This window comes from Rhinatrema bivittatum, chromosome 3 (genome assembly GCF_901001135.1).
Source record: "Rhinatrema bivittatum chromosome 3, aRhiBiv1.1, whole genome shotgun sequence".
NCBI classification, from domain to species: domain Eukaryota; kingdom Metazoa; phylum Chordata; class Amphibia; order Gymnophiona; family Rhinatrematidae; genus Rhinatrema; species Rhinatrema bivittatum.
In genome coordinates this window covers 303,504,646-303,793,003 of record NC_042617.1, presented here as the reverse complement: position 1 = coordinate 303,793,003, position 288,358 = coordinate 303,504,646, and the positions used below count along the sequence as shown (strand labels likewise).

Here is a 288,358-nt window from a genome sequence, read left to right as displayed (position 1 = left end):
ATCTTTGAGGGTCCTCCTACAGAGTACCAGATCTGTTGCCTACTTTTCAATGGAGTCTCCATTTACAAGCCTCACCCAGACCACTAAAGGCCTGAGCCTGTAAAGCCATCTAAGTAGAATCCATGTATCTTCCAGTTTGAGAAAAAGTGCTGTTTCAATGCTGCTAAAAAATAGTTTAGTTCCTGACTCCTTTGGGAAAGGGAAAGAAGATTTTGTTCTCCTTATTGCTATTTTATATTTGTACTATATTCGTTTGTCCTAAAATGGAGGACTTTTCATTATTTGTTCATCATGTGGACATTTCCTTTGATAATAAGATCATCTGTCAACAAGATGACCTGGCCTTTCAAGCAGCCTGGAAGAACAGAAGACCAGCTTCCACATCCAAAAATGGGACTTTTATTTTATTGACTTTATCTTTTGTCATCCACTAATAAAGAATTTGCTCTCATGAGTTAGTATTTTCACCACAAACATGTGCTATTTGGTTTGTTATGCCATTATGATATTTGTTGCAATAAATGTTTTTGATATAAAATTACAAAATCCTGCTATAAAAAATTGAAACTCTGTTTTTACAAAAACTTTAATAGTGTCCTTGGGTTTATTTGCAACATTGCCATGTAAAGTAACCTTTCTTCATTTATAGGTTGGGTGCCAACTGCCCATCTGGTGCCTTTGAACTTGTTTGAAGAAACTGCCACAGGAGGTGACATCTGGTGTACAATGTTTTATCTTCATTACTTCCATTTTCCATCCAAAATCTGGTGGAATTGTCTTTGAAGTTTTGTCTTAACTTTTCCTTTGCAGGATGGAGCTTTGCTGTGCATTAGAGTTCCTGTACCAGGTGCGGAACCTTCTTGGGTATCGCTGGCACCCAAGAGAGGAATGGATGCTATGCTCTCCTGAAGTTGTCTTATTATATCATCTTATTGTTTGAAATTAGTGCTTTGCAATGCAATATTGAATGTTAAGTGTCTATTGTAAAATCTGTGCAAGATTTACCCATGCTTAGATTTTGAATAAGTGGGAGGAGGGTGAGATGGACCCTACAGTCACGTCACTGTTAAGACCTGGTTGAGTCCCTGTTTCAGTTAGAGACAGAAGGTTAGATGAGATGGAGGTACCATTCAAGGTAGAGTTCCTCCTTCTATGGTGTATGGAATGGCCGTCTTCCTGGAAGTCTATTTAGGAGCTCTCCACAGTGAGCTCGAGAGGCAGTCCTTTTCTGTTAGCACAGAGTGCAGAGGTGTTAGGAGGTTACCTTTTGTTGTTAAACAGGTCCAGTCAGTAAAGGCAGGCTAGCCCAGCTTGTTGGTCCTGACCAGGGTTGGGAGGGTTTTCCTTCCAGTCTACTCACTAGCTGGTTGGGATATCCTTCTGGGTCTAAGTTTAGAGTTTTTTGAGATTTTTGTTAGGAGCTTCACACCAACAGTGCCTGTCTTGCATGAGGGGATTGGGGAACCCTCTGTGAGAACCATCCAGGAATAGGGAAGATACACCCCTGAAGTGGTGGTGACCTGCTGTGAGGTGGGAACTCCGCTCCGTTCCTTTTTGGGGAAAGAACCCTTTTGTTAGAAGATCCAGGAGGAAGGTTTTTGTGCTGCCCCTTCCTTCCTGCTAGAGGGAAGAGAACTGCTTGTTTCAAAGAGGGTCCTTTCCATCAAGGATCCAGACAGAGTACTAAAAAGACTATGTAAGATCAAGGAGATAGAAATATAGATGGCGGAAAAGGACCAATGCTCCATCCAGTCTGCCCAACAAGCTTCCCATGGTAATATCTGAAGCACCGTGCAAGTTACCCCCGTGTATCAGTCAGTGCTGCTGGACATGCTTTGCTTATGGACTTGGCTGTAGAAGCATAAGAACATGCCATACTGAGTCAGACCAAGCGTCCATCAAACCCAGCATCCTGTTTCCAACAGTGGCCAAGTACCCAAAAACTAAGTCTATTTCATGTTACCGTTGCTAGTAATAGCAGTGGCTATTTTCTAAGTCAACTTAATTAACAGCAGGTAATGGACTTCTCCTCCAAGAACTTATCCAATCCTTTTTTAAACACAACTATACTAACTGCACTAACCACATCCTCTGGCAACAAATTCCAGAGTTTAATTGTGCATTGAGTGAAGAAGAACTTTCTCCGATTAGTTTTAAATGTGCCACATGCTAACTTAATGGAGTGCCCCCTAGTCTTTCTATTATCTGAAAGACTAAATAACCGATTCGCATGTACCTGTTCTAGACCTCTCATGATTTTAAACACCTCTATCATATCCCCCTTCAGCCGTCTCTTCTCCAAGCTGAAAAGTACTAACCTCTTTAGTCTTTCCTCATAGGGGAGCTGTTCCATTCCCCTTATCATTTTGGTCGCGCTTCTCTGTACCTTCTCCATCGCAATTATATCTTTTTTGAGATGCGGCGACCAGAATTGTACACAGTATTCAAGGTGGGGTCTCACCATGGAGTGATACAGAGGCATTATGATATTTTCCGTTGTATTCACCATTCTCAACCTAATAATCCCCAACATTCCGTTTGCCTTTTTGACTGCCGCAGTACACTGAACCGACGATTTCAATGTGTTATCCACTATGACGCCTAGATCTCTTTCTTGGGTGGTAGCACCTAATATGGAACCTAACATTGTGTAACTATAGCATGGGTTATTTTTCCCTATATGCATCACCTTGCACTTATCCACATTACCTTGCACTTATTCACATTAAATTTCATCTGCCATTTCGATGTCCTGTGTTTTTTCCTTAATGTCTGAGCATTAGTACCCCAGACTGTAAAAAAAAAAGTCATAGCTCATGTTGATTGTCCCTGAATCCAAATTTCTCTCTCGTCACCCTCCACCCCCCTTCTTTGAAACATCAAGCATCAAGGCTTATTGGTTAAGGGTAGTAATCCCATGCCTTCTGTTAAGGGTAGTAACTGCTGTTCTGTTAAGGTTACCCCCATGCTTATCAGTTTCCCACACCGTAAAATTCAGGTCTCTCATTGGTTGCTGTCTAAATCCAATTCCCCTTTTCCCCTTTACTCACAGTTAGCAGATCCTGAAGATCTGCTAACCGTGATTAAAGGCATATCACATGATTTGGGTCCCCCATCCGGTGTTCGCCACCCTGGGGAAAGAAAGAGAGGATTTACTCTCTGTGTCATACTTTACTATTTCTATCAGCTTGAAAGGGGTTTTTGACCATCCTAAAAGCCCTGCCCATCTGGGAGCTCCACTTAACCTTAATCCAAGAAGAGTGGGTGCCTCCCTTGCCCTGATATAAGTGAATCCTGCATAGACAGAGGGAAGAGACTATAAAAAAAATTAAAGAGATATTTCTGTGGTGCTGCAGTTTGAGTTTTGTGACATTCACCATCAGTGCTTAACCGTAAAGGCTCCGGAGTATTTATTTCTGCACTCACTGCACCCACATCAGAAGCCAGTATCCTCCCCAGGGGAAACACAAGGGAATGTGTAAGAAAACCTCCCCTGTCACATTGGGACCTGAAAGAACTCCTTTCTTCCATCAGTCCAGCAAATCCACACCTTGGGAAGTAAAGGAGGTACCAGAGCTAGTCAGGGTTCCTGCCCCAAAGAGTATAAATAACTTTATGGCCTCACCTGTGCTGGACCTGGATACGGGGTGGGGTTACATAGCAGAACAGTATACAGGAAAAATATCCTAACTCTATATTCCAGATACAAGCGATAAAAATATGACAGCAACAATAGGCAATACAAATCTGTCCTGCCTGCAGACCAAGTAACAAGACCCGACTGCATAGACATCATAAATTACCTAGCCACATATTCTCAGTGTTTTCCCCAGTGGTAATCATCCACAGTCACCTTCTTACACAGTGTAAAGGTCTATTTCTTGATTAAAGAAATCTTGTGTTCTTGTTTATGTCAATACAACATCAAAGAGGCAGACACAATGCGTTGCATTAGTAAAATGAGGCATGTGAATAAGATGGTTGTGGAATTTGTGTTGATAGTAGCATCCGTCCACAACCCCAAGAAGCACATCTCTGGGGAGAAGTTTCACTTTAAGGATCAAGATAGCGCTGGTCCTAAGTTCTAACTTTTCCCAAAAGTCCTTAATAATGGCACATGACCATCATACATGGATTATAGGCACCCTCCTTCCCACATCTTCGCCAACAGAATTTAGAAGACAATAGTAAAAACGAAGTGAAATATAAAGGGTATCTATAAATCCTAAGCAAATGTTTATACATAAGATCCAATTGTCTGCTGCAGATGAAAGCTTTGTATAGCCTTCCGGATTCTTTTCCATTCCTCAACATTAAGATTCAATGTTAGGTTGTCATTCCACTGTGTCATGAGGGGTGTCAAGGGCTCAAACTCCTCGTGCATCATAATAATAATGTGGCAGACCCTCCCAGTCTGGCCACTAGATGCCACTCTCCCTATACTTAGAACACAGATAGAAGTCATCCATCCCTTCAGACCCTCCCACCAGGAGGCTTTGGATAGGGTGACTCAGTGCTATCTAGCCCAGCCATTTTAACACTCAGCGGATTGCAGGAAATATCAGCTCGGGGGATATTTTTCAAAATCGGCCCACAGGATATCTGTGACTTACTTGTGCACTTTCTGTGCAGCACTTGCTTCAACAACTCCCAAACCACATTGTTGACCCTTGAGAGGTACATCATATGACCAGAAGCCTGGCAGAATTGAGACAAAAAATCTCCAACAAATTTCATATTTTTCCTAAACAATTAATAACAGCATACCTTAGATCTGAGATGAGCAAACTGAGCTGCAATCCACCTTCCATCCATGCAATCTGTTGGGCCCCCATAAGTTTGATTATCTCTCTCATATATATCCTGGTCTGGTGTTAAAATTGCTTGCTAACCAATCAAATGTTGAACCAGTTGCCAAGTAATGAGACAACCACACTGCCAACTAGTAGCTCAAGCACACATACTGTTGTGTTTGTGGCATAATGTGGACTCCTGGTCGGAGTAGTGATGACTCCTCCCATGGGGAGGGGCCCCTTGGGGAACCACTGCGATAGGCTAGATTCAGAAAGCAGACACTGAAGATGGAAATGCCTTTTTATTATACTGCTGCAAGTAGAGGGTACTTGCTCAGGAATTATGTAGCACTGCAGTCCTGCGATATCCAATATACTCAGTCTCAGATGTAGAAGATCTCACCCAGATGTAGCAAGGTTGGTAGTATTCCGCTGAGCGGGATAAGCCGAACCTGAAGGGTGGTAGTGGAGAACTGGAGCGTAGAGGTACTCACAGAGGAAGTAGTGCAGATGTCTTCCATGCTAGCAGAATGGAGAAGGGGACCCGAGGTCCGTGGTGCAGGATATCCTGAGCTAGCAAGGCCCTCGAGGAGAGAGTACCTGGTAGCACTGAGGAATCCTGAGGAGAAAGAAATAAGACCCCCGAGGAGCGGTTGTCTAAGTTAACGTAAGGTGCCCCGAAGGATAGATGGAAGTGAGAGGCCCCTGAGGAGTGGGTGCCCAGAGCTTCTACCAGAGCGAGGTACCCCAGAGGGTAGTGAGGAATCCAAGCGAGCAGCTTAGAGACAGGCAGAGAAGCAAAGCGAAGTCCTTGCTAACTCGTTGAATTGGAGCGGAGTGGAGGCTTAAGTACCCAGAGGTACTGACGTCATGCAGTGGGGACGCCCCCGAGGTTCCCGACACGTAGGCAACGTGCGCGCGCGCGCCTAGGGAGGCCACAGGAAGAAGCATGGCGGACAGAGTCGCCCAGGGTCTCGGCACTCAGCACCAGAGGCAACCAATTTCCCTATGGAGGTGGAAGCAAACAAAAGAGAGGTGAGGCAGAGCGGTCGCAGCCGTTTGCGACCGACGGACGCAACACATACAAAAACATTTGCTGTTGTGCTGCTGCCCATGTGCTCACTCAGCAAGTGCTACCCTGCCCTAGGACTTCCACATCATTATGTGGAAATTCTTGCTTGTTGCCAGCCTTTCCTCAGCCTGCAGCAGCCCCCTTCTCTTTCCCATTCTCACCTCTTCTCAGCCCCCTCTCTCTCTGGGAGACCCACTGATTCCATAATCAGCTGCTCCTCTCAAAGCCCAGTCACCTCTGACAGAAGATTCACTAACACTGCACAGGCACTTCTTTTTGGCTCATTCCTCTCTTTCTATGATAGTAGCTTGCCTCCACTTCTCAGGGCCCCACCCCAGCACATTCATAGACTGTGTGCCACGGAGAATGCTGCTTTTATGGTTCCGTAGGCTCTGCTCTGCCAATCTGTTCCAGGGAAGGGGGAACCAGAAGTGATCCATGCTGCCAGCTTCCTCCAAGGCTTAAGAAAAAGGAAAGAAAATTAAACCCTGGTCAAGAGTGAGGCTGGGGAGAGCCTGGCCCAAAGCAGCACAGCTCCAGATGGAATCCTGCTTTCCCACATGGAGCCAGTGCAGCCAGAGCTAGATTAGTGCAAGGGTATTGGACAACCTAGGCAAACCTTAGTCTTGCACACATACACCCCTAGCTCCAACTTCTCCACACACAGTTAAAAGTTATGCATTTATATTAAGGTTTTACATGAAAATGGACAAAAATATCACAACATTAACCCCAATACAACTCCAATTAGGAAAATAGAAAAAGACAGGCTTCTAAAGATCCCTACAAAGAAACTACAAGCTAACAAAATACCTCAACTCAGTCACACATGCAGACTCATCAAATGCAGAATAGAGACCATAAGGAATAAAAAGAATTGTGAAGACAAAAACTAAACTGGAAAATGCAACAAACTGGATTCTGTATGCAGTGCAACAATAGAAAAACCAAACATTACTACTACTCATAAAATATCGAATAAAAACTAAGAAATATAAAACATAATAGTAAAACCAAATCAATAAATACTAATAAAAAGAACAAATATTTCAAAATATAAATAAAAAAAAATTTCCAAACACTAATAAAATATTTCAAAAGAGTAAATACATCGAATAACACCTAGCAATTTTCTTTTTAGTAGAAAAAAAAATACCTTGCTTTCCATATTTGGGATCTTTTGATTTCCAGTCATTCTGAGATTATCATGGATTAGCAAGGCAAGAATGGTGCAAACTCACACACACACAAGCTGTTACTCACACACACACACACAAGCAAGTTGCCTCTCTCATATGGAACCTCTTATTCTCAGGCCCAGTAGGTCTGGCTTCCAGTGGCAGCCCGTGTCGTAACTCTACTCTTTGGCCGCCAGCAACCCGCAGCGTCACTCCATTCTTTGGCAGTCGACACCTCTTTGGCCACCAGCACCAGCCCGCAGAGTCACTCCACACTTAGGCCGGCAGCCCACAGCATCTCTCCAGCTGCCAGTGGCCTAGCCTCCAGTGGTGGTGGCTCGCAGAATCTCTTCACTCTTCTGCCGCTGCCTGCCTGGGAACTGCTGCAGCACCCAGTACCTTCTTCAGCTGCTAACTTCTTTGGGCCCTTCTCTCTGCACACCAGAGCGTGGGGAAACTGTATAGCAAATACAAGTATCACACCAAATATCACATGACCAACTGCATCGGCCCACCGGGGGATGCCTGATCCCCAGATAGACCAATCCACCCCAGGTTAGGGAGAGCAGCTGCAGAGTAAATTTGTATTTTTTCCACCCTCTGGTAGGGCCTCCCAGCCTTGCCCAAAGGAGTTTTCTTTTAGAAGAGATTCCTCACTGTGCACTCCCTGCCAGAGGGTCCTTCTTATAATTTACAGTGAGATAAACTTTTAAGCCTGATACCCCTCTGGGGCAAAGAGGCTCTCTTCAGGGGACTCTACTCCCCAGGTAGGCAAGCACCAGTCATTGATCCTGCTGTGAGACTGTGAGGGCAGAGAAGTTATCCAGATTAAGATTTAAAGTATTTTTTAGAACTAAAGAGTAGTGGGGAGGTTTTTGGATCCCCCTCCCCCACTGGGATGTCAGCGCAGGATTAATAGCCTGGTTCCCAGATTTTTCCACAAGAGAAATCACAAAGTAACAGCTGAGGAATAAAGAACAGCATAACCAAAGGAAGAAAGGATAAGAGGAGGAGATTCCATCCGGATTTCCACCCAAGTTATCAGGACAGGCTGAGTGCCCACGGGAAAGAAGATATCTAAAGGTAGGATTTTTGCAGTTAAAAGGGAATCCTCTCACTAGGATTCCACGGGACAGCCGCTGGGAGAACATGTGCGTTTAAAATCACCATGAGCTCTATCCAGAGGTCTGTAATAAGGACACCTACCCCCAGGGCCAGTGCTAGCTTTTTTGCTGCCCTGTGCAAACAATTACTGTGCTGCCCCCCCCCCCCCCCACCTTGCATCATTCAGTCTCTGTCCCGCGCCCATCAAAAAAAGCCCAGCCACCTCCAGCAAACTCAATTTTTTAAAAACTGAAACCCCAAAAAAAGAACCCATGGTCAAGGGAAGGGTATTCAAAAGTACAGAGGCAAAATATCACTTACCACATGCATATTATATTTACATGCACTGCTATGGTGCCAACCAGAAAACTGCAAAAAAGACACTTGGAACTCCTATGGAATTACATATTTTGTAATGTGTGCGCTAAGTGTGGGCTTTGCCCTCAGAAAGCCATGAATAAACGGAATTACCATTACAATATAGTAAGTCTCCCATACCAAAACAACCCTAATTGCCAGCACTCAAACAGTAAAAACCTTATCCATGAAAAGGTAACACTGCAAATATTACACCAGGCCCTAGAACACCACTTCCTATTAGGAAAACAGAACAAATCAGACTGCTATAGATCACTATATATGGTAGCAGAATACCTCATCTCAGCCACACACGGAAAACACAGACAGACCCTGACCAAATACAGAATAACAAGACTAGCAAATATAAATAGAAACATGCTAAGAACTGACTGGAACCCACAAAAAGCCAGCCTCTATAAGCAGAGCAACAAAGGAAAAACAAAAATATAACCATTCTTCATAAAACATTACAAAATAAAATCAAGAAATAAAAAACATCACTCATAATAGTAAAATCATAATCATAAAAAGAATAAATATTTCAAACCAGTCAACAAATAGAATATCCAAAATTTCCCAAACACTAATAAAGCATTTCAAAACATCGGATGAATAAAAAAATCCACTAATTATAATATGTTCTAATATTTCCCAGAAAAGAATAAAATATTACAAAAGAGTAGCAACATCAAATTACACCCAATAATTAAAACTAATAAGGAGTAAAAAATCTCCTGCTGTCCATACCTGGGTCTTTTGATTTCCAGTCACTTTGAGATTGTCCTGGATTGGGGAGGTAGAGCCACACAAACTTTATCTCAATCACACACACATTCACTCTCTCACACACTCCATCTCCTATTTAAAAAAAATTTGATACCCGCCTTTCCTACATTCGGGGCAGGGTACAATAAAACACACATAATAAATTGAGACAAATACATAACAATAAAATTAAAAAATTAAAATAACAGATTTAGACACGAACTCAAGCTGTGACACAGACATACTCTCAGGCTCTCACACAGAAACAATACATACATATGCACTCAAGCTCTCACATAGACACAAAAATATTCATAAGCATACAAGCTCTGACACACATACTCTCACATAGACACAAAAACATACACATGAACACAAGCTTTGACACAGACACACACAAACTCTAACACAAGCACACACACGTTCTAACACAGACACACACTCAGGCTCTTACATACACACATACACACACACTTATGTGGCTTCCTTTCTCCAGGCCACGGTGGGATGGGCTCCACCGCGGACCCCTCTGTCCTCTTCACCGGGCCATGGTGAGATGAGCTCCACCACGGCTCTGCCAGCCTCCTTCTCCCTTAACTTCAGGCCATGGTGGGATGAGTTCCACCATGGCTCCGCAGGCCAGTGGCATAGCCAGAACTGAGGTTTTGGGTGGGCACAAGGTTAACAAGGGTGGGCAGTAAGCATTCAGGTCTGAACCCTACTAGTTGTACTCTTATTGAGAAATAATGCCTTAGCATGCATTTTTCAATGGGTTCCTAAGTAGTCTACAACAGCCCTTATGCATCATGAGTGAAACTTTTTAGCATATTTTAACTCTATTATTTCAAGCACTTATCAACATTAAAAATTCCTTATTAATCTGTATTAATTTATTTTATAATTAATTGTAATTAAATACACAAGAATATCAGGTAAAAAGCAAAGAAAACAAACATCAGATCCAATCAATTATGGAGGTCCAGTAGTATCCTGACAGATTAGGTAGTGCCTTTCCTCCACCCATCTTGATTCTCCAAAACAATACCCAATTTTACTCTAGGAGTACACTTTTGCTAAATCAGGAAATGGGCCAATTAAGATTAGCAAGGAACTTCATAGGAAGTTTAATAGAGAGGTGCTGAAATAAGTAAATGTTCATTTTCAGAATCCCTATTTTACCTGCCCAGGAGAATAACAAATCATCCCACTTTTCCATATCCTATAAAATAGCATTACGTACAGGTATATAATGAGTCTTGTAAAGATCTGCCCAATGTTTTTGACAAGATCCCTAAATACTTAAAGCCAACTTTCGCTTGTTTAAAATAGGACGTAGATGAGAATATAGTTATCCTCCCCCCATCAATATAGAACAATTCTAACTGTTGTTAATTGATCTTATAGCCATATATGTTACTATATTCATCCAGAACCTGCATCAATTTGGGGCTGATGTTTTCAAGTTCATATGAAATAGTAAGACATCATTGGCATATAATGAGATTGTGTGAGAAACCCTCATTAAAATGAAAGCCCATAATTTCAACATCAGTGCGATCAACTTGTGCCAGAACTTCTATGGCCAAATCAAACAATAGAGGGATAAGGGGGTTCTCTGCCATAAGAACATAAGAAATTGCCATGCTGGGTCAGACCAAGGGTCCATCAAGTCCAGCATCCTGTTTCCAACAGAGGCCAAACCAGGCCACAAGAACCTGGCAATTATCCAAACACTAAGAAGATCCCATGCTACTGATGCAATTAATAGCAGTGGCTATTCCCTAAGTCAACTTGATTAATAGCAGTTAATGGACTTCTCCTTCAAGAACTTATCCAAACCTTTTTTGAACCCAGCTACACTAAGGGGCGGATTTTCAGAGCCCTGCTCGCCTAAATCCGCCCAAAACCGGGCGGATTTAGGCGAGCAGGGCCCTGCGCGCCGGTGAGCCTATTTTACATAGGCCTACCGGCGCGCGCAGAGCCCCGGGACTCGCGTAAGTCCCGGGGTTCTCCGAGGGGGGCGTGTCGGGGGGCTGGCCCGGTCGTCGCGGCGTTTCGGGGGCGTGTCGGCAGCGTTTTGGGGGCGGGTACGGGGGCGTGGCTACGGCCCAGGGCGGTCCGGGGGCTTGGCCGTGCCCTCCGTACCCGCCCCCAGGTCGCGGCCCAGCGCGCAGGAGGCCCGCTCGCGCGCGGGGATTTACTTCTCCCTCCGGGAGGCGTAAATCCCCGGAGAATGGTAAGGGGGGGGTGTAGACAGGGCCGGGCAAGTGGGTTAGGTAGAGGAAGGGAGGGGAAGGTGAGGGGAGGGCGTTAGAGGATTCCCTCCAAGGCCGCTCCGATTTCGGAGCGGCCTTGGAGGGAATGGGGGTAGGCTGCGCGGCTCGGCGCGCGCCGGCTATACAAAATCGATAGCCTTGCGCGCGCCGATCCAGGTTTTTAGCAGATATGCGCGGCTCCGCGCGTATCTACTAAAATCCAGCGTACTTTTGTTTGCGCCTGGAGCGCAAACAAAAGTAGGCCTATTCGCGGAGTCTGAAAATCCGCCCCTAATTGTACTAATCACATACTCTGGCAACAAATTCCAGAGCTTTATTGTGCGTTGAGTGAAAAAGAAATTTCTCCAATTAGTCTTAAATGTGCTACTTGCTAACTTGCCAAGTTCCCTATCACATACAAAAATGTCCCAAAAGAGATCCATTAGTCAATACCTTGGCAGTAGGTTGAGTATATAGTACCTTAATACAATCGAAGAAACTTATAACCCTTTGCAGTCTGAATTATTCCTGCACATTTTGTGGAAAAGTACTATAGTAGCTTCCATCAACCTATGAGGAAAATAGGAGTGCTCTCTGAGACACTCATAATCATTAATAGGTTGGGGCCCAAGGTCAGGGAGGAATTTTTTTATAGAAGTCAAGATGGAAACCACTGGGGCCAGGACATTTACCATTAGGAAGGTGTTGCACTGCCTTTTGTAATTCAAAAAACATAATTGGAGCCATCAGCTTTTCGTTCTGTTCATCTAAAACTTTGAGCACTTTTACCTTGTTCAGGTATGCCTCTATCACCTTCTGGGTAAAGAAATTCTCTCCAGAGTAAAGATTGGAGTAAAACAATCAGAAGATCTCGTTAATGTCTTGTAAAGTATGGAAAACCCTACTGTCTTTAGTTCTTACATCAGTGATCAAATTGCTTCTGGATATCTTCCACAAATTATTAGCTAACTGTTTACTTGCCTTGTTCCCATGTTCATAAAATCTCTGACAGGAAAACCAGAGAGATTTTTCAATCTACAATGTCTCTAGATCCTATCTACATTTTTGTAGATAGGATCTAGAGACACTTGTGCTTGCATTCCAATTCCTTGTGCTTGCATTCCAATTCCTTTATGTTCCTTTCCAAGGATCTTTCCTTAAGCAGCTGTTGTGAACCAGGCGGATGTGAGCATGAGCTCCTGCGCCACAACATGACGACACAACCCCAGGGCTGGCCATGGGCCATGCCTCTAGTGGGTGAGGGCATCCAGGTATGGGCTAGGCTGAAGCTAAAGACTGTGACTTAGAACAGGCTGAAGGCTCAAGCGGAGCTGGTGACTTGGAACAGGAACACTCGAGACTTGGAAAAGGAACAGATAAACCAGGAACTAGGAGACCTCATGCTGGTCTCTGAGTAGCCCTCTGGCTACTCTGAAAGCTCTTTCAGACTACTGCTTGGAAGCAGCTTGTGAGTGAGGACAGATGGAAACTGAGGACTCTGAAGATGACTCTGTAGATGTGGACAAGATTCTGAAAACATAGACAAAACAAAGGCTGAATACTCTGTAGACTCATGACAAGACGAAGGCTCAGAACTTGGAACAGGCTGAAGACAAGGAATCTAGGCAAGACGAGAAACCAGGTAAAGACTGAAGGCAAGGATTCCTACAACTGGAACAAGCTCTCTGAAGACCAGGAACAGGAATGCTGGAACAAGACTCAGGAACTAAGGCAGAGACTCTGAAGACTTGAACCAGCGGTGAAGACATGGACAGGATTTGGAACAGGCTGCAGACAAGGAACGCTGGAGCAAGAACAGAAGTCCAGAACACAGAAAGGACCAGGACCAGGAACAGGATGACCATCGATCACACGAGACAGGAGACTAAGAACATGATGAGTAATCAAGAAGGACCTTGAAGATCACAGAAGATCAAAGGCAAAGGATGAGCAGACTGAGGAGCCCTTTTAATAGGGCTGGCAGGAAGGACATCATCAGGAGGGGCCGCGGGGCTTTTCCTGTTGCAGTCCCTTTAATTTGTGAAGTGAGGTGCGCACGCATGCCTAGGAAGAGACCGGTGTGTACTAGAGTCGGCAACAATCAGGCCGCAAAGAATACGGCACTGTTGGCAGTGTTCCCCCGCCACATGGAAGCGTTGGCATCAGCAGTGATTCCCACAGCTGCATGGAAATGTTGGCGTCAGTGTTTGCTGGGATGGAGAGGTGAGCAGCATCGGTGATGCTCCCGCGCAAGATGCAGAGGCGGCGATGGCCATGAATCAAGGTCGCGAAAGGAGTAGAGCCAGCATCCATCCAGCAGTTCGTGAGTGAGGCCACTCATGGGAGGGTCCCACGAGCAGTAGCACGACAGCAGCCAAGCACATTTGAGGTTGCTAGTAAAATGTATTATGTGATCCCTTATTACTACTTTCACTGTTTCCCCCAACACCACTGGGTTATAAGGTTCAGAAGTGTAGACTTCAGGAAAATCCTTAATGACCCTGTGGATCATTTCTGTAAAATCATCTCTGTCCAGAACTGACAAATTATGAGGTCTGTATTCAAAAGCATTTAGCAAGATAACTCAGAAGTTATCTGGCTAAATGAAGACTTGAGCTAATAAGTTAGCCAGGTAGGATTTAGCCGGATAAGTTAGGGGCATTCCAGGGGTGTAAATGGGAAGAGTTGAGTTAGCTAGATAACTTATCCGGCTAACTCCAATATTCACAGTGAGCCAAATAACATCCAGCTAAGTCTGGTCGGGCCAAAGAGTTACCCTAAAGTTAGCTTCCTAACTTTAAGATAGCCAACTATATGCAATAGTGTGACTGCACCAAGAATAGACTTCCAAAGTTAGCCAGATACGTTTATCTGGCTAACTCTGCTATCCGGATAGTGACTGAATATAGACCTGTAACTCTCCAGGTGTGTGCCTCACCCAGTGAGATATTCAGTGACAATTCTATGGGGCAAGGATCCAAAATAAGACAGGACAACACCATCTTGCCTAGAAGTCTGGCAGGCATAGAAAAAAAATTTAATTGCTTATATCAGTTGTACACATTTGAAAAGAATGTTAAATCCCTACTACTGAGATACAGGGCCTGCCAGATATCAATTAGATCCAACCTACTAACCACTGACTTTAATCCTTTGTTATAGTCCATAGTCCCCCTCGTCTGGCCAGATTTATCCATCTGGGGCTCTAGACAGTTATTCCAGCTGACCACAGCTATACTGGAACTGGAGACAGTATCCGCAATCTGTTTCATAGGGCAGTGTTAAAAAGGATTCTGATCCCTATTTGGGCCATAAACATTAATGAGAGACAAGCTCTGTTCATAAAACATTCCCTTGAGAATAACAATTCAGTGTCTTTAACAATTTTATTAGCCTTCAGAGGCAAGGATCAATAGAACAGGATACATACCACTCTACTTTTTAAATTATAAGACACATAATATATCTGGCCCACTCAATGTCTGAGGTGCTTATCATGCTCCTTATCCTTGAGATGTATCTCTTGTAGGAGTGTGTTTTGCACTTTTTAAGAAACTGAAAAATGCTTTTACGCTTTATAAGGGTTGCGATACCTCTAACATTTAGTGAAGCAAAATTAATCTGTTAATTAACAATGGTCCATAAAAGACAAGGCACAATGAAAAAGCATTTAATTGGAGAAGGAAGCTGGACCTTTATTTAAAAAAAACAACAAAAACCCCTCTCCATTTGATCTGCATTTTAACCTTTTCAACAAACACCAGAACTTTCCTAGCCTTCCCCCACCTTTTTCCTACCCCTATCCCAACCTCGGGTACACCTTGATTATCAACCTCCCGCCCGACCCTCCCATAACCCTAGACATTACTAAGGAATGTTTCTCCATAAACTACACTAGGCAATACCATCCAGATGGGAGAACCCTCGGGGCCTAGGCTCTGCCCTTCCATCCCCCCTCACCCCAATCCATTTTCAGGCCCTTTCCTCTCCAAACACTCCCCTTTCCCCTCCTCCTCCCCCACGTCCCCCCAAGTCCTACTAACTCTCTTTAACCTCTAATACATCCAACAGATAAAAAAGAAAAAAAGAGAGTTCATTCCGGCCCCCCCTCCCAAAGAGGAAAATGAACAATCTAATGAACATTAGGATAGGAAAAAACAGCAGCCATGTATAGGGATGAACACAGCCACAACCATGTACTCAGTCAGGTGCACAGGATGCTCCATTTTTCTGCTGCATGAAGCAGGCACCCTTTACCATCCAGGGCGGAAAGAAACACATGTGCTGCCATCATTTTTAGCCAGAGTCGAGCATGTAAAAAAATTAAATGGCAACCCCAGAAAAAATGCCCACCCCACCTTCTCCCTTCCCACAAAAGAATAAAGGGCAATCAAGAAAATTCCATTAAAAAATAACCAAAAATTGAATTCCTTGACAGGTCACTAGCCTCCATGGGATAACTCACCTACTGCCAGCCTAGCTCCCCAATAGGGTTAAAAACTTGGCACTTAAAAGGAGATGTTCAGACATTTTCAGTCACTGCCACTACTGCCAGCAGCATTGGTCTTAGGAAATGCAGCAGACAGATGGACAAGGAATCGCTGAGCCTCAGCAGGAGATTCAAAAAATTTGTCTCACCCCATCCAATACTTTGAGTTTAGCAAGGTAAGGGCATATTTCATTTCATACTGTCGCATGGTCTTTTTGATCAGTGCAAACCCTACTTGCTTCTTCTGGAGCAAAGCAGAAGAATCATGGAAAAAGAAGACATTTTCATCTGCTTGTATAGAATCTCTTCCTGAACTTGGACTGCCTCCAGAATTTTAAGTTTATCTGGGTAATTATGCAGCTGCATGATCACGACTCTTGGTCGACCCCCACGCTCTATGCACCCTTTTAGTTTTAATTTTATTATCCTTTGCCTGTAGGCTCAAAACATGATCATGTATCCAGTGTGAGAAAAAGACAGTTGGATCACAGCCCTCTTCACCCTCCAGGAATCCAACCATACAAAGATTATGTCTTCAACTCCCGATCTTTGATATCCTCGAGCTTATCTGAGGCCTCTTATAGACATTTCTCCAGCCCTTCTACCTTTTCATGTGACCAAGTGAAGGACTCCTAGATCTCTCCTGAACAAGACTCCCTCGCCTTCGGCCGCTAGTTTGTATCCTGTGCAGAGGCCACCAGATCAGCAACTTTCTCTATAACTATTCTGTTTTGCTGTTAAATTTGAGGTAACGTTTATAGACGACGACTCAGACATATCCTTGAGCAGTTTCGTGGTATCGTACAGCATTGATGGGGTAGGCCATTCATCCTCCGAGGCCTGCTCCTCTGCTTCTTCAGCTTTCCCTGCATTGCTTTTCTTTGCCGGTCTGTGGAATTTGCCAGCCTACTCTCCTCAGAATGCAAGTAGGGACATTTTAGAAGGGTCTTTGGCTGTTTTAGTGATCTGCGTTAATATTTAATGCCAAAAAAAAGGATGTTGGGTCCCTACATGAGGAGCTCAGTGCCACACGTCTGCACACCTCTAAGACATCATGTGACCACCCCAGCCCACAATCCTGTTTTTAATCATTTTGGAGGGATTTGGAGGCATGGAGCATCTCGGCCCAGCAGGGTCATATATTAAATATTTGGGGTGTGATGGGAATCCGGTTGCAGGCTCACATTTACATTTTCTTTTAAAAACTGGATCTCTTTTGAAGATCTCCAAGTGTCTTCAAATTAGTAGGCTGATTCCAGGTAGAAACAGCTTCAGTCTTCTCTGGGTCAGTAGTGATTTCTTCCTCGGACACAATGAGGCCAATATTTAAAGGCATTAGCTGGATAACTTGTGAGTTATCTGGCTAAATGGTCTCTTCAATATCACCGGCACTTATCCGGCTAAAATTTACTGAATAAGTTATGAGTATTTTGGGGTCATTCTGGGGGAGGAATAAGTTAGCCAGGAAACGTATCCATCTAATTCCGATATTAGGAGTAAGCCAAATAGGTTTTTCTAACTCTAGTCAGAACCAGGAGCAAATCTAAAGTTACACTTGAACATCTTCCCGAATAACTTTAGGCTTAACTGGCTATATTCAAAAAAATATAGCTGGTTAAATGGCAATAATGTAAAAAAAAAAAAATAATTGCAGTGTGGGCCTAGTCAGTGGCTTGATTCCTCAGCTCCCACTCAATATCTGAAAAATGGGCCTTGCTGGTCCATGCTGCCAAATTCTTCCAAGTAAACTTGAAAAATAGAAATCACAAAGTCTGCTTGCCAGCCTCCTAGCTGCCCCCTCTCCAGTTGGCCAAAAAAACCCAAAACCTGGAATGCCCCCACCTCTATGCATCTGCCCCACCCCCCACCACAATCCTAAAACCCTATTCCTCCCACTTATTTGTCATCTTACCCAGGTGGAGGATTAGCTTGTTCATAAACATCCGGTCTCCATTCCCAATTGGATAAAAGCTTCTGACAGACTGTCTACTAACTGGCTCTCACACTGTCTAACAATCAGGCCGATTCAGTAAACCGTGCGGGAGAGCCGGCACTCAGAGGCGAGCGCCCGCTCTCCCACGCGCGCCCAGGCTACTCTCCTCGGCACGCGATTCAGTATGCAAATGAGGGCCCACGCTAATAAGGAGGAAGCAGCGGCTGTCAGCTGACAGCCGACGCTTAATTTTACCGGCGATGGTTGTCAAACCCACTGACAGCCACGGGTTCAGAACATGGACGCCAGCAAAATTGAGGGTCCGTTTTCCAACCCGTGGGCCGCAGGCAAATTTTTCTTTTTTTTTTTAAAGATTTTTTCTTTTTTTTTAAATTTTTGGGGCCTCTGACTTAATATCGCTATGATATTATCGCTATGATGTTAAGTCGGAGGGTGTACAGAAAAGCAGTTTTTTCTGCTTTTCTGTACACTTTCCCGGTGCCGGCAGGAGTTAATTTCTGAGAGTAAAATGTGCGGCTTGTCTGCACATTTTACTTTCTGTATCGAACGGGACTAACCAATAGGCTCATGGACATGCATTTGCATGTTGAGCAAGCTATTAGTTTCAGGGGGGTTGGACGCGCATTTTCCACGGGCTATTACTACCCCTTACTGTATAAGGGGTAATAATAGCGCGTCAAAAACGCGTGTCCAAACGGGGGCTAATGGTGCGCTCGGCCTGAGTGCACCGTACTGAATTGGCCTGTTTGTGAATATCTTTATTAGCAAAGCTGTCACAAACAGTTCACAGATATCTCCTTTAAAGGGGAGGAGGTGTAGCCTAGTGGTTAGAGCAGTGGACTAGTTCAAGTCCTGCTGTTGCTCCTTGTGACCTTGGGCAAGTCACTTTACCCTCCATTGCCTCAGGTACAAAAACTTAGATTGTAAGCCCTCTGGGGATAGAGAAATACCTACAGTACCTGAATGTAAACCAGTGTGATATCTCAATTGAGATCAAATGTCAGTATGTAAAAATAATAAATAAATAAAGTGGCTGTAAATAGGAAAATGCTGATTTTCAAAGTCCAGTGCCCTTAATCTTTGGATTCTTAAAAATCATAGTGGATAATACTTTGAAATTTTTGGCTCAGTGTGCTGCAGCAGTCAAAGAAGCAAACAGAATGTTAGGAATTATTAGGAAGGGAATGGTTAATAGAACAGAAAATGTCATAATGCCTCTGTATTGCTCCATGGTGAGACCTCACCTTGAATACTGTGTACAATTCTGGTAGCCGCATCTCAAAAAAGATATAGTTGTGATGGAGAAGGTACAAAGAAGGGAGACCAAAATGATAAAGGGGATGGAACAGCTCCCCTATGAGGAAAGGCTGAAGAGGTTAGGGCTGTTCAGCTTGGAGAAGAGACGGCTGAGGGGGATATGATAGAGGTCTTTAAAATCATGAGAAGTAGTTTTGAATCGATTATTTACACTTTTGGATAATATAAGGACTAGGGGGCACTCTATGAAGTTAGCAAGTAGCACATTTAAGACTAATAGGAGAAAATTATTTTTCACTCAATGCACAATTAAGCTCTGGAATTTGTTGCCAGAGGATGTGGTTAGTGCAGTTAGTGTAGCTGGTTTTAAAAAAGGTTTGGATAAGTTCTTGGAGGAGAAGTCCATTAACTGCTATTAACCAAGTTCACCTAGGGAATGGCCTCTGCTATTAATTGCATCAGTAGCATGGGTTCTTCTTAGTGTTTGAGTAATTGCCAGGTTCTTGGGGTCTGGTTTGTCCTCTGTTGGAAACAGGATGCTGGGCTTGATAGACCCCTGGTCTGACCCAGCATGGCAATTTCTTATGTTCTTATGTCCTGCCATGTTGCAGGTCTTCTTCCTCCTCTCATTCCTTCAGGGGGAGAACTGCCACATCTGTATGCCCAGCTGTGTGTCAGTGTTTGTTTTTCTCTGTCTCAGGCTGTCGTCCCCCCCTCCTTCCAAGGTGGGGGTCTATATGACCACTACACTCTGCTTTGGCCGAACCATGACTCCTGCTTATGCTTTAGCATTATTGTCCTTCTGCCTGGTTTTTTTTTTATTTAAATAGGCCCCTACAAACAGGCATATCTGATAAGGTATTCTTCCATGTATCCGGGCAAGGCCTCTTCATTTTCCACAGAGACAAGGTTTTAAAGTTCACCTGGGCAAAGTTCCTTCTTCTTTCTGTGGCAGTGTCTTTTGGGGCCTATCAGAATTTGGCCTGTACATGGCTATCATAATTCATATTTGGTGTTTCACTGGTAAACCTGAGATAATCTCCCTACACCTTTATGTCATATCTTCTTTGTTTCTCCTGGTAGTGCACTTTATTAGGGCCCCCTTACTTTAGATGGAATTTGTATTACCTCCCTATCTTTCTAGATGAAAGACTTCCCTCTTCCAAAGGTTTGGTATACTGACTCCAGGGTACCATGGGTTATCAGTTCCAAGTGGAAAAAATATTAGAATGAACCCAAAAAGGGGGAAAGAGCAAACAAGAAGCAGTATGGGTGGAATAAAACTTCCTTGCCTCCAAACAGATGAGATAGTGAAAAACGACAGTTAATGCATAAATATAATTCTTCTGCATTGGGTCATCAGACAACTTAAATCCTCTGGAGGAGAGCAAAAGTGCCAGAATCTTCCCTTACACATGATCTAACCGTACGCAGCAGATACCCCAATCCACTGCAAAGGGGTACCAAGGATCTCACGGAGAGTTCTCAAAAATTGGCTTAAAAGAGTCCAAAACAATCTTTGAAAGCAGGCAGACAAGTCAACTGCAGGCTGATCCCTAAAGGGAACTTCCTTGCTCCTTTCCCTTAAATTAGGAGATAAAATTGGAAGACACAGGGCAGACCGCTTCTGCCTCCTTGAAAGTCTAACAAAAAATCCACAACCTGTTAACTCACGTTCTAAGCTAAAAATCCCCTCAGATAGCAGGTGCAATGGGATGAAAAGCAGCTAGGACATCCCATCTGTATGTTCCCTTGTAGGGGAGCAAAAGCCAAACTTCTCTCAATTGTCTCTGCACAGAACCTCCCTAGTTAATTGGTACAGCCTTATGTAAGGGAAAACTGAAGGTCCCTTACAGAACCATCTATTGATATTACAGAAATAAATCGGATACAAAAATGTGCAGCAAAAATAATTACTGAGAGAGATCTACCAACAAGGACAAAAGGCCAGAAGAAAAGGAGAAAGATAACAACCTCCTTGGGAAAAAAATGTATGGATTTCAAAATACAGTCACTACATTCAAAGGTGATCACTGACAGATGATTATCTCAAAAAACCAAGGACACCAAAAATAATGCGAGAAAGCCCAACATGCTGCATGAACAGAAGATGACCTTAAATTCATATACTTCAATAATAAATTGAAAATAACAGCAAAAGAAGAGAAAACTGAAATGAGTCATCAAAATAAAACATTTAGAGGGCATTGGGGAAGAGAATTAGTGCTGTTAAAGATACCAAAATAGTAGCAGTTCTATTGGATGCCATTGACCTGATAAAAAAATAACTTTGAGGTGCATCTTGATATGTTGCCTGTTCTATGAACTCCAGAAGGAGATTGTTTTTGGCACAATGCAAGTACTAAGAGCAGCACTAGCAGTAAATTGAGAAATTGTGATCATATTCAACATACCTTGGCTTACAAGTAAGGTTCATTCTTGTCATGGTACGCACAAAATTCACCCATTGAAAGACAGAAATCCTAAGAGAATTCTTCTCATTTTAAACAAAGTTTTCTCCATGTCTTGATTTTTTTCCCTGAATAAAAGAAACTGTCTTCATATGAGCTTCAATAGAAATATTGTTTCACATACCAAGCACAAAATAGCTGAAAGCTTTCTGTCTAGAAGATATTAGGTTGGCCATTGAAAGGGATGCTGTAACCTGTAACACAGGTTGAGATGACTAAGATTCTGAGAAGATGGGTAATGATGCAACCATGCATCTAAATATCCAGGAGCCAATGAATTCAAATATATTTTGAATTTGACCCTTTCTTCCACTAGCAGCCTGCACATTTATTTTCGAAGGGAAACTCCCTACAGAATACCCATGGTCTTTGCACTTGCTCTTTCTGCAGGTTGGGTCTACAGGGAAAAGGTCATGTGAAGATTTAAAATGAAAATCTCAACATGTATATTAACTCCTTCGGCCTACCTCCACCCCCAAGATCACCCCTTTCTCTTGTGGGTAAAAGTATGTGGACTGTGAAACAGTGCATAGACTTTTACTTGTAGTAAGACTGGACAGTTTTTAAAAGCCTGATTTATCCAGGTAAACAAGTGATGACTCACATAAAACCTTTTAAAAATGAACCTCATAGAGCATACAGGTTGTAAAGTGTGTAATAGAAGAAGCAAACAGAGATAAGATAAGTGGGTATTTCTTACCTGAATCATTTATTTATTTATTTATTTATTTATTTAGCATTTTTATATACCGACGTTCTCGATACAAATATCAAATCAGGTCGGTTTACATAAAACAAAACAATCGCGGTGAGGCGTTACAATAAACGGAGTTTCAGAACATGAGAATAAATATTAAATAAACAACAGTGACTCATCAAATGACGAGAATCTATATAGTAAATAACATGTAATAAAATAGATAATGGTGTAAATAACTAACTTGAAATAAAATAAATAATAAATAGAATAGTATAAAATATATATATAAAGACAACAGTAACTCGTTATGATACGTGAAACATGTAGAGAATAACTAAGAATAAATGATGTGTTAATTTGGGATATACAGGTATCAGGGACCAATGTTTATGTGCCTGGTTATGAGTAATGCATAGGCTAAAGAATTAATGCATCCACAAGTGGAACAATCAAACAGGTGGGCTGTCAAATAACATGGATTCATGTGGAGATAACTAAAAATAAATGATGAGCTGAACAGTGACCAATATTTATGAGTTTAGATATCAGTAATGCATGAACTAAAGAATTAGTGCATCCATGCGGGAGGCTTTCCCTACAGGTGTGTTGTAAGTGGGTTGTCCAGATGAGGTAGCTTTCACTACAAGTGGGTTGTAAGTGGGTTGTCCAGATGAGGTGTAATCGGGCCTTGAAGAGGTGTGGGCGGTCGTGGAACTTGAGGTGTGGTCATGGAACTTGTATTTAGATGGAACATGGAATTTAGATGGAACATGGAATTTAGATTAGCAACTTGCCTTGTAACAATCTCTCTTCCCTACCTTTAGAAAAACTTTAGCTGTGTTTGGAACAATAAATTTGACCAATTTAATAACACATTTGAGGATATTTTTTAATGTAAACCCAAGGACAGGACTCTGATACAGGCAAGTCAGAATACTTGGAACAGACAAGACAATGCCAATAAGGCAGACTAGAGCAGGATTTAAACAAGGCAGACAAGGGAAACACCAAACAGACAGAATAGGCTTCAAGGCAGGGTAGAAGAGAGAACAGGCCAAATTCCTCAAACAGAGAACAAGGCAGGGTAGGCCTGAGGGTTTCAATGTAAGGCAAGGTAGAAGGCCTATAACCCACAAGGCAAAGCAAGACAAGGCAGAAAGCCCGTAGGCCACAAGACAAGGCAAGAACAAGTGTCAGATCACAGAGCTAGAAGTGACACCATGAGAAGAAAAGGCTAGTATGGCAGGGCAGGTTTACAAGGCTAGTATGGCAAGGGCAGTGAAGAGGAGCTTGACAAGGTTAGTGGTGAGGCATACTGAGGGCCTCTGCTGGTGGGGAAGCATCATTGCAGGAGACAAGAAGGTAGGATAAGGCTGCATAGCAGGCAAAATCCTAACATTTGGGAATGCCTTCAACCCTGTTTCTTTTTATGGGTCAGTGTAATAAGGTATGCTCAGCGGAGTGAACAGTTTAACCCACAGTTTGGCACAAATTTATTTTGTGCAAATTTTACTGTTAATACAGCATGGAGTTTTGTACAAAAAAAATGTGCACACAACAATATGCATGAGGTTAGTGCCCTCTCATGCAAATCCAATACTAAAGATGGAATTAGCTATTACCTCTCTCCCTCCTCTCCCTTGCAAAAAAGGTGCAATGACTGTCTTAACTAGTGTTTTCATAGCTCTGAATACTTAACTTCTATTCAGAGGTAAAGTAACATTTACAAGGATAATGTTAGTCAATAGTCAGAAACTGGAGTTCTAGTGCCAGGACCTGTAGTTGGGATTTATGTGCAGAATGATAGGTCTGGAAGAGAGATAGTGAGAGACTGGTAGAGACAGGCTAGGGGAGGGGAGGGGAGAAAGATAGGGGTGGTGGGGATGAGCTTGAGGGAAAGAAGAAGAGTAATAGGGATAGGCTGTGGGGAAGAAGAGATTGGTGGAGATGTACTGGAGGTTCTCAGACTTTTTAGGAGGTCCACATGGCTGAAAAGTCTGGAGAACTCCAGAGTTTAGATAAATACCCAGTGAAAACTTCAGACAGCTAAGATTCTCTAACACATGCTTAAAAGAAACCATGCTACATGGTACAAACACTCTCTTTAGGACAGAAGCCAAAAGCCTGCCCTGACAGCAAATATACAATTTAGAGCCATTATATCCCTCGAACTAACCACTGGGATAGTAAACCAGCCAAAGATCCAGATAAATGTCAGAAAGACTAATGTCTTACAGTGCCAACAGCTAAAATTGCTCAGTTCTCTAGGATGTAATGGGGCAGTGTACTGAACACCAAAAGAATACATTTCACACTCTCACTGCTAAAATCTCAGCTGTGAGTTTAAAAATTAGCCCTTTTTAGTTGCTTTACTGTGAGTCTCTGGAGTCAAGCCACTGAATAAAATACATAATACTAGGTTTCTTTTTTTCTCCCTGTAAACCACTTAAAAATGGCTGGGCCATGTGACATGTGACACGACATGTGGATCTTTGGAGCACAAGGCACCCCGAAGCAGATTTTAGCATGTCCATAACAGATAACTGGCCTGAAGTGAAAGAGGGGGTTAGAATGGGGATATTTCCTTTTCTCCTTATCACTGATGATAATTTGTCCCTAAAAAGTACCTCAGATACCATCTAGTCCCCTCACCCCCTGTCAGCATCATCCCTCTCCCTTCATAGCCATCAGACATCCCCCCCCCAGAAATCAGTAGCCCTCCACACACATGAAATCCCAGTCCCACTCTCACCCCTCTGGAATGAGGGCCTATCATTCTGGAGGGCCTCCCATCCTTATAGGTAGGAGGGACACTGCTGCAGCCACTGAATGATGCTGCTAAGCACTGGCAGTGCTTCACCTATCACATGATGAACTGCTGCCCGGCAATGTATTTTGTCAACTGCAGCACTGCAGTCATGTCCTTCATGCCTGTGAATAGGGGGAACCCTTCAGAATGGTAAGCACTCATTCCATGGGGGATGGGAGGGATCAGGGCTTAAGAATATAAGAACATAAAATATGCCAAAGTGGGTCAGAACAAGGGTCCATCAAGCCCCGCATCCTGTTTCCAACAGTGACCAATCCAGGCTACAAGAACCTGGCAAGAACCCAAGCATTAAATAGATGTCAAGCTACTATTGTTTATTAATTAATAGCAGTTTATGGATTTTTCCTCTAGGAACTTATCCAAACATTTTTAAACCCAGTTACACTACTGACATAACCATATCCTCTGGCAATTAATTCCAGAGCTTAACTGTGCACTGAGTGAAAAAGAATGTTCTTCAATTTGTTTTAAATGAGCTACTTTCTAACTTCATGGAGTGCCCCCTAGTCCTTTTATTAGCTGAGAGAGTAAATAACCAATTTTCATTAACCTGTTCAAGTCCTTTAATGATTTTGTAGCCCTCTATCATATCCCCAACTCAGTCATCTCTTCTCCAAACTGAACAGTCCCAACCGTCCTCTTTAGCCTTTCCTCATAAGGGAGCTGTTCCATGCCACTTATCATTTTGGTTGCCCTTCTCTGCACTTTCTCCAGTGAAACTTATCTTTTTTCAGATGTGGAAACCAGAATTGTACACAGTATTCAAGTGCGGTCTCACCATGGAGCAATACAGAGGCATTATGACATCCTCCGTTTTATTTGCCATTCCCTTCCTAATAATTCCTAACATTGGGGCGGATTTTCAGAGCCCTGCTTGCGTAAATCCGCCCAAAACTGGGCGGATTTACGCGAGCAGGGCCCTGCGCGCCGGGAAGCCTATTTTACATAGGCCTCCCGGCGCGCGCAGAGCCCCGGGACTCGCGTAAGTCCCGGGGTTCTCCGAGGGGGGCGTGTCGGGGGCGGGCCCGGTCGTCGCGGCGTTTCGGGGGCGTGTCGGCAGCGTTTTGGGGGCGGGTACGGGGGCGTGGCTACGGCCTGGGGCGGTCCAGGGGCGTGGCCACGCCCTCCGTACCCGCCCCCAGGTCACGGCCCAGTGCGCAGGAGGCCCGCTGGTGCGCGGGGATTTACGCCTCCCTCCAGGAGGCGTAAATCCCCCGACAAAGGTAAGGGGGGGGTTTAGACAGGGCTGGGCGGGTGGGTTAGGTAGGGGAAGGGAGGGGAAGGTGAGGGGAGGGCAAAGGAAAGTTCCCTCCGAGGCCGCTCCGATTTCGGAGCGGCCTTGGAGGGAACGGGGGTAGGCTGCGCGGCTCGGCGCGCGCCGGCTATACAAAATCCATAGCCTTGCGCGCGCCGATCCAGGTTTTTAGCAGATACGCGCGGCTCCGCGCGTATCTGCTAAAATCCAGCGTACTTTTGTTTGCGCCTGGAGCGCAAACAAAAGTAGGCTATTCGCGCGCCTTTTAAAATCCGCCCCATTCTGTTTGCTTTTCTTGATCACCACAGCACACTGAACTGATGATTTCAATGTATTATCCACTGTAATGCCTAGATCTCTTTCCTGGGTGGTAACTCCTAAGATTAGAACCTAACATCGTATAACTACAGCAAGGGCTGTTTTTCCATCATCTTGCACTTGTCCACATTAAATTTCATCTGCCATTTGGAAGCCCAATCTTCCAGTCTCACAAGATCCTCCTGCAATTTATCACAATCCACTTGAGATTTAACTACTCTGCAAAATTATGTGTCATCCACAAATTTGATCATCTCCCTCATCATATTCCTTTCCAGATCATTTATAAATATATTAAAAAGCACCGGTCCAAGTAGAGATCCCTGAGGCACTCCACTGTTTACCTTTTTCCACTGTGAAAACTGACCATTTATTTCTACTCTCTGTTTCTTGTTTTTTTAACCAGCTTGCAATCCACAAAAGGACATCGCCTCCTATCCCATGACTTTTTAGTTTTCTTAGAAGATCTCTCATGCAGGACTTTGTGAAACACCTTCTGAAAATCAAATACACCACATCTACTGGTTCACCTTTGTCCACATGTTTATTCATCCCTTCAATAAAATACAGGAGATTTGTGAGGCAAAACTTCCCTTGGGTAAATCCATGCAGAAGAAGACTTTGTTTTGGTGGGGGGAAGGGTCAGAAAGGGCTTGAGGGACCCAATCTTCTTGGGGGGAGGGTTGGGCAATTGAATGATAGGAAGGACTGGATGATGCTTGGGAGGGGGAGTGTGGGATTGTCACTGTTGCGCGTCCCATCTGCGCTAGGTCTGCGCCCGGGCCTGCTCACCTTGCTCCTGCGCTAGCGGGTCCCGGGTCGTCCTCTCCCGCTGCCAGCACCACCCATCCGCAGCATTCCACGGTGGCATCCCCTAGGCCCTCCACTTTGGGCGTAGCCCCACGCCAGGGCCGCGGCTTCCTCTCCAGCGCCAGCCCCACCCCAGGTGTTTGCGCGCGGACCGCCCGGCCCTTTAAAGGGCCAAGGGCGGGAACCAGCTCCGCAGCACAGCCCGATGACCATCACCTAACTCCAGTATATAAGCGAGATCCTGTCCCCCAGGACCTCGCCTTGGCAATCGGGTCTACACCGTGGTATTCTGAGTTTGTCTAACCCTGTGTTCCAGCGTTTCCTTGTTCCAGCGTCTCCTTGTTCCAGCGTCTCCGTGTGTTCCTGTATCCTACTCAGGTAGTACCTCCTCGGACTGATCTCTGGTACTGACCTCTGCCTGCATGACCATTCTCTTCCTCTGCTGCCTGGAACTGACCTCTGCCTGCCTGACCATTCTCTTCATCTGCCGCCTGGAACTGACCCTCGCTTGCCTTGACTATGCTTGGACTGACCTTGGTATTGACCCCTGTTTTGGTTGACCACTTCTGGACTGATACACTGGCTCTGACCCTCGCGCTTCACTCAGACACCCTCTTCTGGCCTACTGAGGTTACCAGACCAACCTACTTGGAATCCACCCGCAGCCTTCATCTGACTAGACCCGCAGGCACTGCCTGTCTTGCCCGGAGGACCTTCCAAAACTGTTACCTCCCTGAGGTCTCCGGAACCTCCAGTTTGGGTCTAGTCCATCACCTCCACATCAGCCGCACACCCTTGCTCGTGGTGGGCACACCCCTCCACTACCTCTCCGGGAGACCATCCTAGGCCCACCTAAGTCCAGGCGGTCCGGGTACCCAAGGGCTCAACCTGCGGAAACCCCGGACTGTTATTGGTGAAGCTCCAGCTAGCCTCTGTCTCCCTGTGTGCTCTGCCTCCTGGTGGCAGGCACTCTCTGGGTTGGACCAGAGGGCAGTACCAATCGTGCGCCAGGCCAAGGGTCTACCTCCAGTGCAACAGTCACCTGGGAAAATCCCCCATGCTATCCATTTTAGGCTGGTTAGCTCAGAGGCAGGCAGCATGCATGCTATACTTTTTTTGGTTAATGTGTATGCTACCATCATATACACAGTCTGGAGGCCATTGTTTTTGCATCAACATACTAATATTTTTTGCAATTGATGATTGATTCCTTCCTGAAATGTGTCCTTGCTGTTGCAGCCTCAGCCAGAGGTGCAAGAGCCAACACACACACTTCCACTCTTTAGATTGCCCACACAGGGAACACCACTGGTGCAAAGGTCAGTCCTAGCCCCAGCACTTCAGGGTACACATAGAGAGTGGAATACTCAGATGCCATTGCCTTCCAGAGTAAGGTCTGGCAGCTTTCTCTCCCTAGCATCAATGGACTGGATCTGCCAGGGCTGGCCGAGGCAACATCTGATTCTGTTGTATGTGCCGGCCGCAGCAGGCCCGTGGCCATTCCCTTTTACCCTTTTCTGCCTGTTCCAGCATCTGGCTCCACTTCCCTTGCGGCTATGGGCCGCTGCCTTCAACTTGGGGCCAACCCGGTGCTCCTGAGACGCCACCATCCCGTGCCTCGCTCCTCCCTAGGCGCGTGCGTGCATCTTCTTCCCTTTAAAAGGGGCCACGGCGGGAATCCAACCCGTGGCCCTGGATGATGACGTCATTGGGTTCCGGTACATAAGGTTGGGCCCAGCCTCAGTTAGTTGCCTTTGCAACAGGTCTCCATGCTGTTCGTGTACTTCGTTGCCTTCTCTGGTGATTCCTTCATGTTCCTGGTTCCTGTTTCTTCCGTGTTCCTGATCCTGGTTCCGTTACTTCTTGTTCCTGTGCCTTTATTTACTCTACTTGTTCTACAGACTGACTCCTGGACCCAACCTCCGCTTTGCCTGACTACGCTACTGATCATCTCCTGGACCTGACCTCTGCTTTGCTCGACTTCGCTACTGATCATCTCCTGGACTTGACCTCTGCTTTGCCCGACCTCGCTACTGATCATCTCCTGGACCCGACCTCTGCTTTGCCCATCTACGCTACTGATCATCTCCTGAACCCAACCTCTGCTTTGCCCGACTACGCTACTGATCATCTCCTGGACTTGACCTCTGCTTTGCCTGACCTCGCTACTGATCATCTCCTGGACCCGACCTCTGCTTTGCTCGACTACGCTATTGATCATCTCCTGGACCCGACCTCTGCTTTGCCCGACTACGCTATTGATCATCTCCTGGACCCGACCATTGCTTTGCCTGACCACGCTACTGATCGTCTCCTGGACCCGACCTCTGCTTTGCCCGACTTCACTACTGATCATCTCCTGGATCCAACCTCTGCTTTACCCAACTATGCTACTGATCATCTCCTGGACCCGACCTCTGCTTTGCCCAAATATGCTACTGATCATCTCCTGGACCCGACCTCTGCTTTGCCCGACTACGCTACTGGTCATCTCCTAGACCAGACCTCTGCTTTGCCCGAATACGCTACTGGTCATCTCCTGGACCCGACCTCTGCTTTGCCCGCCTACGCTACTGATCATCTCCTGGACCCGACCTCTGCTTTGCCCGACCTCGCTACTGATCATCTCCTGAACCCGACCACTGCTTTACCTGACCACGCTACTGATCGTCTCCTGGATCTGACCTCTGCTTTGCCCGACCACGCTACTGATCATCTCCTGGACCCGACCTCTGCTTTGCCGACCTCGCTACTGATCATCTCCTGGACCCGACCACTGCTTTACCTGACCACGCTACTGATCGTCTCCTGGACCTGACCTCTGCTTTGCCCGACCACGCTACTGATCTTCTCCTGGACCTGACCTCTGCCTTGCCATACCTCCTTGCCTGCCACCTGCCCTGACTTCAGCCTGTTCAACGACGCCTCTACAGTTTCTACTCTGGACTTAGCCTTTCAGTCTTCGGCCTGTTCTTACCCAGGCGCCCTTTAGCTGACTCTCATTCCTCTTGGTGTCCGGGTCTCCGGGACTCCGCCTCGGTCGGTTCAGACTCTCCATTACTTCCGCTGCTGGCCCCTGGTCATCTACCAGAAGACCTCGGACAGAGGCCCACCTAACTCCAGCCGGCCCTGGCACCCAAGGGCTCAACCTGCGGGGAACGAGGGCTGGTATTGGTGAAGCTCCAGCCGGCCTCCATCAGTCAGCCAGCTCTGCCTACCGACGGTAGGGACCTGTAAGGCCTGCCCTACGAGAAGCGTCAACCCCACCTCGGCTCAAGGGTCCACCTCCTGCGCAACAGATTCCAGTCCTTCTCCACCTTGAAGACTTACTTGCCCGAATATCATGTGAGAGAATGGGGATGTACCTCCTGGGTGTGTGTGGCACACCTCCAAGATGATGCATCACTGCCCTGTTCCATTCCATCTAGCCTTTTCTCCTCCACCTCCTCTACATTCTATCCCTCATTGAAAGACACCAGAAGCATATGCTTTTTGCTCTGGATTTTCCTCTTCTGGAAGTCTCTTCTCCTCTCCCGGGGTCTAGATGCTTCCCCTGGGCAAGCTCTTATACCAGGCTTACGTTTTCACAGTTTTGCAGCAAAGAGGCAGAGTTACTAGAAAAAGAGGACTGTGCATGCTTGGTTTAGTGCCTACTTTGTGCCAATTCTACATGCTAGTTAGTACTCAGCTGGAATTTTCATGCAAATTCTATACTTTTGTGGTTAGTGAATATGCTAATAGCATGCCCATGCTTTTTTAGGTTACATTTTAACACTTGCGCTAAAATCATTTAGTGCATCACGTGCTATGTAGCATTTTAGCATGTACAGTAAATATTTTATTGACTATACAAAAAAAAATTTTGTGTGTTTTAATGCATAGGCCCTTTATATATCACAATAACAATAAATCTTAATACTGATAATGATTCTATAGATAGACTACAATGCCCATAAGCAAAACACAATGTATTAGAGTCCAATCAAAGAAGTGCACTAGCCGACATATGAGAGGTGAGTTAGTAACCTTGAACAGGCTGGCAATTTGCTCATGGGAAGGAGAGAGTAACTGATCCAGAAAGTTTCCTCGAAAGGCCTATTAATTTAATTCAGCAGCATGGGATAGTGGAAAAGACTGACATGCAAGGCAGCCTACCTGGAGCCCGTCTGCACATTCAAGCACTTCCAGCCTTGCATTGTATGCTATGATAAAACAGGGGTTTCATTTTTTTTCCTACTCCCAAACTTTTATTTTTGTCTCTTGGCTCACATGCATAGAAGCTAGAAATTAGAAGGAGACAGAGTCCTGGTTTTCCCATTAGGTTTCTAGCAACGCTGGCAGCGCCAGAAGGGAAATATTCTATTCCGAAAGAATTCAGATTCTCAAATGTGGTGACTCCCTGAAATAGAAGGCTTCTTTTCATGGATGCCACCTGTAATTATTTTGTACATACGATGGATATTTGGGGGTTTGGAGGATGGGGCCTGTCAGCACAGTAGGCTAAAACCCTGTCATTTTGGCTTGAAACTCTCCAAGTTTCACAAAGGCAGCCTGCATGGTATCGAACTGTGAACACCAATGAACCCAGTGACACTTCTGAGAAACAGTGTCTGTGCTTGTGCTTTCTTTGCATGGGAAGTGGGAAGGTGGAATTAAGAAAAAAAAAACCATGCTTCACTGTCAGAGCTAGAACTAAGGCTAGAAATAGTCAATGGATGCTTCATTTCACTTACCACAACTGCCACGCCACACGCTGATCGCTGAAGTCAAAGCTATTCATATATATATGAAAAGCACTTTCTGGTCACATCTAAAGAAGGAACCTGTGTGGTTTGAAAAGCTCATGTACAACATTTTTTGGATAAGTTTTATGCTGATCCATAAAAGTTTCACAAACCATCAAGAATCCAACAGGGACTTTCTATAATGGTTAAGGGATGGCTGAAGTTTTTTAAAAATTTCTCTGGCTTACAAATCCTTATGGCTCATTGTTAGAAATGAGTTTCCAATTCCTCTTTCAGTGTGCCATGCCAGTCCAGGCGCATGTTTTTATAAGGACAGCTAGCAGTATGCCAGTGCCATCCTGCGGAAAGTCATTTACAAGATTATAAGTAGGTACCTCTGTTTTCTGAAATTTTAAGGAGCAAACAAGGAAGCTGCAAGCATTGAAATAGTACTGCTAATGAATATACTGAAGAATCACTCCAGCCTGTCAGAAACACAACTTCCTCACGAGTGGTTTTACCTCCAAGATTCCCTCATAGTCCAAAACCTCCTATTGAACTGAAAGGGCCACATGGTGAAGCAGAACAGTGGGAATTCCATGGTTGTGATACAGCATAAAAATACTTAGACCTACTGCTGTTCAAATCCTGTATCTTATACAGTGGTTTCCAAACCTGTCCTGGGGGGCCCTCAGATAGTCGGGTTTTCCGGATATCTGCAAAAAATGCACTGCTTTTATTGCATGCATATTTATCTCATGCATATTCATTACAGATACCCTGAAAACCCAACTGGCAGCAGGTCCCCCAAGACAGGTTTGGAATCACTGTCTCATAACAAAGACTTTCACCTTTAAAGAGTCTACATCTTTCATTCTAGGTGCTAGATATTATGGGAGGTTTTTGTTTAACTGTATTTATATTATCTTCTGTGTTAGTATTATTATTTATCTTTAATTACTGTACCTTGCCTTGAGCTGCCACTGTAAATACTGAAAAGAAATGTGAATAAATAAATATGAAGAGCAAAGGACTGTGAGAGATCAGAAACTGGGTCTGCAACAAGGTATGAAGCATCAATGTAAGGACATGAGAATTGCCATTATGTGTCAGATGAAAGTCCTCAAGCCCAGCGTTCTGTCTGTTACGAGCACGCGCGGGCGCGGTCGTCGTAAGCAGGTGGTGGTGAGCCCTTGGGCCACGGCAGGACTCAAGGAGGAGCCCCAAGCCACACCGTGGGAGGTGAGCTGAGCAGGCATGGTGAGCCAGGCAGGCAGGAACAGAAGCAGGGAGTCCGACCCTCAGCCGGACCTGCATGCCCATGGTAGCCAACACGGGGAAGTTGACTAATGAACGGTCCTCCGACTGTTCCCGGCCCTTTCGGACCCGCCGCAGGGAACGGCAATGGGCAGCAGGCCGGACAGAGGCGAGGGCAGACAGAGTCCTTACACTGAGGACGTGAGACGGGGCTGAAGCAGACATCCAAGACAGGCTGAAGCAAGACACTGAAGACATCAGGGCAAGGGCTGAAGCAAGAAGGAAAGGTCCAGGCGAGCGGGAACTCCGATGCTGGGATACTCACATCCGAAGCCCCTTCGGCTGGCAGAAGCTCAAGAGCCCGTGGGACGAATCCCTCCTGTTGGCCACTCCAGGGCCCAACAGGACAGAAGGCTCAGGAACCAGGCGAGGACGTAGGTCAAGGCAGAGACACGAAGACATCAGGGCAAGGGCTGAAGCAAGACACTGTAGACAAGGCTGGACGGAAACATGGCACTGTCCATCAGGGCGCCCTACTCAGCCCACCCGTGGGACTGAGTCGCGGACCACCCTGTCCCAGACACGCCCTAAACAGCCCAGGAAGGCTGGTCGCAGACCACGCTGAGAAGGATGGTGCGGGGAAGACCCAGGCGATCAGGAACTCCGATGCTGGGATACTCACATCCGAAGCCCTTACGGCTGGCAGGAACAGGAGCAGACATCTAGGCAGAGACACAGGACAGGAACCCATCAAGGCATAGGCAAAACCGGGGGACCTGGATCGGCAAAGTTACAGACGACTGTAGAGCCCGATCCGAAGGCCCTTTGCAAGTGAACAGAAAGTCCTTAAGTACTGGAGGTAGAAGGCAACTCCCTGGGAGGAGCTTGCCAGGACCGCCCACCGCTGGTCCTATAACTGGGGAAGAGAGCTGCGGGCCAGCCCCTAGAAGAAGGGCGTCGCCAGACAGGAAGTCCAAACGCAGAGGCATGCAAGCCACAGGCACAGCTAGGCCTCTCAGGCCCTGGAGCAAGTCCCGGATGGAACGTAGGCGAGGCCCTGGCTTCAGAGCGGCCTCTGGAGGAAGGTAAGAGACCTCCTGTAGCGCAGCAGCAGGGGGGATCGCAACACTGTCTCTGACTAATCCAGGTCGCAAGTATCTGGCAGATCCCATAAAATAGATCAAATTCCTCTTAGTCACTCCCAGGGATAGCAATAGCTTTCTTTAGTCTACCTGGCTAATAATGTTTTATGGACTCCTCCTCCAGGAATTTGTCCAAACCTCTTTTAAATCCTGCTATGTTCATCAGTTTTAGTCTTTGGCTAATGAAACCATTTTTATGTCTTACATTACTTCTGACAATATGCTTTTCTCCAGCTAGAGCTGTTCCATACTATCACCTCTTTTGGCTTCACATTTATATTTCTAAGGTCCACACAAATTATATCACACACACACACACATCACTTTGCCATAATTCCAGAACACAGAGAGGTATGATTATGTGTGGCAAAATCTTTTGCATTGAGACCTTTGTTTTCCCCAATGAGGAATCCCTCCCTCTTGCAAACTCTTATGTTATCTTGTAAGTGTTACCCTGATTTATGCAAGGTTCTGCAAAATTATGTGGTCTTGACTGAAGAAGAAACTGCTACTTTAACTGAAAATGGAAGTATTAACTTGTTCTTCTTCCAGTTTCCTCCAGGGGGTGCAGCATTGTAATGTTCTGTGAATGTGAATGTTATGCTGTGTCATTGGTTAGAATGCCAGTGCTCTGAGTTTTGATTGGTTCTGTGGAACCGGCTCTAGAGAAACCTGGATACAAATCTGTGAGGAAGGGCAGCAGATCAGATCTTTACTCTGGACATCACAGCTCTGCACAATATCTTGTGGACCGTCTGCCCTTGAGCTTCCTTAGTCCCTGACTAATTGCATTAAAACTTAATTAGGTAGGATTAGCTGTAACATTATTTTTCCTTGCTTGTTTGCAAGTGAAAAGGCATTTTTAAGTAGCTAGTAAACAACCAAGGGAGGAATAGCAGCATAAAATTGTATCAGTAGAAGATTAATTACTGTGTCTGTTTGAGTTTGTATTGTTAGTTTCATGTAATTTATGGATATTTTTAAATGTGATCCACTTAGAACTGAGGATACTGTGGAATACAGATGTTTTAGATAAATAAATAAGTTAAATCTTTTCTTGTTCACTATACATCCTATTACTTAAACTATTATGAGTTAATTTTCAAGGAGTTACTTGAATAAAATTAGAATATATATGCATACTGAAACATACTTTTGTACATGCTATTTTTAAGTCAGTCATAACACATGTACAGGTGTTATGATGGTCCCTTTGTAATTTTTTTGTTTATAATATCTGTGTCTTTTTGTTAGTAATCTTTATATTAATTGAGAAACGTATAAATAAGTTTTCTATTTGAATTTCAGTTGAATGCTATTTTGGTGATTAGACTATTTCTTGATTGCATTCACCTTTTTGACTCTCATTTTGCTTCATGCTATTTTTAAAACATCAAATGTATGCAAGTATTTTTGGTTTTGCGTGCACATTTACCTGCGCAAAAAAAGGGTGGTCTAGGTGCATTGCTATTTTCTAAGAGATTTATATGAATATATCAGACAACTTATTTGCACAATTTTACACCTGCTAATTATCTGGCGCAAATGGTAGCAGACTCATCTGTTGTCAGCTATTGTTGGGTGGGAGGCCTGGGTAAACTTGGGGGGGAGTTCAGGGTGAAGTACTAGGAGGGTCTCAATGAACTCGAAATGGACTGGGTGAACTGGTGGAGATATTGTCAAACTGGTGATTTCAAATGTGTGCACATATTTTAAAATATACCAGGTTACACGTATAAATCGGGGTTTTGTGCAAACAAGTTGTATTTTTTCACACATAAAATATACGTGTGTATGTTTATAAAATAGGTAAAAAAAGTACATGCTTTCAATGCATTGCTGATATTTATGCATACTGAAACATAGGCGTGTATGTTGGGAGGGGTGGACATACATGTATTTTATAATAATACAATATAATATAATATAATAATAATAACACAAAATAATATACGAAAAACAAACTGGCTAAGCTCATCCATAAAACTGCCAAACAGAAACCTCAGATCAGCAAATAAAGGACTACTAAAGATTCCACCTGCTCGCTCTAAACAACAATAAATGTAAGCATTTAACGTGCATTATTTTCTTTAAATATTGCATGTTATTTATTTGAATTATAGTGAAATTTACTAAATTAAAGGGGGCGTATTTTATGAAAACTAAAAATGCCACATGGCGCAATAAACACCACACAGTCCAGTAAACACCCAAATATCACGCAGTGCTTTAAAACATGCCACGCAATATTAACAGGAACTTATAAATGCCAGGATCTAGCTGCTGTTTCTTTGTCAGTGTTGCAAGGAGGTAGGCAAGTGCTGGACTCAGGCATTGGCGGAGAGGTTTTGCAGAGAGAGAAGAGAGCAATAGAAGAAAGGAGGCTTGATTACTGATTGCTTTGTTTTATCTTTTGCAGTTTCCCATACACTTTACCTTTCTGAGTGTCTATGGGTTATAGCTGTGTGTGAAGGAAGTGTGACGGGGTTTGTTGTGTGTGTCTAGTTGTCTTTTTCTGTTTAGAGTGTGAAAAGACAGTGTGTAAGCGTGCTAGGTGTGAGAATAGCGAGTGGGCATGATAGGTGCGTGAGTGGGGTGAGGGATAGTAGGGAAGAAAGAGGTAAGGAGGCTCAGGCAAGGAGGAAGGGTCAGGAACAGCAGAAGGAGGAGGCGGGTCAGAACGGTAGTGGGGGGGGTGGGGATGTGACAGCAGAAAGTGGCAGGAGAGGAACAGAGTGAAGGAACACAGGAGTGGTAGTGGGAGGAGGGGAGTGATGAGGCTAAGGCAGGAGACTGAGGATGGAGGAGAAAGGTGGAGGAAGCTCCAGTGATTAGTACTTGAATGTACTTTGCTTTGAAGAGGCTGAAAAGCTGAATATAAATCAAATAATGACAATAATGACAGGAGGTGCAGGAGGAGGAGAAGGAAGGGAATGGGAGTTGGCAGTGGAAGTGAGTGGCAAGAAGGGAGGGACCCTCAGGCAGTGGCTACTGAAGTAGCGAGGCAGCAAACCCAAGGGCAGTCAGCAGCTACACACCCAAAATTTCTCGCATGATGAAAAGGAGTGCTGGATAACTATGACATGCTGTTCAGGAGGCAGGCAGCCATGACCTTGAAAGTTATCAGAGAGCTAGATGGCCCCACATTGGCCAGAAGATCAGCAGCCAAGGTGGAGGCAAGCACAGCAGTGAGGTGAAGGCCAAGGTGGCAAAGATAAAAAAGATATGAGAGGGAGACTGGAGAAGGTGCACCGTACCCCAAAACACTAACCCCCTCTCCTGCAGTGAAGCAGCAGTTAAGGGAAGGGCCTGCTGCAGGATCTCAATACAGCAGCAGAAGCAGCAGGTATTTATTTATTTATTGAAGATTTATTGACGGATTGATCTCAATCTCTCAACTTTACTGCTAATGCCCTTCTTGCATTGTGCCAAAGAGAGCCTCCTTCTGGAATCCATAGGGTGTCATTTTTATAGGCAATATATCAAGGTGCGCCTGGAAATTCTTCTTCATCAGGCCAGGGTGACCCAATATAATTGAGACTATATCTTTCTGCCACATTTTCTTGGTCTCTGATTGCTTCTCTTGGAAATTAAAGATCGTTGCTTTCTCCGTATGATCCACCGAAAAGTCACTGGGTGCTGACACCTCTATCAGTAGTGCTGTTCTTGTGTTTTTGTCCTTCACCACAATATCCGATTTTCTAGGCTCAGTCTTGCTGTCGGTTGGAACAGAAATATTCCAGGTGATCACAACTTCTTTATTCTCTTATTTTCTATTAGGGGTTTGCTTCCATTTTTTGTCTGGTAGTTTCCAATGAATAAGCTGTGCCACCTTATTGTGCCTTTCTGTGTACAGGCTTTCTGATATCAGCATGTCATAGTAAGTGATGAGATGTGTAACCATTTTCAGTTCTGTTCCACAGAATATGCATTTGCCTGCTTTACCATTCTTTTCTGTGTTGGCTATGAGCCATCTTATCAGTAGTCCACTATCCTGTGCTGCAAGTAACCTCTCCTTAACCACTGCTGTGTCAAATCTTGATCCACATAGGGTTTCTGAAGTAGTTCTCTGTATTTCCCAGTGGCAAATCCATGGATGGGCCTGAGTGGGCTGTGGCCCACCCACTTTGGGCTAAGGCCGGGGCAGTTCTATCATGAAACAGGGTGAGGCTGCAGCCTTAGGCGGCAGAATTTTGGAGTGGCAAAAAGTGCCCCTCCAAAAAACATCTACTGCAGCTGCTGCCTCACCCTGCCTCCAAAGTCAAACATCAGATCGGCAGGGATAAACCAAACCCCTGCCTGATCCTCTCAGTGGCAACCTCGGGCAGCAGCAGATCATGTTGGGAAAACCGTGACTCGTCATCTCCTGCTGCCGCTGGGCCAGTCTCGCGGAAGCAGGAGATGATGAGTCGTGACAACAGGAGATGATGTCAGGAAAAAGGCAAATCCTGCTGCCAGAGGTTGCCACTGAGTGGATCAGGCCTGTGTGTGTCGGGGTGGGGGGTGAGAGCCTGTGTGTGGTGTGTATGTGTAACTGCTTGGATGTGGGTGGGTGAATGAATGGGTGCCTTCCTGGGGTCTGACTGTGTGAGAATGGGTGCCTGCCTGGGTGTGAAAATGAATTGGTGCTTGCCTGGGGGTCTCTGTGTGTATGTGTGTGTGTGAGAGAGAGAATAATTGGTGCCTGCCTGGGGTCTGTGTGTGTGTGTGTGTGTGTGTGTGTGTGTTTGTAAGAATGGGAGCATGAGAGGTGTAAGAATGGAGCCTTTGTGTGTGTGTGTGTGTGTGTGTGTAAGAATGGGAGCCTGGAAGTATGTGTAAGAATGAGAGCTTGGGGGGTATGTATGAAAGAAAGAGGGAGAATGGGAGCCTGAGTGTGTGTGTGTGTGTGTGTGTAAGAATGGAAGCCTGGGTATATGTGTAAGAATGGGAGCATGGGAGTGTAAGAATGGAAGTCAATGTATGTGTGTGTTTGTGTGTGTGAGAATGGGAGCCTGGATATGTGTGTGTGTGTGTATGTAAGAATGGGAGCCTGGGGATGTGTATGTGTAAGAATGAGAGCCTGGGTGTCTGTGTGTGTTTGTGTGTAAGAATGGGAGCTCGGGGGGGTATGTATGAAAGAGAGGGAGAATTTGAGCCCGACAGTGTATGTGCATGTGTGTTTATATGTGTGTATGTGAGAATGGGAACCTGGGTTGTGTTTGTGTGTGTAAAAATGGGAGCTACGGGGGGTTCATGTGTGTGGTAGAATGGGAGCCTGATATGTGTGTATGAGTGTAAGCATGGGGACCTGTATGTGTAATAATGAGAGCCTGGGGGATGTTTGCGTATGTGTATGTGTGAGAGAGAGTGAGAGCCTGGGTGCGTGGGTGTGGGTATGTGTGTGTAAGAATGAGAGCCTTGGCACGTGTGTAAGAATGGGAGCCTTGGTATGCGTGTGTGTGTATAAGAATGGGAGCCTGGATGTGTGTAAGAGTGGGGGATTACTAACGATACCATCGTTTCAGACTGCACATTTGAGCGGTGCGAGAAAGAGCTATTTTGATTACTGGGCAAAAACTATGGAATTCCATGCCAAATGAATTGCAAAACAGAAAGATCCTAAGCTGTTTAGGAAAGACTTAAAAACCTGGTTATTTATTCTTGGGTAGGAGAGCAGTGCTTGTGCTGATAAGACTAAAGGCAAGCTGTTTTTAAGAAAGTTTCAAAATACCTGGTTATTTGGACGCAATTAGGAGAGTTAGAACATGAACTAATAAGACTAAAGATGGTTAGAATATAATTATATTCAATTTGTGATTTTAAGGTGTTTTGTGTAAATTAATGCTGTAATTTTAATATTTATATGTTGTAAGTTTGACTTGTTTGTGGACCCCTGGTTGCTGTGTTGATGATTCCTCCCACAGGGGAAACTGGGGAAAACACAGCAATAGGCTGACTTTCAGTAATGACCACAGAGAGAATAGAAGCTTTATTATACAGCAGTTGGCAAGACCCGAGAAGCAGGCTGCGTTCCTCAGCCAGTGGAGTAGGTCTCTGATGATAGTTCAGTCCAGGCACTGAGTTGTATCAAGTGCAGAGAAGGTCTCACCAGACGCTGGAAGTGAAGGGTCCGGTAGTGGGCTGCGGAGCGGGTAGGCCGAGAACCCAGTCACTGATGACGTAGACAGCGATGGTAGATCCGGTAGTGGTCCGTGAAGTGGGGTACGCCGAGAATCTATTCTGTGGTGAGACAAGGCAGAGAGACTGAGAGAGAAGGTACTCACGAAGGCTGGTAGCTGTTGAAGACATGGCCTTCGTAGAATGGAGGTAGAGATAATGCAAGGCCCAGAGCGCCGGAGCCACGATGTCCTTTGTAGATGCAGGTTAGCCCAGGAGGAAGGCAGGTAAGTGCAAGGCCCCGGGGAGTGGGTACTTAGGATCCTGATGAGCTGGGAAACCTGGAGAGTAGATAGGAGCGAAGCAAGACCCCCGAAGAGTGAGTGCCTTAAGCGTCCTTGCTGGAACAGCGAAAAACCCTGGAGGGTAGATAGGAGTGAATAAGGCCCCCGAGGAGTGGGTACCTAGAATGCCCTAGTGTAGCCAGCAAACCCCGGAGGGTTTGTAGGGGCAAGTATTCAGAGCGGAGTCTCTGAAGGAGTCGAAATTAGCTGGAGCAGAATCCTTGCTAACTCGTTACTGGATTGGAGATCGGAGGCTAAGTAGCCGGAGGTAATGACGTCATGTGGTAGGGAGGCCCCCGAGGTTCCCGCCATGATGTATTCAAAAGAGACGGCAGCACGCACCCTAAGTGACCTCATTGTAAGAATGGCGAACTAAATCGCCCATGCCGGTCAGGGGACGCCGGAGAAGTTGGCGAGGAGCGGCGGTGGCAGCCATCTTGCCCAGAGGAGAGGAAAGAGGAAGAAAAGAGGTGAGACAGAGAGGGCGCAGCTGTCTGCGACTGACGGGCGCAACAGTACCCCCCTTCATAGGGCCCTCTCCAGGCCCCCTTCCAGGGGGTTTGGGTTTCTGAGGATGCATCTGGTGGGACCGACGAATCATGCCTTTGTTGATGATGTTGACAAGTGGTTCCCATGAATTCTCCTCAGGACCGTATCCCTCCCAGAAGATAAGATGCTCCCAAGTCTTGCCTCTCTTGTGAACATCTAAGATGTCATCAACCTGGTATTCAATGTCCTCCTCAGCATCTGGAGTAGCAGGTTCGGGAGGCTTGTTGGAGAACTCAGAGAGAACAAGCGGTTTTAGCAGTGCCACATGAAAGGCATTGTGTATCTTCATGTATGGAGGTAATTTTAGGCTGTACGTCAAATTTCCCAGTCGTCGGAGGATGGCAAAGGGTCCGATGTAACATGGCGCAAAGTGTGCTGAAGGCAGCTTAAGGCGAAGAAATCTTGTACTCAGCCAGACTTTGTCTCCTGGTTCAAACTGAGGTGCCTTTCTATGATGGGCATCGTAGGTTCTCTTGGCTCTTTGGCCTGCCTTGAGTTGCAGTTCCTTAGTTTGTCTCCAGAACTGCTGTAATTCTGCTGGCTTGGATTGAGCTGCAGGTGAGGCCACAGTCAGTGGTAATGGTAGAGGAGGTAGTGGTTGCCGACCGTATACAATTTGAAAAGGAGAGGACCCTGTAGCAGTGGCAGGATGTGAGTTTAAGGCAAACTCTGCCCAAGGTAGTAATTCTGCCCAGTCACTTTGTCTTGGGTTCACATAAGATCGCAAAAACTGTTTAAGTGTCTTGTTCATCCTTTCAGTCTGCCTGTTGGATTGTGGATGATAGGCAGACGTGAGGTCCAGTGAAATGTCAAATTTTTTGCAAAGCGCTCTCCAGAATTTAGCGGTAAATTGTACACATCTGTCGGATAAGATGTGTTTGGGCATCCCATGAAGGCGAAAAATGTGTTTGACAAATAGCTTTGCTAGTTCAGCAGCAGATGGTAAACCTGGCAGTGCCATGAAATATGCCATTTTTGAAAAGCAATCAACAGTCACCCAAATAGTATTGTTTCCTCCGGAGGATGGTAGATCCAAGGAGCGGGTACCTAGAATGCCCTAGTGTAGCCAGTGAACCCCGGAGAGTTTGTAGGGGCGAGTATTCAGAGTGGAGTCTCTGAAGGAGTCGAAATTAGCTGGAGCGGAATCCTTGCTAACTCGTAGCTGGATTGGAGATCGGAGGCTAAGTACCCAGAGTAGTGACGTCATGCGGTTTGGATGCCCCCGAGGTTCCCATGTGCCCTAAGTGACCTCAGTGTAAGAATGGCGAACGCAATCGCCCATGCCGGTCTGGGGACGCCGGAGAGGTCGGTGAGGTGAGGCGGTGGCAGCCATCTTGCCCAGAGGAGAGGAAAGAGGAAGAAAAGAGGTCTGCGACCGACGGGCGCAACATTATAATCATTTCCTATCTAATGTTATGTCTGTTGTGAACCGCTGTGATTGTGTACAGATCGATGGTATACAAATAAATAAATGTGCAAATGTTTGTGCACCCTTTCAGTCAGTAGCTTGTAACACCTCCTTTGGCCAAAATATCATCTTCCAAACATTTCCTGTAGCCAGCTAACGGTTCTGTTATTTCTTTTGGAATTTTTTTCCACTCATCCTTGCCGAACTCTTCTAGCTCCAGATATTCTTATGTCTCCATGCATGTACTGAATATTTGAGATCTCCCCACAGACTTTCAATAATATTCAAATCTGGGCACTGTGAAGGCCATTCCAAAGCCTTCATCTCTCTTTCCTGTCAGCACTTCATGGTTGATTGTGAGGTATGTTTCAGATTGTTGTCTTGATGAAATATCCAGTATTTCTTTAGCTTTAATTTCTTCACTGACTGTGGGACATTAGCTTCTAGGATATGTTGATATTTAGATGAATTCATTCTTCATTCCACATGCACACTTTTTCCTGTGATACAACGCCAAAACATATAGATCCATCCTGAACATAACAGTTGACAAGGTGTTTTTTTCTTCAAATGCTTCATCCTTTTTTCTCCCAATGTATCTTGTGTAATTGTAGCTCAACAGTTCAATTTTAGATTCATCAGTCCAAAGCACTTTGTTTAAAAAATATTCAGGCTTGTGAAGGTTTTTTTTGCATACATTAGACAATGACTTTTGTGATTAGATCATAGAAAAGGTTTTTTTCTGAGAACTCTCCCATGCAGATCGTTGTTGTGTAAGCAACACTGTGCTATGGACCTGTGAGAAAATATTTCAGTAATAGTTAAACTTTTCAGCAGATTGTTTATAGAGATTTGTGGGTTCTGTTTTGCAGATCTGACTAGTTTTTGGGCACTTCTATCTGAGATTTATTTTGGTCTTTCAGATCTTGCCCTGACCTCAACAGTTCCATGCAACCTGTTTCTTAACAATGTTTCTGACCGTTGAAATTGCTAGCTGGAAGAATTTAGAGAGCTTTATATAGCCTTCCCATGCTTTGTAAGAGTGAATTATATTCATTCTTACAAAGGGCCCGAGAATACCAAGGTTGTTAAAAGTAGAACAACACACAGCCTGAGAGATTAGAAGGTTCAGAATATTTGTTCAACTATGGAAATGTCTTTATGTGAGTAATTGGCCTAATGAGTCAATTAACGTTTTGGGCCTTCATTAACAACCTTTTTTTTTAAAGTAGAAATGAATCATCTGGAAGAGTATCCAAATTTTTGTACATGCCGAAATTCACTTTTTTATTATTTTCACTATGTTAAAAATCAGCAAATAGTAATTTTGCATTAAACATTGCAGAAAAATGTTGTATTTAAATTTGTACCATGTAAAAATTGTATTAGTTTTTGCTCACATAGAAATTCCCTGAAACATATAGTTTGACCAGGGGTGCTTAAACTTATGTGTGTAAGTCCACTTTGAAAACTGGTGTAACTTATGTGCATTTTTGCCAGCTATCTTTTGTGAGCTGTTTGAAAATGACTCTTTTATTTTAAGGTACCTTGGCAGGGCACTATTGAAAAGTTGAAATTATTATTATTATCTTTTTTCTACCCACGGCAAATGCCCTGATGTCATAACTCATGTGCTCCCCTGTATCTGCGGCACCCCGTCCAAGCTAGCCACTCTCTCCAGCTGCACCCCCCCCCCCCCCAGCCGTCCCAGCTATTGTTATGTCAGTACAACACCAGCCGAGAGTGTGGACCCCTTGCCTGAGGTGGAGTTGACGCAACCTGAGAGGGCAAACCCCCTCAGGTCCCCACTGTCGGTAGGCAAGGTCGGGCTGATACAGGGGTCGGCTGGAACTTCGCCAATACCAACCCCGTTCCCCGTGGGTTGATGCTTTGAGTGCAGGGGCCGGCTGGTCTTAGGGCCCCTGTGAAGGTGGATGGGTAACAGCCAGAAGAATCATGCAAAGTCAGTCCAAGATCAGTAGCCAGAGGATCGCCGATAGCCAGTCCGAGGTCAGAAGCCAGAAGAGTCACCAAAGCCAGTCCGAGGTCAGAAGCCAGAAGAGTCCGTCTGCAAGAACCAAGGCAGGGAGCAGGAGCAGGACACGGAAGGCAGGAGTAGGGCTCGGAAGGCAGGAACAGGGCTCGGAACAGGAACAGGACTCTCAGAACACCACCGAAACAGGAAAGCTCTGCCAAAGCAAGTAGACTCGTTGCCAAGTCATACTAGGGACCGTCGGGAGTGAGGCTTTAAAGGATTGAGCCCTGACGTCAAGAAGGGAGGGCCAGCGGCATTTTCCCGCTGCGGGCCCTTTAAATCTTTTCAGAAGGCGTGCGCATGCGCCTAGAGCCAGAGGACGCAGGGAGCTGTGCCGGTGGCGTCCTGCTCGCTGGTAGGGTCGCGCTGACGCCAGCAGGAGTGAAGGCCCTCTGGGTTCGGGAAGCGGTGCGGAAGGGACGCCCAGTCCAGCCCCGGGACGTAAGTATAACAGCTGTCTCTGCTCTTGCCCAGATTCCCCATCTCACTTTGCCGCGCAATGCAGCTGCCACTACTGTGCTGCAATATATCTCCTCTATGGGAGCAGCACACACATCTGGTAACCAAACATGTCTTTTAAAACCCATGTGACATACTTGTCATGATTTTTAGAGTATGCCACCATTCTGTAAGATTGTGACTTTTCTTGTTATCGCAGGCATTAACACAAAAAAACTAACTATACCTCTGGAGATGTAGTTAATTAATTTTTTACATTAATGGGGCTGCATTAAAATTTGAGAGTTTTAACATGCATGCCTTTTGGCATAATTATGCATCTCACTACCTTATCAGCATAGGTTTTGCATTAACATTAACGCATGCCCATTAATAGTACATACGCATGTTAAAAACACATTAATGCAACTTAATGTTTTTGTTAGCAATAACCTGCTTTTTAGTGCATTGGCCTTTTAGGGGGTAATTTTAGAACTGGCCACATAAGTGTGAAGTCTGTGGGAACTTTTTTTACCCATGAGCTTTGTACCAGTTTTCAAAGTGAACGTGCACATGTTCTTTCCCTTTGAAAATCCTCCCAGGAAACCTGCCCGCACACATTTACACCTGCCCCTTGGTTTGGGTAGTTTTCCCCAGAAGAAAGATGTGCGAGCTTTTGAAAATCTAAAAATCTACGTGGAGTTCCAAACCCCTCCCCAGCCCGGCCCTCAGGAGCAGCTCTTGTCACTGCCGATAAACGTACGCACATCGACGCCCTGCACGTGCAGGCTTACCCACGTACAGAGAGGGCAATTTTACAAAAGCCCGTTTCCCCGGGTAAAGGACGGTTTTGCCTGTGGAAATGGCTTTGATAATTAGCTTATTACTCTGTAGGATTGCTTCTTTTACATTTACATTGCATGTAAGGCTGGGAATGCACTTTATATGCTCACTAGCGAGCAGAACGTTACTTACAGTCATAATGCACACAAAGTAGTCTTTAGGGAGTCTAGTGCTTCTTCCATCGCTTACACAATTCTTGTTTACAGCTTCACCTTCTCTTCTGGTCAAAATCATTATATAACTGTTCTTTTGAATTAAAGCAGCAGAAAAGCAACCCTCCTTAAAGTATAATAAAAGGTGCACTTTTACTCCATGGAATGTAGCCGCCACTGAGCTCTCATGCCTCTTCCATGGCTCAATTACCGGCAAAGAGAAAAAATTCGAATGGAATTCATTGAATAGTCACCGTGGCAACAAACTGAATCTGCCCTACAGCTAGCACCGGCCGCTCGCAGGGCCTGAAAGATTTTCTATGGCAGAATGACCACTTCAGACATGGAATGTTAGAATCCTACTTGCTTTTGTTGAATTATTTTAAAACAATCATTTCTTCTTTGTACCGGCCTTGTTTACAGAAAAATGCTCCATGGCACAGGGTAAAGAAAGGGAAGGCAGCTGCGATAAAGTGTAAGTTTTGTCTGTCTGGACAAACTGATGTCATCTCCTTCGATACTGCATAAGCCCAACTTCAAGATCTTTTAACAGCTTCACATGAGAACACCTTGAAAGATCCCCCAGGATCCTACAAAATTCACAAGAACGTCTCGGAAGAACATCTAACATCCCACGGAATGAAGCAGTAGATGATGGCAGACAAGAACCAACTGGCCCACCCAGTCTGCCTGGTTGTTACAATCTACACTGCTCTAGATAAAGTTATGTTCCAGCTATCGACTATACAAGCCTAAACAGAAATCTCCTTCCCCAAAACTGTCTAAACACCAGAAACACTTGCAGTGGGTCACCACCATTCCTCTGTCCTCGATGAAGGGGCAGGTTTTCCCTATCAGGGATCTGGCAAGGCTTCTTATAACAAAAATGGAAAATCCCACCCTCCCCCCAATAAAAACAGCTTGGAAGACAAACCTAATCAGCCAAAGAGTGGACTGGAAAGGTGGCTTCCTGACCTTTTCCCACAGACTGCAAGCTGGTGGTACCTAAGTCTAAAGTTAAGCCAAAATTCCAAATGAGGAAAAAAACTCCTGCATTTCCTCTAATTTCCAAATGCCCCACTGTCTAACAGGCCGATTCAGTAAAAACGCGGGAGAGCGGACGAACGCTCGCTCTCCCGGCGCGTGCAGCGGCCACTCGCCGGTGCGCATGATACAGTATGCAAATGAAGTGGTGCGGTAGAAACAGGCAAAAGGAGGCGCTAGGGACACTAGCGCATCCCTAGCGCCTCCTTTTAGCCCGGAGCGGCGGCTGTCAGCAGGTTTGACAGCCGACACTCAATTTTGCCGGCATCGGTTCTCGAGCCCGCTGACAGCCACGGGCGCGGAAACTGGACGCTGGCAAAATTGAGCGTCCGGTTTTCACCCCGACAGCCACTGGCCCATTTTAATTTTTTTTTTACTTTTTTTTACCCTTTGGCACCTCCGACTTAACATCGCTATGATATTAAGTCGGAGGGTGCACAGAAAAGCAGTTTTCACTGCTTTTCTGTGCACTTTCCCGGTGCCGGCAGAAACTAGCGCCTACCTTTGGGTAGGCGCTAATTTCTTAAAGTAAAATGTGCGCCTTCGCTGCACATTTTACTTACTGTATCCCGCGCGCATACCTAATAGGGCCATCAACATGCATGGATGCGCGTTTTCCTCCCCTTACTGAATAAGGGGTAAGGGAAAACGCGCGTCCACAAGAGCAGGCTAACAGTGCGCTCCGTTGGAGCGCACTGTACTGTATCGGCCTGTAAGGGAGAGAGCAGCTTACATAAAAAGGAGGGGAATGGCCATCCCAGCACCCTCAAAGGGAGGGGCTGCACCGAATGGTGCCTCCCCTAATTATTAACCTGTCTGCCTTAGCTTATGGTGTTAACTATAGCCTTACTGGTAATGAACCCAAGGGATTATTACACAGGTAAATTCAGCTAATGACTTAGCTAGATAAAACTTATCCAGATAAGTTGAAGGTATTTCGGGGGGGGGGGGGTGTTTTGGAGCAGAACTGACGGGCCGATACAGTAAGGTGCGGTAGAAAGAGGTGCGTTAGTGCCCGGCGCACCCTCGTTTGCCGCACGCACAGTTCGGATCACCTACCGCTCGATACTGTATTTAAATGGCATGCAAATGCAAGCCGCGTCCAACGCACGTCCATGAAGCGCAATCCATTTTACTGTATAGGCGCTATACAGTGCCTATACAGTATCCTGAGTGCGCTGGTATCTGTCATTTCAAATGACGTTTGAAATGACAGGTACCAGGAAGTAGATGATTCTCCTACAGACCCCGCTGCCTTGAGCACCCGGCGCCAGCAAGCCCCAGCAGCCGGCGATCGGAGGCAGGGAGCGCAACAAAGCACCCTCCTTCGGACGGACAAGAAAGACGAAATTTCACAGTCCCAAACCAAACCAACCCAATCCAAGCCAAGCCAAGCCAAGCCCCAGCAGAGAGAGACGAAATTTCACAGTCCCAAACCAACCCAATCCAAGCCCCAGCAGAGAGAGACGAAATTTAGCCGCCCAGTCCCAAACCAACCCAATCCACAGAAAAAAAATGCTTCTCTTTATAAAGTATAGTATTTAATGTTTCAAGCCATTTACGTGACAATTTAATTTGACTCTGTGTTTTACACGCTTCATTTTGTATAATTTTTTGAATGTCCAACAGATAGAGCAGAATATATGCAATGACCAGGGAATAATAATGGACCCACACCAAAACTTGAGACATGCTGAAAGAAAAGTATTCCAGTGATTTTAAAGGTCTTGCCTCTTGCTGAAAGTGTGGTAGCTCGGATGACAAGATCATTATATTTCAACTCTAATAAACCCTGGTTCGAGTCTGGGCTACAGTAGTAGTGCTTTTTGTAAAACAGCTGGGTGTTTCTATAAATAACATGTTTTATGTGACTATTGTTTGTAATATGTTCTTTTGGGGCCATTAGGAACTTGCATAGAGAGTAAATGTTGACAATCTAGATTACAACGTAATAATCCTAAACAGGCCAAAAATACCTTTTTATTTTCCTTATGTTGTTGGAACAGATAGGAATGGGGCCAACAAGTCTGAATATGTCCAGGGTGAGTGTGGGGGTCAAGGCAGAGGCATGCTCACACAGCATACACAGCATACACAGAAAAAGATGACAGGCAGCAGCAGCCACGTAAGATGAATTCCTGGCAAGTTTTTTTTTTAAAGGCTGTATCAAAGCCCTATTGAAAAACTAGACCCCTACATAATCCCTCAAAGAAAGAGGAGGACAATCCCTGATTTTCAAAGCAGAGCATAACCCCCGCTAGACACATAGGGAGCTTGAAGGGGAATTGAAAGGCTATCAGGCTGTAAGAATTGTGCATGATTTGATGGAGAGCGTTACCATTGCCAAAGAAGGATTGGCTAATGCAGAGACAGACGAGTTTCTTTTTGCCCAAAAATTGTTCGACTCCCAAGAAATGAGTAATAACAAACCAGATCAAGCAATCCCTGGAAGACAGGCAATAGGAAGAGGGGAACAGCCCCTGGTTCTCAAGGCAGGGTATAAGATCTGCTATTTTCTTAGAGACCTCAATGCAGAGCTGGAAGAGTAGCCGGCTGTAGGAAATCTTCTTGATTCTCCAGAGAGCTTTATCATTGCCATAGAAGGGCCAGGCAATGCAGAGACAGACGAGATGCCATACTGGCGCAAAAATTATATGACTCCCAAGAAATGAGTGATAATGAAGGAGACTGAGAAACCCATGAAAGAAGGGCGATAGAAGAGAGGAATAGCCTATCATTCTCAAGGAGGGGCAAACACTCTGCAACGTTCTTAGAGACCTTATCCATCAAGCGGAGTCAGAAGGACAACTGGCTTTAGGAATTTTGATGGAAACTCCAGGGAGCATTACCGGTGCCGAAGGAGAATACAAAGGAGGGCCATCTGATACAGAGATAGATGAGAGGCCGTTTATCAACAGTTGTTTGATTCCCAGGAGTTGTTTGATAATGAAGAGGACAGAGAAAATGCAGATCCAAAGGCAGACACTGACAATGGCAACAGTGTTATAGATTGTACAGGCATAGAACTTTAGCATGCAGTGGTGGATGCTGAGATGATGGATTACTTCAACAAACTAGAAGAAGATTTTTCAGCCTTGATAGAAGAGATAAGAGCATGTTTTTTTTTTAAATTTTTGTGGGTGTTATGACAGAAAGAGAAACTTGTTTTTAGAGAGGCTTTCTCAATCTTGTAAACATTTTATATTATATCTTACCGATGGATATTTGCTGACTGTAGAAAATGAAGATGCAGGAGATCCACTGGTGATCAAAGTGTCCTGTGTGTACTGTTTTTGCACTTTTTTGTAAAAGATGTGAATAAAAAACAAATCAGACTTTTAGCTGACCCTATGTTACTAAAGACAAAACAATGCATGCTGACAAATGGAAAAATAAACTAATATTCTCTGTGTGATAATTCATAATGTGCATTTTAAGTGATAAGCAATACATATAACAAATTAATTCTCTGATTTTATTACAAAATTTTATTATTTGACTGGGTCTTTCACACTTCAGTTTATTGCAAAAGATGTGAATAGAAAATGAATCACAGCTTCCAATACTCTTTTTCCAAGGAGAGAAGTTCTTGCATCTCTTTTTTTCAGAAATGAAATGTATTTGAAACAACAATGCTATCATGTAATCTGTGTAGTTTAGAAGCTGTTCGGTGCAGCGCATTTCGGAATTGCAGGCCCTGTCCTGCCGGGACCTGTTTTTACAGATTTCGGCGGATAGGATGTCCTTGCGCACGGTGCCATCCATTCTGCTGATGGTGGTGTCGGTGTTTGATGTTAATCAATGCGTAGAGCTCCCTGGCTTCCCGGACTGGTCTTGCGACTCAGCGATGGATAGAGACCTGTATTTATTGGATGTTTGCCGAATCCTCCTGCGCTATTTGAAGGTCACCAATCCTTTTTGGAAGTCAGATCATTTGTTTGTCCTGTTTGGTGGTCCTAAGCAAGGAGACAAGGCATCCAAGGCCACTCTGTCTTGGTGGCTGAAGGATACCATTGGTTCAGCGTACATTAGCAATGGCCGCCCCATCCAGATGGTTTGAAAGCTCATTCTACGCGGGCGCAGGCTGGGCGGAGTGCCAGCTGGTTTCTCCTCAAGAGATCTGTAGAGCCATGGTTTGGTCCTCTTTGCATACCTTTTCCAAGCATTACCACTTGGACGTAAGGGCCCCAGAGGAATCCAAATTCGGGGAATGGGTTCTAAGAGCAGGTCTTTTAGGATCCCTCCCACAGTAGGGTGGCTTTGGTTCATCCCACTGGTCTGAACTGATCTGGGTATGTTCAGGAAAGGAAAATTGGTTCTTATCTGCTAATTTTCATTCCTGTAATACCACAGATCAGTCCAGAGGCCCACCCAGATGTGACTGCCGAAAGATGGGCTGACCTTTGAGTTAGCTACTGTATTAAAGAATTCTGAAGGAAATATTTTTGATGCCAATATTAACGAAGATCTGGGGTAGGGTTTCTTATTTTAGGGGAATCCAACCCTCCTGTTTTTTGATGTTCACCTTGTTCGGGATGAATAGTTGTTTAAGTTGGTTTGAAGTTGGTTCCAGTGGTTTTTTTTGCTTGGGAATCGACTAATATTGAGGAGCTGCAGGTGGCTCTAGTGGTATTTATAGCAGTACCACAAAGTTTTTTTGTCTGCCTCCATCTGCCGGTGGGAGTGCATAACCCACTGGTCTGGACTGATCTGTGGTATTACAGGAATGAAAATTAGCAGGTAAGAACCAATTTTCCTATAGTGCAAATTTTGAAAACAATGGATTGCAAGATCTGAGCCAGCATGATTTTACCTGAGGTAAATCTTGTCAGAGAATTGGATCAAGGGAGAGCACTAGATATAGTGTACTTGGATTTCAGCAAGGCCTTTGACATGGTTCAGCACAGTAAATTTATAAATAAATTGTGTACCCTTGGTATGGATCCTAGAGTGACTGACTGGCTTAGAAACTGGCTGAGTGGAAGATGACAAAGGGTAGTGGAAAAATGGAGGGTTTTTTTCTGAGGGGAGGGGGGTTGCTAGCTATGTGCCTCAGGGATTGGTCCTTGGACCAGTACTTTTCAACATTTTTTGAGCAACATAACAGAAGAATTGTCAGGGAAGAATTGTCTTTTTGCTGATAATACCAAAATCTGTAAAAAGGATGGACAGAGAGGAAGGTATAGAAAACATGAGAAGGGATCTAGTGAAGCTCATAGAATGGTCTAAGGTCTGGCAGCTAAGATTTAATGCTAAGAAAATACAGAGTAATGCATTTAGGATGCAAAATCGCATGGGAAAGGTACAGTATTGGAGGTGAAATTCTTGTAAACATAAAATAAGAGTGGGCTCTGGGGATAATTGTATCTGATGATGGCCAAAGAGGTGGATAAAGAAATGGTAAAAGCCAGAAAGATGCTTGGCTGCATAGGGAGAGGAGTGTTAACAGAAAAAGGGAGGAGAAATTGCCCCTGAATATGTCCCTAGTGAGTCCTCATTTGGAATACTGTGTAGAATTCTGGAGACCGCACCTTCAAAAGGATATAAACAGGTTGGAGTCGGACCAGAGGGTGGCTACTAAAACAATCCTTTATCCTAAAGTGTATCCTTTATCCTAAAGTGTATTGAAACAGACTTAAAGATCTAATCATGTATGCGCTATGGATATATGGTAAAGATATTCAAATATCTCAAAGGTTTCCATGCACATGAGACATGCCTTTTTCAATGGAAAGTAGGCTCTAGAATAAGGGATCATGCAGTAAGGTTCAAAGGGGGTAGATAGGATTAATCTTAGGAGATATTTCTTTACAGAGAGGGTGGTGGATGCGGGGAACAGCCTCCCAGTGAAAGTGGTGGAGACAAAAACAGTATCTGAATTAAAGAAAGCATGGGATGAATACCGGAGATCTCTAAGGAAGTGATGAGAATTATAATGCTAAATTAACTGGCCGGATGGGCAGAATGGATGGGCCATACAGTCTTTTTCTGCCATCGTATTTCTATATATTTGTGTAGAACTCTTAAGTAGTTGCCTAGGGAAATGAACACATCAATATATTTAACAGGTTATAGGCAGATGTGGCTGGGCTCTGTGACTTGGGAGGAGGTATAACGTACAGGAAAAATCCTCAGATAGTTACAAATGGCACTGGAGCCCAGCTCCCATTTCTGACTGAGTTGGAAACCCAAAGGAGTAGGAGGAATGTGGGAAGCCTAAAAGTAAAAAAAAAAAGAAACAGAAACCCCCACTTTTTGGTTGTTTTGGGCCCAAGTGCATTATTATTATTTAAAAAAAACAAACTGGTAAATTGCTTATTATTGGTTGGCAGACTAACAATTACTTCCAAATGGAAGGGCATTAGACTTCTTTATTTCACTGAATGGTATTCTAAAGTGTGACAGCTTTTGGAGGTGGAACAGAGATTCCATTTTATTTAAGGATGACTTACTCTCTGTTCATTCAATTTGGACACCCATTTTGAAATATACAGAGCAGTATATTATTGCCAGAGCAGCCTCTTTATAAAGTGCATTTAAATTGCTTTCATATCCTCTCTTGGTATCCTGCTGTGAGTAGAGCTTTTTCTTTTTACTGTAATTCTTGTTAGGTTTTGCTATATGCAGGGAGGTCCTGGCCAGCTAGGAGAGTTAGCTGCATAAACTTATCTGGTTAACTGGGTCATTCATCAATTTGCAATAGGCCATTATCGCGTGCATTGCAGTGTTATCGCGCGCCTTACGGCATTATTGCACCCGATAACGTGGTAACACACGCGATAAACAGCGTATTACAAATTGCGTATGCAAATTTAGCATTAATATAAAAGTGGGCAAAGTGTGGGTCGGATAAATGTAAAATAGGGCTGGTTTGCGCTTCCTGCAATCCCTTTCACACATTATCGCAGGTTTTTTCGCAGCAAATAACTACACCTTTTTTCTTGGCATTACAGCCTAAAAAGTCATTACCGCACCTGGTATCACGCCACGCGATATTATTGCAGTGCGTATTGCACGCGAAAAAAACTCCAAACATAGCAGATACACCTACAAGGCCTTCCTGGACCAATAAAAATGCCAGTTTTTACCAGGTCAACTCTCCTAAAGCCAGTTTGTTTGTTTGTATCTAGTGTACTTGCAGAGGCATACATGATGCCTCGCCAGGCTCACCGCAGATGAGAACATGTGGAAGAACAGTACGTGAACAACAGCCAAGGCCACTTCCAAGGTGTCTCATGGAAGTACCAGCACCGCAGGCAGAGGCTGTGGTACCACCAACTCAGGGCCCTCTCCAGCATTCGACATGCACCTCCTTGCTGGGCATGCCAGAGGACTTTGTGGTTAGCAGGTATCTACTCAGCTCTTGGGCAATCCAGGAATTATATGAAGACCTTCAAGGGGATCTGGATCCAGTCACCCAAAGGTCCCACAATGTCCCCAGCCTCACCAAACTGTTGGCCGCCCTCAATTTCATGGCAAGCGACTCCTTCCAAACCACAGTAGGGGTCATGGGGGGGGGGGGGGGATGTTCCAAACCACTTTTTCGCACTATCTCGACCAGGTCATCGAAGCAGTCACTGACTGCATTAATTGCGACATCAAATTTCCTCACAACCATCAGGTGCTGATGGACTTGAAGAGAGGTGTCTATGCCTTTGCACACTTTTCCAATGTTGTTGGAGCTATCGACTGCACTCACGTGGCCATCATTCCACCCCGTGGACAGAAAGTTCTTCCGTGAACAGAAAGTTCTTCCACTCCGTCAACGTCCAAGTGGTCTGTGACACTGGAATGCGCATCCTGGATGTGCTGACCAGGTACCCGGGAGTCATGCATGATTCCTATTTACTTAATCGGGCCTCTTTGACAATTTTGAGGCTGACCTGTATGGTGATGGTTGGCTTGTAGGTAATACACACTTTTCTTTGTAAATTACATATCTGCCTATGTGTTTGTGCATAATGACACCAAAATGGGGGGTGGATGAGGAAAAGGACATGATCGGTGGCCTGTAAAGTGCTTTGTATTCACGTATGGTGGCCATTTGCCCAGGTCATACCTTTTTGTCCCCATGTTTCACAGGCTGCCAAAATGAGTCAGGGCAAACAATGCACGTGACGTAAAAGTTGCTGAGTGAGGAACCACCATAAACTTAGCATGTCCACATTATCCAAAAGGCCCTATTCCTATTCTACTCTTGTGAAGTCTTACAATGTCACTGGTTAATCTCTAACTTCACCCATCCACACTGCCGGCACAGCACCATCATGTTTGGGCTGTTACTGAGGCATCCGGAAGATTGTCACACATTGTTTCTGAACAGCCTGACACACCGGTTGGTGGGTTGCCATATTTCCTATACGTGGGCTCAATAATGGGTTTCTATGGAAAACAGACTGCAGATCTGCCACATTCGCATACACAGCATGAGGTATAGCTTTTGCTGCTAACACAGGTATGTCACCTCTTATGTATCTGTGCAACGTTGGCAGTCAGCTACACATCAGTAGCCTTTGCTAGGTTGAGAGGCACATCTGATTTAATATACATGAAGAGATGAGCTCCTTTAGCCTACAGCTAGCCTGCACATATAGTGGCCAACAACATTATGAAAGGCATTTAGGGCATGCTAATCACCCTTTAAGGCTCAGCAAATTATACAGTCTTACTGGATGCTGTGGTTTGGCAGTCACATCTGCAAGTGACAATGTTTTTATTTTTATTTATTTATTTAACAGGTTTTTTTTTATACCGACCTTCATAGTAAATAACCATATCGGATCGGTTTACATTTAACAAGGGTATAACTGAAGTAACAATTTAGGTAAAACTATACATAACAAAAGATAAGAATAAGTCAAAGTTACAATCAACAAGGAATAGAGAACTTGGAAGCTTAAAACAAAAGCTGGAAAGAAGGTAAAGGCTGTAATAAATATAAAGTGATACGATAGTGAATACTGGTTAAAAGCTTAAAGGTGCTTTAACCTGAAAGTGAATGTTATCATTCATGTGTTTGTTCTCTCATTGGTGCAGGAGATTCAGGGTATGGATGCAGACCCTAGCTTCTCACCCCCATTGCCATTCCCAACATGCAGGCAGAGACAAGGTTCAACAAGGCCTTATGTATTAACCAAAGGTGTCATAGAACGCACCATCGGCCTTCTGAAAAGTCGGTTTCGCAGTTTGGACAAGACAGGTGGAGCTTAAATGTATGCCCCACCCAAAGTTGCAAAGATTGTATTGCTGTGCTGTGTATTCCATCATCTGTACCAATGGCCCTACGTCTGGATCTCCCCCAGGAGCCCCCATGTCTCCCTGCAGGAGCCCAGGAGACCACTCTGAGTGGCAGCCAGATTCGGCAAAACCTTAAACAAAGACACTTTGCCTGATAGGCCTCACCTACCTCTTCCCCTTCCAGGGAAGGTACGCCAGAGGCCGGTTAGCTGCTGCTCTCCTTGCTATCCCTTTTCTTCCTCTCGGTGGTTGGCCTTATAGGTCACCCTGTTGCCTAAACCACGTATGGTTTCTCAGCATTCAATGCACCAGTACACTGTACTTGAAATACAGTACTGAAAGTTAACATTACATGAAAGACATTCACAGCCTCCATTTGTTCTGCCTGATAGTGACAGTAAAAGAGGCTTGCGTGGTATTACAGTGAGTCACCTATCTAGCAAGGTGTCACCTGAGAGCCATCACCCATGGACTGCATTCTATTGCTCACATGTGGATGACATAGTGCCGTAAGTGTGATGGCGGCCCACATGGACCTCGACCCTGGAGAACTACACCTGCTGTAAATGCTGTAAATCTCAAAGAGCAGTGAAGGTGAACTGCGGAGTGACAGAAAAAAATGTTTACACCCTGCTTACACCCTTGATTGTGCATACAGTCACATGGCCATTCCCAGACCAATGTCACAACAGTGCCTCATCAGTTAAACAGTCAGTGGACACTAGGATTTATAACAGCATACCTATTTGCAGCATATCTACTTGTCGTCCTCGTCTTAATGCCATGGCTGCAGGTATAGAGAGTGTTGGTTTTGCTTCAATAAAAGTTTGGGAAATGTGATGAAATGGGAGCATGTACATATTTAAAAAGCTGCACAGGATTTTGGTGTCCACAAAATTGGAGCTAGGTGCCAACAATGCTGCACACCTCACACAGGTGTTGTATCACAACTTCCAATTCAGCCTTGCTGAAAGCAACTTTGCTACCTGGTGCAGTTTTAAGTATATGCACTGCTATTTCTAAGGTAGCATTCCTCTTTGCTGTTGCATGCACCCCATACTTCAATAGCTAGGCAATGTAGAAATATTATAGTGGAAAAGGTGAAGGCCTTGCCTGTCATGATGTCATGTAGGTGTCGTTGCCTTCTCCAAAACCCAACGGGAGGATACATATCCAGCTCTGTGAAAGCAGGATTGGGAATCTGATACTGTCCGGCCTTCACTTGCAATTTCCACAGACATGTCACCGTGACAATATAGTTTATAACCACTATTACCACAGCCACATCAATCCTCATCAAACATTATTTATTTATTTGTTTATTTGTTTATTTATTTATTTAAATTCTTTTAATATACCGATGCTCAAGACAAAGTCTTATCGTACCGGTTTACAGTATAACCAGGGGAAAACCAATAACCAGAAGAAAGAAAGTTACATTGAACAAGGATTACAATACAGGATAATTGAAAGAGGAAGAATTAGTTTAACAAAGCTCTCCTAAGAGTAAAACGATATAGTACACCATTGATTAGCATGGATAATTAACTGAGTGGTTCAAGCATAACATTTCCTTTCGATAGTGGTTGGGGAGGGGATTTGTCAGGGGAAAGCTTGTGAGAACAGCCTTCACATTCAAATCATACAGGCCAAAGGTTTATGTGTGTGTGAAACTCTTGCCTTAAACTGTCTGTCACACATAGCCTCACTCTGATCTGGACATGTCAGGTTGCTGCAAGGTGTGTTATGCGTCACAGAGAATCATGTGGTACAACAGTATGCACATATGTATGTACCCTGAAGATATGCACATTCTTCACCTTTAACCTATACCTACTATCTGTTACACTGCAGCTGTGATCTGTGAGCCCTGTTAGAGGTCATTGGCCAAGCACTCCTCTCTCAAATACTTTAATATAGTTGAGTAATCAACAATACTGCACACATTGCCATGCTTTCATGGTTTCATGGCGTTGGTGATGTGCATGCCTGTGACCATGTCTGTGAACTGCTGAACAGCTCAGCAGTAAGTGGTGTAACAGACTTCTACAGTTAGTTGTGAGCAGGCGAGGTCAGGTCCCACACAGTCCATGTAGTCCTCTGTGTATTGCATTCTGTGTTGACCAAGTATGGTCAGCTGAACTGGTTATGAGTCTACAAGCTGCTTCCATACTAAATGCCATGCAGTCATGAATGTATAGGCCTACTCCTACCACAGATGTCATGTGCTTGCCATGATAGGTGATGGCCTTTATGTGTTGCTATCTTCACAGACCCGCATTTTGTGCCATCTAAGTCTTTCAGGGGCCCATGTCAGAACATTGTACTAAGTGCAGTTGATATATGCCTCTGACAGAAGTGTTTCCTTTGGGCAGCTATCCATAATGTTTGTATAGGAAGTTTGTATAGGAAGGTGTGTGCCAGCTTGCAGTTACTGCAAGCTGGCACACACCTTTATGTTGTTTTATGACAAACATTGCAGGAACACAGGCCTTGCACATGTGTAGGTGCATGAAATGGAGCATGTAGTCCCTACTGCTAACATAAGTGAGTATGTGACTTGGTGACTGACGCAATGTGTGTGGCTTGTTCAATCGGTGTGAGTGGGTGCTGTTGCTTTTGGAGGTTGCTCCTTTGGCCCTGGAATCCAATACCCCTTAGCAGGCAGTGTGTGTACTAAAACTGCACATAGACAGGTTTTGCACAGCATTGATCAAGTGTTTGCCCTCTGGAGAAGGTGTCTCTCTGACAGGCAGCATGTGGACAGCGGTAGGAATAATCTGACCTGTTGCACCGCTAATTTTCCACAAGTACATTCACAGTTTATATGTACTGTTCATAGAGAGGAAGAGGTGTACAGGTGGGCATGGAGGAGACATCTAGTATGCTTAAAACATTTAATGTTATATTTTACATTTGCCTGTTGTTATGACCTTGGTCTCTCCCCCCCCCCCACACACACACACTGATGTTTTAGCACCAACTAACTGGAGTAAGCCAAATAGTGTTGTTATTATGGGGTGTGCTGCCTACCCACACCTAGGCCTGGCCCAGAGGCTTGGAAAATAATGGAGGGAGGTAGTGCTGGTTATGAAACTGCCCAGTGAATATGGGAATGCTGTGATGCATGGAACAGGCAGTATAAAGGAGTAGGTAATGCTATGCCTATAGGGTCAACTCAGCTGTGCTTAGCATGATGCTGTTTTACATGCTGCATGTGCTGAGAAACCTGGTGCATGGTTGTGTGTGTGTGGGGGGGGGGGGGGGTTGCTGTTGCTTCGCTTGCCATGTGTAACAGGCGCTGTGGAACTCCTATTAAATAGTCCCTTTTTGCTCTCACGGTTCTCATTTGCCACCTCTCCGTTGCTCATATCATGCACAGTTCACATAGAGGTTGCCAAACTAGCCCCTGGTTTTTAACATTCAGTCTGTGCTGTGTAGACAGTGGAACAGTACATTTTCAGTGCAAACCTAGCTGTGGTGCGCCTATATTTGCCTACAAAGGGAGGGGCCACTATTTCCTAAACACTGTATGAACTTCACCTCTACAGTAACCAAACTTTCACTTCTACTACTCTGTGTACTTGGTGACTCTTGGAATACAGTGTCAGCTGCTGTGTGACAAGTAGGAAGGAGGAGTGAGTGATTAGTGTGTGCCACACAATCTGCACAGGTGCAGAGGTCAGGACATAGTGTGGTGCTGCTGGTGCTATGGACCAGGAAGACTTCCACAGACTGACATTTCTGTAGTGTCCTGCCTTTGGGATCTGGATGCTAGCTGTAAGCTCATCCTTACCTTACACGTAATATATAGACCCCCAAGCTATGCCAGTACAGATGTGGGAGCCAGAATGTTGAAGTCAGCCTGGTCCCCAGCACCAGCAGCACCCCTCTAGGCCCTCTGGTGGTTGTCTATGGACATTGTAAAGCACATGGTATTCACTCACTCCCTATCCCTACTTGTGACCCAGCAGTGTGTAGCAATACTCAGCTAGTACACATCGTATTAGGTTAACTGTGTAAGCTACAAATGTATCTGGTCACGTAACCTTGCACTCAGGGCCGGTGGAAGCACTAGGCAAACTAGGCCTGGGCCTAGGGCGCCGAGTATTAGGGGGCGCACGAGCAGTGGTATCCCGAGGGGAGCCAATGCCCCCGGGCGCAGGGAGGCTCATGCGGCCGCCAGTGGACCTCATCCCACTGGCGACTGAGCAGCAACACACATAGAGCAGGCAGATTGGCAGGGCCATGGTGGAGCTCACATCACCACGGCCCGAAGAAAATGGTCGCGTTTAAATGTGCTGATGCTCCTCCTCCTTCCTGCCTGTGCGGACCCGGAAGTAAACGTTGCCGGAGCCGCACGGGCAGGAAGGAGGAGGAGCATCAGCGCGTGCAGAAGAGGAGCAGTTGCCGCGGGCCGTCGCGAATCCCAAGTCGCAGCGGCCCGAGAAGAGGAAGAGGCCCGGTAGCAGGGCCGCTGCGGCCCGAGAAGATCAGGGCCGCTGCAGAGCCCATCCTGCGGCGACCCGCGAAGAGGAGGCCCAGAGGTGAGAGAGAGGAAGAAGGTCTGTAGAGTGTGTGTGTGTGTGTGTGTGTGTGTATGAGATGAGTTGAGAGACTGTGTGTGGGAGTGAGGACCTGAATGTTTGCAGAGACAGCATGTGAGAGCCTCTGTATGTATGAATGATTGTATGAGAGAGAGCATGTGATAGTGAGAGCCTGTGCTTGAGCAAGACAGCATGTGGGAGTGAGAGAGAACCTGGGTGTGTGAGAGTCAGACAGCATGTGACAGTGAGAGACTGTGTGTATGAATGATTGCATGAGAGTGAGCATGTGACAGTGAGAGCCTGTGTGTGTGTGTGAGAGAGAGAGAGAAATGCATGTGGGAATGAGAACCTGACTGTGTGTTTGAGGGAAGAAGATGGAGAGAAAAGAAATAGAAAAAAAAGACAATATAAAAGGAATTGGCAAAAAAATAAGAAAGGGAAGGTGGAAAAAAAAAGCCTGTGACCAACCAATTAGAAAATTAAGATCAGACAGCAAAGGTAAAAAAAAATAAATTACTTTTTAGTGATTGGCACATGTAATCTTTGGGAATAATCAAGAGTAGTACTTTCTCTATGCGGCTCTCACAATGTACGAGATCAGCATGGAGAAAGTGGAAGCCCACGGGGCCTGCACAGAGGAGGCAGCAGAATGGGCTTCAGTGTCAGTAGCAGCAATCGGCGCCTCCCCAATAGCCATGTGGCAGCAGTGACAGTGGCAGCAGAGGAATGAGAGAGGTTCTGAGGTTGCTGGCAAAAGAAAGAGAGGGGGTCTGCCTTTAGTGTGTGCATGTGTATGAATGGGAGTCTGCCTGGGGGTGTATGTGTGTGAATGCATGGGTGCCTGCCTGGGGTCTGTGTGTGTGAGAATGAATGTGTGCATGCCTGGGGGATCGGGAGCGAGTGGTGTGAAAATGAATGGGAGCCTGCCTGGGGGTCAGTGAGTGTGTGTGTGTGTATGTGAGAATGACTGGGAACTTGCCTGGGTGTGTGTGTGTACGTGAGGGAGCCAGTGAGTGTGAGAGCATGAGTGTGTATGAGAAAATCCAAAGGAGTAAGAGTTTGTGTGTGTGTGGGGGGGGGGGGGGGGGGTTGTGGAGGGGTGTGTGTGGAGGGGGAGAGAGTGCTTAGAGCCTGTCAGTGTCAGTGAGAGCGAGAGGTTATGGTGGATATAAGAACATGAATGTGTATGTATATGACAGTGTATGTGAGAGAGAATGGACATGTGAGTATGTGTGAGAGAGAGAGGATAACCTCCTAATCTTCGACAATATCAGGGTGACTGGAAATCAAGAGCTCCCACAGAAGAGGACAGCAGGGGCTTTTTAAAATTCTTATTAGTTTTAATTATTGAATGTTATTTGATATATGTGCTGTTTTGAAATATTTTATTAGTGTTTGGGTAATTGTATATGACTTTAATTAATAGAAATTCTATTTATCAGTAGTTTTAAAATATTCCTTTATTATGGTTTTACTATTATAACTGATGCTTTATGTTTCTTGATTGTATTTGTTTTATGAGGAATGGTGGTTCTATTTTTCTATTGTTAATACACGGAGTCTGGTTTCTTGGAGTTTCCATTTCCATTTCAGTTTTTGTCTAATTTGTGCTCCTTCATTTTGTATTCAGTATTTGGTGAGAGTCTGTCTCTGCTCTGTGTCTGTGACCGTGATGAGAGATTCTGCTAGCATGTAGTGTCTGTATAGGGATCTATAGCAATCGGGTTTGTTTTGTTTCCTCAGTAGGTGGTGTATTGGTATTCTAGGACCCAGTGTAATATTTACCCTTGCTTTTTCACAGGTAGGGTTATTGTTGTTTGAGTCCTTGGTGTTATTACTGTTTTGTTAAGATGGGATTGCAGTATAGATTTTGAGTGTCATTTTTTGCGGGGTTTTGTGTTAGTTCACAATGTGCCTGGCTGGCAGTGGAAGCTGTTTGTGCTGCTGTTTCTGTGAGGTGACACCAGAATTTGAAAATATCTTTTATTATGATGAGCTGTAAGGGAAACATCCAAGCTCCATTGTTTGGGGGAATTTCAGTGGATGCACAGAGTTACAGAACTGGAGGTGCAGGATTTATATTGACATTCCGTCCCTTCCTATAAATTCCAGACTTCACTTTCATAGCCATATAGAATTAGTTGAATGAGGCTATCAAATAATTTTATAGTAGTTTTACTAGAAGTGTGAAACTGGCCAGCTTTTTAAAATTACGCAGAAGACCCTTTGGACTTTTTTATTAACACTTTTTTTTTACCAATTTTAAAGCAGGATCCATGCTATAGAGGTGGGTGTGATGAAGAAATGTCATTTTGGCTCCCCCCCCCTCCAGAAAAAAAAACAACTTCTGTCTAGAGATGCCACTGATTTTCTGTGACCTTAAGCATTAGTACAAGAAGGATTAAGGGGAGGATACTGGAGAGGCACACACATGCATTAGCCCCTGGGCGCCGGAGACCCTTGGTGCGCCACTGGGTGCGAACCATATGGGGCCACAAGCGGTAGCGGGCCGTGAGCAGTGCCCAACCTGCTCACGACCCAGAAAACCACACAGTCGGTGGGTGTGATCGAGAATGATGTAGGAGTCGGGGCCGAGACCGGAGGTGGGGGGGGGGGGGGGGGGCGCAAGGGAGAAGGCTCGCCTAGGGCGTCTAATCCCCTTGCACCAGCTCTACTTGCACTCCTTACCAAAATAATTGGGCACAAAATAAACTGTTGTGTCATGATGACTCCAAGTTTGACTTCACAGCACCCAAGCTGTACATGCACACTATATAATGTGTTGGCCATGAATTCACATACAGGCGCATCTAAGCAGCAGTTACCAAACGGAATGCTGTGTGAAGAAGGCAACAAGAGCCAATAGTGAAGGTCCCCAGTAACGAACTTCTTCTTTACCTTTGCCTGTCTTCCTTACCAGCAGGCACGCAGCTTTCATGGCTATGCAATAGCCCATATGGTCTTGCATGCTTGATCAATGCACAATTGGAATGAGGCAGGCCATTGAGCATGCATGGTCATTTGGAGAGCAAACCTCTCTCATAGTCACCACCTTGACCAGTCTGTCTCTCTCACACACATCCCTGATTAGTTTCTTTCTCTCACACACAGTCACCTCCCACCAGTTGCTCAATCTCTGTCTCCTTCCTGACCAGTCTTTCACTCACATATACACCAATCACCTCCCTGACCAATCTCTCTCTCTCACAAACACAGTCTCTTCATTGACAGTCTCTCTCTTCACATGCACACCAGTCACCTTATTGATGCCTCTATCCCATGTACCAGTTTTCTCCCTGACCAGTCTCTCGCTCTCTCTCTCATGTACACCAATCACCTCCCTGAACAGTCTATCTCTCTCATTCACACACACACACACACACACAGTCACCTCCCTGACCAATATCACACTTCACATCTTCACTAGTTTCCTCCCTGACCAGTCTCTCTCACACATACACTCCAGTCATCTCCCTGACCAGCCTTGCTCACACACATAGTCACCTCCCTGATCAGCCTCTCTCTTATACACACACATGCACACCAGTCACTTTCCTGACCAGTTTCTCTCTCTCTTACATGCAAACCAGTCACCTCCCTGACCAGTCTCTCTTTCACAAACACATGCATACCAGTCACTTCCCTGACCAGTCTCTCATACATGGTCACAAGTCACCTCCCTGACATCTTTTTCTCTCACATGCACACCAGTTTTCTCCCTAACCAGTCTCTCTCTCTCTCACATGCACATGAGTCACCTCCCTGTCTAGTCTCTCTCTCTCTCTCTCTCTCTTATATGCACACCAGTCACCTCCCTAATCAGTTTCTCTCTCAATCACACACATGCTCTCTCTATCTTACTCATATACACATGATCTCTGTCACTTAAACACAAGCTCTCAATCACATCCATTCTCTCTCTCTCACTTACACACACGCTGGCTTGCACTCAATTTCACTCACTCCCCTCTCCCCTAGCACAATTGGGAGTTGAAGTAGCCTCTTCTTCCAGTCCTGTGGCCAAAGAAATAATCACATAAGCTGCAGGAACTAACACTGCAGATCGTCTGCTGTTTTTCTCCGGGCCTACGTTGCTCCTCAGGCCAATGCTGCCACTACTTTTGAATGCCGCATGGCCCTTTCTTCTTCCCATGTGCCTTGCTGAGCATCACTTCATCTTCTGGGTTGTGGGAAGTGGGAAGAAGAAAAGACCATGCTGCAGTTGCCAACTCCCACTAATACTGGAGCCATTCCCATCCAGGCTTGAGCATGCTGACAGCCCAAATGGCAACAGTAGCAGTGCAAGGATATATGCACTCAGTCTCTCACTGGAGGGGAAGGGAACAGCAGCCAGGTCAGTGGGAGTGCGTAAGACACCTGCCGTTGCTTGGTGGTGACTAATTCGACTTACTTAATAATTGTTCCAACCTAATATGATGATGGAGCTGTGTGTCAGCATTAAGAAAGCATGAAACATCTCTTCTAAGTTGGAGATATGTGTATCTAGTATGGTTTGGGATTCCAAAATCAGTCTGCAATTGGGAAAAAGGAATACAGCTCTCCTTTGTCCAATTCTGATCCAGAAATAATAACCTCTTTTCATACTAACTTTCTGTTCTGTACTTTGGTTCTGAGTTGATAGCTTTTGGTTCTGTACTGTCATTCAGGCGGCATGATAAATACCAGCATGTGTTGGTATTCACAGGATAAATATAGACATAGGATTAATAAAATATCAAATATATTAACCAAGGAAAACCAGTATTCTAAAGTTCAGTTGTGGATTGAAATGTTGGGTGTCTGAAGAGAGAAAAAAGGACATAAATGTGACTTGTTTCATATCTCTACAGAGGACAGAATAGCAGAAAACTAGACTGGTCCTCTTAAAAAGAGGGTGAATGACTGCCATACTACCAAAAAACCCACCATAGTCCTAGTACTAACTGCACACGCAAAGCAATGCTGCAAAATGACTCATTTCTTGGAGGGAGACCTTTGGTGGGTCTTCCTTTTCCATCTCCATCCCAGTCTGGGATTCGACCTGCTCTTTTCATTTGATATCAGCACTTAATCTGTTTGGTTTAAGATATCGGAAGACCAGGATTAGTCTAAAGTCTGCCTCCAAGACCTGAGTCCTTTAACAGCTCCGTGCAAGTAACCCTCTCCTGGTTGTTTCAGTTTGCAGATGGGGATGTTGCATGTTGGATCCTGGTTATTATTTGAGTGGGTTCAGAATAAAAATTAATAAAGAAACGTACTGATCCATAGTGTATACTGGGTGCATTTATAACGCTGCTATGCACAGCAGGCCCTATCTGCAAAGAAAGCATTGCCAGTTTAGACACCGTGTGGGAGGAACCCTTGCTGAAAATAGAGCCCAGAGAATTATTTATATATGTTGACTGCACATGCAATCCCACAAGTGAGCTGTGCTTCCCGTGTCTATAGGTTTAATAATAATGTTTGCATGAGTTTTTGCCATGTGTCTTGTCATTTCCATCACCCCTCTTTTATTAAGCGATCTGATATGACTCCACTGTAAATATACAGAGGGGCGTCTGAAAGGTGACCTGTGCCAGATTTTCCTTTTACAAGCTGTAATATGAGTGGGTTTAAGACTGGGGGAATTGCACTGTAGTTCTTGTTTTTCTTCCTCCCTGGTTATTGTCACCGCCCTGGAAAGATAACTTTTACTGGCATGTTTCTAGCAGGTTTGTTTATGCGCTAACCTTTGCAAAGATGTTTTTGATAAAAACAGCTAAAAAAAAAGGCAGGAGAGAGATAGTACCCTGACTTCCTGGTTCCTATCACTATATATAAGTCTGTAAAGGACAAAAGGACAATTACTGTATTTTGTGACCAGAATCTAATAACAAGTTGCATGCTGTGCTACCTTTCACTAAACCAATATAAGAATTAGCCAAAGATGTTGATGTACATGAGCTTTTGAGACCACTGTGGAGTATTGTGTCCATTCCAGGGTTCATATGTATGAAGGATATAGACAGAGTTGAAATGGTTTAGAGAAGGGCTGTTAAAAGGATGCAGGGTCTGAACCTAAGGCCCTGTGAGATGAGCCATAAGGACCTAAACATGTATACCCTATAGCAGTGGTTCTCAACCTGGCCTTCAGGGACCACCTGCCCACTCTACTTCCACTGCAGTGCATACGTCATCTATCACATGCATATTCATTGGGAATATTCTGAAAAATACACCGGCTAGGGAGTACTTGAGGACTGGGGTGAGAATCACTGCCCTAAAGGAGAGGAGAGACGGGGGTCCATGATAAAAACCTTCAGATACCTCAAAGATACAGATCAGGCTCCAGAAACAAACCTCTTTCAGTGGAGAAGTTCTAGTTCCCAACCTGGGGGTCCACGAGACCATCACAGTGACAGTCAGCCAGAAGGGAGGCAATCAAAGTGCAACTGGTGAGAAACAGAGCAGGCTGGCCTCACCTCTGAGAGCTCTGCTCTAAGACTCCTGCTGCCCAATCCACTCCTTCATCCCAGTGCTGAGGAGAGGAAGACGGAGCCTCAAGAAGCCCAAATTGGCAGGGAAGAGAAGGCAGGGCAAAGAGAGTGCAGCTGATTGCTACCCACGAGGAGTCTGAAACTGCAGAGGGAGGAGGAAGGGAAGTGGGCTGCCAGCACCACCACAAGGCCAGTAGGCAGCAACAAGCACAGCGACGATCCCCGAGGAGCGTTTCTGATCACCTTTACATATGCTCTGGCTGTCCTGCTGGCCTGGCAGGGAAGGGGGGAAAAAAAGCACCTTGAGGCAGTAGTATGGCCATGGTGGCAGGCCTGGATTTAAGCACAGGCAACATAGACAATTGCCAATGGCGCTAAATTTTGATGGCTCCAAATACCCAGGCCGAAAAGGAGTACACAGCTATGCTAAGGAGGAGCCTGCTCTCGCAAGTCCCCTCATAGGTGTGCTGCTATGGCATTCTGGGAGTTTGTGGGCGGGGGGGTCTTTCCATTCTAAGGGCTCTCATCTTCCACTCTCCGACCCTGCCCGTGGGCACAACATTCTTAAATCTGACTCTGCATGGTGGGGCTCGGAGGGAAGGGGCCATAGTGGGCTCAGCACTCAGAAAGGGGCAGAGAAGGGGGCCACAGGGAGGAGAGGGCAAGAGGAAGAGCATAGGAATGAAAGTACTTGAAAGGACCTTCAGAAGGGTGTGCTGTAAGCTGCCTGGCAGCTTAGGGGATGCCTTAAGCCTGCTGCTGCCGCTGCTGCGGTTGTTTTGCTGAGATGTTTGGATTCAGATGAGTGACTTTAAAATGCTGCTACAACCTCTTGTTGTGCCGAGATGTTTGTGCTCTTATCTAAGTAGGTCCTGTTTTGATTTTACTGAGACGTGTTCTATTCTTATTGCAAGTTTAGGCCTGTTCTAGATCTACCTTTTACTTAGTCTAGCCCTGTCATCGATGGATATCAAGTTTAGTCCTTATTGAAGACGCCTTCAAATTGTGTGCTCCTTCGAATATGACGTACCCCGCCTTGGGTGAATTTCTTGTTTAAAACGGTGGGCAATACATTCAAATACAGTAAAAAACCAAAAAAGAATTTTAGAGATGGGGCCATGGAGAGAGGAGAGGACAGGAGGCAAGGTATTAAGAAGGGGGCCATAGAGAAAAGGAAGGAGAGCAGGAGGAGAAGCACTCAGGAAGGGTCCTTGATGGGGAGGGCCTGGGAAGGGGGACACAGGAGGGAGAGGAAAGAAGGGGAAGGCATTAGGGAAGGGGCTATGGGTGGGGGTCGAGCAGAGCAGAGGACATGAGGGTAAGCTCTCAGATAGGGGCCACATGAAAGCAGGATGGACAGAGCCAGAGAAGAGCTACAGGGAAGGAAAAGGAAGCAAAGCACTCAGGAAAGGGCCAGAGGTGGAGGGAAGCAGGGGGGGAATGGCACTCAAGGAAGGGCCATAAAGGGAGGGAAGGAGGGAGAGTGCAGTTTATATCAGAAACCATTGCTTATTTGATATTGAGTTTTATACATTACAGATGATTCTGGAATGCATATTATTTGTTATATTAATCAGTTTTCACGTGGCATTTAACTGCACGTAAAAATTAAATACATGCATGTAAGGGTCTGCAGAAATTTTGGAGGTTGAAAGGGGATCCACACTCCCCAGAAGGTTGGGGACCCCTGTTCTAGAACAAGAGGGAAGTGTGGAGTGACCCCTGTTCTAGAACAAGAGGTCAGTGTGGAGCTCCAAGGACATTAATCGAGTACATCAAAAAAGAATTCTTCATGGAAACAGTTGTGGATGCATGGATTGGCCTTCCAGAACTGGTGGTGGAGGCAAACACAATAGCAGAATTAACAAAAGCATCAGATAAGCACATAAATATTATAAAGAAATGAAGGGAAAGACAGAAATCAGCAGACCACCAGTGATCATCTGGCATAGGTGTCAACTTTTCAAAACGATTGGAGGTGCTAAACTCAACACAAATTATCCCTCCCTAGACAGAGTGAAGGAGTGTGCTCAATATTGGAGATACTCCAGAACCCACAGAGCTGGCAGCTGTGTCATCCACGTTCTAAGGTTTTGTACCAAGAAGAAAATGGTTAGACTAGATGGGCACATGCAATTCTTATCTGCCATTGGATTTTCTGTTTCTGTGTTCCTTTGCCAGACGTGACAGAAGAATGACGTGAATGATTGTAGAAGGGATCTCTGTGGTCTGAAAAGCTGGATACTTCCCTGATCCAATAAAAAGTATTAAAACCTGCATTTCTGCATAGGCCTGTTAGGCCTGTGCTCAGGGTGGCAAAATTCTGGATGTTGCAAAATATTGTAGTGGATCAGGACTGCCCAGTTAGATGGTAGTTATGTGTCTCATTGAGGGAGACAGAGTTTTGCAGCCCAGCAATCTGCACAGGACAAGCAGATTCATGGCAGTATTAAGATGATGATATTAATGTGATTTTATTGTATAATTGGTATTTGTTATGTTTCTTTTGTTGTTGCTAGTTTTATGATTGTTAATTTATATGCTGTACATCACCTTGTGTTTTGAAGTGAAGCAATTAAGAAATACAAGAAGAAAAATAAATAAAAACCAGCAGAGGGCCGTGCATGACTTTCCTGTGGGTGGGGAGGCATGACAACCTCAGTAGTATTTAGGGGCAGCAAAAACCTAAATCCATCACGAATTACAGCCTGCAAAAGAATCCAGTTTACTCTGGGACCAGAAATCTGTAGTACTAAAACTTATAAACAGACAAATCTATGGCCAGCTGTCGTGAAGTGCTTTGAACGTGTTTTCACCAGTCTCAAGGCCTCTCATACCAGTGTCTCAGGAATTGGCATACCGAGGCATCTGCTGCGAGAGAATTGTTGAAAGCTTACATTTATCAGAAGGTCTATTGGATCTGTGAGCTTCCTGTAGGTATATAAACCTTCCCCACACACAAAAGCTGAGCTCAAGGACAAGCTTTCCTGCCTGTCTGTTTTTTAAGTTTTGATTTGTTCAAAAAGAACATTGGGTTGAAATACAGTTCAACAGGATAGAGCTGTGCATGGCTGACTTAATGAATTTCTGTTTGCTTGTACGCTGTAATTTGAGTCAAATTCTCATCCCATTCTCAATGATTATTAATCACTCACCATAGGTAAGAGACTGTGCAACTGGGATCCTTTCAATCTGTACCTTCCAGGTATATTTACGCATCCAATTCATACTGATATGAAGATGCTAAGAGGCGTAGTGATGGAACATGACCGCAAAGAAAGTTTGCGATCACATCACTTGGCTTGATACTGTCAGGGTAAAGGGCAAGTCGATAAAAACCTAGTAGACATTGACAATTACTAAACTGCCTATGTTTCAACAAACCACCATAATTTTTATACCTGCGGGGTTTGCCAGAATCATCAAAGCTCAGTTACAGGGTAGTTTTGCTTTAATTATTGCCCCTGTAAAAAGTGCCCAGGCAAATTTGTGCTTGCTTTTAGTAATTTGTGCAGGGAGTTTTGATTATTCAAAAACTGTCCACATAAATGTCTTCCCCAATCAAATCCCACCCCTGGAGCTTATCCAAAGTTAGGTAGGTAAAAGTAGCCACATTGCACAGATAATTTTACACACATTTATGTTGGGCAATAATCAAGAAACCTATTTACATGGGAAAAACAGTGTTTGTCCATGGAAATAGATTTATTACCTTCTCTAAGCTTTATATACGGGCGATGCAATCTGTTTTCTCATGTAGGTGATAAATAAGCACCCCAACAGCATATCCATGCTAGTACATTACATAGTAACAAAAAAAACCCCACCCATGGTCATGTTGTGGATGAGATCATGTTAATTATAGTGAAAATGTAACATTTATTATTGTGCGCACGCTAAACTGAGCGTGCTCGGTTCCCTTTCTCTCTTGGCCCCACCTCCATCCTTTTAAGAGTAAGCCTGGCACATGTTCAGGCCTGGATTTGTCAATAGGCACACTAGACCTGTGCCTGGGGCAGCAGGTTGGCTAAAGATTTGCTGCATTTCAGCTGTGCTGAATCTCACTCTGCAGAGAACAGCCCTCTGCTTCCTGATCCAGTTCCTCTCGTCCTGCAGAGAACAGGAGAACCTACAGCAGACAGAGCAAAGGGGGATCATTTTAGGGAGATTGGGAGGGGCTGAGTAGATCATTGGAGGGTGGGAAGAGAGGGTGGGAGATGAAAGGGGGATTGGCTGGGGAGTGGGTATGTCTGTGTGTGAGAGAGAGGGGAACAAGTGTAGGGGGCAGTGTTTGTGTGTATGAGAGGGATTTGTGCCGTGTATATGTCATATTGGGTAGGACAGAGGCGGCTCAAGGCAATCTGCTGCCTGAGCCAAAGGATGAAATTGAGCCTCCCTCCATGGCCTGGTGCAGGTGAAATCACAGAGGGTCAGGGCAGGGGGAAGGCAATGAAGTGTCTTGCCCAAGGTCACAAGGAATGGCAATAGGATTTGAACCCTGGCTTCCCTTGTTTGCAGCGCACTGCTCTAACCATGCAGTTTTTGGACCTGTTATTTTTTTGTTCTCAGTCTTCGGCGTCTGCACTAGGAGGCGCTGGAGAAATGTTTACTGGGATGAGGAAGGCTGCCATGTATCCTGAATCTAGAAACAGGACTCCTCCATTCCCTATTGCCTTCCTCCCACCCTTCTCCAGGATCTGCCCCCTGGGGGTGTGAGAGGTTGGTGAATGGTGAGAATGTGTGTGTGTGTGTGACACACTCTCTCTTAGGGCTGATACTAGGGTATGAGATAGCCTAGACAAACCTCCCCTCCCCACATAATTAAAATGTATGCATTCTGATCCATTTTAAAATGTATTAACTTCCCCAGCCTAAAAAGGCAGATTGCATATGGAAAATAGATGTTCAAAGTACAATCTTCTGAAGTAAAAATATCACTTAAAACAACATATATATTATATAGGCATATACTGCAAAAAACCCCAAACACACTTTCAATAATAATCTTTTAATAGACTTAATAAACTACCTTTCTCATAGTAATCAAGGCAGTTTACTGGATCCCATATGGTATTAGGCCTATGGTAAAGTGCACTGGGTGTGGACTTGGCCCACAGAAAGCCAGAAATAAACTGAATTACATTTCCAATATAGTAAACTTTCTATATCATAATTGCCTTCACTCAACCTATGAAAAAGCCATACTGCAAATACTAAATCAGGCCCTAAACACCAATACACCTCCTATTAGGAAAACAGATTGCCTGGTTGTTGTAAATCCCTACATAGAAACCACTTGCTAGCAGAATACCTAAAGCCTCAGTCACACAAGCAGAACACAGATAGACTCTCACCAAATACAGAATAAAGAGACCATAAAATATAAATTGAAACGTGCAGACAAAAACTGAACTGGAAATCACAAGAAGCCAAACTCTGTAAGCAATGCAAACACAATCAAGAAATATAAAACATTAAACATACCAATAAAAAGAATGTCAAATCTGCTGATAAATTCAGCCAATTAAAAACATGCATAAAAATCTTTAAAATATTACCAAACAATAAAATATTTCAAATCAGCAGATATATCACATCCAATAATTAAAATTAAAAAGGATAAAAAAAATATCTCACACTCTCCGTACCTGGGAACTTTAGATTTCCAGTCCTCCTGAGACTGTAGTAGATTGGAGGAGGGTGAATAAACTTTAACTTCTCTTGCACACATACATACAGGTACTCTCACACATGTGCGCAGGCACTCTCCCTCGTAGATACACACATACACAAAAACCCTCTCATATATACACATACACACATACCCACCCTCTCATTCACACACATACATACACACACTCTCTCATATACACATACATACATACATACACACACACACACTCTCTCATATACACATACATACACCACCCCCCTCTCATATACCCACATACACAAGCAGGCTCCCTCACGTACAACACACACACACAAACAGACTGCCTTACCACACACAAGCAGACTGCCTCACACACAACACACACACACACATAACACACACACACACACACACACACACACAAGCAGACTGCCTCACACACACAAGCAGACTGCCTCACACATAGCACACCCAAGCAGACTGACATACAAACACAAGCAAACTGCCTCACACACACAAGCAGGCTGCCTCACACACAAGACACACACACACACACACACACACAAGCAGGCTGCCTCACACACAACACACACACACAAATTGTGCCTTTTCTCATTCTTCTCATTCTTTATTGGCTCTGGTGTCAATCCGTGGCCTCCTTTACCTTTTTTTGACCACTACTGGCTGGGTTCCGGCGGCAGCTCACAGCCTCTTTTTTCCGCTCGGCCGTCACTCTCTTGGGTTCTGGCGGCAACACTTGGGCTTCTCTTCCACTTCTTCAGCCAGAGCTGTAGCCAGGCAATTTGCCTCCTATGACCAAGTGAAAATCTGCACCCTCCTCCTTTACAGAAGACATGAGTTGGGAGATTCTGTTAAATGTTTGTACAGTAATGCTCATGACCAGTGCAAGGGTATTAGAGACCCTAGAAAAACTTTATAGCCTGCAGCTAACACCCTCCTCACACACAATTAAGAATTATGCATTTATAATACAGATTTTACATGAAAAAGAACACTCAAAGCATATCTAAGGTAAAAATATCTCTTACAATATGTATATTGTATTTACATGCACTGCTGTGGTGCCAACCAGAAAACCCTGCAAAAAAGCAAGAGAAACTTGGAATCTATATGGTATTAGGCCTACTGTAATGCATCTTGGGCATGGGCAGGACCCTCAGAGAGCCACGAGAAAAAAAGAATTTCTATATAAAAATAGCACTAACTGCCAGCACTCAAACAGCAAAAACCCTACCTATGAAAGTTAATACTACAAATATTATACCAGGCCTAAAATAGTAATACACCCCCTTTTAGGAAAACAGAACAAGCCAAACTGCTATAGATCTCTACAAAGAAATTACACACTAATGAAATAACTCACTTCAGTCACACCTGCAAAACTCAGTTAGTGTTGCACTCCACCCGCGGCTGGAGCCATGGGAGGCACTTACCTTCGCGGCTCAGAGGCCGCAGAAGCCGGGGCCTTTCCTGCAGCATGGAGCCGCAGACCAGTCTTCCTCCCGTGGCCTGGAGGTCGCGTCTTCGTCGTCCTCTTTGCGGCCTGGAGTAGCACCTGGACCTCCTCTTCACCACGGCAGGGAGCCACGGACTTGTAGCTCCTCTTCAGTCGTAGGAGCCTCCCCCAGCTTCATCTTCAGTGGCAGGACGCTGCAACTCCAACGTCGGGGCCTGCCCGAGGGCCAGCTTCCTCCTGCTCAAGCTCCTGCACGGCAGCGGCAGGGACGCCGCTATCCATGGTCCTGCCCCTTCCTCCTAAGGGCGCAGCCGCGTCTTCCTTCCCTTCTTAAAGGGACAGCGCAGGTGTGGCCCTCTTTGAACTCCTCCCAGGGAGTTGCCTCTTCTGCCCTACAAAAGGGCTCCAAGCCCAGTCCATCGTCGCCTTCATTTAGAGCCAGTCCTCCTGGGAGCTTCTCTTCCATGGACTTCGCTGCACCTTGCTCCTGCCTGGCATCCGAGTTCCTGATGTCCGAGTTCCTGATGTCCATGTCTTGTCATCCCAGGTTCTGAGTACCCGTGGCTCCGGAGGTTCCTTGATTTTACATGATCCGAGCTTCTGGTTCCAAGTTCCTGTTTTAAAGACTGTTTCCTGTTCCGACTCCGGAGGACCTGTGTCTCCATCCAGAGCTTGCCCGCTCCTCTCGTGGTCCGCGACCAGCCATCCGGCTGTGTAGGGCGCATTGAGGACAGTGTGGTCTGTGACCAGCCTACGGGCTGTGTAGGGTGCCTGACGGACCTTGCTCACCATGTCTCGTCCCCTGTGTTCCAAGCTCCATGTCTTGTCTTCAGAGTTCCAAGCTTCACGTCTTGTCTCCGGACTTCCAAGTTCAACTCCCAGACAAGGCTTCATCTCGCTGCTAGGGCACACATCCCTTGTCCCACTATGGGGAGCGCCCCCTAGTGCTCTCTTCCACCGCAGCGCAACAGATTTGCCAAGGCCTCCGAGCATCAGATGCTCAAGGCCTCCTCCGCAGCGCAACAGATAGACTCTCAAATACAGAATAAAGAGACCATATAGTATAAACAGAAATGTACAGACATAAGAACATAAGAAATTGCCATGCTGGGTCAGACCAAGGGTCCATCAAGCCCAGCATCCTGTTTCCAACAGAGGCCAAAACCAGGCCACAAGAACCTGGCAATTACCCAAACACTAAGAAGATCCCATGCTACTGATGCAATTAATAGCAGTGGCTATTCCCTAAGTAAAATTGATTAATAGCCATTAATGGACTTCTCCTCCAAGAACTTATCCAAACCTTTTTTGAACCCAGCTACACTAACTGCACTAACCACATCCTCTGGCAACAAATTCCAGAGCTTTATTGTGCGTTGAGTGAAAAAGAATTTTCTCCGATTAGTCTTAAATGTGGTACTTGCTAACTTCATGGAATGCCCCCTAGTTCTTCTGTTATTCGAAAGTGCAAATAACCGAGTCACATCTACTCATTCAAGACCTCTCATGATCTTAAAAACCTCTATCATACCTCCCCTCAGCCGTCTGTTCTCCAAGCTGAACAGCCCTAACCTCTTCAGCCTTTCCTCATAGGGGAGCTGTTCCATCCCCTTTATCATTTTGGTTGCCCTTCTCTGTACCTTCTCCATCACAACTATATCTTTTTTGAGATGCGGCGACCAGAATTGTACACAGTATTCAAGGTGTGGTCTCACCATGGAGCGATATAGAGGCATTATGACATTTTCCGTTCTATTAACCATTCCCTTCCTGACTTCAGTGCTGGGAAAAATAGTGGAAACTATTCTCAAGATCAAAATCGTAGAGCATATAGAAAGACATGATTTAATGGGACACAGTCAACATGGATTTACCCAAGGGAAGTCTTGTCTAACAAATCTGCTTCATTTTTTTGAAGGGGTTAATAAACGTGGATAAAGGTGAACCGTCAGATGGCAAGCAAACTCTGCTGAATTGGGAAAAATTTAAGTTTCTTGCATGAACAATATTGGTATGATGTCACGGCAAGATTTCTGCTGATTGATTTGGAAAAGTATAAGCAACTAGGAGACAGTTGCTGGGAAAAATCATTCCTGAAAGAACTCACTCTTGAAAGAACTTCCTACTTATTAAACAATTCACTTATACATTAACACAGCTGTGCATAACTGCAGTACCAAGGTACTGTGATACCAGTGCAATGCATCTAACTGTAAGACAGCATTAGTGAAAAGACTAACAGTAATGTACACACAAATGCTGCGCATCCAGAGTAGCAGCCTCATTATCAATGGAAGCAGAAAAAGAGAGTCCTACATGAGAGAACTTCAGGACAACTGGGAAGAGACAGACAGCCACTGGCAATTTCCAGTTTCCAGCTTGTGAGTGAGAAATTTCCATGAAGGGTGGGATCTGTAAATGTTGTTTTCCTATTTTAAAACAGAGCTGATCACACATTTAAAAGGCAGTCACAAGTTTAAGGTCTAAGTTTAGACTGGGAATTGCTAAGATTATAGTGTGGTTTACTTTTGCTGTATATGGTGTGGGATGGGGTTTTTTAATTAACAAGAAGAAGTTTATCAGGGTATTCTCACATCAAGAGGTAGATTTTAAAAACATACGCGCACGCGTACTTTTGTTCGCGCACCAGGCGTGAACAAAAGTACGCTGGATTTTATAAGATACATGCGTAGCCGCGCGTATCTTATAAAATCCGGGGTTGGCGCGCGCAAGGGGGTGCACATTTGTGCAACTTGCGCGCGTCGAGCCATGCGCACGCTGCCCAATCCCTCCGAGGGCGCTCCGAAATCGGAGCGGCTTCGGAGGGAACTTTTTTTCTACCCCGCACCTTCCCTTCCCTTCCCCTACCTAACCCACCCCCCGGCCCTATCTAGACCCCCCCCCTACCTTTATCGGAGAAGTTACTACTGCCTCCGGAAAGGGCCGGCAGCCTTAGCGTGCCCCAAGTCCTTTAAATAAACCAGAGAGGTGCGTGGGCCTGGGGGGGCCGAATGTGGGGAGCAGATGGTGGCGGCGTCTAGCCGCGTCTTGGGCCTGTCAGAGGCAAGCAGGGCCAGAACAGGAGGGAAGCGTGAAGGCGCTCCCTCCACGTTGCAGGGAAGCCGAAGGCCCCCCCCTCCCCCGACAGGGCAGCAGCCTGTTAAGGAAGGCCGGTTGCGAGCTCCGCGGCCGGCCGACATAACATAGATAAAGCAATAGCTACTATACCAGTTACAGAATTTAAGCCTTCTTGAGACATAGAGAAGAGAAGACAGTGGTAACATCAAGACAGTGATCAAATAGAGCCTATACTAACGCAATAAGTAGACTGAGTATTATTCTCTTTGTGGCAAGAAACTTACCAGGCTACCTTGGCACAGTCTCTTTTTTGTAGGGCCTGGATCCTTGGTCAAGTGGGGGGGAGATTATTCCCAAGACCCCAAGTGCTACGGGTGACTCATTGTGTCTGTCCCATTGTCCCTGGGGCAAGCAGTGTAAGTCTGTCCCAATGCATGCTGGATGTGCCAAATAAATGACTGGAGTCTCTGTGCTAGTGTCCAAAACAATTCTGTACTGATGAACAATATGTGAAAATGGCACAACTCTTGATCCACAGTAACACAAGGTATTGGTTTATTTATTTATTTGTTTGTTTGTTTTTTTATTTACTTAACAGCTTTTCTATACCGACATTAAAATACACATCATATCGGTTTACATTTTAACGTAAAAAAGGTAGAAAATTACAATAAACAGGGAAAGGGGGAACGGGGCAACTGATAAATACAAAAGGAAGCACAGAGAGGCGAAATTTAGCAAAATGAAAAATGAAAACTAAAGAGAATGCAGTATGCAAAATGTAAAAACATATCTACAAATATACAAGCAGTAGTATGTGGCTACATGGAGTCATCAGAGAGCAACTGAGAGGTGTCATGGAGCGACGGGAGGAGTAAGAGGTGCCGGGGAGGTGTACAGTAGTCAAACGAGGAAAATTAATCAGGGAAAGCCTGGTGAAAGAGCCAGGTTTTTAGCATTTTTCTGAACTTAAGAGGGCATGGCTCCAAACGAAGGTTAAGGGGTAGAGTGTTCCAGTCCATTACAAAATCCTCCTAAATCTGTGCAGGAATGTCTAAGGCCAGCCTGGGGAATTCCTACCCTCCAGAGCTTGGAAAAATAGGGTCCCCAGGTGGTCAGGGTGTCATTTGTATCCTGGCAAGGATACAAAGTTACTGTCTCTGCACAGAGAGATACAACTTTCTCTCTCCCCAGTGTCTTGAGAATCACTAGCAGGTCTATCCAGTACCGAGCGGTAGGAAGAGCTGCGTTAGTGCCCGGTGCACCCACGGTTGCCGCACGCACAGTGCAGCTCACCTACCGCTCGATCCTGTATGTAAATAGCTTGCAAATGCAAGCTGCGTCTAAGAAGCGTCCGTGAAGCGTTAGGCCCGCGCAACCCACTTTACTGGATAGAGCGCCATAGAGTATCCTGGGTGCGCTGGCCTAACGCTTCACGGACACGCTGGTATCTGTCATTTCAAATGTCATTTGAAATGACAGATACCAGGAAATCGGGATTGCAGCTCCCCTCCGGACATCGTGGCTTCCCCCGTGCCAGTCTCCTCTCCCCTCCTCCCGAAGCAGGGTGCGAAAAGCAGCCTTGCTCCGGAAGGAGGGAAGAAGGGATGGCAGTGTAAAGCGACGAAGCGGCGAAGCGACTTACTTTTTGCATTCCCCTCCGGACATCGGACGACCTCTCCTGCCTCCAGCTGCTCGCGAAGATGGACGCCTGCACGGCCGCTGAAGACGTGACATCACATGCCGTGACGCCAAACGTCATGACGTCACGTCTTCAGCGGCCGTGCAGGCGTCCATCTTCACGAGCAGCTGGAGGCAGGAGAGGTCGTCCGATGTCCGGAGGGGAATGCAAAAAGTAAGTCACTTCGCCGCTTCGCCGCTTCGTCGCTTTACACTGCCATCCCTTCTTCCCTCCTCCCGGAGCAAGGCTGCTTTTCGCGCTCTGCTTCGGGAGGAGGGGAGAGGGAAATGGCACGGGGGAAGCCACGATGTCCGGAGGGGAGCTGCAAAAGTAAGTCACCGAGCGTCGGATTGCCCATCCTCTCCCCTCTCTCTCTCTTGCAATTTTTTTTTTCGCCTTTTTTTTGCTTCGGGAGGCGGGGAGAGGACTGGGGCTGCCCCGGAGACCAGCATCCATGGACGCGGCCAGGGCAGGTGAGCAGGGGCTGGGGGAAAGCTTGCCGACTACCCTTACCCCTGCCTCTAATGCAGAGGTAAGGGTAGGCGGTAAGTTAGCAGGTTAAACGCGCGGCAAAACGGCAGGGTGAAATGGCGATAGTCGGGGCGCGGGTTACTGGATGCTAGGGAATAGCTAATTCACTCGTTTGCATGCAATATACATGCCGCGTGCGGAAGGGGTTGCCCGGGGATTTTAGGACGCGGTAAGGGTAGGTTAAAGGGGGTTGTGGATCGCAGGAAGGGCTAACGCGGCCGGGAAGTGAGTAGAACGCGGGTTAGGAGCGGGGTAAACGCGGCCGCACTTTACTGGATAGACCTGTAGATGAGTGTCCTTTTGGATGGTACTAGGCTTTTCCTTTACTCACTTGAGATGATTCAGATGTTACAGTTTTGGCTGCAGTGCAACCGCCTCACCACCAGGGGTCCCTCTAGTGCTGGCTCTCCTGACAGGCCCAGGCCATCTCCCCTGTCCACTGTATGTTCTGGGTTGGCCCTTATAACCCTGCCTGACAGTTCCCTCGGTGCTTCGGCATCGAGCTCACCTGGGCTCCCTGCTCTAGCCTTGCGCGGCCTTCGGGCCTTTCCTTGCCTTGCGCGGCCTTCGGGCCTTCTTCCTCGCTTTTCTTACCTGGCCTACGGGCCTTCTGACCTGCCTGCTCTGCTTACGGTGTGTGGCCTACGGGCCTTCTGTGTATGTGTGGCCTACAGGCCTTCTGACCTGCCTGCTCTGCTTACGGTGTGTGGCCTACGGGCCTTCTGTGTGTGTGTGTGTGGCCTACGGGCCTTCTGACCTGTCTTGCCCTGACTACGGTGTGTGGCCTACGGGCCTTCCGTGTGTATGTGTGGCCTATGGGCCTTCTGACCTGCCTGCTCTGCTTTCGGTGTGTGGCCTACGGGCCTTCTGTGTGTGTGTGTGTGTGGCCTACGGGCCTTCTGACCTGCCTGCTCTGCTTTCGGTGTGTGGCCTACGGGCCTTCTGTGTGTGTGTGGCCTACGGGCCTTCTCTGCCTTGCTTACTGTGTGTGGCCTACGGGCCTTCTGTGTGTGTGTGGCCTACGGGCCTTCTGACCTGCCTTGCCCTGACCCAGCCTGAACCCAGACACTGCTACTTGCCGCCTGCCCTGACCCAGCCTAGACCCAGACACTGCTACTTGCCGCCTGCCCTGACCCAGCCTGAACCGAGACACTGCTACTTGCTGCCTGCCCTGACCCAGCCTGGACCCAGACACTGCTACTTGCTGCCTGCCCCTGACCCAGCCTGGAACCAGACACTGTTTCTAGCCATTCCTGTCTCTCTCCACCTGGAGCCACCCTGCTGGGTGGTGTTCACGACTCCTGACCGGAGCCCAAGCATAACAGTATGCCGAAGCCACCAAATTTCCAGGTGAAGAGATAGTTCTTGGTACTACCGGTGAGCCAATTTTTTCTTTTTCCTTCTACTCACATTATGCCTCAGCCTCCAAGTTTTTATGTCTGTGCTTGTTGCCAGACTTTGAATTATCCCAGTTACAAGAACTGTCTTGCCTGTCAACTCTCAGACCAAGAACACTGGGTATGCAGTGGTTGTCATAAGGGGAACGTCTCAGTCTATCAGGAATGTTTAAATTGTTTAAATCCTAAACCAGGGTGGTGGAAATGCTCCTGTTTTCCGTGTCTGTTACCACCAGGCAAACCCTGCCCCCGTTGTTCTGCTTTAGGATCAGCTGTTCCATTAGAAAAAACAATCAGCTCTCCTAACCGGTATTCTGCTTCTGGCTCCACTAAAACAGACATTTTAGCTGGCAGTTTGTGGATAGAAAAACCCAGGACTTACCTGGCCAAGAAGGCTTCTGTGACACCAGTGCTAGAGCCTCGGGAACAGGTTTTCTCTCAAACGGAGAGAGTTGATTAACTCTAGCAGGGCTCTGCTTCCCACAGCTGCTGTTGAGACACTAACGAGCACATTCCCTAGACGTCCTAGAACTGCCTGTGCCTTCTCTAAACTGCTCCTCCAGAAACAAAATAAGGAGCCTCAGAGTTTGGCTCGAGGTATCAAGCCCACAGCAGTGCAATCTGTGTCTTCTATGTGCACTACTTCTAACCTTGCTGCTCTGCCATCTGAGCCTGTTTCATCACCCCAAGAGGGGGCCAAGCCTGCTGCATCACCCCAAGAGGGGGCCAAGCCTGCTGCATCGCCCCGAGGAAGATCCAAGCCTGCTGCATCGCCCCAAGAGGGCTACGAGCCTGCTGCATCGCCCCAAGAGGGGGCCAAGCCTGCTGCATCACCCCAAGAGGGGGCCAAGCCTGCTTCATCGCCCCGAGAGGGGTCCGAACCTGCTACAACGCTCGGAGAGGGGTCCGAGCCTGCTTCATCGCCCCGAATGGGGACCGAGCCTGCTTCATCGCCCCGAGAGGGGTCCAAGCCTGCTACAACGCCCCGAGAGGGGTCTGAACCTGCTACAACACCCGGAGAGGTGTTCGAGCCTGCTTCATCGCCCCGAGAGGGGTCCGAACCTGCTACAACGCCCGGAGAGGTGTTCGAGCCTGCTTCATCGCCCCGAGAGGGGTCCGAACCTGCTACAATGCCCGGAGAGGTGTTCGAGCCTGCTTCATCGCCCCGAGAGGGGTCCGAACCTGCTACAATGCCCCGAGAGGGGTCCGAGCCTGCTTCATCGCCCAGAGAAGGGTCCGAGCCTGCTTCATCGCCCCAAGAGGGGTCCGAACCTGCTACAACGCCCGGAGAGGTGTTCGAGCCTGCTTCATCGCCCCGAGAGGGGTCCGAACCTGCTACAACACCCGGAGAGGTGTTCGAGCCTGCTTCCTCGCCCCGAGAGGGGTCCGAACCTGCTACAACGCCCGGAGAGGTGTTCGAGCCTGCTTCATCGCCCCAAGAGGGGTCCAAACCTGCTACAAAGCCCGGAGAGGTGTTCGAGCCTGCTTCCTCGCCCCGAGAGGGGTCCGAACCTGCTACAACGCCCGGAGAGGTGTTCGAGCCTGCTTCCTCGCCCCGAGAGGGGTCCGAACCTGCTACAATGCCCGGAGAGGTGTTCGAGCCTGCTTCATCGCCCCGAGAGGGGTCCGAACCTGCTACAACGCCCGGAGAGGTGTTCCAGCCTGCTGTTTCATCCCGAGAGGGGCCCGAGCCTGCTGCACTACCCCGAGACGAGCCTGCTAAACCGGTCCTGCTGCCACCCCCGGAGGGGCTCAAACCGGTACCACTAACAGACTTTCTGACTCAGCCATCTGAGCCTGTTGAATTGCTCCAGCTGTTGCTGCCCTCGGAGGGGTCTGATTTCATTTTTGAGTACCCCCTGCTAAGATGGGACCCAGGAGGAGGGGGAGGCCTTGCGGAGGGGGTACTGTTACAGTTTTGGCTGCAGTGCAACCGCCTCACCACCAGGGGTCCCTCTAGTGCTGTCTCTCCTGACAGGCCCAGGCCATCTCCCCTGTCCACTCTATGTTCTGGGTTGGCCCTTATAACCCTGCCTGACAGTTCCCTCGGTGCTTCGGCATCGAGCTCACCTGGGCTCCCTGCTCTAGCCTTGCGCGGCCTTCGGGCCTTTCCTTTCCTTGCCTTGCGCGGCCTTCGGGCCTTTCCTTGCCTTGCCTTGCGCGGCCTTCGGGCCTTCTTCCTCACTTTTCTTACCTGGCCTACGGGCCTTCTGACCTGCCTGCTCTGCTTACGGTGTGTGGCCTACGGGCCTTCTGTGTGTGTGTGTGTGGCCTACGGGCCTTCTGACCTGTCTTGCCCTGACTACGGTGTGTGGCCTACGGGCCTTCCGTGTGTATGTGTGGCCTACGGGCCTTCTGACCTGCCTGCTCTGCTTTCGGTGTGTGGCCTAAGGGCCTTCTGTGTGTGTGTGTGTGGCCTACGGGCCTTCTGACCTGCCTTGCCCTGCTTACGGTGTGTGGCCTACGGGCCTTCTGTGTGTGTGTGGCCTACTGGCCTTCTCTGCCTTGCCTTGCTTACTGTGTGTGGCCTACGGGCCTTCTGTGTGTGTGTGGCCTACAGGCCTTCTGACCTGCCTTGCCCTGACCCAGCCTGAACCCAGACACTGCTACTTGCCGCCTGCCCTGACCCAGCCTAGACCCAGACACTTCTACTTGCCGCCTGCCCTGACCCAGCCTGAACCCAGACACTGCTACTTGCCGCCTGCCCTGACCCAGCCTGAACCAAGACACTGCTACTTGCTGCCTGCCCTGACCCAGCCTGGACCCAGACACTGCTACTTGCTGCCTGCCCTGACCCAGCCTGGAACCAGACACTGTTTCTAGCCATTCCTGTCTCTCTCCACCTGGAGCCACCCTGCTGGGTGGTGTTCACGACTCCTGACCGGAGCCCAAGCGTAACATCAGATCTTCTGTGCTCTAATGCAGTCCATTGTTTTTGTCTTTGAATCCCCGATGGGAGGGGTCCCCTGGAGCAGGCCGTCTGGTGCTCAAGTTAGGGAGGAAGGGCAGTCGCAGCTTCCTTCTGGGTCTCGAAAGTAATCTTTAGAAAAAAATAAAAATACCAATGGAGAGGACCCCTACAGCAGGTCACTGATGCCCCCAACCTCACTGAAGATATTGGGGGGGGGGAGGGCAGGTCTTCCCTAACCTGCCGAGACCCAGACACTGGCCAATACAGGTTACAAGAACCTGGCAAGTACCTAAATAATAAATAGATCCTGTGGTACCAATGCCAGTAATAGCAGTGAACTTGATTAATAGCAGTTTATGGACTTCTTCTCCAAGAACTTATCCAAACCTTTTTAAAACCCAACTACCCTAACAACATCCTCTGGCAACAAATTCCGGAGCTTAATTGTATGTTGAATGAAAAATAATTCTCTCCAATTTCTTTTAAATGTGCTACTTGCTAACTTCATGGAGTGACTCCCTAGTCCTTCTATTATCTGAAAGAGTAAATAACTGATTCATGTTTACCTGTTCTAGTCCTCTTATGATTTTATAGACCTCTATCATATCCCCCTCTAAACTCAACAGCCCTAACCTCTTCAGCCTTTCCTCATACGGGAGCCTTTCCACCCCCTTTATCATTTTGGTCGCCCTTCTTTTTATCTTCTTCAGTGCAACTATATCTTTTTTAAAATGTGGTGACCAGAACTGTACACTGTACTCAAGGTGCGGTCTCACCATGGAGCGATACAGAGGCATTATGACATTTTCCATTTTATTCACCATTCCCTTCCTAATAATTCCTAACATTCTGTTTGCTTTTTTTGACTGCTGCAGCACACTGCCTAGATCTTTTTCCTGGGTGGTAACTCCTAATACGGACTCTAACATCATGTAACTATAGCATGAGTTATTTTTCCCAATATGCATCACTTTGCACTTGTTCACATTAAATTTCATCTGCCAATTGGATGCCCAATCTTCCAGTCTCAAAAGATCCTCCAGCAATTTATTACAAACCATGTGTGATTTAACTACTCTGAATAATTTTGTGTCATTTGAAAATTCTACTACCTCACTTGTCATATCCTTTTCCAAATCATTTATAAATATATTGAAAAGCACCAGTCTAAGTACTGATCCCTGAGGCACACTACTGTTTACATTTTTCCACTTAGAAAACTGACCATTTAATCTTACTGTTTCCTGTCGTTTACTCAGTTTACAATCCACGAAAGGACATCGCCTCCTATCCCATGACTTTTTAGTTTTGTTAGAAGCCTCTCATGAGGGACTTTGTCAAATACCTTCTCAAAATCCAAAATACACCACATCTACCGGTTCACCTTTATCCACATGTTTATTAACCCCTTCAAAAAAATTTAGATTTGTGAAGCAAGGCTTCCCTTGGATAAATCCATGCTGGCTGAGTCCCATTAAACCATATCTTTCTATATGTTCTGTGATTTTGTTCTTTAGAATAGTTTCCACGATTTTTCCCAGAACTAAAATCAGGCTCACTAGTCTGTAGTTTCCTGGATCACCCTTGGATCTCTTTTTAAATATTGGGGTTACACTGGCTACCTTCCAGTCTTCAGGTACAATGGACGATTTTAATGATAGGTTACAAATTTTTACTAATAGGTCTAACATTTCATTTTTTAGTTCTTTCAGAACCCTGGAGCATATGCCATTTGGTCCAGGTAATTTACTACTCTTCAGTTTGTGAATCTGGCCTACCACATCTACTAGGTTCACTGTGATTTGGTTCAGTCCATCTGAATCATCACCCTTGAAAACCAACTCCGGAACCCGTATCTCCCCAACGTCCTCATTAGTAAACACGGAAGCAAAGAATTAATTTAGTCTTTCCGCAATGGCTTTAATTTCCCTAAGTGTCCCTTTAACCCCTCGATCATCTAATGGTCCAACTGACTCCCTTGCAGGTTTCCTGCTTCAGATATATTTTTAAAAGATTTTATTATGAACTTTTGCCTCTACAGCCAAGAAGTCCTTGTCTACCACGTACAATGTCAATGCCAGCAGTCTAGCACTTATATTTTGCTCTGGGATTCCAGATGGGTGTTGCCTACAGTGTCCTTCTGATTCCCAGGTCAGCTCCAGGCTCCATGAGCAAAGCATAGTTTAGAAATCCTTGTATTGCCTGGTGAAAGGAAATTTACTGAAACTAGGAGGGACAGTATCTTTTAAATGAGCATGCGTGCATCTATTGGCATGCAACCACATACACATGAATGTTATATCCTCTGCGCAAGTGCGCATTTTATTATATAAAATATGCATAATGTGCGTAAATGTGCTCCTAATTTTAAGCATTTACAGGAGCAGCTGATATTTGCGCATTTTCCTTAGAAATTGTCAGCTTTTACATGCACAAGTGAGCTCATTTTATAACATTCGTGCGTGAAGGAAATGACCAGTTTTACCAGTTCGTCCACCAATTTGCCCAGTCTATTTCTAGGTCAAGATTCCCCTAGTTCTTTAGCTTGCACTTTCCCCAGTTTACCCACACTCCTCATGCAATTCATATTTGATTATAAATAGTTTTGTTCAGACTTATATGTGATAAATAGCAGAAGTAAATATGCACAGGCAAACTGTACACACACTGAGTTCGCAGGATATAAAATTGCAACTTATGGGGCAGATTTTCAAAGGGTTACGCGCATAACTTATGTGCGTAACCACGAAAACCTGTCCCTAAGCACGCCGAGCCTAGGCTTGCATAGGCTTGGCACCGCGCGCAAGCCCCGGGACGCGCGTATGTCCCAGGGCTTTGAAAAAGGGACGGGAAGGGGGCAGGGCACCGGTCCGGGGGTGGTCCGGCAAGTTACTCCTGCCCAGAGGCAGGCGTAAATCAAAAAATAAAGGTTAGGGGGGATTTAGGTAGGACTGGGGAGCGGGTTAGATAGGGGAAGGGAGGGGAAGGTGGGGGGGTTAAAGGAAAGTTCACACTGAGACCGCTCCGATTTTGGAGCAGCCTCGGAGGGAACGGGGAAAGCCAACGGGGCTCCCCTAGGGCTCAGCGCGCACAAGTGTGCACCCCCTTGCATGCGCTGACCTCCGATTTTATAACATGTGCGCGGCTGCGCACAAATCTACGCCCGCGTGCACGTTATAAAATCTGGCCCTATGCGCATATATGCTGGTCCTGCCCCAGAACACTCCTGACTCACCCCAAATCTGCCCCTTTTTTACTCCATCAAAGATAATCACGCATTAGTATTTGCATGTGTAAGTGCAAGATGTATAAAATAGCCCCAACGCGAATAAGTGCTACTTGTGTGTGCATCTACTGATTGATGCGCACGCATAACTTTTAAAATTCACCTTTAAATGTAGTCTGCTGTTTATTCTACTATTGTTTCTTAATCACCTCTCTGCATTATTCAACCTCATTTTTTGTGTCTTGATTGGCAATAAAATCCATATTCTATGTTTTTGCTTCAAGGTAACCTGTATGTAAATTTTCATCTTGACCACTCCCTTCTTCTGCTTAAAATGAGTTTATGTATGAATTATTTTTCTGCTAAGGCTTGAAATGCAAGAAACTCATTTTCCGGGCAGTACTGACGAATCCCATTATTCTTCCAAACAATACATTCCCCAGACTTCCCTCTTAAAGTTTAATAATGCCTAGCTGAAATGAAATACTTTGCATCTGGGTACAAAATAAAGTACAGCTGCTGATACCGAAGATGAACATTTCATTTAGTTGCTATTTCTCTCTATTCATTTATGATATGTTTTAGAGTTGCTCACCAGTATAGTGCAAATACATTTTTTTATATACAAAGCACAATTAATTTTCTATTTATTCATCTGCAGCTGAGCCCATGGGGAATGGAAAATTGTCTAAGTTTGCCAAGAGATCCAAACAATGCATAAAAAGATGGAAAACCCAAAGGGTAGATGGCTAGGGAGACCAAGACAAGATCAATGCACATTGAATCTCTGTATTTAGCCACATGGCATGACTTGCTGCTTGCCTACTGTGTTGTTCTGTTAAGGTTTTCCAAAGATGACCATCGCCAAGAGTTCCTGTTGTACCTTTCCTTTAGATGACTAAAATAGCATGGTGCGCCAGATCATCACAGGTCACATCTGGAATTCTCTCTTGTCAGTAGTCAGATGTTGCTTCAATGTAAAGAGAGTTTTAAACATGCCTCACAGTTTCCCAGGATAAGAAGTTGAGTTTCTTCTCACTGGAAAGTAATTGAAAACAAAAACACCTGGCTTTGCTTCTAACCCAGGGCTTCCCAAACATGTCTTGGGGACCCCACAGCCAGTCGGGTTTTCAGGATATCCACAATGAATATGCATGAGATAAATTTGTATACCATGGAGACTCAGTACATGCAAATTTATGCCATGCATGTTCATTGTGGATATCTTGAAAACCCAGCTGGCTGTAAGGCCCCTAGGACAGGTTTGGGAATCTCTTTTCTAACCAAATTAAGATATAACAGCACTGTAAAGGAATGGCTGTACTACCCCTTCTTAATCTGTGTGAGACCAGGCTAGAGGAGTGCACCACTTTAAAACCCCATGGAGAGAGCTCTGTGGGCAGAAACCTGCTGGGCAGAATAAGAGGTGAAGCACAGCTGGGATCAAGAGGTGCCAACGTTTCCAGGAGAAGGAGCTCCTGAATCCGCTCTGGTTTGAGGTAAAGGTGTCGTAAGAAATCTACAATTTTGTGTGCTGTTGTATAAATAATAAAGTGGAATCTTTTAAGTAAGAAAGGCTGGAATCTGTTTGCCTATGTCTCCAGCCTAGAAAGTTGCTCTGCCATCTCACATATGGTGTCAGTTTGGGGATTTCTACTCTATGCAAGTGGATAGAGAGAGAACCAGTCTCCAGGAAAAGGAAAAGGAAGTAGAGAAAAAAAGAAAGTTTCTAGTTGTATGCTGCCTGCCAAAGAAGCAGTGCTGCTACTTGTGTATAGAGCACTGAAGACTTTAAAAGACTGGTTTGGAGAGGCACAATAAAAGCAGTTTATTTTTTTTCTTTAATTCAGAGAGCTGTTTCTTGAGGGCCTAAAGAAAAATAAATACTTGAAAGGTGTTGTTATAAGTAAGGAGAGAAGCTCTGATTACCTAAGACAGGGAAATCAAGTGAGTTATTTTCTAGGGGGGGGGGGGGTTGCCTTCTCAGAGAAAAAAATGTATTGCAGAGTAAGTTTGAACAAGGTGTGGCCGTAAAGAAAGTGAAGCTGCCTGAGTTGCTATGTGTCTGAACAGGGTATGCACCTCCAGCAGCAAGTGAGTTGCTCTGCACTAAAGCTCAAGGAAGCCAGCTTTGTCTGTGGGAAAGCATGACTGAGCTGAAAATGCAGGCTGTATCTCAATGCCTCCTGGAAGGACAGAGGCAATTGCAAGAGTGGGCAATAAGAAGCCAGACTGTCTAGACATATACTTTGAAAGAGTTGGACACAGGTCTTACGCTCCCAACTGCCAGCCTGCCTGAAGTAAGGCCAGGGAAGGGCTCACTATTGCTCAAAGCAGAGGAAGCACAGCAGCTATTTGAGTCACATGACTGGTGCTTTAGCCTCCAGAGGGACAAAGGTGCAGAGCTAGATAAGAGCAGCAGATGTACTAGAGCCAGAAAGAAGCCTGTGGACAGTGTGACAGGAAAATCTGGCATGGAACCAGTTAACATACCATTAGAATAGGTGGCAAAAGAAAAACCAAAGTGGCAAGGACAGACACTATTGACCGCCCTCTAGTCTTCAGGTACAATGGATGATTTTAATGATAGGATACAAATTTTTACAAGTAGGTCTGAAATTTCATTTTTTAGTTCTTTCAGAACCCTGGGGTGTATGCCATCCGGTCCAGGTGATTAATACTCTTCAGTTTGTCAATCTGACCAACTACATCTTACAGGTTCACCATGATTTGGTTCAGTTTATCTCAATCACCCTTGAAAACCATCTGCAGGACAGGAATCTCCCCAACATCCTCTTCAGTATACACTATAGCAAAGAATTTGTTTAGTCTTTCTGCAATGGCCGTATCTTTCATAAGTACCCCTTTAAACCCTCAATCATCTAACAATCCAACCAACTCCCTCGCAGGCTTTCTGCTTCGGATATATTTTTTAAAGTTTTTATTATGAGTTTTTGCCTCTATGGCCAACTTCTTTTCAAATTCTCTCTTATCCTGTCTTAGTAGGAAAGCACAAGGCAGTGTGGCTGGTCCACTCTTCCCCAGAGGTCACAGGAGGACAATTGGCCCTCCTGCGACCTCTGCAATTGAAGGGAGTTAAAGGCTAATCCTTATCCAATCCCTTCTGTAGTAAAGCTAAAATATGTGAGTTGGCCACACTTCCTGCCCGGCCCTTCCATCTCAGATGTTTCCTCTCAAAAGCCAAGTCATGAGACAGAAGTGAGCAACCTGATAACAAAAATATCGGACTATGGTGAAGAAGCCTCGATAGGTGACCGAATCTTAGCCCGTGCATGTTAACCAGATCCGCAAACCAAGATTGATGCAGCCACTCTGGGACCACCAGAATTACCTGTCTCAGATGCTATGCTATCTGCCGAAGCACCTTGCCTACTTGTGGCCATGAAGGAAACACATAAAGCAGAATTCCCAGAGGCCATGGCAGCACTAGAGTATCAATGATTTCTGCCCCATGCTCCTGCCTGTGACTGTAAAAACATATCGTCTTGGCATTTTGCCATGATGTCATTAAGTCCATGAGGGGCATTCCCCATCTGATCTGAATGAGACTCATTGCTTCCTCTGTTAGCTCCCACTCTCCAGAGTTTAACTGCCTTCAACTGAGAAATTCTACCTGGAGGTTGTCTACCCCAGCAATTTAAGGTACCTTCAGGAGTGACAGATGCTCTTCCACCTATCAAACCAACTCCTGAGTCACTGCCCGACTCTTGGTTCTTCCCTGCTTGATGATGTACGCCACCATTGTGACACTGTGCGACAGAACCCATACTGGCTGACCAAATAACTGTGGCAGAAAGGCAAGCAACGTGAAATGTACCACCCACTTCTCTAACCAATTGATGGACCACGATGCCTCCGTCTTCGACCATTGGTCTTACGCTGACTGTCCTTGGCACACCACTCCTAAACTGGTGAGGCTGACATTGGTAGTTACTATCTCCTAATTCGAGACTTTTAGCTCCACTTCTTGACCCAGATTGGCCCGACCAAGCTACCATGAAAGATTGGACCTGGCATCCCCCCTGAGCGGAAGTGGAAGATGAAACTCCTTCAATAACTGATTCCAACGGGAGAGAAGAAACTTCTGAAGAGGTTGCATATGAGCCAATGCCCAAGGAACTAATTCCAGTGTTGACCCCATAGAACCCATGACCTGTAAATAGTTCCAGATTTTGTTGGGAAAATGTAGATATGCTTCTTTAATATCCAGAAACGCCAGGTACTCTCATTTGCAGAACACATGCAACTTCTTCAGATCCAGAATGGGCTGATAGGCACCTTCCTTCTTTGGAACCATGAAACAGATGGAAAACCATCCTCTGTCAAGCTCCTCCAGAGGTACCAGAACAATTATGTCCAGGTGTTGTAGAATCACCTCCAGGTATTGTAGGTGATCTAATGTGGAGCAAACCACCTCTCATTAGATGTGGAAGGCGCAGAAGGAACTCATATAGATCTGGCTGACCAAACAAATTCCAAGGTGTAGCTGTCTCTTAAGACTGAGAGGACCCACTGATCTGTCATTATCTTGGTCCATTCCTTACACAAGAGGGCCAACCATCCTCCTGTGATCTCTGGGGAAGAGTGGACCAGCCGCGCTGCCTTGTCCTTTCCTGCTCCCTCTGGTGACAGTATTGAATTTGCCATGGATGGGTGATTGCGATTCTGGAAAGGACAGCAGCTCGGCAGACAACTGCTGCTGAGAAGAGTGCCTTTACCTGGCTGATACTCCCATGGGAGCCCTTCTTGTTCCTCTTGGACTCAATTTTGGGTAAGGGACCCAATCAAGTGCTTCACCAGCTGTTCCAGGACTTTGCCACACAAAGGCATGCCTTTGAAGGAAAAACTGCCAGGCTGCGACTTGAACCATAAAAGACTTCTGGCTGAAACAGCGGACCTCCACATCCAGGCTGGGAGAGCACAGCAAGTCATTCAAGCATCAATATAGGGGAACAGCAGCCTCAAAACGCTCTGCTTCCTTGGAGGAATGAGAGAATCCCACACCCTGTACCTGAGTCTGCTGGAACCCCAGTACAAACAGGCTGGTGGCAAGAAACAGCTGCCTACAGCCACCTATGTGCCCAAGGCCAAGACTGCAAAAACATCTTTTGCAGATGTATTCTATCATCCCACGTGCCATAACCCTAGGAAACGCCAGACTGCTACTCAAAAAATCCCCCCTGAAGAAAGGCCCCAAACTTTGCCTCGGGTATCCTTGAGAGAGCCATGCTCTCTTCAAATTGAAATTGATACCAAGGACTCTCCATATAACCCTTTGAAAAAGGCTGCGACACCATCACTTTCCACAGAGACCATTTCAAACAAGGTCTATGGCAGGGGTTGGGAATTCATGGCTCGCGAGCCAGATATGGCTCTTTTGAGGGCTGTATCTGGCTTGCAGACAGTCGCCACACTTTCCCGCTGACCCAACTGCTCCCCAGTCCTCCTCCGCCCGGGCTTAAAATGCTGTCAGCCCGGGCGGAACGTGGCAGGACAGCTGGAGTCAGCGGCACCGGCATGCTCTCTTCTTCCCGCCCCCGCCCCGCGGCCCGGAAGTGGAGAGTAGAGATGTGAATCGTGTCCTCGATCGTCTTAACGATCGATTTCGGCTAGGAGGGGGAGGGAATCGTATTGTTGCCGTTTGGGTGTTTAAAGTATCATGAAAATCGTGAGCCGGCACACTAAAACCCCCTAAAACCCACCCCCGACCCTTTAAATTAAATCCCCCACCCTCCCGAACCCCCCCCCCAAATGCCTTAAATTACCTGGGTGTCCAGCGGCGGTCCGGAACGGCAGCGGTCCGGAACGGCCTCCTGCAATTGAATCGTGTTGTCTTCAGCCGGCGCCATTTTTCAAAATGGCGGTGCAAAATGGCGGCGGCCATAGACCAACACGATTCGACTGCAGGAGGTCGTTCCGGACCCCCGCTGGACTTTTGGCAAGTCTTGTGGGGGTCAGGAGGCCCCCCCAAGCTGGCCAAAAGTCCCTGGGGGTCCAGCGGGGGTCCGGAAAATGATCTCCTGCCATACGATCTCCTGCCGTACGATCTCCTTCCGTACGGAAAACGATTCGCGGCAGGAGATCGTTTTCCGGACCCCCGCTGGACCCCCAGGGACTTTTGGCCAGCTTGGGGGGGCCTCCTGACCCCCACAAGACTTGCCAAAAGTCCAGCGGGGGTCCGGAACGACCTCCTGCAGTCGAATCGTGTTGGTCTATGGCCGCCGCCATTTTGCGCCGCCATTTTGAAAAATGGCGCCGGCTGAAGACAACACGATTCAATTGCAGGAGGCCGTTCCGGACCGCTGCCGTTCCGGACCGCCGCTGGACCCCCAGGTAATTTAAGGCATTTGGGGGGGGTTCGGGAGGGTGGGGGATTTAATTTAAAGGGTCGGGGGTGGGTTTTAGGGGGTTTTAGTGTGCCGGTTTTCCTGCCCTCCCCCTTCCCCTGATTTACGATTTTTTGACGATAAATCGGGGGAATTGGTATTGTATCGTGGCCCTAACGATTTTTGACGATTTAAAATATATCGGACGATATTTTAAATCGTCAAAAAACGATTCACATCCCTAGTGGAGAGTATCGGGTGCCTGCGCGGCAAGAAGAGGCCACGCTAGTGCGCTCGGCATTGGCCCGAAGAAGACTGCAGCGCAGCTCGGAGGAAAATGAAGAGGGTCAACTGCGGCCGACGGGACTCCGCCTCCGCGAGGGCTGAAAATGAAGAGGTTAGCGTTGGGAGGAGGCTGCTGCTGCTGCGAGTTCCCGGGGTGGGGGAGAGAGAGAGTGAATGAGCGAGCAAGCATGTGTGTTTGAGATCCTGTGTGTGTGAGTGAGAGATTGCATGTATGTGAATGATTGAGAGCCTGTATATGTGAAAGAGAGTATGTCTGTGCTTGAGAGCCTGCCTGTGAGAGAGAGAGCATGAATGTAAGTTTACCATTGGGAACCTGTATGTGTAAGTTTGTGATTGAAAACCTGTTTGTGTGAAAGAGTATGTGTGTAAGTATGATTGAGATCCTTTGTGTGTGAGAGAAATCATGTGTATGTATGATTAAGAGCCTGTGTGTATAAGTAAGAGAGAGATCATGTGTGTCTGTGTGTGATTGAGAGCTGGTTTAGGTGATGGAGCATGTGAGTATGTGATTGAGAGCCTGTGTTTAAATGAGAGAGAGAGACCATGTGTGTCGGTGTGTGATTGAGAGCTGATTTAGGTGAGGGAGTATGTGATTGAGAGCCTGTGTGTAAATGAGAGAAAGAGAGGACATGTTTGTAAGCATGTGAATGAGAGTCTGTGTGTGAGAGAAAAAGACAGCATGTATTTATGTGATTGAAAGCCTTTGTGTGTGTGTAAGCGTGAAAAGATAGACAGCATGTGTGTAAATGTGTAATTAAGAGCCTATATAAGTGAGAGAGAAAAAACATGTGCATATGTGAGTACTCAGAGCATGTGTGTATAGGTGTGTCATTGAGAGCCAGTGTGAGAGAGAGCGCTGGTATGTGACTGAGAGAGGAGAAAGTTCCAAGCAAACCACCCCACCTCCTGCTAATTCAGAACAATCTCAGGACACCTGGATATCAAACGTTCCCAGGTATGCAGAGCAAAAAAATGTTTGTATCCTTATTATTTTTCATTACTGGGTCTTTGTGTCTGCTATTTTGAAATATTTTGTTGGTATCTGGAAATGTTTTATATGAGTTTTTAATTATTGGATATTCCACTCATCAGCTGTTTCGAAATATGTTCTTTTTGTTAGTACAGTTTTACTGCTGATGATTTTATATTTCTTGATTTGTTTTATAAGGATGGGTGATGTTTCTTTTTTCCTTTGTTACACTGCAGAGACTCTGGCTTGTTGCAGTTTCCAATTCAGTTTTTTCTGCATGCTTCTTGTTATGCGTTTTGGTCTCTTTATGTTAGGTGAGGGACAGCACGTGATTCAGGTGAGGTTTTCTGCTGGCGTGTAGTTTCTGTGTAGGACTCTATAGCAGCCTGACTTGGTCCGTTTTCCTAATAGGAGATGTATTGGTGTCTTAAGGCCTGGTGTAATATTTTCAGAGACTTATTGTACTTTAAAAGTGTGATCTTACATAAAATGCACACATTTACTTGTATTTAGTTTTAAACATATTGTATGGCTCTCATGGAATTACATTTTAAAATATGTGGCGTTTATGGCTCTCTCAGCCAAAAAGGTTCCTGACCCCTGGTCTATGGGATGGGAAACTTAATGGGACCATAGGCTTCTCCAAAATAGGGATCTCCCTATCCTTCCCTGGCCCCATCCCTTGCCCACTGTGCTAGGGACTGTACTAAAAGCAATTTGCCCCTCCTGAACAGCTGAACCAGTTTGGTGTCAGCCGCAGGGATTACACCCTCCCATCATTTGTTTTTCTTCTGGGAACAGGAAGGCACAAGAGGAGGACCAGAAACTGCCCCACAGGAGTTACCACCCCAAAAGGGGCCCCTTGGGATCAGTACTCTAACCCAGGAAATCATTTGAGCCTAAGCAGACCATTTCTTGAGCACTGTTAGAGGCCAATACAGTAGGAGAAGTCTTTCTTCCCTCGCGAACTCCTGCACCGCGGGAATGAAAACCAAAATGGCTGCTGTTCTTGTGCTGCAGGGAAAGCCCAGCATTGCCTATCTCTGCAGTCCACGGAACTTGCTTCCTCCCAGCTGACTTCCTTATACTTGCAGCAGCATTAACAGTTCCCAAACTATTTCAATTCATGCCGACATGAGCCTCATGCAGCACCGAGGTGTTAAGACGGGCTTTGCGTCTTCCCCTGCCTCTCCGCATTTCCAGTGCTCAGCGAGAGCCACCGTGACGAATTCCTAGTTCGGCAACCACCGCCAGAAACAGCCATGAGCCCTGCATCTCCATCTGCTTCACCATAGTGGGAGCCGCAGTGACAAGCCATAAAACAGGTCATCACCGCCAGGAGCCACTGTGGGTCTCACTTATTCAAATCGTGGGGAACTATTTCTTGCCAGGGTCTAGCCTAAAAACTGGCACCGCATGGCTAACACCACTCACCAAGAAGCTTCTATCACTTTCTCTTCCCCACATACCGGTTGCTGATCTCCAACTTACTGACCCAGCTAAGAGCAGCCCCACCAGAGCTGAAGTACTGACTGCTCTGCTCCAGACCCTCAGAACCCCCCCTTTTTTTTCCATCAACAAATAGGATGATAAGCAAGGAAAATTCACTTCCCTGATCTGGAGCTTCGAGGGACAGGCCGGCAGCAGTCCAGGAGGAGAGGAGAGACAGAGAAATGAGGGAGCCAGCACCACTGGCTTTCAATCCTCCTCAGGAAAGGACTAAAGCACCCAAGGATCACCAACCCCCTGCTCGTCATCACTCGACCAGGAGGATAGCCCCCACTAGGGACCTGCCCACTCCTGGGAGTAAATTATCCAGCAAACCAGTCGACTGCTGGGGATAGAGAAATACTGAGAGTCTGCAAGTGGCACACTAAGTTATATGCAGCATCAGTGAAACCTTTTTCTCTGTCTCCATCTGCTGGCAGGAAGGCAAAACCCAGGAGTCTGGACTGATCTGGGTATGAACAGGAACACCCCATCCTGCCATCCATTCACCCTTCACCCGCCCCATCTCCTACTTCCCTAGGTGGGTAGATATTGGGAGAAGGTTGGTGGGGCTGTGCAGGATTGCCAATTTCAGAGAAATCTAGAAATATTACTCACGCTATCTGCCAAACTTTTCACCTTGGAAACCCTGCCTCTTGCCTCCCCCTCCGTTTCAAATCACCGAAAGGGCCAGACATGAGCCCTCCCTCCTTCAAAGTCTTATCAGAAATCAATTCCAAAGGGCTCTTTCTCCTTCCCTCTGTGCCCCTCTCCCCCACCTCGGCAAACTCTGAGAACCCACCCCCCACCGTGGCCCTCTCAGTGGCTTGAAATGCCACAGGATGCAAGCTAGTCTCCAACCAATCAGAGTGCTCTTCTGAGAAAAAGCTTATTAAATCAAGAAAAAAAGAACATTACAATTCTTTTTTAATTATCATTTTTTATTTGTGTTGTCTCGTTTTGTTATGAAATATCCCAGATAAGAGAAAGCATCGTTCAAAAAAGATTACATCATAGGTTGGAAAGAAATACAAGTAAAAAAAAAAAACCTCAAATGTGTTTTGGTCTTTTTTTTTTTTTTTTAAATTGAAAAGCTTTCTCCCTTTATTGCAGAACAATAGAGGATGGGGTGTGGGATGGAATGAGGATAGAAATGGACAGTGTGAGAGAATTATTTTGGACATTTTAGGGTCTGTATTGGCCATGGCTTCCCTATTCTACCACTTTTAAAATCAGTGTTGTAAAATATTTATTTTTAAATCTATTTTACAGTATACAACACATCATTGGTTCCTTTCTTACACGTCCTCTTAGCACTCGCTGCTTGCCACTGTTGGAGACACCATGCTGGGCAAGACGAACCTTTGTCCTGACTCTTGTTTGGCAGTTCTTATGTATGTCTTCTCCCTTCACACGAGGCTTACCTGCTTCCCCCACAGGTTTATAGCAAATTAGGATGTTGTTTGAGAGCACAAGTTACCTAGAGGTGTGGGAAAGGGTGTTTGAAAAACATGTTGGATATGGAAGGTGGGCAGACCCAGTGGGTCCTTTATGTGGTGACACTGTCTAGGTTGGTATGGATTCCCATGCCTTGTCTTGGAAAGCACATAGGAGATTCTTTAAATGGTTCTGACCACTTTTCTTGCGAGGTCGACATTGTCTACATGGCTCCTGCCATGCCAATCTTTCTTAAGCCTCCACTGCTACAGCTATGGGACGCTCCCAGGTGTTACGCCACAAACCAGCAGCAGCTGGTTGACTTTACCCAAGTCATTCCTGGGTTTCTCACTTCTTTTTCATTACACCTCTCCAGGAAAGTAGGATCCCAGAAAACCATCTTAAGCACGTTTATGTTAGGGTGGGGTGAGGGGCAATGAAAGTGATTTTCATGTGTGAAATTCCAGCCTCTGTGTCTGCTCCTGTCTGTTTCATTCACGTTAAGAATTTTCTTTATTTTGCAGTTGTATACTTAGTGTGAGGTAGCTTAAAACCAGGGAAGGGATTTTTTTTTTTCAATTTTGTCTTAAACTTCCTTCATCTTGGTTAAAAGAAAAGCAAAACAACAAACGCATCAAAAGGGCTTGTTAATCTTAGAACACTGGAAGTTTTCAACAGTGTCTAAAAATAAAACCCCAAATCAGCATAATACTTTCCAAAATGTTTATATTAACCAACGGTATAAAAGAAACATTACAAATTTGTTTTACAATAGCACCATTTTTGTTCCTGTGTCTATACACAGAACTCCTGCTGATATAAGATGAAAGGATGGGGGAGGGGTTGTTAAAATTTGCACTTGTACATCTGGGTTGCTTTATTTTGGGGGAGGGGGGGTCTTTAAACAAATCAGCTTCCCATCTCCACCTGACCCTTCGGTCTCACAGGAAGACAATAAATAAATAACACCATGATTTTATTTCACAGTCTGCCCAGCGATGGACTTTGGAATATAAAATACAAAATCCGAAATGCAGGCAAGTGGATGAATGGACTCACGGGACGGGTTCGGCCATTCAGTGCAGAAGTCCTAGAAGTGATTGGAAAGCACTCAGGTCTTTAGGGATTGTCTTGGTTTTTTTTTGTTTTTGTTTTTTTACATTTAAATGGAATGGATTTTTCTCTAGTGTAGTTTTTTTTTTTTTACAAGAAGCAGACTGGACCAATGTCAACGCCAAATTCCTGATCAGCTCCACCAATATCCATCGGTGCAATGTCAACAATGGGCAGGCGTGATGTCTTCTGCGTTCGGTATTCAATCACTGTCTTACCCCATTTGCCAGTGTGTTTCTAGGAGAGGGAGAGGAAAATGCAGGTCAGTAAAGCCCAATCACAGCTTTATGACTGGTAGAAAGACATGCCACCATATTGGAAATGGCAGTTTGATCTGATACAGCTCCTTCCACTCTCTCGAGTTTTTCTGGCAATGAAGAGCAAGGTTCTAGTAGCTCATAGTGGATATTTTGCAGGCTGCAATACCTTTTATTAGACCACGGTAAGAATTATTCCGGGGTGATGCTGTACATAAGTCTCATGACCCAATAGGGCCCTCTTTCAGATGTGATGATGATAATTATCTGGACAGTACTTATGTTGGTTTAATAAAAGGTTTCAATGAATCGAGTTTGGCATGAAGACAAGAGGCAGAGATCATTTCAAGCCTCCTGCATGCATGTAAAATCCTTAGCATGAAATCAGCTACATGCTGCTCCTACAGTGATTGCTTTTATTACATTTATTTGTTTTACTTTTTATTTCATCAAATTTTAAAGTACCTTTCCTAAAAGATGCTCAAAGCGATTACAAACGTGATTTAAAAACATATTACAATAAAGCTAAAGCAACATAAATATATTCAACAAATATGCTCATCAAAAAAGTGCAGAGAATAAACAGTTAAAAAAAAAGTCTCTAATACACTACTTTACCCGTGGAAACGGGCTTTTGTAAAATTGCCCTCTCTGTACGTGGGTAAACCTGCATGTGCAGGGCGTCGATGTGCGAACATTTATCGGCAGTGACAAGAGCTGCTCCTGAGGGCCGGGCTGGGGAGGGGTTTGGAACTCCACGTAGATTTTTAGCTTTTCAAAAGCACGCACATCTTTCTTCTGGGGAAAACTACCCAAACCAAGGGGCAGGTGTAAATGTGTGCGGGCAGGTTTCCTGGGAGGATTTTCAAAGGGAAAGAACATGTGCACGTTCACTTTGAAAACTGGTACAAAGTCTGTGGGCCAGTCTTAAAATTATCTCCCAAATCAAAAGCTGCTGTAAAAAGTCTTGTTTTGATGCTGCGTCAGAGTCAACAAATTTCATATCCAGATAGGCTTCTTTTTTAACAGAGTCCCATAAGGGTTGCTGCTACATATGCTCATGCTCGCTCTTAGCAAAGGGTCGGAGAGGACCTTAAAGATGCTTTTTTTTCTGCTGCAGTTTCTACTTTTTACTTTATTTTTAATTTTTGGCCCAGCAGTTTCCTTCTGACCCTGGGGTATCCAGATCAATGAAAACCAGCCTAAGTTGGGATATGGCACCCTAAGCCTTCATTCATAACCACCTAGAGGGTTTTCCCTCTAGGTGGTTATGGACCTGGACCGGGAATCATGCATCAGGGCTCATGTCGGAACTCTTAGGATGGGGCTTCCTCTCTCTCTCCCAGAGGTTGTGTGCCACATTATCATTGGCTGGGCCCCTACTATGGAACACGATGCCCCCTGAACTCAGATTACAGAATAATCTCAAAACTTTTAAGAAAAATTTAAAAACATGGCTCTTTAAAAAAGCCTTCACTAAAGAGTGTGGAGGGTAGAGAATGAAAGTACAGGGTAATGCAGATGAGAATGAATTTACTCAATCCTACATTTAAGAAGTAATATCTCAAAGAGATAGTAACTCAGTAATATACCTGGACTTGACCAACATTACTCAAATAATGATTTTATTTATGAAATTGTAACCAAACTTTATTGGCACCTGTTAGAATGTAAGATATCCTACATTTACTTACCTTAGTCTATGTGCCTATTTGTAAACCGTTGCAATGGTATATAACTTAGCGACGGTATAGAAAAGTTTTTAAATAAATAAAAAATAAATAAAACATTCCCAGCCCTGGCTGACCCATACTCCGCATGGCAACATGCATTACTGGCCACTGAGCCACTAGACCAGCCCATTATTGACTTTTTAATACTGAAATAAGTTGCTGTGCAGTTCTGCACATTCTTACGCTTACCTTGCAGCCATCTTCCAAAGCAGTGTAAGTAAATCGGCTGTTGCCCTCAGCTCTGATCTCCACATCATTGGATCCCTGTAGCAAGAGAGCCTTCTTTAGGTTGCCAGAAGCTTCGTCCATGAAGGCGATGCTGTTCTTACAGTAGTATGTGATGTTCTGAGAGGCATCCATGGACAACAGGCGTAGGAAGGTCATCTGGATGTTAGCAGTGTTGGGTGCTGAGCTATCATCGCCATAGCTGAACTGCAGAAGGAAGGACATGGGAAGCAGATTAGCATTTTCAAAGACTGTGAGAAACAAGCTTGCACGTGTGTGTTGGAGTGCACAGATGCTTTCTTTATCATTAACCTTGTGTGAATGGCATGCAATTCACCCTTCATATTAAGGCTACTCTGTGTGCATTCTCAAATCACCCTCCATCCTTCATGTGTGGGCACACTGTTCCTTCACAACACGCCTGGATGGACAGACATGCCCTTAACGCATTCTTTAGCTTTTCAACAAAGAACACATAAAAAGGCAGAAAATGGAAGAGCCACAGCACTTCACACTGTGGAGGATCCAGGATTGGACAGGGCTATTCGGGCCTGGGTGCGCTGCAGAAGTGGTGCACTCCACCCCGGGGAGGGGGGAAGGGGTCAGAGAAAACAGCTGCCACTACACTGGAATCCCCTACTAGTTCATCTATACCTTGTTGAGTGCCCCTAGGCATATCAGCTGAAATGTTTGAGGGGGGTAATAATAAAGAAGAATAGACATCCCCGAGAACACAACTCAGACTACATAGGAGCTATGTTTGTCGGAAGAACTGTACAACACTACAGGGAGAACTACTAACTGCAAAACAAGAAACTATATATTGAACATCACACCAAAGTATTCAATAATAGCTATACAATAAGTAAACCTGCATCATTGCTCTATTAATTCCAGTAACTGGAAACGGGCACTTACATGGAAGCCCCCGTTGATTGTCTCCCCAAACCAGACATGTTTCTTCTCCTTGGTCTTGCTTGTCCACCAGTTCTTCTTGGGTATTTTGGTTGGATTTGGATAGACACATGTCTCACCGGTTTCCATGTTACAGAACACCTTAATGGCATCCAAGGTGCATCCTTGATTAGGGTCAATCCAATAGTCACCTATGATAGATGTACAAGAATCATTGGTGGGACATCATTGGTGGGACATGTCTCAGCAGGTGTCACACAGTTGACAAGGCTGGCCAGAGACAGATCACCAACAACAGATCTGTTTTCAGTTAGAAATACTAGGCCCAGTTACTTTTCTTACAATATCTTGTGTAAATTATGTAATGGATATTGTTTAGCTAGTACAAAGAAGATATTACAAGGCTACTTATATTCTTATTTTGGTGGGAAATAAAAGAAAAATGTAAGCACATGTGGGACAGATATAGACAGCAGTGATAAGAACGGTGTTAGGTAAAAGAAACGGGAGAGGGCTTTGGAGTTGATTAAGTATGGATTACATCATAGGTTCATTTAGCAAGAATTACATCAAAGGTTCATTTGGCAAGAATGGCAAAGCAGCAAACAGAGGAGACAACAAAACAGGACTTGGATGGTCAAGTTTTGTTCAGCTGACAGATGGGATGTATCATTAGACCGAGCAGTTAGAACGGGAATGACTGGGTAGACTGGATGGACCAATTGGTCTTATCTGCCTTCATCTAATATGTAAAGCTCTGAGTGAAAGCCTACTTCAGTGGTACATTGATATTAAAGACCTCTGACAGGAGATAGAGGAATGCTGGGTGCTCCTTCTGGTAAGTTAGTGTTTTATGACCTTCTGTTCATGAGGGGAATATCCTCTGATGGTAAAATTAGTATATATGCATGTTAAGTAGCTTGTATTCGCAAACATGATATTTTATGAATAGCAAAAGTATGTGCGTATTTTTGGTTTTATGCACACATTTACTTGTGTAGAAAAGGGGCAGTTCTAGAGCAAGGCCAAGAGGTGCACAAGTTGCTTTTTTTTTTTAAGAGATTTAGAAAATACATTAGGTGACTTATTCGCACGAATTTACACCTGCTAATTGTCTAGCTCAACTGAGATCAGATTTGTTTATTCTCTGCTATTATGGGTGGAAGGTCTGGATGAACTGGGGGGAGCTTAGTGTGAAGTAATAGGAGGGTCTTCGTGACCTGGAAACACACTGTGTGGTGCAGGATCCGCAAACTGGTAATTTCGTGTGCATATTTGAAAATATACCTGCCTCCATGTATAAATCAGGGTTTTAGGCATGCAAGTTACATTTTTTCACACGTAAAATATATGCATGTATTTTTTTTAAATATGTAACAACATAACATATTACAACATAAAATCAATTAAATCTAACAAAAAAAAATTAAGTTACAATTATAAGAGTTGGATTAAACTATGGTTGTTTTATGGGGGGGGGTTTTTTGCACTTTTTATTCTTGAGAAATATCTTTTTTTAAATTTTAAATAACTTAGATTTGTTTTGAAACGTGGTACAATAAAAGCAATAAAGTAAATTAAACTAGGTACAGAAAAAATATGTGCTTTCAATGCATTGCAAATATTCGCGCACACGTTCGGGGATAGATGTATGCGTATTTTATAATCTGCATGGACCAGATCGGAACAATTTATAAAATGCTACAGTAGTTCTCTGTGTGCCCATATACGTGCGTATATGGGCAGTGCAGAGATCTTTGAAAGTAAACATTAATGTTAGGAAGTTACGCAAGCACTATGAAGTTGTGTTGGGTTGCTCTGCTGGCACATACCACTCTTCCAATCAGAATGGCACAGCTTCAGGTCCCGGCAGGTGCGGGCAGGGTTCTTCCTGCTACCTTCAGGGCTACGGATGCTCTCAATTTGGTTGTTGAGTGATTTCAGAGTGGCATCGACCTCTGCATCATGTTGACGAAGGTTACTGGAGGCTTGGTCAGCACGCATGTAACGCAGAGGATCGGGAGCTTTCTCAGGCTGACCCAAGCCAGCAAAGGCAGACATGTCGATGCCGGGGCCCGGAGGACCAGGGGGACCAGGAGGACCAGGCTGACCAGGAGGGCCCTACGGAAAGAAAAGAGAGCAACCAACATCCATTACAAAACATCGCCATTATGCAATGCTAATCTCTCTTTCGCACCACATGTAATGCCTGCCTTGTTATGGTGTCACCCTCTCCCCTTATATATTGTCAAACTTTCTCTCCATTATATACTGGCCGGTTTGGTGTAGTACTTGGTAAAGTTGTCACTCTCTCTCCATACGTAATTAATGTACACTTTGGTATGGTGGTCACTTTCTCTCCGTAAATGTCCTCAGTGTGTGTAATAACAGTAATAACAGCTGAAAGAATATACGGTCATGCGTTATATGTACTACAGATACCTGTGGCACTAAAAGTCAGATTTAAGGAAATAATCAATTTTAAATGGAAAAAAAAACCCCATGAAATACCATTATCCTAGACAAGTGATGGCGGACTCCAGTCCTCCAGTGCCACAAACAGGCCAGGTTTCCAGGACATCCACAATGAATATGCACACTATGGAGGCAGTGCATGCAAATCTTTCTCATGCATATTCATTGTGGATATCCTGAAAACCTGGCCTGTTTGTGGCACTGGAGGACTGGAGTTCGCCATCACTGCCCTAGACCAAAAAGCATTCCTCTTTGTTTTACTGTAGCAAATATCCAATTTTATAAAAATGTATTATTAAAGAGTTCAGTGACTGCTTCCGCTTCCATTCATTGATTTACATGGAAATAAAGATCAAACACGTTGTGACTATTTTCTATTGGACTTAACTTTATAGATTTGTGACTAGAGCTCCACTTCCACTATCATGTCAGTGCAGAATGGAGAGGTTTTACTCAAATATCTAGTGGATTTTTAAAGTGCTATGAGCACCAAACCAAGGAACACATGCGTGACTCGGCCGCACGGATTTTAAAAACTGCGCGAGTATGCGTGTATCTCCTGGTATGCGCACAAATAAAAAATGTCAAAAAAGGGGAGGGAGTGGGCGGGGTTTGGGTGGGGCACGGGCGGGCAGAGTCTATAACATGAAACCTGCACATAAGAATTTATGTGCAGAAGTGCGCGCCGGGATCCTCTGCAGCGTAACGTTACTTCTGCTATGGACGGCTGGTAAGTAATAAAATAAAAACTAGGCCAGTCAGCAGGTTTTTAAGGGTCAGGGCTAATAGGGTTAAAGTGAGACAAGTTAGCTAGGGAGTTTAGGAAGTCCTCTTCTTTACTGGGGTGAACTGGGAATGAACTGGTAATTGCGTCGACACTCGTATCTACTAAATTCCCCCCCCCCCCATTTATTGATCGAGGTGGCATTTGCACGCACATGCACGCGTCAATATAAAGTTGTGCGCACATGTATGTGCGCATACCTGATTTTATAACAGGCGCATGTATATACGCATATATGCGCATATGTTATAAAATTGCTGCGTTCATGTGTGCGAACCGGAAAACACACACACGTGTGCACGTGCACGGGTCTTAAAATTCACCTAAAAATGAGCCAATTTCAGGATGTCTGAGAGGTGTTTGCTTCTTGAGATGGATTTGGTGTCCTGGCAATACTACTGTTCTTAGTATGTTATCAAGCTTTTATACGGCTACCATTTTGGGAGGCTGAGGGCAGAAACTGGGGTTGGATTTGATATGTGGTTATGGGAGGTTGCTGCACTGGTTAATGGAATGGAAGGTCTCTTGGTCAATGGGATTGTATTACTGGGGATTTGCTGTATATGTTATTCTATTTTATATTTATTTTTATTGATTTGTCCATTTTATAATCCACCTTGGACTGGCTTGATGCATGGAAAGGAAGTCTTAAATTAAATTATAATTGTTGTGTGGTGAAGTAACACAGCAACCATACTATTTTCAATTAAAAATATTGTGGAGACTGCCTCCGGTTTGGAATTAAATAGGCATTACCAGAATCCAAGCTGTAAGGTGAAAAGTGTTAACACAGGCTTTGGTTAAACCATGAGACATGAGGACCAAGATGAAGTGCCTTTTGCAGCAAGGGAATGGAGGTAAATTCTTCCCCATGCACCCTGGAATGCAGCCTTGCATTAATAACTATAAGTGCCTGGGTTAAATGCCTGGAAATGGAGCACAGAGGTGCAAAAAGACCGGTCAGATACCCAGGAAATTCTAAAGTAGCATTAGGCGACCAAAGTTAGATATCCAATAAAGTGGGTGCTCTACAGGCGTGGCCTTAGAGTTGGATGCACGAGGGGCATTCTTCATAGGATAAGGGGACAATTTTTAAAGCCATTTACATGCATAAAACATGGGTTTATGTACGTAAATGGCTTGTTATAAAACTACCTGAGGTTTATGTACATAAAGGAGTGTGCACAACCTGATCTTGCGCATGCTTTGATGAGCACTAAAGATAGGAGTTGGGCAGGGGTAGAACAGGGGTTTGCGCAACTACTTTTGAGTTTAAAAAGGCTGCATGTACATAAACATGCACTACAAGTTCTGTCTTGAAAGAGCAGGTGTGACTCTGTGCAGGGGAGTTTATGTGCATTGTTTTGGAGAATTATCAAAATGGACTTATGTGTGCATGCCTTCTTTGAAAATTGATGTAATTTCTGCGTGTTTTTGCCACTTTCTTTATGCGAGAATGTTTGAAAATTATCCTCCCTGTCTAAAGCAGTCATGAGCTATTCACCAGGTATTTTAGTGTCTAACGAAATGTCCAATCCAATATTCAAAGGAAGTAGGAGATGACTAATACTCATTAAAACACCTGTTCTGTTTTCTAGGTGCGTACATTTTAAGCTCCTGAAAATTCCCTTAGGAACACAGTTGCTTATCTTTGCAAATTCATCCCATAAATGCTATTTTTTTCTTTCAATTGAGAAATAGCATGTTTAATTTTGATTATAAAATTAAAATTGGTGTCCCACTACAGGGTCCTTCCAGGGTCCATATTAAGTCCCCAAATTTATAAGATTACCTTTAGAAAAAGAATGAAACAGGAACGTGGTCCTTGTTTTTTATCGTTCTGCCATGTCTGTTTAAACGTGGGATACACTGGGGATGCATACATTGATCTACTAAATTATGAAAAAGTCTGGCTAGAAAATGAAAGTATGTATTTTGAACTGGGGAAACCTCATAAAGTGCCAATATATATAATAATGGGGATCTACTGCATCTCCACCTTTGAGGCAATGAAAACATGCAGTTTGGGCTGTCTCTGCCAAGCTTGGAATTCAGGTGTCCATCTGAACTGGGTTTTATAAAAATGCAGATGCAATGTGGATCATGTTTACACTGCTGTATCCCTTAGCAAATCCTCCTTCTGTGGGGTCCTCTGCTGTGCTCTCTCAGTAGTAGGGAGCACAAAAGGTTAGCTGGAGGACACAAAACACAAAATTATCTTGGCAAGGGAGCTGGCTTTTTTTTTACTTCCCTGTGGGTGCTCACCTCTGCCTCCATTTCCTCCCCTCTCCCACCTCACAGTCCTCCATGCTTACCTCTAGGACAACAGCAGTACTGAAAGCACAGGCCACGGCAAAGCAAAAAAAAAAAGTGTTGCGCTCCCTGCTTCTGCAGCATTCCCTCTGCCACCTCCACCTCCCCGTCTCCTATCCCTCTGCCTCAGTGGCCTAACCTCACCTCTCTCTCTTACCTAGCCTTCCTCCTTCCTCTTACTATCTCGCACTCCTCCATCTTCCTGCTTCCCTCTTGCCCAATTGTCTTCTCCCGCCCTTCCACCATCCCCTCTTATCTCCCTCCCTCCAGGCCACTTCCAGACCGCCCAGGCTGTTGACTTCAGCAAGCAAAAGAAGAGAGAGGAAAAGTTACAACGCCGGGCTATTTAATGGCTACTGCGGAATATAAGGTTGACTAAATAAATTTATGTATAGGTTTTTATACACCGATTGCCATTTGCACATCGTATCGGTTTACAAGAAAACAGTGCAATTAAAACGGAGCAATTAAAATGGAGCATAATACAAAGAAAACAGTGCAATTACAATGGAGCATAAAACAGTGTAATTAAAATGGAGCATAATAGATAAATGCATCATAATAGTTTACAAAAAGCCTAATGACTATAGTAAGAGGCATACAGATACAAGGAGTAAGTTAACACCAGTACATGGATCAAATTGACATCATTAAAGTATAGTATAAGTAAGAAGTATTTAAGTTGATCAACTTAAGAACTATGTACAAAACTACAGATTCCCAAGGACATTGATCTTATTATAAAGGGGTATAAACATATCGTGAGGGTATAAACGTATAATGGGGCGCTTGGAAACATAAGGAGAGATCATCAAAGGATGCGTATAGAGGTGGCATCAGGAGAGGTGATAGAGTGTAGAGATGGAAACAGAGATAGCGTATGGAAGTAGCATCGGGAAGCAAATGATGGTTGCATCGGAAAGGGTGAATATGACAGACAGATAAATTAAAACATGTAACAGACAGATAAATTAAAACATGTAAGAGAATAGCAAACATGTGAGAGAATAACAAAAATGGCGGAAAATTAGGAAAGGAGGTGGTAAATGGAATAGAGATGGACTCGCAGGGGGGAAGGGTGGGTGGTGTTGGTCAAAGGCTTGTTTGAAGAGCCATGTTTTTAATTTTTTTTTTAATTTCTGTATGCAAGGCTCTATGCGGAGGTCGGGGGGGAGCATTCTGTTCCACAATGTGGGACCAACTATGGAGACTGCTCGGGCCCTTGTGGAGGAGAGATGAGTGAGTTTGGAGAGGGAATGTATAAGATTCCTTGGTAAGCTAATCTGGTGGGTCTGTCTGATTTATGAAAGCGGATAGAGTCATGAAGCCATTGTATATTTTCATTGAAAAGGGTCTTGTGTATGAGAGTTAGGCTTTTGTATTGAATTCTCGAGGCGATAGGGAGCCAGTGGAGGTCTCTCAGAATGGGAGCAATATGGTCTTTTTTGCATGTGTTAGTGACAATTCTAGCTGTGGCTTCCCCAATGTAATAACATACATTGTGTTTGCTAAATAATGCAGGAGGTAGTGCTAACAGAAAGAGAACACTACATGCCATTTTAAAAGCATATGAGGTCAATATTCAAAGACTGTGTATGAATAGCTTTTCCAGTTATGTGCACAAAAGCTGAGCTTTGAATATTTGCCCCACTGAATGCATAGGGGGTCATTTTCAAAGGAGTTACGCATGTAAATGTGACATACTATCGTAGCAATTTTCAAAAGCTATTTACTCGAGTAAAGTGCACTTACTTGAGTAAATCCTATGGACAATTCAATGGCATATATTGTAGCAATTTTGAAAAGCCCACTTACTTGAGTAAAGTGTATTTACTCGAGCAAAAACCAGTTTTGCTCGAGTAAATGCTTTTGAAAATCTGGCCCAATAAATTTTGCACACATAAAATTAACTCACACTAAAAGGGGCCTCAGTGCAGACACTGGAGAGGCAAAGCTTAACTGGGGAGTGCACATATTCAGTGCTGGCTGGGTAAAGTTATGTGCACAAAAAAAAATCATAATCTTAAATTTGCCCAGATAAAATTATGCACCTAACTTTATCCGAGAACATTCAGCATAACTTTCCCTGGATAGATTTGTTACTTGCAGTGCAGCTGAATATTGACCTCATTATGTATATATATATAATCTATATATATATACATACACACACACTTTCACTAGTTAAATTACCTATCTTCTCTGATTCCTTTCCTTCTCGCTCCTTTTCTCCTTTTTGTCTACACTACCTCTTTCACATTACTTCCTGACAACTTTTTCTGTACTCTGTTTTGTTCTTCGTCCATCTCTATCTCTTTGCTTCTTTTCCTATTCTGAATCTCTCCCCCATTACTCCTTCCAGCCCTCTGTCTTCCCCCCACTATCACCACTCCCTGACTGTCCTTCTGTCCTTTTCTATCACCCCTTCCAGATCTATTTAAGCCTTAATCTACCTCCTCTCTTCCCCCACCCATTTCAGCTCCCCCCCCCTCTCTCTCTCTCTCTCTCTCGCTCTCATGTCCCTCCCAGTCTTCATTCTCCCTCACTTCTGGCTCCCCTCTCACCCCAATCCAGCTTTCAGCTCCCTCCTCTCACATTCTCCCTAAAACTCCAGCTTCCTCTATTACCTCCTCAGCCTCCAGCTCTCCTCTCATTCCCCCCCCCCACCCCTAGCCTCCAACTCCTCCGGCTACCATCTTCCTCCCATCACCCATCCTCCTGCCTAAAATTTCCTGCTCCAGCTTCCTCCTTCCTCCTCTCACCCCCAGCCCCCTTTATCTTCCAGCTTCCTCCTCCAATCATCTCTAGAATAGCAGAAGTGCCAATGGCAGGGTATATGGATGTTAGAAAGTTAATGAGGTCTGAGCCGGGCGTTTAAAGGATTCCTAGTCATCTGGTCAGGTGATGTTGCCTGGCCAATCACAATGCTTGGCTTTTCTCAGCCTTTTTAGAATGATCTACAATCAGTTCAATGCAGGTAGGAACCTATCTATACTCTTCAGAGCAAGAGGCACTAAAGACTGTTCAAACACTGCTGTCTGTTTATGAACAGATAATTCTGGGAACACAACAACCATCTTGGATTTTAGCTTGTATCTTTGTACCTCTTCTCCCCGGCATTCTAATACAGCTCCCACCAGGATAAGAGACCTGTGATGTTATGAAACCCGTCCCACCCACACAAGAAATGGGCATGAGGGGTGGCCACAGAGTTTATCACCCCAATTGCCTCACTTGTTGCATTATACATTTTCAAGACCTGTTCATACAAAGCCATCTGCAACCTATGGGTCTCCTATGGGCACAAATAATACTTACAGAAGATCCAGTTTCACCACTACGACCGCGGGGCCCAGGGGGACCAATAGGACCAGGGTGACCATTAGAGCCTTCTTTACCAGAGGGGCCGACGGGACCGGGAGGACCCTGTAGAGATTAATAAGACAAAAATGAGGGCATCAACAGAATTGTACCATGATCCATCCCAACATCCTTAACTTTCATGAATCACCTTTATAAAGTCAACACTTCTAAGAAATCCTAACTAGTGCTAGTCCTGGCAAAGAACTGAGAATACAAAAAAAGGAGGAAAATATGCGTGTGTACAATATGTGAGGGAGGAGGGCTGACTGCATCTCTCTCTATGTGTATATATATATATATATATATATATATATATATATGTGTGTGTGTGTGTGTACGTGTATAAATAGGCGGGGAGGGTGAGCTGACTGTATAGATGTAGGTACGTGTGCGTGCATGTGTATATACACACAATAGGTTTATAGGAGCAGAACACAATATTTCCACGTGTGTGTGAGCATGTACATGTGCACTATTTCTGCCTACTTGTGTGTACGTGAGCCAGCAGCATTTAAGAACTATCGACAACAACAGGCGCTTTCTCAGACTAACAGCTGAAGTTTGTTCAGGTATTACTGTGTGACGAGTGGCATTGGTAATGACAGGACTTTGGGCGTTACTGTGTAATGACTTTGGGTCTGTCAGACTGTTGCACGGCAGAACACAAACTTCTTTACTTACAAATTATCTCAGACTAAACCCCCTTAGAGCTGCTTTTTCTGTGTTCATAGCATAGCGTTAAACCTCCTTTGGTGTTTCTGTAACCCGCCTTTCGTAGCGGAGACAGGTGATTAGGGATGTCAAAGACACCGGACGTGACTTATCTCTCACTTACTCTGGGACCAGAAGGACCGGCAGGACCAGACGCACCTTGATCACCGGAGGTACCCTATGGAGGAAACAAAAGCAATCATGCAGTACATCAGCACTCACTGTCCACAACACAATGACTAAGTACGTCATCGGGGGGCCTTGTTAATTAATTAATTACGTAGGCCGGTGCGTGCAAGTACTACGGTCCTTCTGAAGGAATATTTCTGCAGACGTCTAGACATGCTTCTTATCTCAGAGGGATTTCAGACTATAGAAACCTGCAAACTAGCTGGTCTGGCACGGCCGTCATGCTGTGCCCGGGGTCTGGTGTGGCACGACATTTTGTTTGGGATCAGGCTTGGCACACAGCTTATTTATTTATTTGTTTGTTTGTTTGTTTGTTTGTTTGTTTATGTGCCGCGTTATCCAAGATTCTGAGCGGCATAAATACATTAAAACTAACAGTACAAACAACCCTGACAGATGTTTACTCATTTAACAGCAGGTAGCTGAGACTCATTTTCCGTCGAATAAAAAAGATTTCAAAACACTTACTCTACAAATGCCAGTTGCAGTACAGCTATTATGACTCACCCGATCAAATCACATTAAATAGAAATATAGCACGGTGCATTTTAATCACTAGATGAAAAGCATTCAGTAAAGGCTGCTTTGAATACAAATGTTTTAAATAACTTTTTAAAAGTTTTAAAACAAGGCTCTCTCCTGCATCCTTTGGGCAGAGAGTGCCATATAACAGGGCCAGTGACAGCAAACATCTGCTCCCGGAACTTTACTACCCAGATAGACTGCACTGTGAGGACATCGAGAAGACAGTACCCAGATAGACTGCACTGTGAGGACATCGAGAAGACAGTACCCAGATGGACTGCACTGTGAGGACATCGAGAAGACAGTACCCAGATAGACTGCACTGTGAGGACATCGAGAAGACAGTACCCAGATGGACTGCACTGTGAGGACATCGAGAAGACAGTACCCAGATGGACTGCACTGTGAGGACATCGAGAAGACAGTACCCAGATAGACTGCACTGTGAGGACATCGAGAAGACAGTAGCCAAATGGAGGGTGTATAGCTCCTCAACAGCGAGTCCCCTACATTGCAGTTTCTAAAGATTGAGTGAGTGTGTGTGTGGAATGGAGCACAAGATGGTTTTTCAGGCTAAGCACATCTTAGAGCTGGCCCAGTTTACATGAAAGAACCATCCGCCTTCACGTTTGAGAATTCGTTCCGGCTATTAAGCAATTTTATGTATTTTTTAATTTTATTTAATTATTACCTTTTTCTTTTATTCTTTTCTTTTATTATTTTTCTCTAATGTAAACCACTTTGACAAAATCTAATTTTATAAAGTGGTATATAAATTCCTTTAAATAAATAAATAAATAAATAAGACCGATACTCACGGGAGGTCCAGGCAGACCTTGCAGACCAGTGAAACCTCTGTGACCCTTCTGCCCTCTCTCACCAGCTTCACCAGCCTCTCCCTTGTCACCACGAGGTCCTTGGGGACCCTGAAAGTAAAATTCATTGAGACTTGTGACTTCCAACATCTGGAGAACCTCCTGCAAGTCATCGCAACCTGCTCAGTTTCTACGGCCCTGTGACCGCTTACCATAGATTGAATGCTAAATAATGGTACAAATGGAAACGCAACGACCACATTTCTACTGCTAATAATAATTTCTTAACACTGTTTTATTATACTGATATTTATCAAGAATATGGGTTTGCAACACAGCTTACTTACTGGTATGCCACGAGCCCCAGCCGGCCCTGCTGGGCCCAATGGACCTTGAGATCCCTATGGAAAAAAAGAGAGAGATACTGAGAACCTGAGCGTCCACAGTAATAACGGAGGAACAGAACATGCTAATGTAATAAAGGGAGATCAGCATAAGAAAACCTGTCCACATTATGGACATTTCAGTCCAGGCTAGGAAAGATCCCGCACAACAGACTCTCTGCTTACACTTGTGCTTGTTGAAAATTGTAGTGGTGAATATAAATTATAGAATTGTTTCCCCTGAAAAGTTTTATTTTCACTGGTCATGAAAAGAGGTGTTTCTGTAATTTGTAAGCAAGGAGGCCACAAGCTGGAGAGAATACTAATTTGTTGATGGGGAAAGTCAGATTGGGACAAACATTAAATAAACTCTTTTTTGTGGCTGTTTTGCTTTGTCGCAGCGCCTTTGTGAGGGCACCGACTACCGTGAATGCTACTCAGGGCAGAAGTGTCTTCTCAAAGTCACTTTGTCACGGTGTGACGGAATAATTTTGGCAGTCAGGTGATCTTGATCAGGAAGGAAAGGCAGGCTGCAGCAGACAGGTTTGCATATATTTACAAAAGCATTGGCAAATTTTCTAACTATGGCTCTAGGAGATCTATTGACAAGAAGGCAGTTTCCTGAACTACTGCCTGGTTAGTAGACCATTTGGTATCTCTTCTCTTGCACATCTTGCCGGCACATCCTACACTGTCTTAAAACATTATCATTTAAGGTATGCTTCTTGCTGCTCTCATTCTTCTACAGTATCTGTCTATTATGCATCTATACTATAAATTTAAAGAGCCAGAGATCAACTGATAAAGATTTATATATCAACCTGGTAAGGGTTGCATATTGTCAAAAGTAAAAGTGTGAGAAGAGATTCTCTAATGTGATTATGGAAGCAGATTTCCAGTAATAGCTTTGTGATGCTATCAAGAGCCACCCATTAAAGGGTTCATTTTAAGACTGACCACATAAGGGATATGAATTTCTGTTTTATTATGAATGCTTTTATTGTAAACCACCTAGTAATTGATAGGTGGTATATATGGGGGTTTTTTTTAATGAATAAATAAATGCAAAGTCCACAGGTACTTTCCACCCAAGACTGTGCAACAATTTTCTGTGTGAAAAGTTTGCATATATTTTCATTTTGAAACTTATCTCAGGAAAACTCCAATTCATGCAGGTAGATTTTTCTGAGAAAAAAAAATATGTGTATGCTTTGAAAATGTAAAATTATCCATGTGGTTCCAATCCCCTCTCTGGCTCCGCCCCCAGTAATGCCTCTTGGCACTGCAGGTAAAACTGTGTGCAGAAAGGCCCTAAGGGCGTACTTTTTCTGGGCATCTAGGACAGGCGGTTTTCAAAAGACCCATTTCTATGGATAAAGCCATTGTTTTACCCCTGGAAATGGCTTTGTACATTGCTCTGATTTACAAGCGTGATAATCTGCAATAAATCAAAAAAATAAACTAAATGAAACTACATTTTGAAAAACTACCTTCCCTCTGCTGAAACCAAGACTAAAGACCATCGCCAGTGGAAATACTTACAGCTTCACCGCGGTCTCCTTGCTTGCCAGTAGGACCGACGGGACCAGGAGAACCAGGGGCCCCAGGAGCTCCAGAAGCCCCAACGGGGCCAGTCTCGCCACGGTCACCCTGTTTGGAGATGAAAATCTCATTAGTAAGTCACGTTGCTCCTCGATGACACACACATTGCACCCTCGGAGACTCACACCATAGATTCCATCTTGGAAGAGAAACTGTCCACCAGTCTGAAGCTCATCAGGAAATAACTACCTACCACGGATATAATTAAGGAGCAATCAATGGGTGGGGGATATACAAAATGGAGGGACGACAGGGTGGGACAGACCAATAGGTTGTGTTTGAGGAAAATATCCCATGAAAGGGTATGTGTCCTTTGGGAGTGAGCAGGGTGGGAGTCATTGCAGCCCAGTGTTGAGAAATATCCTGTTGGAGGAGTCAGGGTAAAACATATCCATTGGGGTATTTATCCTATTTGGGGGGATAGAGTGTGAGATATCCATGCAGCATATTGTATATCCAAGAGGAAGGAGCAGGGTGGGATATATCCATGGGGATTTTTGCTGTGGGAAAATATATGGCAGTTGATATTCAAATGGTTTTGTCTGGCTACGTTTGAGACTCTGAGTTTTAAATATGCCGTCCCGTAGACCAAGCTCCACTTAACCCAATAATCTTATTAAAGTTGGAGAAGGAGAAATTGACAGTTGCCTAGCTGTTTGGTTTTGTTTTGGTTTTCTACAATCAGTAAGCCAGTGAGGGGCAAAGTTACCCAGATAAGTTAACTTTAACTGAGTGTATTCAGTGGGAGACATCACCCGCTGAATATATGGCTAAAATTACAGTTATCTTTACATTTAAATCTGTGCTGTAACATATAATTGTTCCTTTTACACGCCACACCTAAAATAAGATGTCATCATACAAATGGACACATCCTAGAGACCATACAATATAACTTCAATCCCCATTTTACAAATTCTCCCAATCCCCCCTATCCTTCCCATCCTACTGAATAATCAGCATGAGCATAATATATAATATTTGGCAAGAACAATCAACTCTCATACGTCATTGATCACCAAACTTCTAATTCTAGGGGTCAGAGAATGTATATAATCCTTCCAAATTTCCAAAAATCCCCTTTACTTCCTTTTAGCCCCAAATTTGACTGAATCCTTTTCCATAATTAAGAACTGATGTGAAGCATTTCTCCACTGCATCAGAGAAGGGGAGGTCTCCAAGTCAACAATGTAGACTTTTTGGCTAATAAAAAAGCCACAGTTTCTGAAATGTATTTAACTCCTAATCTTGACGTATCTGCAAATAAAACAAGACCCGCTTCAGCTGGTATAATGTGACCTTGCAAGTTTCCCAATTATCTCAAAACCTTTCCCCCAAACAATGGGGTCACCTCACAAGCCCGAAACACATGACCTAGTGTGCCCCATTCTTAAACCAACAACACAGACATCAGTATGTGCAATGGATGCTTTAAACGCTTTGCTTTGTGATATTATAAAATATCTCATCAAGTATTTGCATTGAGTTTCAAGTTAACACTGTCTGAAATGTGTTTAATCTTTGTGAAATATGCCTGATATGAATGTGTGGTTAATCTTGAACCTACTTCATTCTGCCATTTCTGCAACATCATCCACAATATGCACTAAAGAAGTATAAACCAACAAAACCATGTGAAACACTGGTTTCTATATACATCATTGCTTTTACATTTTTAGTTACCTATCCCTGAAGGTCCAACCTTCTCAGAGAAAAAATGTAATGCCTCACTTGAAGATATGCATAAAAACATGTATTATCCACTGAATATTGTTTTTTTAATTCCTGAAAAGACCATATCTGTCCATCTACTCCAACAATATGAGACACTGGCACAATTATATTTAACTGGGCAACATGTTACTCACTGGTTTATTGAATATGGACCCCATGGTGTATATCTATGGGTGATATATTGTATCTATAAAAAAGGGGGCAGAATGGGATATACCCATGGGTGGAAGGAAGCCAGGGTGAGATATAATCTGTGAGGAGGGCAAAGAGGCATCTGTTCCATTAGAATGGAAGTCTGTTGGCAGAGGGAGGAGAGACTGGGTACTGTCACATCCCACTAAACTTATTGAAGGTTTTTTTTAAATTATTTATTTGGAGGGGATGTTCTCTGCATTCTGCACTACAATCATAAGCTGTTGACTTGCATCACTCCTGGTCCCCTCTCTACCTTTCATGGACAGGTCTACAACAATTATATAGCTTCTTAGACTATAGTAAGAAAAATGCTCATTCTATTCAGCCTCCTTTTGAGTGTCTTAGATGGCCATTGTTGATTGTAATCTTCATAGATATACATGGATGGGACTAGAAGCTAAAAATATGCCTCATTAATTTTTAAACACCTCTCTGCAAGATGTCTTGGTCACGTCTGACTGTGGACTACTTCCTGAGGCCCTCGTCCTTTTGACTGTAAAATGATGTTTCCCTTAATTTTGACAACTGAACTTTTACTTTCTGTGTCAGTCAGTTACCATTCACAATACTCAAAAGTTATGAGCTTACACAGACCTGTGCTCATCACCCCCATGGATTCTACGAATGACACCGAGCGATTGCAAGGAAAAGGAAGAAAAGGGAGGCCATCAGACAAGGGACAGCGGGCAATAAAATAACAGGAGACAGCTGACGTGAGGAATCAACAGGAAGCACGATTACGCCGGAAGAACACAAGCACCACAACAGAATGATGTGATTGGCAATGCCTTACCTTGACACCAGCAGAACCGTCACGTCCGGGAGGCCCATCGGAACCGGAGTTACCCTGTAGGAGAGAAATCGATTCTTTATTGCAGCCCGTGAATAAGGTCCTTTTTAATACGGGGTGCATGGAGCAGAATTGTGCACATATCGCTGCTGGAGCCAGAAGCATGGCTTCATCCTTTTAACCTGACCCTTCGAGTCTGACTTCCACGTGGATATGGCCTTGACTCCAATCGGTCTTCTTCATTAAGCAACAAGAAAATGATTGCCACATTCTTCCTGTGTCAGAACTTGCCTACGTTCTGACACAGGAAGAGTGCTCCGTGAGGAGCCCAATGCCAGGGGTCTATGTGTTTATTTATTTACTTCTATATACCTGTTTCCTGCCTTTACAAAAATGAATCGATTAAACCAGGGTTTGGTCACAGAAAGTATTGAGGAATTAAAGCTCAAATCAATGCATGGCAAGATCTCAGCCAATGAAGCTTGAGCGGGCCCAAAGAACTGAAGCTGGCATCAATCCATGGCAGTCTAGGAAATGGGTCAGTGAGAACAGCTCAGCTCTAACTAATCAGAAACAAGTGAACATCAATGAGAGGCCTGGGTCTCCGCAAGATATGGTAGCAGTGGTTCATATGCAGAGGCCCTGATTTCCTGCAGCAGATTTTTTCAAGATTCTGCAGCAAGAGTTGGCAAGTTCTGTGGCAGAATTCTCAAACTTCTGCTGCAATTATCTGGCAAATTTGCATATATTTTTAATTTAAATAACGTAATTTTTTTTTTTTTTTTTACTATATAAAGCTAAAGTCATTTTCTTACATTTCTGTATCCTTTTAATTTATTTTGCTCTTTAGAGGAAAAAGGATCTTCGTGATTGGGGCTGAGGAGGAAGAAGGGGAAGGGATCTGGGAATGGGAAAAGGATATCTCGGAAGAGGGAAATGAACATGGAATGTTAGGCAGGAGGGAGAGAGGGAAGAGAGGATACAGGCACAGAGAGGGAGGAGAGGATGGGGGATTCAGGGAGGATAAGGAAAGGGAATGAACAGAACGAGAGGAGGAAAGAGAGATCAGGAATGGGGAAGAGGAAGGAAGATCAGGAATGGGAACATGGGAAAAAAGGGACTATTGGAGATGAGGCTGAAATAAAAGGAGGGAAGATTGGGATGAAGAATAGAAGGAGGGAAGAGGGAGAGATTGGGAAGGAAGGAAGACTGGAATGAAGACAAAAGAGAGAGGACTGAGGATGGGGATGGAGGAGTTAAGATTGGGATGGGGCTGGAAAAGAAAGGACATCGCAGACTCTGAAATCCCATCCCATCCCCTCTTTCCCTTATCCCCCCCAAAGCCGCTTTGATGTCCCACCCCACTACCCTCCTCACATCCTACCCCCTCCAGTCTTCTCACTCCACTAGCATGCTCAGCAATCTCCTCATTCACACTCTGCCCCCTCATCCCCTCTCCCTTGTTCACTCCCCCCTACCCTCTCCCCTCACTCACCATGGCTCACTCTCCCTCTTTAGCTCACTGCCCCTCCCCTCTTTCACTCTCCTTCGCTCCATGCCGGCTCCCCCCCCCCCCCTAATCTGGAAATAGAAGGAGGATAAGCAGCCTTGCTTGCCGCACCTCGAGCCATTTCCTCCATCTTCTCTTCCGCTGCTGGTTCAAAGCGTGACTCAGACCCAGCAGCGGAAGAGAAGGAGCAGGATGTGGCCCAAGGCACTGCAAGGTCACTTTCCTCCTCCCTCCTATTTCCTGATATGGAGGGTGAGTGAGGGGATGGGGGAGGGGGTGGGCATCCGTGGGCGGGCCGGAATAGGGACAGTGTTCCACTCCAGTACCAAAGAGGCACTGGGCTTGGGCCCCCAGACTCCCGAGGAAATTTGGCCAGGACCGGCTAGGGCCAAGACAAGGGCCGAATTCTGCGGCCCTTACCGCAGTATCAAGGGGGGCAGGGGATCCTAATCCTCTGTTCGCGTATGACTTTTGAGCGGCCATGTTGATTAATGGGGGTATGCAAAACAACAAAGAGAGGTGGGCAGCCACGGACAAAAGACCAAAACTACAGAAAGTGGTGCACATGCAATAATACTTTCTTGTGCTTTTCTCTTTTGCTCCTTTATTATTATTGTGCTTAGTGTTACTGCATGTATACCGCTTTCTGGATTTTTTGCTGTACATTTTACAGCGCTCAACACCCTCATCATGGCCCTACCCCAGAAATGTGCTCGTTGTGCTCCAGCCACAAAGTCCCAGAGCAATGTGATTGGGGAAGAAACATGTGTATGGTGGTTTAATGCTGCGCTGTTGGTCTTGCCCTCTTGTTTACTACTAGTGCCTAATGCATGTTGACAGCAGAGTTTGTTGATCTTATTGGATAACTATGTCACCCGAGGCCAAGGACAGTCCCTGAGATATCCAGAGCATCAAAGCTGGAATCAATCCATGCCACCATCTCACCCAGTGCGTCACAGATGTCACCTGAGATAACCAGGGAAATCAAAGGTGACATTGATGCAGAGGCAACATTCAGAGGCCCCTGGTGGGAGGGAATCTCAGCTATCACATAGCGGCGACATCTAGTGGCCAGGCTCAGGGTGCACACACACCAAGCTTCCAGGAACCATGATCTGTAGCCTCTGGTCAAGGACTGACACTGTGATGCTTGGGCTAGAGGCGGGGAGGGGAGGAAGGGGTACATTTGACTATCAAATGGGCAAAATAAAAGCTCATGGTATTGTAGTCCAGGGAGAGGTTTGTTCTGATTTGAGCAGGAGAAGACTGCCAGGCCAACAAAAAAAAGCTCGTCTATAGGCTCTTCCATGTAGATAGGGAGATAAGAAAGCAAAAGGTAGTCTGTGGCATTGAGAAGGGAGGGGACAAGCAGTGCTGTTTGTACAAACAGATGGCAAGGTGCAATTTCTGGCAGCAGAGAACGTGGAATAGTTTGCGTGGGGCCAGTGCTAGGGAAGAGGTAGTGTAAGGGGCTGAATGTGAGACAGGATCGAACTGTGGCATCAACTGCAATAACATGTCAGGAGAAGCAGCAGGACAGCATGGAGAGCCAAGGGTAGGACAAAAACAAACAACATGCAGGGCAGTCAGGTCCCACGAGTCTACGGGGCCCTGCGTTGTTCAAACCTCAAACTGAATCCGGCAGAGGCAGGCAAAAGGCACTGCTCTCCTCCTGCTGGCAGGATGGAGGGGGAGATAATCCATTTTTTTAGAGAAAGCGCAAAGGTCAGCTATAGGTGGCTGGGAAAGCTAGAGGCACACAGTACCCACAGACTTTACACCTTTGTCGTGTGGGCAGAGAATTTGTGCAAAAAACTACGTGGAGATCTGAAAATCAAATTTACAAGGACTGTTTGCCTACTACACCCTTTGCCTGCCACTAGGAACATTCTCACACCCCCAGGTAAAAGTACACATGTTGCGGGCAGCTGGTTAAACCACGTATACCTGAGACCTGATATTTTCCCTTTTTGCAGGTTTGTTCCTGTTTTTTCTTTTGCATTTCCCTGCGGTCCCTGGCTAGAGGGGAGGAGCCGGAAGGTGTACTAAAGCCGTGTTTTTGCAGTATATCTTTGCAGCTGGTTAAACCCCATATACCTGAGACCTGATATTTTCCCTTTTTGCAGGTTTGTTCCTGTTTTTTCTTTTGCATTTCCCGGTGGTCCTTGGCTAGAGGGGAGGAGCCAGAGGGTGTACTAAAGCCGCGTCCTTGCGGTGCGACACTGCCATCGGCGTGACACCTAAGCCGCGCGTGCCCAAGGGGGGCGCGTGGCTTTGCCCGGCTTAGCCCAGAATAGCTTGGAATAGCTTGAAAGAAAGTGGAACTTTGTGTGAAACCAGCTGCCAGGAGACCATTGCTTAACAGCAACGATTGATTTATTGCATTGTTAACTGCGGACACAATCCCGCCGTGAGTACTGTATTGTTAAAAATTTAAACTGGTTTTGTTTTTGTCCACAAACTTATATATTTCCTCTTTGGGATGTCCCATACAAAGAGGAAAGCTAAAGTGAAAGCTTCCTCTTCAACACCTAAAGTGGAATTTTATCAAACATGGATAGAGGAGTGTTTTGCAGCAACATCATCCGTAGCACCAATTGAGGTTGCGGGTGGAGTCGGCCAGGAGCAGGAGCTGAGCTCCCAGGCAAACGGAATATCACTTAGTCCTGGTGCCCCAGTTACACCTGAGCCTCCATCCGGTATGGGTGAAAGTGTGACTCCTGACGAGGAGTCCCTGATAAGAACTGTGTATACACCATTAGGTGACCAGAGGGGAGCTGAAAATCTACCTTGCTCCCCGATGATCCCTAGTTTACAGGGCTCTGGGAACCAGAAATGGATGCCCCCTATACTTAAGGATGATATAAAAAAGGCTTCAATGGAGGTAGGAAAGGTGGAGATCCAAATGAGAACAAAAAGTGAAAGTTCAAATATAAAATCTCAAAAATTGACATTAGAAGAAATAGGTATAATGATAGTTTCTATGCAAACATCCATAAATAAATTAACATCTGAGGTCCATAATGTTCTGAATAAGAATGTGGAAATACAAAGAAAATTAGAAGAACTGGATAGAACAACAATTGTATTAGAAGGGAAAACTATTGAGTTAGAGAAAGTACATGGTAACTTATTGAAATCAGAAAAAATGCAAGCAGATAAATTGGAGATGCTGGAAAATCAAGTTAGGAATCTTAATTTAAGAATATTGAATTTCCCTAACACCAAACTTGTATCTCCATTGCATCTATTCAAAAGTTATCTAATAAATATACTGACATTTTCAGAGAACGCATTACCTGTTATCTCAAAAACTTATTATGTTCCTCAATCACAACAAATAGAAACGCAGGGTCAAGGTAGAATGCCTGAAGCTGATATAAATCTTACTCAATTTCTGGAGAGTTCATTTGAAATGAATGTAGAAAATAGAGCTACTTTAATAGTGCAATTTGCCTTTCAATCAGAAAGGGATTCAGTATTGAGAATGTATAAGAATATAAATTTCTATGGATATTTCCTGACATTGCCCGTTCAACACAATTGAGAAGAAAGAAACAGGTAAGCAGCTTTGCTAATTACCCAGTTAAACTGCCCTGGCTGAATATTGCACTTCTTGGTCCAGCTAAAAGCACACGTTGGCTTCTGCAGCGTGCACACTTTTAATCAAGTTACAAAGACACATTCCTGAAGGGTGTTTAAGGAAGGGACACTGACAGCACATGTATAATTAGCATTTTCAACTGTATGCACGCTGTTTTGCTCTTCCAATCAGCCGTCTGCAGAAAAATCATGTGCTAGGTGCACAGTCACTTTGTACGCACGCACCTTAAGTCAGGAAATTTTAAAAGGGAATCTACCTGGGTGGTGTCCCTCTGAAAATCAGTTACAAGTTTCGTGGGTACACAGTGCATGTGCACATGTCCAATTATGCAGGCTAGTCAAAGCTGCCTCTTTGTTTTAAATATTGAACACGCATAAAGGGCATGAGGAGAATGCACGTAATATCATGCCCCTGTTTCATAAGGCTTAAAAGTGGGCACATGCTTATAGCAGCACAACAACCCAATATGGAAAGGAATACAGCTCAGGTGACTACCTTGTGTTTGAAAACTGGTTATATCACAAGCATAAAAGTCTGCACATAAGTTTGCAATTAGGCACCTATGTGCAAACGTACCCCTATATATCTAATTTGAAGAGACACAGTAAGGTATATAGAACTTGTTTGAACACCATGAAGCCAAAGATTATGACAATTCACAAAAGAAGGAAACCAAATCCAAATTGGGTTACATGAGTGTGTGTGTGTGTGTGTATACACACTTTTGAAAAACAGGCCCTTAAGGCTAAAGGAAAAGGAGGCTGGCTGGGTGGCTGAGAGGCAGTGCTGCGCACTGCCATAAGGAGGATCTGGGTTCAGTTCCAAGCCAGAACTCGGGAGCCCGCCTGGAAGGAGATGTGGCCTCTGAGCCAGGAGGAAGCCATGGTTTGTGCACTCCAGCTGTGATGGCTGGGCTGAGGTTGGAGACAAAATGGAGGGAAAGCCCTTTGTTGTGAATAAAGGCGCGTGGTCCTTTCAACCAATAGAAGCCGGTTTCACTTGAGATGGGTCAAAAAAAAAATCACTAACGCTAAAGAAAAGGCTACTGAGTGCACGCACCTTCTCAGGGGCAGTATAGAGAATTAATGCATTTAACAGGTGGAAGTATTATAGAGGAATGCTGAGCTGGAAGGATGTGATCACAAATGAAAGGGAGCAGGAGATGACGGGAGGTAGTAAGAGACCTCGTGAAGAGGAACTGTGGAATCTGAGTTAGAGTTAGGGCTCTTATTGGAAGTCTCAGATCTCCATTACAGGCAGGCTCAGCAGAAGTGATACACAGTGGAACAAGCAGAGCTTAGTTCGGCATTTAGTTGTTTTCTACGTATTTCTAAAAGTATATCAAATGACTGGGAAATCAAGGGGACTATCTGAAATCAAGGGTCATTTTTAATTAACATCTGTCTCTTATCAACAGCAAAACAGCAAGGCTTCCTCTTTTTATAGAGAAATAACATGTTTACAAGTTAAGATGTTTTTCCTAAGATGGAGGGATAAAGGGTATTGGGTCTAAGATGGCATATAGGAGGGCTTGCTTTTGCATTACAACGTAAGATAATGTAGCATCATTAGACTGGATTGGGGATATTTGTATATGATTTGTAATTGGTACTGGGGCACAGCAACTGGCATAAGGATATGACTCAAAGGAAATGTGTAATCAGAAGGTGAGCTGCTTATTGGATCTATTTGCTCTCAATGTTTTGTTTTTTTCATTTATCTTTATTGAGGCAAGATAATTGTACAAACAAATCAAAGCAAACATAACAGTAGTAAACAATCATAATATGCCTCCTTTTTTCCCTGTACATCCCTTCCCTCCCTCCCCCCCAACCCTCCCACCTCCCCCTTACAGAGGATCTCCAGCATGAGCAATTACATATCAATTCTCAAAGGTGGGCATTAAGATGAGTAAGAGAGAGGAACAAGGAAAATGAAATCCTATTAGACCTGAGCACAGCCAGTAGGTGCTCTCAATGTTTAATGAAGAAAGATATTAATGACTAACTGTGCTGATGACAAGCAGAACAGCTTTAGATAAGACACTTGTTTTATCCTTTCACAGCCAAGACTGAAAAAGTAGAAGTCCCTAGTCTGTTGTGAAATACTTTTCTTATACTTTTAAATATTGGCTGCTCTCCTGCTGGAAGCAGTCCAGGGACCTGAGCTCCTACTCTGGGCCTATTTTTAAAAGGGAAAATTCACAGAACATGAGTTTTTCTGGTCATGTACTCGGAGATACTGGTGGCAGATTAGCTAATCTGGTGCTGGAGGGCAGGAGAGAAGGCAAAAGAGAGAGAGAGAGCGCGCACTCTGGGACGATGACATTAAAAAATGATCAAACATGGACCACATGAAGAGAAAAGCTGAGCACAGAGAGAGTTGGCGCACCAGAGTTGCCAGCCTTCACATGTCAAAGACGGCATTTGATGATGATGATGATGATGATGGTGATGGTGGTGAGGAAGAGGCGTACTTGAGGCAGACTATGCTATTTGAGAACAAGGAACTTAATTTTCACATCTGATTAACACATCTGCCTAGGTTTCCCATTATTAGATGTTTTCTCACCTCACGTCCAGGTTCACCAGCAGGACCAGTCAAACCAGGTGGGCCAACAGGGCCAGGAGGACCACGGTCACCGCTGGATCCTGAAAGTCCTTGTTTCCCAGGCTCCCCCTAAGATAATCAGAGGAAAGCACTTTACCACCTCGGGATGCCAAAGCAACAGGAATGCAGGCTATGATACACTTTATTGGACTAACGTAAGAATTATCCAAAGTGATGCTGCACACGAGCTTTAGAGATGAGCTTTAGCGACCACACAGGTCCCTTTCTCCAGCTGTTCAGAAAAATACAGATCTTAATATTCAGTGGAGCAGTGAGCTGGAAGTTAGCTGGTTAAAGCTGACCAGCTAACTTTAGTCAGGATATTCAGCGGGACGTAACATGGTAAATCTCCCACTGAATATACTTGGCTAAAGTAACCCAGAGAAAAATTATCCGGGTACCTTTGCCCTTCACCAGAGTTTGCTAATTGGGAAAAATAAAACAACGAGCATGTCCAGCAGGTGTGGATCCCCCCCATCTCCCCTACCTTAAAAAAATGTGTTGTCCAGATCCCCATCTCCCGAATCGGCAAAAGTGGCCCGCTGGGCTGAATACTACGCGTATTAGAGCTGACAGCTCTTAGCTCATTAATCTTCATTTATTCACTTCACGCTGGGTGAAAAGACCAATGATTGGTCCCTTCCCTGACAGCTGAAAGCCAAAGGACCAAATCCCACTCAGAACTGAGTAACTTTAACTGGCTAAACTTAACCAGATAACTGTATCCAGTTCTGGAAGGGGATTGGTCTTTATCTCCAGAGTGAAGTGCAGAAACTGATACTAAGGAGCCAGGAGCTGTCAGTGCTGTTGCACTTCGTATTCAATTCAAGGGGCCATTTTTAGAGATTCAGGTTGCTAGGGGTGGGAATTTGGCCAACACTTTTTTTATTAAGGAAAGGGATAGGAACAGGTGGACTCCACCTTCGTCATGCTAGGATTTCTTTTGTCATTATCCAGCTAAAGTCAGGACTGCTATTTTTCCATCCAGAATTAACTACATAATTTTATCCAGTTAGTACCGAGTATCCTCTCTAACCGGGTAAGTTTAAGCTATTACCTGCCTCTTTTCTATCTAAGTTTTAGTGGGGCAAAGACTTACCCGGTTAAAAAACTTTGCCTTTCCGAGGGGCAAGTTGTCTAAAACTCAGGGATTATCCGTTCATTGACCTCATAGGGTCTATCACTTGAATAACCAAGTCAGCGGGCATTTCCTGTCACTGAAAAGACTAGCTTCAGATCATATATAAAATGGGCATTAACATGAAGAGGTCATTATGATTGTTGTGTGGAACTGGAAATATTAGCAGTGAGACCCAGTGTGCCTGTGTGTAGGGATGGTACAGAGCTGAGAGGTGCAGCGTGCCTGTGTGTAAAGATAGTACAGAGCTGAGAGGTGCAGCGTGCCTGTGTGTAAGGATAGTACAGAGCTGAGAGGTGCAGCGTGCCTGTGTGTAGGGATGGTACAGAGCTGAGAGGTGCAGCGTGCCTGTGTGTAAGGATAGTACAGAGCTGTGAGGTGCAGCGTACCTGTGTGTAGGGATGATACAGAGCTGAGAGGTGCAGCGTGCCTGTGTGTAAGGATAGTACAGAGCTGTGAGGTGCAGCGTGCCTGTGTGTAGGGATAGTACAGAGCTGAGAGGTGCAGCGTACCTGTGTGTAGGGATGATACAGAGCTGAGAGGTGCAGCGTGCCTGTGTGGAAGGATAGTACAGAGCTGTGAGGTGCAGCGTACCTGTGTGTAGGGATGGTACAGAGCTGAGAGGTGCAGCGTGCCTGTGTGTAAGGATAGTACAGAGCTGTGAGGTGCAGCGTACCTGTGTGTAGGGATGGTACAGAGCTGAGAGGTGCAGCGTACCTGTGTGTAGGGATAGTACAGAGCTGAGAGGTGCAGCGTGCCTGTGTGTAAGGATAGTACAGAGCTGTGAGGTGCAGCGTACCTGTGTGTAAGGATAGTACAGAGCTGAGAGGTGCAGCGTGCCTGTGTGTAAGGATAGTACAGAGCTGTGAGATGCAGCGTACCTGTGTGTAGGGATAGTACAGAGCTGAGAGGTGCAGCGTACCTGTGTGTAGGGATGGTACAGAGCTGAGAGGTGCAGCGTGCCTGTGTGTAGGGATGGTACAGAGCTGAGAGGTGCAGCGTACCTGTGTGTAAAGATAGTACAGAGCTGAGAGGTGCAGCGTACCTGTGTGTAGGGATAGTACAGAGCTGAGAGGTGCAGCGTACCTGTGTGTAAAGATAGTACAGAGTTGAGAGGTGCAGCGTACCTGTGTGTAAAGATAGTACAGAGCTGAGAGGTGCAGCATACCTGTGTGTAGGGATAGTTCAGAGCTGAGAGGTGCAGCGTACCTGTGTGCAGGGATAGTACAGAGCTGAGAGGTGCAGCGTACCTGTGTGTAAAGATAGTACAGAGCTGAGAGGTGCAGCGTACTTGTGTGTAAAGATAGTACAGAGCTGAGAGGTGCAGCGTACCTGTGTGTAGGGATAGTACAGAGCTGAGAGGTGCAGCGTACCTGTGTGTAAGGATAGTACAGAGCTGTAAGATGCAGCATGCCAGTGTGTAAGGATAGTATAGAGCTACGAAACATAGCGTACCTGTGTGTAAGGATAGTACAGAGCTGTGTGGCATAGCGTGCCTGTGTGTAAGGATGGTACAGAGCTGTGAGGCGCAGTATACCTGTGTGTAAGGATAGTACAGAGCTGTAAGATGCAGCATGCCAGTGTGTAAGGATAGTATAGAGCTATGAGACATACGTGCCTATGTGTAAGGATGGTACAGAGCTGTAAGATGCAGCATGCCTGTGTGTGTAAGGATAGTATAGAGCTACGAGACATACGTGCCTGTGTGTAAGGATGGTACAGAGCTGTGAGGCAAAGTGTACCTGTGTGTAAGGATAGAACAGAGCTGTGAGGTGCAGCGTGCCTATGTGTAAGGATAGTATAGAGCTACGAGACATAGCTTGCCTGTGTGTAAGGATAGTACAGAGCTGTAAGATGCAGCATGCCTGTGTGTAAGGATAGTATAGAGCTACGAGACATACGTGCCTGTGTGTAAGGATGGTACAGAGCTGTGAGGCAAAGTGTACCTGTGTGTAAGGATAGTACAGAGCTGTGAGGTGCAGCGTGCCTATGTGTAAGGATAGTATAGAGCTACGAGACATAGCGTGCCTGTGTGTAAGGATAGTACAGAGCTGTAAGATGCAGCATGCCTGTGTGTAAGGATAGTATAGAGCTACGAGACATACGTACCTGTGTGTAAGGATGGTACAGAGCTGTGAGGCACAGTGTACCTGTGTGTAAGGATAGTACAGAGCTGTAAGATGCAGCATGCCTGTGTGTAAGGATAGTAGAGAGCTACGAGACATACGTGCCTGTGTGTAAGGATGGTACAGAGCTGTGAGGCACAGTGTACCTGTGTGTAAGGATAGTACAGAGCTGTAAGATGCAGCATGCCTGTGTGTAAGGATAGTATAGAGCTACGAGACATACGTGCCTGTGTGTAAGGATGGTACAGAGCTGTGAGGCAAAGTGTACCTGTGTGTAAGGATAGTACAGAGCTGTGAGGTGCAGCGTGCCTGTGTGTAAGGATAGTATAGAGCTACGAGACATACGTGCCTGTGTGTAAGGATGGTACAGAGCTGTGAGGCAAAGTGTACCTGTGTGTAAGGATAGTACAGAGCTGAGAGGTGCAGCGTACCTGTGTGTAAGGATAGTACAGAGCTGTGAGGCGCAGCGTACCTGTGTGTAAGGATAGTACAGAGCTGTGAGGCACAGTGTACCTGTGTGTAAGGATAGTACAGAGCTGTAAGATGCAGCATGCCTGTGTGTAAGGATAGTACTGAGCTGTAAGATGCAGCATGCCTGTGTGTAAGGATAGTACAGAGCTGCGAGAAGCAGCATGCCTGTGTGTAAGGATGGAACAGAGCTGCAAGATGCAATGTGCCTGTGTGTAAGGATAGTACAGAGCTGTGAGGTGCAGCGTACCTGTGTGTAGGGATGGTACAGAGCTGAGAGGTGCAGCGTACCTGTGTGTAGGGATGGTACAGAGCTGAGAGGTGCAGCGTGCCTGTGTGTAAGGATAGTACAGAGCTGTGAGGTGCAGCGTACCTGTGTGTAAGGATAGTACAGAGCTGAGAGGTGCAGCGTGCCTGTGTGTAAGGATAGTACAGAGCTGTGAGGTGCAGCGTACCTGTGTGTAAGGATAGTACAGAGCTGTGAGGTGCAGCGTACCTGTGTGTAGGGATGGTACAGAGCTGAGAGGTGCAGCGTGCCTGTGTGTAAGGATAGTACAGAGCTGTGAGGTGCAGCGTACCTGTGTGTAAGGATAGTAAAGAGCTGTAAGATGCAGCGTGCCTGTGTGTAAGGATAGTACAGAGCTGAGAGGTGCAGCGTACCTGTGTGTAAGGATAGTACAGAGCTGCAAGATGCAGCGTGCCTGTGTGTAAAGATAGTACAGAGCTGAGAGGTGCAGCGTACCTGTGTGTAAGGATAGTACAGAGCTGAGAGGTGCAGCGTACCTGTGTGTAAGGATAGTACAGAGCTGTGAGGTGCAGCGTACCTGTGTGTAAGGATAGTACAGAGCTGTAAGATGCAGCATGCCTGTGTGTAAGGATAGTACAGAGCTGTAAGATGCAGCGTACCTGTGTGTAAGGATAGTATAGAGCTACGAGACATACGTGCCTGTGTGTAAGGATAGTACAGAGCTGCAAGATGCAGCGTGCCTGTGTGTAAAGATAGTACAGAGCTGAGAGGTGCAGCGTACCTGTGTGTAAGGATAGTACAGAGCTGAGAGGTGCAGCGTACCTGTGTGTAAGGATAGTACAGAGCTGAGAGGTGCAGCGTGCCTGTGTGTAAGGATAGTACAGAGCTGAGAGGTGCAGCGTACCTGTGTGTAAGGATAGTACAGAGCTGAGAGGTGCAGCGTGCCTGTGTGTAAGGATAGTACAGAGCTGTAAGATGCAGCATGCCTGTGTGTAAGGATAGTATAGAGCTACGAGACATACGTGCCTGTGTGTAAGGATAGTACAGAGCTGTGAGATGCAGCGTACCTGTGTGTAAGGATAGTACAGAGCTGTGTGGCACAGCGTGCCTGTGTGTAAGGATAGTACAGAGCTGTTAGGTGCAGCGTGCCTGTGTGTAAGGATAGTACAGAGCTGAGAGGTGCAGCGTGCCTGTGTGTAAGGATAGTACAGAGCTGTAAGATGCAGCATGCCTGTGTGTAAGGATAGTACAGAGCTGTAAGATGCAGCATGCCAGTGTGTAAGGATAGTATAGAGCTACGAGACATACGTGCCTGTGTGTAAGGATAGTACAGAGCTGTGAGATGCAGCGTACCTGTGTGTAAGGATAGTACAGAGCTGTGTGGCACAGCGTGCCTGTGTGTAAGGATAGTACAGAGCTGAGAGGTGCAGCGTGCCTGTGTGTAAGGATAGTACAGAGCTGTGAGATGCAGCGTACCTGTGTGTAGGGATAGTACAGAGCTGAGAGGTGCAGCGTACCTGTGTGTAGGGATGGTACAGAGCTGAGAGGTGCAGCGTGCCTGTGTGTAGGGATGGTACAGAGCTGAGAGGTGCAGCGTACCTGTGTGTAAAGATAGTACAGAGCTGAGAGGTGCAGCGTACCTGTGTGTAGGGATAGTACAGAGCTGAGAGGTGCAGCGTACCTGTGTGTAAAGATAGTACAGAGTTGAGAGGTGCAGCGTACCTGTGTGTAAAGATAGTACAGAGCTGAGAGGTGCAGCATACCTGTGTGTAGGGATAGTTCAGAGCTGAGAGGTGCAGCGTACCTGTGTGCAGGGATAGTACAGAGCTGAGAGGTGCAGCGTACCTGTGTGTAAAGATAGTACAGAGCTGAGAGGTGCAGCGTACTTGTGTGTAAAGATAGTACAGAGCTGAGAGGTGCAGCGTACCTGTGTGTAGGGATAGTACAGAGCTGAGAGGTGCAGCGTACCTGTGTGTAAGGATAGTACAGAGCTGTAAGATGCAGCATGCCAGTGTGTAAGGATAGTATAGAGCTACGAAACATAGCGTACCTGTGTGTAAGGATAGTACAGAGCTGTGTGGCATAGCGTGCCTGTGTGTAAGGATGGTACAGAGCTGTGAGGCGCAGTATACCTGTGTGTAAGGATAGTACAGAGCTGTAAGATGCAGCATGCCAGTGTGTAAGGATAGTATAGAGCTATGAGACATACGTGCCTATGTGTAAGGATGGTACAGAGCTGTAAGATGCAGCATGCCTGTGTGTAAGGATAGTATAGAGCTACGAGACATACGTGCCTGTGTGTAAGGATGGTACAGAGCTGTGAGGCAAAGTGTACCTGTGTGTAAGGATAGAACAGAGCTGTGAGGTGCAGCGTGCCTATGTGTAAGGATAGTATAGAGCTACGAGACATAGCTTGCCTGTGTGTAAGGATAGTACAGAGCTGTAAGATGCAGCATGCCTGTGTGTAAGGATAGTATAGAGCTACGAGACATACGTGCCTGTGTGTAAGGATGGTACAGAGCTGTGAGGCAAAGTGTACCTGTGTGTAAGGATAGTACAGAGCTGTGAGGTGCAGCGTGCCTATGTGTAAGGATAGTATAGAGCTACGAGACATAGCGTGCCTGTGTGTAAGGATAGTACAGAGCTGTAAGATGCAGCATGCCTGTGTGTAAGGATAGTATAGAGCTACGAGACATACGTACCTGTGTGTAAGGATGGTACAGAGCTGTGAGGCACAGTGTACCTGTGTGTAAGGATAGTACAGAGCTGTAAGATGCAGCATGCCTGTGTGTAAGGATAGTAGAGAGCTACGAGACATACGTGCCTGTGTGTAAGGATGGTACAGAGCTGTGAGGCACAGTGTACCTGTGTGTAAGGATAGTACAGAGCTGTAAGATGCAGCATGCCTGTGTGTAAGGATAGTATAGAGCTACGAGACATACGTGCCTGTGTGTAAGGATGGTACAGAGCTGTGAGGCAAAGTGTACCTGTGTGTAAGGATAGTACAGAGCTGTGAGGTGCAGCGTGCCTGTGTGTAAGGATAGTATAGAGCTACGAGACATACGTGCCTGTGTGTAAGGATGGTACAGAGCTGTGAGGCAAAGTGTACCTGTGTGTAAGGATAGTACAGAGCTGAGAGGTGCAGCGTACCTGTGTGTAAGGATAGTACAGAGCTGTGAGGCGCAGCGTACCTGTGTGTAAGGATAGTACAGAGCTGTGAGGCACAGTGTACCTGTGTGTAAGGATAGTACAGAGCTGTAAGATGCAGCATGCCTGTGTGTAAGGATAGTACTGAGCTGTAAGATGCAGCATGCCTGTGTGTAAGGATAGTACAGAGCTGCGAGAAGCAGCATGCCTGTGTGTAAGGATGGAACAGAGCTGCAAGATGCAATGTGCCTGTGTGTAAGGATAGTACAGAGCTGTGAGGTGCAGCGTACCTGTGTGTAGGGATGGTACAGAGCTGAGAGGTGCAGCGTACCTGTGTGTAGGGATGGTACAGAGCTGAGAGGTGCAGCGTGCCTGTGTGTAAGGATAGTACAGAGCTGTGAGGTGCAGCGTACCTGTGTGTAAGGATAGTACAGAGCTGAGAGGTGCAGCGTGCCTGTGTGTAAGGATAGTACAGAGCTGTGAGGTGCAGCGTACCTGTGTGTAAGGATAGTACAGAGCTGTGAGGTGCAGCGTACCTGTGTGTAGGGATGGTACAGAGCTGAGAGGTGCAGCGTGCCTGTGTGTAAGGATAGTACAGAGCTGTGAGGTGCAGCGTACCTGTGTGTAAGGATAGTAAAGAGCTGTAAGATGCAGCGTGCCTGTGTGTAAGGATAGTACAGAGCTGAGAGGTGCAGCGTACCTGTGTGTAAGGATAGTACAGAGCTGCAAGATGCAGCGTGCCTGTGTGTAAAGATAGTACAGAGCTGAGAGGTGCAGCGTACCTGTGTGTAAGGATAGTACAGAGCTGAGAGGTGCAGCGTACCTGTGTGTAAGGATAGTACAGAGCTGTGAGGTGCAGCGTACCTGTGTGTAAGGATAGTACAGAGCTGTAAGATGCAGCATGCCTGTGTGTAAGGATAGTACAGAGCTGTAAGATGCAGCGTACCTGTGTGTAAGGATAGTATAGAGCTACGAGACATACGTGCCTGTGTGTAAGGATAGTACAGAGCTGCAAGATGCAGCGTGCCTGTGTGTAAAGATAGTACAGAGCTGAGAGGTGCAGCGTACCTGTGTGTAAGGATAGTACAGAGCTGAGAGGTGCAGCGTACCTGTGTGTAAGGATAGTACAGAGCTGAGAGGTGCAGCGTGCCTGTGTGTAAGGATAGTACAGAGCTGAGAGGTGCAGCGTACCTGTGTGTAAGGATAGTACAGAGCTGAGAGGTGCAGCGTGCCTGTGTGTAAGGATAGTACAGAGCTGTAAGATGCAGCATGCCTGTGTGTAAGGATAGTATAGAGCTACGAGACATACGTGCCTGTGTGTAAGGATAGTACAGAGCTGTGAGATGCAGCGTACCTGTGTGTAAGGATAGTACAGAGCTGTGTGGCACAGCGTGCCTGTGTGTAAGGATAGTACAGAGCTGTTAGGTGCAGCGTGCCTGTGTGTAAGGATAGTACAGAGCTGAGAGGTGCAGCGTGCCTGTGTGTAAGGATAGTACAGAGCTGTAAGATGCAGCATGCCTGTGTGTAAGGATAGTACAGAGCTGTAAGATGCAGCATGCCAGTGTGTAAGGATAGTATAGAGCTACGAGACATACGTGCCTGTGTGTAAGGATAGTACAGAGCTGTGAGATGCAGCGTACCTGTGTGTAAGGATAGTACAGAGCTGTGTGGCACAGCGTGCCTGTGTGTAAGGATAGTACAGAGCTGTGAGATGCAGCATGCCTGTGTGTAAGGATAGTACAGAGCTGTGTGGCACAGCGTGCCTGTGTGTAAGGATAGTACAGAGCTGTTAGGTGCAGCGTTCCTGTGTGTAAGGATAGTACAGAGCTGTGAGATGCAGCGTACCTGTATGTAAGGATAGTACAGAGCTGTGAGATGCAGCGTACCTGTGTGTAAGGATAGTACAGAGCTGTTAGGTGCAGCATGCCTGTGTGTAAGGATAGTACAGAGCTGTGAGATGCAGCATGCCTGTGTGTAAGGATAGTACAGAGCTGTGTGGCACAGCGTGCCTGTGTGTAAGGATAGTACAGAGCTGTTAGGTGCAGCGTGCCTGTGTGTAAGGATAGTACAGAGCTGTGAGATGCAGCGTACCTGTGTGTAAGGATAGTACAGAGCTGTGAGATGCAGCGTACCTGTGTGTAAGGATAGTACAGAGCTGTTAGGTGCAGCGTGCCTGTGTGTAAGGATAGTACAGAGCTGTGAGATGCAGCATGCCTGTGTGTAAGGATAGTACAGAGCTGTGTGGCACAGCGTGCCTGTGTGTAAGGATAGTACAGAGCTGTTAGGTGCAGCGTGCCTGTGTGTAAGGATAGTACAGAGCTGTTAGGTGCAGCGTGCCTGTGTGTAAGGATAGTACAGAGCTGTGAGATGCAGCGTGCCTGTGTGTAAGGATAGTACAGAGCTGTGAGATGCAGCGTGCCTGTGTGTAAGGATAGTACAGAGCTGTGAGATGCAGCGTGCCTGTGTGTAAGGATAGTACAGAGCTGTGTGGCACAGCGTGCCTGTGTGTAAGGATAGTACAGAGCTGTTAGGTGCAGCGTGCCTGTGTGTAAGGATGGTAGAGAGCTGTTAGGTGCAGCATGCCTGTGTGTAAGGATGGTAGAGAGCTGTTAGGTGCAGCATGCCTGTGTGTAAGGATGGTAGAGAGCTGTTAGGTGCAGCATGCCTGTGTGTAAGGATGGTAGAGAGCTGCTAGGTGCAGCATGCCTGTGTGTAAGGATGGTAGAGAGCTGTTAGGTGCAGCGTGCCTGTGTGTAAGGATAGTACAGAGCTGTTAGGTGCAGCGTGCCTGTGTGTAAGGATAGTACAGAGCTGTGAGATGCAGCGTACCTGTGTGTAAGGATAGTACAGAGCTGTGAGATGCAGCGTACCTGTGTGTAAGGATAGTACAGAGCTGTTAGGTGCAGCGTGCCTGTGTGTAAGGATAGTACAGAGCTGTGAGATGCAGCATGCCTGTGTGTAAGGATAGTACAGAGCTGTGTGGCACAGCGTGCCTGTGTGTAAGGATAGTACAGAGCTGTTAGGTGCAGCGTGCCTGTGTGTAAGGATAGTACAGAGCTGTGAGATGCAGCGTGCCTGTGTGTAAGGATAGTACAGAGCTGTGAGATGCAGCGTGCCTGTGTGTAAGGATAGTACAGAGCTGTGAGATGCAGCGTGCCTGTGTGTAAGGATAGTACAGAGCTGTGAGATGCAGCGTACCTGTGTGTAAGGATAGTACAGAGCTGTGTGGCACAGCGTGCCTGTGTGTAAGGATAGTACAGAGCTGTTAGGTGCAGCGTGCCTGTGTGTAAGGATGGTAGAGAGCTGTTAGGTGCAGCATGCCTGTGTGTAAGGATGGTAGAGAGCTGTTAGGTGCAGCATGCCTGTGTGTAAGGATGGTAGAGAGCTGTTAGGTGCAGCATGCCTGTGTGTAAGGATGGTAGAGAGCTGTTAGGTGCAGCATGCCTGTGTGTAAGGATGGTAGAGAGCTGTTAGGTGCAGCATGCCTGTGTGTAAGGATGGTAGAGAGCTGTAGGACGCAGTAAGGTTGTCTGTTTAGGTAAGGGTGCATCTTTAATTGCAAGAGCCAGATTGGTAAACCTTTCCTGCAGATACTTACAGATGGGCCAGGCAGACCAGGGAAGCCTCGCTCGCCACGTTGTCCGGGCAGACCCACAATACCGCGCTGGCCAGCCAGGCCTTGTGGACCCGGGGGTCCATCGGGTCCCTGCAAGAAGCAAACAGAGAGAATATTAAGCAACAGGACCTGCGTTACGGCCCACAGGCTAGAAACATCAACCTGAATATAATTGTGGCAAAGGAATTCACGGAATTCCTGGAAACACTGAGCCATTTTCGCTGATTTTGAAGGATCTTTTTAGGAAGGATGCTCGGTACTTAAAAGATCACCTCATGTTTTATGTTCCGAACAAAGAGCTTCATTCCTTTCTGGATGTGACACTTTGTACTCTGTCTGTCTCTTCTGTTAGATACGTGGAAACGAGAAAAGGGAATTTCTCACGCTTTGCCCTTTTATATGGGCACAAGCATTGTTAGGATTATGAAGGATTATTTAGATTTTAGAAAAGGCTGTAAAACCTGGCTTTCTATGGAAGCTTTAAAGAGAAGGTTTTATTCGTACAGATGTTAGACGGCTATTAGGATGCTTTCAGATGATTTTTCAAAGGAGTTATGCAGGTAAATATAACAAACTATCCTAGCAATTTTCAAACGCCATTTACCCAGGCTAAGAGCACTTAACCTGGGTAAAACCAATGGACAACTCAATGGCATATATTATAGCAATTTTCAAAGGCCCACTTACATGGGTAAAATGCATTTACACGTGTAGAACCCAGTTTTAAGTGTGTAAACGCTTTTGGAAATCAGGCCCTAAATGCTGATGTTTTATGGTCTATTGATTACTCACTGAACAGTGTTTGTGATCAGAATGGTGCAGTTTTGATGGGCCCGATATTGAAAGCACATAGCCATGCCGATGAATATCCCTTGTAACTTAGCCGGAGGAGTCATAATCCAGGTAGGTTACTTAACCGGCCAGCGCTCAGTATCGGGCCTGATATGATTAACTTAATTCTTCATTGTGATTATTATTATTTGTGCGCCGCCTGATTTAGACAGACAACCTTAAAGATAAACTCGGTCTCTCGGTTATATTTCTCCTTCTGGTTGCGGGCCCTCCAAATCTCTGTTCCATATCAGGGCCCGGGGGTCAGCTCACAGGGCCATGCTGGAGACTCAAGCATTCGCACAGGTTACAGCTGGGAGCAACCCATTCCCAAGGAGAGGCATCCAAGTCAGTCTAACGTGCTCCATTCTCCACACTTAACGCTACGCTCAACTCAAGAGTAGCCCACTCCCCATTCTGAAGTTCATCTAAACTCGGTAAAGCGCATTTCTCTGCTTTAGCACACCTGCAGGCCCCGGCAGTGGGAGGAGGTGTTCCTAAAACTAGTTAAAGCTGTGCTGCTGAGACAGTGCACCAGCTTCCCCTAGCTTTAAAGAGGGCTTATGTGCTTAAAACCGGTTCAAAAAAAGCTGCAAAATGGGGACGGCCGTGTGATCGCGTCCTCCTATCTGAGGATGACACAGTAGCATAACGGGTGGATCCATATTCAGTGGGCTGAGCAGGGACTGGCACCTCAGCTGCTAGCGAAGGGCCGATCAGCGAAGGTGTGAAGTCAATAAACGAATACATAAGTGCCGGGAGCTGTCAGAGCTATGGGCACTTGTGTATTAAGCCAGCTGAGGAAAGCAAGGGACTTTACTCCTCCTGCTCTGCGTTTGGGGGTTCAGGGTGGGGATTTATACAAACATTATTTTGAAGACAGAGTGGGGTGGGGTCAGCCCTGCTGAACCTGATGCGTTTTTCAAGAGATTGTGGGGAGGGGGGGGGGAGGGGCAGGGCCTGAGGAAAGAGGATTGACCGCTGCTCAGCTGCTACTTTTTTTTTTTGTGGCTAACGTTAGGCCAGCAAATTTTCCCAACCACAGTTAGCTGGATAACATTACCCAGCTGGTGCTGAATATCAGCAGTAGCCTGGTAAATTTAAGCCATGTACCCCCAAAATCCCTCCACCCTATCTTACCCAGCTAAAACTTAGCCAGTCAGCAGGGTGGGATATTTGAAACACGGGGTTTGTCCAGCTAAGACTTGAACTTACCTGGATAAACCCTTTTGAATATTGTCCTCATAATAATTATCGGCAGATAAGGACCTCTTGGTCCACACCCAGTCAGTCCAGTTGGCTCTCCTTTTCAACTGCGTCACCACAGACCTAACTATCCCCCATCAGCTCTCTCCTTCAGCCTTACCCCCACCCTCTGCATGGGTCTTGACCATGCTTGAACACTGTCATTGTAGTCGTAATGTAGTCGAGCAGCATCTCAAGACCTGAGGGAGATACTCACGGAGGTACCGTCATCTCCAGGCTCGCCCTTTTCACCAGGGGGCCCGGCAGGACCCAGCAGACCAGGGTCCCCAGTTCGGCCAGGAGGACCAGCATCACCACGGACTCCCTTGGGGCCATCTTTGCCTGCACCACCAGGTGGACCAGGCGGGCCAGGGTTTCCCTGCAAGAGACACAACAAGTAAGCAAAAAAAAAAACCAAAAAAACTTTCAGAATCAACCGCGAGCTGTCCTCAGACACGGTCAGAGCTAAGAACAAAACAGGGGTCCTGCTTCAAGATTCAAAATCACCGCTCATGGACTTGTTAACAGCTTTCAAGTTTTTAATCATGTCAAATGTCACCAGACAATTCCAAGTCTTCAGGAACAGGCTGAGTTGATCCTGGCTTTATCCCCACTACATCTATGAACTTGCCATTATTTTAAATTGTTACCATACTATGATGGCACACGAGTAATTTGTAATCTATACCACCCATATTTCTCTTTATCATGCCCCTTCTGTAAACCGTTGTGATGGTATTTAACTTAACGACGGTATAGAAAATCTTTTAAATAAATAAAATAAAATAAATAAATCTATAAGCCAGGCAAGAATTACAAGTCCATAGATGCAATGGGGATAAAACCAGGCTTGGCTCAGCCTGGCCCTCGTGGCATGGAATCATCTAGTGGTCATCTGAGTCATATCCCAAAGACCATGTGCCTGTCCTGAGCAGCTAGAACCAGTTTCAGTAACTAACAGGGTTTTATATGAGTACAGATCCACTAGTCACTAAGCAGGCAATAATAAAAGCCTGTTTTCTTCCCTGCCTAGATGTTGCGCCCGGTCGCAGACGGCTGCAACCTCTGCTGCTCACCTCTCTTTTCCCTGCACCAGCGATTCTCAAAGCCATGGGGGCCTCAGCCTGCAAACGCCGCCTTCCCCGGCATCCCCGGGATGGCGTGGGCGATCCCGTCCGCCATCTTGAATCGGGGATTACCTATGGCACGCGTGCGCGCGCTCTCCAGGCTCTCTCTTATTCACGTCATGGCGGGAACCTCAGGAGCGTCCCCTCTGCATGACGTCACTCGCCAGAAGTATTTAATCCATCCAGCCTATGCTTCCTACGAGTTAGCAAGGACTTCTTTCCTGCTTATTCCACTCCTTTTGGAGACGTTTCGCTTCACTACTCTGAACTGGTTCCTGAACTCCTGGATTTAGAACGCCTTAGGTGCCCATTCCTTGGGGGCCTTGTTACATTCTGGCTATCTGCTCCTCAGAGGGCCTTCCTGCATGGAGAATCCATCTATCCTTGTCTGGGATCCTGCCTAGTTCAGCCTTCTGAGTGCAATTCTCGTTTCTACCATCTTGCTGATGGAACCGCTGGTGTATTCCATGCCTCAGGACCAGTACCGTGCTCATCTCAGCTACCTTCTTCTACACTTTGGAGTGAGTACCGTCATCTACCTTGCTCTGCTGACCTCCTGCCGCTCTCTGAATTACTACTTGCTGATTCTCGGCGTACCCTGCGCTGTGGGCCACTACCGGATCTATGCTGAGAGGTGTGTCATCGGGAGAGGAGTTTCCTGGCGTACCCCGCTCTGCGGGCCACTATCAGGGATATCAACATTGAGCAGCCTTACTAGTCTGGACTGGGTCTTCATTCCACTCTGAAGTCTCTTACTTCTGTGTCCGTCTCAGCTGAGGCCACGCCTATTGTAGTGAGTCCCCACAGGGCTCCTCCCTGTGGGTGGAGTCAGCTCTCACTACGATCCAGGGTCCACAACCATACCAGATTATAACACTAGATTTTACCTTAACGCAGACTGTTACATCCGTCCATCCTTTGGTCATGCCTCCAACTTTCCTATTGGCAGCAGCTCCAGCACCGCACTCCTTTTTTTGGTAGCATTAGTCCAGGCACAGAACCCCTCTAGGCCTTGCACTGGTGGGATTTTGCCACCCCCACAGTTTTGATGCCCTAGACAACCTCCTCGTTTGCCTAATGGAAGCACTGGCCCTGATCTGATGGCCAATAGGGATCTTCCAGGTCCATCCAACCTCTGCCTGTTCTTCCTACAGACTGCAGTATCATAGACCCTGCGTGATTTCCAGCTTTACCCCCCACTTCCCCACTGCTAACCAGAGTTGCCAACCTGCCTCCATGTCATCATGAGAAATTAGTCCAGTCCTTAGTTTATAATTCCCATCTTAATGCCTTCTACCAGAAAATAACTGACCATGTTGTTAGCTGAACTCTGTGAATGATGGGACAAGAGCCTAGTCCTGGATTTCTATTTGAAAGCCCATTGCTTATTTTCCTGCAGGCTGCAAAGCAATGGGAATTGTATAATAGGGATTGGACTGATGTCTCACAAAGACATGGAGGCAGATTGTCATCGGGAGAGGATTATCTCAGCCTCTCCTGTGCATTAGACACAGCCCCAAGACATGTAAAGGTGAAGAAAATGAGAGACTTACATTAGGACCCGGGGGACCGACTCTTCCCGCAGCACCAGGGAATCCAGTAGCTCCCTGCATAGGAAGCAGAAACAAAAAGAATTACAAGAAAATGCAAATGATAGACACCTCCCCCCCCCCCACCACACACACACACCCAGAGCAATTGCTAATTCACTTGGTAATACAATAGTTCTCTCTCTCTCCTTATCTCCTCTTCTGCAACCATTAAAGCCCAAGCAAGCACTGCTGAACTATTGTAACATACTGTCACAGATGAGGACAGAGGTCAAACTGTAGTAGTCTTCAGCACCTCATAAAGCACTCCCTTCATGTCCATAAGTGTGCCCAACACACAAGAGTGACAGTGGGTAAAGGAAGACCAACAAAGCACTTGGGAATGGATGAAGCACACACGAGGCAAAGGAATGCCCAAAGACGCAGCTGTCAGGGCCACTAGTGCCCACTTATCAGGCAGTGCGTTATCTGGATGCTGGGCTACAGACTCCCAGGTCAGGATGTGAAGGCCCCACTTTGGGATTTTGCATTTAGTACGCTGTAGGTTTCCTTGTGTTGCGTGTGCAGTGTCAGAGGTTTGACATACAAGGCAGGAAATGGAATTTATGGATATGTGAGTCTGGAGTGTAAACGTTACAGTTATCACACAACTTAATTTGTCATAGTAAAGCCCTCTCTGTTGATACTCACAGCGGGGCCCTGAGCTCCCCGGCCTCCCTTAGGACCAGTAACACCTGTTGGACCCTGAGGAGAAACGTAGTAGAAACAAAATTACACCCCTTGTAAAAACTGAACTAAAGTCTTCAAACCGACCAATATACAAGATATGCCCCTGTATGTTTTCTTGCTACATGTTACAATTAGAGATATTTCCTCACCGCATGCTGCAGTCTGTAATATGCCCACACTGCATGCTGTGGTATACTATACAGCTACACTGCAGGCTGCTTGCAGTCTACAATATGTCCTCTTTGAATGGTGCAATGTATAGTTCACTGCATGCTATGGTCTATAATATGCCCTCACTGCATGTTTCGGTCTGTAATATACCCTCAATGCATGTTACAGTCTTGTAATACATCCTCACTGCACACTACGGTCTGTAATACACACCCTCACTGCATCTAAGGGTCTTGAAATACGCCCTCACTGCACACTACAGTGTGTAATATGCCCTCACTGCATGTAAGGGTCCTATAATACACCCTCACTGCACACTACAGTGTGTAATACACCCTCACTGCATGGTACGGTCTGTAATATACCCTCAATGCATGTTACAGTCTTGTAATACATCCTCACTGCACACTACGGTCTGTAATACATCCCCTCACTGCATGTAAGGGTCCTATAATACACCCTCACTGCACACTACAGTGTGTAATACACCCTCACTGCATGGTACGGTCTGTAAATCTATCTTACTGCATACTACAGTGTGTAATACGCCCTCGCTGCATGTAAGGGTCTTATAATACACCCTCACTGAACGCTACGGTCTGTAATACATCTTCACTGCATGCCTTCTTAAGTCTCAATCAATGATTTGGTCCCACTTTCAAAGTAGTCTGATCATTCATCAAAGCTCCCTGTGGCATGATCAGTTTTTATCACTTTATTAAATGAGGGAGAATAATTTTATAATTCCCCATTCAGTGGTATGTTGTACATGCGGACTTTATCGAGAATTTTCAAAATGAGCTTAGGTGCAAAACTTTACTCTAAAAATCCTCGGATTAAGTGGCTAAGTGCATGCTCAAATTATCTTGTACAAAGTTCTATCTGCTCCAACAAAAGGCATAACATGCACGAGGTAACTAACTTACTCTCCTACTTTTTAAACTCAAAAAGTGTGCACATGAGTGGCAACTCTGCCCCAACTCCACCCCCTGGAACGCCAGTACCCGTAAAAGTACACACCAAACCGGCTTGTGTGTCTGCTTTTGCACACACTGGCCACTGATTTTCAAATGCCACTTACACGCATACAATGGGCTTTTATGCCTGTAAATCACTTTGGACAACAAGCTCAAAAAGTATAGGAGAGAACTTACTTGTGGACCAGGGGCCCCAGATGGACCTTGAGGCCCTGGAGCACCAGCATCTCCCTTCTGACCTGCCTCGCCGTGTTCACCTTTAATACCGGGTTGTCCATCAGCTCCCTGTAAGAAAGGGAAAACAAGCCTATTTAGTGATAGATACATCTATAACTCAGAAGGCATTATAGCTTCCAGTACTGACATATCTTCCATGGGGATTATTATTTCTATACAATTGGATGGGATGTTTATATAGAAACGTATAAAGAACTGGCATTACAGCATGACAAATGCTGCTGCACAGCAAATAGAGGAACGTGACAGAGAGAACATCTCAAGCCAAGGAAAATAAATGATGGGTACTCACAGGAGGACCAGCAAAGCCAGCTGGACCAGCAGGACCAGTCTCACCACGATCACCCTGGAAAAAAGAGAGAGCGCTCCGGTCAGCAGTGACATCAGAAGCCAAAGGTTGTTGGATAACGTTGACATCAGAGCGCAAGGGGCCCTGATTAGCCATGACATCAAAGAGCAAGGGCTGTGAGGTAGCAGTGACATCACAACAGAGTGTACTACTCCAGTTAATAGTGACATTGCAGCAGAAGACCCACTGAGTAGTGGTGATGTCACAATATAAAGAATTCTGATTAGAAATGATATCCCAACTCTGAGAGTTCTAGTGAATAAAGTCATGACATAGGAACAAACTGCATTAAAGAGAGGTCATCAGAGCCTGGAGGCTATATTAGGGATGTGAATCGTGTCCTCGATCGTCTTAACGATCGATTTCGGCTGGGAGGGGGAGGGAATCGTATTGTTGCCGTTTGGGGGGGTAAAATATCGTGAAAAATCGTGAAAATCGTTAAAAAATCGAAAAATCGAAAAATCGAAAAACCGGCACATTAAAACCCCCTAAAACCCACCCCCGACCCTTTAAATTAAATCCCCACCCCCAAATAACTTAAATAACCTGCGGGTCCAGCGGCGGTCCGGAACGGCAGCGGTCCGGAACGGGCTCCTGCTCCTGCATCTTGTCGTCTTCGGCCGGCGCCATTTTCCAAAATGGCGCCGAAAAATGGCGGCGGCCATAGACGAAAAAGATTGGACGGCAGGAGGTCCTTCCGGACCCCCGCTGGACTTTTGGCAAGTCTCGTGGGGGTCAGGAGGCCCCCCACAAGCTGGCCAAAAGTTCCTGGAGGTCCAGCGGGGGTCAGGGAGCGATTTCCCGCCGCGAATCGTTTTCGTACGGAAAATGGCGCCGGCAGGAGATCGACTGCAGGAGGTCGTTCAGCGAGGCGCCGGAACCCTCGCTGAACGACCTCCTGCAGTCGATCTCCTGCCGGCGCCATTTTCCGTACGGAAAATGGCGCCGGCCATACGCGTATGGCCGGCGCCATTTTCCGTACGAAAACGATTCGCGGTGGGAAATCGCTCCCTGACCCCCGCTGGACCTCCAGGAACTTTTGGCCAGCTTGTGGGGGGCCTCCTGACCCCCACGAGACTTGCCAAAAGTCCAGCGGGGGTCCGGAAGGACCTCCTGCCGTCCAATCTTTTTCGTCTATGGCCGCCGCCATTTTTCGGCGCCATTTTGGAAAATGGCGCCGGCCGAAGACGACAAGATGCAGGAGCAGGAGCCCGTTCCGGACCGCTGCCGTTCCGGACCGCCGCTGGACCCGCAGGTTATTTAAGTTATTTGGGGGGGGTTCGGGAGGGTGGGGGATTTAATTTAAAGGGTCGGGGGTGGGTTTTAGGGGGTTTTAGTGTGCCGGCTCACGATTCTAACGATTTATAACGATAAATCGTTAGAATCTGTATTGTATTGTGTTCCATAACGGTTTAAGACGATATTAAAATTATCGGACGATAATTTTAATCGTCCTAAAACGATTCACATCCCTAGGCTATATTATAAACAGTTCATAGGACATAAGAACATAAGATATGCCACACTGGGGTACACATTACACAGAACTTACGGAAGTTGTTGTACATTCGATAACCGTGATAGGAACAAGAATTTGTATTATACAGAAACAGGAAGAAAGTCAGAAGTCGAGATAAATAACACAAGAAATACAAAATTAAAAAGTCAAATCTGGAACTTACGGGGGCTCCACGGGTTCCCACAGCACCAATAGGTCCAGGGGGACCCGACTCACCCTGACAGAATAAAGACAAAAAATAAATGTGACACAGCTGTGCATACAATCTCCTCAAATCCATGAAACCCAGGTACAATCTTCCATACAACCCCCAAACAATCCCTCAGATGCAGGCACAGCCTCCCATCCAATCCCCCAAACATTCCCTGAAATCAAGGGACAGCGTCCCATTCTATCACCCAAATAATCCCCCATGCACAGGTACAGCTTCCTATAAAATCCTCCAAACAATTCCCCAGACCCAAGTACAGCTTCCCATAGAATTCCCTAGACTCTGCCTCCCATACAGTTCCCAAAACAATCCTTCAAACCCTGCTTCTATGGGTGGCCAACCTTTCACATGACAAGAGTCACAAAACCAGAATTAGAGGCAGAGAGCTGCCTTGCCTTTCACGGGAAGGTGAGAGATGACGACCCCCTCCCCCCATTCCACACGTGCACACACACATACAAAAGAAAAGGCCAACTTACTCTCAGACACAAAGACAAACACACACGCACTCTCAGACACAAAGAAACACATGCACTCTCTCAGACACAAAGATACACACACTCTCCCAGATACATAGACACATACACACTGTCTCTCAGACATAGACATATAAACACATACACTCTTTCTCTTTCAGACACAAAGACATACATACACTCACTCTCTCAGAAACAGATATACATCCATGCACTCTCTCATATACAAAGACACGCACACATGCACTCACTCTCAGATGCAAAGACACACACACACACTCTCTCTCTTTCTCTCTCAGACACAAAGATCCCCACACACACTCTCAGACATAAAGACCAACACACACACACATTCTCAGACACAAAGACACACACACTGAGACACAAAGACACACACACAAACACACACTCTCTCTTTCTCAGACATAAAGACACACATGCATACACATTCACTTTCTCTGTCTCTCAGACACAGACACACGCTCACTCTCCCTTAGACACAGACACAAACTTTCTCTCAGACACAAAGACACACACATAGACATTCTCCTGTTGTGCTGCTGCTCACATGCTCACTCAGTGAGTGCCTCCTCCCCACCCCAGTATTGCCACATTATGGGGTAGATTTTCAAAAAGCGCGCCTTCGCGTACTTTTGTTGGCGCATCAGGCGCAAACAAAAGTACGCTGGATTTTAGTAGATACGCGCGTAGCCGCGGGTATCCGCTAAAATCCTGGATTGGCACGCGCAAGGCTGCCGATTTCGTGTAGCTGGCGTGCGCCGAGCTGCGCAGTCTGCCGCCGTTCCCGGAGCGGCCTCGGAGGGAACTCGCTTTCGCCCTCCCCTCACCTTCCCCTCCCTTCCTCTATCCCCCCCCCCCCCCCCCCCCGGCCATATCTAGACCCCCCCCTACCTTTGTTGGGGGATTTACGCCTCCCGGAGGGAGAAGTAAATCCCCGCGCGCCAGCGGGCCTCTAGCGCGCCGAGACGGGACCTGGGGGCGGTTCCGGAGGGCGCGGCCACGCCCCCGGGCCCGCCCCCGAAACGCCACGTCCCGCCCCCAAAATGCTGCGCCGATCTGACACGCCCCCCCTCAAAAAACCCCGGGACTTACGCGAGTCCCGGGGCTCTGCGCGCGCCGGTAGGCCTATGGAACATAGGCGCACCGGCGCGCAAGGCCCTGCTCCCGTAAATCTGGGTGGATTTACGCGAGCAGGGCTCTTAAAATCCACCCCTATGTAAAGTTCTTGTTTGCTGTAAGGCTTTCCACAGTCAGCTCCCTCCCTTTCCCATTCCCACCCCTTCTTGGCACCTAGGCTCTCCAGGAGACTCAATGATGCCACAGCCAGAGAATAAAGCTCACGAGATGCCAGTTAGTCTCCCCTTTGCTAGCAAAATACCTCACACATGCAGAGCACAGAGAGACCCTCACCAAATACAGAACAAAAAAAAAGATCATAAAGTAAAATTAACAATATGCAGACAAAAATTAAACTGGAAATTGAAACAAGCCCAACTGTATTATGCAGGGCAACAATGGAAAAAATAACCATCAGCATTCTTCATAAAACACCAAATAAAATCAAGAAATATAAAATATCACTCAAAATAGTAAAATCATACTAATAAAGAAATACATATTTCAAAATAGAATAGAATATCCAATAATTAAAGACTCACATAACTGTTTTAATATTTCCCCAAAGACCAATAAAATATTACAAAATAGCAGGTACATCAAACACTACCCCAAAATTAAAACTTGCAAAGATTAAAAAATCTCCCACTCTCCATACCTGGCATCTTTTGATGGCCAGTCACCCTGAAATTATAATGGATTGGGTGGGGGGGAGGGGCAAACAAAATATATCTTCTATCCCTCTCAAACATGTTCATTCTCTCATTTTCCACATGCTCTCACACACACACAGGCAGGCATTCTCACACACACACATACCTACTCTCTCACACACACACACGGGAACTCTTTTCCAGACACACAGAGGCAGGCACTCTCTCTCACATACAGGCAGGCACTCTCTCACACACACACACACACACACACTCTCTCTCACATACACCCCTACAGAGATTCTCTCACACACATAAATTCACACACACAAACACACACACACACACACACAAACACACACATGCTCTCTCTCAGGGCCTTGTCTTTGGCTACCATGGGATGGACTCCGTGGCAACCTTTGTCTTTAGCCACAGTGGGATGGGCTCTGTGGCGGCCTACCATTCCTCTTCTGTGGCAGCCTGTCAGGACCTCATCATAGGCCACTATGGGTTGAGCTCCATGGCAGCCTGAACTCCTTCTATAGCCACTAAGGGATGAGTTCTGCAGCAGCCCAGCCAGACCTCATCTTTGGCCGCAGCAGGATGGGCTCCATGGCAGCCTGGGCTTCTTTAGCTGCCATGGGATGGGCTTACAACAGCCTGGGCTGCTTCTTCAGTACCATGGGATGGGTTCCACAGCAGCCGAGCCAAATCTTGCTTTCAGTCATCATTTTCAGGGCCAGGAGAGGATGTGAATGAAAAAGCAGATAAGTCCTGCATGCTGCAATCTTCTTCCTTCTGAGTACATGATTCTGGGTTGGAAGTTGTAAACTTACGATTTCTGCTCATGAGCTGGCTGAGGAGAAGGAGGACTGCTGCATTCAGCAGGCAGAGACAGTCAGTGGTACAGGCTAGATTTTTCTCGCAAGCTGCAGTTTGTCAGCCTGCTGGTTCGCCACTCCAATATAGCATCTCATACAATAGAGCAAATAATCCCTCAACATCTGCCTTTTGCATGAGAATCTTAGTTGGAAAATAAACCCGTATCTCTGCAGAGATGAACCTTCAGAGATGGAGGAAGCAGTGGGGCTGTAAACTGTTATCAAAAAAGCTATTTTTCTCTTGATCAGCAATACAGTAAAAAGGGGGTTTAGGAGCAGGCTAAACAGGATAGGAATCTCCTAGCTCAGCTAGGTGAGGCGCTCGCTTAGTTCCGTAGTAGAGTCTCTGGATTGGAGCCAGAAGGATGGAGGTGCAAATCCCAGCAGTTCCAGGTTGCAAATGGAGCATGGAGTCTGCAGATTTTGGATCTTTATAAAGTGGCAAGGGGCTGAACAGGAACTTAGGGAAACATTATTCTGCCCAATAGTCAGGCTTTGCTATACGTGCTCGGAGTTCTGCAGAGCTTCCTAGGATCTTACTGCTGAGAATGTGTGGTTCTTACCTTCTCACCATTAGGACCAGATGGGCCAGGGGGACCAATTGGACCAGTCAGACCCTAAGGAAAGACACAGAAGCAGGGATTAATTGTGAGGTGGGCTGGTGGGGGAAAGACTATAGGAGCAGAAAGAACTGCTCACATGTCTCTAGACATGCCATGTTAGCACAACAGGAAGAATCGTAAATATTTGACTAACAAATAAATTATAGGACATTGGGAAGATATTAAATAATAAGACAATGATGTTAGGGGCACAGAAAAGTAGCCATGCTACCGACTGGACTACTTTGCTACTCACTCTTCCACCATCTTTACCAGGAGCACCTTCTGGGCCTTTCTCGCCAGTATCTCCCTGTGGGACGAAAATGAATTAAAGATCAATATTCATTGACTTTCCTCCTCTTTCCCCCTAGCCTTCCTCCTTCAGTGTAACACAAAAGCTTCATCAGAGGTAGGGACGATCCCCCCCCACTGAGGTTCCAGGAAGTGGAAGCTGGGTTTTCTATCTAGTAGCTAGTGAGGCAGAGAGAAGACAGTATAGGACGTCCTTTATTCTGCTGAGAGAAGGAAAGGCGTGGCTCAACACAATGACATCTCACACTGAAGGTCACAGCTGTTTCTCCTTGGGGAATTTCTATTTAGTTTTCAACATGCATCTTACAATGAGTAGATGAAAAGGAGAGGGTACTGCTGTGCTGTTTGTCATCACATCCTTCCCCCTCCCCCTCCTACACACCCATTCAGGCATTCACATGAATAAGTGTAACACATGAATACGACACAAACAACTTAACAAGGGACTCAGAGAAGGAGTTTGGGTTTTTTTATTATGGAGAATGGCAATAATAAGGAGTGGGCCTTGCGGTATTGCACCAAGAATGGGCAGACTAGATGGACCTTGTGGTCCTTATTGGCCATCGGTTTCTATGTTTTATGCTTTATTCCAAAAATTATGGAAATAATGTCAGGCCAGCAAAAGAAGGGGACCAAAATCAAGAATACCAGAGGATACAATGGAGTAGGTAAGCTGAAGGTTTGAAAAATCCAGCTAAGACAGTTGGATTTTTTTAGATAAAAATGAGCGTAGGGCCGGACTGGTGGCTCAGTGCTATCTCTACGTGGAGGATCTTAATTTGATTGCTGGCTCGGGTTTTCCGCTCCCTGAGTCAGTTACGGCTGAGGGTGCTGCGAAGGTGGCATTCACAGCCGCTGGATGGAGACATCCATAGTCATCGTGTGATGGTGACACCTAGTGGCCAGCTCAGGGCTTATCACTGCAGGGTTCCGGAAGGAGCTCTAGAGTATGGATCCTGGCCCAGAACCACACAAAGCAGGGGGAAAAAAATCCCCAGACGGTTGTGAATGAGGCTGATATCCAAGCCCTGGTTCCAACTGAGTAGGAAGACCAGCGAAGCAGGAGGAAACTTTCAGGCCAAAAACAAAAGAAGGAAGGGATGTGTAGCTCATTGTCTGCAGATCTCTTTTGTTGCTTATAGGAAGTCAGGTGGCGGGTTTCAGCCAGGGCCTTTTCACTAAATTAGGGACCTTCATGAACAGGTGGATAACGCCCGAGGTATTATCTCTAAGGGCAGACATGCTAAAGGCTTTCCCCATTTTGAGGGTAATTTTCAAAGCTATTTCCGGGAGTTAAACAGTATTTTTTTTTTTTGCCCACAGAAATGGCCTTTTACACTCCACATGCGAGTGAACTTGCCTGCATATGTCCTGCTTGCACATAAGTTTATCCGGACTGAACAGAGGCGCGGTCAGGGAACTTTGCTCTTATGCACACGCTCTTCCATTTTCCAAAGCACAACATGCGTGGAAAACATCCCCCAAATCCTCTGCGCGTATGAAAGAGTTTAATTTAATTGAACTTGTTACACCGTTTTTCACCCTATTCCTTTATCATGTGGGGATTAATCCAATGGGATCATTTTCACAGAGGACTGAAGTGTGCAAGTTCGCTTTGAAAACCGAATGTAACTCACGTGCGGGTTTGCTGCCTGTTTTAGGAGGGCTGGTAGCCAATGACCACCCCCCACCCCGTCTATGCTTATGGGAAAATGCTTGGCGCGCATGGATCACAGAACCGCCACACGTGCTATCCATTGCCTTTGCCCTTTCTACCCCGAAGGATGCAAGGCACTTTACATTACTTCTTTGCTTTTGAACTGGTCACATCCGATCTATGAACCAACAACAGGAAATACAAGCTTTCTCAGTGCACATACTTACTAATCAGTTCAGGGGAGGAATATGTTAAGACTGGAAGGAGCAAAACTGGCACTTACTCTGTCTCCTTTGGCTCCATGAATTCCAGCAGTGCCCCGCTCGCCAGGCATCCCCTGCAGGCCAGGGGGTCCCAGGGCACCGGTGGGGCCAGCTGGGCCATTGGCACCCTAGATCAGAAAAATATGTCCAGTTAATAACAAGGAAATGAGAAATCCCGCAAACTCTCCTGCGATCGGAGAGGGTCTGAAAGAATAGATAAGCTAAGCATTCCCACTCCTGCCCTAAGCTCAAGGAAGCCAGAAACCTTCTGTGGAGCAGAGGTACAATCGCTTAGCTCAAGGCGTGGCTTTCCATAGATCGCAGCGAGAGGCAGCTGCTCTGCCACGTGTGATAACCTGACTGAGAATCAGACCATCAACATACAAATTAGTACCAAGTCCCGTCCTCCCCCCAAACCTGCAACGTGCTACGGAGCAGGGGCAGCTCCCTTCTGTCCACGCTCTTGTGATCCAGGCAAGCGGCTTTACTCACTGGCTGAGTGGCCGGCTACCCTGGGTCAACAGAGGCTCTGAGGCCCACTGCAGTTATCAATTTCGTTGTGGGGGTGGGGGATTCTGATTTAGAGGTGTTTGATCGTAATCCCACCGATGGCAATTTCATCCCAGCCAAGCGCATTGTGTTACATAGATTGAAACAGTGTCTGATGGAATACAGAATTCCCATTCCTATGTCGCATGGTCCGAGGCACTGTCTGATGGGATTCCTGAAAGAAATCCAGAGCACTGAATTTCCAAGGCTCATACTTCCCATTACTGTGAGGCACGGGCTGAGCTGCTGTAATCTTTCGGGTTCACTGTGGGCTTTATTTGCTGTATTGTTCGTAGAGGGTTTCATGCTGCCCGCTATATATGATAGTTTATGTATGTTTTTGTTGGAACCTGCCTAGAATTTGGTAATAGAGCAGGATATAAGAGTTTGAAATAAATGAACCAGAACTTACTTTAGGACCATCTGTGCCAGGCGTGCCAGGAAGACCTCGAGGGCCCTGGAGACCCTGAGGACCAGAAGAACCACGCTCACCAGGGAAACCACGCTCACCCTAGAAAGGGAAAGAGACAGAAAGTTCACCTCTAAATCATTTGGGTCAGTCGATATAGATCATAAGCAGAACGTCTGGGCCAGTATGTAGAATATAGATATTATCAAGGAATATTTGGTGCAGAATGAAAAGCGTACACCATGGATTGCAATATTTGGGGGAAGTATACAGCGTATAGACCGTGGGCAGGAACATCTGGTAAAGTATGGCGTGAAGAGCATAGGTCATGAATTCAGAGTCGCTTTTACCTATGTGGCAGCTGCCCCAGTTCCTGCACAGCAGGAGGCTCATTGTATGAGCACACAGAGCTCTGTCCCTATGACTCTACTGGTCAGTGACCCCAGTGTTAGGCAACAGAAAATAGCCCTTTGTTTCTTGCTCCAACTCTTTCTTTCTTTCTTTCTTTAGATATTTTATATACCGGCATTCCAAAACAAGATCACAATGGTTTAGAAAAGCAACATTCACATTATAGGTCAATACCACACCAAAACATGTTAACTAGATTGTTAAAATAGTAATTCATGATAAATTAGTTCCTTTTAAGTAACCTTCATGAGGTAGTCAGTGAGTTGTCTGAATATTCTTTGTCTCTTACTAATTGTTGCTAGTTCATCAAACTATATCAATGTAATTCTCTACAAGTTGTTATCTTATGTTAGATCATACGCTTTTTTAAAGAGCCGTTTTAGTTCACGTGTGAAGCTCTTTCTTTCTGTAATCAGACGTAGCTACTCAGGTAGAGAGTTCTATAATTTGGGGCCCGCTATAGAGAACATTCGGTCTCGTGTATGCATTAGATGAGTGTTCCGTGGTGTAGGTACCGTTAATAGTCCTTTGTTTTGTGATCTAAGTGTTCGTTGTGGTGTGTATGGTTGGAGAGTCACGCCTAATAAGCAGGTGTTACTGTCAATGATTATGTTGAAGATGAGTGTAAGTACATTATAGTGGATTCTTGATTGTACTGGCAGCCAGTCTACATCAATCAGCAAAGGGGTGATGTGGTCAAATTTCCCTTTCCCTAACAATAGCCTTACAATGGCATTTTGTAGTAGTTGTAATGGTTTTAATTGACCTGAGGGGAGGCCTAGTAATAGAGAGTTGCAGTAATCTAAGTTTGGGAATATTAGAGTTTGTAAAACAGTTCAGAAGTCCTGGAATGTTAGTACAGGCTTTAACTGATGTAAAATCCGCAGCTTGGAGTATCCTGTTTTAGTTTGTTTATGTGCTTTTGCATTGCAATGTTCTATTCCCCTCCCAGGCAGCATTCATGGAACGGGAGAGAGCTGAGCCTGGAAGAGCATAGAACCAAGTGAAGAAGAGCCATTCTGCTCCCTAATCCAGTCCTTCCTCTCCTGTCATTCAGAGACAGGAGGGAGTAGGTGAGCCTGGAGGAGACAATGCAGAGCAAAGAAGAGCCACTCTGCTCCCTAATCTAGCCCTCTCCTTCTCTTGCTCACCCCTCCTCTCCTGCTAGCACAGCAAAGATAAATTCAGCATGTGTCTGCATATTTCCTGTACTTTCCTTTTTCTTCCCCTGCTTCTTTTGATTTTTATTTTATTTCAAATAAACGGAACAAAGAGAAACAAACAAAAGAAAAAAAACTGCATAAAAGAAAAAAAAAAGAAACAACATTTTTTTAGGGCACACTGAGACACTGAGAAGCAGATATTCAGCAGGCTGGTAAGTGGGAAAGTTACTAGGATAAATCTTCCCAGATATTTGGCGGAACATATCTGCTGAATATAGGCAGGTGAAGCTACCCAGGCAACTGGTACAGCTAATCCAACCAGACCTAGCTGGCTAACTTTAGCTAGGCAGGGCTGGATATTGGCGCTCACTGGCCAAGGTTTAGCACTGCCCTCTGAATGCCCCAGCATCACCCATTTTACCAGGCTACATTTTGTGCTGGTAATGAGCTCCCCAGACAAAATTTAACCAGAGAATGGGAGGGGTGGGGTGGGAGAGACTAAGATTTTGAAATCTCAGATTTTGCCCAAGTAACTCCAAAGGTAACCAGGAGGAAGCCCTTGAATATTGACCTCTGAGGATTTAATTTTTTCGGCTTCTTTTCTGTTCTATAAATATATTTTGTATTATGTATATATTGGGTATGTATTATCAGTTTTTATATGACCTGTTTCGTGTAGTGCTGTGTACATCAGAAGAGATAGGAATGATCATATCTATTGTGATGTGAATGAAATATGTGCAATAGGTTGTGTGATAGCAATTTGCAGTATCTTCCTGTCATTCTGCAATTTAGTATACAATCCTGTATAATCCAGAATTCATTATAAAGTATTATCTCTAATTGTCAATATCATCAACAATATTAACCCATGTTTATTAGGAGTGACTCTTCATCACTACACACCACAGAGAGACCTAAGATTACGAAACAAAGGACCTTCCACTCGGAACACACACCTAACACACCTTCCACTCGGAACACACACCTAACGCATGTAAGAGACTGAATGTTTTCCATAGCAGGGCCCAAACTGTGAAACTCACTTCCAGAGTCAATAAGTCAGACAACAGAAAGGGTTTCAAGCATGAACTGAAAACATGGCTCTTTAGAAATGCTTACAACTTTACGTAAAATACCAATATGCAGATAACTGCTACATCAGTACCAGAGATAATGTTAGTGGAGCGAGCAATAAGGAATGAATGATGTGAAGTGCATTCTTAGTAGAACTGTAACTTGTATTTATTGCTAGGTTGACCAAAACATGTATGAATGTGAACTAGCTTATATTGTAGATAGTGTGATATCCTAGAATATTTATGATTATGAACTAGAATATGTATACGATGTGTAACGGGATGCGCATATGTCCCGGGGCTTGCAAAAAGGGGCGTTCCGGGGGCAGGGCCATGGGTGGGGCGCCGGCCTGGGGGCGTGCCAGGGCGGGACCGAGGCCTCCGGCATAGCCGCTGTGCTGAGGGATGGTGCGCCGGCAGCCGGCCGGTGCTGAGGGATGGCGCACCGGCAGCCGGCCGGTGCGCGCAAGTTACGCCTACCTCTGGTCAGCAGGGGGGTTTAGTTAGGGCTGGGGGCGGGTTAGATAGGGGAAGGGGGGGAGGGAACGAGGAAAGCCATCGGGGCTCCCCTAAGGTTCGGCGCGCGCAAGGGGGTGCACAAGTGTGCACCCCCTTGCGCGCGCCGACCCCGGATTTTATAACATGCGCGTGCCTCCATGCGCATGCTATAAAATCAGGCATAGATTTGTTTGCGCCGGGTTGTGCGAACAAATCTATGCCCTCGCGCTGTTTTTAAAATCTGGCCCATTGTGCGCTATTCAGGTTTTGCCAAATTCTGCAGCAAGATTGCTATTTGGTCATGGCTAAAGAGATGTGTTACGAGATCTGCATTGCTTTCTCTGTTGTTGAACACAATCAATACAAATTCTACTCTTAATTCACAAGATGTTAAAACTCAACTCGCTGCCATGGATCAGTCAGCAGCTCTAATGTCCAAGGGCTCCTGCACAACATAGAATAGCTGGGTAGGAAGGCCCAATGGTCTCAAAGTGCCGAGTTCAGGTCTCACAGTTCTGCACCGTGGGGGAGCTGAAAGAGGGCAGTTTGGGGTTGTCAGTGAGATCAATGGCCTTTCCACTCAGCTGTTCTATACTGTGCAGGAGCCCGCCCCCCCCCCCTCCCCGTGCTCAATGCAGATGCCTGACCTGCCTGCCTCCGATGTCACTCTTTTCCTAAAATGCTGAGACGTGCCGCTACGACTCGCCGAAGAGGTGAGCCTGAGAGGATCGTCTCTTCGGGAGATGTGAGGGAATTTGATGTTGCATCAGTTAATAAATTTGGGTAGTATCATATCGCAGCATATTTCCATTTTAAAGGGGAATGGGAGATATGGGAAGGGAAATGTTGCCAGATATACAGAGGAAAGGGTTTAGATGGAATTAGATATTTGAGTGACCCTGAACGATTAATAGCTAATAACAATATGTAAGAGACCACCTAGGTCTCTCACTAGTTAAATTGTCCCTAGCTTAAACCTTGAGTTAGGATCCAGTAGTTTTCAGACCATCCCTGCAGGCACCTCCACAGAGCCTTTGTTGGATTGTTCAGCAGGGGAGAGAGGCACAGTTTTGGCTAAGCACCCCATGATCTAGCAGGAGGTATCTCTGGAGAGTGGCAAATGGTTTTGAAAAGAGCTGTTTTTATGGGGGGGTTACAGTTGTTTTTGGATCCTGCTCCTGCCTTGGGAGGAAGGTGCTGAGGCTCCTGTCGCGTAGTTAAGAAGAAGAGAGAAGTGAGTTTTGTTGTCTGTTGTTTTAGGAGGAATTTTTGCCACCAGTTCCTGCCCACAGAGAAGGAGGAGAGGTTCTGGACATTTGAACACTTTGGGACTTTCTACCCCCCCAAAAGTCCAGTTTTGCCATGAGAGAAAGATATAGGAGATCCCAGCTCTACCAGGAGCCCAGGCTCTATCGTTCAAGAGTGTTGAGTCCTTTCCTAGTGCTTGCCATCTAAAGGGACACAGACTCAATCTTTAAAACTGAGAAAGAGACACCTTTGGACTGTGTGTGTGTGTGTGTGTGAGAAGATTATTTGGAAAACGTTTGTTCTGAATTGGACTTTAAGTATTTTTTGGGTTGCAGTATATTTTGGTTGAACCCCCCCACCAGAGTGTCCAGTGCATTCTTCAGTGGTAAGGGTGCCCTCAAGCAAGTGTGAGCACTGTGACCGAAGGCAGATTGAAAGAAGTGACAGACTATGTGCAGGTCCCCATCCCCCATGAGCCTGGGCTCCGGAGGTTTATCCTCCTCCCTGCTGGAAGGAACCCCGGCACCCCGGTGGCCTGATTTAAACTGTGTTGGTGTGACCTGAGAGCTGACTATGAGTTAGGAGCAGAAATGGCCCCCAAGGACAACAGTGAGCCCCTACATTCGAGGAGGCCCCTACTAATAGGCTATGTGCCTTTGCAGATTCCTATACATGTGATCAGAAAGGAAGCGTGAAAGTGCTGACATTTTCTACTGGGAATGGTCTTAGAGAGAGGGAGAGGTTTCTCTACAGCAGAGAAGGTCTCTTCCAGGAATGCAGCACCCAGGCTTTCAGGAGAGGGAGTCCAGAAATATATCCTATAATCCTTCTTTCCAGGGCACAGTACTTTATCTGTCATAAGAGGTGGATTTACAGTTGGGAGCAAAGGAATGCCTACCAGATGAGTGAACCGGCTACTATGGGGTTTCTGCATCAAGGTACGTCCACAGGAGCTCATCCGTAATCTGTTCAGAAGGAGTCTCGAAATTGAGAAACCATCAGAAATAGAGAGGAGATTTCACTGACATCCAAGAGAAGAAGAATCAGCAGCCTTACACAGTCACTAATACAAGGAAAGACCCAGTTGGGGAGAATCTCTAATAAGTGCACTGCTAGGGATGCGGGAAAAAAAGGAATCCTCTAGTGCTGCAGAATCTATGATTAAAAAGCCACTGACTGTGTGTTGGATTTTAATTTCTGCATGTCTTGCACTAGAAGAAAATCTACTAATTGCCAAGTTATTCACATTGCCGAAGGACTCCAGTAAACTTTTATGTTGGAACAGGTCCACTTTGTATGGCTATGCTGCTTGCGGTGGAAGGTAAAGAAGACATCCACAGACTTAGGGTCCTGCAAACTTGCTTTTTCCCCTGTCAAAAGTGCCCTGGAGCCCCAAAGCTCCCAGATGTGCCCCTGAGCCTGGAGAAGAAGCAAGCAAGGGGCTACACCTATAATACTGCCTGCTCTTACTGCCAAGATGTACATGTTGAAGGTCTACATCTCTGTTATGAAATTCATTGTTTGTTTCTTTGTCCGGTGTTTATAATAGCTTGAATTAACCTCTCCTGTAGTGTGCTATTGTAGGTCCCTACCTATTATTGTGAAAAAATGTTTAAAGGCTGAACTATTAAAACCATGCCTCAGATCTGAAAAAAGAGATTCCGAGACTGCACAGCCCATGCTTGTCCCCTGCTCTGAGAAGAGGGGTGTCAAAGTAAAAAAACAAACCCAAAAAGAACAGTCTGTATGTTAGAAACTGGATTTTCTTGCTTTTGCATGGTTTGTGTTTCTGCAGAACCAGCAGTAACATGGTTAACTAGGCCCAGCACAGAAGAAGAGACCATTTGACCTTGGAGGGGGCCTATGATAACAGAAGGTTGTGTTTCTACAAAACCAGCAGTGACATGGTTAACTAGGCCCAGCACAGAGGAAGAGACCATCAGACCTTGGGGGAGCCTATGATAACAGACGTTTGTGTTTCTGCAGAACCAGCAGTGACATGGTTAACTAGGCCCAGCACAGAGGAAGAGACCATTTGACCTTGGGGGAACCTATGATAACAGAAGTTTGTGTTTCTGCAGAACCAGCAGTGACATGATTAACTAGGCCCAGCACAGAGGAAGAGACCATTTGACCTTGGGGGAACCTATGATAACAGAAGTTTGTGTTTCTGCAGAACCAGCAGTGACATGGTTAACTAGGCCCAGCACAGAGGAAGGGACCATCTGACCTTGGGGGAGCCTATGATAACAGAAGTTTGTGTTTCTGCAGAACCAGCAGTGACATGGTTAACTAGGCCCAGCACAGAGGAAGAGACCATTTGACCTTGGGGGAACCTATGATAACAGAAGTTTGTGTTTCTGCAGAACCAGCAGTGACATGGTTAACTAGGCCCAGCACAGAGGAAAGGACCATCTGACTTTGGGGGAGCCTATGATAACTGGCCAGCAACCAAGAAGACATAAGCAGTTCTGCTGCTCTATCACTTGAGAAAAACAAAAGGGGGAAAAAAGGCGCATTTTGTCTTGGTCTGCCGGAGCTTTTTCTGGAGGGAGTGGCTTATAGCCAAGCAGAAGGAGAAGAGAGCTGGGGGATTTTTTTGGTCCTTGACTGGAAAGAGAAACAGCATGGAACCAGCAAGCAGGAGGCAGAAAGCAGTGCGCCCGGATGTGAAGGCATACAGAGACAGGAACTTGGTTGCCGGATCTCCCTCCAGGAGGGCCTGAGATAAGCAAAAAAAGACGCTCAAAGGCTGATGCAATAATCTTGGCGCTAATAACGTGCGCTCTGGTTTTCAGCGCATATTTTTAATGCCAAGATTTTTTATTTTTCTTTTAACTCCCGATGCAGTAAGCTATTGCGTAGGGAGTTAACAAATGCATAAAAACTGTAAAATGTGTGTTCGGCACAGGTCAAACGCACATTTTAACTAGGGAAGGGGGGTGGAGTCATTTCTGACAGGCTATCCGGGTAAGAAGCGGCAGTCGCCACCGCCACTTACCCGATTAAATTCTGATTTATCTGTCTATCTGGCAGTGGGAAACAGCCGCGAGACAGGCGCACGAATCGGTAGTTATACGGCTATCCGCTGCGGGTCGCCGCTACTTAGCTGGATAAGTACTTGCCGCCAGACAGATGGATAAATCAGTATTTATGCAGGTAAGTGCTGGCTGTGGCCGCCATTTCCCCTGGTAAGTCAGTTATTTTCTGGGTAAATGGCGGTGGCTGCCGGCACTTCCCCAGATAGTTTTTACATTTTTTTTTTTTTATAGCGCTGCAAACTTAACGCCAGCTCTAACCAGGAGTTAAGTTTCCGGCACAAAAAGGGCACACTGGCCAGATGTGGTCTCTCTGCATCGAGGGGGTAATGCTTAATGCCCTCATTTGCATGGGATTTCTATGCGCGGGCACTAAGCAGTGCTCCCGTTTGGAAACGTGCATTTCCTGTGCGCAAACCCCCCCTTGCTGTATCGTCGGCGAGTTTTGCCCGCAGTAAATGCACATTGAAGTTTGCGCAGAAAGGTGCATTCAGCTGAACGCACTTTTCTGCACTGGGCTGGCAGAGAAGTATTTTTAGCAGAAGAGAGGTTTTCATTCACCCCTATCAATGCGGAAGAACAGCTCAGAGGAAATTTAGACTCCTATGTATCTACATAGCCTGCTAAAAGCACTGCTGAGTGTGTCCAAGGCAGATCCGTGTGGGACAAGGGATCTGTAGTGAGAAACTGGTTTCAGGCCTCTGCCTCCTTGCTAAGAAGGGACACTGGCCGCAGCGAAACAGGGAGTGGAGAGGATGGGGCACCCCAGAGAGAGAGAGAGAGACACTCATCGGATTTTCCACCATCTGCCTTCATATAAGACAGCAAGGGCCCCATCGGGGGGTTTTTTGTGTGCACATGTAAAGCGGCTGAGGACATTAGGGTATATGAAATTCCTGGGTACTCAATTGTTAAGCTATATCTGAACGTCAGTTAATGGTTCTTACCTTGGTTAGTTCTATGTCCTGACTGTCAGAGAATTTCATGTTACTGTCTCTTGCTGATATTTCATGTTCCATTACTACCATTGTTTTCCTCTATTCAGTTCCTTAGTTTTTGTTCTCTGATATCAGTAAAGTCATAGCCATCCTCATTGTGGGAAAAGTGTGTGTGTGGGACGAGGGGTGGTGGAACGGTTGGACGTGGGATCCATATCTCCCTATTGCTATTTTGTAACTCATAACCCCCCCCAATCACTGGAGCAAGTGGGGCTCTGGGGTACAGCACACACACCCGCTCCCGTGACGCCAGTCCATCTGGATTTCCTGAGAGGGACGTTACATTATGGACGATAACATAGAGTCGGAAAGAAAACACATTATTTAGCTGAAGGCGAGGAAAATCAGCCTCAGATATTAATATCAATCATATCCCTGGTTCAAGGCAAATACAGAGATTTGTATATACATATCTAAAAAAAAGAAATGCTTGTTTCTGAACAGAGGGACCTGAAGACATTCCTTATCTAGCTAGAGATAATTCTGAATCCTTGGAACTTACCCTGGGTCCGACGAGACCTGGAGTACCACCTTCACCTGGAACGCCCTGTAGAAAAGAAAGGGCAGAGAGTGCATGAAACAAGGGGCCGGGGGTCTCTATAAAGCAATGACACATGCATGGCAAAAATCTAAAGGAAATAGTTACCTATGTTAAAGAAATGAAAGAGTTTGAGGAGCTAGCAGTACAGGTCCAGGAGAATAAACCAGATCCTCTGCAAGTCTATGATACCTTTTACAAGGAGGATATTGTACATGACCTCTGAGCTTTCCAGATGGCCTCAGTGGTCTAGAAAGCTCATGTGGGTCTCAGTGTTTATTTCCAGCACTGGGAGCCTAAGTTAGGAGGCTAAAGTTACATGGTTGTGTATCTGGCCTAACTTTAGGGGCTTCCATTTAAGGCACCAAAAGTACATTTTAGGAGCTTTTATTCAGAAACAATATTTTGGTGCCTATGCTTGCTGAATATAGACTCCTAAATTTAGTGACTACCTTAGAAGTCTGTACTGAGGGTCTCAGAGTCCTTTCGGTGTACCCCATCATTATCCCCATCTGTGGATAATTCTTATGGAAGGCCAATAAAAGGTATCTCAGCCCACAAAGAACCCAGAAACTAAGCAACCTTACAATAAGTTGTCCATAGGGAGGGTAATTTTATGACTCCCTGCATAGCAGTAAAGTCTGCATGTACATCATACAAGCAAACTTTAATGGATTTTAAAAGCGAACCTATGTGCATCAGTTCACTTTGAAGATACTTATCCGGCTAACTTTGGAGGCCTATGCAACAGTGCAGCCACGCTACTGAATATAGCCAGCTAACTTTAGAACAGCTCTTTGACCCAACCAGACTTAGCCGGCTAATTCAACTCCTCCCAGTTACGCCCCCGGAATGCCCCCAATTTATCCAGCTAAATTCTAGCCACCTAACTTATTAGCTGGCCAGAATTTAGCCGGATAAAGGCTGAATATAGCCAGATGGCGCAGGCCATCCATTGCTCCTACCATGTGGCATGGGCCGACCAATGGCACATGGTAAGGGCAAAGGGCCCCTGTCACATGGTAAGGGCAAAGGGCCATCGGCGCCATTTTGATTAGTGATAGCCAATGGCCCGAGAGGGGGAGATCGCTCCCAGGACCCCGCAGGACCACCAGGGACTTTCGGTAAGTCTTGGGTGGGGGGGGGGGCAAATAATGGGGCTTGGGGATGGTGAGGGGTTGCAATTAATTGAATTTAAAGTGTTGGAGTGGGTTTGGGATTTTTATTTTTTTTTTTTAAATATGCCCTTTCTCCCCCACCCCCTAAAAAACGATAAGAAAGCCACACGAAATTTCATGGGTTTTCCTATCGTTTCGTTGGCCCCCCCGAACCCCCCGATGAAATAGGAAATATCATCTACATTTCCTTCCGTCACAAACGAATGCACATCCCTAGAAAGAGCCTCCTGTATTATCCCTGTAAGTCAGAGGATGATGAAGGGACATTTGCTGTAGAGGATCTCATAATGACCTGTAACTGTGAGCACAGCGACATCTGCATGTACATAGGCAGACTGCTGACTTGGCAAGAAAATGTAATACACCTTTAGTCTTAGATGCTAAGGTGAAACTTTCCAACTCACCTGGTCACCTGGTTTGCCACCCTCACCTGGAGGACCTGGAGGGCCAGGAAGTCCCTGAAAGATACAAGTATAAAAATGCAAAATGTGGAATTTAAAACATTTAATGTGCTGTATGTAGATTTCCAACTAACAAGAATTAAATGTAAAAATCATCAGCCTGAAAGCAGAAACTGTCCAGCACCAAATAAAACCAAACATAGCTCCACACTGAAATCAGCACCAGAGGGACGCTCTATTAGTGCTACTACTTATCATTTCTAGAGCGCTTCCAGATACACTTAGAGGCAGTGCTGCTCCATGGAGCTTATGATCTAATTAAGACAGGCAGACAAGACAAATACATGTATTTCTTAGCATGAACATAGCTAAAATTGAGAGGGCTAAGATCTGGAATAGCCAGATTAAGATTTAAAGGCAACCTGAAAAAAAAAAAATGTGGTTTTTGGCGGGACTTGAATATCACCAAAGGAGGATCATGACACACCAAACTGAGGAAGGCTGTTCCAGGCATACAGTGCACCAAGGTGGGAAAAGCAGAGCTGGGAATTGACAGTGGAGGAGGAGAAGGGTAGAGATATGAGCGGCTTAACCAAATAATGGACTGGTGAATGCGGAGAAGAGAAAGGAGAGAGGTAATGAGGAGCTTCGGAGTGAGTATGCTTGTGGTTGGGCACAAGGAGTTTGAATGGCATGCGGAAGCGAATAGGAGCCAACGCAGTGACTGGAGGAGAGGCGTTATAAGAGAGTACTGATTTTGGCAAAAGAGGAGTCATGCAGCTGAATTTTGGATCGACTGTAGTGGAGAGCTGGTTCATTGGAACACCTGTAAGAAGCAGGTAGCAGTAGTCTAAGTGAGAGGTGATGGATAAGGATTCTGGTAGTGTGTTCAGAAAGAAAGGGATGGGTTTTGGTGATGTTATAGAGAAACAAAATGACATATTTTAGCGGAATTTGGGATTTGTGCAGAGGAGAGGGGAGTCAAAGATGACCTCAAGGCTGTGTAATGACTGAGAGGGTGACAGGGTTATCCACTGAGATAGAAAAATGGAGAAGGGGGAAGGAGGTGGAGCAAGATGACGGACAGATTGCACTAAATGCAGCTCTACTCTGTGGAACTAACGTACTTCTATGTCAGTGTTTGCCTTTAAGATTATGGCAATATGATCAAAGGAAGAGCAATGAGGCCCCAGAATTGTGCTGAAGATCTATTGAACATCCCACATTCTGTGCTCTAGTAGCCAGCGTCTTTTAGAGGTTCCCTTAGTTAAAATGGCTCATTTGGCTGAGGTTTATGAAAGAGCCTTTTCAGATGCAGCTCCCGCACCTTTGAATTTGCTTCCAGTTCAATTGTGATCCATAGAATGCCATAAGCTGTTTAAGAAACTGTCAAAAGCCTATTTCTAAGATTGTTAAAATCAGCATTAATGTTAAGAGTTAGATGGTCGGATGTTGGCTTGATCATTGTTTTATTGGTTATGTGTTGTCTTGTTTTAATTCTGGATTTTTATATGTCACCCACCGTGAACTGCGGAGCAAGCAGGAAATAACTTTTTAACAAAGTTCAATTGTATCTGGCAAAGTCTTAGCTGGTGAATTCTGGCCTGTTAAACCAATTTGTTTCTCACCAGTCACTCTTACAGTCAATGGAGCTTTTGCAGGGAGTTGGGGCTTCTGGGGAAAATTCTCCTTTTAGAAACATACAAACATGATAGCAGAAAAAGACCATTATAGCCTAAACAGGCTGCCCATCCATACCAACTATTCAGCTTTACAATCCTTATTACTCCCTCAGAGATTCTCTATGCTTATCTCATGCTATCTTGAATTCAGATACTGTCTTTGCCTCCACCATATTCTCTCTGTAAAGAATTTTTTCTTTAGATTACTCCTATCCCCTTTCATCCTTATCCCATGATTCCCTCGTTCTAGAGTCTCCTTTCCTTTGAAAGAGGCCCACCTGTGCTGGATGGAAACATTCAAGGCATTTAAAATGTCTCTATCATATCTCCCCTATCCCGCCTTTCCTCTAGGATATACATGTTTAGATTTTTAGGTCTTTCCCCATATACTTTGGAATGAATACCACTGATTATTTTAGTAGCCATCCTTTGGCCCAACAATTTATCTTCATTTGAAGATGTGGTCTTCAGAACTGTATATAGATAGGAAGATCTCATTGGGTCTGGGGGGGTGATTCAGGTTTCCCCTCCAGCTCCACTGAATTTGATGTCTCCCAGTTTGACAATGCAGTAGAGGAGTGAAGTTCTCTCATCATGGTCACAGAATGTCCTGTTGAAGGATGTACAGGAAGACTCATGGTTGGAGCTACTCTGATAAAGCCTTCTGGACAGAGAGCACATAGGATGAAGTTTCCATGATCCTTTCATCTAAGGAGAACATCTATGGTGGAAGGTGAAGTGGAGGCCTCCATAGGGGCTTCTATTGAAACTGGGGCTAAAGGTTTTATTCAGCTTTCCCTTGCTAACAGGAAACAATCTGTAGTAAAGAGATGTCTTCTGAAATCCCATCATTATTCCGAAATCCCAGACCACTTTCTTGAAGGACGTTTTGCAGGCCATAGCTAACCTGTAACTTCCAATATCATTTCAGATTTCTCAGCTTTTCTATGGGACTAGAAGAACGAAGTCCAAATTCCTTGTTCAGGGTTTGATTGTGATTTTAAAACAATCTGTAAATATAGTTCAGCCTTCAGAAAATTAAGTTGACTTTTCAAGTTTTGAATGTTTCATTTTTCAAAGATTTAAGAGTGCTGCATAATAAAACTGAGGAGCTGGAAAACTCCACAAGAAGAAATAATGTTAGATGTATGGTATTAATTTTCCCATATAGGCCAATGTTCTGTACTGGGATATTGAGGAGGTAGCTTCATGAAATTTTGATGGCCCTGAAAGAAGCCTTTCAGGGCCATCTATCTAGCATATTATCTACCACTAACTAAACATCAAGATACTCCATGAGATTTGTCCCTGGGTAGACAACTATCTATGGACAGTCTGGAGATCATTCATACTTTGGAGAAGTCCCAGAATGATGATGCTATGAAGGCTACTCTCATGGTTATCTTTCTCTTCTCCCTGATAGGAATCAGACTTCATAGAGATTTGTTGTTTTAATTGTTTAATTTTTATGTTAATATTGACTATGGGTGATTGTTTTTTATTATCTTGCTGTACTTTGTATGAGATTTTTTACCTAAAAAATGTGGTTTATAAATCAATAAATTAAATTAAGGCATTTAAGTTTCAGGGGAATTGTTTTACCATCTCTGAACCAGTACAATTAGAGGATTTTCTTAGTAGTTATTCTAAACCCGATAATATTCAACTTCCTGCCTCTTCTGATTCTATAGCCAGGCCCTCAGGGGAATGAACAGATGCTCATATAGATGTATTATTTCACCATATATTCTAGTCATACCATTAGATCATTTGTCTCTTTTATTTTCTTTGTTTACTTTTTAGTATATTAATTGGGAACCTCCTTCTTTGTAGGCTTCATGGGGTACTGATATTATAATGGCTCTTCTTTGTTGTTATTCTGCTGCTTTGTGTTTGTTTCTTGTAACATTTTTGTAATTTCTTATTTTTAAGACTTGTTTTCTTTTCTTGTCATTACTGTCCATTTTCCTTAATTTGTTAATAAAACAATGAAAATTGTGGACTGGTTGAATGTAAGTTTGGAAAGAAAGATAAGATGTTCCTTTTTGACCATGTTATGTTTAAGTTGGTGGTAGTGGGACATCCAGACAGTGATGTATGACAAGCAGCCTTAAATCTGAGACTGGATTCTGGGTGGAATTTCTGGTGCAGAGAGGTAGATCGTGAGTCATCAGCATAAAGACTGGACTGAAAGTCATGGGAGGAGATCAGAGTACATATCCCTCGTATCAAGGGATTGAGGGTAGAGAGAGAAGCGAAGAGGGCTCAGGACAGAGTCTACAGCAACACTGACTGATGGGATGGCCATGGAGGAGGATTCCCAGAGGATATATTGAGGGACAAGAAGAGAACTAAGAAAGGATGGAGTTCCAGAGTGTCAAGGACAGAAGATGATCAACAATGTCCAAAGCAGAGGATAAGTCAACAAGGATAAGAACTGAGTAAAAGCCCTTGGTCTTGGTCATGAAGAAGTCTCTGGAAGTTTGTCAAGGGCTGTCTCTGTGGGTTGTAGATGATGGAAGCCAACCTGGAGTGGCTCCAACATGAATGGAGATGCAAGAAATTTAAGGTAGGGGAATGGCATGTTCATAGTTTGGATGTAAAAAGGACGTGAGAGATAGGATGATAGCCAGGCAAGTATGGTGCAGTGAAGGTTTTTTTGAGAAGTGGTGTGATCACAGAATGCTTGAAGGCATCAGAAATAGTTGCAGTGATCAGCTGAGGAAAATAATAGATGGAACAAATGACTGCAGGGGAGTCAGAACTGAAGAGATGCAAGGGAATGAGGTCAGAGGAAAAAGTAATGATTTTGGATGAGAGAAGATGGGCAGTTTTCTCCTTTATAAGACCAATACAGATCAACATACGTATCAGCACCAGAGGAACACACTGTTACAACTAACAGCACAATCAACAAGTCAGCTACTCTGTAACACATGAGAGCAAGTAAGCTGCATTATTATAACAGATGGCATTAAGGCTAAGTCACCTATCTAAAATATAATTAATTATACACACTAATGTTGATTATAGTTAAGGTGTACAGTATTTGCTTCAATGAAACTACATGCTAATACAGATTAGTGCACAAGTCAATTTATTCTACATACCTGGAAGCCAGAAGGGCCAGGGGATCCTTGCTCTCCTCTTTCACCAGCCGGCCCCTGAGGAAGAAAAGCAGCAACAGTGATTGTAACATCGGTCTGTTACCAGGCACAGCTCAAAGCAGGATCTTCATCAGCAAGTAATACACAAATCAGAAGCAATGCGTCCTACAGGGTCACTTTTGGTCCAGTATTAGTGAGATAGTCAATGGCCTTCTAGCTCTCTGGCTTAGTTATCTGGTCTATTCTGATACTCTCATTTTTTCTCAAAATTAATAAAAGCATACCTTCAGAAAAATGTCTAAAGGCTCCAATGTAAATATGGTGGTTCATACTGAGTAAGCTGGCATGCAGAGAAGTTATCAGGGTAAAAATGATCTAGAGAACTTTAGCCGGATATTCAGTGGAATGTACGCAGATATGTCTTCTGCTGGATGTACCCGGATAAAGTTATCTGGAGAACTCCACCTGAATAACTTTAGGACAACATTTATCTAATCCTGATTTACCCACCTAACCTTGCCTGGCTAGTGCTGATGTCAGTGCTGCCTGGACAAAGAGAAGCCCCAGAAATGCCCCTGGCACCCCACCCCCTTTTGTACCCGGGTCAGTTCTGTGTGGACCACAAGCTACCCAGATAAAAATTTAGCCAGAGAACGGGGAAAATATTCAAATCTCGGATTTTGTCTAGCTAACTCCAAAGGTTAGCTGGAGAAACCCTTTGAATATTAACCTCGGGGCTGCCAATCTGTTTCTCAGAGCCTTCCAATTTGTAGTCAGGCCTCTCCCCTTTGGTTTTCATGGAATATTGTTTAAAAAGCAGGTTCTGAGAGGATCAGGAGCATTGCTGTAGTGCCGAGGCAGAAACAGGGAAAGGAGTGTAAAAATCTAGAGGCCCATATTCAAAGGGATTTGTCTGGCTACAGTCAGGCTTAACTGGAGAAACCAAGAGGCCTGAACTTCCCGTTCTTACCAGGGACCTATATAGGGGCAATATCACCTCCTTTTTTTCTGCTGACCATTCATCTCCCTTTACAGCCAAGCATTTTTCTGGCTTTTGCTATTATCTTATTCAACTGTTTGGCCATTTTAAGATCATCAGACATAATAATTGTTTTCTTTTATGATGTTTTTTTACTCTATTTTATTGTATTTATTTTGATTTTATTGTACCCATTATCTTATATTATGTATGTTAAGGATAACGCACTGAGTACCTTGGATCATGCAGGATATAAATCCACCAAATAAATAAATAAATAAATAAAATAAATTACCCCCAGATCCCGCTCTTCTGTCACACTTAGAAAATGTTCACGCCCTATACTGTACCTTTCTCTCTTGGGTTTTTGGAACTCTGACAGCTCCCAGCATTTTATATTAATTTATTCACTTCACTGTTTACTGATAGGCCCTTCAGTGGCAGTTGAAGGGCCAAGCCTCATTCAGAGCTCAGTTCTGAACAGAGATTGCTCCTTTCCCAGCAACTGACAGGGAAGGCCCAATCTCCTTTCAAAACTTGGTTCTGAATGGGGAAGGAAGGGCCTTTGAACTGTCATTAAAGAGCCAACCAGTAAATAATGAATAAATGAATGCTTAAGTGCTGGGAGCTAGTAGAACTCCTGGTACTTACGTATTAAGGACATGGGAGGAGGTATAACACTTTACTCATCCTGCTCAAGGTTAGGGAGACTTGAGAGTTCTGGGTTGGGGGCAGGGGAGAGGATGGTGAATTTCTAAACTATTATGTTAACTTTGGTGAAGGGGGTAGGATCAGACCCTTTCAGGCACAATTTTATTTGAAAGGCATCAGGGAGCCAGTAGGGGAACTTCAATGATCAGCCGCAATTTTTTTTGAGGGCAAGGGGAGAGGAAAAGGGAGGGGGACTCCGACGCTTGACAGCTACTATTTGTTTTAAATGTTATCTGGCTAACTTTAGACCAGCTTTCTTCCCCAATAGAGAATGCTGGATAACTTTACTCAGCTAATGTTGAAATATCATCACTAGCTGAGTAAATTCAAGATATGCCCCCGGAACACCCCCACCCTTCCCTTTTTTTGTTCAGCTAATATTTAGTCAGGTATTTAGTTATCAAGGAGGGATATTTAAGACTCAGGATTTGTCTAGCTAAGTCCCAAACTTAGCTGGACAAACCCAAATGAATAGGGATCTCTGTCTGTACTACTCAGAAACCTGTCTGGAATGGTTTAAAGTTTGCACAGATTCTGGAGGCAGAGAGCGCCTGAAAACTCATGGATTAAATCACCTTCCTTGTTGGTTCTTTAATAGGGATCGTAGCCTACTAAGACTCCATGGAATCTGAATGATTGTCACTGTGTAGGGCACAGAAGAAACAGAACACTTTGGTGGCCATGATCATTTTATGGGGCCAACAAAAAATATATAAGCCATAGACATGAGATATCTGAAAAAGAGACCTAAAAGCACTTGTACAATAAGATCAATGTCTAGAAAATTCTTTGATTAGTCCCATAAAAGATATACCACATAGGGGAGAGGCAGAACCACCACAAGTGGTACAAGAGAAGGTGACAAGTCGCAGAAACATAAAAGGCAACACCAATAGGTAAAGTCTAGAATTTTTTTATATAACTCAGAGTCACTTCCCCTCTTCTCCCATAAAAGATATCACAAACCACCACCGGGCAATTCTACATCATCTGAGAACCACTCCCATTTTGTTCATTTCTGACAGAAGGAGACAGTCGGGTTGGTTGTGCAAGCAAGTTTCATCAGGACCTTCCAATGGCAAGAGTAGCTGATGACAGAATGGAACAACTAAATAAGGGTCCAGATAAGGTAATCAAGAGAAACTTACAGCTGGACCTGATGGGCCCTGTGAACCAGTCTCACCATCTTTACCAGGTAGACCCTAGAAAGGAAGAAAGCAGACAATGAATGCATCTCTCAAGGTTTGAATCTTTGTATTCTAAAGCATTTCTGAGTAGGACAGCTTCTTCTCAGGACAAGTAAAGGGCACGCCATTAGACAAAGAAACCTAAGGTATGACAAGTGGTTGCTCCCTAATTATGGTAGAAGTAACAGGTCCCACTAAATAAACTCATTACAAGGGCCTTGCTTGGTAATTAGGGGGGGGGGGGAAAACCCCACTTATTTTCAGCATGTTCTGTGACAAAGATATGTTAGTATAATGTGAAACTTTTATACTTGCATCTAGTAAAATTAGAGCTGAAAATGTGAGTTAATCATGATTGTGCACACATCCAGCATGCACGCAACAGAATTCAATATGTATGCAATAATAGAAACCTGGACTCATCCAGACGGGACACTCAGAAGACAATTTTCCTAAGAAGTAAGAACATAAGACCAAAGTCCATCGAGCCCAGCATCCTACCTCTGATAGTGGCCAGGCCAGATCCCAAGTATCTGGCAGATCCCATAAAGAAGATCTATTTCCTATCACTCCAAGGATAGCAACAGCTTTCTTTAACTTATCTTGCTAATAATGGGTTTTTTTTTCACAACATGTTTATTAGTTTTCAGAAACAAATGAGATATGATACACAACTGTAGCAAAGGACAAACCATACCAACATCTCTCAGAGGAAAAGAACAACCAGTACCAAAGTGGTTTAACATCAGAATCACCTTCCTGTTGTTAACCATAGACTCAATGTCTCAGTTTTCATACCCCCGCCCCATGGAGAATCTCTGAACATTTTGTTATAAAAGTTTTACATCTTATATTGAAAACCGTAATCTTTCACATCAGTTGAGTCCTCCAAATCCTTAGGCCCTGGTCTGCTCATCAGGAGCCTTAATAAAGTGAGGTACTAGTAAAGTATCCTTCAAAAATTAAATATATTATTTCTTACCATCAAGGGCAGCGTCTCTAAATAGGCCTGCCACACCTGCAACACCATTATCTAACTGCTTCTTTGATGTCATTTTCGCAATTACATATTCAAAAGTTAAAAAGTTTTGCCATTCTAGATTTCCCTTGTGGTAAGTTAGGGCAGTCTGTCCCTACCCAACTATGTAAAATAGACAAAATCTCGTTAGTAGCAAAGAAAACTAAGAATAATTTGTTACTGGACACCAGCTGAGAAGATATACTTTCATAACTTCCAAAAAGCCAAAACATGGGCTCTGAGGGCAAATGTATTCTGAAAAGAGCACCTGCAAAACTCTGTACCTCACTGCAGAATTTCTGAATCATACGGCATTGCCAGAAACGGTGTTTATACTCCCCTTCAGCACTAACACACTTCTGACATGCAGGAGTCTCGCATAAAGTAGCTTGAAAGGCTTTTTCCTGCGACACAGAGGCTTGACATAGAAATTGGTATTGTGTTTCCTTTAGTATCACATTTTCAGTAATTTTCTCTCTATATTTTTACAACACTGTCGGAAATTTTGCATCAGCAAAGTAAACTCTGCCCACTTTTCCCATTTCTTAAAAGTATCCAAGAGACCATCTCCTGACTGAATAGGAAGCAGTCGTCTATTGAACGCAGCACATGAAGGCTTTCCCATTTACTACCTAATAACACTTCCTCTAACACCCCATTTTTACCGAATCCTGGGTTTATTTTAATCAGATTCAATACATAATGTCTTATTTGTAAATATGCACAAAAATCTTTATGTGAAAGTTGGAATATGGATTGTAAATCCTGATAGCTCTGTAACACATTAGAGTTTCCCAGAAAAAGCTGGTGAACCTTCTTGAGACCTTTCGCATGCCATACCTTAAACACCGGATTACGTAATCCTGTTTCAAATTAAGGATTAGCTCGAATGGAAATGAACGAAGAGACTCTATTGACATTATGAGTTGACCTGCAGAGGAACGCCCAGGCTTTCCTGCAGAAGGAGACTATAAGATGACGTTCCCTTACTGCACTTGGAATTTCCTTCTCTGCAATTTGAAGCAGGGAGTTCAAGGAAAAAAGATCTTAGCCAGTTTTGTAACAAATGGAAAGGCGAGAAATTGGAGGTTTCGAAAAGCCAATCAGATATGTGACTTAGCATGCAAGCCAAATTATCTAGCTGCATGTCTGGGCATCTTAACCCACCCTGTGCTGACTGTCTCGTCAATAGGTCCCACGGGATACTCGCCTTTTTCCCTCTCCACTGAAAATGTCTCAGCCTCCTGACTATTTCCCTCACATCTTTCCTACTCAGTCAAATAGGCAGCATCTGCATCAAATAAAACCACTAGAGTACTTTCATCAACTTTACCAGATATATCCTTCCTACTAAGGAAAGAGGAAGCTGCCGCCACAACTTCAGTGATTGGGTCAAGTTCCTCAGTAAAGGATTGACATTGACCTCATAAATTTTACTAATATCAGTGGGAATCTTTATCCCCAGAGAGCTCATCTGACCTTCAGCCCACCTTAATGAACATAAGATATACCATATTAGGTCAGACCAAGGGTCCATCAAGCCCAACATCCTGTTTCCAAGTCATAAGTACCTGGCAAGTACCCAAACACTAAATATATCTCAAGCTACTATTGCTTATTTATTAAAAGCAGTTTATGGACTTATCCTCTAGGAACTTATCCAAACCTTTTTTAAACTCAGTTAAACTAACTGCTGTAACCACATCCTCTGGCAATGAATTCCAAAGCTTAACTATGCGCTGAGTGAAAAAGAATTTTCTTCAATTTGTTTTAAATGAGCTACTTGCTAACTTCATGGAGTGTCCCCTAGTCCTTCTATTATCTGAGAGTGTAAATAAACGATTTACATTAACTTGTTCAAGTCCTTTCATGATTTTGTAGACTTCTATCACATTCCCCCTCAGTTGTCTGTTCTCCAAACTAAACAGCCCTAACTTCCTTAGCCTTTCCTCATAGGGCAGCCATTCCATGCCACTTATTTTGGTTGCCCTTCTCTACACTTTCTCCAGTGCAACTATCTTTTTTGAGATGCAGCAACCAGAATTGCACAAAGTTTTCAAGATGCAGTCTCACCAAGGAGCGATACAGAGGCATTATGACAGTCATCCTTTTATTTGCCATTCTCTTCTTAATAATTCCTAATTCTCTGTTTGCTTTTTAGAACACCACAGCACACTGAGCTGACAATTTCAATGTATTATCCACTGATGCCTGGATCTCTTTCCTGGCTGGCAACTACTAAGATAGAACCTAACATTGTGTACCTACAGCAAGAGTTATTTTTCCCTATATGCAACACTTTGCACTTGTCCATGATAAATTTAATCTGCCATTTGGAAGCCCAATCTTCCAGTCTCACAAGGACCTCCTGTAATTTTTCACAATCCGTTTGAGATCTAACTACTCCGCATAATTTTTTGTCATCCGCAAATTTGATCACCTCACTTATTGTACCCCTTTCCAGATCATGTATAAATATATTAAAAAGCACCAGTCCAAGTACAGATCCCTGAGGCACTCCACTGATTACCTTCTTCTACTGTGAAAACCGACCATTTAATCCTACTCTCTGTTTCCTGTCTTTTAACTAACTTGCAATCCACAAAAGGACATTGCTTCCTATCCTATGACTTTTTAGTTTTCTTAGTAGCCTCTCACGAGGGACTTTGTTGAATGCCTTCTGAAATACAAATACACCACATCTACTGGTTCACCTTTGTCCTCAAGTTTAGTCACCAATTCAAAAAAATAAAGGAGATTTGTGATGCAAGACTTCCCTTGGGTAAATCCATGCTGGTTGTGTCCCATCAAACCATGTCTATCTAAATGTTTTGTGATTTTATTCTTTATAACAGTTTCCACAATTTTTCCCGGCATGGAAGTCAGGCTCACCAATCTATAGTTTCCCGGACCACCCCTGGAACCCTTTTTAAATATTGGGATTACATTAGCCACCCTCCAGTCTTCAGGTACAACGGATGATTTTAATGATAGGTTACAAATTAATTGAAATAGGTATGAAATTTCATTTTTTAGTTCTTTCAGCACCCTGGGGTATATGGTAATTTACTACTCTTTAGTTTGCTAATCTGGCCTACTACATCGCCCAGGTTCACCGTAATTTGGTTCAATTCATCTTAATCATCACCCTTGAAAACTGTCACTGGAACGGGTATCTCCCCAACATCCTTTTCAGTAAACACCGAAGCAAAGAAATCATTTAATCTTTCCGCGATGGCCTTATCTTCCCTAAGTGCCCCTGTAACCCCTCGATCATCTAACAGTCCAACCGACTTCCTCACAGGCTTTCTGCTTCGGATATATTTAAAAATTTTTACTGTGAATTTTTGCCTCTATGGCCAACTTCTTTTCAAATTCTCTCTTACCCTGTCTTATCAATGTCTTACATTTAACTTGCCAATGCTTATGCTTAATCCTATTTTCTTCTCCTTCTTCCAATTTTTGAATAAAGATCTTTTGGCTAAAATAGCCCCTTTCACCTCACTTTTTAGCCATGCTGGCAATCATTTGACCTTCCTTCCTTCCACCTTTCTTAATGCGAGGAATACATATGGCTGTCCTTCTAGGATGGTACCGTATTTTCCGGTGTATAAGACGACTGGGCGTATAAGACGACCCCCCCTTTTTTATACATATTTTTAAGAAAAAAAATAATTTTACACTCAAACAGGAGCAACCCTATCTATGAAAAGGCAACACTACAAATACCGTATATCAGGCCCTAAAAACCAATATACCTCTTATTAGGAAAACAGAACTAGCAAGCACTATAGATCCCCACACAGAAATAATTGTAAAACTATACTAATAAGCAGAATAAATGTTTCAAAACAGCTATGAACAGAATAACATCCAACAATTAAAAACTCATAAAAACTATTAAACATTCTCCAAACACCAATAAAATATTTCAAAAAAGCAGACACATCACATAATATTAAATAATTAAAATGGCAGTCAATCAAGAAAAATAAACTTAAAAAGCCACCTTTCCTTACCCCCTCCAGCAGCTCTCCTATTCCTCTTCCTCTTCCTTAGGGCCCATGACTCTCACACACACACCATACCAGTCATGCCCCCATGACCAGTTTCTGTCTCTCACGCACCAATCATTTCCCAAACAGTCTTTGACACACACACCAGACACCTTCCTGAACAGTTTCTCTCATGCCATACACACACACAGGCTTCCCACTCCCGTGTTCTGCTTACCGTACATATACGGGCTTCTCACTCTCATAATCACTTTCTCTGTCTCACACACACACACACCAGTCTCTCTCTCATTTCCATGCTCACTCTCCACGTGCACAGGCTTCTCATTCCCTGAATCACATTCTTTCTCTCACATTCACACACAGCAGTCTCTTTCTCTCACACACACCGTCACTTTATCAACCAGTCTCTCTCTCATGCACGCGCACACACACACACACACACACAGCCAGTCCTCCCGCTCCCATGCTCTCTCTCACATAATCAGGCATCTTACTCCCATGCTTTCTCACATACCCAGATTTCTCACTTCCATGCTTTTTCTCTCTCTCACACTCACATACACATCAGTCATCTCTCTGAGCAGTCACTTTCATTGTCTCTCACACACATGAGCTTGCTGACCAGTTTCTCTCAATCACACACATGCTCTCAATCAAATGCATTCTCTCACTTACACACAGGCTGGCTGCTTCTCTCTCTCTCTTTCACTTACACACAGGCTGGCTGCTTCTCTCTCTCTCTCTCTCTCTCACTTACACACAGGCTGGCTGCTTCTCTCTCTCTCTCTCTCTCTCTCTCTCTCTCTCACTTACACACAGGCTGGCTGCTTCTCTCTCTCTCTCTCTCTCACTTACACACAGGCTGGCTGCTTCTCTCTCTCTCTCTCTCTCTCACTTACACACAGGCTGGCTGCTTCTCTCTCTCTCACTTACACACAGGCTGGCTGCTTCTCTCTTTCTCTCTCTCTCTCACTTACACACAGGCTGGCTGCTTCTCTCTCTCTCTCTCTCTCTCACTTACACACAGGCTGGCTGCTTCTCTCTCTCTCTCTCTCACTTCCACGCCCCCCCAGCACAAATAGTACCGTAGCTGCAGCAGCTTCCTCCTCCAGCCCCCGCAGGCCAAGAAAGAAGAAACCCATCGGCCGCGGGAGGCTCACGCTGCTGTCTCCTTTCCTGATTACCAGCTTCTTCGACTGCTCGGGGGCCGATGCTGCTGCGCCGCTGCTATTTTTTCACGCGGCACGGCTCTTTCTTCCCGCGCATCACTTCCTGTTCTGGTTCAAAGGGGGGGGGGGGGCGGGAAGAAGACAAGGCCAGCCGCGGATGCCACAGCTTTTTTTTTTTTTTTTGCACCGCTGCCGTTCCTGCTGGGCTTGAACGTGCTTTTAGCCCAGCGGCAACGGCAGTGCGGTGCGCGGGAAGGAGAAAGCCGTGCCGCATGAAAAGATAGCAGCATCGGCCCCGAGCAGTCGAAGGAGCTGGTAATCGGGAAAGGAGAGAGCAGCGTGAGCCTCCCGCGGCCGATGGGTTTCTTCTTTCTTGGCCTGCGGGGGCTGGAGAAGGAGGTGATGCAGCTACTATTTGTGCTCGGGGGTGGGGGTGGAAGTGAGAGAGAGAGAGAGAAGCAGCCAGCCTGTGTGTAAGTGCGAGAATGCATTTGATTGAGAGCATGTGTGTGTGATTGAGAGAAACTGGTCAGAGAGCAGGTGTGCCCGGCGTATAAGACGACCCCCGACTTTTGAGAAGATTTTCTTGGGTTAAAAAGTCGTCTTATACGCCGGAAAATACGGTATTTTTTGATAATTGTAATTGTAATTGTCTACCTATGATATTTATGTCATGATGTAAACTGTTGTGATCTTCACTTGGAACAATGGTATATAAAATGGCTAAATAAATAAATAAACAAATAAATAAATAACAATGTCCTTGCCTGTTGCACACTTTTTACCTTTGTAGCTACACCTTTCAAATTTTTTAAACTATTTTTCTCATTTTATCAGTTTCCCTTTTGAAAGTTTAGTGCTAAAACTGTGGATTTGCTTACTGTCCCCTTTCCAGTCATGAATTCAAATTTGATCATATTATGATCACTATTGCCAAGTGGCCTCACCACCGTTACCTCTCTCACCAAATCCTGTGCTCCACTAAGAATTAGATCTAAAATGTATTCCTCTCTCATCGGTTACTGAACTAATTGCTCCATAAAACTGTCATTTATTCCATCCGGGAACTTTATCTCTCTATCATGTCCTGATATTTCACTTACCCAGTCAATATTGGGGTAATTGAAATCTCCCATTATTAATGCACTACCAATTTGGTTAGCTTCCCTAATTTCTCTTAGCATTTCACTGTCCGTCTCACCATCTTGACCAGGTGGATGGTAGTATACCCCTATCACTATACTCTTCCCCAACACACAAGGGAATTCTACCTATAAAGATTCAACTGTGCATTTAGTCTCATGCAGGATCTTTATGAAAAAGGTTTTATTATTTTTCCCTCCTTGGCAAGTTTCTTCTCAAATTTTATCTTGGCCTGTCTTACTACCGTCTTGCATCTAACTTGCCAGTGCTTATGCTCTTGCCTATTTTCATCATTTGGGTCTGTTTTGCATTTTTTGAATGATGCCCTTTGATTTTTAACTGCTGCTTTCACCTCAGCATTAAACCATGCTGGCAGTCATGGGATATATTATCTATCTGAAAACTGCTGTCATTCAGTCCAGCTACAAGCATACATGAGGTTCCACAGTGTTTGCATTTTTAGTCAGACTGGGGGAAAGTGTCCCTGTGAGGTGCTTTGGGCAGGATCAGAAAAGAGTGCACATAGATTAGATTTGAAAATCTATCCATGTTATTTTCCACAGAAAATGCACAAAAAGCATGTGCAAAATTTTTAACGACTCATGGGCAGTTTTCAACAGGGAAATATGAGCACACTTTTCTTTTGAAAATTTGATATAAGGTTGGAGGACCCATGGGCTTTGCACATAGACGGACAGTTTGAATATTGTTTCCAACAAAGACAGTGACAGTGTGGCACTAAATGGGAATGTGAACACAGGCTGTATGCAAACAAATGGAACATTTGAATTATAAATGAATGTGCATACAAGCAGAATAATGATATGTGCTTTACACATGAGTTGTATATAAGGGTAGAAATGTGAAAAAAATGTATATAAATAAATACTAAAAACAAGTACACTATAACAGGAAATTGCAACTATCCAGTGTGCATAAAGGAGATCAATAAAGACAGGCACTAAATAAATATGCACTCATATAAAATAAGGAGTGCATTTATCAGGAATGGGCAAACATCTTATAGGTATACCGAGGAAATGGCAGAAATTTGTACAGAGATGTGCACAACTGTTGTGAGCACAAAAGAGAAATAATGAAAGTGAATTATATTGGACTGAGAATAAAGGACAACGTTTATACACTCGCAAACTTGAAATGTCATCGGTACTTCTAATGTGAAAATAAGCAACTTACTCTCAGACCGGGAGCGCCTGGTAGCCCCTTCTCACCTCCTTTCCCAGCTTCACCCTGAATGAAAGGAGAAACTCGGTGAGACAGCACAGTTCAATGTCTGTGCTGCATGTGCACAGACAGGAATTAATGAGAGAAGCTTTGGAGACTGAAGAGAGAATGGATGGGGGATTATGATTAAAGAAAAGGTGGAAAGCACAGCAACTGATTCTCTGTGACTCTGGTACCTTATGAAGCTGACTCTGTTGACCCAGTAACTTTTTCTGTCCTAAAACTTTCATGTCCTGACCCCCTATGACTGCATGGTTGTGCCCCCCCCCCCCCCCCCCACCCGATACACCAATCCCAGGCTCAGTTATCCTCATCCCCCTATTCTACCTTTCCATTCTTGTAATCTTATGATCTAAGCCAGGGGCTTTCATTTATAAAATGTGGCTTTTGCCCTCCTGACCACTTGGCAACTGAATAGCGCTGCAGAGGACATGAAAGGAAGGGCTGGAAAAAGAAGCACGCACAATAGAACAGATCAGAGAAGAGCTATTCTGCTCCCCCATGACCTCACAGTGCTGCTGACTGCTGCAGAGACGGAAGGAGGGGCTGGAGCAGGGATCAGAGGGTTTTCTCTGCTCATCCCAGATCTACTCTTCCCGCCTCCCCCACCCCACCCAGTGGAGCCCAGGAGACTCCCTTCTCCAGCCCTCACCATCCACCTGCTGCCTGGAGTAGAGAGCTCTTATCTGGTCTGCTGGCTGGAGGGGAGGGGGCCGAAGTGTAGACAGCACCAGGCAAAGCAACTCACTGTGCTCCCAAGCCTTGGGATTTGGCTGACAGAAGAGGGGAGGACGTCAGAATCATTTATGGCAAGAGAAAGGGGGTCAGTGCAGGAAGGGGGGAAAATGTGGTTGAATACTTTTAGGAGCAGCGCGTGAAGTGAATGCTGGGGAGGTGAGGGGGTGTACATGCTGGAAGGAGGTGTGGTGCAAGAGGAGGTGAATGCTTCTGGGGGGCAGTGTCGTGAAAAGGGATTCATGCTGCAAGAGTTGGGGGAAGGGGGGAGTAGCAGAAGGAGAAGCTGGGGGAAGCTGGTTTTCCTCCCAATCTCCTTGAAGTCAGCAATGCAAATTGTTCTGTTTTGCACTTTATTCCTCCCCAAGGACCATGCTGCCACCTGTTCTGCAATAGGTGTGATGGATCCAGGACTTGGGTGAGGAAAACAGAGGGAGGGATCAAAGGCTGTGATAGGGTTTTGAATGAGAATCATGTAGGGGGCGTGGAGAGGCATGAGAGAGCCCGGGATGGGGATAGAAGGGATTCAAAAGAATGGGGAGGGGGGTGTGTGCGTGCAAGAAAGTCAGCGGTGGTGACTGGGGGGAGGGTGGAAAAATAGAAATGGTGATGAAAGGGGGTGTATGACAGCCAGAGGGAGTTAAAAGGCAGGAAGGATGAGGATGGGTGACAGTCATAGCTGGTAAAAGTGGGAGGGGGAGAGGGAAGGGAACTGAGCCAGAAGGGGTGAGAGAGCCAGAGATGTTGATTAGACGGGGAAGGATTTGAAAGAGACACATAGTGAGGGGTTTAGGGAATGTTATGCTGGGGCTGCCAGGGGAGACACTGGTAGGAACCTGATAGGGAATTGCGAGCTACTGATGGGGATAAGAGAATGACAGCCATTGGGCAGATCATGATGGAGAGAAAGGAGATGCTGTCACAGGGTGGGAGGTTTGAGATAGATGCAGGTGGGGACAGGGTAGGGAAATTGAAAGAGACTAATGAGGATTGAGAGACTGGGGGAATAGGATGGGATTGAAAGAGAGAACAAGAGAAAGAGAGAGAAAGACTGGTGGGGACAGGGTGGGGGAACTGAGGGAGACTAGTGGGAATGGGATGTGATTGAGAGAGATTGGTGAGGACAGGTTTGGGGGATTGAGAGAGACTGGTAGGGGGATTGACAGTCTGCTGAGAACAGAATGGGGCTGAGAGAAACCAGAAGGGAGAGGGTGGGAGGACTGAGAGAGGGAGGGATACTGTTGGAAGGGGGCACTCCCCTTGCCCCTCTCGTGTATTGAAAATGTGAGGCTCTTTGGTAGCGTGCATTCCAATTTCTTGGCTCTTGGTGCATAGAAGGTTGACCATCCCTAATCTAAGCCCTCGATCCTTGTGGCATCAGAAGGACACATTTTATGTTATCCTGCTGGAAGCATAAGAAAGAAATGGGGACTCACGTTGGCACCCTTGGGACCTGGGAATCCCATGACACCAGGCTGTCCTCGTGCACCCTGCGGGCCGGGAGGACCTGGCCGGCCATCCTCACCGGAAGAGCCCTGGTAAACAACAGAAACAATGCTATTAATCACAAATCAGAGAAGGTTAGCATCAAGAGTCTACTGCAGTATAGCTCAGACTCAGGCAATATTGCAATTGTAAGACAGCAGTCGTAATACAGCCCTGCTGCATGCTACAATATTTACAACCTACCGCCCGAACCATTACAGTATTCATACAACAATGAAGTCTCCACGGCAATGCCATGCATGGCAATACAATTAGAACATGCTGTCCAACATAGTTCAAAATATCCAGCCTCTTATCTAATGCTCAGTGCTACTCTATTTGAGATATATTCTGCACTGGATGTTTCAGGGTTTAAAATATAAAATAAAGTAATTTCTTTACACTAAGAAACCCTTGTAGGGTTGTAACTTGATTGAGGATAAACATGAGCGATGGACTTTGCATGATCATGCAAACGTTAACCTGGGAGGGTCAGCATCTCATGATCCTTCTGTGTGGTGAAGCGAGAGGGAAAGGCTCCATTAGGTTTGTTGATGATGTCGGTGACTCTCAGTGAGCGAAAGGCAGAATTTGTTCTCTGGATCATGAGAAAGCTGGAGGTGGGGTTAAGGAAGAAGTCTACTTACAGAAGGACCAACTTTGCCTTGAGGACCGGCATCGCCAGGTCGGCCAGTAAGACCCTGGAATAAACAAAAAGCAACCCAATCAATGCACAGCTAGCAATTTTGTAACAATGAGGTCCTCACATACAGAGAACTACCGCTGGACGTCAATCAGCAGGAAGTGACTGAAGCAAGGGAAGGGCCAAAGGACTGGCAGTGAGGGTGCATTGCCCCACCGGGGCTCAGAGAGGGGAACCAAAATCACAACTAAGCAACGGATATGGAGTCCGGAGAATAAAACTGTCCTCAAGCTGGGGGTTCTCATCATCGTGGCTCTGTTCAAATCAAAATCGTGAATTTTACTGGCAATGCCTAGGATGCTGAAGAGTGACAGTAACTATAAGCTCCCAATGCAATATATTGATTAGTTGAGCATCAACTCCACTGAAACCTCCGGGGCCATTATGAAAGAGGAGATGGGGATACAACCACAGGGAGGGGAGGGCAACCACAGGCAAGAAGCATTTATTTATAGGTTCAGAAGTATCCATTTCTATCAGAACGATCTTACTGACTTTTTTCAAGAACAGCAGCAGGAAAAGTTGCTATGGGAAACACGATTGATAACAGTTTGCCTGGAGTTTGCTAGGTGCCATGTGTGAATCGGAGGGGGGGGGGGGGGGGTGTAAGGAACTGTTAAGTTGTATTTGTATTTTAATAATTACGGTTTTTATTTTTGTATTTATTATTTTTTTATATATGCTTTTTGTAATTTTTAAGAGAGTTTTATTTTTTATATTTTTTAGTTTGATTGACACCTCTGTACACCGTTTTGACTAAACTGTTTGTAAAAGCGGTATAGAAGCATTTTTACATAAATAAATAAATAAAATAAATAAACCAGAGCGTGATGCAGGTATCCCAGTAGGGGCAAGGTGGCATGCAGGGTACTGCAAGGCAGCAACGCGCTAAAGTCCAGTTTGGGCAGTTCCTTTCCCAGTTCTGCGCCTGTGAAAAACCCTCTTTGGCAAACCAGGTTGGCAGGCAGGTATAAGCATTTCCATTTTCAAGGACACTCCGTTATTAGACAGACATTTAAATGCAAATAGCTGGCTTTTTACAATTAGATGGGACTATTGGAAATTTGGATTGAATCCTGCCCAGTAAATAATTGACTCGTCCCTCGCAGAGGGCTGAAGGTGAAGCAGCTCCAGCTCTAAATGGAAGACGGCAGCAGCCTTGCTTTTCTGCCTCAGTCTGCCTCGTCCTACTTGAAAGCCCTTATTGGATGCAGAGGTCACCATAGGTTAACCCCTGTGCCATGGACCCCTGTGGACAGCAGTGTCCATCCTAACGCCTGGCTTTGGGTCTGATTGGTCTCATTTAAATTTTAAGCAAACGTAGGGGAAAGGGATGTGCAGAAGGCCTTGCAGGTCAGCTTCTTTGCCCAGTTTCGAAATGGGGGCATTTTTCGTCCAAGGATTTAATTTTCTGCTGTTTTCGGAAGGGGAAAAAAAACCCCTCCAAAAATTATTCAAGCACAAACATGTGCCAAAAATGGAGCAGGGCTTCTGCCCCGAAAGCATGAACGCTAAAGAGCAGGCAAAAGTCTCTCCCACAGGTTCACAATGACCCGGTGAAGGAGGCCTGGCTCTGCAACGTCAGTCACAAATGTGGAGGCTGACACTGTAAGGTGTAGGATGCTGAGCGCACGTTAGCATGCGGTTATGCACACATGTCTTGTGTACAAACTTTAGTCCAGATTTAACAAGGAGTTCAGCACACAAAAAAAATGTACTCATGGACCCGTGAGAACATGTTAGCACGCCTACATACAAATTCAGTGTTAATGCTGGTGTTAACTATTACTTCCTAATGCTGGAAATGTAACTCCTGGAAAAGGAGTGGATTCAAGTTAACTGACATTTTCTGGGGCTAGTATTAGTCTGTGGTGCTGTGCCAATGCAGTCCCAAACCTGGTGTTCCCGGATGCAGTACTCCACCCAGAAGACCCGAATCCAGAACCCCTGTACTCTGGAACTCCGGATTTGGGTCTTTACTGCCATGGCACCATAGACTAAACACTAGCCCCAGAAATGTTGAATTCTTTACTCCACCAGGAGTTAAATTTCTAAGCCTAAATAAAACAGGCATAGCATTGGGGTACCCAAGTCCAGGACCTCAAGACAGAGATCCTCTGCCCCAGGACTCCCAAGAAGGAGATGCGGAATTGTTGTATGTACAATTGTCTATCGATGCATAAGCTCTTTGGGGAAGGCACTTATTGCAGCACAGTGGTCACCTTTGTGGCAGTGATCGCTGTAGGTACAACTGTCTATCGCTGTCATCTCATGCTTCTCCAGTTCACTGTGTAAGGCCAACCATTCCCCCGTTACTCTCCCAGGTCATGTAAATCCAGAGAAGCATGAGGCCACAGTGACAGACAGCTGCACATACAGCGAGTGCCGCACAATGATGAGTATTGTACTACTGTACAACTTACATAATGCTAGACAGTTTTACATACAACAATTTTATGCACAATGGTGATAACTGCCTGCCCCAAAGAGAAGCACTTTTTAACTTTACATCTCTCTGCTGCACCTGTTGAGTTATTTTATGTGCACAAATCATGCTGGTTTTGCATATAAAACATGATTTATACACATAAGCCAGGTTCTGTGCAAATTACACGTATTTCTGTGTGTACATTTCTGTGTCAGTGCACTTTTTAAATGCCACAGTAATTTGCATGCTTTTAGTTTAGTGCAACGGGAGTACATTTATTTTTTACCACATGCATAAGCAAGTAAGCGCTGAATTTCAGCACACGTCTTTTATGCATATCTTATTACCTTTGCCTACTATTAAGCTAAACCAAGAAGAAGAAATCACTACCTGACCTGTATTTCTACAGAAATTAAAATAAAAAAATCTATATATATAAGGTGATACCTATTTAATGGATTAACAATGCATTTCTTGACTAGCTTTTGAGAGTTAATCTTTTTAGGGTCAGAAATTGAGCTAAAGATGTCATTACCAGGAAAACCAGAATAGTGTGGCTGCCTTTAGTGGCTTTGTACAAGCAAAGTGATCTGCTTTTGCACTCTCTTTGTCCTACTTTTGCTCAAAACTTTATTCTGGCCCTTTTGTGGTTTGCCTCAACTTCTGTTCAACTGCAATACACTTTTCAAGAGATGCTGGGTTTCAGACACCTCCCCACCCCAGCAACAAGCTTTAAGTGAAGATCTGTCTGCCTCTTGACAGATGGATTTCTTAATGAGGACTGGCAAAATGCACTCTGTGTAGGATTCAGGCACTTTCGATAACAGCCAAAGGTAGAAACATGAAGTGCAATAAAAGCATTGGCAGACCGAAATACAGCAGTCCCTCAGAAGAAATATGACTCTGTTTTTATCATGTCTGCCATTCTGCAGCAAAACAATATCCCTGAGTGATGGGAGGGGGCGGCAGCAGCCTGTATTGCCGGGTGCTGTGGAGGAGGTCTAGGTAGGACTGCAGCTGTATGATTACCTGAAATTCAGGAAAGGTTTGAAGGCCTATTATTTAAAAAATAGCTTCTGATGGATGGTTCCTCGATTTTATGTTATATGTGGTATTAGTCTGTGTTTGTTTAGAATTTTATTGTGAATGTTTTATTGGAATCTGCATTGAACAAATTATTATCTGGAAAGCAGGGAACTAGTTTTTAAATGAATAAATCTGCGAGCTCTCTGGAGCCCTAGCACCATCTGCTGGCCATATGGAAGAGTTGCATGTACAGAGTCACCCATACACAATGCTCAAAGCCTGCATCCAGATTTTTAGATGCAATATGGGCTCAAATCTTGACATTACAGACTCAGCTATAGCTCCCATTCTGCTGGGGACAGCCTAAATTACTGGAGTTTTACTTTTGTTTTCAAATAAGATACCAGAATTTCCCCAATGAACAACTTAACAATGTTTTTCACAGTCAAGAATCTCTCTCTCTCTCTCTCTCTCTCTCTCTCTATATATATATATAAAATCATTCCTTGCAACGCACTATGGGATGCATGCTGTTCCTTCAATATACAGTTAGGTGCACATTAGTCCTCATAATATACAGCTGGGTTTACACTTATTGCTAATACACAGTCCGGTGCAATAGCTCCTCACAATACATAATAAGGTGAACATTACTCCTGATGATGCACTGCCAGTTGTACATTACTGCTTATAAAGCACAGTCATCTGTGCAGCCAGCACTTCCTTCTCTAGAGCCGACAATGATTTTAATTTAACATATAAAATGCCTTTACTGATAAAAGTCACAACAAGGCGGAGACCAATTGAAACATAAAACAAAAGAAAAACAGGCCAAATAAAAGCAGAATTAACAAAACACATTTATCGTAAAGCAATGCCAAAGCCTGAAGGCAAAAAACGGCAAATATTCTAGCAAGATGCCAAACTGCCAGGCCTTTAAACTCTTTCTGGCAGCCTGATAATCAAGCTTCCACCTCAGAGCAGCAGGAAGCTGCTTCCCAACAGTAGGAGGCACAGATGAAAAGGTCCTAAGACCTTATTCTGGCATGTTTGAGGGAACATCTGGAAAAGATGGGTAGAAATGCTGACTGGACCTAAGGTTTACATCCGAGTAAGAGCTGGATTTAAGATTAGGATGCTGATAGGCCGAATACTGGTGGTGGGGGATTTCACCCCTGGAAATGAGCAGCGGTTCCGTCCAAGTTTTTGGGTACCTTCAGAATCTGATACACAGGCACTTGTCTGGTGCACTTGACTATGCCTAAATCTGGTTGACGTTTCCCTTAAATAAGGGGGGCAAACCCTTCTATCATCTTAAATATAAATGTGAGGTTTTTTTTAATTTAGCTCTGGCAAAATTCCCTCCACAACACTGGAACACTTACCCTAGCACCAGGCAGACCTGGTTCTCCAGGACGGCCGGGGTCCCCGTTGCCACCCTTAGGACCAGCGAGCCCTTGCACACCACGCTCCCCTGGAGCGCCCTGTAGAAGGAAAAGCAGAAAGCAAAGTCTGGTTGATCGTTCCATTTAAAAAAAAAAAAAAAAAAAAATGGACCCATACAAAAAACATTGCACAGTGCAATGGAATTGTATCTCACGAACCCTGTACAGGCCTTACCCCCAGGTTCTGACTCTGGGAAACCTCCTTTTTGAGCAGGGTGCTATGACAGCCAAAGTCACTTTCATTTTCTAACAATCTAGAATTTAGCAATGTCATTGCTAGGCACAAAAATATCCACATAACCAAAGCGATCTCTTGGAGTGCTCCATGGAGGGTGGATTCCCAAATCTCTATATCAGGATAAGTAACATCATAATCACAACAGCCATTACTTATCCAGGATGTAATAATATATATTAATAACTACAGATTTCCTCCCTTTTTATTACTATCTCCCAGTGTCACCAGGAATGCTCTCTGGCTTAGAGGGCTGCAGGGACATCTCCCCACAGACAATATCCCAGCAGTGCTCTTTATGACCAGCAGGGGTCACCAAAGCAGGCACCCTCTCTCCCCAGGATCGAAGGAATCACCTGCACAGCCCTCCCAATCCCAGTCAGTCCTGATGGCCAGAGGACTCATACCCGACTCTGCAGGGCTTCTCAACCCGGTCCTCAGGACCTGTCCAGCCAGTCTGGTTTTCAGGATAGCCACAATGAGTGTGCCTGAGATAGCTCCACATTCACTGCACCCACTGAATGTAAATTTATCACATGCATGTTCCTTGTGCATATCTTTACAAACCCGACTGGTTAAGTATGCCCCGAGGACGGGGTTGAGAGCCGTTGGCCTAAACCCAAGAGGGCCAGCCCCTTCATTGTTTCCTATTACCTCATGTGTGACGCTGTGAAAAAAACCCCTTTTATCTCTGCATTGTGACCCACCTCCTACAGTCCTCTCTCTTGCTTATACTTATGGCTAGATTTGACAACTGTGCAAAAAAAAACCCCAAAAACTTTAAAAAGCAAAGAAATTGTCATCACCTTGCGTGCGCCAAGAATTTTACATCTATGCAAAATTTTAAGGCTCACGCAAAAAGAAATTTGGAAGCAGCCACCATCGTGGTGAAAAGTGACACAATATCCCACAAAACTCAGCTAGAAAAATGGCCTGAATCATTTCAGCCACTTAGGTTCTGAACCATCGCAAGCTCTTTCCCTGAAGCACACATTCTCCAACGGTTTAGGTGCCAGACAGCCTCATCGTCCCCTTTGAAAACAGACTAGGACTGAGGGGCTCAATTTAGGAGTTTTTCATTAGGAGCCAAAAAGTAGGTGGTAATGAGACAGAGTTAGGGAGGGAGAATTTTCAAAAGAATGTTGGCGGGCAAATTCTCTTGGTAATGTCACGCACACTGAATAGCAGGGACGTGAAAGTCCACGCAACATATTTGTGTGCGGTATTACAGATTTATTCCCTTCAAGGATAATTTTATAACCCTCTGTGTAAGTCTTGCCAAAGCGCTTAAGTTACTCAAAGTTTTGAAAGCAGATTGAGCACATAAGTTTGCTTTGAAAATGATCTCAGATATCCCACATGAAGTAACTTGCACAATGCTACACCCTGTTGTTTGCGTGGGACCTCTGAGGGGTTTTAAATTTTAAAAAATCCCAATTCTGCCCCATCCCTCCCCCCCAAATATCTCTCTTTTGTGCACACAACTGCTGCACAGTTTTATAAGGCATCGTCTATGTGCATAAGCCTGTAGACAAATGGACTGCAGGTTTAAATTGAGGTCCCTAAGTTTTAGCTGCTTAAATTCAGCTGATTTTTCCAGCCAAAAATGTAGGCCCCCACCCACCGCCTAAGGTCGGCTGAAAATCTTCCTAAATGGAGGAGCCTAATTTGGGCATGGAGCATTTTTTGAAAATTGGTGCCAGGCACAAACGTGTGCACAAAGGTTGCCCCCAGCTTTCAGTGGGGCACATTTGCATAGCTTGTAAATCTGGCCCAGAGTATTATTAAGTGAAACTTCCCCTAACCTGTGAGTCGTAGCGTGCCCGCACTATGCTCCTCTGTGTGATTAGAACAATCCATTTGTACAGAGAGGGCAGCAGGTGCTCACCTTGGGCCCTGCAAGGCCATCCTGACCTGGGAAGCCACGGTTACCAGGGGAACCCTAAAAGAAAGCGAGAGAGAGAGAGAGAGAGAGACAGGAAATATAGAAAATGCATCCAGATTCTTTAAAACCACACAAGCGAGACGTGAACAACACCTGAATGGCAGCGACAGAATAAGTGGTCTACCTTGGTATTAGTAGCAGCAATTCTGGCTGCCAGTATGCCCCAGAACAGCAGGGCTACTTACAGCTCAGAGCTTGCCCTGACAGTCAGTATGCCCCGGGAACATAAGGATTGCCCCTCACCTTCACTATGCCCCAGAACAGCAGGGCTACTTACAGCTCAGAGCTTGCCCTGACAGTCAGTATGCCCCGGGAACATAAGGATTGCCCCTCACCTTCACTATGCCCCAGAACAGCAGGGCTACTTACAGCTCAGAGCTTGCCCTGACAGTCAGTATGCCCCGGGAACATAAGGATTGCCCCTCACCTTCACTATGCCCCAGAACAGCAGGGCTACTTACAGCTCAGAGCTTGCCCTGACAGTCGGTATGCCCCGGGAATATAAGGATTGCCCCTCACCTTCACTATGCCCCAGAACAGCAGGGCTACTTACAGCTCAGAGCTTGCCCTGACAGTCAGTATGCCCCGGGAACATAAGGATTGCCCCTCACCTTCACTATGCCCCAGAACAGCAGGGCTACTTACAGCTCAGAGCTTGCCCTGACAGTCAGTATGCCCCGGGAACATAAGGATTGCCCCTCACCTTCACTATGCCCCAGAACAGCAGGGCTACTTACAGCTCAGAGCTTGCCCTGACAGTCAGTATGCCCCGGGAACATAAGGATTGCCCCTCACCTTCACTATGCCCCAGAACAGCAGGGCTACTTACAGCTCAGAGCTTGCCCTGACAGTCAGTATGCCCCGGGAACATAAGGATTGCCCCTCACCTTCACTATGCCCCAGAACAGCAGGGCTACTTACAGCTCAGAGCTTGCCCTGACAGTCAGTATGCCCCGGGAACATAAGGACTGCCCCTCACCTTCACTATGCCCCAGAACAGCAGGGCTACTTACAGCTCAGAGCTTGCCCTGACAGTCAGTATGCCCCGGGAACATAAGGATTGCCCTTCACCTTCACTATGCCCCAGAACTGCAGGGGTACTTATCACTCTGAGAATTCTCCAGCACTGCAGGGGTAATTACAGCTTAGAGTAGTCCCTGCCATGACTGATGGGGACATGATGTGGTGAAGACACAGACAAGGAAGTACTGGCAAGGAGTATTTTTAGTTAGCAATAACTTAATTAGTGGATACAATATTAAAAGTTCTGCCTTAATTAAGTTTTGAGGAGCAGCAACATGGCGAGGGAGGGAGGGGCAGACACTTTAGACTAGCTGCGTTTACGGGAGGCATTTTCCTGGGGGTATTTTGGGCAAGGTCGCAACATAACGCATGCGGATTGTATTTTCAAATCTACAGGTATTTATTTTTCACGAAAGCATTGCCCGCGGGAAAAGGAGGAGCAAACGTTCCTGGCTGCATACCGGTGTACTTTCTCTCTGAAAATGGGGGCAAAGTCGGAGGGCAAAATATACCCGTGGACTCTGTGCCAGTGCAGAGAAAAGTGCACACTTGTGTTTATTTATCCTGCTAGTTCTCTGTCCTAAAAGATCCTTCTCAACCAGACTGTGCAGTCACTGAAGCAAGAGACTCTGAAACCTGGAGACTAGCAGCTGAGCTGTACAGTTTGAGTTAGAAGGATGCAAAAGTGGGAACTAAATTGTGAAGCGTAGGGTGCTGGTCAAATAGAGGAAAAAAATAATCCCAAGCTGGAGATTTCGGGGATGGAACTAATGCGGACTTTAGATAAAATGAAATTGAGGTAAAACGGCAGTTAGCAGGAGCCTGCCTTCGATTGCTCAGTGAAGAAGCACCTCAGTCTGTGTTCTTTGTCGTCTTTGTGATTCTGGTCTGCATGGATGTCACATCCAGTCCTGTTATCTGCACAGACCGATTCTGTGGAACAACATGTGACGTGAGGGAAAACAGCTTTGCTCCTGTGAGAAGAAGAACTTCTAAAAGCTTGCTTGCTGGGCAAGTTTTTGCCTTCGTGTTTATGGCTGTGTGGATGTCACTTCCAGTCCTAGCACGGCAGAAGAGCAAGCAACAAGGAATTGGAAAGTCATAATCTCTACCAAGGCTCTAGCAAAAGGAACTGTCAGTGTGTGGCTTTTTGTGTCTTTGTGTACTCTGGGCGTGTTTCAGGCCTAGCTGCCTCTGGTCCCTGGCGGCCAATGGCAGCCGATTCCGCAGAGCCTTTCGGCGTCTTTAAAGAAAAAAAAACTGTTAAAAGAATGACTTACTGTTGACAATAGTTATTAATCGCATGAAATGCGAAAACTAATTAATATATGAATGTCTTGAAGAAACAGGTCTTCATTTGCCGCATCATTAACAAGTTAAAGCCTTTTTTTACTGTCTAGTCATTCTCGAACTATAATAGACTCAAATTACACTGTATTACTTATTTATTTAATTTATTTATTTATTTATTTATTTATTTAAAGTCTTTTCTATACCGTCGTTAAGCGGGTGCCATCACAACGGTTCACAATAGGGCACAAAAACTATGTGTAAAATCCAGTATCTGGAATTCTAAACTCTTAGACAGGTGCCGTTAATTTACTGTAACATAGTTTCATAAAAAAAATATAATTCGGTGAGTGTTATAAGTCATGTCCGGTTTCCTCTTACTCAGTTATGAGATATCGTACCACTTTATTTTGGTTCTTTGTTGTTTAAAAAGAAAGAATAGTTTAGGCTAAGGTAATGAGATGCACACACTTAAAGAAACAAGGTGTGTGAGTGTGAGCTAGACAGACTGCAACCAATATTTCCCTGTTTTCTGCTCTCAATCCTCTTTGTGGTATGCTTGCTTAAATAGCCATGTTTTTAAACTTTTTTTGAAGGTTTTGATGTTACTTTATCTGCTGCAGTCTGATAATCTGCGTAACTGAATCATTTAATAACTCTATTAAGTGAATGTCCAGCCATTCCAAGCGCCTCTGTCGCTGGATTCAGAACCAATTGCACAGAAACACTGGCGTAACCTGCGACGGTTAGTACATCCCAGGACTGTGAGGGTAATTGCAGTGAGATTACTTACTCTTTCTCCAGGAGGACCGAGTGGCCCAGCAGCCCCTGGCTCTCCCCGCCCTCCTCTCTTGCCTTCTTCACCGGCAGGACCTGGTGCTCCCTGAAGACCCACAGGGCCCTGACAAAATACAGACGGAAAAGTCAGCATGAGACCTAATCATCTCTTAATGGTTCTAAAACGTTTCTCGCCCTGGTGTTTGGAGGAAAAAAAATAATCAGGATTCAGACTGGAGAAGAATTATTACCCTAAAGTTTCAGCAACCTATGGTCTTGTTGCTTTGTAAGATGGTTGTGAAAGGTGAAGCACTATCGGGCCGATACAGTAAAGTGGCCTGTGCGAACGCCCGCTCTCCCGGCGTGCGCACAGGCCATTTTCCTGTGTGCGCGATTCAGTATGCAAATTAGGCCCAGCGGTAAAAACAGGTAAAAGGAGGCGCTAGGGACACTAGCGCATCCCTGGCGCCTCCTTTTGGACCGGAGCGGCAGCTCTCGGCGGGTTTGACAGCCAATGCTCAATTTTGCCAGCGTCGGTTCTCGAGCCCGCTGACAGCCACGGGTTTGGAAACCGGACGCTGGCAAAATTGAGCGTCCAGTTTTCGACCCGCGAGCCGCGGGCCGACTTCAAATTTATTTTTTTTTTACTTTTTTTAACTTTCAGGACCTCGGACTTAATATCGCCATGATATTAAGTCGGAGGGTGCACAGAAAAGCAGTTTTTACTGCTTTTCTGTGCACTTTCTCGGTGCCCAAAGAAATTAGCACCTACCTTTGGGTAGGCGCTAATTTCTGAAAGTAAAATGTGCAGCTTGGCTGCACATTTTCCTTTCTGAATCATGCGGGAATACCTAATAGGGCCATCAACATGCATTTGCATGTTGCGGGCGCTATTAGGTTCGGGGGGGTTGGACACACGTTTCGGCCCCTTACTGAATAAGGGGTAACGCTAGCGCATCGAAAACGTGCGTCCAATCGAGGGTTAACAGTGCGCTCCAATGGAGCGCACTGTACTGTATCGGCCCGTATGTCAGGTCAGACAATGTCATGTAACCACACATGGAACGACCTATGACAGTGCAGCTTTGACAATGCTTAACGACATTTCAATGTGCCCCAGTACAATCTGAGCTAAACTGATTGAACATTCAGTACAAAAAAAAAAAAGAAGGGGGAATTACTTTTTTTGTTTTTAAAGGAAAATCTGTTTTTAATTCTCTTGCAAACTTTCTCTGTGCTTATTTGTTTTTCTGGAAATGCCTCTTATTGTCTAAGAGCATCAGCTTGTGCAAGGTTAGGTGAGGGGAAGCATGGCAAGCGGTGCTGTCACTACACGCCTTGGAGAGATGATACTTATGCAAGAAGTGGCATGCCCTGCCTGCAGGGCACAGCTGAGTATCTTCAGCACCCAGGAACCGATCTGAAATTCCTCAGTGCAGAGCCTGAAGTGCACGATTGCACTTTCTCTAAAACACCAGGTAGAGTTTGCCCAGTTAGCTGACTCGAACCCTCTCCATCACTTCCTTGCACTGTGTGGCAGAACCCAGCAGAATGGCATTTGGACTGTTAATCTGAATTTGTAGGATTATGTAGCAATTTTAAAAAATATATTAACATAAAACGCCATAGACGTTTTTGAAGATACTTGATACTAAGTTAATTTCATCCCTACCTCATGACACACTCAGGAGAAGTGGCATTGAGATTCTTTAAGGTATGCCCTCTAATCGCACTTCTGTAGCTGGCTCTTGATATCATACTGTTGTTTTGTTAGCAATGTAATCACACAGCCAGATATACTATCTGAGTGCCTTAGGAGGGGTGGCGACAGGGACGGGTTGGTACATACATGTACTCATACATGCATAATTTCGCTGGAAAATGTACCTCCCATACTGCAGGTGTAGGTCCGTGCGAATACTTTTTTTGACCCAGCTGTCAAAGGGAAAGTTTTCACTTTGAAAATTGATGTAAAGACTATGGGCGAAAAGTATTTGCAGACCTTACATTTCTGTGCACAGTATGAAAGTTGCCCTCTATACTCCTGTATCGGTGTCCAGTTATTACATTGCTGTATCACTATTACATTTCTGTATCTAGGACTTTTTATTTCACTGCTGCATCTGCGCCTTGTATCTCTTTCCTGCCAGCACACTACTGTCTTATTACACTGCAGTATCTTCATCTTGTTATCTGCATGTTGTATTTGCGTCCGCTTATTGCAATGCTGCATCTGCTTCTTGTTATCATGCTGCGGTATCTGTGTCCTGTTATTAGTATACCTGACCTGTGCTATTATATAGTTGTATCAGTGTCCTATTAATATATTTTTGTAGCAAGGCCCTTTTATTGCACTGCTGCATCTGTGCCTTATTATTGCATTGTTGTAGCTGTGTCCTGTACATTGTTAAAGTTCTTTTCTTATTATAATGTTGTAATCTGTTTTATTACACTACTCTGTATCCTATGATTACCCTGTTGTATCTATGCCCTGTTATTAGATTGTTATATTTATTTCCTGCTATTAACATTATTATATTTGACTTGTTATTGCATTGCTATAATCTCTGTGCTGCTGCGATATTTTGCACCTGCCTCATATCATTGCATCCCTGTGTCCAGGACATGTTATGACACTGCCGAACATGACCTGAATCAATTTGCTTGTTACAGCATATCTACAACATTTGTTACTGATCGGATACTTACAAGTTCACCTTTGGGGCCTTGTTCACCTTTGAAGCCAGCAATACCTGGGTCTCCCTGAGGACAGAAGCAGCAGAAAAATCTCAGTATCTGCTTGTGATATCAATAGATTGGATGGAAGGCAGACCAAATACCAGATGTCCACCACATTCTCTCTTCTTCAGCAGCCACCTCCCACCCCCCCAAGTGGTGATCCAGGGAAATTCAAATTTTGTCTCCAGGTTGAAATAGCACATCTCTCTGTATCAGCACCTACAATCTAAGCAAATCATCATAACCACTGACTCTATCATCCAGAAGTTTATACAAATTCCCTGACAACTTCCTCTGGAGGCATCTTCCACAGTTTTATCCCCCTCAGTGTGAAATGTCTTTCTAGAGATCCGGAGTGCCGTCTTCTGTATGCAGGGTGGCAACTCTGGCGCGCCGATTCTCTCTGTGTGCTCAGCTTTTCTCCTTACTTTTCCTATATTTCTAGATCTTGACCATTATTCATCATTGCCCCAGACTGCTCTCTCCTTTTCTCTGTCTCATTTGCTCTCTGTCCCGTCCTCCAGTACTAGATTAGCTAATCTGCCACCAGAGCCTCTGAGTACATGGTCAGCAAATCTCACTTTCCTTTTGGCCTCTACCAAGATACATTAGCCTTCTACCACTCCCATCATCTCATGCTCCCTTTCATCAAGTCCTTCCAGCTAATTTGTGAAACTAAAATCTCTCCAATCTCAGAACTGTCCACATGGAAGCCCCTCACTGTGCATTAGTTCAATCAAACATGGAGGTCCTTGGTATGCGTTACTGTGATTTAACATGGAAAACCTCAGTCTGTGTTAGTGAGATCAGGCAGGGAAGACCTCAAGTCTGTGATAGTGTGATCATAGAGATAAGACCCCAGTCTGTGTTAGTATGATCAAAGAGATAACACCTCAGTCAGTGTGATCAGACAAGGAAACCCTCGATCTGAGTTTCTGAGAACAAACTGAGAAGTCCTTACTCTGTTAATATCATTGTATAGTGTCAGTGTAAGAGAAAGCTAGGGAGGTGTAGGGATACCCTGAGAGCAGGCAGAGATTCATCTCCTGATGATTACAAACCAGGGACATTCACACATGGCATAAGAGATATTAAGGTACTCACCTGCTGACCTTTAGGACCCAAAGGACCAGTAGCACCCTGGGGCCCTGGAGGTCCACGGGGACCAGGGAAACCAGGAGCACCAGCAATGCCAGCAGCACCCTGCCAGTGGAAAACAGAGCAGGCAAGTCAGAATGTCAGAAAACTAGTACCGTGACAGAATATACAGCAACATTGCCTAAGCTTTGCAGTAGGAGCACCTGATTTTATATATACATATATAGATATACAGGTAGATATTCAAAACCCATTCAGATGGATAACTTAAAATTATCCATCTAAATGGCATGTTTTGGTATATTCAGCCTCTGGGAGACATAGTAGGTGGGACTAGGTTTCCACCTAGGGCACCAGAAGTGGGTGGGGAGCTGAAGACAAACACAAGGGCGCCATTTTTAAAATGTGTGTAGGAGCGGCGAGAGCCGGAGTGGTGTGCGAGAAGAGATTAGATGCAATTTTTTTCCGTTTTCGGGGGGTCGAGAGAGAGAGAGATGATGATGATGTCATAATCACGTGATGCCGTGATGCATTGCATAGGGCGGATAGAGCCCCTTGCACCGTCCCTGTTCAGCCTCTTATCATTATCTGGCTAAAATCTAGCCAATAAAAAAGAGGCATTCCAGAGGCATAAGTGGGAGGAGCTACTTATCCGGCTAACTTAGCTGGATAAGTAGTGATATTCAGACTTATCCAGCTAAGATATCAGGCTAACTTTAGAACTGCTATTGAGCAGGCCTACAGTTAGCCTGTTATCTTATCCAGTTAACTTTAAACTTATCCAGGTATATTCAGTGGCAGGACTGCACCAATAAATATCCCGAATAATTTAGCCAGATAACTCTTATCTGGCTAACTTAATTAGCTGGCTGAATATGGCCTTCAGAAATATTTAAGGGCCAATGTACTAACTTACGTTAATGCTATTATGAGCAATGAGATGCAAAACTCTGCAAAATTATGCAAAATAGCTTATTACCATGTAATATAGTGAAAAATATTGCCTTAGTTGTAGCTCATTAACATCAGCCATTAGTATGTGCAATAAACACTGTGAGGTTCATATTCAGAAGCATTTAGATGGACAACTCAGAGATTATCTAGCTAAATGGATATTTGGGCACTTAGCAGGCTATATTTTAGCCAACTATCTTATTATCCAGCTAAAATTTAGGAGGATAAATTAAGGGCATTCTGGGGATGTTTATGGGAGGAGCTACATTAGGCTGTTAAGTTCTCCCGAGTTAGCTGAATAACTTATCCGGCTTAAGTCCAATCCAGCCAAAGAGCTGTCCTAAAATTAGTCAGTTAATGTTAGCCAGCTATTTTTTAAATAGCCAGCTAAATCCAATAGTACAGCTGCTCTACTGAATAAACCTCCAAAATTAACCAGATAAGTTTATCCCGCTAACTTTGCTATCCGGACTGTGACTGAATATGGACCTCTTGGTTTATGTGTGTCAACGGGCAATGTTAGTGCACTTTAGTACACTGACCACTTGAAGCATTGTTATAACTAAGAGAATCATTTGTTTCCATGAAGAGGACAGGAAACGGGGCCACAGAGCAGAGCACAGCGCACAGGTCAGACACTGGCTGCCTGAGGGCCTGGGCGAGTCTCAAACTGGACACTAACTGCTTGTGGAACACAAGCCATAAACTAACTCCTAGAGTAGCTTTAGTGATATAGTCCAGCAACAGTTTTCATGACTTGTGCTTTTCTATACAGCTTTACATCTTATTTTGTATTTTATTGCCTAGATCAACAGAGTGACAAATGACCCCACTCCCACCCTTTAGAATATGGGTGAAGTAAAAACCCAGAGCAGATGTGCAGTACTTACAGCCGATCCTTTAGCACCAGGAATTCCATCAGTACCAGGATTACCCTAGAAAGAGAACAGGAAAGGACAAATGAACTATGAGAAATCTTATCGAGAAAGTCTTTAGCATAAACAGGGAGGGTGATGGAGTAGAAACAGGCACTAAAGAGATTCCTCTCTCTGAAATGAATGTCTAGCCAGGAAGAAATGCTGCACAAATGAAACTACACAGCTATTGGACGTTCTTCCATCTCCAGGTCAAGGCCTTCTCTTTCTCACCTGCTCTGTAAATGAGCACTTGCAGAAGAGAGAGAGCAAGACAAATGTAAACATTGCAGGCAAGAACTGTGCAGGCTGCAGCTCCACTCTTGTCAGGCTATATGTGGATCTGGGCACTCATTAAGCAGCACAGACCAGACTGTATGTGGAATGGATCAGATAAGTTATGCAGAATGGAGCATACTTTATATATACTGTAGACTAAAAGAGGCAATATTCCATAAAAATCAGATTTGGTGTGGTCTGGATATTTTAGACAGCCCATAAATATAGTGCTGAGAAAAAGTCTGTGAACCCCTAGGATGGTCTATATTTTAGCACAATGTTTACTCAGAAATGTCTAATCTAAATCCTGATAGAAATATAACCCCATTGAATAAATAAGTCAGACAAGACATATTTTGATTATTTATTATTATTTAATCAACAAAAACATTCAAAAATAAGTATCTTTCTGGGATAAAGTATGTGAACTCATCTTTGAGCAGCAGAAACTTCAACTAAACATTTCCTGTAACTGTTGATCAGTCTCTTACATCACTCTTAAGGGATATTGACCCATTCTTCCATACAGAACTGTTCTGAGGGCTTTCTTGCATAAACAACTTGTTTCAGCTCTTGCCATAACATTTCAATAGGGTTCAGGTCAGAACTTTGACTTTGCCAATCCAAAACACAAAATGTCTTCCTTTTCAGGCATTCTGTATTACTTTTACTCGATTGTTTAAGGTCGTCGTCTTGCTGCATGACCCACTTTAGTCTTAACTTCATCTCACAGATGGATGGCCAGACATTCTATTCTAGAACAGGTGCAGGCAATTCCAGTCCTCAAAAGCAAATGGGTCTGGTATGCAGGATATAAAGATGTGCATTTATTGGTCCATTCGTTTCATTCATTTCGGTGGTGTGCGCATATCTCACAAACGGAAGGTACGTGCGCAAAACTGATGGCATGTGCAGATTTAGGTGGCCTAAACAAATGAAATGAATGGACCAACAGAATCACATCCCTAAATATCCACAATGAATAAATATGAGATATATCTGCATACAATAGAATCAGTGCATGCAAATATATCTCATGCATATTCATTGTGGATTTCCTGAAAACCTGACCTATTTGTGGCACTTGAGGACCAGAGTTGCCTACCCCTTCTCTAAAATGTTCTGATATAAAGCAGAATCCATGCTTCCATCCATGTTCCTGATGCAGCCAAGCAGCCACCTACCATGCTTGACAGTCAAGATAAAGCTGTTACTTTGGAAGGCAGTTCTTGGTTTTCAACAAACGAAATATTTGTAATTGTGACTAAAAAGTTCAATTTTTGATTCCTCTGTCCAAAAGAACATTATTCCACAAGTCTTGTGAGTCATCCAGATGTTGTTTGGTAAACCTGAGGTGGGCAGCAATGTTATTTTTACACAGCAGTAGTTTCTTCCTAGCTGTCTTCCCATGAACCTCATTCCCATTCAGTATTTCCTAATAGCTGACACGTGAACCTTCACATCAGCCACAGCAAGAGAGGCCTGCAGATCTTTAGATGTTAGGCTGGTGTTCTCTGTGATTTCATGGATGACTTTCTGGTTTGCTCTTGGGATGATCTTGGTAGGGCAACTGCTCCTGAGTACAGTCACTGTAGCCTTCAACTTTGTCTTTTTGTAGACTCTCTGTCTGACAGTTGATGAATGGAGTCCCAAATGTGTAGAAATAGTTTTCTGCTATCCAGACAGATGAGCATCAGCTACTCTTTTTTGTAGGTCCTCTGAACTTTTTTTGATGGTGGGATGATGAGTTCCCACTAACTTTTAAGGTGAAAATGAAACTCCAAATCTTTGGACCTTTATATAAGTCAGGATGCACAAATTCGGTCATGCAGGTTTACTCTGCAGGTTGTTTAATCTTTTACTTGTACAAGGGCATTATATCACCTCCTTTTTCTTGCTGGTTATTCTTCTCTCTATACATCCCCGCATCCCTCTGGCTTTAGCCACTGCCTTGTCACATTGCTCCATTGTCTTCAGATCCCCAGATAATATTATCAAAGGTCCCTCTCCCATTCCATGCACATTAGTCTTTCACCCCCCACTGCATACAGCTCTTTTGGATTACTGCACCCCAAATGCATGACTCTGTCCTTCTTGGCATTGAATCCCAGCTGCCAAATGTTCAACTACTCTTCAAACTTTCTTAAATCACTTTTCATTCTCTCTACTCCTTCACGTGTGTCCACTCTGTTGCAGATCTTAGTATCATCCACAAATAGACAAAAACATGTCCTTGTAACCTCTCTACAATGTCATTCATGAAGATATTGAACAGAACTGGTCCTTCAGGCACTCCATTTAACAGGGCTCTTTCTTCAGAGTAGGTTCCATTTACCATTACACATTGTCTCTTGTCAGTCAACCAATTTGTAATCCATTCCACCACCTTGGCGCCCACTTCCAGGCTTCTCATTTTATTCATGAGTCTCCTCTGCAGGATTGTATCAAAAGCTTTGCTGAAGTCCAAGTAAATCACTCTGAGTGCTCTTCCTTAGGCTAATTCTCTAGTCATCTTTGGTGAGGCATCAACTGGAGTATCGTGTTCAGTTCTGGAGCCCATATCTCAAAAAGGGCAGAGACAGGATGGAAGCGGTCCAGAGAAGGGCGACCAAAATGGTGGTGGGGGTCTATATGAGAAGACCTATGAGGAAAGGCTGAAGGATCTGAGGGTGTACTCTCTGGAGGAGAGACGATGCAGGGGAGATATGATACAAGACCTTCAGATACCTGAAAGGCATTAATTATGCAAAATTGGAAAGGAAACTGTAGAACAAGGGGTCACAGCATGAACCTGGGGGGGGGGGGGGGGGGGAGGGTTGGCTCAGAACCAACATCAGGAAATATTTCTTCATAGAGAGGATGGTGGATGCCTGGAACGCCCTCCCAGAAGAGGTGATGAAGATGAGAACAGTAATGGAATTCAAAAGGGCATGGGATAAATACTGTAGATCCCTACAGGTTAGAGGATAGAAATGAAGAAAAAGAGTAACCTATGTTAGCTTTAGATTTAACACTTCTGAATGGGGGTAACTAACTTGCACATAAAACTGGGTTTTACACATGTAAATGCACTTACCTATGTAGGAGGGCTTTTGAAAATTGCTATAGTATATGCCATTGAATTCTCTATAGGTTATTCATGTGTAAGTGCACTTTATATGTGTAAATAGCTTTTGAAAATTGCTATGATAGTATGTTGCATTTACACGTGTAACTCCTTTGAAAATTACCTCCTATGTGGTAAACACCATTTTAATGAGATAATTGTGTTAAGGAAATTGGGGGGGTTCAATTACTATTTAACACACACTGATTCTGAATTAGTCTTATTATTTCTACTTTGTACATTATTTACACAGAATTGTATAATATATACCCTTCTTATTTCAAAAGAAAAGACTGGTTTTAAATAAACAAGGGTATTATGGTAAGAACTTATTATTCTCATTATTATACTTGGGGTTAACAAACTTTTTTTGCAGCACTGTATATAGCATGGGTCACACTGTACATTGACCAGAAAAGATATTGCACAGCACAGACAATACTATATAGGAGCCTGAGCAGTTATTAGCAGCTGGGTGGAATGAGATCATTTGCAGAAATGGTGATGCGAGACGGCTTAGAGGTTTAGCAATGCGAGACTGTCATCTGATGCAAAAGCACTTTTAGAAGATGCTGCAGAGTGAGGTTGTCTGTAGATGCCTGTGATGTGGAGCCCCCTGTGACCTGATACCATCCTTAGAGGCTCGGGGAGGAGAGACAGCCATTGGACAATCAGCTATAACCCAATGAGAGAGTATAAAATGTCTGATGCTTAGGGGCTCTGCTGTTTTACTCACAGAAGCGCCAGAAGGTCCAGGAGAGCCAGGAGTACCAGATTCCCCTCTGGAGCCCTGAGGGCCCTCGGGACCACGGGCCCCAGTAGGGCCAGCTTCACCCTGAAGAAGGAAAAAATATTCATTATTACCAAATACTCCAAGACAGAAAGCAGGATGCAGGTAAAAGCACAAAATGTGTTTTCCATTGCTATGAAGATGCAGAAGACGTTAATATTTTAGTTATTCTTTTCAACAGTAAGACTGGAGATAATGTTGAAAATTAGGAAATATTTTCATTTGTGAGCAGCAAGACACAAAAATGTTTCAGAAACAATCTTTTTAAAATCCAAAATGACAAAGGAAAACGAGCTAATAATAGTACAGTATAAAAACCACCATTTATTTTTAAAAAAATTCCTAAAACTAATCATTAAAAGGAAGCTTAAACCTTTGTATTTCGTCGACAAACACTGGCACTTCGCACCGTGGCGACACTGCTAAAACACTGCAGAAGAACTGCCCGGGACAGCTCGGTGGCTCAGCTACACTGCTTATGCACTATAATGCAGGGGGACCTGGCTTCATTTCTGAGGTCATGTCTTCCACTCCCCAGGTCAGCCATGGCTGGGGATGCTGCAGAGGTGGTGCTCACAGCTCTTGGTAGGGAAGGGAGCCTCGGCCACTGTGCAACAGCAACAATTAGTGGCCAGACATGGGAACCACAAGTGTACACCCTCAAGGAAATGTGGTTATTGTGACCTCTGACCAAGGCCCATTGACTAGCCTAAAAGGAGGTAGAGTGATACAACATAGGGGTAAAATACATCAGGCAGTTGCTAATGAAGGCTCATAACCCTGGTTCCAATTGAACCCAGTTTTACAGAGGATTCAATGGCTTTTAAATCCTATGAAACACTTTGAGAAATATCTTTATTTGAGGAATCAACAAGATTGATTCATTTCTTTTATTCATCCATATCACCATTATGGACATTCCTTACATATAAGATTGCACTAACACCATTTAAAGAGTGGGAAATGGCAAAATATTTTATTGATGAGAGATGCGCACAGGTCACACTGAGGTGAGTTTTAATGATATTAGAATAAAAGTGTTAATTTAAAATTTTAGGCATTGTCAGTACATTGGTTATCCTATAGCATGGTGTTCTTTTTAGGTTTCTAATATAAACACACATAAACACTTGAGTTTTCTGTTCTATTTGCCATTTTTTCCTTAGCTATATATATATATATATATATATATTGCATCTCTCTATATATAGATAGATAGATAGAAAGAAAGAAATAAAAGGAAATGGGACAAAAATCAAAAGTATGAAGTGCTTAATAGTTAAATACAACAAAAAAACTGAAAAAAGAAGCACCATTGAGCTAATCTAAAACACTTTATTATTTTATTTAAATATTCAAAAGTTAAAATAAAAGAGCAGCACCTACTATATTGAATGTAACATATCAAAAATTGTACAAGGACAGTACACAGATTGTTTTATAATAAAATCGAGTATACCAATTGTGAAGTTCATGAACAAAACTTATATAATCATATTAAGTGACGTAAAATGCAAAAATACCTACATGGACACACTCGCACATAGATAGATAGATAAGCATAAAGAGAGAGAGAGAGAGAGATGCCATCAGCTCAGGCTGTAATTGTTTGTATTGCGGAAGGCCATAGCAACCTAATGACACAGTTAATTGAAAAATATTTTCCAAGTCCACTACACCTTGCACAGCCTGCACGATTATAGCTCGAGCTATAAGAAGGTCTCACTAAATAATCTGCACAAAAAAAACACCATTAGCATGCACAGCCCTTTATCAAGCTGACCTACTGGCGGCACTATGCACAGCTGGGCAGAATATCCCCAGTTTGATTTCCAGATTGAGCCTTCTGCACCAGGACCAGCTGGAGCTGGGGAGTGCTGCAGAGGCAGCACTCACAGTTCCTGCGGGGGAGGGAGTCATGCTCCTTCCTATGGGTGCCATTCATGATACAGATTTCCGGAAGGAGCCCTGGTGCACGGCTCATGCCATAGGACTACTGCTGTGATGACCAGACTTGAAACAGTGAAAAATCCCTGGCAAACTGTGAATGATGGCTCATGGCATCAGGATCCCCAGTCCTTGTTCTAAGTGAATTGGAAGAAAAAGAAGAAAGGAAGAACTGCTGGGCCAAAACAAAAAAAAACAGCCCTTTTATCTTTCAGGTTTATATTTCGAGGACAGCTTTTCAAAGGCATTTTTCACAGGTACAGCAGAGCTTCACCTGCATAACTGGAGCCTATCAAAACCGCCCCACCTGTACACGCGTACCTTAAGGCGCATACATCGATAATGCATGAAAATGTGTGCACATGTCCTGAGAAGCATTCAGGCAAGGAGTCAGGATTTACCCTCCTATTTGTAACTTTCAAAAACTGTGTGTGGAAAAAGTGCCCAGATAAATAGCAGGTGCCAGTCTGTGCACTTACTTACTCTGAGTCAATTTTTGAAAGGGAAAAAGGTTCCCCTTGAAAACTGACGTAATGTATAGTGGCTAAAAAGCCCCCATGGACTTTATACCCTGCACAAAGTAAAAATCGCCCTCTTAATTCATAAAGCAAAATATGCAGCTACGGCTTCCAAAAAGTCAACCATTGCTACCACTAGGAATCAAAAGAGATTATGGTGCCATTTTATTGCTTGATATTGAGCACCTGCTGCATTTTGCTAAGAATAGTACTTCAAATAAACAGCATAAGCACCATGCTAGATTGTGATTTTTGGGAACAGCATGATTCTTTTTTTATATATTTTTTTTAAATAAATTTCAGCATGGTCCTACAAAGGTGGAAATGTGGCTTCGAATGCTGTTACTGCAAGCACTATCAGTGGTGCAACTAACCCTTGGACCAACCAATAGGGCAGGATATACTCTCGACTTATTATTGGACAGAGATTCCAACCAGTATCAACTGAAGGACATCACTAAGAGGGATGTACCTCAGTCCGATCATTTATTGATCGCGTTTATGTTGTTGTTAGACCCAAAAGGGAATAAAGTTAAAACCTCTAGGGAAAAGAAGTTTAAGTGCCCAATTTTTTATAGCGATCAGTTTATGAACTGTTGGTTAGAGAAGATCAAATCCGTTAACTGGGAAGATTCATCCCTCTCTGGGATGACCTAGGAATGGCAGGTCCCCGCTAATGCAAACTCATGACCAATTGCCCCTCTTTCTGAGGTCACAGTATGAGAGAAAAGAAAATGTGCATCGTGGTTTGGATGTAGTGTTGCTGAAGCAAAGCAAACCGTCAGAAGGTTTGAAAAACAGTGGAGAAAGAGGAAAGATAAGCCATCTTTGGATGCTTATAAGGAGGCCTTGAAGGCCTATTGTCAATGTTGTTTGAAAGCAAAAAGTGCTCATTATCAGCTACATTTTAAAAGCCCAGTGTGCGCAAAAACCAGGAGATACGTGTGTGGCCGGGCCTTGAGCGCGAGTGCCTTTTAAAAACAGCACGGCCCTGTGCATATCTCCCGGTATGCGTGGAAGTGCTGGGCTCTGTCAAAGGGGCGGGCTGGAGACAGGGAGGGGGGCAGGACAGGGGCCAGTTGGGGGGGGTTAAGGGTTAAGGGTCAGGGAGGAGAGGGGAAAAGGGAGGAAAGGTAGGGGAATAGGAAAGTTCCCTCCCATTTCGCTCCTTAACTGGAGCGGACTGGGAGGAAACTAGGCAAAGGCCCGATTGTATCGCCGCGCATGCTTTAAAAAATTCACCCCACCCCTGCGCACGAGTTGCGACCCGCCCGCGCATGCATGCGCCGATATAAAAATCGGGCATTTGTGTGCGCAGGAATTGTATTTTATAATATGCACGCGGTGACGCGTGCATGTTATAAAATTGCTGCGTCCATGTGCGCGGCGTATCTTTGAAAAGATCTACCCCAATCTGTCTAAGCTAGAGCACCGTTCAACAAGCCCCTACTTATTTTCAAAATAGTCAAATAATTAACTAAGAAATCTGATCCTGTGCAGTTTCATTCTCCAGACTGTAATATGTTAGCTGATCACTTTGATAATAAAATTCGGTGTGTACAGCAGCAGATTGGTCCTATATTAGTTAACTCAGATCATATAGGTGAAAACCAAATACAAGATCAGTGCCTGGACTTTGATATGGTCTAATTAAAGGAAGCAGAAACTAGAGTTTCAGGTCTGAAATCAGCCATCTCTGTCGTGGACCCATGTCCATTTCAAGTTATTAAAAACTTGAAGGATATCACTTTTACCATCATGACAAAGATGTTTAATAAGTCATTGACTACTGGTGTCTTGCCAGAAGTCTGAAAACAAGACTACAATCAGGCCCATAAAAAAGATACTAACTTGCTCTCCAATTACCTAACTAATTATTGTCCAATTTCAAATTTACCAACTATTGTGAAAAATTGGAAAAAATTGTGTTAGAACAGTTAGAAGACTTTATGTCCGACAGGCAGTTGCTAGATGTAACTCAGTTTGGTTTTCCTAGGAGTACTTATTATTTATTTAATGTTATGGATACGCTACTTGGCTGCTTAAGCCAAGGTTACTCTGGCATTCTGATCCAGTTGGATCTGTCTGCAGCCTTTGACTCCTTACATCATGACTCCCTATTAAGGACTTTGTCTTTGAATGGAATTGGAGGTACTGTATTAAATTGGTTTCATTCATATCTGACTGACAGAGTACAAAGGGTTCAAATTGAATCCAATTACTCCTCATTGCAGAAAATAATGTGGGGTATGCCTCAGGCTCGGCTTTGTCTTCAGTATTGTTTGATATTTACTTGGCTCCTATTGGAGCCATTTTCTAGCCATTCAACATCAGATATTTTATATATCCGGATGACAATCAGTTTTTCTTGGGTTCAAAAAAAAATGCTGCAGGTGTTGCGGTCCGCACCGCTTCCTCTCCCTTCTGCCTGACCAGTGCCTACCTTCGCAGCTGGAGACGCCGTGCTCCGCGCCCCCAGGATCCCAAGACGCCGATGACTCCACATGGCGTCCGCCATTTCCTGCCTGTTTCGCCACAGCCGCGCGCGCGAGTGCGCTCACTTTGTGTGTCCAGCACCCGGAAGCCGAGCCCCGCCTGCAATGATGACGTCACGCACCCAGGGCGATATAACCGGCGCCCGGACACCGTCTCATCGCCTTGCAACGAGGTTCACTACTGCCTTGTAGTTCTGAGTTGCGCTTCGTCTTCACTAAGTTCCTGTCGCTGACCTTGGATTGCCTTGACTACGCTTTGCCTGCTGCCTGCCTCTGACCCTGGTTTGTTCCTGTCTACGCCTTGCCAGCCGCCTGCCCTGATCTTGGCCTGTTCCTGTTTGCCCAGCCTGCCGCCTGCCACTGATCTCGGCTCATCTCCGGCCCTGCTACAGTCTTCAGCTTGCTCCAGTTCCTGCTTGCTACGGAACCCGTTCCAGGTTACAGCGTGCACCAAGCTCCTGCTCATACAGACTTTGTTTCAAGCTACGCCTGCTCCTGTCCCTGCTGGCCACAGTGACTCTATTACCTTTGGACTTCCTTGCTCTCACCCCTGTCACTGGACTCTCTCTAGTTGCCCAAGTCCCAAGGTTCCAGGACCCTACGGGCTCCTCCTGGGGGGTTCCTGGTTCCCGAGTGGAACACCTCGAGCCTCTGGCTCTGCCTCCCGGCCTACCCTATCACTCGAGGTAGGCCAGCCCAAGGGTCCACACTTTACCTGCAGTATCAGACTGCAACAGTAGGTATACTTAAATAATGCAAAACTCAGAGATGCAAAATCATATTCTAAAATCTGGAAGTCAAATCATTTAATTAGGACCCTCATATCACCCTGCGGATACTGGATATTTTATGTTATTCAGTGTTTTCACTGCTCGGGGTCTTTTTTAATTATGGGTCCACTTGCAAAATATTTTTTCATAATTTTAAAAGTTTGAAAATTTTTTTATATAATTTCTCAATGAAAACGAGATAAAAGTACTTCCCCTTCATTGGAGTCCAAGGTCCGACATGATACCATGTTTTGCATCACCTGCCTCAGGGACCCTCCAAGGTGTTTTTATCCAACAAATAATTTGGTAATCCAATTATTCAAGATAATTTCTTGCCATGCAGTCCTACCCGAAGCCAGGCTACAGGAAGTTATTAGACAATTACAAAAATAGCTAACTGACCATCGTCTATTCCTGAACATGAAGAAGACACAGATTCTTTGGATAGTGAAGTTGAAGGAGGGTTGGTTATCTAAAACCCTATCAGTGCCAATTCAGAGATTAAGAGTTTGGGAATTTTTTTAGACTCCCACTTGTCTATGAAACAACAAATCTGTCATGTTGCCAAAAACGCTTTCTATAAGCTTTAGTTAGTTCGACCAATAAAAATGCTAACACCATCATGTACTTTCCAGTGATTGTTCAGACTCTGGTCCTTAGTCACTTAGATTACTGTGCTTCTCTGTATACTGGGCTTCTTGATAGGCTGATGCATGCTTTATAGTTACTACAGAATGCGTCTGCCCGAGTTATTTCTGCAACCTCAAGGAGAGAACATATAACCCCTGTTTTGAAAGATTTACATTGGCTCCCCGTTAAATGGAGAAGTAGATTCAGGCTGGTTACTATTGTTTTTAAACTTCTGAGAACAGTGTCTCCGTGTGTATTGAGAAGTTATCTTGAGTTTTATATTCCTGGTCGTGCCCTGAGGTCACAAGAAGCTCAGCTTTTAGCTGTCCCCCGGTTAAAAAATGTAGATGGGTCCAAACCAGAGGGCAGGCTTTCTCTGTAGTGGCAGCACATGAATGGAGCAAATTGCCTGTTATACTTAGACAGCAACAGGTTTTCAAAATGTTCAGGAAAGCTTTAAAAGCGGATAATTTTCAAGAAGCTTTTGGCTGAACTGGTGATTGAAGCACTTAATTTATTTATATGTTTGTAATGCCTTAAATGTCAATTTTTGTATTTTGTAACATTGTTTTAATAATTTATGATTGTTTTTTTGTAATCTGCGCCAAACAGTTGTCTGGAGGTTGCGGAATATAAGATTTTTAAATAAATAAATAAATATTGTTGCTGGATGCCTGCAATGACATTGGTGCATCTCCATATATGGCCGTGCTATCCTGTGGTGACATTGGTGCAGCTGTGTGCATGGAAAGGCCTTCCTGCAGTGACATCAGTGCAGTTCCATGCAAGGACAGGACACACATTCCTGCGATGATAGCAGAAGGCATTTCCATTACTGCAGAATGCACTTTAAGGGGGCAGAGCCGGGGGGGGGGGGGGGGGGGGGCAGGATTAGGATGGGCCAGCTCAGGTGCACACAAAAAGGTCAATATCCAAAGCCATTTAGACAGATACCTCACAAGTTATCCATCTAAATGACTAGTTTTGAATATTCCCTTGCTTACCTGGCTAAAAGTTAGCCAGGTGAGTCATTAACTAGCTGAAATGTAATCAAATAAGCAAGGGGCATGTTGGGATTGTTCCTGGGTGGGGTCGAGTTAGCCAAATAACATCTGGCTAACTTCAATATTTGGAGTTAGTCAGAGAAATTATTATGCTAACTCTAACCATGCATAAAAGCAGGTTTGGCAACCTGTTCCCAGATAACTTTAGACTTAACAGCTGTTTTCGAAATAATATAGTCGGTTAAGTGGCAAAGTAATAAGTATTAAAAAAAAAACCCAACAGATTGCAAGCCTACTGGCCCAAACTCAGCCCCTTCCTCCCTCCCACCCTTGTTCCAAAGTCTTGGCCCTGCTGGGCTGAGCCTTCAATCTCCTCCCTAAAACCCTAACTGTTTATTTTTTAAATATATGGGTTGGGACTAATGCCAGCTTAGCCCTTCCCTCTCCCTCTACTCCCTTATCCGGTATAAAGTTTTTAAAAATTTAAATCTCCAAGGCTACCCCTCCTCCCCACCACCCATGCAGATATGATGGAGGCCCAAGCTTCCAGTGTAGTTGCCTAGCGAAAGCAGATGCACCAGGCTCGGATAACAGTAGGCTGCTACTGCGATCCCATCTGAAGATTAAACTAAAATTAAGGTATCGGAAGAGTAGTAGGGTAAGGGATGGGATGGATGGATAGGAGGAAGGGGGCCCTATAGATTTAACATTTTAAAAACTTATATCGAACGAGATACAGGCCGATACAGTACAATGCGCTCCGGCATCGAAAACGCGAGTCCAAACCCCCCCCCCCACCCCGAACCTAATAGCACCCTCAACATGCAAATGCATGTTGCGGGCCCTATTAGTTATTCCCGCGCGATTCAGTAAGTAAAATGTGCAGCCAAGCCGCACATTTTACTTTCAGAAATTAGCGCCTACCCAAAGGTAGGCGCTAATTTCTCTGGGCACTGGGAAAGTGCACAGAAAAGCAGTAAAAACTGCTTTTCTGTGCACCCTCCGACTTAATATCATGGCGATATTAAGTCGGAGGTCCCAAAGTAAAAAATAATTTAAAAAAAAAAAATTTTAAATCGGCCCACGGCTCGCGGGTTGAAAACCAGACGCTCAATTTTGCCAGCGTCCGGTTTCCGAACCCGTGGCTGTCGGCGGGTTTGAGAACCGACGCCGGCAAAATTGAGCATTGGCTGTCAAACTTGCTGACAGCCGCCGCTCCTGTCAACAAAGAGACGCTAGGGACGTGCTAGTGTCCGTAGCACCTCTTTTTACCGCGGGCCCTCATTTAAATACTGAATCGCGTGCACAGAAGAGTGGCCTGGGCACTCGCCCGCTCTCCCGCGACTTTTACTGAATCGGCTTGATAGTAAGGAGTGGGAGGAGGAGGTGAGACTGGTGTTGGTCCTGATACATATACTGTATTTTAAAAAAAATAGAGAGTAGGGTTTTTAGGAAGGAGATTCAGGCTTTCCCCTGCCGAGTCGAGCCATTGCAGCTAGGGTGAGAAGAAAGAGGGGGCTGCATTCGGGCCCGAAGGTCCATCATATCTATATTTTTTTATACCTAGCTGACTGTCTCCACATGTGTATGTTTCTTTTATTATGCTGCCACCTGGTGTTATATTGAGATATTGCATAGCTTAGATTCTCTGCAGGGTTTTTAAATTGCCTATCCTGATTGGTTATTATTAATTGCTGTTTGTTTCTGAACTTCCTATTGGATCTGTTCCTGTTTGCTCTTTCTTTCTCTCTATGCATATCTCCTCTTCCTATTCGTCTCTTGACCTAGAAATGCCTTGGTCAGTTTACCTCCTGCAAAGCCTTTCAATTGAAGAAGGCTCTTAGTAGGCTAACAGGTTGTTCTCAACCTCTTTTGAGCTTTGAAAAGCATTATCTTTTCACCTCTTATTTACTATTAACTTACAGCTACTGTCAGCTTTCAGAGAAAACTTATTACAACTGTATCCGTATCTTCAATCTGTGCAGCTACTCTTGGGACCTTCTCATCTACTGTGAGAACGGAATTGTTCTTTATTCAAAGAAATGTTTTTGGTAACCAAGAACTGAATTTATTTGATATCTGCATCTGGGGAAAAGGTTTAGCTGACTGTCTAGGCGCTCACACTAGACATTGAGTGCCAAGGGCCGTACACTAGCATTTCACCACTTAACCAGTTATATTCTTTTGAACATATTTGGTCTAACATTATCCAGCTTATCATAGCCACATAACTTTATACCTAGCCAGGAATATTTAAAAGAATATCCAGTTATGTTTAAAGTTATCTGGACATTTATCCCACTGAATATCCAGGACAAGTTTCCTGGCTAACTGCAGACGGATAACTTGTCTGCTCGCCGGTTTACTGAATATTACCCCCAAGGATTTCACCTGCGCAGTGTGAAAAACATCCCCGACTGCTGAGGGATATTCAAAAGGAAATGCCACAGGAAGCTTCCCTCTGAAAATCAGCTTGCATGACCATCGGTGTCTGATGACTGCAATTCCTTTTTTTTCAGCTCGGGGTTCTGAAGGGGCCAAACATTTGTAGCATTTCCCTGGCCATCTCTGGGATTTTTGCCTCTCTTTAGTGCTGCCAAGTCAAGTTCAGGCAAGCAGGGACTCAACAGCTAGATGTGGTAGTGTGGGAAGTGCTTATAGACTGCAATTTAAACTTGTTTAGCTGGTCTAGAAAGCTCTCTGGAGGAATCATGCTTGCTGGTTGTCTTGCCATAGCTCAACAAATACCTACATCTGTCTGCGTTTCACCTGTGGATGGGTCTGGTGCAAATAATTTTCTCTCCAGTAAATAAATTGACTTGATTTGGGAATAGGCAGCGCAGGAGAGGCCCGGGTTCACTGCCTGGGGTCTAAGTTCTCTGATGAAGTAATAAAGGCGTATCCTAAAGTTCTATTGCCTAAAAATCATCAGAAAAGAGTTCTCTGCACAGAGGGTTTTGGTCAGCCCTTCCAGCTGTTTTCTTTACTGTCTGCTCCACTGTGACCGATGAGAACCTTAAGAGCTCCCGTGATAATGGCTTTCCATGGGTATTGTAAAATAGCCTAGGGCTGAGCATAAAAAATACATGCGTAACATTTAGGAAAACTACAGAGGCAGGTGTTGCAAAAGGAGGCAGAACGTTATGCACGTTAATCTGGGTACATATTCAGGCACTTACCCACGAATATTCAAAACGAATTTGGGCACATAAATTTGTTTAGAAAATCTGGGGTAAAATCTGCACATAAAAAATAGGTGCACGGTAATAAAATTACTTTGCCCGGGGCAGTTTTGAAACAGCCTGCAGGGCTTGCAGAGTTTCCCTTTTAAAATTGGGCCAAATGCCCTTTCACAGCATACATTTGAGTCTGCTTTGAATCAGGTGCAAATGTATGTGGCATAAGAATTTGTAGAGCTTTTACCTTTCCTTCCCCAGTTTCTCTCTGTCCCCCTTTTTGTCCCAGCATACTTTTACCCACAGTGGAAGGGGGCAGTTTTTGAAAGTTTGTTTTTTTATATATGGGTACAGAGCTGTTCGCTTGCTTAAAAATCTCTGAAAATGACTCCCAAAATGTCTACAAGTCATGCAAATGGTGCAATACCCTCGTCTACCACCAGGCTGCTGCCTGAATCTCCGGCTTCTTAGATGTCCTTGGTCTGTACTTCGGCCAGCACCAGCCTCCCCGGCATTCACCCAGCTGGTTTCTGGAGTGTTGTGACATGCTGGTACCAATCCAGCTCCCCCCGTAGCCTGCAGAATCGCTAGATTAGGATTCCTTTCCCTGCCCTTTGGTTTTCCAAGATCATCTCGCCCCTTCCCTCTGCTGAAGGAAGTGATGGAAGGGTGGTTTGCAATACTCCCAACCCTGTTCTTACATTTTCATAGAATATGACAGCAGTTAAGGGCCATTTCATTCCGGGGGCAGTTCTTTAAGCTTAAATGGTATGTGCCGGCTCATTGCTTGTGCTCTAGTCAGGCAGTTTTTGCTTTGTTTGTCAGGTGGGTAGATTGCATTTGTGATGCTGAATGTTCTCAGTCGCAAGGCCTAAACGCTGGAATCGTCATACCAATGCCCTCAGACAGGAACTGTCTCTGGGATTTTCAGGAAAGATTTAAAAACATTTCTTTTCCCTAAGTCTTAAAGATGTGCTGCTGTGGAGAAAACTTTCTATATCTGACTGGAAATGGGCTGTTCGCTGTGGGCCAGATTTTAAAAAGCATTTACATGCGTAAATCTGGGTTTTATGCATGTAAATGCACTTTACTCGAGTAAGTGGGCTTTTGAAAATTGCTACAATATATGCCATTGAATCGTCCATAGGATTTATTCGCATAAGTGCACTTTACGTGAGTAAATGGCTTTTGAAAATTGCTACAATAGTAGTTACATTTACGCGCGTAACTCCTTTGAAAATTACCCCCTGTGCTTTGCCAACTCTTGAGATCAAATGTCCTTTTTTACTGATAAGGCTACTATTATTTTTTTTTCCCCAAAGAGTTTTAATTATAACTGTGTTAAAACTGGGTGCTATTTCCCAGCCTTAGTATTTAATGTCAGTCTAGGAATTTTATATTTATGTGAGGATTATTCTATGTAATAATTAGTGTTGTATACTGCTTTGAGTAGCCCTTCTGAAGGATGGGGAGGCAGATTACAAGTGTTTTAAATAAATAAATAATACAATACCACAAACCTCTGGCTTTCTCTTCACTTCTTTGCCATTAGGGATCCCCCGCCCCCCCCCCGTGCTTAACCCTGGCTTCCTTGAATTCGTTTACCATTTTTGTCTCCCCTCCACTAAGAGTCCATCCCATGCATCTAGAACTTTTTCAGTGAAAACATATTTTCTGATGTTGCTCCTACAGCATTCTTTCCTCTGAAAAAGCTGTGCTTCTTGTGCCTGATTTGTACAAGATCTTGAATGTCTCTAGCATATCCACCCTGTCTCTCTGTTCCTCTAGGGCAGGGATGGCAAACTCCAGTCCTCGAGAGCCGCAAACCGGCCATGTTTTCAGGATATCCACAATGAGCACACATGAGAAAGATTTGCATCCAGTGGAGGCAGTGCATGCAGATCTTTCTCGTGCGTGCTCATTGTGGATATCCTGAAAACCTGGCCTGTTTGCGGCCCTGCTCTAGGGTATACAATATTTAAGTCCTTAAGTCTCATCTAACATGGCTTTTGGTGAGACCCTGCACCATTTTAGTAGATTCTCTTTGGATGGCTTTCACCCTGCCTATCTATATCCTTTCGAAGGTATGGCTTACAGAATTGAACACAATATTCTAGGTGAATTCCCACCAGCAACCAGACAGAGGCATTCTAACCTTTTTTTTTCTGCTTGTTATGTCTCCCTAATATTATCCTTCTGGCTCTGTCCTTACTGCACTGTTTCACTGCCTTGAGATCATCAGATATGATCACCCCAAGATCCCTTTCTTGGTTGGCACTCATCAGTTTCCCTCCATCCATTGTGTACTGCTCCTTCAGATTTCTGCATCCCCAAAGCATGACTCTAAATGTTTTAGCACTGAATTTTAACTCCCAGGTACTTGACCACTCCTGGATCTTTCTTAGATCACTTCTTCTTCTATCTGCTCCCTCACAGGGGAGTCCATTCTGTTGCAGATCTTACTGTCAACTGCAAAAAGAAGCAAACTTTTCCTGCCAGTCCCTCTGCAATGTCACTCACAAAGATATTGAACAGAAGCAGGCCCACGGCAGATCTCTGAGGCACTCCACTAATCACCCTTCTTCCCCATACACTGCCCTCTGTTGTCTACCCCCTCACCCAGTTTCTAATCCAGTCTACCACCCTGAGGCGCATCTCCGGGGCCACATGCTCATCCAATCTTCTCATCACAACAGAGGAAACACTCATCGCTTAATGCACTTGAAATTCCCATTATTTAAACTTCCATTCTTTGCTTTCATTCAAAATTAAATAAACTAGATGGTTGGTTTTAGAGCCCAAGAAGGGAGAAAGTGTTGTCTGGATCACTTTCTCACCTCCTTTGTTGTTGTTGGGGTTTTTTTCTCTTTGTGCATGTCCTTTTGATCCTTGGCAAATCCTGCACTCTCATCTCTGCTTCCAGATTCCAGGTGACAGCGATGTCATAAGGGGGAGCTGTGCCCCATATAAACATTTTGGAAGGAGCAGAGGGACCAACTGATTTTCTCTCAGCTATAAGGAAGAGATAAATTAGCCCTGTTTCCAAGTTTCCATATAAAAATGCTCAAAATACTTTGGGGGCCGATGTAAAAAGGTGTGTTCCAGCCAATGCACCCCATTGCCAATGCCGAATGCACATTTTACAGTTTTTGCACACTTTTTAACTCCTAACACATTTGTGTAACATCATCTTTCTGCATCGGGAGTTAAAAACATTTTGACTGTTAAAAATGTCCCCGTTTGTCTTTTATGACATCACAATTTTTTCTGTATACTCCACCCACCTTCTGTGTCATTATATCTAATTCATAGGCTCCTCCCTCTTCCTATGACATAACTCAGCACCATCCTGCATGCTCCTCCCTCTTCGTAGGATATAGCTCTCTGTCCTGAATGCTCCTCCTTCTTCCCATAACATAACTTCCTATCCCGCAAAAGCTTTTGCAGGAGGAATATTCCTCAGTGTTGGATCTGTGGGATTTCTCTGAATGGACAAACTAAAATCCCAAAGGAAGAAACTAGAGCATTAGTACCTGAGGCTTTGTTTTCTAGACTACCGCTCTAGGGATGAAAACTGCCAATTTTTCCACCCCTAAACTGGAAGCACATTTCTGATAGCTAGGTCTTCGGACTTAGTAAAGGAGTAAAGGTTTCTCACTTATTGGAAGATAGCCTTTATTTTTAGGGTTCCTTGTCCCTTTTGAAAAAAGTCCTGTTTTGTTTTAGGACATTTGGATTTTTTTTTTTTTTGTATATCTAGGTGGGATTTGCCAGAAAGGATGATGGGAGCCTTTAGTTTGCATTCTGATTGGCTTTCACAGAGTACTGGGGCATCCCCAAGAGTATAGCCCCCCCCCCCCCCCCAACAAAAAAACCAAACAAACAGGAAACCCTGGAATTAAGGAACAGATCCAGGGAACCATAAGAAAGTGTGCTGATGACTTATCAACATGAAATAATCTCCAAAATATGTGTGCTGTGTCACTAGCACAGAATAAGTTTTGATTCAATAAACTAATTTTGCTGGAACACCGGAGAGATCATGACTGTTCAGTTGCTGAAAGGACCCAAAAGACAAGCTTTTTTCCATGTCTTGAACAAACCCCTGGAGTGTACTGAGTGTGTCAGGCCTCAGCCAACCCCAGAAGAGGACAACCCCCGCCCCCCCCCCCCTTCAGTGAAAATGTGGGAGGCGGGGAAGCTACACTTCTATGACACAGTTCCCCATCTGTCATGTTCTTCCCTCGTCCTATGACAATTCCCGTCCTGCATGCTCCTCTATAGGCACACTCTTCATCCTCCTCTCTTGCATTTTACCCGTTTCTGTGTCTTTGACAATGAGACTAAATGTCCCTTCCCAGGCTCTGGTTTAGTCTTTGTCCTCTCTCAGTTAAGGTTCAAATTTCTGCTTTTCTTTCATCTCCTCTGGAACTCCCTGTCTAGAGTTTGAAATTCCTTTTTTAAGGAAAGGTCGGGCCCTGGTGTATATTTTTTTTGTCCCTTCTCACAATGGCCTTGCTTTCTGAAATTCCCACTTAAACCCCCTTGGATGTCTGGTATCCATGGAAACCAGTGAAACCAGACCCTTTTTTGGCAACCTTCGGCCAAAAACAACAGAGAGCTTCCTATTCATCTGTGCCGCTGCCGGAGTCCTCAGCCACATTTCTACCTAGGAGCTGTCGCCCTTCGTAGAGGTCTGGCCCTCAACTTCCAGGCCTCCTGTTGCTCTCATTAATCCTCCGTAGCCCTTCACAGAGGCGGGAGCGGAGCAACAATGACTCAGCCGCCTGAGCACTGGCCATTCCTCAGACTGACTCACTGAGAGCTTCGGTCACAAAAGGTTTAACAAAACTTACGTTAACAAGTTGCCATGGACAAATCTTTTTTTTTTTTTCATTTTAAGTCTTCAGAGGCAGATTAAGACCCTCTGGGGCCCCTAGGCACCAAGACCTTTGGGGCTAGGGTCACTGGATTACCGAATAAGCAAAGCAGGCAAATGCTTAGGGTCCCTCCATTCCCTTGGGTTGACTGGTATATAGATAGTATTATTGAAAGCAAAACGAATTAATTCAGCATGGGGGCCTGTTATATGCCATATCAGATTATGAAGAAAGGCCCCCACTTCACTGCATGTCATAAGAAGCAGGCGAACCAGTCCTGATTTCACCCTAATGCATGCAAGGATTTGTAGTTCTGATTTTCTTAGGTAAATCAATGGGACGGTCAGAACTGCAAGTTCCTGTACACAAGAGGGTAAAACCAGGACTGGATTAGCCTGTTCCTTATGATATGGAGCCAGGGGGCACCCTAGTGGTGGACTTTATTCATAATTTGCAAAGGTGTAAAGCAGGTCCCTGCCGAACGCATTCTTTTTTGCTTTCAGTAACACTGGGTGATTTGGCACCGTTAGGGCTTCCTTTCCTAGATCCTTCTGCAGAGCCCCAGTTCCAGTGTCTAATTACACCCCCTGAGGAAGGTCTGAAGCAGTTATGCGTTAGATTGCCAGGCGGCAAGCCGCACCTGCTGCCTCCTCTCAGGCTCACCTGACCTCTGTCTGCTTCATTTTAATCTGCCGCACCTCTCCTCCTTCTCTCTGCCACTTCTTTTCCTCTCAGCACCTCCTCTGCAGACTTTGCTTAATCACTGGCTCCTTTTTTTTTTTTTTGCATTTCTGCCTCTGCCTTTCTTTCTCTGTCCATCTCTCTCTCTCAGCCTAATTTATCAAAGTTTTCTTCCAGTTTAGCTCCAACGCAAAACTTGCTTCATTTTTTTCACCATCTCATTCTTGTTTAAAATCCTGGGATTATTTTCCTTGATGAATCGGGAGCAGTTTTTGTGTCAAGCCAAATACTGATAAACCTGACTCTCTCTCTCTCTCTCTCTGTCCCTCTGTCTCTGCCTGCCCTATTCAGGCTGAAGAAACTTTACAATCTGTTGCCAAAGCCATCCCTAAAGGGGGTAACTTTGTAACATAGTGCATAAAAAGGTCAGCAGATACCAGCACGGTACTCCAGTTTCCAAAGCGGACTTACATGCATAAATCCGTTTTCTAAATTATCTCACCAAATCTACCCACGCAAGTTACACCTGCTAAATCAAAACCACACAGAATGTTTTGTGAAGATTTACATGCATATCAGTCCAAACGTCTCCCCAACTCCGCCCCAGGAACACTTCCACTCCATCCCAGTAAACTGATGTGTGAACAAGACTTACAGGCATAAGTTTTTTTCTATAGATCAAGTGGCCAATTTTATAAAAGGCCATTTCTGCATATAAAATACTGTCTAACCAGCAGAAGTCCCCTGTAACATGGCCTCAAAACGGTTAAAAAGTTAAAAGAAGATAAAATATATACATATAATAATAACAACAGCAACATTACTGTCTCTCACTTGTACGGGTCTCTGTCCACCTCTCTAATATATACGCACTTTCTCAGTTTCTCATCTTTCCCCCATTTCTCTCCTAGAAACTGAGGCTGAAAAAAAAATGTCCTTTTTTTCTCAAAGAGTTGAAAAGTAAGGGAGGGGTGACCATGGTAAGTAAAGAGGAGGAGGAGGAGGAAGGGGGTAGAGAGATAATCACACAATTCCCTACTGAAAGAGACTGCTTGTCAGTCCAGATTAATTCCGCCTGCTGACAGCTAGCGGGATTCTGGCTAGACACACTCTACATACCTTAGAGCCAGGAGCACCAGGGAAGCCAGGAGCACCGGCAGGGCCCACAGGTCCCTAGAGAGAGAGCAAAAAAGAAACAGGAGTCTTTTACAAATTGAACTCCAGGGTTATCTATGCTTGCAAGTTAAAAATCCAAGAATGACCACAGATTCATTATTGCAGCAAGAGGCCAAAATAAATTCAGAGTGGGAGATATTGACAGTGCAGGTTCATTTATGGTATCAGGAATAGGAAAAGATCCATTTTCAACTCTAGAAGGATTTGTCAAGACAGAGAGTTTGAGGTGTTCCCTGCTTCTAAAAAAAAAATTTTGCCCAGAGTACAATTAAAAGCCTGACCAAAAAAATGAATCATTTGATTGGGTTGAATGGCCTTATCTCTTCTTGGTGCTAAAAAGGTTTGGAATAGGTAAACTTGATAAAATGGATCTTGGGATTTTATGCTGAATCCAGAGTGCAAATTAAAGTATATGACACAGTCTCTAGGACATTTCTGTTTCATAAAGATACAAGACAAGAGTTCTCCTTCTCCCCATTACTCTTTGTATTGGCTTTAGAGATGTTGGCTAACATAATCCAGTATCGCCCTGAAATTTCAGGAACCATGAATGGGAATGATAAAGAGTACAGAATAACTATATTTGTTGATGATGCTCTGTTACAGAATATATTCAAAATGAGATACTGCCTCTATCTGTTTTAATAGAGCTGATACCTGAATCTGGTCAGTTATTGAATTATAAGGTGAACAGTTAGAAGAAAAAAGATTTCTCAAGCAACTAAGTGATATGGTTGCCATGTGAGTCTATTTGCATGCACAGAAATAAAAGTTAGCACACAAAAATATATAGTATAAGGTGATACCTTTCATTGGATTAACTTAATACAAATAAAGATGAGATTGCGTTGAAATTTCCCTTCAAGTGGATGCAGAAGCATTTAAAATATTTGGGGATTCCTATACCCAGTCATTTGAAAAGACTTTAAAAGATCAATTACACCTCCATTCTAAAGACAATTAAACAAGATTTAAAATGTGTGGTCCCCATCTCATTAGTCTTGGTTCGGGAAGATTTCCACAGTTAAGGTGAATGTTCTCTCAAGAAATTGCATTTGTGTTTGAAAACTACCTACAGCTTTCTTTGAAGATCACATCAAGTCTATTTTCAAATTGGTTTGGACAGGGAAAAGGCCAAGAATCTCTCAAGCTATCCTTAACAGCTGCAAAGGATAGAAAGTTTAGATTTAACCAATTCTTTGCCATACACCTTAAAAGCATTATAATTTGGTGTCTGAAACGTCTAGACAAACATTGGATAACTCCTGAAAAAGATAATATACCAACTAAACCTTGTATTATATGTGCAATGTTCTTTACACTTGGCAAGGCCTTCTATTCACAGGAAAAATTTCCTCACATCCCTCCCTTTTCACTCTTCTGAGGAAGATGATGCCAACTCACAATTTTCTAAACATTTCAACAGGGCAAATTTCTCAGGGTGGTATGAATGTAACATTACATAATTGGTACAAATGTTTCTAGATGGTAAATACCTTGACTGCAGAAATTCACAGAAAAATCAGAGGCGAAAAACAGCCCAGTCTTTACATTTTTGTAGCCAAAAGGCCTGCTTAATAAGAAACCCCAGAAAACTAAAAAAATAGCTTGAAAAACTTATCAACAACCCCCTTTGTAACAAAGATCTAGTTTCCAAGCATACCAAATTATATTGGATAATCCCACTTAAAAAATATAAAAAAAAGATTGGGAAAGACAGCATAGACATTCTTCAGTAGCAATTAAATTATCTGGCAATTAAATTATCTGTCTTAAGATAATTGGATAAATTGCCACAGATATTCAGCATTGCGCTGTTGAATAGGAACTCCACTAAAAATAGCCAAAGGCCTTGCTAGGCAGATAAACTGCTCTTCATCAGTTAATAACTTTAGTTAAATCTGAATATCGGATAACTTATCTGGCCAACATAACTCTGCCCCAAAATGCCTTCAACCTATTCAACTTTTATCCAGCTAAACAATTAGCTTCTCTTAGCTGGATAAGTCAGAAATGGTCAGAGAGGCAGGAAACTTAAAACCCGTGGTTTCTCCAGCTACATCCTAAACATAGCTGGACAAAGCATCTGAATATTGACCCCTCTCTAACTTGAAAACGAATGAGCTAAAACAGTGGTACTCACTCCCCGAGGGCTGCCAAGAAGTCAGGTTTTCAGGATATCCCTAATAAAAATTCATGAGATAGATGTGCATGCACACTGCCTCCAATGTATGTAAGTCCATCTCATGCATATCATTAGGGATATCCTGAAACCCTGACCTGTTGACAGCCCTTGAGGACTGGAAGTGAATACCACTGAGCTAAAATAATTTGAAGAATAAGGTCTGGCAAATCAGAAAATGATGGTAACCAGGGCAACTAATAGGTTATGGGGACATGGGATCTTTCTATGTATGATGGACTCGCCCATCTATTAAAGTGTGTTTGGTCAGAGGTGATCTTATGGGTTGACAGAATCACGGGGATCCAGTCACCCCTATTACTCACTGACTATACTTAATTGGTTTGCCAATTCCAAAGATATTCACCCAACGTAAATGGGAGCGAGGGAAGAGGCTTCTTTAATAATACAGTTTCAGAAATGACACTTTCCACTGGAATTTGCAAGAAAAACCATCTATTGAACACTGGCTACAGCTGATATGGCAGGGTGTTACTGCACAGTGCACAGCTGATAACCTTCCACAATACAGGTGGATGGAAATCACATTGTGATTTCCTTGAAATACCCTTTCACTTAGACCAGTTGTTGGTAAGAACTGAGAACTTGGGTCTGTTCTTTGATTTAAAAGCGCTGAAGGTTGCAATTGTTAAGATATATAGAACTGAGGGTCAACAAATCTTCACTGGCCTGGTGAAGAGAGGGTAACTCTCGAAAGCTCGTCACAGATGTACTAAGTTAGTCCGATAAAAAGCTCCCACCTACAACTTGTTTGTTGACACCTAATTCTATATAATCCAAGTGGACTAACACAGCAGCTACAATTTTTTGTTTATCATATATGTTACTGCTAACCTTACTGCCTTTTTCTAAGCTATGTTACTTGGAGCTGAGTTTGTATTTTGTTAGAAAAAATTTTCTGTGTCGTGGGAATATTTATTGCAGAAACTGATCTGTGGAAAAGTTTCAGTTATGGAAAGTTTAAAAATGAAAAAAAGAAAAAGAAAAACTAAATTTGAAAAGATTTTTTTTTTTTTAAGATTGGACAAGATCCTTGGCTCAGGCCAGAGCACAGAGGCAGAGGAGACTCATATTTGAGTTTGCTGTCCAGCAGGGGGTCAGGTGCGCTGCAGAGGTGACAGTGGGCTTAATTCTAGGGCGGCAGAGAAAAGTGACTGCCGGTACTGCAGCATATCCCCCCTATTCTGGCTGAAGAAGCTACACCTAGGGCAAATCTAAAAGGAGACTTCCCTTTAGCTCTCCCAGCTGGTGAGAGCGTGTGCGTCACTCTGGCAGGCCATCTGGGGTAGCAGAGAAAAGTGAAAAATAGAGATAAGAAAGAACATTTTATAAGAATTAGGTACTTACTGGGGGACCGGCAGGACCAGATAGCCCATCATTACCACGTGCTCCCTGAAACAAACAAACAGCAGTGTGTGTCAGGAAAGCTGTAAATATCCAGGCAATATGGCACCGTAACATAGTAGCTGTTGGAAGGTAAAGACTTCTTAGCGTATCTGCTTCAGTTGTTCCCTGCCTGCAGCCAGCGGCCTCTCTAAGCAGAAGCATTTGGGAAGCTAAATTAATTATGGAGTGGAGGGGGTGGGCAAACCAAGGCCACATTTCCACACACTGCATGCACCCCTAAGCCATGGCTTCCTGCCCTTTCTGCATGCATCACTGGTGTGCACCTTTCTGTGACACTGCTACACATGATGCCAGGACCACAGCAAGGCATTTTGGAGCACAGAACAAGTTGTCAATTTAAGGGTCTCCATCGTCATCCCTGGAAACGGTAAGATAAGCAACATGCAGACAGCTTTAGGTAAGAACATTTTCCATGGCTATTATTGATGCTATAAGAGAAGTCCTCAGGGATTTCTATGTTTGCAATAAAGAAACCTCTGACCAGTTTCAACCACTCAGTAAAGCCACCATGAAAATTATTTGTATGCATCATTCAACCAATTCTCCTAAATGGAAACAAAGTCTGGGGTGGACACAGAGCCCCCAATATAAACCCAGAGCAGAACAGCACTCTGGATGTAAACCCTGCACCTCCAATACTGTAAACAAACATCACACAGCCACAGAAATTCCCCCGACCCACCCACCCCCATCCAACAATGAGTGCTGAGCATAACTAAGATGTCTCCCCTTACAACTCACAATACAACAAAAGTATTCAAATGTGGTGTCACCTCAGTAACAGCAACGCAAGCTTCCCTGCGCTGCCAGGCGCACTGTGAAATACAAAACCCTGGGGGGGGAATCACTCAACACATTGTTATGTATAATCCTGCCATTACAAAACAGCACTAATTCCCAGGACTCAAACAGTAACAACTCTATCTATGAAAAAGCAATATTGCAAATATCACTCCAAGCCTAGAACACCAAAACACCTCCTACTGAGAAAGCAGAGCTGATCTGCTAAACAGAACTAGCAGAATCCCTAAGCTTGGTTTCACACACAGAAACCAGACAGAACCTCACCAAATACAGAATAAATGACTACAAATATGAAACGTGCAGACAAAAAATGAAATAGGACCCCCATGGACTACATGCAGGGCAAAACTGAAGAAACACAGACAGACATTTAATTTCTCCTGTTCTGAGCAAAGTACAGAGATATTGTATAAGAGATGCACAATGACACAGCTGACAGTCTAATTAATAAAGTGAAAACAATATTTTTTCTACCTTTGCTACATGTACATTATTTTATTCTTTTTTAAAACAAATCATGTTGGTCCCAGTCTCTTGTTCTCAGTTTTCCTCTTATCTATCTTTTTCTATCTCCTTTTCCAGGTTCTCCTATCCTTTTTCTGTTTCTTTTCTTTCCTCTTCACTTTCTCCCATATATCTGTCTTTAACGTTAATCTTTCCATCTGTTCGGCCTCTTTCTCTCTCCCCCTACCCAGCATCCTCTTCTTTCTTCTCGCCCCCCTCTCCAGCATGCATTTTCCCAGTATCCCCCATCACTCCTTCTCCATTTCTCGCCCAGTATCCCCTTATCAGTGTCCCTCTTTCCCAGCATCACCATTCACTCTTTCCTGTCACCCCTTACCGAGCTATTCCCATCACTCTCTCTCCCCACCCCTGCCCAGCATCTCCCATCACTCTCTCTGCAATAACCCCCTTCCCAGCATCTTCCCTTGACCCCCATCCTGGGTCCTCCTCCCTCACCTGGCTTGGCTCAAATGACCCAGGACTATAGGGAAGAATGGCTGCTTGCAGCCGAAGAAGCAGCAAGAAAAGAGAAAGTAAGCAGGAGACCTCTCTGTGAGCCAGCATGCACTCAGGCCCAGAGGCAGCCCCCCCCCCCCCCCCCCCATGCTCTCCTTCTGCTCAGGCTTCCTGTCATCTAGGAAATCCATGCGAAGGGTGGGGCTCACTGCAGGGCCCGAGCAGGTGCCACCACACGGAGAGGCCCTGTGCTTACTTTCTCTTTTCTTGCTGCCTCTTCGGCTGCAAGGCAGCTTTTTGGCAAGCATCATTCTTCCCCTATAGTCCTGGCACTGGCACATGGGGAGAGGGGACGGCATCTGCCACTTCTGGCACCTTTGTGACAATGCCACGGCCAACGATGTTATCATAGACCCTTCTCAATCTCTGGTCACCTCCGGCCCTCACCCTTAACTGCCAACTCTCTGTGTCTGGCCCAGACATGATTGAATTGGTGTCGTTGTTTTGATGGCTACCGTCTCTGCCACATTCTCAAAGAACTCTAGGGGAAAATGCTTAACAAAGAAAAGCTTTAAACTACTGTGTGCCAAGGTTCGGGAAAATGTACAGTTCAGGGGGATTACACTTGAGATTAAAGTGACGGAAAAGGAGAATTGAGAAAAGAAGAAGAGAAAAATGACTAGGTCACCCCAGGAGAGCTGGGAGCTACGGGAGGAATGCTGGAAGCAAGCCCAGACACATTATATCATATGGATTTCGCTTTTCAAGCGACACACAGCAGGACATGCAGCAGGGAGCTTCTGTAGCTGTTGGCAGAAGGGTCCCATGCCTCAGCCTGTCCTATTTCTAGCAGGGAATGATGCATGTATAATATACATGTGCAAAAATATTTCAAATAATGCTGTGTATACAGGATCATGCACATGGTGGGTGGGTGGGGGTGTGTGAGTCTGAGAGAGAGAGAGAGAGAGAGAAGAGAGGAGTATGTGTACATTAGGGAAAGGTGTATGTGTGTGTGTGTGAGAGAGAGAGAATGCTACCTGCATATCTTGCTCTATTATTTATTAATAATAATAATAACAACAATGTTAGCTTAAGACATAGATTGGTATTAATTCTGTTTTAATTGTTATCAGCAAATCATCCTTCTTTGCAATAATTATTTTTCTGTATCTGTTGTTCGCAATTACTCCTTTACCTGTGACAATTAATCTGCAATAGCTACTGTAAATTCTCCCCTATATCTATTAGATGCACGGACTGTGAGATATATATATATATATATATATATATATATATATATATATTATTGGCAATAATTCTTCTATACCTGCTATAGTAAGTGTTAATAATCACCTTCAAATGATCAACATGGCTAATTATAACCTCACATCTGTTGTATATGCTGCATGTCATTACTGCTTGCGCGCCCCTAGCACCTCCTTGCTAAGGAGAGCCCGAGTGCATCGGCCCGGCATCGGTTTTTCTAAACACCGCACAGCCAGGGGGTTCAGGAAACCGACGCTTCTCAATTGAGCGTCCGTTTCCTGCACTCGACTGCCGGCAGTTCTTTTTACTTTTTTTTTGTTTAAAATTTGTTTACTTTTTCCTCCTACTTAATATCATATAAGGGGATTAATTAGCGCCCAAACAACCCGCGTCCAATTGCGGGTTATACAGTGGGCTCGGCTGAGCACACTGTATTGCATCGACCTCTTTGGTTGGCAAAGTGGGTAATAAAAACAGATGGACAAATACATATGTACAGACCCCTGGGGATCTCAAGTAGTAGATGCCCTAGTTTAGGCCCTGTAAGGAATGTCGTAGTGGAGCAAAACCACTTTTGCTGCAGGGGAAAGGGGGACGTGCAACCCCTTCCTGCTCCAGAGCAGGTGGGGTTATTATGCAGTGTGGCTCTTTTGTCTGGAAGTTGAAGAGAGAGAGAGAGAGAGATTCTTTTGCTTTGTTCCCCTGCTATACAGAACAGGAAGTGAGGTGGTACCTTTCTAGTCCAAACCCTGGCTAGAAAGTGTGTCTCAGTGCTTGTGGATTGTTTAGGGATTTTTCCATGGCTCTCCTGATCCTGCTTGGCAGGGAGATTCCCCCTACTCTGGGAAAGTCTGGGAAGAGAGAAACTCAATTTTTCATCTCACTCCCAGTGGCCGTAGGGGTAACTCTCCTGTGCTTTTGGTGACATTTTAGGAGATTTTTGTGACGTCGGTCTTTTCAATTTGGGGGCGGGGGTAGTTCTGCCCACCCTTCCTGTCCAGGAATGGGGAAAGAGAAAAGTTTTCCTTGCTGTGCTGATTTTAGGACTTTCAGCAAAAATGATCCAGCTAATACCTGAGGAGAGAGTGGAGAAGTGCAAAGGATTTCAGCTGGAGACTCCCACAGAAGTCTCTGCCCCGGAACAGAAAGAGAATTGGAGTTTTTAAAGAACATCTGTGGTGTCTGGTATTTTTCCATCCTGGGAGCTTTACCTCCCAACCCCCAAAAAAGAAGGATAGCCCAGGACCTTAAATACTGAAAGACACCTGCACAGATACAGAGAAAGTTTGGGATCTGTGTTGGACATGATTGTAACCAAGAGAAAATGTGTTTTGGTGCCAGTTGATACTCACTCAGGGCCGGCGCAACCCACTGTGCAAGCTGTGCACTTGCACGGGGCAGCTGCCTGAAGGGGGCAGCAACCTGGGGGCCACAATCAGCCCCAAGATGAAGACAATGTGGCTGATGCCGCCACCACCGGGCCCCACCAGGAGGCTAAGAATAGGAAGAGGTCACTGCCACACAGCGGTTCCCAACCTGCCAAGCAGCTGAGAGCAAGAAGCTGCAGGGCTGCCCGGAGGATCCAACCTGCCAAGCAGCCAGAAAAAAAAAGGCTGCTAAGTGATTTCTAACCTTCCCTGTGGCAAGTGAAGAAGAGGAGGAGCCATGGCTGCCAGGAGAGTCCTTGATGTGTGTGTGAGAGAGCGAGCCTATATGTGTGAGTATGAGCAGGAAGATTTATTTATGAGTGGCAAATGCTTGTCCCTAAGGGACTTAATAGAGAAATTGAGTGGAAGGCATTACTGTTATTATGAAGGTGTATTCATATTTGCTTGAGTATGTTTAATATTGAAGGAACTGTTGGAATAGTCATTTGGAGGAAAGTATAATGTTGCTAATGGTGATAAACCTTGTGGGAAGCTGGAAATGAGGGGATAGGATGTGAAGGGGACAATGGAGTTAACATTGAAGAAGTTGTGTATAGTGCATGCGCGGCGTTTTTGAGATTGTAATAGTGGGAGTAGGGTTGTAGAGAATGAGAAGCAGGAGTTATGCATTTTGGGATTTTTTTGCATAATAAAAGGTGGAGTCAAATGGAGGAAGTAGTGTGGAGCGCAGGCGTGGCGCTGTTGAGGTCATAGCAGTGGGGGAGGAACGGCGGAATGAAGGTAATTTTTGGTGAGGTTTAGTTTGTGGAAAGCTTTTTAGAAAGATGCGGTTTAGTTAAGGAAAGTCTCTTAGAAGGATTATATACACAATTTAAATGCTGAAAATATCTTCTTTCTTAAAGTGTAAAACAGTGGAGAAGTAATAAAGATCCATGTTTGAAAATTAAAGGAACGTATAGGTAATTAATGCAATTTTATGATTAACTCATATGAGGGGATATTAGATTTAGGTTTGAAAAGTTTATTATTGATTTTGTAAAAACTGTTTTTATATTCAGCCACGTGGGCATTTGAGGCAACAGAAGAAGTGGCAGCTTATGGCGCAGCATCCGGTCGGTGGAACGAGCCCGGGTGAGGTTGAGACTTGTTACAGGGAATATTGGGCAGGTAAAATTGTTGAAAGAGAAAACGCGGGTTTGTGTGAAAGGGTAATATAATAACACTATGAATTTTTGGGTAGTATTTAAATAGTGTTTTTCTCTTGTAGAACATTTTGGTAAACCTCGCCTTTGAAAGGAGATTTGGAGAGGAAGATTTGGAGAGGAAAAATGAAGATTCATCTCGCCATTAAAGTTAAGGGCTTTTGAAGAATGTACAGCAATATGGAACCTAAGGGGTAGATTTTCAAAGGGGTACACGCGTAAGATACTGCGCGCGCCGAGCCTATTTTGCATAGGCTCAGCGGCGCGCGCAAACCCCGGGACGCGCGTAAGTCCCAGGGCTTGCAAAAAGGGGCGGTTGGGGGCGTGGCCAGGGGACGCAGTTAGGGATCGGGGGCGTGTCCGGGGCATGTGGGCGGTCCAGGGGCGTGGCCGAGTGCCCTGACACAGCGGCCTGTGTCGGGGCCTGCCGCGCCGGCGCGCGTAAGTTACTACTGCCCGGAGGCAGTAGTAACTTTTCCGATAAAAGTGGGGGGGTCTAGATAGGGCTGGGGGAGTGGGTTAGGTAGGGGAAGGGAAGGGAAGGTGCGGGGGGGGGGTAAAAAGAAAGGGAAGGGAAGGGCTCGGCGCGTGCAAGTTGCACAAATGTGCACCCCCTTGCGCGCGCCAACCCCGGATTTTATAAGATACATGCGGCTACCCCTAAGTGTATTAATGATTGAAGAACATCGAGGGATGTTAAGTACCACAAGAGAAGAAACTAACAGGAGAAGTAGTACATAAGTACAATTAAAGAAAATAATATGAAAAAATTGTTTGCTATAGTTTCTGAGGAAGCCTAGGGTGGGCGAAACAAATAGGATCCTATAGCGTTGGACATTCGGATTTATGGGTTTTAAGAACGTGGTGTGAATGGTGTTTGTGTGTGTGTGTGAATGAGATTATGAGGGGGAATATGGGGGGGGGGGATTTTTAAAGTATGTGTTTGTATACAATAATGTATTAATAAATGGGTCATTTGTGATAAAGCAAATAAGTGTTTCCTTTGTGTGAAGTAACAGTAGTCCTAATGCCATGTGGGTTCTAAGCTCTTTTTCTGTAGGGTTTTCTGGCTGGCACCATAGCAGTGCATGTAAATATAATATACATGCTGTGATTTTTTTTAATCTCAGAAGACTGTACTTTGAATATTCTTTTTCATGTCAAATCTGTTATTATGTATGCATATTTTTAATTGCCTGTGGAGACGGTGGGGGTGAAGAGACCCGGAGGTGGGGGGTGATAGTTTTTAAAGTTTAAGTTGCTGGAAGGAGCTGGCCTGTTTTTGGTGGGTCCAAGACAGAGAGTAAATGAAAATGCGGGGGGAGGGGGTAGCACAATAATCGTTTGCACAGGGCACTCAAAAGGCTAGCACCGGCCCTGTACCCACTAAAGACTTACTACAGTAAACGTTTGATTTGGAACATCTGCATGAGTGTCCAGCTTGGTTATCTGGCACAGGGTCAGAGAAATCCCATGAAGATTTTCTCCACTTACGTCTTAAGCTCTGGAGTTTCCCTCTCCCCAACCACACACACACACACTTCCGGAGAATCCATGCCCCGGGGTTTTTGGAACTGTGCAAGGACTTAGCCCCGGGATGCAGTGTGACTCCTGCCTTCTTAGCCACAACTGCAAGAGGGACTACACATATATACATACATACTGCCATTTAACTGATACAAGTAGCTGTTGTCATTTAAGCACTAGTATCACTCTCCTGTGCTTGTTCTTTGGGTCCTGTGGCACTTAATTACTCTCTACACCTCCTGCAGGAGCTCAGTGCCTCGTGCCTGTACCCAAATCCTCACACTATTCTGACCTTTCTGCTCCTCACTCTGAGAGTCCTGTGTGCTGGCTGAGTCTCCAGGATGCGAGTTACCCCTCAGTAACGAGTACAATGGCTCTTTTTTTTTTTTTTTTTACAGGTTAGGAACAGGTTGGTACTTACAGCAGCACCAGATGGTCCAGGTCGTCCTCTCTCCCCAGGCAAACCACGAGGACCCTGCAGCAGACAGACAAAAGTTTTATTCCTCAAGAACTCTGCATGTCATGCCCACAACATTGCCGGCAGTTATTATTCACCGCTTACAGAAAAATCTGTCAAACTGGATCTGACCAAAAGGTCCATTCAGCCCAACATCCTGTCTCCGACAATGGCACGCAGTGGGCGCTCTAAAGGAGTGTATAAGAAATGGGGCCTGTGTAGAGTGGACTGTCCCCTGTCTCAAACCCTCCCAGTTTTCAGCAGTAAACTGGCTTCTTGCTCTTTCCAGTAACCACTGTACGAAGAATGTATAGAAACCAGCACCTCTGATATCATAGGGAACAAACTGATTCCAATGCATATTTAACCCACCAGATATTCAAAGACCTAACAAAGTGCAGAATCTATGCCCAGGGCTTCCCCTTGTGAACTGGCCAGTTGTCAAGAACTTGGCAGGAAGTGATGCCACTCACCAGTGGACCAGGAGCTCCATTCTCACCAGGAGCGCCAGCTTCACCCTAGGGGCAAGAGAAAAGGGTGATCAGAGACTAGCGTCTGTTCCTGTCAGAGCAGCCAAGGTTCATCAAGCAGAAGCATTAGGTACATAAGTTTTACCCATTAATCCATTGAAATGTTACAAAGCTATGGTGTCCTCATGGGTTCAACACGAACCCTTTGGAAAGACTGTGCTCCTTTCGGACACTTTCTGACAACTGGTCAGTCTTTGTTTTTGCAAGTTAAAAATCAGGCAAGTAAAGGCCAAGCTTCCTAAACGGTCCTCAGTGTAAGTGGCCATCTACTTGTGCACAGGATTTCGTGGTTGACAGCAGGGGCTAAGCACTCATCCAAAACAATGCAAGAGTCAGTCAAACCTACACAACCAATTCCTCCAAGACAAGATAAATGCATGTTACTTGTCATCTGTATGTTTTTCTGGAGAAGACCAGGATGCTTACAGAAGGAAAGGTACCCGAACAGCAATGCTGAAGGATTAGACCAAATTTGAAGAGGATTTTCTAAAACCATACCTTAGTTCCTACTGCACCCGTTTCACCCTTTGTACCATCTAAGCCTGGGTAACCCTACCAATGGAAAGAGAGTGAAAAGGAAAGATTATCACCTTCAGAATGTTAGCCTAGGCTATAATTAACAAGTCTGTGATCCAAGGGCGGATAACGTATACTGACCCTGTGACCTTTAACTCCTGGGAGACCTGGGGTGCCTGGAAAGCCACGAGCACCCTAAAAAAAAAAAGAAAGAAAGAAAGAAAGAAGCAGATCAGTATCCAGAAAAATATAAGAGAAAACCGCATTGAATTCTCAGGATTAGACTTTTACCCACTATGGTACTGTACCTTCGCAGTTCATCTTACTTCGCATAAGACCCTTCCCTCTTCCTCTCTTACAGCATCCCCCACCCCCACCCCTGCACCCCCATAAAGCTGATTTTCCCCCCAAGACAGCACCTTATCCTCCTCCCCGCAATGCTTACCCCTCCCTCCATGACAGCACTGCCCCCCTGCCCTAACGAAAGCAGACCTCTGACCCCCCCCCCCCCATCACGTTGATCCCTCTCTCTCTTTTACAGCACCAATCCCTAACCACCACCCCATGCTGAATCCTCCCTCCATGACAGCACTGCCGCCACATTAGCGATGGCACTAGCCCCTCGCTGCATAACGCTGTCCCCTCGCCGTTGCTGCTGCTGCTGCTGGAATTTACGATGTACCTGAGGACCTGGGGTTCCACGTTCACCAGACTTGCCAGGTTTGCCAGATTCACCCTGTTACAAAACAAAGGAAGATCCTTTAGTCTCATCCTCCTCCTATGCATTTTATCTATAGATATTCTAAATATGCAGACTAAATCTATGCAAATATTCATATGTATAAATACATAATCAACATACACATACACATAAATATATATATATATACAGAGAGAGAGAGAGAGAGACATATTTGTACATCAGCAGTTTTCAACCTTTTTTTGGGTAAGGAATCCTATGATAATATTAGTGATGTGCAAAGCCCGAACTTTTCGGTTTGGGCTTCGTTTTAGGCCCGCCGCGGGAAATAGCCTTTGAAATTCAGGGCCTTTGAAATGCGGGAAAAATTTCAGGAAAAATTCGTTTGGGATTCGTTGCCCACGAAACAGGACTAATTAGGCAATTTCGATGAAACTGCCTAATTTGTCCTGAACGAATGCACATCCCTAGATAATATATTGTGAAATTCTTCAGAACCTCAAACCTCAACTCTCTCCCCCTCCTTTCCTCACGCGGTATATAGAATATTGCATGGAACCCTTTAAGGATGCTCATAGAGCCCTTGTTGAAATTCTAATCTATGTTATAGAGACATATCTAATCTAACTATAAAAAAAGAGGAAAGTTGCCCAGCACCTGCATCACTGGTGTGCATACTGAGCTCTGCACCACTCTCCAGCTCCACTCCACTCTCTCTCTGTGAATTTTCTAATCCATTATCTACTACTACGTATGAAAATGAGCTCCGCCCCTCTCTCTGGCTGTATTCTCCAGCTCTGCCTCTTTCTCTTTCTGAATTGTCAATCTTCTCTTTACTACCACACAGTACAATAGAGCTCGGCCTGTACTCTACTACTACACAACTCAGTTAAGCACTTCCTACACTTGACAGCATTTCCTCATAATTGGATGGGCTTTTACTATCCTTTTACACAACAAAGAAAACACCCTGGTCGAATTTCGATCTTATCACAAATACTGAAGTTGAAAAAATGCTAAGGAAGATAAACCCAGCTCGTCATGATCTTGACATCATCCCAACCCGTGAATTAAAAGAAATGGCTCATTTTATTGCCCCCTCCATAGCAGCAATTATTAACAAATCTCTTGAAGAAGGTGTACTTCCTACAAAACTAAAAATTGCAACAATCACTCCAATTCTAAAAAAAAAGAACCTAGACCCAGTCGATCTGAATAACTACCGTCCTATTTCGAACCTTCCCCTTCTTGCAAAAATGATAGAGAAAGCCACACTGATACAGCTGAATGAACACCTGGAAAGCAACAAAATACTACACAATTCTCAGCATGGTTTCAGAAAAAAATCGCAGTACAGAAACCCTACTACTAAATCTATCAAACAAAATAATAAGAGGATTTGACAATAAACTCAGCCACCTACTAATTCTATTAGATCTCTCCGCGGCGTTTGACACCGTAGACCACAAAAGCCTGATATCCAGACTTGCAAACATAGGTCTTTCAGGAAAAACTCTTGACTGGTTCACCTCATTTCTAAAAGACAGGTTCTTCAAAGTAACCGTTAACAACAATTCTTCTGACCCCCTCCCCCTTGAAACTGGGGTTCCGCAAGGTTCCGCCCTCTCGGCCACCCTCTTTAATATCTATCTACTACCACTCTGCCAACTTATCTCAAGTCTTGGCGTTACATACTACATGTACGCCGATGACATTCAACTCCTCATTCCTATAACCTCAACAATCGAAGATGCCCTGAGTCATACAGCTAACCACCTCATCGCTATCAGAAACATGCTGAACCAACTAAAACTATGCCTCAACATGACCAAAACTGAGTGCATCCTCATCGAAAGGAACAACACTGACCAAATTACCCCACTGCCGCCCTTACAAATCGACAACACTAACATCCAACTGAAGAACAATACTAAAGACCTCGGTATCTGGATCGACAACGAACTAAACCACAAAAAGAACATCGCAACAAAAACTAAACACGGAATTTACAAATTACACATACTGAAACACCTAAAACCGCTCTTACACCAACAAGAATTCAGAACAGTCCTACAATCTCTTATTTTCAACAGTATCGATTACTGTAACTCGCTCCTGATTGGTCTTCCCAAATCGGCCTTAAAGCCTCTTCAACTCTTGCAGAATGCTGCAGCCAGGGTCTTAACCGGCAAGAAAAAAAAGGACCACATCTCCCCGGTTCTGAGAAGTCTCCACTGGCTTCCAGTTGAACAACGAATCAAGTTCAAGACTTTAACTATCCTACACAATGCCATCTACAGAACAGAGAACAACGCCCTTGATAACATGATCCAGCTACACAATCCACAACGAACAACAATAACAACCAGCAAACCACACCTAACAATACCCCCTCTCCCTTCAGCTAAGCTCTCCAACACTAGGAACAGAGCCTTCTCCATTGCGGGACCGACAGCATGGAATTCCCTACCAGACTACCTAATCATGATCAATGACTCCAAATCATTCAAAAAGGAACTCAAGACCTGGCTCTTCAGGCAATCATTCACAGCTGGTGTTTGACTAAGCTGTCCGCCCACACTCCGAAACCCGAAGCCGAATGCAAGTTTATATGCAACTTGTGCTCCCATACTCGCTGATTCCATGTCTGTACACCGTATCACCCAATTAGTCCCTGTTTGTAAAATGCCTGTTATCAGTTGATGTTTCTATTATATTATTTTACATTATATTACATATTCCCTTTTTCACATTGACTGTACATAGAAAAATGTTGTGCGTTAATGTTCTCAATTATATTTTTCTCCTGTAATAAGTTGTTTAAAATGTAAACCGGAGTGAAGGCAGCTTGCTATACCTCGGTATATAAACTCTTCTAAATAAAATAAATAAATAAATACTACTAGTCTGTACACAGTTTATATAGTCAGACAATGCATAAATCTTCTATATTATCTACAAATTTCCTCAATACATAATTATACAGTACATAAGCTACATGTACATTGGGGGGGGGGGGCCGAAATTCATCACCACTTAGCCAGTTATGTTACGATTTAGCTGGCTAAGAGGCACTGTCTGAATATTTAGCCGGAGTGAGGGGTGGGATGGGAGCGTTTTGGGGAAGAGCTACTTATCCAACTAACTTACAGGGTTATTCATCAAAGTGCATTATGGCATTAACACCTGCGATAGTTATTGCAGCATGCGGCACAAATGCAAATTTGTCAAATTTATTCAAAGGGGCAGGATTAATGAAAATGAGGGGCATTATCGCACCATGCGATAGCATGTGTTATGCTACCGCATGCTTTTATGCCAGAAATAACTATACTATGAGGGCCTTGTAGATAGTCTCTCTCTCTCTTAATCCAAACAAATTATACATATCAACAGCACATATTGCAGGTGTACCTGTATGATACATACACCCCTAATCTACATATAATCATACATACATCATATAAAATACACACATATATAAGTTGTCATACTTCATCTGTGCAAACTATAAATATAGACCATGTATATGCATAAAAAGTATATTTAAAAACCCTTCCCAGCAGCGCAGCTCTGGATTTGGAATACGGTGATGCAAAGGACTGAATAGAGCATCTCTAGCCAATCAGATCTGAGTGCATCACAGCAGTTGATGGCATCACAAAGCCCTTTTGACACGATCAAGCCAAAGTGGATACATTAAGAGTGCATCTATTTTCAGATGGTGTATAAATACATAAACATAACAAAGGAGAGAAACAGCAATGGTAACAAATACAGGCAAAAAAATCACAAAACATTTATTTAAAAAATGGGTGTCCGCAAGCCAGGACAAGTGCTTGACCTCTCGTGAAACACAGAAATAGCCTGGATCTCTCAATCATCCACCTGTAGAAAAGACGTTTTTTTCAATAATTTTGTCAATGCAAATAAAATCACATAGGCACTGGTCAAAAGAGCCATACAAAGAACTCAATAGCACCATTAATTCCCCCACAGTTCAAATATTTATCAAGAAAATAAACAGTTGTGAACTGGACCCAACATCAGCTGATGTTTTGGGAAGACCCTGCAGGGTCTTAAATCAACGTTGCTCGTCACCAGATCAGCTGATACATATTTGAACTGTGGGGGAATTAATGGTGTCATTGAGTTCTTTATATGGCTTTTTTTACCAAAGTCTAAGTGTTTTTATTTGCATTGACAGAATAATCAAAAACAAGAGACTTTTGCCATAGTTTACTGTCTTGTACAGGTGGATGATTGACACGTCCAGACTACCTCTGAGTTTCAGGAGAGGTCGAGCACTTGTCCCGGCTTGCTGACACCCATTTTTTTGAACAAATGTTTTGTGATTTTCAATTGTATTTGTTACCATAGCTGCTTCTCTCCTCTGCTGTGTTTTGATCTTCATTGAGACTGCTGTCTTTGGGCTCCATTTGTTTTTGATCATTAGAGAAGCATGAATATATAGAACAGAGCGCTCAGTGCTGTAACAGAATGAGCTCATGCAATCCTGTAGGCCTTTATTACATAGCAAATTTCTCCCAGCACGATAAATATTATAATAGCAAATAAGAAAGAAAGGGACCAAAAAGTGTTTTGTTTTTTTTTACTGTTATAAGATGGAGAGTTGGTTTTGTTTATTTTTTTTACTAATCAGAACATCATACGCAGACTGGATTTCTGTGGAAACCACCTCATCACTTTGAGCTTGCCAACCAATACAGCAAGCAGGACTCGTATCTTGGTGTTCAAGGGCCCCCCCGCCCTTTTTTGCTTGTGTTTAAAAATTAATATATTTATTAATAAAAGATCATTCTTAGGTTACATGGACTAGATCCACAGAAAGTGGTTTTTCTTTCCAATCGTTTGCTGGTGAGATAACCACCAGGATCAATGCACAGCTTCGTCACTTGTGAGTTACGGAAGCTCTCCCTTCAGTCATTATGCGCCATCAGTAAAATTCCGTTTGTTCACACATCTATCCAATCTAAGAAGCTTAGAAAATGCCGTGGTACTTACATCATCACCAGGTTTACCAGCAGGACCCGGGGGACCGCGAGGACCCATGGAACCCTGAGAAGAAAGAGTGAGGGAGGTGGAAAAAGGATAAGAAATTCTAACAGACGTATTCTAGATTCCTATAGCAAGCAACACATCACACTTCAACAGCCATCGTCTCTTACAGGAGACTCGGAAAACTGCTGTCTTGCAAAGGGGTGTCAAAGGTCAAAGAGTAAAGGTCAGGGAGTGGGGTTCCCTTTAGCTGTGGGTCAAAGGTGACTAACACACTAGGGTTCCTCAACCAGAAAAATGAGAACCAAAATTGAAGGTAATCAGACTGCTGCCATTTATTTTATTTTTTTTTTTATTAAACCTCCAAAATTTTAGGTGTTGATTTAGTCAAATGAAAAATAATTCCCCAGTGAAGGGCTTTTGAACAAACTGAAACACTGGTGGCTGGTTGGTGGTTATGTGAGATTTAAAGACTGATAAGTATTGCTCTAGTTGCGATCCAGTGTTCATTATAGGTCCTAGCTTACAACAGCAGCAACAAAACCCATGAGGAAAATAAACTTTCCAAGAATACAGAGCATGATTCCAAGTTCTTTTTTCCAGATTCCTGGCTTCTGTCCATTACTAAGTTTAATTCCTCATGGCTTTCCATGTGACCAGTTGTCCTGTAATTGAAGGGACAGTTCCTTGTTTTTGTTAGAAAGCAAGGCAGTTTTTTCCCTACTCTGTCCTACAAAAACATTAACCCAATTCAATGCATTTCAGTGGCTCTTTACGATATGCCCTGCATTCTGCATTGTGCATATTCCTAAAATGGCCCTTAAAATAGCATTTGAGATGTGGATGCCTTAATGATCAGTTTCAGTTAATTTATGGTGGCTTTTCTGCATTCTCAAGTTTAGTACCTTGCAGTTTTTCTTCATGTCTTCGTAAAGACTTAAGAGGCAACCGAGGCGGGGTAATAAGAGTTGGGGAGAGAGCAAGGCGTGATATCTGTCACGCTGTCGGGATGCACTGATAGCATACGCTGCTGCCTGGATTAGCAATGGCTCTTGCTGCCCAGAATCTGCCCATGGATGCAGGAGAATCTGCCCATGGATGCAGGAGAAAAACAAGTCCATGCAGTGAGATAAAACCAGGCCTGGCTCAGTCTGTACTCTGCCACATGGAGTTTGTTGTCAACCATACAGCTGACTGGCACATGGGTTCAGCAATCTCTTCCCATGAGACCGGGCACATCATGTGGGGCTCTGGTTCTGCATGCTTATTATAAAAAAAAATAAAAAAATATATATATATATATATATATGCACCCTCCGAGTACCATGAGTATTTCCAAATGCCATGCAAGTAGTATTACAATGTGCCAATTAAAGATGCTACCGTAAAGCTATTATTCTTAAAATGCCTGAAGCAAGTGCACTGTCATGTCCCCTCTCCCTCTGGGAGCAGCCATGTCAGCAAGAGCACCACCAAAGAGCTCGCACTCACTGCTTGGGATTGGCGCCATGTTAGCTGTGTTGTCACGGGTGACATCACCCACTCTATACTGGAACCCCCACCCATGTTAGGGACTCTGTGACACTAACTCCAACTATGGCTTCCGTCAGGGGGTGCTGGGGAATAAAAGCAGCACAGCAGCAATAACCATCCTATAGTCATTTATTTAACCGGTGCACGGTGGGTGTGACTGCTCACTGCGTGTACTTTGGAAATATTATCCAATAAATAGAGGGTGTAGCTTTCTTTTAAGGACAGACATCTATAGCAGCATCTCCCAACCGGTACGTCATGGCTGCAGTGGAGATGCTCCATGAATAAAGCTCAATGGATTTGAGGCGCAGCTGCAGGCTTCATTGTCTTCCCTTCCTGGCCTGTAGGATTTCCTCCCACCAGTGGGGGAGGGTGTGAGAGAGAGCATTATCTGTTGTTGCTGCTGCTTTCTCCTCTGTAACTGAAACTGTACATGACCCCCCCCCCCTGTAGTCTCGCGAGATCTTCTGGGCCCCTGCAGTTCCAACTGCGGAGGGAAGCTGGCAGAGGAGGAGGAAGCAGCAGCACCCACCAGATAAGTGCTGCACACAGACTCTGCGAGTTCCAGGACGCAGGCGAGAGACGGGACAGCTGAATGTGCCAAGAGGTGAGGGGAGGAGGGAGAGAGGGGAGGGAAGGTGGTGGTGCTAGGGAGGTGGAGGGAGTGAGAAGGGAAGAGGAGGTAATGATTCCAAAGCTTTGGGGGAGAAGGAAGGTGATGACGCCAGGGGGGGTAGAGAGGAGAGAGAAGGTGATTATGTTGATGCCAGTGAGTGGGGGGGGGGGAGAGAGGGAAAGAAAGAGAAGGTGCTGATGCCAGGAGGTGGAAAGAGAGCAAAGGAAAGAGAAGGGGATAGTTCCGTGGGGTGAAGAGTCATGATGCCAGGGAGTGGGGGAGAAGGAAAAGTCACAATGCCAGGGGGTGGAGGAGAGGAGTGGAGGGAAAGGGACAGTGATGATACCAGAGATGGAGAAGAGGGGTGGGGGGAGAGAGAAACTGAGTGGGCATTGCCAGGGAGTAGGGTAAAGGGAAGAGAAGATGGTGGTGGTGATGATGATGATGATGCCAATGGGGTGGAGAGGGAGGGAAGAGAAGGTGATGATAATGATGCTGGGGAAGAAGAAGGGAGGATAAGGTGTTGATGATTCCAGGAGGGGGGTGAAGGAGAGGGAAGGGAAGGCGATGATGATGATGATGATGCTGGGGGGGGGGGGGTAAGGGAGGAGAAGATGATGATGTCAGAGGGATTGGGGAGAGGAAAGGGAGAGGAAAGGGAGGATAAAGATGGCAGGGGTGAGAGGAGGAAGGAGAATATGTTGATACCAGGGTGTTGAGGGAGAGGGTTGGGGGATAGAGGGAAAAGTGATGAGTCCAGGGAGTGAGGGGGGAGAGGAAGTGATGATGCCAGGGCAGAGGAAAAGAAGGTAGTCATGATGCTGGAAGGTGGGAGAAGGAAGGGAAGAGAAGGTGATGATGATGATGCTGGGGATAGAGGTGGAGAGAAGGAAAGGTGATGATGATGCTGAAGGGGGGTTGGGGGAGGGAAGAAAAGATGATGATGTCAGAGGGGTGGAGGACGAAGGAAGGGAGGTTGATGATGATGATGCCAGGAAGTGGGGGAGGAAAGGGGGAAATGATGATGGGACTGAGGGAGAGGATTAGGAGAGAATGGGAAAGTAAAGATACCAGGAGATGGGGGGAAAGGGAAGGTGGTGATGAGGGTGCCAAGGGGTGGAGGGGAGAGGGAAGAGAAGGTGATTATGCCTGGGGGAAGGGAAGAGAAGAGAAAATGATGATGTGACAGTGATGATGTGCCACAAAGAAGTGCACCCTGTGCCGGGTGTGCCACCACACTAAAAGATTGGGAACCAGTGATCTAAAAATCACTTTGAAGAAAACCCTGGCTTATACTTTCTTGTTTCTGTTTCTAATAACAGGGCACATAAAACATCAAACCATGGCACATTTCACACTTTACAGTGCCTTATAACCAGTAAGAGGGACAAATGCAAAGACACAGAAGCATCTGGCACCGGGGCACTGACAAAAACTGCTCCAGAGTGCCTCGTGTCAACTGATGGGAATGGAGGCCACAATCACAACAGCTAAGTCGCAACATTTAGGTCCCGGTGACAGAGATACAAGCAAAGCATAGCCTAGCTGGTGTCTTACCGGGCGTGCCCAGGGATGAGCATAGGGAAAGCCCACAGCAGGGGGCCATGAGTCAGAACGTGTGTCAAAGCACCATAATATTTGGCAGTGGGATACATATAATCACATGGTGCGCCACAGCATGGTACACAGTGACCCCCCATGGCCTGCAGCACCTGTTACTATGCCTTGTGTCCGGTGATGGGACACGACCTCCGCCTTGGACTCTCACACCCAAATAGCACTCATTAAGACCCTGCTTATCTTGTGTCTGGGTACTCACAGCTGATCCAGGTTCGCCGGGTTCACCAGGGCTGCCTTGAAAACCTTGAGGTCCCTAAAATGTAACAAAGGAAACAAGATTCAAGTATCTATACAACACAACGTCTTTAACTTGCTCACTGGCAAAAAATATATTTAAAAAAAATGTTTTACAAGATTCTAAGCAAAAAAAAAAAAAGAGGAGAACTTACAGGAGATCCTGAGGGGCCTGGAGCTCCTCTTGGTCCCATTGGGCCCTGCAAATGAAAAACAAGACAAGATGCCTAAGGATTGAGTGGTACAGTAGTAAGCGCTCTTGCTTCTTCACCGGTGCTGTCCAGCATGGGAAAGTGCTGAAAAATATTCATTCCTAGGCACCGAAATAACTGTATCTGTTATTAATACTCGCACACATGAGAACTGCAGTGTGTTCCATAGGCAGCCATTCCCCAAGCAGCCCTCGGCTGGCACCAAGCCATGTTTATTACCGCCTCTGACTTTCATTCACTGCTTGCCAAGAGGAGGCCGGAGCAGAGAAAAGCCGTTTGCCAGCAATCGTGAGCAACTGTAAGAACTGGAGCTCCCATCTACACTCTTAAGCTGTCAGTCCAAGAGAAACAAGAGAGCAACCCTCTAAAACAAATCACTTTATGCTTCTACCTCCTCCGCTACTGCTTTTAAAACTACTTGGCATCCAGCTTTAGACATGTTGGCAAACATGAGAAGAAAGCAATTAAAATAAAGGCTTCTGGGCAGCAAAGCGTTGGTTACGTAACCGCATGATACAGTAATTCCCAGGGATGGGGTGGCAGGCTCCGTGCCAGGCACTGGAAAGTGGGAGGCCTTCTCTGCTGGCTACCTAGGGTCCTCCACTGTTTTTTTTTTTTGTGGGTCTGTAATTAAAGGGCAATAGTAAAGCAAAATCTTCCGCTCTGCTCAATATTGGCAAAGCTCTCCAGGAGTGCTTGCTGCGCCGTGCCTGTACTCCTCCTGCGCTGTTCCCACAAGGAGGGGCGCCATGGGCATCACGTTGCTCCCACTCTCCGCGAGCCACATGGAGCCACGGAAGGGGGCAGCAGTTGGGCGGGGAGCCGGACATCGGTGAGGCCCCTGACGGCGGGAGGAGGAGCAGAGCGCATGAAGCACAGGTAAAGGACTGGTAGTTATCTTGCAGGCCAATGCAATAATCTGGGCGCTGGTTTTCGGTGCACATTTTTAACACCCAGGTTCTTTTTTTTTTTTGTTTGTTTAACTCCCATTGCAGTACGCAATGGGAGTTTAAAAAAAAAAAAGCAATTTGAGAGTAAAATGTGAACTGGGAACAGGTTCAATGCACATTTTAAATCGGGAAGGTGGTGGGGAGTGGGGGAGAGACATCCCTGATGGCCATAAGTGACAGCAGCCCGCCACCACGTAGCCGGATAAATACTGATTTATCCAGCTATCTGGCATGGGTGACAGCAACTTAACCAGATAAGTAATGACTTATCTGGGTCAGTACTGACTTATCTGAATAAGTGGCAGCAGATGCTGCCATTTACCTGGTTAAGTAAGTACTTATCTGTGGACATTTAAAAACTATTTAAAGACATTTTTCCCACTCTCCTTGGGGTTTTAAGTGCCAGCACTTTAGCGCTGGAAACTTAACACTAGCTCTGACCTGGAGTTAAGTTTCCAGCTCTAAAAAAAGGTGCTCTGGCCAGATGCAGTCTCTCTGCGCTGGGGAGTACTGCTTAATGCCCTCATTTGCATGGGATTTCCATGCGAGGGTGCTGGAAACGGCAGATCGCAGTGATCCGTTCCTTCTGACAGAAACAGCAGCAGCCACCACTCAGCTGTAAGCAATGGCGATCACGTCCTCGCATCTTGTCACTCCCACTCAGGGCCGCTCCTGCCCCATACTCTCAAAGCTGTGCCACCTGTCAAAAAGGAGTGCCCTGGACCTTGCAACACATCAGTTGCTCTGCTCGCATGGCCCCGATGTTCAGGGTATGTCAGAGATACTGTGGAAGGGAGCCCGTGCAATGATGGAAGCCCAGGCTCCCCTTTTTCTTTTCTTTGCAGAATCCTCCAAGCAAATCCAGCCCCCAATGTGCCTTGCCCCTTGCATCCCAAAGGAAGAAGTCAGTAAGAGCGAAAAAAGTAAGGAGGAAATATGAGTCCAATTCCTTTCACCCTGCTGGAAGAAGGGTGAAAGGGGAAGATCTGCAAGGGAGGGCGCTACCAGCTGTCTCCTCAGGTTTGCCCAATTTGGCAGGGGACCCAAATTTGACTGCTCAACCGAGGGAGGGAGTTTGTTTTCACTTGGGGAGCAAAAACATGACCTGCTCTCTTTCTGACAGGTCTACGTCCACAAGAAGAGATGCATGTCCACCATCTGCTGGAGACGGAGAATACTGGCATGATCAGTACTATATATGGGGGCATCAGTGAGGCAGTTTGTCTCCATCTCCATATTCTGGTTGGAGTGCATAAACCGCTTGTGTGGACTGGCCTGCCTGGATGACAAGGGACACGCATTTTCCGCACGCAAATCTCTGTGCCGTATTGGCAGTAATTTTTTGCTCACAAAATGTGCATCTGGAAATGTGCGCAGAAAGGTGCAGTCAGATGAATGCACATTTCTGCATCAGCCTATAAGATAGGGTGGGCCATGCATCTTCTGCTCCCACTCTCCAATGCACTTCCCCCCCCCCCCCCCATGCACTTCCCCACTAACCCCATCCCCCACCAATTCTCTACCTATCCCCCTGCCCAACTGTCAGGAGATGAGCGGAGCAACATACTTTCCTCCTGCCAATCATTGTCTGCAACTTCCACTGTAACAAACCTTTGAACATCTGCAGAGGACAGCCAGCATGAGGAAGGTATGAGGCTCTGCTCTTCTCCTATTGGCTGGGTGTCGGAATTGGGGGAGGGGGGTTGGATGAGGGAAGAGTGTGAGGTTTAAAGAAAGAGGTGAATGCATAGTGGTGGATTGGAGGAGGGATGGGTGACAATGTCTAGGGGAGGTAGGATCCGAGGGGCAAGTGAGTGCATAGTAAGGGGGTCAAGTGAAAGCATCAGAAGGGGGTTGGAGCGTGGGTAAGTGCATCAGGAGATCGGGGAATGAGTAAGCAAATCAGAAGGGGATAGGGGAGGTCCGTGCACGAGGGAGGACGAGTAGGTGAGTAAGTGCATTGGAAAGGATTGGGGAGAAGTGATATATGCGTTGGGGGAAAAGAATTGTTAAAGTAGGCACCAAAAATGTGTTGCAAGAACTCCCGCACTAAATGTCCTATCGAGGTCCTTTCCAGCCCTTTCTATAATTCTATAACAAGGGACGGGAAACTACAGCCCGTGGGTCAAACCCGGCCCGCTCAGCTTTAAAAATACAGTAATGGAATAAATAGTATGACCGGCCTGCCATCTTATAGCTCCATGGCTATCCCTGCTCATGTCAAACACTGCAGACCTTTGATGATGACACGCATAGGGACTGTCGAGGAGCTACAGCGGCCTTGTTCTCTTACTTTCTTTGCCACCGACGGAAGAGGGACGGGGCGGCAGCTGATGTGGATGGAAAAAGTCAACCATTGTCAGATGGGTGCGGGCAGCATGGTAGAAGAAAAGTCAGCTGGGATGGTGGCAGGAAAAGAGGGGGGGGAGGGGAAGGCCAGTGGTAGCTGCATGACAGAAGCCTAAGGTAATTTCAGAGGTAGGCGGGTTGAGCCCGGGGTCTATGTGGGGAGTGCTGGGGTCAAGGAAGAGGTGGGGGATACTGGGGTTAAGGAGGGAGATAAAGGGGGTTTGGCTGGGGAGAACACTGGAGAAGGGGAGGAAAATACTGGGCGACAAGTGTGAGATGGTGGGGTCAGGGAGAGAGATACTGGGGTCCAGCAGGGGAGAATATCAGCATCAGGGAGGGAAGGGGGGTGGCTTCTATGTGACCGATAGGGTGGTCAGGGGGTGGGGGAGTATGGATCACACTCATTGGACTTGTGAGGAGAGGTGATTGCAGGACTCGGAAAGCTTCTGCCTTTGGAGCTGTCACGGATCAGCTCTTTACCCACATCTTTTTGGTTTTATTCCATTCCTTTCTCTCTCACTTAAGCTCCATGAGGCGGGCTGGTCTTTCATTAACCTGAACTAATTTTATGTAAGGTATTAAAGGATGTATGCGACCAATACAGAATCACTGAAATTGTAAAGGACACCTGTGTCCAGGGATATATGTATAGATTTTAACATCTGAGAACATCTGCGGCTGCAATAGCCCAGTAATCGGGCCTCCAAATTTGTAATTTGGCATTTTATTGTTGCTTTGCCTTTCTCACGGCGCTTCTGGGTATTTTTATCACTGTGCCTCTGCATTTGCCTTTTTCTCAGTGCATAGGGGTGTACATGTCACGTTTGGTGCTGCTTTCTCAAAATAATTGGTTTTATTTTCTTAGTTATTTTTAGAAATATAAATTGTGTAACTTGCTCTATTGCTGCTAAAAAAAAACCCCATCTGAATGTGTGTGTTTATTAGGAGCCCACACCCTCTTCCTGGATGGAGAAGTTCCAGCGAGGAGCCAGTAATATGGTCCCAGTTGAATGAAGTTTGCCCACTCCCATTCTATAAGACACGCCTTCTTACCATTGGTCCTTGCATCACGCCCAGCTGAGCACCTCCAGCTTTCTCATCAAATCCTCCAGTCATCTGAGCAGCAAAGTTCTGCAAAGGAAACACACAACTAGTCAGAAATATTGGCATTTCATTCTGCTCCAAAAATAAAAGATAGCGCCAGCCTTCATGGATAAAAGTCAATCAGTCAAAATAAGACCTTCTTGCTTTTTTATTTGAGGTTATTCTATGACTTCCGGTTGCATAGCTGCTGAATTTGATGGCTAAAATTCACATTCTTTTCTAACAAAGTAATATATTCTATTGTGATTCTCAGTGAAAAAAATGTTACTTGACATCGTTACTTTATAATAAACCATATTACTGTATATGTAATTGAATCAATAATCTCCACTGCGGATGTCACTTATTGGTTGGAAATGCCTTAAGGGAGGGAGTTTCTTTACCTGAGATTCTTAATCTTACTGGATATTATCTTGCAGTAAATAACCTGTCTGAAAGATGCATTTCTCTACCTACAAATAAAAATGTTTTGTGGGGGTGGGGTACTGATCTTTGGTGGTTGGGGGCCCTGGGAAGAAACCACCAGAGCTCCCTGTTTGTTTGTATTTTATGCTGTTTGGTGCGCTTATCTTGTTTGAAAATTTAATAAAAGAATATTTAAACCTAAAAAAAATGTTTTGATGGAAATTGACATTGGCTGCTAAGAAATTCAGGGCTGCAGCTTCCTGAGCCAACCCAGTTGTTCAAGTGGTTTAAGTGCCCGGTGCTGCCAGGAAGGCTTCTGCTCCCCAGACTGCCGAGAGCAGAGGCAGCCATCACTCAACAATGACACCCAGAGAGACCAGACATAGTGTCCCCCTCCCCCCCCCCCCCCCCTTAGCCAGGATCCGGAGGGAGCCGCAGCTTAATGACCCTCCCCCAGTCAAGGACCGGCACTGAAATGGCTAGACTGAGTTGGGGGACAGTGTGTAGGAATAGAGTGAAAAGATCCAGGCAGTCGTGAACAAAGGCTCATGGAGCCGTTTCTAAAGAAGGCTGATTCTGACTGAGCTAGAAGCAGACACTGAGCAGGAGGAAACTGTCGTCTTCACAAATGCCGGACGCCTACAGTTACACTCCAATAGCTTGAACATATACAAGACACTATGATATATTAAAACAGACTGTTCAGCTGTTTAATGTATCAATTATTATTCACGGAGGCATAGGGCGTTAATGTCTTGGAAATACCCTGTCGCATTGGTGTAATCGACTTGAATGCCGAAGGGCACACATCTCGGCCTGCTGAGCCACAAATAAGTGAGATTTTTGTGACTTCCGATACATATGATGGAGAAATTCTGATATATATAGAGAGAAAGGCGATGCCATAGATATTCTGCAGAAATGAACGAGACGGTGAGGGATATGGGGGATCGAAAAGCAGACAAAAGCGAGGCACTTGAGGAACTGTGGATTTACATGCTTTCCCAACAAAACAGAAGCAGCATACTGTGGTGGTGGGAAGCACTGGTCCATGAAGCGTGCTGTAATAACTAACAGGAATCAGGATACAGTGATAAGAAGCATACTAAGGTAAGAGGAAGCAGGCTACAGTGACGGGAAACATACTACATTCAGACCTCCCACAACTGGCGGGAGACTCCCACTTTGGCAGGTAATGTTCTGCATGGGGGCTGGAGCAGGCTAATCTCCCGCCCCCTCGTGGATCTACTGTCCAGTATCTTAAGGCAACAGAAAACAGCTGTTCTGTTTACTGCTCCAGCCCATTCCCTCCAGACAGCCTTCAGGGGATAGGAGTGGAGGAGCTGGAGAAAGAAAGTAAAATAATTATCTGTTCGGGACTGTCCCACTCCAGCCTCACTATTCCCCTCTTGTTCCTTTGTCAAAAGTGAAAACAGGAGGCGTGGTGCTAGAACAGCTGTCTGGGGTCCCAGGACTGGGACTCAGCTGAAGGCACTGTTGTGGAGGAGGAGTGAGACAGCTGCAACCAGGGGAAGAGGAGGAGGTAAATGCTGAAAGGGGGTGAGAGGACGTTGGTGGGGGGAAGGGTGCTTGGGACAGGTTCCTGTGAGAGGAGGTGAATGGAAGAGGTAAATGCTTGGGACAATGATGCAAAAGAGGGTGAATGTTAGGGGTGCAGAGTAAGGGTGAATTCTTGGGGAGTGGCACAAAAGGGGATGAATATTGAGGTGGTGAGGAGGGGATTGAATGCTGGGGAAACATGAGGGAGTTGAATGGGGGGGGGGGGGGACACAGGAAGGAGGCAAATTCCTTCTCCACCCCCATCTTCCTGGCACCTCTTTCCTCCACAAGGTTCACGGTGCCATCTGTTTTCCAGCAGGTGGGAGAGGACTGGGACGGGTAGGGGGAAAAGAGGAAATGAGAGGATAGCGGGGTGCATGAGAATCTTGTGTGCGTATGTAAATGGGGGGTGAAGGAGTGGGGGTCACTTTCTCCAGGAGATGGGAGTGTATTTTCTGGAATGACTTGGGTGAGGAGATGAGAGAAGTGGGGAGTGCCGTGGGCATGGCACACATGATACACTATAAATCTACCTCTTAAAATGTGATCCCCCTCGGCAGCTCTAATAAACAGGAAGCAAATTACAGTACTAAGAAGCATGCTATGCAGATTATAGTTGCTGTAAGTATTCTATATTAAATAACAGGAAGAATGCTATGGTAAGTAGCGAGAAGGAAGTTACAGCAACTGGAAGCAGATTACAGTGGCTGGATGCATGCTTTATTAAGTAACAGGAAGGAGGTTACAGTGACAGGAAGCATTGATAACAGGAAGCAAGTTATGGAGACAGGAAGCATGCTATGGTTAGTAACAGGAAGCGAGTTATGGAGGCAGGAAGTATGCTATAGTAGGTAACAGAAAAGAGGTTACAGTGACAGGAAGCATACTATAGTTTGATAATAGGAAGCAGATTATGAAGACAGGAAGCATGCTATGGTTAGTAAAAGGAAGCGGGTTATGGAGACAGGAAGTATGCTATAATAAATAACAGGAAGGAGATAGTATCAAAGGAATCATGCTATAGTAAGCAACGGCAAGTGGGTTATAGAGACAGGAAGCACGCTATATTAAGTAACAGGAAGCAGGTTATGGGGACAGGAAGCAGGTTATGGTACATAACAGGGAGCAGGTTAGAGAGACAGGACTCATCCTATGATAAGTAACAAGATACATATTATTGTTGCTGATAGAAACAGAGTTGTCATGTCTCCTTTTTTTAAGAGGGAGCCTTGCGCCCTCCGATATGACCAAATATGTTGCCATTTTTTCCACTGTATCCTTCCTCTAAAATTGCCTGATTCCAAAAGCATTTTAGTAGGAGGCCGAGATACCACCCTCTGTCTCTAATGCAATCTTCAAAGATTTCAAATGTTGGCAAAAAACAAACTTTGAAGCATGCTGTAATAGAGAGCTCTGTGTCACGACAGACAAGCTGAGTCTACTCCAATTAGTTCTTTGGGTTTGTAGTTCCTCTTTCTCATGAAAGGCAGGAAGTGCAAGTCACCAGTTGCAGTGGGGTAAAGCCAGGCCCAGCTCATGCTGTTTCTTATGACATGGTTTTGTTGGTTCACCCTAATAGTGATGCAATGAAACAGGCTATGGTGGCAAGACAGAGGGCATAGTAAATGACAAGAGGCTTTCTACAGTAACAACAGCACCACTTTCAAGTACTCCATTTTCTGGGTGGGAGTGACTTTATGCTAGTCCTGGCCTTTTCACATCCCCTCCTTATGCCTTTTGGGTACCTGTACTATTGATTTCAAAATAGAAAATGCAGAACCGCAAACAGCACAAGGCATGAAAATGTAAACTCAAAATCCAGGAATGGCCAAAACTCTCCTTCCAGAAATGGGGTCATTTCACGGCTCCATCATGACCTCAAGCAGCGAGCAGGCTGCACTGAGTGCGAGGGAGGAGGATGCTGTGATACAGTGTTAGGGTAATCACAAGCTGGGCCATTCCTGGTTTCGCTTCATTAATGCACAGACTCGTAGTTCTGATTTTCTGTGGAAGAAACAGCATTACAAATTCAGTCCAGGCTTGGGGCAAAGCCAAGACTGGATCAGCCTGTCTTTAATCACCTGGAGCCATCCTGTAACCCCAAAGAGTGACAAGAAGTAGGCTGTAGTCTTTGACAGATGGGCAGGTGTGTTTATAATCTCCAGGGAGTAACAGTAAATGTCCCAGAGTTAAAGCTCTTTATTTTCTGTTTTTATTTTCTTTTTTCTCAAAATTTGGCAGTATTTATTACAACAACTGTGCCAGAATATGACTATTCATTTTCCTGTGTAAATATCAGGATTTATTTTGGTGGACCGAAGTATGAAGCACCACTCAGCCTCACCGCTTGTGCCAGTGGGATATTAAGGACTGGGGAACATCCTGGGAGTGTGTGGGCAGTGGGGGAGGGGAGAGGAGACTGGGCCAGTTGCAATTTCAATAGGGCGAAAACAAAATCCTGCATCTTAAGCGTTACAAAAGTAGAGTGAAAAATCAGTAAAAACTGAATAATTGTTTTAGTGAAACCTGGGATGTTTGGGGGGGGGGGGGGTTAAAATCAGTTTCAAATGACAATGAGGGTTCCTTAACTATAGTCTATTGTGCATGAGAGGAAGTGCAAGTGAAAGCACCTCGACCAGCCATGCGTGAGAATGAACAGTCTTGCTTACAGAGCACACAACTCTTAGCTGGAATGGGCAGTTATCAAATGATCACATAAGCAATCAAACTCAACCTGCTTCTAACCACTTCTCAGATGGTGTCCCAAGTCCTCCCTCCTACCATCAGGTTCCCCTCACAATTCTGGAACATTTCCCCCAGCCTTCCTTTTCAAAGGTTATTCAGTGATGTTCAGCCTCCTATCTGTACAACTTTTAAAGGCACCCACCTCCTACCTAGTCAGTGCCAATGGGGAAAAATTATTTAAAGATTACAGCCTTCCTCTCTCAAAGCCTCCATCTGATGACCCTGAATTGTAAGCACAATTTGCTAATAACAGCAGCCAAGGTGGGGTTTTTTTGGGCACTTACTCCACCAAGTCCAGGAGGGCCGGGTGAGCCAGATGGGCCAGGGGGTCCGGGATTGCCGGGGGTACCAGGTTCGCCATCTCTACCTCGGGGGCCAGAAGAACCCTAAACAGAACATACAGGAAGATGGCGTGAATCGTTTGCTCCTTTTCAGAAGTACAGCACCAGCAAAGGAAGGGTTCAGATAACTCTCTGAATATGGCTACGAAGAAAGAGAAAATATTCTTAGTAAAGGGGAAGGCCACTCACTTTCTCCCCCTTGTCGCCTCGATCACCTCTTGGTCCCTGTTCTCCTGCTGGTCCCTAAAACACAAGAGGAATACATAAGTAACAAATCATTAATGAAGAGCCCGGCTCACTGAACACTGTCTTCTACACTGTGTTTCCACCAGGGCACAGGGCAGAAATTAAGGAGTGGGCCTAGCCAGTGCCAAGCACCGTGAAGCTATGCCTCAGTGACCTCCCTCAGTTTTGCCAAGGTGGTCCGCTAGTGGTGGTGTAGCTCCATGCAATTGTCCTGCTCTCTTCAACCCCACCTCCATCCCCTGCCAAAACTGGTGGTACTCTAGGAAAAATTCCTAAGCGAGGAAGGTGCAGTATGCATGTGCCAGACCGTGCATCTTACACAGACACTTATTTGTACCTGCGGTCCTGGGGGTCCTCTAGGTCCTACCACCTAAATAAAATAAAGACAGAGCTGAAGTTAAAAGAGGGAGTGCCATCCAAATTCCCAATGAGAGGCTCTGAGGAAGGAGGAATACCTCCCATCAGCGCTCATGAGGAAACATGATGTGCTGGCAGCTGCTAATGGAAGCCAAGACTTACATCTTTAATATCTCCAGGTTCTCCTTTTTGTCCCTGTAACAAGAAATCATGGAAAGACATCAGTGATAGCCATATGCAATCTAAGTGCTTAAAAGTTAACCACCCAGGTCGCATTTTGCTTTGAATGGTGCTACGTATTTATTACAAAGGCCTACCGTATGTGTTGCCACTCCTCACTGTTTCTAAGTAAGCATGTGCATGTGAAATCAAACCTGATTTGTAGAGGGATTCCTGATTAGTTCAGAAATCACATGGACTAACAATCTTGCCAATGAGAACATAACAGTTTACATGACAAACGAATATGCTAAGTGATGGCATCATCAAATGTAATTGCTAGCATTTTGGGGAAAAACAAATGTAGGTAGACACTTATTTTCTACTGGAAAAATACTGTCCCCCCTTGGGAAGTTACTGTAAGCTACCATGGGCCATATTCCCCCTCAGCCTTCAAGTTCAAGAAATAGAATCCTGTGCTGGTCATTATTATTCCATCCTAAGTCTCAAGATCAGTCTATAGCACTACATAAGTATAGTAAATAAATGCAGATAGATAGAGCTATCTGTATGCATGCGATTATGGACTGGACATGAGGGTTATGATGGAAGAGTACAGACCTTCGTATTCCAAAATTGGCCAACAACGCTATTATGCTGCATAAAGCTGCTGGCTAAAAGCATTATTGCCCACTGAAGGTCCCTGTTGATGCCCAATGGGTCATAGTTTCTGATAAAATCCTAAAACATCCTCTGGATGTATCATTTCCAACAAAATCCCTCTCTCTTTGCTATCAGCTCCTTTCTAGTAGTCAGACTCAGGGTGCGCACATGCCAGGTTCCTGAGAGAGCAGTTGTCTGTGGCTCTGTGACCTCTTCCCCCCCCCCCCCCCCCCCCCCGGCACACATACATCCTGGCCAATGCCTGTTGTTATGATGGCTGAGCTTGAAGAAAGCAGGGGAGAGGACAAAAATAAGGCATGAACTTGGAATAGCTGTGAATGATGGCTCACGGGGCCACAGTCCAAAATGACTGGCTCAGACTGCGCAGGAATCCCAAAGGAACAGGGAGAAACTGCCAGGCCTAATAACAAAGAGGAATGGCCTCTTCCACATAGACTGTGGCAATTCAGCTGCAGTTCTGCTTTAGCTTTCAGAACCCACATAGACCGAGCTTGGAGAGGCATGAATTCCAGCTCAGCGGGGCTCACTGCACTGCAAAACATGCCAGATTTATCAACAAAATAATCCTATTATTTTCAATGGGAAACAGCACTGGGGCAATTTTTGCACTGGAAGAAAACAGGTGTAAACCTTGAATATAGAAGCCCCAATAAATCCTTTATAGATTCTATAAATTAGATTTCTCAGGTTTGTTAGCTCAGGAAAAAAGGAAGGATAAAAAAGGACAAAGCAGAAGAAAAGCCAGGGAGAAGGGAAACAAATCTACAGATGGGAGGAGAGAGAAAGGAAAGATGTAAGATGTGATTTCAAAATAGTTACATTCTTAAAGCTCAAACTTAGCAAGCTTCACTCATAAGCCCCAGCCATAATCTGGGCATTCAGTGGTAGATGGGGTTTACTGGATCGCAATCTCAGGTTGCGACTAGATTGATAGCTTTCTAATTTTTCCTTGGCTTCCCAAGTTGTTGTCAATCACGATTGCCATTCATTGAACCCAACCCACCACTCTGAACACTTGGATTAGAGGCAGGAATCACAGATCACTATTTTCCAGACAGATCTCTATAAGGACAGACTAAAAACCAAGCTTGGGGGTGGGAGAGGTAGAGCAGGAGGATACAGGATCTCCTTAGGTTATACATTTTTCTTCAGAAAGAGGACAGCAGGGAGTCAGGAAAGCAGAAAAGAAAGATCACCCCAATACCGCACCTTGTACCAATCTAAAATTCAGACCAATCTCTCATCCTCTCAGTGCAAGGAAGACACCCTCAGGGGAAAATAATTACCTAAGATAACTAACTGCTCTGCTTTTAAAAAAAAAAATCTTTCTTGCAAAAGCATCTACATCCACTCAAAACTTTCAGCACGGGTCACTAAGAGGTACATATTCAGTCATTGACAAGATTGCAATTTTATCCATTCCATATATACTTATCATGCTAACTTTGAAGGGATATTCAGTAGTACAGCCATACTACTGAATATAGCTGGCTATCTTAAAGATAGCTGGATAACTTTAGGACAGATCTACAGCATGACCAGCAATTAGCAATTAGCTGGATAACCTAGCTTTTAACTTCTCCCAGAAACACTCCTGGAACACCCTTCAGTTATATGGCTATACTTTAGCCAGATAATGAGATATCTGGATACAATTTAGCCAGCTAAGGCCTGGATTTTCTAAAATCACAGTGCTTTATGAATTGTGCGGTAACAGGGGGTGGGCCTGCGAAAGCTGGCAGCAATCGCACCACCACGGTGTGATCGCTGCCGGCTTTCGCACCCAATAGCGCCACCGTGAAAGGTGGCGCTATTGGGCGCGCTACTGGCGGCAATAACGGGTCTTACCTTATCGCCGCCAGTGAAGTTTCTGCTGCGTCTGCCCGACACTGCCCCGACTCCTCCTCTTCCGGTCCCGACTCCGCCCCTAACTAGCTATTGCGTGCGAAAGGGGACTTCTCGCGTGCGAAAAGTCCCTTTTCACGTGCAATAGGGATGGAAAATGACCCCCTAAGTGAGGGAAATATTCATGCCCAGTGACTGTGGAATTCACATGACCTTCCATGGTTTCCTGCCATAACCCAGGTGATAAACCATGCTCTGATCCATTGGTCCTCAAGCCCGTTCTTGAGACACCTAGCTAGTCAGGTTTTCAAGATATCCACAACAAATATGCATGACATAGATTTGCACACACTGACTCTATTGTTTGAAGATCTGGCTCATGCATATTCATTAAGGATATTCTAAAACCCTGATTGGTTAGGTGTGTCCCACAGACTGGCTTGAGAACCTCTGTTGTAGTCCATATTTTCCTAAACTATAGACTGGTACAAGGTGTAATTTACTAGTGCCTTTCTCCCATTTTCACTCTAGGCTTGCCGCCATACCCAGATCAACCCAAAGAAACTCCTCTAGTTGCCCCATTGCATGCATGAAGATGTAGTTCCCACTTTTTTTCAGGAAATTAGAAATACAACTTTATGATGCAATAGGGCAAAACCAGGATTAGATCAAACTGTTCAAACAGACCTGGGTGAGGCGGCAATCCTATCAGAGCTGCAAAGTTACCTGATTCCAGGAAGGAGACTTTTGGTTAGAACTGATTTTTAACTTACACCCCAAAGCAATGTGGTATTTGGAGTCCCTGATTCTGCCTACTGAACTCCCCACCTCAAATCTCAAAATGCATCAGAATGGAGTTGTCAGAAATCTAAGACTGGCCTAAAATCTTTCTCTTGGAACAGTGTAACTTGGCAGCTCTGTATTTGTATTTCCTAAAATGCATTCATGTCTACAACAGAAAAATCTCACTGGTTACCAATGAGATTCAACCTTGCTGTGTAAGCCAGTGTCCCCACATTCAGTCCCAGAATGCTGCAACCAAGTCAGGTTTTCAAAATTGCTACAAAGAAGATGCATGATTGCATTCACTGTTTCCATTGTGTGCAGATAGATCTCATACATATTTATTGTGGCAATCCTGAAAACCCAATTGATTATGGCCCTGAAGAACTGAGTTTGGGGACCCTTGATGCAAATTGCATCTGGGCCAGGGGTTCTCAACCCTCAGGACATACCCAGCCAGTCAAGTTTTCAGGATATCCATGATGAATCTGCATGAGATAGATTTGTATACAATAGAGGCAGTGCATGATAGTGATACAACTAAGATTTACTTTTGTGTTTTGTTTTATAGTATGGGTTATAATGGAAAGTATTATCTAAGAGGTCTGAGTGGGACTTTTTTAGGTTATTTTGATTTATGTTTTGTGATTTTATTTAGTTTTTCTGTCCATGTGTTTATAATTGTTATATGTATTTCTTTTTTTTTGTTGTTGTTGTTTTTATCTGCCTTGATTGCACTCCAATTGGTGGGACATCAAATGTGAATAAATTAATAAATGCAAACCTACCTCATGCATATTTATTGTGGATATCCTGAAAACTTGACTGGTTGGGTGTGTCCTGAGGATTGGGTTAAGAACCCCTGGTCTGGCCTGCTCTCCAATCTTTTCAGTCTGTGTAAGGTGGGGCTTTCCAAACCTGTCCTGGTGACCCCACAACTAGTTGGGTCTTCAAGATATCCACAATGAATATGTATGAGATAAATTTTCATATGTTGGGTCTCAAATGCATGCAGATTTATCTCTTACAAATTCAATGTGACTATCCTGAAAACCCAACTAGCTGTAAGGTCACCAGGACAGATTTGGGAAACCCATAAGAAACCCTCTTTCCACCATCACTGAAAACCCACCCAGAGAAGAGATAAAAGCTATAAAGCAAATTTAAATATTTTATAAATGATGTGTAAAAATTGATAATTTTCCAGATGCAGAAGTAAAGGGATAAAAAAGGCCAAAGGAAGGACAGAATACAGATAAAAAAAAACAACCTAATAATAAATCATATAAAGATGGAATATTAGCAGCAGCAACAAGTGCTGGAGAAGGAACTGATAGGAAATAGACAGGATTTATAGCCATAGAAGAATCTAGAGGACTGAATATTACAGCATTCAGCAGGGGAACTGTAGCCTTCCAAGATCCAAAAGTGATCTTCAGTGGACAACAGTACTTTTGCTTGTGGGTTCAGTCATTATATTCTCAGTGTCAATTGCTCTTTAAATAAGGGTTTGATCTCCCACTACCATGAATAAGTAGTGTGGTTGCCACGTTAGTCCACTTGAATACATCTCCCCTTATCATGACCCAACTGTCCATTTTGTCTACTCAAATGTGTTATCTAGCAATTTATATACAAAGCCAGACTGATAGACTGTTAAGGATGTCAGTAAAGACAAATGGAAGTAAGAATGGTCCTCAAAGAATTATATTACATAGCACTGAAGGCTTCAGGCAATATTGTTTCCACACAGGGACAATATCTTATTATTACTGAACAAATAAGGCAGCCTGCCTTTGCTTTATGGTACCAGATCTATTAAAATGCAGGAAGAGTACATCTGATTATGTCATCACATTGCTTATTGCCAATGCCAAGTATGTGAATCATTATTCACTAAATATTTCATATTATAATACTAACAACTCAAGAATTCCATTTCACATTGATCAATATTGTCAGTGACATGCATATAGAACAGGGGTAGGCTACTCCAGTTCCACTGTGCCACCAACAGGTTTGGTTTTCAGGACATCCCCTCATGACTATGCATGAGGTATATCTGCATGCAATGAATGCAGTGCATACAAATATATCTCATGGATATACATTGTGGATATCATTAAATCCAGACATTTTTGTAGCACTCCAGGAACGAAGTTGCCTACCCTGGTGAGGAAACTTGTATCTTTTGACTTCAGCATCACCATAACTTGAAACTCCTGTATTTCAGTGTTCACCATTAGTACCTTAATGTTTACACACATCGCCATATCTATTCCCCACTTTCTGTATCTCACCCTGTGACATGTCCCCATATCCATTCACTCTTTTGTATCTTACAGTACTGTGACAGCCCTTTATCCATGCACTACCTTTCTGTATTATAGTGCTATAATACAACCAGTGGCATAATTAGGCATAGGTCCAAGAAGCCCATGCCCAAAGTCTATCGGCCAATGCCCTGCATGCCAATGACCTTGTCTGGACTGTGAGCCCCTGCGTCTTTAAGGCGGAGGTGGGGGAAAAAGAGAGAGATTGGATGGGCTTAGCATGTTTTGCATCAGAAGGAGCACTGGAAATGAGTCTGCGTCTTGAAGGGCTTCTCTCCTCCACCACCTTGGTGACAGACCCCTATCCCCACTCTCCACTCCCAAATCTGTCAGGCATTCAGCGACATCCCTGGATGAAATCCTGAATGCATTCACTCCCCCTTCTGTATCTCAGCCCTGTGGCACACCCCCCGTATTCATTCACTCCCCTGCAGTATTTCAAGGTTCTAATACGTCTCCTTATTCATTTCATACCATCTCTATGTTTCACTACTACAGTGCACCCCTAACCAATAGTATCTTTTCTGACAATACTATTCCCTGTTATGAATAAAAGTGAAGATGCCAATGTAGAGCTTACCTTGGGGCCTGCTTGCCCTGTTGAATAACAAAAGAAAAAGAAAGTCAGCACAGAACAATAATGCCCAGAGACTGATGTGGTGACCTTACTCAGTACAGACAGAACAAACAGGAATCAACAGGACATGTGAGCTGAGGAGGAATCTGATTGCAGAGTTGCAAAGTTCTCCAACAAATCCAAGTGCTTCATTTTTTTAAGGAGGGCACCCACACCTGCTGGAGGTAGGCACTGCCCAGGAATTCACATCTGAAGCAAAGCCTTCATGCAGAGAGACAGGGAGCTAAAGCATTGGGGGGAAAATAACCTCTATGAGAGGCAGCAAGAGTTCAGTTCAGAGCCCCAACATGAGGCCTAAGCAGTCTCAATGTGTGGCCATGAAGAGCAATAATAAGTGTTACCAAGCCAAAGGGCAATTATGCAATGGGCCAGAGTTAATGTCTACAACAAACCTTGATGCACAATATCCTGGGAGCAAGCATGATAAAAAAAAAAAAAAATAGAGCAAAATTACAGGAAATCAAAGGACCATTCAGCATAATTATGTACCAACACTGCATGTAAGAAATAATTAAACTGCTTTTAATTAACTCTTCAGTCACACAGGTCTCCAATAATCTTCATTACAGAACTAAGAATGTACTAAATTTAGTGTTCCTAAAATATAACCTGTGTCAATAAAGGGTTAAGAAAGGTTACTTCTCATTTGAACTTGTCTTCTGCCTGTTACAGAAAGGTTTCCTTTATTGGCCTGCAAGATAGAAGCAAATCAAAATCATTTAATCTGGAAGTTCTTGCAATGGTTGAGTATTTTGGCTCCAACCTGACTTTGGAAGAAGAACCAGTAAAGCTTATTTATAATAAGACTGACTCATAGAGGCTTGGACTAGTCGGAACTGAGAGTTTTCAAACTAGTGTATTTAAATGCTCTTCTTAGTTATTTTGGTTCCAGAAACCAGAATGAAGAAGCATACTCTGGTTTTGCTCTTGGGCCTGTGGTTAAAATGCAAGAAAAGAAACGGGAAACAAAGATTAGAAACTTGTACTTAAGCTTAAGCTTTTTCCTGTGACAACATGGATAATTGAAGGCTGCTGAGATTTCTAAAGAAGGGACATCAAAAAATGTCTTCTATGTTGGGTGTGCGTTGGAGGTCAGAGCTACAGCTTCTTAAGACATCAAAGTGTTAGGTGCTTCCTTCAGCCCTGAAACGGCACAGGGTTGGGGGGTTTTTTTTTTCCCCGGCCGGTGATTATGTTAAATTCCAAGCAACATTCAGATCTGAAAATACCTTGCAACCTGGGGCGCCCTCTAGAACAGGCAGAAGCATGCACAGTTGGATAAATCAGAAGTGACCTTTCACTGGCAGAAGCACGGCAGCTCATGGATGCGCTGGGCTCATCATCCATGTGCTCCATTTTTTTTTTTTTGTTGTTGTTGGTACTTTCAAGTAATTTATTTATAGGAAAAGAAATAAATAAATTACGATCAGTGGAGGCGGAGGACTGCTCAGCGGGGCAGGTGGGGCAGCACTCTCCGAAGGGGATCTCAGCATTGGGGCACTCTTTAGATTCCTCGCAGATTATGTCATCGCACAGGATAGTCCCAGTGTCACAGACACAGATTTGGCAGGGCTCGGGCTTCCACACGTCTTTATCATTATAAGTCTGCCCGTCCTGCACGCAGGTCACTGCGTCGGCTGTGCCGGAGAGCGGGGGAGGGGGGAAATGTGGATGAGGAAAGGGAGGGAATGAGGAAAAAGAGAGAGAGAGAGGGAGAGCATCTTAACATCAGCATGTCAACCCAACAACAGTTAAAAAAAACGTCATTTCCTTTTTAATATCCTTTTTTCTTATCTTTTGACAAGGCTTTAAGTGCAGAACTCCAGCAGCCGTAGAAGTAACCTGGGCGGATTCTTTGTAGACTGAAAGTTCAATCTGCAAAGAGCCTAAGGCTGTCTGGCTGGTCATTTATATTCTCAGTCCTAACTACGCCTACCTGTCTGACAATATCTCAGTGTCTTATGCTTCTACAATATCTCTGAATTAGATTTTATTGCTGCCTCTTGATCTATAGGTATCTGTCAATATATCTGGATCTATGTCAATGTATCTGTCATAATACATCTATTAAATCTATTTATATGTTCGGGTCACATCAGTACAGGGATATAGAGATAGATGATTATATAGGCAGACAAATGTAAATTTCAAGACAGACAGTGATTAATAAGTGCAGGTACACCTATAAGTATATATATATATATATATATATATATATATAAGTATATAAGTATACATCTATAAGTACACCTATAACTTATATATATATATATACCAATGTGACGAATATATACCAATATATACCAATGTGACGAATGTCCTCTCACTATGACACTGGTGCATTTACTGTGTCTACTTGCAATCTCTAACTGTAGCAAGCTTGTGTTTGCCCTTTCCAAGTTATTTTACAAGCCGGCACTTAAAGGCTAATACAAATGGAAGCTTTGTTTCCCCCACAAACAATGCAACCGAGCAAAAGCGGCCTTTCTTTGTGCAAATTTGATTAAAAACGGACTTTGTTTTAAACTGCAGAAACAACGAGTCTCGTTCAGGTCTCTGGAAGGTTTACAAATGTCACCAATACTGCAAGGCACTCATGTGGCTGCCATTATTCCCTGCTGGACGGATTGTCCATTCATTCTCAGGTCATCGTTACACTCGCTACACTGCGCGGAAGACATAAGCGGGCAGAAGTTAATTCACTGCCGCTGATGGGAACATCATCCCGAGCACGCCCAGTGAAAAGCCTTAGTTGACATCATTCACCAGTGTTTATTTTAGAGCAATTGTTATTTGGGGTGAATTAAACATTTGCAAGCATGATAATTAAAAATGAGAGGCAGGTGCTGCAAAGCAGTCAATTGAAAGGTGTATTGATAGGGACCCTCCACATTACTTCCATAATAATCCTTCAGGGTGAAAGAGTGCGCAAAAGGAGCTGGTGGGAGGTGGAAGGTTAAAAATGACAAGCGCACCCACAAACTTTTAGCAACTGGGAAAGAGAAAAGCCAACAGAGAATTCTTTAAAGGTAGTAATTCAATTGCTTGGTCGGTTGCCTTATTGGGACACCCAACACAAACCTGCGCTAAGGGCAGGGTCTTTTAATGTTCTGTGGCCGGAGGGTATCGTTTTATCACGCACAGCTCAGATACTCTAGAGGGGGCTATGTGTGTGTGTGTGTGTGTGGGTCTGCTTGGAAATCAAAACACTGTAAAAAAAAACACCAGCATCCGGTGCTCTATAGCAATATACCGGGGAGATCAGAGGTAGCTTAAAGAGGGGCAATGAATGGAAAAAAAAAAAAAAAGAAAATACTTGGGCAATACATGCAGCATTATTTGGCTTTGGAAAAAAAAAAGGTGACATAAAAAATATGCCCCACAGCTGTTATTCTTTCCTCTCTAGGTAACAGATAAGCTCCCAAATTCCAGCGCTGACAATAGGGCATTCTGCAGCCTGCGCTGGCCCTGTGGGAGAAACTTATTAAGCTCTGCAGTGTTCCCATTACAACCCACAAGCCCAGCCTTGGGTAGCCCAGCGGACCCTTTTCTTTCATGAATGGGTCATTTTTCCCGGATACACAGAGGACCTAATTCACAGTTCTCTGTCAGGGACCGGTTTAAATAAATATGGGCAGCATTTCAGTTCCCCATCTGGAAACCATCGCTGCCAGTCTTCCCAATCCAAACAAACCTCCACAATGTTGCATTGATCCCTTTTACAGGAGGCCATGACACCTTCCCTTAATATTTTCTACAGCTGAGGCACAGAAATGCAAATGCAAAGCAGGATATTTCAAAGAGGCAAAAGTCATCTGGGGTTGCTTTCCGTTAAGGGAAGTATGGGTCCCACTTTATCGCAATACATTATATGTGCGTGCCCTCTGATTTTAACTGTACGGATGTGGAAGCATGAAAATTCTTATGTGAACATGCATTAGCCCCGAAACAACGCAGACTGAATGTAGCAACTTTTAGCAAAATCTAGTTTAAAGACTCCATGTAATTTCAAGCTCTGCATTTAGAAGAAGCAAGTGCAAAGGGGGGTATTTAAAAATGGAATATTATCTCGCACATTGAGGAATGAATAAATGCAATACATTATGCAACAGGTAATGCTAGTAGTAGTCCCTTCAATTCAACTCAATTGCCCCTTCTTCCAGTCCCCCAACCCCCCTCACTCCCAATACCTGCTTTACAGTTCTCTAGGTCTGGGGGAATCTTGGAATATTGTTAATTAGTTACATGTATTTCCTACCCTTCTTGTAGAAATAAGGGTCAACATCAAGTTGTGTGGGCGATACCTTTTTTATTGGACTAACTTCATATTATGTTTTTATGATCATTATGCTTTGTTTTAGATTATGCGCACCACATAAAAGTGGTTTTTAAATAAAACAAATGAAATTTGTGACGAGTTCAAGAGCTACATTCCCTTCATCAAGTCGGTCTCTGCCTATGAATCTGAACTGACAATTCCCCTTTGTTTTGTGGACCCCCGGTTAAAAAAAAAAAAAAAAAAAGTGGTCTGTGCTCAACAGGGAAGGGCTCTCTCTCTCTCTCTCTCTTTTCCCTTGATATTCCTGTCATGGGCCTACAGTCTGCAGCAATGGGGAGGCTGCGGTGAAAATGACACCAGAGACAACCTGCCCAAACAAGTTTACAAAAAAATTCCTTCTGCTACAAAAAAAAAAAAATAATAATAATAAAATAAACTGCTTCCAGCCTGTATGGCGAAAAGTAGCTCAGACAATAAAACCAAACGTCACCAGATGTATTTTTCGGAACAGTTCCCCCTTAACTGATAAAAAGAAAAATGCTCTTTCCGAAAGGCTACAGCAGCAGCAGTTTAAGATTGCACTTCTAAGATACTCGTACCAGCAAGACCTTGCCACTTTTCTCCCCTTACAAGCTTCAGCAGCTACGATGCTAAACAGAATAATGAAATGCAGCCGCCCCTCCCCCTACATCATCATGTAATGCGGGGCTATAAACGTAATTCTAATCCTTTTCTTTATAAGTATATATTTCTTATTTGATGCAAGGATCTGTTTGAGCGGGTTTGTCTGTAACAAGCATGATGGGGCTGGAGTGCGTCTCTACTACTACCCTCAGGTGGCCTCTCTTGGGGAAATTCCCTTTCTATTACTTTAAAAAAGAAAAAAAAGCAACCTTCTGTTTGCCATCAATCTCCATCGGAATGCATTTTTTTTTAGAGGTTCCACCTTTCTCGGGGCTTGCTTCTTTATCCTTGAAACACTCTAATTTATCCTCACCAGCCAAAGGGACGTGGAAAGAGATGTTCATCGGCGAGGCCGCCATCTGGAGACGCCTCGAGGAGAGTGCAGGGAATAGGGGGCCAGGCCAGGAATAATTTCCCGCACACACCCCCTACTCCACATTCAGTCTATATGATGATCTTTATTTAGAGAGCACTTCTCCCGCATCCCGGGCTTATTGGGGGGGGGGGGGAGGGACATCGGCTATTGGAAAAAGGCCCGATGTAAAGAAAAAGTCAGGCCAGCTGTAAGCGGCATAAATGTACCAGGGAGGGCATGCTGAACCCAAACTCCCCTGCTGCCACCTTTCCTCTTTTTTCATGCCTAGCCCGGGGGCTTTCTGCTTTGCTGCGATCGGCGGCTGCCAAGCCCCTCCCCCCGGTGCCCGCCAGAGTTGCTTTTTGCTCTGCGCGGTGGATGTGCCGGGCAGCAGCAGCTCAAACAAGTCTTTAAAATAACGTCAAACAGGTCGGGGGCTTTTTTTTTTTCTTCTTCTTTAGACTGAGCACTAAAGACACAGGAACATCAAAAGTGAGGATACAATGTAAGGAAGCAAGTGGATCGGTGCTCTTAATAAGCTCCCATTAGCCCAAAAGCAACTCCGGGAGCAGCCGGGAAGCGCCTCGCTGAGGCTTAAGATCCCGAGTTTCGCGGCAAATCCTTCCAGTACCTCAGCGTCCCAAAGCTAAGGTGGAAACCGAAGCGACTTCGGGGTAAGGAAGTGGCTGGGATGTTGGAAGTGCCAGCTCTATGGCACCTGCCTCCCGACCCATCCCCCCCTGACCCCCAGATCAGAAAGGGGAAAAACTCGCTCCCTGCAGGAAAAGTGTTAGAAGGGGGGGTCGGGAGGGGAAAAGAAACCACTTACTGCTGTGCACCTCCTGGGACCTGACAACGGCTAGGAAGAGCAGCTGCGCAGCTGCCAGCAGCACCAGCGTCCGGGAGTCCCCAAAGCTGACCATGGCTAAATGTTAGACAGGCAGGGCCGTGGTACCGAGGACGGGAGGGAGGAGGAGGAGGAGGAGGGCGCCTGCTCGCGTTTCCCCGCTCACTGGCGAGCCTTCATGCAGCCAATCCCCCTCGGGAAGAGAGGGAAAAAGAAAAAAGGAAGGCAGATCCGGGCCCCAGCAGAACCTCCACACCGTCCGCTCCGGGCCGAGGTCCCCCACTTATAGCCCCCTCTGGCCTCGGGCGGCCCGTGTATATCCCCCCCGCTCTGCACCCCCCCCCCCCCCCTCCCTCCAGCTGAGCTGTAATCGGAGCGCCTTCCCCTCCCCGTCCCCTCACTGCCCTCCCTCTGCAGCCGCGTGGGAGGAACCCCCCCCCCCCTCCTCCTCCTCCTCCTCCCCATCAGTTCTCCGCGCCGGAGCACAGAGCTGACACTGTCCTGGATCCCCCCCCCCCCTACCACGAAGACCCCCGCCGCCGCCTCCTCCTCCTCCTCCATCCGGCACTCGGCTCAGCAGCCACACTCCCCCCTCCCCCCCGGGCATCTCCCTTCGGATCCTTTTAAAGTTATCTTTTGATTGGAATAACATTTACCCGTTTGCTCTGGGTGTGGAAACACAACAGTACGGTTAGAAAAAGGGAAGCCCGAAAAGAAAGACTTTCAGTGTGCGGCCGTCTGAAGGCTGAGTCTCCGCTCCTGCCTCTGGGGCCGAGGCAGATCCATTGACCATTAATCAGGCTCAGACTCTTTGCGGGCCCTAATGCAGCCGCATTAGCCAGAGATGCTGTGCCTGCCCTTTAAGATCCCTCCTTCAGAGGGCGCATCCGAAGCAGGGACCTCTGTGGTCTCCGGCACTCACTCCGACATGCCGGCCGATACAGTACAGTCGGAGCGCACTGTTAGCCGGCATTTGGACGCGCGTTTTCGACGCGCTAGCTTTACCCCTTATTCAGTAAGGGGTAGATTTTAAGAGGCGCGCGAACAGCCTACTTTTGCTTGCGCATCAGACTCAAGCAAAAGTACGCTGGATTTTAGTAGATACGCGCGGAGGCGCGCGTATCCACTAAAATCCTGGATCGGCGCGCGCAAGGCTATCGATTTTGTATAGCCTGCGCGCGCCGAGCCGCGCTGCCTCCCCCCGTTCCCTCCAAGGCCGCTCCGAAATCGGAGCGGCCTCGGAGGGAACTTTCCTTTGCCCTCCCCTCACCTTACCCTCCCTTCCCCTACCTAACCCACCCACCCCGCCCTGTCTACACCCCCCCCCCTTACCTTTGTCGGGGGATTTACGCCTCCCGGAGGGAGACGTAAATCCCCGCGCGCCAGCGGGCCTGCTGCGCGCCGGGCCGCGACCTGGGGGCGGGTACGGAGGGCGCGGCCACGCCCCCGGGCCGTGGCCACGCCCCGTACCCGCCCCCAAAACGCTGCCGACACGCCCCCGCAACGCCGCGCGCTCCGGCCCCGCCCCCCGACACGCCCCCCTCCGAGAACCCCGGGACGTACGCGAGTCCCAGGGCTCTGCGCGCGCCGGGAGGCCTATGTAAAATAGGCTTCCCGGCGCACAGGGCCCTGCTCGCGTAAATCCGCCCGGTTTTGGGCGGATTTACGCGAGCAGGGCTCTGAAAATCCGCCCCTAAGGGGTAAAGCTAGCGCGTCCAAAACGCGTGCGTCCAACCCCCCGAACCTAATAGCGCCCGCAGCAGTAATGACAGAACAGCACTCAGCCTACACAGGAGCCAGGGTCCTCTAAATCGTATCAGGGCTCCCAGAGCTGTGCACCTTAAGTTATTTTCAGCTTTCCAATGGTACAAAGGACCACATTTAAGGACTGGGAGAAAAAAAAAAAAAAGCAAAACTAGCAATATTTCGTGTGGACCATTAACTTTACACTGGCTCTAGATTTAAGAGTTCATGCAGAATCTTGCACAATTCCTACCTCTGTGCAATTAAAAAAAAAAAAAAAAAAAAAGGAGAGAGACGAAAAAGATCCACAAAAACCTCGCCGATCATTTCGTCTTCAATTCTGAAACAGCATGCAGCAAAAATTTTCACTCTCGCTTCCCTAAAAAAAAAAAAAAAATTGTGCGTGGTAAATGATTCCCTGAAAGCACAGCGTCCAATTCTTAGGCCTGGCTTGTAATGCGTACTGATCGCGTTTCCTATCATTTCATGACCTTGTATCGTTTTGGAATTCTTTTGTGTAAATCGTTTTATTTTCCCACTTGTATCGTTTGTTTCCTTCGTTTCTACACTATTTTTTTCCCTTCTTTTTACAATGCAGGTACTTTATTTAACTTTACTTAAAGGGGCGGATTTTAAAAGGAGCGCGAATAGCCTACTTTTGTTTGCGCTCCAGGCGCAAACAAAAGTAGGCTGGATTTTAGTAGATATGCGCGGAGCCGCGCGTATCTGCTAAAAACCTGGATCGGCGCGCGTAAGGCTATGGATTTTGTATAACCGGCGCGCGCCGAGCCGCGCAGCCTACCCCCATTCCCTCCGAGGCCACTCCGAAATCGGAGCGGCCTCGGAGGGAACTTTCCTTTGCCCTCCCCTCACCTTCCCCTCCCTTCCCCTACCTAACCCACCCGCCCGGCCCTGTCTAAACCCCCCCCTTACCTTTGTTGGGGGATTTACGCCTCCCAGAGGGAGGCGTAAATCCCCGCGCGCCAGCGGGCCTCTTGCGCGCCGGGCCGCGACCTGGGGGCGGGTACGGAGGGCACGGCCACGCCCCTGGACTGCCCCGGGCCGTAGCCACGCCCCTGTACCCGCCCCCAAAACACTGCCGACACGCCCCCGAAATGCCGCGACGACCGGGCCCGCCCCCGACACGCCCCCCCTCGGAGAACCCCGGGACTTACGCGAGTCCCGGGGCTCTGCGCGCGCCGGTAGGCCTATGTAAAATAGGCTTCCCGGCGAGCAGGGCTCTGAAAATCCGCCCCAAAGCGCATACTGAAATGACATTAAGGGCAAAAACGATTATTATATGACGCCAACAATTCTAAAGAGACACTACAGCTCACACATTTTCTTGGTATTTTGCTAAAAGTGCCCTTGGCATAGAAATTAAAGAGTAAGACAAAGGTAGGTTTCCCCTCTTCAAATGATACCCAGCAGAATTTAATATTTCACTAGTAAACCAAACATAAAAAGGGAATGAATTAGCACAAATTTTAAATTGTGGAGGCTCCAACCCTGGCTACTGCCAATTTGCACATCTCTCACATACATTCATAATTAAATTATCTTTAAAAAAATATACCCAAAAAATCTCTTTAAAATGAGAGTCCATCTTATATTCACTCAGCTCTTCCTTGGATCACAAAAAGCTAGGTATTCTGACCGCAAACAAAGTTTCCTTAGAAAATGTACATATCAATAGTAAAATCCAGCCTTTTCTGACGCAAACATGAAGTGAGTGAATGCAAGATGGGCTCTCACTTTAGATAGGTTTTGTATGTTGTTAGATGCATCTAGCTAGAGAGAGAGAGTGCCTGCTGTTGCAGGTGTGTCCATCTGTCTGTCTGTCTGTACATTTGTCTGCATGCAAGTTGCTGGGGCCATTCCACCTGATGGTTCGCTAGCCCAGCGTCTTGCTGAGATGGCAGGACAGACGCCAAATTTCAGCACCATTCATCAAGTGGAATAGCCTGTGTTGTCTGGACAGTGAGGCTGGCGGCGATTATCTGAGGAGGGGGGGGAAGCCAGAAAAAGAAACAGCCCAAGGGTAGAAGGAGAGTTAGTAGGGTTTGACCCCTGGCTTCCCTGGTTCACAGTCTGCTGCCCTAACCACTAGATTACACCTCCCCTCTTTCATGTGTTATGCTATTAGCATAATATGTGCTCCTCTTGTTTAAAGCTCATTTAAATTTTAATGTATATGAAAGATATACAACTGGGCAGACACCAGAGTCACAGCTTTGCTTGGTGCCACTGTTCACAAGTTTCAAACGTGTGCTAATTTGCAGCACCCTTCTGTCTGATTCCATGGTTCCAATATAGGCGCACATATTTATCTAATAAGTCAGAAGTAGAGGAAAATATTCTGTGATCTGACACTGCTCAAGAGTGGATCCAGGTAGACTCAGAGGCTCATGTATAACATTTTTGGATTACCGGTATTCTTACATTGATCGGCAGAAGAGTGTCCCAGTTTGCCCAGAATCCAGTTTTCTGCAGATCAGTGGGGCCACTAGAGGTCTGCAGCAATTTGACAGACTTGTTATTTTGGCTTTATGTCTGAATAGTGCTGCAAACCGTTAGTGCCACCCCCCCATACCCTGCCCCAACTATACCCAACCACTCGGATTTTCAGGATTTTCCCAATGAATATGCATACGCTATATTTGCATTAATTTTCTCCAATGTATGCAACTATATCTCATGCACCTTCTTTGGGAATATCCTGAAAATTCTGAAAACCCAACTGTCTGGCTGGGGAGGACATGCAAGACTGGTTTGAGCTGTAAAAAATAATTGCATGAAAGCATCTACTTTTAGTTTCTCTTACAAAATGTCCTGTAGCATGTTTGCAGGGTGACACGGTTTGATGAAGCTACTGAGTTTAGCACATTAGTTTTAAGCTAATTCCTATGGATGTCTGAAATATGATGTGAAGGGTGGTGGGATTACTAGCCCTTTGTGCTGCGGGGTAGTTGATGCAGCCTCAAGAGTGAACCCACAAGGTCTACACCAGCAACTGGTGAATGTGCCCTGTAGTGGGAGTTTCATCTATACCAGCCGCCTCCCCTCTTGGGTTCCTGCGGCTGGCAAGACTTAGGCGGGTCCCTAGGTTGGTGAAGAAAACTAGAGTCCAAAGGCAAACCAGGTTCAGGGCAGTCAGCAGACGAATGGAGTCAGAGTCAGGCCAAGGTCAGGGCAGGCAGCTAGCAAGAGTGGTCAGGTCCAGGCAAGAAGACAAGATCCAAAGGGTCAAGCCAAGGTGGATGAAGACACACACAGAAGATATTGGACAAGACAGACAGGGCAAGGCTGGGCTGGACAAGGCAGGCTGGAGAAGACAAGGCTGGATTCAGGAATGCAGGAGAACAGGAATCAGGAACACGCAGGCAACATGCACTGCTGTGAGGGCACGTGCTTAAATGGGCTTGATGCCATTGGAGGTTGCAGTATATGGGCCCCGCAGCGTTTCCCACTGCGGAGCCCATATAATGCACGCATATGCACGCGCGCCTAAGGAGATTCTAGAATAGGAGCAGCATGGCGGCGTGTGGAGGGGCCGCGCTTGGCAGCATTGAGGTGAGGGTGGCGTCCCAGCCATGGGAGCATGCTGATGGCATTCTGGGCTGCTCTCGGTGGGGCCCATCCCACGAGCCGTGTGCCTAACATATGAAAAGGGAAGAGATGCAGTGTCTACCCGCTACTGCTCTCAGTTGCATTGATTTCAAAAGCAATGTGCTTCTGAACAGCTACAAGTATTCATCATCAGTGTTCACCACTGTCCCCCTCCAACATAAAAGAACGTATTCAAAAAGGGCTTTTCCCCCGTTCAGTGCCTGACAAAACAAACTTAATTGAATAAGACCTAAGAATGCATCTTATTCTGACTGTAAGGCAGAATCTCCAGCCCCCTTCTTATACCTGCTCCCCCCCCCCCCCCCCAGCATGTACCCTCAACAAACGATGGGTCTCTGGTAAAAGTCTGAAATGAGTGAATCAGTGAGGGGTGGGACATCTGACTGTGCCCCTCAAATCCAACACCTCTTCTCTCTCTAAAGCAGTGGCTCTCAATCTTTTTCCCATCATGACACACCTGATAGACAATGCTCACATGTCTGATACACTGCTCAGTACAATCCATGGTGGAAATTTAAAAAAAATCTTTAAGTATTTCTTTTATTGTTAAGAATGGTGAAAAAGAAAGATACGAGTACTCTCTCTGAACAGAAATTACAAAAATAGTAAACCAACACTAATTGCCAGCACAAACAGAAACAACTCTACCTATGAGGTAACGCTGCAAATATTACACCAGACCCCGAAACAACAATACACTTCCTATTAGGGAAATAAAAAAGGCAAGATCCCTATATAGATTGAAACTACATGCTAGTGGCATATTTCCCCGCAGTCAAACATGCAGAACATAGACAAATCCTCACCTAACACAGAATAAAGAGACCATAAATAGAAGCATGCAGACAAAACTGAATTGGAAACTGCAACAAGCCAGACTCTATATGTAGTGCAAGAAGAGAAAACAGAAACATCAACAGTCCTCAAAAAAATCAAGAAATATAAAATCAATAGTAGTAAAAGTATACTAATAAAAAAAACAAAATTATTTCAAAACAGCTGGTCAATAGAACATCCAATAATAAAAAAAACTCATGAAAAATTTCCAGAGACCAATAAAATATTTCAAAACATGAGATGCAAAGACCCAATAATTAAAACTAATAAAGATTTTTAAAAATCCTCTGCTCTCCATACCTGGGAACTTTTGACTTCCAGGTGCCTTGAGATTGTCATGAATTAGCAGGAGGAAAGGAATGGGAGTTATGCTTGCAAACTTTCTCCTCTCTCTCTCTCTCTCACACACACACACCGACTCTCAGTCACACACATGCAGTCTTAATCAAACACTCTCATTCACATACACACATGCTCTCCCTCTCTCAACACATGCACTCTCAATCTCACATGCACACACATGCTCTCTCTTATAAATATTATAAAAAGTAAAATATATTATGATTTATAATTGATGACATTTAATTTCTAATTGTATTTTGCTGCTTTGTTGAATTGTATCATAATGTCTTTTTATTATGTATGACCATCTTGTACATTGCCTAGGCATAGGCGATTAAGAAATCTTATAAAACGTAAAGTACATTTACAAGCTCTCAATTATATACACAAGAAAAATCAAGAAATACACAAGAAAAATCAAGAAATATAAAATCAATAGTAGTAAAAGTATACTAATAAAAAAAACAAAATTATTTCAAAACAGCTGGTCAATAGAACATCCAATAATAAAAAAAATTCATGAAAAATTTCCAGACCCCAATAAAATATTTCAAAACATGAGATGCAAAGACCCAATAATTAAAACTAATAAAGATTTTTTAAAATCCTCTGCTCTCCATACCTGGGAACCTTTGACTTCCAGGTGCCTTGAGATTGTCATGAATTAGCAGGAGGAAAGGAATGGGAGTTATGCTTGCAAACTTTCTCCTCTCTCTCTCTCTCTCTCTCTCACACACACACACCGACTCTCAGTCACACACATGCGCTCTCAATCAAACACTCTCATTCACATACACACATGCTCTCCTTCTCTCTCTTACACACATGCACTCTCAATCTCTCACACACACACATGCTCTCTCTTATAAATATTATAAAAAGTAAAAAATATTATGATTTATAATTGATGACATTTAATTTCTAATTGCATTTTGCTGCTTTGTTGAATTGTATCATAATGTCTTTTTATTATGTATGACCATCTTGTACATTGCTAGGCATAGGCGATTAAGAAATCTTATAAAAAGTAAAGTACATATACAAGCTCTCAATTATATATACACTCTCTCTTTCACTTTTACACATGTGCTCAATTATACACACTCTAAATCACACACACATGCTCTCTCTCTCTTGCATATACATGCTCTCAATCACACACTCTCTCTCATTTATACACATGCACTCACAGATACACATGCTCTCTCACTTAACACAAATGCTCTCAATCACACACACACACACAGTCTCTCATACACATGCACTCTCACTTATACACACTCACATGTCTCAATCACACACATACACACAGGTTTTCTCTCTCTCAATCATGCCCTCCCCCCATGAAGCACAAGTGGCAGCATCAGCAGCCTCCCGCTCCAGCCTCTGCAGCTCCAAGAAAGAAGCCAAGGGGACTAATACTGCTCTGCCTCCTACTTCTGACCATTTGCTGCTCTTGCTCTGGGTTACTGCTGCTGGTGCATCTGACTGTGGCGTGATTCTTTTCTTCTTTCTACACGTGTGCAGGCCCACCACACACCACGTCCTCTTCCGAGCTGCGGGGTGGGAAGAAGGAAAGGCTTATGCCACTACTGCCACTGCCTCCACTAACTTTGCTGCTCTTCTGCCTGGGCTATCAGCATTTTCAAGCTCGGATGGAGGAAGAGTTCTCCGTGTTTTGTTGGGGCAGAGGAAGGGAAAGGAAGAGCAGCTGGGCCAGCGGGAGACTGGTAAGTGTGGTGTCCTGCCAGCGGAGGATGGCGACACACTTTTTGGTGCCTGGCGACACACTAGTGTGTTGCAACACTCCGGATGAAAACCACTAGTCTAGACCCTGCTTGGGACATGACATGGCTACTGTAATACCGAAGAAGTCAATAAAAAGATTGCAAATAATTTAAAATATGGCTGCAAGGATAGTAGAGGGATTTCAAGCCAGAGAATACGTTTCTGCATTGATGAAAAACCTCCACTGACATCCTTTTGAAGCCAGGATTATGTTTAAGACCGTTATCCTCACCTTTGAAGTGTTAAATGGGCTGGGCCCAGAGTACCTACAAGAAGAATTCAGTTGAGGTCATCTCAAAAGGAACTTTTAGCAATCCTAAGAAGAACAGAGGCAAGGTTAGTCAAGACTAGAGAATAGTCTTTTCCTGTGATCGCTCCAAAACTGTGGAATAGTTTCCCAGATGAGGTGCGCCTGCAAAGAGATTACCTGCAAGTCAGGAAAGACACAAAAGCCTGATTATTCAGGAAATGTTATTCCTGCATGATCAGCCAGAAGGCTAAATAGAATGGCCCTACTAATGAGAACTTTAGAAAATCCCCTGTTTGTTAGATCTATAAGGGGTTGTATGCTTAGAGAATATGGGGCAAATTTGAAAACTGTGAGACCGATATTTAGCACTATTTAGCTGGATAAAAAGGACATATTCGGCTAAGTGGCAACAGCTGAATATCCAGCAATGTTCGGCAGCCACCACTTAGCCAGATAAGTATTTATTGGACTAAATAGATAGCCGGATTTCTTGCGGCCGGGCAAAAGGTGGATCGTTGCGGAGCAATTTATCTGGTTATCTTAACTAGATAAATGCCTATATTCAGCCTTATCCAGTTAAGTTAACCAAATAAGTTAAGCCTGCTCAATAGCAGGTCTAAAGTTATCCGGATATAACTTATCCGGCTAATTAGAACTTATCCCTTCTAAGTTATTCGGATAACTTATACAATTGGATATCTTTGAATATTGGGGCCCATGTTTTAGCATTCTAATTTGTTTGCAGAACTGAGGACAATGGCAGTTTTTATTTCATTAGTCATAGGTGAAAGGGATATTTAGAGAGCTAGGTTATATGTACTGCGTAGCATTTTATCTTGCTTTGAAAACAGGAATCATGTATGATAAATATTTTGTTTCAACTGTTCAATCAATAATATCGTTAATGCTATTGTCTTCTATTGAATCGAAGAGATATAATGCTGGTTGATGAATGTATAAGTAGGTGGAATCTATTTTAATGTATATATTAGTAATGCTGATTCTTCTTACCATAGCATAAGGCTATACAGCAGAGAGATTGTATCTTTTATTTTGAATGGATACATTGTTCAATAATAAAACCTTTACTTTATACAATTATGCTATTGTCATGACCTGATTATGCGTTTATAATTAGGGTGATGTATAATGGAGATATGCACTTACCATTCAGATAAGCGTATTGTTTCAATGAGAATAAACTGCATTTGTAATGTTATTTACAATTTTATACTGTAAATCACCTCAAGGCAATCCACATGTCAGGAGGGATAACAAAATAAGAGCCAATAAAAGTGTAGACTGAAGGGTGAAAGGAGAGGCTCTTAAGGCGCAGTGGGGCTCCAGAGGGTACAGTAGACCTCAACAAACTCAGGAATTTGGGTCTCTGCATGAATGGTAGATGTAACTTGGTTTTTGGATGAATCACAACATAGGCACTGTTGTGCCCGTCTGTGACCTCTCATGCTCACCTCTTGTTGTGCCCGGCTGTGACCTCTCATGCTCACCTCTTTTTTCCCTGCACCGTCAATCATTGGAAGAATGGCTGCCTCCGCCAACCAACGCTGACCTCCCCGGCGTCCCCGGGATGGCGTGGGCACTGCCGACCGCCATCTTGCTTCCGGAATCACCTAGACGCACGCACGCAAGGGCTTCCTTTTGTACATGTCATGGCGGGAACCTCGGGGGCGTCCCCTCTGGATGATGTCAACTCGCTGCTGTACTTAAGCTGACTGGCCCATTGCTAATATGAGTTAGCAAGGAGTTCTCTCATTGCTGAATATGCTCCATTCTTGGATCTCCTGTTCCAGTTTCTCCTTGTGGCATTCGGACATTCTGGGTAACTGCTCCTTGGGGGCCCTTCCGCGTTCCTGGCTATCCGCTCCTCGGAGGGCCTTCCTGCCTTGGACTACTCCTGACCCGCTTCACGGGACTCTTCCTGGAACTTCCTTGTATGAGTACCTTCTTCAGTTTCTACAATACCAACATTGCTGAAGCCTTCACGGTGTACCCCATGACTCGGGCCACTACCGCTCTTCAGCATTTATCTCTTCAGCACATCCTGAGCTGCAGGGTATTGCCGCATCTGCTACGAGATCTACATCCAGGTTCCTGCACCTCAGACCTTATCTCCATCTTTACCTACAGTACAGTCATCCTTGGTGTACCCCACGCTGTGGGCCACTACTGGATCTACACTTCTGAGGTATCTCTACCAGCCTGTAGGAATCTCCTGGTGTATCCCCCTCCGCGGGCCACTACCAGATCTCCTCATCAGCGGTATCATCCTGGGTATTACCTATTGCTCAAGAACTGTGTTTATTTGCATTTCCCGCTCCACGAGCTATGCCTTATCTTTCTCCTTAATAAAGTCTCTCTCACAGCTGTGTCCTACGTCGCTGAGACCACGCCCACTGATGGTGAGGCTCATAGGGCTCCTCCCTGTGGGCGGAGATATCTCTCATCTCGGCCCAGGGTTCACATTCTTACAAAACCATAACAGGCAGCCTTGTCCTTCTATTTTACCATTCCCCTCTCTCTTTAAAAAAACAACAAACATATGTAACCCTTTTCTCCTGAGGGGCATCTCCTCAGAGGGTACATAAAAGGGTATTTTGCCTCTTGGGACTTTCTTTCCTTGCCGCTCTCCGCAGGGGTGAGTTTTTTCTTTGGGGAAGCTTCTGCTATGGCCCAGGTGAGGGAAGTGACCCCTCCTTGTGTTGCTGCTTGTGATAAGTATTTTCTGAGGATGCATAATCAAGGAGACTGAACACAGGATGGAGTGTTCAAATAATAAAGTTTACTGATTCTTGTTAAATGGCAAATCAATGTCCAAGTGTGGTAATTGTCTGTACAAGTATTATCCTTATACTCTCCCTGAGTAAGTGCTGATTTCTGGCTCCAGGGGTGGGTCCTGATTCCTTTGAATTGGGGAATGGATGGCTCCTGGATGGCCCTGAAAGGCACTGGTCCCCTGGAAAGTTTCCCCAGTCCTACCCTGAGTCCCGCAGACTTCACAGGATGCACCAACCTGTACCTGTCTCCTGCCTGAAGATCCTGGGAGGGGTATTCCAAAATGCTCCCTTGAAGTGTAGTTGGAGATTTCTTCTTTGTTCTCACAGAGTATCATCAGGAATTGGTGACCTGGCTGTTGAACCCAGGGTAACCTTCCTCAAAGCCCAGGCTGAGTCTGTGGACCGAGTTGTCCACTGTACCAGCCTTATGTCTATGCTGGTACTATCCCCTCATCCTTTACCAACTAAGTCCATGTTGACTTTTTTTTTTATTTTTCAATATTGTGACAAGGCAGCAAAAGAATACAAACATGACCAAAACTTTCTAATGTGTCACAGAACATTATCTCACATATGGTTATCCCCCTAATAACCCCCTACCAGTCTGAGGCAACTGGACCCCTAGATAAGCATGCGACTCATCTCATTGTAGACAAAATGCAAGAGAAGAAATAATACAATATTGCAATAAGAGAGTAACAAAGGAAATTAACAGTAGGGATCTTATTACATTGAAATGGTATAGTCCATCCCCAACCCCCTCACTCCAATCCTCCTGCTCCACAGGCCCCACTTTAAGAACACCCACCAGCTCCCTACATCTCAGCTTACCCCCATCCTCTTTACAGTGTCTTTTGCCAACAAATATAATGTTGCCAAATTTTATTGTTTTCGCTTAACTGTTGTTAATTTGTTCAAGTAATAAACCTTGGCCAACCTTTGGCTCACTCTTTGAAGAGGTGGAGCAGAGGCCTTTCTCCAGAAATATGCAATTTCCCCCCTAAAATGATTTGTTGCTGCTAAAACTGCTGCTAAAATTATTTGTTGAGATAACAAAACAACAGCATTAACCGTTTCTATACGTGGTATGTGTAAAAGAAAAAAAAAAAACCCAACAATGGATCCTTAGGTATCCATTCCCCTATAATATCAAACATCAGTTGAACCACCTCAGCCCACCACATATGCATAAAAGTTCCGGGCTTACCACACCCCTGCCCGCAGAGCCCGGCCATGCTAGGATAAAGCATGTGCAGCCTAACCGGAGTGAGGCACCACCTGTAAAGTAGTTTATATCTGTTTTCTACTATCGGAGCGGAGATAGAATTTCTTTTGCTGGAAACAAAGGTCCCACCTCCTTTCCCCTAATACACATTTCAGATCTGTCTCCCATCCCACAATAAGTGAAGGAGGCACTGTGAGATCTCTGTCTAACAGACTGTAAATTCTTGAGAGTTCCCTAGTCACAAGATGTGCCTTATCACAAAATCCCTCAAAAAGAGACTTCCCCTGACTTCCGACTACGCCAGAAAAAGATGCACCTGCAAGTAAAAATATAATCAGAAGGTGGCAGATGAAAAGCATGCATCACCTCCTGAAAGGCCTTTGGACCCCTGCCATCCCAAAAAATGCTCAAATCTAAAGCACCCACTTAACTTTCCATCTTTTTGCTAAAGCTACAGAGTATCCTGGGAGAAAATCCTTATTCATGAAGATAGGAGATCTATAATAATATTACCTACCTCCCACCGAACAGCTCTTCCGCCGGTCCCATAATTTCAAGGTAAGAGCTATGGTTGGCGGCACTGAATCAGGTCTTATGAGCGCCGAAGACGGTAACTAAACCAACATATCTGGGGAAGTCTCATGCATGAAAGATCTTTCCAGAACTACCCATCTCTTTCCCTTCCCACCCTTATGGCAGTCCAGTACTGCCCTAAGCTGTGATGCCACATACCATTGTAGACAGGGGACACCTTAAAGCAATCCCAAAGAGTCCCGTGAGATACTTCCCTATTCTCATTCTCAGTAAGATACCTCGTCATCTCACTTCACAGGGTCTCGCTAAAATCCTGATCATCCAATAAGCTTTCATTAAGCCTCCAAAATCTATTACCGGATTGACCTCTTGACTCCTGTAGGGTCAGCCACACTGCCGGGTGATGTGACCAAGTTATAGATTCAATCTCTGTTTTCCTCATCCTATTTACAAGAGCCTTATCAACTAGGAAAAAATCAATCCGGGAATACATTTATTTATTTAGCATTTGTTTATATACCGAGGTATAGCATACTTAGCCTTCACTCCGGTTTACAAAAAACAACCAGTTACATTTAAATTCATCTTTTTAATACATCTTATGTGCTTGAGAGTAGAAAGTATAGTTTTTCTCAGAGGGATGCAAGGGGCACCATATATCCACCAGCCCCCAATCAGCCATCAAGGACTTTAATCCTCTCCTATGAACCTGGGACGTTCCACCACTTCCCCCACTATAGTCTAAAAATGGATAACTGGTAAGATTAAAATCCCCTCCAATTATAATATGTCCTTTCCCTCCATTGATGCAAAGTGGTTGAAATCCCTTCTAGAAATTTCTCTTGACCAGTATTAGGACTATATATATTCACCAGCGTATAGGCAGCAGTTCCCAATTTAAACTTCACTATAATATACCTCTCTTCCACATCCCTCAGAATGGAGATCGCATCCACTGCCATATTCTTCGAAAAAAGAGCACTCACTCCACTATACTTAGCAGTGGATGTCGCAGAGGCTAATAATTGCTGCGGAAAATGAATAGATAACATCAACCTTTCATATCTTTTTTGTAAGTGTGTTTCCTGGCATAATAAAACATCAACCTTCATATTGACAGCATCTTGCAATAAATGTTTCCGCTTATTATAGGTATTCAGCCCTTTAACATTCCAGGACAAGATTTTCAACTCCCCCATTTATCCAATTCACATGGAATTCTCATAGCCCACACCATTATCACTCTCCTCTCCTGAAAGCCCCTCAGACAAATGACTATCCCAGCTGTCTGGTTCCAAAGAAATTCACCCCAACGTAAACATCCTGGATTCCCATACCCGTTAGCTAACCCCCTCCCATCTATCCCCACCTCCCCACGTCCCTTCTTCCCCTCCCAATTCTTTCCCCCCTCCTGTGTGAGGAATGACCACACTTAACCCACCCTGACCGCTCACAAGTCTCCCACCAGCCCTCCGCTAAAGATAACCATAAAGTCCCTTTCCTTAAGAAAAACCTTCGTAAAGAACTTTGAAATCACTATCAAACAGTAACAATTGTGAATATAACTTTTTAGCTATAATGCCTATATGGCACCGTATGCCCGGAACCACCACAGTAATGAACATGACATGCAGAATCTGCAGCAGTTTATCTCATCTCTCATGTCTCAGTGTCCCTGGAGAACGAGGAGCCCCCCACGGAGTGTCTCCGCAGGCGTTTCCCCCCAGATTATACTCTCTACCATTTGAAAGCAATGTCTCTGTTAGACATGTCAGGAACTGGGCGTGCAAGGTGATCCATGTTTTTCACCAAGCCGGCTGCCTGGAGTATCCTCATCGATTCCTCCACTGATTTAAACCTGAAAATTGTAGCCCAAACGGGAACAGCCATTTGTAACGATGATTACCCTCCTGTACAACTTATGGCACTTCTCTAAAATCACGCCACTTCTTAATCGTGATCAGAGATAGATCCTGAAAAATCTCCACCTCATGACCATGCCATTTGACTGCTTTCAGCTTCCTTGCCTGGACCATCACTTTTTCCTTCATCAGATAGTCATGAAAGCAAACAACAATATCCCTAGGCATGTTTCCCCTAGGATGAATCAAAGATCTATGTGCTCTATTCAGCGTTATTTTAGATAGTTCTTCCATAGGCTCAACAGAATTCAGAATCAAGGCATAGATATTTGAGACCATCTGAGTACAGTTATTATAGGCAGGCTCTTCAAGGACACCCCTGAAACCTCAGGTTCCCTCTCGTGATATGTTCTCTACATCTTCTACCCAGTCTTTAAGTAAGGTATTTTCCTCTTGCAGCTGTTTTATGTCCTGCTGCACTGACTCACTGGTTCTTTCCTGCTCCTCCATCTTGGTTTCCATGGCGTCCACCCAATTCCCCCCAGCTCAGCACACTCTACTTCAACTCCCCTACAATCAATTTCAGTTCCTGCTTAAGGGGAGCCCATAAGTCACCAAACCAAATCCGAAAATCAGACCTGAACGGGGGAGTATTGGGAATCAGCACAACAGCGTTGGGCGCCGCATGTCCCAGTGGCCTGGCAGATGGATCAGCTCACTGTCACTATTTTCCTTAGCTTCCTCCTTCACTGGGCCCGCCAATTTTTTCAACACTGATGAGTCAGAGAACTGCTTTAAGTCGACTGATTTCTTTCAGGCCGAAATCTTTGCGGCTGCAGGAGGCAGTGAAGAAGCTCCAAGACCAAAAGCACAGCCTGATGCTAGCGCTGACAGAGGGATTTAGAGAGTTGGGGCCAGAAACGCAGCTCTTAGGCAGCCATTCGGCAGCATGACATCACTTCCTCCTTCATGTTGACTTTTAAGGGCAAAAAAATGGATTAGACGCCAAAGGTTGTCCGATTAGAAACTTTAATTGAATGGAGACATATTCTTTATATAGTGAGCCCGACTCAGGCCGAGTTTCGCCCCACACTAGGGAGAAGGTACATGCTGTTCCGACATACCTAAAAAACATCAGAGAATTAATGATTTGAGATTCACTCATACACATTAAAAACTGACTACATATAGCCACTGAGGCAGCCCCTGTGTGGGGCGAAACTCGGCCTGAGTCGGGCTCACTATATAAAGAATACATCTCCATTCAATTAAAGTTTCTAATCGGACAACCTTCGGCGTCTAATCCATTTTGTTGCCTTCACGGCTTTCTTAGATAGCCTACCCTCCTGTTTTGTTGGTCCATGACTTTTAAGGGCATGCTTGTGCCATTGTTCATGGATGTACGCATGGTTAATCATCCCATCTTATTCCTACGTCTGTGTCTCCACCTATTCCATCTATTTAATAAATAATTTATGGAGTATAGTGTTTTTAGTAACCTTGAACCTAAGATTTCTTACTGCAAAGGTGCCACAAATTTTTCTATATAAAGTAGGTTCCTACCGCTAAGCAGGCTTGATTAATGAAAACCCGGAAAAGAGCTTTTTTGTTATTGGACCATTGTTGTGTAATGCTCTTCTAGATGTATTAAAAAATATTGATAATGTTTAAACATTTTGTAAGCAACTGAAAGCATTTTTTTTCCCATTAAAGTTTTATTGAAAAACAAGGGACATTCAGTGCCAGAATAAGTCATACAAAAACAAAATCAAGTATTCACATTGAACTTTCCAGCATAAGGCATGACTACATGCAATTCAAAACAATTTCAATGTTTAACACTTGTGGTCTGTTGCAATCTGCCTAGCATGGGTGTCTATTATAGGCAGAATATAAATTATTTAAAATAAATAAATAGGTGATTTTTGCAATTATCTGCTAGCATATACTTGTTCCTTTATATGGAGAGGTAATTTTTAATGTAACTATTACCTATCAGACATGCTTCGGCTCACTTAACAAATGCAGATTACTTTATGAAAAAGATTGAGTCTGTTCATAATGACTTGGAGAATTGTAATAGAATTTTGATAAGGTCAGGAGTATAGATTGCACCTTTGCCTCAATCAGGATTTTTATTTTGAACCCCTTTCATTAGGTACAGTGAAATATATTTTAACGTCTTCTAAACCAGGTGGAAGCCCAGAAGATCCTTGCACTGCTTTTCTTGTTAAACAATGTGGAGACTCAACTGTTAATATTTTGAAATTTATTATGAATACTTCTTTGATGACAGAATCCCTGATAAACTAAAATAGGCTGGTTTTCATCCTATTTTGAAAATAAAACTATTTGGATTTGGCTGATCCAATGAATTATAGATCACTAACTAATCTGCCTTTTCTAGGTGAGCTCATAAATAGAGCTATAGCTCAACAATTAACATTATTAAACAGGAGCAGAGTTATTTAGACCCTTGTCAATTGGACTTCTATAAAGGATATAGTACGCAAAGCTTGCTAATTATCTTGACTAACATACTCCATAGGAGATTTGATCAAGGAATAGATTCCCTGTTAATTTTCTTGGATCTATCAGTAGCTTTTGACACCATCAACGATGAAATCTTGGTACAATATCTCATGGCCCTTGATGTCAAAGGATCTACTCAAATGGTTGGTCTCTTTTTTTTTTTTTACAAAGAGATCCCAGTTAGTGAAAATGGTATCTCTTTGTCAAAAAAATGTTGGAGCCAAAAGTACTTATATTAAAGGTTCCCCAGGTATCCATTCTCTTGCTTCTTTCATTTAATATTTACATGCAGCCAACTGGTGCCAAAGACAGGTACTGAATGCTTGAGCTATGCAGATAATGTACAAATTCATGTACAGCTAAGTCCTGATCAAGAATAGTATATTAACTAGATTTTTGATGAAGATCAGCACCTAGCTTATTCAGAATAAACTTCTTTTGAATCCTCCAACTCCAAACACTATGGTGCTAAGGATAAAGAAGGCATCTCTTAACTGATGTATTCCAGTGGTAATTCTTGATGGAGAGGTTTTGCCTATAAAACCTGAAACATTTCTGGGAATAATTATAGATTCAGAACTCAATATGCAGATTCATATTAATAATGTTATAAACTTTCTTTTTATCATCTATATCTTATCCGAGGCCTTAGTCCCTATTTAACCAAAAACAAATTGGCTACTGTAATTCAAGCATTAGTCAAGGGTTGTCTTGATTACTGCAATTCCCTAGACAAGGGTTTGCATAAAAAGCAATTAAATAATTTACAATTGATTCAGAACACAGCAACTTGTATTTTGATGAAGATAAAACTACAGGATCATATCGTACTTGTTCTTGATTAATTTTATTGGTTGCCACTAGCCTTTAGAATTGAGTTTAAATTCTGATGTTAATTTTTAAAGCCCTTTTAAAAATGGATTTGTGTACTTATGGGACAAGTAACTGTCCCACAGAAAGGTTTACATGGTCTACAGATTAATTCCCTTTTGGTCAGTCCCGCTGTCTCACATATTAAGTATATGGAGACACAAAAGAAAACTTTCTTGTGTTATGATCTTGGTTTATGGAAATCAGCTCCAAGACTACTGTGATTAAATAGAGATTATTTAATATTCAGAAAAAAACTGTGAAGTGTGTTTGTTAGAAAAGTAATGAGTTTTATTTTTATTGTTTGTAAATTGTATATAATTATTTACTGATTTATGCTTATTACATATTTTATGTTATTCAGTACTATTTTCCTAGAAAAAAAGGTTCCAGTACTTACATGCAGGATGCAAGTTTTTTTTCTTTTGAAGGACCACAGGGAAAATCAAGCAGGCAGGTACCCCCTGAAAAAAAGCTCTGTTATTTAATTGCCTATTTATGTTATGATGTGTTAAATGTCTGTTGCACACCGCCAAAAGCTTTTATTAGAATCGGGCTACTGAAAATACAAGAAAATACATAAATAAAGGAGGGCCAAAAATATATTGGCCAGTTTGTTTTTGTGTAGCTGGTTCACCACTAATTATTCATCTCCAGTACTGATTTAAATCCCATGCTCACTTGCGGCACTGCGAAACGTTATCCCGCTGGCCTTAGGTATGAAGACTGCGCTTCTGTATTACAAGAAACAGCAGATATCCCGGAAGCTGCAGCAGCTGGACTGCCTTGCTTGGCTAAGGGTACAGCTGGGACCCGAGGCCAGATCACCTCTGACCTTCAAGGTAGATGGATCCGTTCAGGCCATCAACAAGGCATTGTCCAGGAATTTGCGCTAAAAATTCCCAAAGACAGGATCCCCCTCCTCCTCCTGCTGCTACAAAACCCCCCACAGACATTCAGCTCTGTGTGCCCTGGCTTAGTTTAAACAGCTTGTCTTTTAGGCTGGCCTGCTGGGGAATGTGTCCCTGTAGAACTGATTGACAAGTTCCCCTCAGCCAAACACAGATGCACAGACTCCCCCTTATACACATACACTTTGCAGGGTAATGCTTTCTTTTTTTAAGCTGATTGTTGGTTCTTCCCCACCCGTACACAAACACACACTATCCCCTCCCCCCACCCCCACCCCTAGACACACACTTTGCTGAGGAATTCTTTCCTTTTAGAACAGGCGCCTCCTTACACACACAACCTTGTTACTGTGAGCCTCCGACCTCCTGGGGATCTTCCCTGTAAAACGGAGGTAGGTAGCGGTGGGAGGCTTCAAATCGACTGCACTCCTGGGCAGAGAAACTTCACAATGGAACACCCAGACCAGGGTATAAATCCAGAAAGAGACATGAAGGCAAGGCCACCTACTAGTGTTGTTCGCAACTGGCTTCACTCCCAGCAGATTGCTGAAGGCTGTTGCGTTTCGGTGCAGCAGCTTAAGTCGCATGCCAGCAATGGATTTAGACCTACTTGAGTGATGCTCGCAACTAGGCTCGTGCTTCTAAATTCACCCGCATGGAGGGTCATTTTTGAATCAAAACCGAAAAAGAGTCCAAGGAGGGCCCACTGTGTATAAGGAACAAAAAAAAAAAACCCAGAAGGGGTCCAATGAGAGTTTTTTTTAAAAATAAGTCTTTGGTCGGCAGCAATAAAATACATTTATATAGGTATCTATAAACAGGTCTCAGCAAGCCTGATGGCGTGTCCTGCTGCAACAAGCTAGGACCGCCCGGACAGTTCAGCCATCACCTGTAGTTCAGAACTGTCCGGGCGGTTCTAGCTTGTTGCAGCAGGACACGCTGAGACCTGTTTATAGATACATAAACGTATTTTATTGTTGCCGACCAAAGACTTATTTTAAAAAAAAACTCTCATTGGGCCCCCTTCTATTTTTTGGGTCATTTTTGAAACCATTTCGTCCAGTAAAACAGTGCTTTGGCTGCGGGAATGGCTTGCTATTAAACAGCCTGTCCGACATGCAGGTCAACCTGTGCGCTCTAGCCTGTATGCACATTAAAGGCCGGATTTTAAAAGGCCCGCCGCATGCAAAAATCGGGCTTTACACGTTGGCTGGGACTTGCGAGTGCCCCAAGCATTTTCAAAATGGCCCAGCCACCGCGTGTAAAGCCCGATATGCGCACAACTGCCGGGCCCTGAAAAAGGGGCGGGCCAGGGGGCGGAGTTTGGGTGAGGCTGACCGGAGGCTGGCCGGGACAGCGGCTATTAGCCACTGTCCGGGGGAAGCGGGCGCCGGCAGCCGGCCAGCACGCACAAACTACTTCTGCTCCAGGGGACCAGTAAGTAATAAAACAAAAAAAGAAATTAGTTGATAGGAAGGGTTTAGCGGGTGGGGAGGAGAGGGGAAGAGGGAGGGAGTTTTGGTAAGGGGTAGGGAAGTTCCCAATTGGAGCGGACTGGGAGGGAATTGGGGAGGGCATCGATTCTGTCGCCGCACAAAGTAAGCAAAAATTTGCACCCCCTGCGTGCATCGCCCGCACACATGCATGTTATAAAATCGGCGCGTCCATGAGCGCCGATTTACCCAGTCTGAGCGGAGTCATTCCCAGGGACAGAGTTGGGCAGGGACTTGCCCCTATGCACATACTTTTGCTTAAGTTTCCTCGTAAGCTTCTTACGCATAAATTAACAGATGTAATTATGCGCTGGTACTTTCAATGGGATCATTTTCAAAGCCAGCGTGTATGTTGGTGTATCTACTACCTTATATGTGTATTTGCCGATTGTCTTATGGGGGCTGTTACAAAATTACCTCCATTATGTCTGTAATCAATGTTCCCTCTAACGTTTGACAGCTATGTGTGCAAAAGTTTTCTTAAGTGCATTATTTTTATAAACTGAGCTAAAATTTGTGCACTATGAGCCAAGAGTGCCCGAGCAAGAATAGTGCAAAAAATATCAAATTTCAAACATTTTATTTAACTGTTTTAATGAAAATAATTCTCCATTACTTAAATCATCATGAAGCAAGAATAGAATTTTGCTATTGCTGAAAATTTCAACTAATTTTATATGGCTAGACACATTGTGAAGTAACACAAAACCCAACCAAAAAAGAAACTCAAAATATATTCTGTATAGCAAACCTATGTATTATAAAGTAACAGTAGTAGCACTCAAACAACAATACTACCTGTGAAAAAGCAGCACTGTAAATATTATTCTGGGTCCCAGAATACCAATCCACCACCTACTGGGGAAAGAAAACAAACCCGATTGCTATAGATCCCTACACAGACACTACATGCTAACAGAATCTCTCTCACTGTTACATTTCGGGAGGCCTTGAGAGGCCTTGCATTCTGTTACAGACCGGGAACGCTAGGCAGCGATCCGAACTGAGGGGTTTTAGTGTGCCCTTGGGCCTCGGCCCAATCCCAGACGAATCCAGGACCGAACCGAGGGTTGGCAGCATGTCCCAGCATGGGCGAAGACAATGTCTGACCCTCTGCCGGACCTGCATGCTTCCAGAGCCAATAATGTGATGTTGGTATATGAACAGTCCTCAGTCCGTTCCCAGCCCTTTCGGACCTGCCGCTTAGGATCTGCAAGAAGCAGCAGGCCGGACTGAGGATGAGGGCAGATGGAGGCCTTGTGACACAGAGGACTCGAGACGTGAAGACACTGGAAGTGGATGAGGATCTTGGAAGATTCTCGATGAGACGAGGAACTTGGAAGACACTAGACGAGATGAGAAGTTGGGAAGGTAGACATTGGCACTGTCTCTCAGGACGCCCTACACAGTCCAGCCGCAGGGCTCCTCACCTCCTCACCTCTTCTCCTGTGCCTTTAAGTTCTCCTGACCTGCCAGCTCCTTTGGTTCTCTGGATGACACTCGCTCCGTCATTGGAGTCTCCTCGCAGCTGGATCCGTTTCCTGTGTTCCCGAGTCCTCCTGACCTGCCAGCTCCTGTGGTTCTCCGGATGGCACCGGCTTCAGTCTCGCCTTGGCTGGATTCCCTTCCTGCACTTAACCCTGCACTTAACCCTGTCCCACTGTGCACCCTACTCAACCTGAGGAGGCTGGTCACGGACCACGCGGAGAGCGGGATAAGTGCAGGAAGGGAATCCAGCCAAGGCGAGACTGAAGCCGGTGCTATCCGGAGAACCACAGGAGCTGGCAGGTCAGGAGGACTCGGGAACACAGGAAACGGATCCAGCTGCGAGGAGACTCCAATGACAGAGCGAGTGTCATCCAGAGAACCAAAGGAGCTGGCAGGTCAGGAGAACTTAAAGGCACAGGAGAAGAACATCAGGAAACCTAGAACATCAGGAAGCGAAACATCAGGAAGCCTGGATGAGGGACCTCAGGAGACGAAGACATGGAACACAGGAAGCAGACGAGACATGGAGCTCCAACGATAAACCAAGACCTGACGGAGCGCTGGAAGTCAGGATCTTCCAGAAGCGAAGTAACTCTGATGCAAGGCCAGGAATGCAGGAGAAGCCCTTTAATAGGGCTGACACAGGAAACAGTCCTTAGGTGGGGCCCAGGGCATATCCGGCCGTGGGCCCTTTTATCTAGCAAGGAGGCGCGGCCGCGTGCCTAGGAGCAGGAACAGGGAGCTGTGCAGGACCATGGACAGTGGCCCTGCACCGATGTCGATGGAGAAGAAGCAGGGTTGGGCCGAGAAGCAGGCCCTGACATCTGCAAGGGCTCCTGCCGCTGCAGGAGGACTTGAAGGCGGCTCCGGCCACCAGGCGAGACCGGGGACTGCGGCCTCTGGCCGCGAAGATGACGGTGATGTCGGTGGTGGCCCCAGGTGCATTGAGACATGGCGGCAAGCCCGCCGTGCAGGGGAGGCAGCCCGAAGTCCACGGCTCCTGCCACGGTGAAGATGAATAGCTGACTGCAGCACCGGCCGCGAGGAACGTCAGCGGCTCCGTGCCGCGTTGGGGAAGGCAGCAACATGGAGGTGAGGAGCCTGCTCGCAGGGAAGCCCGCGGGCAGGATTTATGACACTCACCTTGGTAACACGCACAGAACAGAGGCAGACCCTCATCAATTTTAGAATAAAAGATCACAAATTAGAACCAGCAATATGCAGACAAAAACTGAAATGAACACCTCAAAAAGTCA

At 44.9% G+C, this 288,358-nt stretch overlaps 1 protein-coding gene across 2 annotated transcripts; it reads right to left on the bottom strand.

Annotated features, from left to right (window-relative positions):
• Positions 1–98,020: 98,020 nt before the first annotated feature.
• Positions 98,021–265,077, bottom strand: COL2A1 (collagen type II alpha 1 chain). 2 transcript variants are annotated; one of them, XM_029595088.1, is made up of 54 exons: positions 264,785–265,077; positions 260,062–260,274; positions 258,581–258,597; positions 252,359–252,391; positions 252,177–252,209; positions 251,783–251,836; positions 251,537–251,638; positions 246,492–246,569; positions 242,083–242,127; positions 241,893–241,946; positions 237,931–237,984; positions 232,888–232,941; positions 232,347–232,400; positions 232,188–232,241; positions 231,633–231,677; positions 231,124–231,177; positions 223,493–223,537; positions 219,886–219,939; positions 202,612–202,710; positions 198,467–198,511; positions 196,629–196,727; positions 195,495–195,548; positions 192,802–192,909; positions 189,639–189,692; positions 187,456–187,554; positions 182,561–182,614; positions 181,865–181,963; positions 179,646–179,699; positions 171,061–171,114; positions 168,226–168,279; positions 163,437–163,490; positions 161,819–161,863; positions 152,885–152,983; positions 151,944–152,051; positions 149,948–150,001; positions 149,653–149,706; positions 145,895–145,948; positions 144,156–144,209; positions 143,804–143,911; positions 142,440–142,493; positions 141,753–141,806; positions 139,290–139,451; positions 136,979–137,086; positions 126,216–126,323; positions 118,534–118,587; positions 115,752–115,859; positions 114,174–114,227; positions 113,830–113,937; positions 112,422–112,475; positions 111,542–111,649; positions 104,484–104,772; positions 102,655–102,842; positions 101,701–101,943; positions 98,021–99,758 (listed from the first exon to the last, which is right to left on the bottom strand). In XM_029595088.1, the coding sequence occupies exons 1-54, from the start codon at positions 264,876–264,878 to the stop codon at positions 99,612–99,614; spliced, it is 4,479 nt and encodes a 1,492-aa protein (XP_029450948.1). In that variant the 5' UTR covers positions 264,879–265,077; the 3' UTR covers positions 98,021–99,611. The 2 variants fall into 2 exon arrangements, with proteins under 2 accessions (XP_029450948.1, XP_029450949.1); XM_029595089.1 differs by lacking the exon at positions 260,062–260,274.
• Between the last annotated feature and the right edge of the window lie 23,281 nt (positions 265,078–288,358).

What these genes read in the sequence shown, in the direction of transcription:
- COL2A1 (XM_029595088.1), bottom strand. Translation starts at nt 264,878, where the DNA reads ATGGTCAGCTTTGGGGACTCCCGGACGCTGGTGCTGCTGGCAGCTGCG. An exon ending in GAGGCGACAAGGGGGAGAAA is followed by an intron (nt 251,639 to 251,782) that starts GTGAGTGGCCTT and finishes TGTTCTGTTTAG; the next exon opens with GGTTCTTCTGGCCCCCGAGG. An exon ending in AAGGAGACCGCGGTGAAGCT is followed by an intron (nt 114,228 to 115,751) that starts GTAAGTATTTCC and finishes TTTTTTCCATAG; the next exon opens with GGATCTCAAGGTCCATTGGG.